The following is a 288358-nucleotide window of genomic DNA, read 5'->3' as shown; positions in this document are numbered from 1 at the left end:
ATAAGAGTATTTTAATACAATATTCAGTTCAGTTCAGTCACTCAGTCATGTCCGACTCTTTGCGACCCCATGAATCGCAGTACGCCAGGCCTCCCTGTCCATCACCAACTCCCGGAGTTCACTCAGACTCACGTCCGTCGAGTCAGTGATCATCCAGCCATCTCATCCAATATTAGAAAATATCAAAATTAATATAAAAATTCCATGATGAACAAAAATTTAAAATTTTATTTTTTTCTGTTTTGTAAATAAGTTTATTTATATCACTTTTACTTAGATTCCACATTTAAGTAATATCATGTGATATTTATCTTTCTTTGTCTGATTTACTTCAATCAGTATGACAATATCTTAAGTCCATCCATGTTACTGTAAATGGCACAGTTTTTTTCTTTTTTATGACTAATATTCCATTGTGTATATGTACCACACCTTCTTTATCCATGCCTCTTTCGATGGACATTTAGGTTGATTCCATGATCTGGCTCTTGTAAATAGTGCTGCAGTGAACATTGCAGTGTATATATCTTTCTGAATTATGGTTTTCTCTGGCTATATCTGCCGGGAGCCGGCATATTGCATGTTGAGTGCATATTGCATATTGAGTGCAGCACTTTTCAGGATCTGGAATAGCTCAACTGGAAATTCTATCACTGCCGGTAGCCAGCGTGAGGAACTCCGCCCATGACAAAGGTCATGAGGAAGGAGGCTCGGCATACGCAAAGGCGGGATCGAGCTTCAGGAGTCCCCCTGGAAATTCTCGAGCATCTACCCCCAAAACCAGAGTCTGCCTACTTTCTGCTTTGTGCTTTCACCTACACCTCTGACTTTACGGGGGGCTGTCCCCCACTACCTCTCTGAAAAAAGTTAGCTTACAGCTCCAGTTAATAATTCCTGGGTGTGACAGTGTTTAACCTACAAACTCCTTTGGAAATCCTCTAACCTGCCTGAATAGGTTTTTCCGGCCTCATTGATTGTTCGGAGCCTCCCAACTGTGAGAGGCAGGAGATGTTCTAAACTGTCTAAACACAGATTCTTTTGAGTAGTTAAAAGATTGATTAGAAATTGTATTGGTGAAGGGATTTTCACTTGTTGGGCCAATGTTTGCTGCTAAGTTTCCATATCCCTTACTTGCTGTGTCCCTGGCAGTGTATTGATTAATATAGTTGGTGTAAACAGTAGCTTTAATGTTTGTAACCTGGGACCCTTGAGTTAATTCTTTTTCTTGTTGTAGCCCACCACACCTTTGCTCTGTAGGAATGCAACTTTATCTAATGCTTTTGGAGGGTGGCTCCTGACCAATCACCTTTAGAGAAAAATAAGTTTTCTGAAGAAAAGGTCTTAAAATGTTCACAGGCCTCCGGGCCAGAAGATAATGCAAATCACCTAAGCTTTTGCATATGATAAGTTTGCAGGAAGAAAGCCTGGTTTGCTGCAAGACTCTACCCCTTCCCCCATTATCCTCTGTGCATAACTTAAGGTATAAAAACTACTTTGAAAAATAAAGTGCGGGCCTTGTTCACCGAAACTTGGTCTCACCATGTCGTTCTTTCTCTTACCTTCTGGCTGAATTATTCAGCCTCTTTTCTTCACTGAATTTTACTGAGCTATCCTCATTCTATTACTCTTTATATCCTTAATTAACATTTAATTAAGCAATTGTTTCCTGATCTTCGCCTACGCCGTCTCTCCTTCGAATACCCTGGATCAGCCGGGGCTGGTCCCCGGCAGGTGGCGCCCAACGTGGGGCTTTCGAAGGTAAGCTCCCCAAAGCAATCAGAGCCATCAGCCCTATTGCTCCCCGTTCTCGGAACAACTGGGTGACCAACCCTCTTGTTCCCCCACGGAGCAGTTTGGGTGACCAGCCCTACTGCTCCTCCCTTGGAACAGTCTGGGCCATCAGCCTACTGTTCCTCCCCCGGAACAATCTGGGTCACCAGCCCTATTGTTCTTCCAGTGTTCGGGACGGCTAGGACCCCACTCAAGGGTGCCGCGGACCCCCCTGTAGGATAGACAGGGCGAGAGGAGTGGGAAGTGTTGAAAGTGTTAAAGAGTTAGACTTAGAGAAAGAAAACGGTTTTCTGAAGTTAAAAGGCCAAAGAAGAGCCTGATCTTTTAAAAGCTAAAAGCTTTATCTTCTATTATACTTAATTTTCTGACATGGGTAACACGAAACTAAGAATGGCAACTCTTTATACAAGTAATCTTGAAACTGTTAAAGAGGCTACTGTTAATTTAGATACTTGGGTGAAGGTAAAAAACAACTAAAAGCTTATCCTATAAATATGATTAAAAATGTTCTGGACCCTCGTCATGAGGCTGTGGGATAGTCTATGGGAGAGGCTATAGCGGTGGATGGTAGTGGGTCTCCACCTTCTGCGCAGATCATATTTTCTGCCATTGACGAAGATAAGGAGGGAGACTGTGCTCTACCTCCGGAGGAAGGAGAGGGCTTACAGGACGCTGCGGCCGGGCGCCCTGGAGAGCCCCCTCCCCCTCTACACAAACCTTTAAAATTTATCCAACAATTTCTGATTTAAGGCGACTACTCCACCTCCGCTTGCACCTCCCAGGGCCTAAAAATTCCCCAGTTTACATCCAAAGTCTCCCAGAACATTGCCTAAAGCTGAAAAAGATAAAAAAGATTTCTCTTAAACAAAGGAGCTTTTAAAAAATACACAATATACAGAGCCTGCTCCTTGCAGAAAACCCCCTCAGGGGGGCCTCACCCAAGCAAAAAAAAAAGAAAAACAAACAAACAAACAAAAAAAAGTGAAAAAGAAAAAAGGAAAGAAAATAGAGAAAGATCTAAAGATAGAGAAAGAGCTAAAGAGTGAAAAGGAGAAGAACGGAGAAGGAAGGAATCAGGGAACGCAGCAAGATAGAGAAAGGAAGTTGAAATAGGAGATACAGAGAAAAAGATAAAAAAAAAAAAAAAATTAGGGAAGAGAAGAGGGTAAAGGGAAAGAAACGAAGGAAAGAGAAGGGTAGCGAAAAAGGAAGGGGGAGAGAAAAGTGAGAAAAGCAGGAAGAGAGGAAGAGAGAGAGAGACTGTAAGAGACGCTGTGACCAGGTGTCCTGGCGAGCTCCCCCTCCCCCCCACCCCCACTGCACAAACCTTAAAAAAAAAAAAAAAACAAACAAACAAAAAAAAAACTTATCCACCACTTTCTGATTTAAGGCCATTGCTGCCGCCTCCGTTTGCGCCTTCCAGGGCCCAAGAGTTCCCCACTTTGCCCCCAAAGCCTCTCAAAGTGTTGCCTAAGACTGAGGAAGATAAAAAGTTTTTTGAACAGTGGAGATTTTAAAACAGACTGCGTGCACAATATGCAGAGCGCGCTCTTTGGAGAAAACCCCCTCAGGGGGGATCTCACCCAGGCTAAGAAAAAAGTGGACCGGTAAGGGGATTTAGCAACAATTTTAACCCCTGACTTTCGGTTGCTCCGATTCCAATGGGAGTGGCTGGCCCCCTGCCTGAGGGCATTGTAGGACTTGTGCTAGGGTATAGCTCGCTTTCTTTTCAAGGAATTTGGGTGGTGTATGGTGTAGTAGATTCTGATTATATTGGAGAAATTAAAAGTTTTGATCTCGCTGCCTACCAAAACTGTGCAAATTAATAAAGGTCAAAGAATAACACAGTTTTTGCTTTTACCTTACTATTAGACAAGAAAAACCTTGACTTCTCAAGCTAAGAGCCACAGAGCATTTAGATTTAGTGATCTAGCTTTTTGGGTGCAGGGAATTACAGCTCCAAGGCCTTTAAAAGATCTTTTAATTCAAGAAAATAAACTGTCAGGGCTATTAGACACAGGAACAGACGTCTCTTAACATTGCTGGGAAAGATTGACCCAGCTCCTGGCCAACACATACTACTGAAAATGAGTTGAGATTAGAGAAAGTGATATGCAGGTTGGGAATGCTGTAGAGAAAAAGGTGAGGGAGAGTTTAAAACCTTGAAGAGTAGTGAGTTTCCTGTTGTTGGAAGTATTCAAGCAAAGATTAGATGGTTGCTTGTCATCTAAAAAGCTATAGACCAGATTTAGGTTACAAAACGATAACTGGAGAAGCTTATAAAGATGTTGTGCAACACCTGTTTACTTACTTCTCATATTTAGGTCGGCCAAAAGTTTTAAAAACTAATAACGCCCCTTTGAAGCTGCGGAGAGATTGTTTACTAACTTTAAATGATTTCCAAAAATTATTAGGGGACATTAATTGGATATGCCCACATTTAAAACTGACTACTGCAGATTTAAAGCCTTTGTTTAATTGCTTAAAAAGCGACCCTAATTCCAGTTCTAAGTTGACTAGTGAGACAGAGTTGGCTCTTGTTAAAGTAGATGAGACTTTAAATGATCAGTTAATTAGGATTAATATTACCAAAAGATGAGATTAAATTATTCTTGCCATAAAACATACACCTACAGGGTGCTTGTGACAAAAAGGCCCATTGGTTCCATCTACCAGTGACCCCAAGAAAAATAGTTTTATCTTATCCCAGCTTGGTGGCACAATTAATTATAAAAGGAGGAAAAAAGAAGTGTGGAACTTTTTAGAAAAGAAGTAGCAAATATAATAATTTCACTCAATAAGGATCAACTGCAAGTCTTTTACAAAATAGTGATGATTGTCAAGTTGCCCTGATAGATTTCAGGGGTCAAATTTTGTTTCGTTTGCCCTCAAGCCCCCACAGTCGTTAAAAGTTCAAAAATGTTAGATTGGCAGTTTGAGGATACCTGTGGAACTTTCCAACCGTATGTAGTTCCTACGCTCCCCTTTACCCTATGGGGGAGGGACGTGCTGTCTCAAATAGGAGATACTCAGAGAAGGGTTTTCTCAATTTCTTAGTTATCAACAGGTGGTACAATTAACAATACTTTATATATTGTTATAAATACGTAATATAAATATATTTGCCTAACTACAGTTTGCCTAATTAGGTATGGGTATAAATAAAACATAATAAAGGTATACCTAATTCTATTTATAGATCTATACTTACTTAATTTGTATATAAATCAATATATGTATTATATATATACTGTATAATTAAATGTATATTGCAGTAATATAATGTGTGTGGCTGATATTAATTGGTATGGATTGATGTGCTGTGATGATATATGTTCTGTATGCTGTATAATTATATATGTGTGACATGTATTATTACAGTACATTGGTTTGTGTTGGTTGGTATTAGCTGTCTACGTGTTGTATTGCTGTAATATATATTAATTAACATTAATTATAAAGATTAATTCAAGTATATTATGTCAATAAGTCTATACTTGTTGCCATATATAAATACATTTTGCATTTAGGTATATCTGTATATTAAAATGAGATAAGGAGGTTATACATTTATTATTTAAATTTATAGAGACCTAAACTAAACATTAGACCTAAATTAACATATCTCTAAATTTATGTTGTTAAAATGTAAATTTTAAAAAATTTTTAAAATTAAATTGACAACTGCTTGATAATTCCTTTGCAATAAAACCCCCATAGGTGTAATTGGGGTGGCCAGACAAAAAATTGGTTTTATAGCAAAACAGCCCCCTAGAGTGGGTACATCTTCCTGCTCAAACTAAAACTGTAGTGGCTTCTTATCCGGGATTGATAGCTACTTTGATATTAAAGGAAAAAAGCGGAACATTGAATTATTTGGTAAAGAGCCATCAGAAATTGTAATTCCATATAATAAGGAACAACTTGATGCTCTTCTAATGTTTGAAAATTGGCAGATTGCTATAGGAAACTATTTTGGTCAAAATTTTTGCATCATTTATCCTCGCATGTTTTGCTGAATTTTATATCCAGACATCCAGTTATTTTTTCTGTCAGATGTAAACAATCTCCTATTCCAAATGCTCAAATAGTTTTTACTGATGGGTCAGCAAACGGTAAAGCCTCCATAGTTACTAAAAATCACCAAAAGGTTTTAAAAACACAGGAAACTTCAGCTCAAAGAGCTGAAATAACAGCAGTCATAGAGGCTTTTGCTATGTTTGCAGATGAGGAATTTAACCTTTATTCTGATTCTCAGTATATTGTCAGGTTGTTTCCACACATTGAAACTGCGGTTTTGCCTGAAAATAAAACTACCATATTTCATTTGTTAACTAAATTACAGCAACAAATTTGGAAAAGAAATAAAATATTTTTCATTGGACACATTCGGGCTCATTCCGGATTGCCCGGCCCTTAAAATGCCTTTAATGATTTGGCTGACTTGTTAACCTGAAATACAGTGGCTACTGTGATTGAGGAGGCCAGAGCCTCTCACTCACTTCATCATCAATATGCTACTGCTTTAAGATATCAATTCCAAATTCCCAGAGAGACTGCTCAAGAAATTGTGCGTTCTTGCTTATATTGCCCCACTGTTTATAATAGTCTACCTATGGGAGTTAATACTCGCGGTCTCAAACCTAACGTACTCTGGCAAATGGATGTAACTCATGTCTCTTCATTTGGAAAACTGTCCTTTGTTCATGTAACTTTAGATACCTTTTCTCATTTTATTATTGCAACTGCTCGTACTGGAGAGGCAATTAAAGATGTAATACAACATTTCTTTATTTGTTTTTCATATTTGAGCCTGCTAAAAGCTCTGAAAACTGACAATGCTCCTGCGTCTAAGTCTTTTCAGGAATTTTGTATAAAGTTTCAAATTAAACATAATACTGTCATCCCTTATAATCCCCAGGCCATTGTTGAAAGAGCGCATCAAACATTAAAAATCCAAATTCAAAAACTAAAAGAAGGGGAGTTTACGTATAGTTCTCCCCATCAAATCTTGCAACATGCTCTTTTCGTATTCTAAATACTGATCTGGCTGGAACTACTGCAATGCTTCGTCATTGATGCCTGGAGCAATTAAATGCAAAACCATTAGTCAAATGGAAGGACCTCCTCTCAGGACAATGGAAGGGTCCTGACCCATTATTAACTAGCGGTCGAGGATGTGCTTGTATTTTTCCACAGGATGCAGATTCTCTAATTTAGATCCAGGACAGGTTGATTCGCCATGTTGCAGACCCCCAGACATCCAGTTCCCCCATAGCTTCGATCACAAGAGAGGAGCCCGCCGGAAGGGGAGGCAAGATAAACATCGAGATCCCGGCGGGACCGACGGGGCTGCTGCAGTGCGAACTCCAACCAGAAAATAATTCTACTTATTCTGTTTTGGCTTGTCTACCCTCTCCTTATGTTTTTCTCTTTACCAATGATTCTGGAAAATTTAATGTACATGTGACTTTCACTGGTGGACCCAATGTAGTGACTTGTGAACAATGCATGCTCTTATCTTGTTTAAACCCTCAATATAATGTTTGCTCCTTTGTAGTGTTACAACGTCCACCTTATCTTATGATGTAACCACTTATTGATATGTTAACTATAGTCTTGCTGTGTTACAACAACTACAAGATTTAATGTGATCATGACAATTTGTGGGTACTTATTTTAGGAATATCAGCTTTAATAGCAGCAATTACTTCTGTTACTGTGGCAGCAATATCATTGACTCAACAAGTGCATACTGCCCAATATGTTGATACCATGTCTAAAAGTGTCTCTTTAACTCTAGCAACACAGGAAGTTATAGATAGAAAATTGGAGATGAGAGTAGACGCCTTAGAAGAGGCAATAATGCATATTGGGACTGAGTTACAGGCTTTAAAAGTGAAAATGGCTCTGTCTTGCCACGCTGATTACTGGTGGATATGCGTGACACCTTTAAAGGTAAACGAGACAGATTATGAATGGGAAAAAATCAAAAATCATATCTCAGGTGTTTGGAACAGCTCTGACATTGGCCTGGACTTAGGGAAATTTCATAATCAAATACAGACCCTGGAACACTGTCGACTGGATTTTACCACCGCTGGAGCAGCTAATGACTTTTTTCTCACCTTCTCTAACTTTTATTTCTGGAAAAAACATTCTGTCTAATATCTTTAGTTCTAGTTATGCTTCTCATAATCATTCTTCCTTGTATTGTCAGGATTCTTCCGCAGAACATTCAAAAGCTCGCGACTGAGCTGCATCTGGCTGTTTTAAGAAATAAAAAAGGGGGAGATGCCGGGAGCCGGCATATTGCATGTTGAGTGCATATTGCATATTGAGTGCAGCACTTTTCAGGATCTGGAATAGCTCAACTGGAAATTCTATCACTGCCGGTAGCCAGCGTGAGGAACTCCGCCCATGACAAAGGTCATGAGGAAGGAGGCTCGGCATACGCAAAGGCGGGATCGAGCTTCAGGAGTCCCCCTGGAAATTCTCGAGCATCTACCCCCAAAACCAGAGTCTGCCTACTTTCTGCTTTGTGCTTTCACCTACACCTCTGACTTTACGGGGGGCTGTCCCCCACTACCTCTCTGAAAAAAGTTAGCTTACAGCTCCAGTTAATAATTCCTGGGTGTGACAGTGTTTAACCTACAAACTCCTTTGGAAATCCTCTAACCTGCCTGAATAGGTTTTTCCGGCCTCATTGATTGTTCGGAGCCTCCCAACTGTGAGAGGCAGGAGATGTTCTAAACTGTCTAAACACAGATTCTTTTGAGTAGTTAAAAGATTGATTAGAAATTGTATTGGTGAAGGGATTTTCACTTGTTGGGCCAATGTTTGCTGCTAAGTTTCCATATCCCTTACTTGCTGTGTCCCTGGCAGTGTATTGATTAATATAGTTGGTGTAAACAGTAGCTTTAATGTTTGTAACCTGGGACCCTTGAGTTAATTCTTTTTCTTGTTGTAGCCCACCACACCTTTGCTCTGTAGGAATGCAACTTTATCTAATGCTTTTGGAGGGTGGCTCCTGACCAATCACCTTTAGAGAAAAATAAGTTTTCTGAAGAAAAGGTCTTAAAATGTTCACAGGCCTCCGGGCCAGAAGATAATGCAAATCACCTAAGCTTTTGCATATGATAAGTTTGCAGGAAGAAAGCCTGGTTTGCTGCAAGACTCTACCCCTTCCCCCATTATCCTCTGTGCATAACTTAAGGTATAAAAACTACTTTGAAAAATAAAGTGCGGGCCTTGTTCACCGAAACTTGGTCTCACCATGTCGTTCTTTCTCTTACCTTCTGGCTGAATTATTCAGCCTCTTTTCTTCACTGAATTTTACTGAGCTATCCTCATTCTATTACTCTTTATATCCTTAATTAACATTTAATTAAGCAATTGTTTCCTGATCTTCGCCTACGCCGTCTCTCCTTCGAATACCCTGGATCTATATCCTTAGGAGTGGGATTGCTGGGTCATATAGTTACTTTAGTTGTAGTTTTTTAGAAGATGCTCTTCCTCCTTAATGGCTATACATTCCCACCAACAGTGTGGGAAGTTTCCCTTTTTTCTACACACTCTCCAGATTTTATTGTTTATACATTTTTTTGATGATGGCCATTCTGACCATGTGAGGTGATATATTACTATAGTTTATATTTCTCTAATAATTAGTGATGCTAAAATTTTAGAGCTGTAGAGGTATTGGAAGAATAATCACCCAGTCATGTGTGATTGACCCTCCAAATACTATAAATATCCAAATAGGATATGCACTTGAATTTGCAATAGAAATGATAACATTGATTAAAAGATCTAGAAACTTATAGAAATTAACATAGGTGAGAGATTTACTTTCAGTTCAGTTCAGTTCAGTTCAGTTGCTCAGTCGTCTCTGACTCTTTGAGACCCCGTGAATCACAGCACGCCAGGCCTCCCTGTCCATCACCAACTCCTGGAATTCACCCAAACTCATGTGCATCGAGTCGGTGATGCCATCCAGCCATTTCATCCTCTGTCGTCTCCTTCTCTTCCTACCTCAAACCCCTCCCAGCATCAGGGGCTTTTCCAATGAGTCAACTCTTCACATGAGAGATTTACTTTAAATAAGCTCAATTAGAAATTGTTCATATTATTTATATATGATTTGGCTGAATTCTCTTTTCTGAATTTCAAGGTTTTTTTTTTTTTTTTTAATGTTTCTTAAAGAATATGTATCCTATACTTTTTTTTTAATAAAAGTTGAAATAAAATTTATTGTAGCCAAAAGGCCCTCAGAAATGATTTCATCTGATTTTGCTTCCAGGTGACACTATACATAAAATTATTATAATTGGTTCAATATTTTCTTAGGCACCCTAGTACAAAGATTGAAAATTTTTATTCTCAGAAAAATAATGTTGTATACCCGTCTTCGTCTGTTCAGGCTGCTTAACCAAATATCATAGACTAAGAAGCTTATAAACAACAGACATTTATTTCTCACTATTTTGAAATATGGAGAGTCTAAGATCAGGGTTCTAGCAGATTCCATGTCTGATGAGAGCCTACTTTCTGGTTCATGGCCCCTTGTCACAGTGTGTGGTAGAAGGGAACTCTGTTAAATCTCTCTCATAAAAGCACTTATTTCACTCATTAGGGTTCCACACTCAGGATCTAAACACTTCCCAAGTGTCATATCTCTTCATACCAACAAACTGGCATTAGACTTCAACATATGAATTTGTGGGGGAGGGGGTGGGCAAATGCTCAATCTAGAGCAATACTATTTTTAAAATAGAGAAACTTGTGTGCAATAAAACAAACTTTGTACAACTACCATCATTTTGCTGGTTTCATATCAATAATTTACCATATATACATGTTTATATTTCTGTAATTATGATCATATATATTGTTATTGGGTTTTCCCAGTAGCTCAGACAATAAAGAATCTGCCTGAAGTGTAGGAGATCTGGGTTTGATCCATGGGTCTGGAAGTTTGATGCTAAAAGTCTGATGCTTTGACCATCTTCATCGAATTACCTCTTTCCCTATATTCTCACCTCTGATCTCTTTTTCTGTGGGTTTCTTTGTTTTTTAAATCATAATTGGCCTATAAAACTGAGTTTCTGGTGTGCAACATAGTGATTCGTTATTTGTATACATTACAAAATGGTCACCATGATAAGGCTAGTTACCATCTGTCACTGTACAATGATATTGCATCAATATTTTTTAAAATTTTAATTGGAGGCTAATTATTTTACAATATTGTGGTGGTTTTTGCCATACGTTCACATGAATCAGCCATGGGTGTACATGTGTTCCCCATCCTGACCCTCCTCCCCCACCTCTATCCCCATCCTATCCCTCAGTGTCATCCCAGCGCACCAGCCCTGAGCACCCTGCCTTATGCATCAAACCTGGACTGGTGATCTATTTCACATATGATAATATACATATTTCAATGCTATTATCTCAAATCATCCCACCTTCACCTTTTCCCACAGAGTCCAACAGTCTGTTCTTTACATCTGTGTCTCTTTTGCTGTCTCACATAAAGGATCATCATTACCATCTTTCTAAATTGCATATATATGTGTTAATATACTGTATTGGAGTTTTTCTTTCTGACTTACTATGCTCTGTATAATAGGCTCCAGGTTCATCCACCTCATTAGAACTGATTCAAATGCATTCTTTTTAAATAGCTGAGTAATATTCCATTGCAGATATGTACCACAGCTTTCTTATCCATTTGTCTGCTGGTGGACATTTAGGTTGCTTCCACATCCTGGCTATTGTAAACAGTGCTGCAATGAACACTGGGGTACACGTGTCTCTTTCAATTCTGGTTTGCTCAGTGTGTATGCCCAGCAGTGGGATTGCTGAGTCATATGGCAGTTCTATTTCCAGTTTTTTAAGGAATCACCACACTGTTCACCATAGTGGCTGTACTAGTTTGCATTCCCACCAACCATGTAAGAGCATTCCCTTTTCTCAACACCCTCTCCAGCATTTACTGTTTGTAGACTTTTGGATAGCAGCCATTCTGATCAGAGTGAGATGGTACCTCATTGTGTTTTTTTTAATATAAATTTATTTATTTTAATTGGAGGCTAATACTTTGAACTATTGTATTGGTTTTGCCATACATCAACATGAATCCTCCATGGGTGTACACATGTTCCCCATCCTGAACCCCCCTCCCACCTCCCTCCTCATACTATCCCTCTAGGTCATCCCAGTGCACTAGCCCCAAGCATCCTGTATCATGCATCAAACCTGGACTGGCGATTTGTTTCACACATGATATTATACATGTTTCAATGCCATTCTCCCAAATCATCCCACCCTCGCCCTCTCCCACAGAATCTAAAAGACTGTTCTATTTGCATTTCTCTGATAATGAGTGATGTTGAGCGTCTTTTCATGTGTTTGTTAGTCATTTGTATGTCTTCTTTGGAGAAATGTCTATTTAGTTCTTTGGCCCGTTTTTTGATTGGGTCGCTTATTTTTCTGGAATTGAGCTATAGGAGTAGCTTGTATATATTTGAGATTAATTCATTGTCAGTTGCTTCATTTGCTATTATTTTCTCCCATTCTGAAGGCTGTCTTTTCACCTTGCTTATAGTTTCCTTCGTTGTGCAAAAGCTTTGCAGTTTAATTAGTTCCCATTTGTTTATTTTTGCTTTTATTTCCATTACTCTGGGAGGTGTGTCATAGAGAATCCTGCTGTGATTTATGTCAGAGAGGGTTTTTCCTATGGTTTCCTCTAGGAGTTTTATATTTTGTGTTCTTACATTTAGATCTTTAATCCATTTTGAGTTTAATTTTGTGTATGATGTTAGAAAGTGTTCTAGTTTCACTCTTTTACAAGTGGTTGACCAGTTTTCCCAGCACCACTTGTTAAAAAGATTGTCTTTTCTCCATTGTGTATTCTTGCCTCCTTGTCGAAGATAAGGTGTCCCTAGGTGCGTGGATTAATCTATGGGCTTTCTATTTTATTCCAGTGATCTATGTTTCTGTCTTTATGCCAGTACCATACTGTCTTGATGACTATTGCTTTGTAGTAGAGTCTGAAGTCAGGCAGGTTGATTCCTCCAGTTCCATTCTTCTCTCTCAATATTGCTTTGGCTATTCCAGGTTTTTTGTAATTCCATGCAAATTGTGAAATTATTTGTTCCAATTCAATGAAAAATACCATTGGTAACTTGATAAGGATTGCCTTGAAACTATAGATTACTTTAGGTAGTGTACTCATTTTCACTATACTGATTCTTCCAATCCATGAACATGGTATATTTCTCCATCTATTTATGTTCTCTTTGATTTATTTCAGCAGTGTTTTATAGTTTTCTATATATATATAGGTTTTGTTTCTTTAGGTAGATTTATTCCTAAATACATCATTCTTTTCATTGCAATGGTGAATACAATTTTTTCCTCAATTTTTCTTTCTTTTATCTCATTGCCAGAGTATAGGAATGGAAAGGATTTCTATGTGTTAATTTTATATCCTGCAACTTTACTGTATTCATTGATTAGCTCTAGTAATTTTCTAGTGGAGTCTTTAGGATTTTCTATATAGAGGATCAGGTGATGTGCGTACAGTGAGAGTTTTACTTCTTCTTTTCCGACTGGGATTCCTTTTATTTATTTATTTATTTATTTTTGCTCTGAATGCTGTGGTCAAAACTGCCAAAACTATGTTGAATAGTTGTGGTGAGAGTGGGCACCCTTGTCTCATTCCTGACTTTAGGGGAAATGCTTTCAATTTTTCACCACTGAGGGTAAAGTTTGCTGTGAGTTTATCATATATGGCTTTTATTATATTGAGGCATGTTCCTTCTATGCCTGCTTTCTGGAGGGTTTTTATCATAAGTGGATGTTGAATTTTGTCAAAGGCTTTCTCTGCATCTATTGAGATAATCATATGGTTTTTACTTTTCAATTTGTTAATGTAGTGTATTACATTTACATTGATTGATATGCAGATATTGAAGAATCCTTGCATCCCTGGGATAAAGCCCACTTGGTCATGGTGTATGATCTTTTTAAATGTTGTTGGATTCTCATTGCTAGACTTTTGTTGAGGATTTTTGCATCTATGTTCATCAGTGATATTGGCCTGTAGTTTTCTTTTTTGTGGCATCTTTGTCTGGTTTTGGTATTAGGGTGCCAGTGGCCTCATAGAATGAGTTTGGAAGTTCACCTTTCTTTGAAATTTTCTGGAAGAGTTTCCGTAGGCTAGGTGTTAGCTCTTCTCTAAATTTTTGGTAGAATTCAGCTGTGAAGCCCTCTGGTCTTGGGCTTTCGTTTGTTGGAAGATTTCTGATTACAGTTTTGATTTCTGTGCCTGTGATGAGTCTGTTAAAATGTTCTATTTCTTCCTAGTTCAGTTTTGGAAGGTTATACTTTTCTAAGAATTCATCCATTTCTTCCACGTTGTCCATTTTATCGGCATATAGTTTCTGGTAGTAGTCTCTTATGATCCTTTGTATTTCTGTTATCTGTTGTGATTTCTCCATAATTTTGTTGATTTGATTCTTCTTCCTTTTTTTCTTGAGGAATCTGGCTAATGGTTTGTCTATTTTATCTATCTTCTCAAAGAACGAGCTTTCAGCTTTGCTGATTTTGGCTATGGTTTCCTTTGTTTCTTTTGTATAAATTTCTGCCCTAATTTTATGAATTCTTTTCTTCTACTAAACCTGGGGTGCTTCATTTCTTCTTTTTCTAGTTGCTTTAGGTGTGAAAATGAAGTCGCTCAGTCGTGTCTGACTCTTTGTGACCCCACAGACTGTAGCCTACCAGGCTCTGTCCGTCCATGGGGTTTTTCAGGCAAGAGTACTGGAGTGAGTTGCTGTTTCCTTCTCCAGAGGATCTTCCGGACCCAGGGACTCAATCCAGGTCTACCCGCGTTGTAGGCAGATATTTTACTGTCTGAGCCACCAGGGAAACAGAGTTAGGTTATTTATTTGATTTCCCTCCTGTTTCTTGTGTAGGCTTGTATTGCTATGAACCTCCCCCTTAGTACTGCTTTTACTGAATCCCATAGATTTGGGGTTGTTTCATTTTCATTCTTTTCTATGCATATTTTGAATTCTTTTTTTTTTAATTTCTTCTGTGATCTGTCGGTTATTCAGAAGTGTGTTGTTTAGCCTCCATATGTTTGTATTTTTAATAGCTTTTTCCCCCCCTGTAGTTGATATCGAAACTTACCGCATTGTGATCAGAAAAGATGCTTGAGATGATTTAAATTTTTTTGAACTTACCAAGGCTAGATTTCTGGCCCAGGATGTGACCTATCCTCAAGAAGGTTCCATGAGCACTTTAGAAAAAGGTGAAATTCATTGTTTTAGAGTGAAATGTCCTATAGATATCAATTAGTTCTAACAGGTCCACTGTATCATTTAAAGTTTGTGTTTCCTTGTTAATTTTCTGTTTAGTTGATCTATTCATAGGTGTGGGTGGGGTATTAAAGTCTCCCACTATTATTGTGTTACTGTTAATTTCCCATTTCGTACTTGTTAGCATTTGCCTTACATATTGTGGTGCTCCTATGTTGGGTGCATATATATTTATAATTGTTGAGAGTAGAAGATGGCGGAGGAGTAGGACGGGGAGAACACTTTCTCCCCCACAAATTCATCAAAAGAGCATTTAAACATCAAGTAAATTCCACAAAACAACTTCTGAATGCCAGCAGAGGACATCAGGCACCCAGAAAAGCAACCCAACTCCTCGAAAGGAGGTAGGAAAAAATATTAAAGGAAAAAAAAGAGACAAAAGAGGGAGGGATGGAGCTCCGTCCCGGGAAGGGAATCTTAAAAAGAGAGAAGTTTCCAAACACCAGGAAACCTTCTCACTGCCGAATCTGTGCTGAGCTTTGGAAGCACAGAGGGCAACATAACAGGGATAAAAAATAAATAAACAATTAAAACTCACAGATTGAGAGCCCTACGGTAACTCCCCCAGCGGAGAAGCAGCACAGATGCCTGCATCCGCCATTAGCAAGTGGGGGCTGGGTAGGGAGGCGCGGCGCGGGCTGCATCGCTGAGAGTAAGAATCTGGCCTGAATACCCTGAGCGCTATCTGAGCGAAATAATTTGGGCTAGCAAACAAGACTGTGGGATATCTACCACGCGAAAAGCCAGTCCTAACCTAAGACCGCCAGGCCCGCGCACGGAACAAAGGACTGAACAGAGATAGCCGGCTGCAGACCTTCCCCCTCCGGTGACAGGCAGCCAGAGCCGGAAGGGGGCAATCGCAGCCCCAGAGAGACATTATCTATAAAACTGTAAGCAGGCTTCTTTGCTAACTAAAACTTCTTGGGGGTCTGGACGGTCAACATCTGCCTGAGAAGGTGCGCCGGTTTTACACCCAGATAACCGAGTGGCGGGGAGGCGTTAAGTCGCAGCATTGGCGCTCGCCAAACACCTCATCATCTGAGCTGCTCGGACCTGGGAAGAGCACAAAACGCAGGCCCAACTGAGTCTGCACCTCTGAGGACTACCCGAGTGCCTGAACCTGAGCGGCTTGGACCTGGGAGGTGCAGGCAACCCAGGGCCAGCCTCGGATTGTTCCCAGCGGAACAACCTAGAGCCCGAGCAGTGTGGGCAGGGTGGCTACATGCGCCGTGAGCAGGGACAGACCCAGGGTGGCTGAGGCACTGCGAGCCCACGCCAGTGTTATTTGTTTGCAGCATTCCTCCCTCCCCACAGCGCGGCTGAACAAGTAAGCCTAAAAAAAAAAAAAAAAAAAGTCCTCCACCGTCCCCTTTGTGTCAGGGCAGAAACCAGATACTGAAGAGACTAGCAAACAGAAGAAGATATAACAGAGGGAAACGCCTTGGAAGCTACAGGCAATAGACCAAAACCCTGTGGTCACTACGGACTACATAGGAAGGGGCCTATAGATCTTGAGAAATATAAGTCTGACCAAGGAACTAGCCAAAAATGAACTGAACCCACAACAACACCAAGAAAGTCCTAGATATATTTTTATTATTTTTACGATCATTCTTTCTTTTTTTTTTAATTAAAAAAATTTTTTTAAGTCCTCTATTGTTCCTTTAATTTTCACTTTTATAACCTATTACTTTGCAAAAAAAAAAAAAAAAAAAAGACCCTATTTTTTTCTTCTTCAGCAAACTTCATATATATATATTTCATAATTTTTTGACCTTGTTTTTTTTTTTTTTCCTTCTTTTCTTTAACATTGTATTTTTGAAATTCCAAACTCTACTCTAGATTTTTAATTTTCGCTTTTTGGTATTTGTTATCAATTTTGTACCTATAGTTTTTTTTTTACATAATTTCTGTGACTTCTTTTTTTCTTCTTCTCTGTTTCTTTCTCTTCTTCTATATAATATTGTATATCTGAATAATATCAATTTTGTACCTGTATTTTCTTTATAATTTTTGTGACATTGTTTGTTTTTGTTTGTTTTCTCTCTTTATTTTTCTTCTTCTTCTTTTTTTTTTTTTAACATTGTATTTTTGAAATTCCAAACTCTACTCTAGATTTTTAATTTTTGCTTTTTGGTATTAGTTATCAATTTTGTACCTGTACTTTCTTTACAATTTTCGCGACCTTGTTTGTTTTTGTTTGTTCGTTTTTTCTCTCTTTCTTTTCCTTCTTCTTTTCTTTAACATCGTATTTTTGAAATTCCAAACTCTACTCTAGATTTTTAATTTTTGCTTTTATGTATTTGTTACCAATTTTGTACCTTTAAGAACCCAATCTTCAGGACCCATTTTTCACTAGGGAGCAAGAATACTGGCTTGACTGCTCTCTCTCCCTTTAGACTCTCCTTTTTCTCCACCAGGTCGCCTGTGTCTCCTCCCTAACCCCTCTACTCTACCCAACTCTGTGAATTTCTGTGTGTTCCAGATGGTGGAGAACACTTAGGGAACTGATTACTGGCTGGATCTGTCTCCCTCCTTTTCATTCCCCCCTTTTATCCTTCTGGCCACCTCTGTCATCTTCCTCCTCCTCCTCTTCTCTGTATAACTCCGTGAACATCTCTGAGTGGTCCAGTTGTGGAGTGCACATAAGGAAGTGACTACTGGCTAGCCCACTCTCTCCATTATTGATTCACCTCATCTCATTTGGGTCACCTCTAACTCCCTCCTCCCTCTTCTCTTCTCCATGTAACCCTGTGAACCTCTCTGAGTGACCCTCATCATAGAGAAACTTTTCATCTTTAATGTAGATGTTTTACCAATGGTGCTGTATAGAAGGAGAAGTTTTGAAACGACTGTAAAAGTAAGACCGATAACCGGAAGCAGGAGACTTAAGTCCAAACCCTGACTCCAGGGAACTCCTGACTCCAAGGAACGTTAATTGACAGGAGCTCATCAAATGCCTCCATACCGACACTGAAACCAAGCACCACACAAGGGCCAATAAGTTCCAGGGCAAGACATACCAAGCAAATTCTCCAGCAACAAAGGAACACAGCCCTGAGTTTCAAGATACAGGCTGCCCAAAGTCCCCCCCAAACTATAGACATCTCATAACTCACTACTGGACATTTCATTGCACTCCAGAGAAAAGAAATACAGCTCTACCCACCAGAACACCGACACAAGCTTCCCTAACCAGGAAACCTTGACAAACCACCTGTACAAACCCACACACAGTGAGGAAACGCCACAATAAAGAGAACTCCACAAACTACCAGAATACATAAAGGACACCCCAAACTCAGCAATTTAAACAAGATGAAGACACAGAGGAATACTCAGCAGATAAAGGAACAGGATAAATGCCCACCAAACCAAACAAAAGAGGAAGAGATAGGGAATCTACCTGATAAAGAATTCCGAATAATGATAGTGAAATTGATCCAAAATCTTGAAACTAAAATGGAATCACAGATAAATAGCCTGGAGACAAGGATTGAGAAGATGCAAGAAAGGTTTAACAAGGACCTAGAAGAAATAAAAAAGAGTCAATATATAATGAATAATGCAATAAATGAAATTAAAAACACTCTGGAGGCAACAAATAGTAGAATAACAGAGGCAGAAGACAGGATTAGTGAATTAGAAGATAGAATGGTAGAAATAAATGAATCAGAGAGGATAAAAGAAAAACGAATTAAAAGAAATGAGGACAATCTCAGAGACCTCCAGGACAATATTAAACCCTACAACATTCGAATAATAGGGGTTCCAGAAGAAGAAGACAAAAAGAAAGACCATGAGAAAATACTTGAGGAGATAATAGTGGAAAACTTCCCTAAAATGGGGAAGGAAATAATCACCCAAGTCCAAGAAACCCAGAGAGTCCCAAACAGGATAAACCCAAGGCGAAACACCCCAAGACACATATTAATCAAATTAACAAAGATCAAACACAAAGAACAAATATTAAAAGCAGCAAGGGAAAAACAACAAATAACACACAAGGGAATTTCCATAAGGATAACAGCTGATCTTTCAATAGAAACTCTTCAAGCCAGGAGGGAATGGCAAGACATACTTAAAATGATGAAAGAAAATAACCTACAGCCCAGATTATTGTACCCAGCAAGGATCTCATTCAAGTATGAGGGAGAAATCAAAAGCTTTTCAGACAAGCAAAAGCTGAGAGAATTCTGCACCACCAAACCAGCTCTCCAACAAATACTAAAGGATATTCTCTAGACAGGAAACACAAAAACAGTGTATAAACTCAAACCCAAAACAATAAAGTAAATGGCAACAGGATCATACTTATCAGTAATTACCTTAAACGTAAAAGGGGTTGAATGCCCCAACCAAAAGACAAAGACTGGTTGAATGGATACAAAAACAAGACCCCTACATATGTTGTCTACAAGAGACCCACCTCAAAACAGGGGACACATACAGACTGAAAGTGAAGGGCTGGAAAAAGATTTTCCATGCAAATAGGGACCAAAAGAAAGCAGGAGTAGCAATACTCATATCAGATAAATAGACTTTAAAACAAAGGCTGTGAAAAGAGACAAAGAAGGTCACTACATAATGATCAAAGGATCAATCCAAGAAGAAGATATAACAATTATAAATATATATGCACCCAACACGGGAGCACCGCAGTACGTAAGACAAATGCTAACAAGTATGAAAGGAGAAATTAACAATAACACAATAATAGTGGGAGACTTTAATACCCCACTTACACCTATGGATAGATCAACTAAACAGAAAATTAACAAGGAAACACAAACTTTAAATGATACAATAGACCAGTTAGACCTAACTGATATCTATAGGACATTTCATCCCAAAACAATGAATTTCACCTTTTTCTCAAGCGCACATGGAACCTTCTCCAGGACAGATCACATCCTGGGCCATAAAGCTAGCCTTGGTAAATTCAAAAAAATAGAAATCACCCCAAGCATTTTTTCTGACCACAATGCAGTAAGATTAGATCTCAATTACAGGAGAAAAACTATTAAAAATTCCAACATATGGAGGCTGAACAACACGCTGCTGAATAACCAACAAATCACAGAAGAAATCAAAAAAGAAATCAAAATTTGCATAGAAACGAATGAAAATGAAAACACAACAACCCAAAACCTGTGGGACATGGTAAAAGCAGTCCTAAGGGGAAAGTTCATAGCAATACAGGCACACCTCAAGAAACAAGAAAAAAGTCAAATAAATAACCTAACTCTACACCTAAAGCAACTAGAAAAGGAAGAAATGAAGAACCCCAGGGTTAATAGAAGGAAAGAAATCTTAAAAATTAGAGCAGAAATAAATGCAAAAGAAACAAAAGAGACCATAGCAAAAATCAACAAAACCAAAAGCTGGTTCTTTGAAAGGATAAATAAAATTGACAAACCATTAGCCAGACTCATCAAGAAACAAAGGGAGAAAAATAAAATCAACAAAATTAGAAACGAAAATGGAGAGATCACAACAGACAACACAGAAATACAAAGGATCATAAGAGACTACTATCAACAATTATATGCCAATAAAATGGACAACGTGGAGGAAATGGACAAATTCTTAGAAAAGTACAACTTTCCAAAACTCGACCAGGAAGAAATAGAAAATCTTAACAGACCCATCACAAGCATGGAAATTGAAACTGTAATCAAAACTCTTCCAGCAAACAAAAGCCCCGGTCCAGACGGCTTCACAGCTGAATTCTACCAAAAATTTAGAGAAGAGCTGACACCTATCCTGCTCAAACTCTTCCAGAAAATTGCAGAGGAAGGTAAATTTTCAAACTCATTCTATGAGGCCACCATCACCCTAATACCAAAACCTGACAAAGATGCCACCAAAAAAGAAAACTACAGGCCAATATCACTGATGAACATAGATGCAAAATTCCTTAACAAAATTCTAGCAATCAGAATCCAACAACAAATTAAAAAGATCATACACCATGATCAAGTGGGCTTTATCCCAGGGATGCAAGGATTCTTCAATATCCGCAAATCAATCAATGTAATACACCACATTAACAAATTGAAAAATAAAAACCATATGATTATCTCAATAGATGCAGAGAAAGCCTTTGACAAAATTCAACATCCATTTATGATAAGAACTCTCCAGAAAGCAGGAATAGAAGGAACATACCTCAACATAATAAAAGCTATATATGACAAACCCACAGCAAACATTATCCTCAATGGTGAAAAATTGAAAGCATTTCCTCTAAAGTCAGGAACAAGACAAGGGTGCCCACTTTCACCATTACTATTCAACAGAGTTTTGGAAGTTTTGGCCACAGCAATCAGAGCAGAAAAAGAAATAAAAGGAATCCAAATAGGAAAAGAAGTAAAACTCTCACTATTTGCAGATGACATGATCCTCTACATAGAAAACCCTAAAGATTCCACCAGAAAATTACTAGAAATAATCAATGACTATAGTAAAGTTGCAGGATATAAAATCAACACACAGAAATCCCTTGCGTTCCTATACACTAATAATGAGAAAACAGAGAGAGAAATTAAGGAAACAATTCCATTCACCATTGCAACGGAAAGAATAAAATACTTAGGAATATATCTACCTAAAGAAACTAAAGACCTATATATAGAAAACTATAAAACACTGGTGAAAGAAATCAAAGAGGACACTAATAGATGGAGAAATATACCATGTTCATGGATTGGAAGAATCAATATAGTGAAAATGAGTATACTACCCAAAGCAATTTATAGATTCAACGCAATCCCTATCAAGCTACGATCAGTATTCTTCACAGAGCTAGAACAAATAATTTCACAATTTGTATGGAAAAACAAAAAACCTCGAATAGCCAAAGCAATCTTGAGAAAGAAGAATGGAACTGGAGGAATCAACCTACCTGACTTCAGGCTCTACTACAAAGCCACAGTTATCAAGACAGTATGGTACTGGCACAAAGACAGAAATATAGATCAATGGAATAAAATAGAAAGCCCAGAGATAAATCCACGCACATATGAACACCTTATCTTTGACAAAGGAGGCAAGAATATACAATGGATTAAAGACAATGTCTTTAACAAGTGGTGCTGGGAAATCTGGTCAACCACTTGTAAAAGAATGAAACTAGACCACTTTCTAACACCATACACAAAAATAAATTCAAAATGTATTAAAGATCTAAACGTAAGACCAGAAACTATAAAACTCCTAGAGGAGAACATAGGCAAAACACTCTCTGACATACATCACAGCAGGATCCTCTATGACCCACCTCCCAGAATATCGGAAATAAAAGCAAAAATAAACAAATGGGACCTAATTAACCTTAAAAGCTTCTGCACATCAAAGGAAACTATTAGCAAGGTGAAAAGACAGCCTTCAGAATGGGAGAAAATAATAGCAAATGAAGCAACTGACAAACAACTAATCTCAAAAATATACAAGCAACTCCTACAGCTCAACTCCAGAAAAATAAATGACCCAATCAAAAAATGGGCCAAAGAACTAAATAGACATTTCTCCAAAGAAGACATACAGATGGCTAACAAACACATGAAAAGATGCTCAACATCACTCATTATCAGAGAAATGCAAATCAAGGCATGAGGTACCATTTCACACCAGTCAGATTGGCTGCTATCCAAAAGTCTACAAATAATAAATGCTGGAGAGGGTGTGGAGAAAAGGGAACCCTCTTACACTGTTGGTGGGAATGCAAACTAGTACAGCCACTATGGAGAACAGTGTGGAGATTCCTTAAAAAGCTGGAAATAGAACTGCCTTATGATCCAGCAATCCCACTGCTGGGCATACACACTGAGGAAACCAGAAGGGAAAGAGACACGTGTACCCCAATGTTCATCGCAGCACTGTTTATAATAGCCAGGGCATGGAAGCAACCTAGATGTCCATCAGCAGATGAATGGATAAGAAAGCTATGGTACATATACACAATGGAGTATTACTCAGCCATTAAAAAGAATACATTTGAATCAGTTCTAATGAGATGGATGAAACTGGAGCCTATTATACAGAGTGAAGTAAGCCAGAAGGAAAAACAGAAATACAGTATACTAACGCATATATATGGAATTTAGAAAGATGGTAACAATAACCCGGTGTACGAGACAGCAAAAGAGACACTGATGTATAGATCAGTCTTATGGACTCTGTGGGAGATGGAGAGGGTGGGAAGATTTGGGAGAGTGACATTGAAACATGTAGAATATCATGTAAGAAACGAGTTGCCAGTCCAGGTTTGATGTGCGATACTGGATGCTTGGGGCTGGTGCACTGGGACGACCCAGAGGGATGGTATGGGGAGGGAGGAGGGAGGAGGGTTCAGGATGGGGAACACATGAATGCCTGTGGCGGATTCATTTTGATATTTAGCAAAACTAATACAATTATGTAAAGTTTAAAAATAAAAAAAAATAAAATAAAATAATTGTTATATCTTCTTCTTGTATTAATCCTTTGATCATTATGTAGTGTCCTCCTTTGTCTCTTTTCACTACCTTTATTTCAAAGTCTATTTTATATGATATGAGTATTGCTACTTCTGCTTTCTTTTTTCTCCATTTGCCTGAAATATCTATTTCTAGCCATTCACTTTCAGTCTGTATGTATCCCTAGGTTTGAGGTGGGTCTCTTGTAGACAGCATATATATGGGTATTGTTTTTGTATCCATTCAGCCAGTCTTAGTCTTTTGGTTGGGACATCTGACCCATTTACATTTAAGATAATTATTGATAAGTATGATCCCATTGCCATTTACTTTGCTGTTGTGGGTTTGAGTTTATAAACCTTTTCTATATTTCCAGTCTAGAAAAGATCCTTTAGCATTTGTTGAAGAGCTGGTTTGGTGGTGCTGAATTCTCTCATCTTTTGCTTATCTGTAAAGCTTTTGATTTCTACTTCATATTTGAATGAGATCCTTGCTGGGTACAGTAATCTGGGTTGTAGTTTTTTCTCTTTCATCACTTTAAGTATGTCCTGCCATTCACTTCAGGCTTGAAGAGTTTCTGTTGAAAGATCAGCTGTTATCCTTATAAGGAATCCCCTTATGGGCTATTGTTTTCCCCTTGCTGCTTTTAATATTTGTTCTTTGTTATTTTGATTAATATGTGTTTTGGGGTGTTTCTCCTTGGGCTTATCCTGTTTGGGATTCTCTGGGTTTCTTGGACTTGGGTGGCTATTTCCTTCCCCATTTTAGGGAAGTTTTCAACTATTATCTCCTCAAGTATTTCCTCTTGCCTTTATTTTTGTCTTCTTCTTCTGGGACTCCTATGATTCGAATGATGGAGCATTTAACATTGTACCAGAGGTCTCTGAGCTTGTCCTCATTTCTTTTAATTCTTTTTTCTCTTTTCCTCTCTGCTTCATTTACTTCTACCATTCTATCTTCCACCTCACTTATCCTATCTTCTGCCTCAGTTATTGGTTGCCTACTGTTGGTTCCCTCCAGAGTACTTTTGATCTCAGTTATTGCATTATTCATTATTGATTGCCTCTTTTTTATTTTTTCTAGGTCCTTGTTAATCTTTTCTTGCATCTTCTAAATCCTTGTCTCCAGGCTATTTATCTGTAACTCCATTTTGTTTTCAAAATTTTGGATCATTATTTTCTATCATTATTGTGAGTTCTTTTTCAGGCACACTCCCTGTCTCCTCCTCTTTTGTTTGGATTGGTGGGTTTTATCATGTTCATTTACCTGCTGAATATTTCTCTGCCTTTTCATCTTGTTTAGGTTGCTGTGTTTGGGGTGGCCTTTCTGTATGCTGGAAGTTTGTGGTTCCACTTTATTGTGGAGGTTCCTCTCTCTGGGTGGGATTGGACAAGTGGCTTGTCAAGGTTTCCTGGTTAGGGAAGCTTGCATTGGTGTTATGGTGGGTGGAGCTGGATCTCTTCTTTCTGCAGTGCAATGAAGTGTCCAGTAGTGAGTTTTGAGTTGTCTATGGGTTTAGAATGTCTTTTGGCCGCCTGTATTTTTGTATTCAGGCTTATGTTCCTGCTTTGTTGGAGAATTAGCTTGGTATGTGTTGCCTGAATTTTGTTGGCTCTTGCATGGAGCTTGGTTTCAATGTAGGTAAGGAGGCTGTTGGATGAGCTCTTGTCAATTAATGTTCCCTGGAGTAAGGAGTTCTCTGGTGTTCTCAAGTTTTGGATTTAAACCTCCTGCCTCTGGCTTTCAGTCTTATTCTTACAGTAGTTTCAAGACTTCTCCATCCACAGCACTGATGATAACACATCTAGGTTAATGCTGAAAAGATTCTCCATGGTAGGGGATACCCAGAGAAGTTCACAGAGTTACATGGAGAACAGAAGAGAAGAGATAGGAGGGAGATAGAGGTGACCAGGAGGAGAACAGGGGAAAAAGGGAGAGAGTGGTCTAGCCAGTAATCAATTCTGTATCTGCTCTCCACAGTCTAGAACACTCAGAGACGTCCACGGAGTTCCATAGAGAAGAGACGAGGGAAGAAGGAGATAGCAGTGACCAGGAGGAGAAGAGGGAGAGTCAAAAGGAGAGAGACGAATGTAGACTGTTATCAGTTCCCTGAATTTTCTCCACAGCCCAGAACACCCAAATAGATTCACAGATTTAAGTAGATAAGAGAAGGCGGAAGGAGGAGATAGAGGTGACCCTGGGGAGAAAAAGGAGAGTTAAAAGGGTAGAGAGAAATGAAGCTAGCAATCAGACTCCTAAGTAAAAATGGGTACTGAAGATTAGATTCTTAAAGGTACAGAATTGATAAGAAATACCAAAAAGCAAGGATGAAAAGTCTAGAGTAGAGTTTAGACTCTTAAAATACAATATTAAAAAAAAAGAAAATTAGAAAAGTTATATATAAAAATAAATGTGAAATTTGATTTAAAAATAGGGTCATTTTTTTTTTCAAGGTAATCAGTTCAGTTCAGTCACTCAGTCGTGTCCGACTTTTTGCGACCCTATGAACTGCACCATGCCAGGCCTCCCTGTCCATCACCAACTCCTGGAGTTTACCCAAACTCATGTCTATTGAGTATCAAGGTAATAGTAGGTTTTAAAATGAAAATTAAACTGTAATAAAGAACTTAAAAATAAAAACCAAATTTTAAAGTTAAAAAATGATAATATTAAATATATCTAGGAATTTCTCTGGAGCTGTTGAGGGCAGTGTGTGGTCAGTTCAGTTTCAGATAGTTCCTTGTTCCACGTTATATTTCTACTCAAGGTCTATAAGTCCCTTCCAGTGTAGCCAGTGCTAACTACAGGGTTTTAATCGGTTGCACCTGTCACTTCCAAAGCCATTCCCTCTTCTTTGTTTGTTTTGGCTTCCTCTGTTTGCAAGTCTCTTCAGTATCTAATTTCCGCCCTGACACAAGTGTGCAAAGGTGGTCATTTATTTAGACTCATTTATTCAATTGTGCTGTGGGGAGGGAGGAAAACTACAAACAAATATCACTGGCATGTGTGGGGAATGCACACAGTGTCTGGGCCACACTAGGTTTCCCCCCTTTCACGGTGTGTATGCTTTCCCGGTCTACACTTCTCAGGCTCCAGGTTGCTCTGCTGGGGAAATGTAAAAGGCAGGCCCTGGGTTGTGTGCAATTCCCAGATCTATGCCACTCAGTTTCAGGTTCTTGGGTACTCCACAAAGGCACGGACTCAGTTGGGCCTGCGTTTTGTGCCCTTCCCTGGTCCTAGCAGCTCAGCCAACCAGATGCTTGGCGAGTGCCCCCTACCCAGCTGAGCGGTGTGTCTTATCACCTCCCCGATCCCAGCTGCTCTATTTCCTGGGTGTGCAGTTCGAGTGCCATCTCAGGTGTGTTGTGCATCCTTTCTGGGGTGCTGATCCATGGCTGCAACCCTCCTGATAGATGTCAACATTTCAGGATCCCAGGAAGACTTGGTTAGCAACTGGGAGCCTGCTCACAGTTTGGTAAAGAATGCCATCTCTGGGGCCAAGTCTGCCCTTTTCCTTCTGGCTCTGGCTATTGCCCGCCTGCCTCCCTGGCTCCAGTGGAGGATGGGCCAGTCTACAGCCTGCTAACTCTCCTCTGGTATTCGCTCAGTCCTTTGTTCTGTGAGCGGGCCTGGCATTGCCTTAGGTTAGAGCTTTTCACAGGAAAGTTCTCTCTCTCTCTCTCTCTCTCTCTCTCTCTTTCCTCTTTTTTTTTTTTTTTTTTCCCCTCTCTGGCTATCCCAGGATTTGGGTTCCTATCTCATGTTAGCTCCCTGAGATTACCCTCAGGGCATTCAGACAAGGGTCCTTAGCCTAAGCAATGCAGCCTGTGCCTCCCTGTTCATCCCCTGCTTGCTTGTGATGGATGTGAGCGTCTGGTCTACTTCTCTGCTGGGAGTTGCAGTTAGGCGCATAATCTGTGGGTTTTATTTATTTATTTTTTCCTCCTGGTTATGTTGCCCTCTGAGATTCCAAAATTCCCCACAGACCCGCTGGTGAGAGGGTTTCCTGGTGTTTGGAAACTTCTTCTCTTTTAAGACTCCCTCCCCAGGACGGGTCTCTTTTTACCTTTTATATCTTGTCCTACTTCCTTTTGAAGACAATGGGCTGCCTTTCTGCATGCCTGTTGTCCTCTGCCAGCGTTCAGAAGTTGTTCTGTGGTATTTACTCAGCGTTCAAATGATCTTTTGATGAATTTATAGGGGAGAAAGTGGTCTCCCTGTCCTATTCCACTGCCACCTTAGGACCGCCCCCTACATCATTATTGACCATATTCCTTACATGGTACGTTGCATCCCCATGACTTATTTATTTTGTAATTTAGCATTTATACCTCTTAACTTCCCTTACCTCCCATACCACCCTATTTCTCTTTCCCTTTACCAACCTTCCCTCTTACAACCACCTGTTTGTTTTCTGCATCTATGACTGTTTCTGCTTTGTGACTTTAGTGCTTTTAATAATTAAAAAAAAAAAAAAACTCTTATTTACCCACAACATTCAGAAAACTAAGATCATGGCATCTGGTCCCATCACTTCATGGCAAATAGATGGGGAAACAGTGGACATAGTGACTGACTTTATTTTTCTGGGCTCCAACATCACTGCAGATGGTGATTGCAGCCATGAAATTAAAAGACGCTTACTCCTTGGAAGGAAAGTTATGACCAACCTAGACAGCATATTAAAAAGCAGAAACATTACTTTGCCAACAAAGGTCCATCTAGTCAAGGCTATGGTTTTTCCGGTAATCATGTATGGGTGTGAGACTTGGGCTATAAAGAAAGCTGAGCACCAAAGAATTGATGCTTTTGAACTGTGGTGTTGGAGAAGACTCTTGAGAGTCCCTTGGACTGCAAGGAGATACAACCAGTCCATCCTAAAGGAGATCAGTCCTGGGTGTTCATTGGAGGGACTGATGTTGAAGCTGAAACTCCAATACTTTGGCCACCTGATGCAGAGAGCTGACTCATTTGAAAAGACCCTGATGCTGGGAAAGATTGAGGGCAGTAAGTGAAGGGGACAACAGAGGATGAGATGGTTGGATGGCATGACTGACACAATGGACATGGGTTTGGGTGGACTCCAGGAGTTGGTGATGGACAGGGAGGCCTGGCATGCTGTGGTTCATGAGGTCGCAAAGAGTTCGACACAACTGAGCAACTGAACTGACTGGCTAAACTGAATGTATATTTTTGTAAAAGCTACATACTTTTGAATTCTCCTACTTTCCAGGAGCTGTGTTCAGGGTCAGCTATATAATTTTCAGAGCCTGATGCAAAAAGTAAATATGGATTCACTTATTCAAAATGCAGGAAAAATGCTGTGTCTTTTGTCTATAGTCTGTCACTGGCACACTGTTTTTCCAGTGGCTGAAAGTGAAAGCTGCTAAGTCATGTCCCACTCTGAGACCCCATGGACTATACATTCCTTGGAATTATCCAGGCCAGAATACTGAATTGGGTAGCCTTTCCCTTCTCCAGGGAATCTTCCCAACCTAGGGACTTATCCAGGTCTCCCTCATTGTAGGCAGATTCTTTACCAGCTGAGCCACAAGGGAAGCTCTAGAATACTGGAGTGGATAGCCTTTCCCTTCTCCAGGGAATCTTCCCAACCCAGGAATCAAACCAGTGTCTCCTGCACTGCAGATGTATTCTTTACCATTTGAGCTATCAGGAAAGCCCCTTTGAAAGTCATTCAGTCGTGTCTGACTCTTTGTGACCCCATGGGCTATACACACTCCATGGATTTCCCCAAGCCAGAATACTGGAATGAGTAGTCTTTCCCTTCTCCAGGGGATCTTCCCAACCCAAGGATCAAACCCAGGTCTCCTGCACTTAAGTTGGATTCTGGATTCTCTACCACTGAGCCCACTGTTTTATATACCTACCAGCAAGACATGAGTTCTAGTTTCTTCCCATCCTTGCCAATACTGCTTCCATTTTAGTGGGTGTGAAGTAATATCTCATTATGGTCTTACTTGGCATTTCCCTGATGAATAATGGTGTTGAGTATCTTTTCATGTGTTTATTGATCATTTGTAAGTCTTCCTTGCATAACTATCCATTCAAATCTTTTGCTAATTTTTAAGTTGGTTCTTTATATGTTTTTGACATGACTCTTACTAGATACAGTATACAATTATTTTCTTCAATTCCATAGGTTCTCTTTCTAGTCTCTTAGTGGTCTCCTTTAAAACATAAAGATTTTTGACTTTTGAGGAAATATAGTTTATCTAGTTTATTTTTTATTATTTTGTTGATTGTGTTTTTTCCCCAAAGGACCAATCATTTTTATTGAAACTAGCAACAACATTCAATTATGATTTTAGTGTTGTAACTAAAAAAACTCTGTCTAACCCAACATCACTAAGACTTATACCTACATTTTCTTCTAAGAATTTTATAGCTTAGGTCTTACATTTAGGCTTATGATCCATTTTTAGCTAAGTTTTTTAATATGGTATAAGAAAGGAGTCCAACTTCATTCTTTTATATGTGATTATATAATTCTTCCTGTTTAATTACAGTGTTCTACTGTAATGTAAAAATGCTAGCATAACAGATCCTAAGGTGGCCTCAAGCTTGTTTCCTCCCTCCCTTCTTCTAGTCATAGAATGATAAATGTATTTCAAGCCATGGCCAAAATGAGGTTGATGGGATAAAGGAAAACAGTACAGAGAGCTGAGCACAGCCACATAAACTTGGAAGTATAGAGTTAAATATCATAAGTTCCACAGTCTATAATTCAACCTTCTTTAAAAATTGAAACCAAAGCAAGAGTTTAATAACAAAAGTCAGTGCAAGATCTAGAGGCATTGGGAATATAATAAAATGAACTAGCTCTTATATAAGAAAACATTATCAGCCACATATTTTAAAGATTTGAAGAATGAAAGCCTAAACTAGTTTGGGGTAAAAGTCCTCTCATTTTATATATCTATATATAGATATAAATATATATGTTCTTTATTTTATAAAACTGACTACTTTGCTTAACAAAGAATCTCTCTCAATTCTACTCTAACTTCATTTTTGCCAGACAAATGGATGTAGATGGATATTTCATTGTAACTTTATTTGTATACCATCTATATTAGTGAATTTAAATTTTATTAAAGGTTTGTTGTCCATATATATTTCCTCTTTGTGAATTTCTTATCAATATAAGAAGCTTCTTAAATATATGAGATTACAAAATGTCTACCAGAATCTGGTGTAGCTTTACAGTTCATTACTTCCTGAAGTCATTGCCAGAGATTTTCCTTTTCTAGTAGTTTCATAGGTATTGTTTTTAAATAAAAACTTTATTGATTTTCTAGAAATGATATATTCACATCATGTAAAATTCAAAGAACACAGAAAATACAAAGAAGTAACCCAAACTCACTCTAAATCTTACCACCTTGAAATATCCATTATTAACATTTGGATACCAGAAATCTTTTCATGAATATTTTAAAAGGCAACTCACTGCCTTTTTCAATGAAGGTATCAAAAAGTTGTCAATTTGATAGTACAGAACGGATGTACACTAGTGTACAGATTAATATGGTTTATTTACAGTTTAAAACAATATTTGTAATTTGTCTAATTAATAACAAACATTAGGTAAAAAGTAAGCAATCGTTAGACATTTACAGCAGTTTGGCCTCATATAAGCAAAAAATCTGAATGGGCATTTGCACAGTTGCATTGATATTTGACTGTGTAGAAACACCCAGATAAATTTATAGGAAGATAGCATTCTTGAATATTGACTGTGTTGTATCTTTATTCCTATATTATTAAGTGATAGTTCAATTTTAATGTATATTTAAAGAAGGACTTATTGCCTTCCAATAAGAAAATAATGTGTTACCAATCATATTTTGTCCTATAGTATAATTTTCACTGGTTTGTATAATTGTGTATATAATCTCCCATGGAGGCATTTCTCAGTCTTAAAATAGCTCCATGCATCAGATGAATTTTATGGAAACCACTTGGTTATATATTTCTCAGTCACAAGAAAAATGTAGGCAAAATAATTTTGCCTATATATCTATAAGCTGTGACTCAGAATATTGATGTTGATATCATGGATCATGCTTGTGAACAAGAAGAGAAGTCCTCATATCCCTCATGGGTATTTAGATACTTTACATGTAATGTCTTTTATCAATTTAAAACTCAAATTACTACCCAAGCAAAATAGAAGATTTGTTTAGTGAAGAATATGCCTCTTGAGAAACCTATATGCAAGTCAGGAAGCAACAGTTAGAACTGGACGTGGAACAACAGACTGGTTCCAAATAGTAAAAGGAGTACATCAAGGCTGTATATTGCCACCCTGCTTATTTAACTTCTTTGCACAGTACATCATGAGAAATGCTGGGCTGGAAGAAGCACAAGCTGGAATCAAGATTGCTGGGAGAAATATCAATAACCTCAGATATGCAGATGACACCACCCTTATGGCAGAAAGTGAAGAGGAACTCAAAAGCCACTTGATGAAAGTGAAAAAGGAGAGCAAAAAAGTTGGCTTAAAGCTCAACATTCAGAAAGCTAAAATCATGGCATCTAGTCCCATCACTTTATTGGAAATAGATGGGGAAACAGTGGAAACAGTGTCAGACTTTATTTTGGGGGGCTCCAAAATCACTGCAGATGGTGACTGCAACCATGAAATTAAAAGACGCTTACTCCTTGGAAGGAAAGTTATGACCAACCTAGATAGCATATTCAAAAGCAGAGACATTACTTTGCCAAAAAGGTTCGTCTAGTCAAGGCTATTGTTTTTCCAGTGGTCATGTATGGATGCGAGAGTTGGACTGTGAAGAAAACTGAGGGCTGAAGAATTGATGCTTTTGAAGTGTGGTGTCGGAGAAGACTCTTGAGAGTCCCTTTGACTGCAAGGAGATCCAACCGGTCCATTCTAAAGGAGATCAATCCTGGGTGTTCATTGGAAGGACTGATGTTAAAGCTGAAACTCTGGTACTTTGGCCACCTCATGTGAAGAGTTCACTCATTGGAAAAGACTCTGATGCTGGGAGGGATTGGGGGCAGGAGGAGAAGGGGATGACAGAGGAAGAGATGGCTGAATGGCATCACCGACTAGATGGACATGAGTTTGAGTGAACTCCGGGAGTTGGTGATGGACAGGGAGGCCTGGCATGCTGCTATTCATGGGGTCACAAAGAATCGGACACGACTGAGCGACTGAACTGAACTGAACTAAACTGAATGCTCACTTACAAATTTTATGCCTTTTTCAAGCGAAGAAGAAATAATAAGACTCCCTTGCATTCTCCCGACTGGCCTGGTTTCATTTGAAGGTGGCAAATCTGAAACTGGTAGAAATTTTATTAAGGCAAGCCCAAATTACAACTAGGGAATGCCTCCTGTCACTGAAAAACAAAACAAAACAAAACAAAAAAACAGTCTCAAACAATTTCTACTACTGTACAATGTTTTAATAATAGTATCTACTTCATAGGATTGGGAGCATTCAGTGAGATAATCCATATACAGCACTTAGAATAGGACTCAACATAGTAAGCACACCACAAATATTGGCTATTATTATCCAATGCTATACAAATAGATTGGCCATTACCTTTTGAAACTAGTGAGATACTTTTTGACCAAAGGTTTCTGGCAGATTTTATGATACCAGTGACCAAATTGTACACAAGACTCTACTGAAGAATAGTGAATAAAGGCCTTCAGTGTATAACTCAATGTCTTTTAATGAATTATCTTTTTCTCGAAAGGTAGACAGCCAAATTCACTGTCTTCCTTAAAACATTTCACTTATTTGTGTTTTCATGTTTCTTTTTTCTGATGCCATTTGCTTTCTCTTCTTCTCAGCCATCCAGATTCAACCCAAATTGCTTTTTTCCTTAATGAGTCAAATAATATAGAAGTGTATTTTTTTGTTGTTGTTCAGAACAAATATTTCTGATTTCCAGGAATTCCACCTTCAACTGGTATTTCATAAACTCAGGTTTCTGCCATTCTGTGGTTCTACTGTCTATTGTTCTCCAAGATTTTCATGTGCAATAAGCTACAAAAGAGCTATTAAGAGGCAAAATAGAGACTGAAACATGAATTCCTGCTAACCAAAGATAGATTGAAACTTCCAAAAAAAACTGTCATATATTTAAAGTGATATTCACAGCAAGTGAAAAAGTACAAAAACTTTGAGTCTAGAAATCTGGTTCTGAATCTGGACTCTGTAGTGTGCTGACTAATGAGTGGCAGCACAGCTAATTACCATATGACCCTGAAATCTCAATCCTAGGAAACCAGGATTGGTTTCTCAACCCTGAGAAAACCACAGTTGAAATGAAATGTACCCCTATGTTCATTACAGCACTAGTTACAAAGGCCAGGGCATGGAAGCAACCTAAATGTCTGTCGACAGATAAAGAAGATATGGTACATATATACAATGGAATATTACTCACCCATAAAAAGGAATAAAATTGGGTCATTTGTATTGATGTGGATGAACCTAGGGAAGGTCATACAGAGTGAAGTAAGTCAGAAAAAGAAAAAGAATCTTGTATATTAACATATATATATATATATATATATGTGAAACAAAAAAAAATGGTACAGATAAACCTATTTGCAGAGCAGGACAGAGATGCAGATGTAGAGAATAGACTTGTGGCAATGACACAGTAGGAGGAGTAGGTGAGATGAATTGAGAAAGTAGCATTGACATATATACACTACCATTTATAAAACAGATAGCTAAACCCCAAAGATAGTATCAGAAAATTACTAGAGCTAATCAGTGAATTTAGCAAAGTTGTAGGATATGAAATCAATACATATAAATCACTTTCATTTCTATGTACTAACAATTAAAAATCAGAAAGAGAAATTAAAGAATCAGTCCCATTCACCATTGCAATAAAAAGAATTAAATATCTAGGAATAACCTTACCTAAGGAGACAAAAGAACTGTACAGAGAATATTATAAGACACTAATGAAAGACATCAAAGATGACATAAGCATATGGACAGATATTCTATGTTTCTGGATAGGAAGAATTAATATTGTGAAAATGACTATACTACCAAATGAAATCTACAGATTCAATGTGATCCCTATTAAATTACCAATGACACTTCCCAGAACTAGAACAACAACAACAAAAAAAAATTCACAATTCTTATGGAAACACAAAAGACCCTGAATAGCCAAAGCATTCTTGAGAAAGAAGAATGGAGCTGGAGGAATCAACCTCCCTGATTTCAGATTATACTACAAAGCTACAGTCATCAAGACAGTATGGTACTGGCACAAAAACAGAAATCTAGACTAATGGAACAAGATAGAAAGCCCAGAAATAAACCCATGCACCTATGGGTCCTTATTTTTCACAAAGGAGGCAAGAATATACAATGGAGCAAAGAGAGCCTCTTCAAATAAATGATGCTGGGAAAACTGGACAGTAAAGGGATGAAATTAGAACACTTCCTAACACCATACATAAAGATAAACACAAAATGGATTAAAGACCTAAATGTAAGACCAGAAACCATAAAACTCTTAGAGGAAAACATAGGCAGAACACACCGTGACATAAATCAGAGCAAAATCCTCTATGTCCCACCTTCCAGAGTAATGGAAATAAAAACATTTGAGACCTGATTAAACTTAAAAACTTTTGCACAGCAAAGGAAACTACAAGAAAGGTGAAAAAACAGCCCTCAGAATAGGAGAAAATAACAAATCAAACAACTGACAATTAATTTCCAAAATATACAAGCAGCACATGCAACTCAATACCAGAAAAATAAACAATCCAATCAAAAATTGGGAAAAAGACCTAAACAGACATTTCTCCAAAGAAGACATACAGTTGGCTAACAAACACATGAAAAGATGCTCAACATCACTCATTATTAGATAAATGCAAATCAAAACTACAATGAGATATTACCTCACACTGATCAGAATGGCCATCCTCAAAGTCTACAAACAATAAATGCAGGAGATGGTGTGAAGTAAAGGGAACCCTCTTGCACTGTTTTTGGGAATGTAAATTGATACAGCCACTATGGAAGATGGTATGGAGATTCCTTAAAAGACTTGGAATAAAACCACAATATGACCCAGCAATCACAAGGTATATAACCTAAAGAAACCAAATTTGCAAAAGATACATGTATCCCATTGTTCATTGCAGCACTATTTACAGTGGCTAGAACATGGAAGTAACCTAGATGTCCATCAATAGATAAATGGATAAAGACGTTTTTGTACATATACACAATGGAATATTACTCAGACTTAAAAAGGAACATATTTGAGTCAGTTCTAATGAGGTGGATGAACCTAGAACCTATTATACAGAGTGAAGTAAGTCAGAAAGAGAAAGATTAATACCATATTCTAATGCATATATCGAAGAAGGCAATGGCACCCCACTCCAGTACTCTTGCTTGGAAAATCCCATTGATGGAGGAGCCCGGTGGGCTACAGTCCATGGGGTCGCTAAGAGTTGGTCACAACTAAGCGACTTCACTTTCACTTTTCACTGTCATGCATTGGAGAAGGAAATGGCAACCCACTCCAGTATTCTTGCCTGGAGAATCCCAGGGACAAGGGAGCCTCTTCGGCTGCCGTCTATGGGGTCACACAGAGTCGAACATGACTGAAGCGACTTAGCAGCAACGCATATATATGGAATCTAGAAAAATGGTACTGAAAAGTTTGTTTACAGAGCAGCAATGGAGAAAGAGACATAGAGAATAGACTTATGGACGTGGGAAGAGGGAAGGAGAGGATGAGATGTATGGAAAGAGTAATATGGAAACTTACATTGCCATATGTTAAATACATAGCTAATGGGAATTTGCTGTGTGGTTCAGGAAACACAAACAAGGGCTCTGTATCAACCTAGAGGGGTGGAATGGGGAGGGAGATGGAAGGGCAGTTCAAAAGGGAGGGGATATATGTATATCTATGGCTGATTCTTTCCCATCACTTCATGGGAAATAGATGGGGAAACAGGGGAAACTGTCAGACTTTATTTTTCTGGGCTCCAAAATCACTACAGATGATGACTGCAGCCATGAAATTAGAAGATGCTTACTCCTTGAAAGGAAAGTTATGACGAACATAGATAGCAGATTCAAAAGCAGAGACATTACTTTACCAACAAAGGTTCGTCTAGTCAAGGCTATGGTTTTTCCTGTGGTCATGTATGGATGTGAGAGTTGGACTGTGAAGAAGGCTGAGCGCCAAAGAATTGATGCTTTTGAAGTGTGGTGTTGGAGAAGACTCTTGAGAGTCCCTTGGACTGCAAGGAGATCCAATCAGTCCATTCTGAAGGAGATCAGCCCTGGGATTTCTTTGGAAGGAATGATGCTAAAGCTGAAACTGCAGTATTTTGGCCACCTCATGTGAAGAGTTGACTCATTGGAAAAGACTCTGATGCTGGGAGGGATTTGGGGCAGGAGGAGAAGGGGACGACAGAGGATGAGATGGCTGGATGGCATCACTGACTCGATGGACGTGAGTCTGAGTGAACTCCGGGAGTTGGTGATGGACATGGAGGCCTGGCGTGCTGCGATGCATGGGGTCGCAAAGAGTCAGACACGACTGAGTGACTGATCTGATCTGATCTGATCTGATGGCTGATTCAATTTAAGTCTGGATTTGGCAATAAGGAGTTCATGATCTGAGCCACAGTCAGCTCCTGGTCTTTTTTTTTTTTTTTTTTTTTTTTGACTGTATAGAACTTCTCCATCTTTGGCTGCAAAGAATATAATCAATCTGATTTTGGTGTTGACCATCTAGTGATGTCCATGTGTAGAGTCTTCTCTTGTGTTGTTGGAAGAGGTTGTTCGCCATGACCAGTGCATTTTCTTGGCAAAACTCTATTAGCCTTTGCCCTGCTTTATTCCATATTCCAAGGCCAAATTTGCCTGTTACTCCAGGTTTTTCTTGACTTCCTACTTTTGCACTCCAGTCCCCTATAATGAAAAGGACATCTTTTTGGGGTATTAGTTCTAAAAGGTCTTATAGGTCTTCATAGAACTGTTCAACTTCAACTTCTTCAGCATTACTGGTTGGGGCATAGACTTAGATTACAGTGATATTGAATGATTTGCCTTGGAAACGAACAGAGATCATTCTGTCGTTTTGAGATTGCATCCAAGTACTGCATTTCTGACTTTTCTGTTGACCATGATGGCTACTCCATTTCTTCTAAGGGATTCCTGCCCACAGTAGTAGATATAATGGTTATCTGAGTTAAATTCACCCATTCCAGTCCATTTTAGTTCGCTGATTCCTAGAATGTCGACGTTCACTCTTGCCATCTCCTGTTTGACCACTTCCAATTTGCCTTGATTCATGGACCTGACATTCCAGGTTCCTATGCAATATTGCTCTTTACAGCTTGGGACTTTGCTTCTATCACCAGTCGCATCCACAGCTGGGTATTGTTTTTGCTTTGGCTCCATCCCTTCATTCTTTCTGGAGTTATTTCTCCACTGATCTCCAGTAGTATATTGGCCCCCTGTTGACCTGGGGAGTTCCTCTTTCAGTATCCTATCATTTTGCCTTTTCATACTGTTCATGGTGTTCTCAAGGCAAGAATACTGAAGTGGTTTTCCATTCCCTTCTCCAGTGTGGACATGAGTCTGGGACAGGGAGGCCTGGTGTGCTGTGATTCACGGGGTCACAAAGAGTCGGACATGACTGAGCGACGGAACTGAACTGAACTGATGGCTGATTCATGTTGAGGTTCAACAGAAAACAACAAACTTCTGTAAAGCAGTTATCTTTCAATAAAATAAATATATTTAAAAAAAAAAAACTAATAGGAATTTGATGTATACAGCACAGAGAGCTCAGCTTGGTGCTCTGTGATGACCTACAGGGATGGGATGGGGGTTGGGAGGGAGGGATGATTCACATTGTTGTATAGCAGAAATTAACACAACATTGTAAAGCAATTATATTCCAATTTAAAAATAAAAGATATATATATATATATATATATATTTAAGTAGCTTCCTTTTTTCCATTTAACAATAACAATACTTTTAGGTATAATGAGAACTTTAATTTTTACAAAATATGAAGAGAAGGAAAAAAGGTATCTAGATATGGCATTTTGTGCTGAAAATTATTTCCTACACATATTAAAAAAAATAAAGCTACATAGGCTTTTCTCATGGTTCAAATGTTAAAGAATCTGCCTGCAATGTGGGAGACCTGGGTTTGATCCCTGGGTTGGGAAGATCTCCTTGAGGAGAGCCTGGCAACCCACTGCAGTGTTCTTGCCTGGAGAATCCCTATAGACAGATGAACCTGGCAGCTACTGTCCATTGGGTCACGAAGAGTCAAACATGACTGAGCAAATTAAGCACAGTACAGCATTATGAAGAATCTAAAAATGTTTTAGGTCAAAAATAGGCTTAGAAATTATCTGTAGACTAATATATGATATAGACAGATATGAAAAACTAAAGAAGTTATTTAGAGTATCCTATCTGATTGACATACAATAAATACAGTTAACAAGAGATGGGTCATTCTTTGTGACTTACAACTGTGACAATTTTTGTTTCTTTTTCCTCCTGGTAACATAAGTAGGCTTCATTTTCCAGGCTCCTTTGCAGTTCCATGTGGCCCAGGGACCAAATTTTGGCCAAAGAATGTGAGCAGAGACAATTTATGTCACTTTCAGGACCTCCAATAAAAAACCCTTCTCTGCACTCCGTCCATCTTTAAAAGTGTATCTTACCACTCTTCTCCTCCTTGGAGCTTTCTTTGAGTAAAATGCTCCTTCAGTTCTCCTCCTTTAAGTTTTTGATCACATGCTGCCTTTTATCATTCATTTTGTTTTAATTATTTTAGACCTGCCTCACTAATCAAATTATAAGTTCCTTAAAGACAAGGATCATATCTTCTAATTGCTTTGTACCTTCCACAGGGCCTAGCCCATAGTAGATTTTCAATATTTATTGATTAAACTGTGTGACCTTGGACAGTCTTTTACCTTAATGATAATGTTCTCTTTATAGTGTTGCATAGAGTTCTCACAAGGTAGAAAAAATTACCTATATGCCTGTTTAAAGATAACACCACTATGAAAAAGCTAATTTGGAAATGGAAAATTATATATTGCCACATTTGTTTTAATGATGTTCTTCTGCTTGTGTTTTGCCTGGAAGGTAGTTTTCCTGAATGATGAGGGTACCATGAATTACTTTGACCTCCGATACAATCTGAAAATTAGGCTCAACAATATAAGGCCTTGTAAACACTTCTTAGAAGCTCAGTCTTGTATTTTCTTGAATGATAGTTTACCACATTAAAACTGCTGCTAAAGAAACTATATCATGAAATTTTAATAGCTTGTTTAATAGTTTGGTAGCTTTGGGCTATTGACATTCTAGGAACTACACTCACGTCCATTAAGGAAGTGATGAAATTTGAAACTGCTTTTTCCTTTTCACAACATGTAGCAATTTAAATCTGGAATACCAGACTTGTAATAAACAACACTCATTTAATCATGTTTTCTCTTTATAACTAAACTTAGTAGCAGTTTTTTTTTTTTCTGGCATCTCTGTTTCTTATAAAAAATTACCATCCATTTGTTCTAAGAATTGTACAAAGATCTCCACTCTATTTAATAATAAAACTTTCACAGTACAGAGATACATGTACTTTCAGTATTGTTCCAGGTCTTTGCCTCAGCTATTATTTAATACCTTATTCAAAAATCAAAGCACTGCATAGGTTACTTTATATGAACCACTAAGTTATACATTAAATATTTGTTAGAGGAATAATAAGGAACTACTAAAATTTTTTAGACTTATGACTTAATACAAATCCAGCTTAGTCCACAATCATAATAATTATTGAAATTCAATTGCCTTATTCATATCATAGAAAACATTCTATCAAGTATGTCTTTTATTTATTTTTTTAATTTTATTTTATTTATTTATTTTTTAATTAGAGGCTAATTACTTTACAATATTGTATTGCTTTGCCATACATTAACATGAATCTGCCAGGGATGGTATGGGGAGGGAGGTGGGAGGGGGGTTCAGAATTGGGAACACTTGTACACCCGTGGCAGATTCATGTTGATGTATGTCAAGTATGTCTTTTAAAGGGAAGAATTTTTTCTCTCTTTTGTAAATTAAAATCTTAGAATTAATAGGTTCAAACCTTTGAGAATTTTTGGTTGAGCAGCTTCATTTTTGATATTGGAAACTGAGACTTCAAATGATAAATAACTTGTCCAAGATTGCACAGATGAATAAATACAAAGCTGAAACTATAATCTAAGTGTTTTAATTCCTTTTCTCAGGCTCCTTCTACTACATTATATAGGCAAATCAAATTGAAGTGATTTAAGCCTTTATCACTATAACTTTCCCTATAGTCCTATTTTGCTCTTTGGAGCAAGATAGAGTTAATTGTTTCATCTGCCAAATACAATTCCTCACACAGCTAAAAACTGATGGTGTGATTCAACAACCCCCACCCCGCACCCCCGCCCATGTTTAATCTATGTACTTCATGCATGTGACCTGCTCAGTCGCAACGGACTCTTTGCAACTCCATGAAATGTAGCCCGCCAGGCTCCTTTTTCCATGGAATTTTCCAGGCAAGTGTGTTGCCTTTGGAGTGTGTTGCCATTTCCTATTCCAGAGAACTATCCTGACTTGGGGGTCAAACCCGCATCTTTTGCATCTCCTGCATTGGCAGGGGAATTCTTTGCCAGTGCACCACCTGGACAACAAAATAACTTATATCCTTGGTTATTCTCTTCTGGACAGTCTCTAATTTGGCAAAATCTCTCCTGAACGAAACACACATAAACTTAGATGTGGTATCAACCTAACCTTAATTTCTTCCCGTACTTAGATTTTTCTTCATTCTACAATAACATTTTATTTTTTAATATAAATTTATTTATTTTAATTGGAGATTAATTACTTTACAATATTGTATTGTTTTTGCCATACATCAACATGAATCCACCACGGGTATACACGTGTTCCCCATCCTGAACCCCCCTGCCTCCTCCCTCCCCATACCATCCCTCTGTGTCGTCCCAGTGCACCAGCCCCAAGCATCCAGTATCGTGCATCGAACCTGGACTGATGATTCGTTTCATATATGATATTATACATGCTTCAATGCCATTCTCCCAAATCATCCCACGCTCTCCCTCTCCCACAGAGTACAAAAGACTGTTCTATACATCTGTGTCTCTTTTGCTGTCTCACATACTGGGTTATCATTACCATCTTTCTAAATTCCATATATATGCATTAGTATACTGTATTGGTGTTTTTCTTTCTGGCTTACTTCACTCTGTATAATAAAGCTGTGGTACATATACACAATGGAGTATTACTCAGCCAACAGTGTGGAGATTCCTTAAAAAACTGGAAATAGAACTGCCTTATGATCCAGCAATCCCACTGCTGGGCATACACACTGAGGAAACCAGAAGGGAAAGAGACACGTGTACCCCAATGATCATAGCAGCACTGTTTATAATAGCCAGGACATGGAAGCAACCTAGATGTCCATCAGCAGATGAATGGATAAGAAAGCTATGGTACATATACACAATGGAGTATTACTCAGCCATTAAAAAGAATACATTTGAATCAGTTCTAATGAGATGGATGAAACTGGAGCCTATTATACAGAGTGAAGTCAGCCAGAAGGAAAAACACCAATACAGTATACTAACGCATATATATGGAATTTAGAAAGATGGTAACAATAACCCGGTGTACGAGACAGCAAAAGAGACACTGATGTATAGAACAGTCTTATGGACTCTGTGGGAGAGGGAAAGGGTGGGAAGATTCGGGAGAATGACATTGAAACATGTAAAATATCATGTAAGAAACGAGCTGCCAGTCCAGGTTTGATGCACGGTACTGGATGCTTGGGGCTCGTGCACTGGGACGACCTAGAGGAATGGTATGGGGAGGGAGGAGGGGGGAGGGTTCAGGATGGGGAACACATGTATACCTGTGGTGGATTAATTTGATATTTGGCAAAAACTAATACAATTATGTAAAGTTTAAAAATAAAATAAAATTAAACAAAATAATACATTTGAATCAGTTCTAATGAGGTGGATGAAACTGGAGCCTATTATACAATAACATTTTAAATTAAGTATTATTATTATCTCCATTTTACACATGAAAAGATAGAGGTTCTGAGATGTTAAGGAACTTGTCCGTAGTCATCTTGCATATAACCTTGTGTGGTCATTGTATATTGTTCTAGTATATTCCTAAAGATCCCTAACAACCAACTGACAAACATTTATTTATTAAGCACCTGCTCTGTAATAAATACAACTATATCTATAAACTGCCTCCCCTCACTGCTTTCAAGGAAATTGCATTCTAGTTGAAGTTATATAAAGATCTGTTAGAATGTGATATAATATAAATGGCAAAAATTATGATGATGTTTAGAGGAAGGAAGAAAACAGGAAGAAAAAAAAATCCTTTAGCATTTAAACATTTATTGTATATTCATCGTGTGCCAGGTGTTGTGTTGTCTATTTTTCATATAAAATATAAATCCTTTAAAAAGTACAATGATGCAAACACTACCTGCCCCATTTTAAAGTAAGAAAATTGATTCTGAGACTCAAGGGGAGACTGGAAGAAGAAAGGCAAGAGATATACAAGGTGCAAGATGTATTTGTTAGGTACAGAATTAAACAATGTAATTGGAGGGAGTTCATATTGGGGAATAGCAAGAGATAAAACTGCAATCCATAGTAAGTAAATGAGTTGAATTTCAAAGGTGTTATTCCAGAAGCATTGGAAATAGTTTCAATGTCATATGCCCTAATACTTTAGTACTTCTGAGTCTAATAAAGAGAAGAGCCTTGCACCCCTGCTCTCCACAATTTTCAGTTTGGTGGTGTATGGAATGGGGGAAAGGAAGAATGTTGAAATGTTGAGACTTGCTTTACGTGATCAACTGGAATATGGGGACTCTTTCTCCCTTAAGGTCACCTGCTTTCAAGATTATTAACATCCCCAAACTGGATCTCAAAGTACGTGTACTTTATATAATGGCAAGAAGTACAGTTTTGGCTTGAGAAATAGGTGGTAATACAAATATATTGATCTAATACACTAGGGAGGTAAAAGCTCTGACTTCTCAGCAAACTGAGGCTCTTAAAAAGTCAACCTATGCTATCAAGGTCAATCTTACGTGCTAGCATAAGTGACTATTGCCTGCATGCTGCATGCTAAGTCGCTTCAGTTGTGTCTGACTCTTTGTGACCCTATGGACTGTAGCCCACCAGACTCCTCCATTCATAATGGAGTTTTCAGATTCCCTGTTGGGTCAGCAGTAGAGAATCTGCCTGCAGTGCAGGAGACACAGAAAACATGGGTTTGACCCCTGGATTGGGAAGATCCCCCAGAGAAGGAAATGGCAACCCACTCCTGTATTCTTGCCTGGGAAATCCCATGGACAGAGAAGCCTGGAGAGCTACAGTCCATGGGGTTGCAAGAGTCAGACACAACTTAATGACTAAACTACTACCACACCAATGGAATTTTCTGGCCATCATGTAAAACCTGTATCCCTAAATTTCCTGCTGTGTCAATTTGTAAAAGTATTCTCAATTCATCATTATAGTATCAATCCTTTGTTTTAAAGCACTGTACTAATAATGTTACCCTAAAACTGTACCTTCAAATGCAGTTGCAAGGGTAGATCATAGATCAAACATTTACTTGTTAGCATGAAATCTGTTTTTAGATAATCTAACAAAGTCTAAAGATATGTTCTCCAACATGAGAACTTCTAGCCACATATGATTTCCTTAAATTCAAATTTAAAATATTTAAAATTAAGGAATATAAAAGTTTAACCCCTCAGTCATACTAGCCCCCTTTAAGTGCTCAGTTGGCAAATGTGGTCGGTCACACCATACTGGACAGGGCAGATATAGAATATTCACATAATTGGAAAAAAGCTCTAGGGAACAAAGATGGTCTAATGGTAATGTTTTGGGAGTAGCAGGAAGTTGGAAAGGATCAGCACCTAGGAATACATCTTGAGAACAGCAGACTCAGGGTAGGGACCTATTGTAAAAGTAAGATTAAAAGTAAGATTAAAGTAATATATTTAATTAAAGTAATGTGCCTGGATTAAAATAAGGTATTTAATGTACTAGTCGTAATTATACTCTCCTTTGGTCTTGATCATATCTTTCATCAAGGATGTCATGTAAAACCTATATTCCTAAGAGGCCAGTAACCCAGAAATATCACTCCACTGCTTAATATGAATAAGCAATTCATATTAACTGCTTAGTATGAACTTAATATATGAAACTTACAGTAAATCCATAGCATCACCTTCATGTTTAAAATATATTGATTAATATTATGGATGTGTCAATTTCAAGGGCTTTCAGAGACCAACCTTTAAAAACTAATAGTTTTACTCTATTGCCGACTATATGGTGTGTTGTATAACTATTATGATGCAAGAAATTCTCAATGATTTTTATTAATGAGATGTTAGTTGTTGAATTTACAGCAAGTATACTGGAGTCACATTTTATCCAGAGTTGACTTAAAACTAGGTGATATCTGAGAGCACCACATACATATTTGTATTTAACATTTATTGTCATGTTGTTTACTAGATCATTAAATTTTATCTCTTGAAAGTATATGAATAGTTAACATTGCTATCTATATATGAGATGATAAGCCTTTATTTACAATATAAATATAATAGATAATATAATTACTCCTCTGTCTGTAGTTGAAAACCATTCTTCCTTGAGGCCTGTAGTGTCCAGCTGTATTACCTACCATCTTTTGCCCTTCCTAGCCTTATTCATAGATGTGCTTATCTTTTAGTCACTTTTGAAGATTCTGGTACCTAGAGCACAGTCTCTCCATCCCAAATACTGATATCAGCATTGATAAAGTCCATGTAGATAATTCACCTACCATTCTAACATTACAGTATCTTTACCTCAACTTGAAGAGCTTTCATATCTCAGTCATCCATCCATGTCCAGGACTGCTTCAGATTTTAAATCCTAAACTGCAATATGTAGGTCTCCCACACTACAGGCAGATTCTTTACCAGCTGAGCCACTAGGGAAGCTCAAAACTACTGGAGTGGATAGCTTATCCCTTCTCTGGGTCAGGAGATCTTCCTGACCCAGAAATCAAACCAGGGTCACATTACCAGCTGAACTATCAGGTAATCCCTAGTATTCTAATACAAATCTGCAATTCTTCCAACTCACTTCATTTCTTATTCCATCAAGAATTTTAGCTGTTTAACCTTTCCATTTTTCTCAACTTATCAGCTGTTTTTGGTCTTCAGTTCCTTTGCTATATATTCAGTATCACATTTCCCATTATTATTCCTCTTGCCATATTCTAATTGTCCTTCTATTGCCCTCAACAATCATGCCCTAGATTTCTCAGTCAGTTCTCTTATCTACTTTCCCCCCATTTATGTCCAGGTTTATGAGAACTACTGGAGAAGAACACAGAAGTGCATGTAGGCATCACTGTAAATCCATTTCTGCTAATCTTAGCTGTGCTCAAGAACTTTTATAATGCCAGAGATGGAACCTATGTGTCCTGTTTCTCCTGCATTAGCAGATGGGTTCCTTACCACTGTGCCACCTGGGGAGCCCTATTTTATGTGGATGTATTAATATCACAAATTAATGTGTTCATTTACCAGGTGATATATGTCTAGGTTGTTTGTTATTCCATGGAGTTTTATCCTTGTACCTATACTCTTTTCAGTGTTCTACATTCACTCTTGGTTATTTTATTAGTAATAATGGTGTTAAATATTTTAACCTGTATAATGCTGATTCCACAAATTCCATAACCAATCCAGACTGATTTCCCTAGCTACAAATATCATAAAAGCAAAATTGAATTCATCATCTATTTTTTACAGTCATCCACGTATGCTACTCTCACCCTTATCTCAACCTACTACCTACCCAGTTACTCAAGCAGAAACTTGAGAATTAGCATAGGTTCCTCATGTCAACTAGTGTTGAAATTCTTAGTTGTATTTCTCTTTTAGATTCGATACAGTTTAGAGATTGAGCAGCTCCAATTTTTTAACTTATATTCAAGTGGTTGGGGGAATACTTCTGAAGAAGTGATCATAAGGAATGTGAGTAAATGATTCGATTGTGTTACATCCTGTTCAATTTAATGGGGTAAAAGACAGTGTTATTACTTCACTCATTAATAGTAAATGTGAGAATATAAAATCCCTAGGAATCAACAGAAAGACTTCAACAGTCCTTCAACAGGACATTTATCTAATAATATCTACCCAAGTTTAGGATATGTTTGAATTCACATTGTTTGCCATATATATCTGCGTCTCCATCTTGCACACATGATAGGATTGCACTTCGTGGACTTCTTGCATTTGGGTAGAGCCATGGGATTAGTTTTGGGCAATGATTTTGTGTCAGAGACACCCCATGACATGCCACAGTATTGAATAGTTGATATGAGATTCTCCAGTGGTTTATTTTTCCCTTTTGATATAGTGAGAATGAAAAAGCTGGTTTAAAACTCAACATTCAAAAAACTAAGATCATGGCATCCAGTCCCATAACTTCATGGTAAATAGATGGAGAAAAAGTGAAAAAAGCGACAGATTTTATTTTCTTAGGCTCCAGAATGACTGTGGATAGTGACAGCAGCTACAAAATTAAAAGTTGCTTGCTCCTTGGAATAAAAGCTATGACAAACGTAGACAATGTATTAAACAGCAGAGACATCACTTTACCAAAAAAACGTCCACATAGTCAGAGCTATGGTATTTCCACTAGTCGTGTGTGCATGTGACACTTGGACCATAAAGAAGGCTGAGCACTGAAAAATTGATGCTTTTTTATTGTGGTGCTGGAGAAGACTCTTGAGAGTTCCTTGGACTGGAGGGAGATCAAACCAGTCAATTTTAAAGGAAATCAACCCTGACTATTCATTGGAAGGATGGATGCTGAAGCTCCAATACTTTGGCCACCTGTTACAAAGAGCCAACTCATTAGAAAATACCCTGATGTTGGGAAACATTGAAGGCAAAAGTAGAAGAGGGCAGTAGAGAGTGGGATGGGTGGATGTCATCACTGATTCAATGCACATGAGTTTGAGCAAACTCTGGGAGATAGTAAAGGACAGGGAAGCCTGGTCTGCTGCAGTCTATGGTGTCACAGAGCCAGACACAACTTAGCAACTGAACAACAATGGTGACTAACAATGTTCTGATGGTTGTGCCATCAGCCTGGGATCTTTAGTGACTATGATGATCACAGATGCCCTGATGATTTGTACTGAACCTGTAGAATGAGTGAGAAATAAACTTTCATCATTTTAAATTAGGTTTGTGTATTTATTATTGTTGCATGATAATATAACCTATTTTGATTGATACCATTTCTCTGTTCCATACTTATTTGTATTCTCTGTGGTTGAGTCATATTAGTTTTAGTGAGAACCCAAAATGTTATTATTTTAAAAACATTGATGACAGAGTGGTTGGAATAATGGAAAGTAGTTAATAAAATTTTAAAGTGTGTTGGAAAGATCTCATACAAGGCATATGACAATCATAATAATGATAATAATGACAGATAATACTGAATGAAAGTTACCATGTGTGCACTGGGATGACCCAGGAGGATGGTATGGGGAGGGAGGAGGGGGGCAGTTCAGGATGGGGAATACGTGTACACCCGTGGTGGATTCATGTTGATGTATGGAAAAACCAATACAATATTATAAAGTAATTCAGTTCAGTTCAGTCACTCAGTCGTGTCCGACTCTTTGCGACCCCATGAGTTGCAGCACGCCAGGCCTCCCTGTCCATCACCAACTCCTGGAGTTCACACAAACTCACGTTCATCAAGTCGGAGATGCCATCCAGCCATCTCATCCTCTGTCATCCCCTTCTCCTCCTGCCTGCAATCCCTCCCAGCACCAGAGTCTTTTCCAATGAGTCAACTTTTCGCATGAGGTGGCCAAAGTCCTGGAGTTTCAGCTTTAACATCAGTCCTTCCAATGAACACCCAGGACTGATTTCCTTTAGAATGAACTGGTTGGATCTCCTTGCAGTCCAAGGGACTCTCAAGAGTCTTCTCCAACACCACACTTCAAAAGCATCAATTCTTCTGAGCTCAGCTTTCTTTATAGTCCAACTCTCACATCCATACATGACTACTGGAAAAACCATAGCCTTGAGTAGATGGACCTATTAGCCTCTAATTAAAATAAATAAATTTATATTGAAAAAGAGAAACTTACCATGTTATAGGAGCTGTGCTAAATAGTTCACATACATCATGTTATTGCTCACAATAACCTTATAAGAAATTATCACCACCATCATCATCATCACTTTATAGATGAAAACACTGAGGCACATACAATCTTGTTGACTTGCCCAAAGGCACACATGAAGTCATTTTATAAGTTTAAGACTGAAAATCAGGCCCCATGGTTCTAAAACAGGAAGAAAAACACAAAGTTTGTAGGTAATTACAGAAATTCCTCTGATTGTTACTCTAAACAAGTTTGTATTCAAAGATAGGCTATTCTGCAGAAAAGATGGACAAATTAATTCAAAAAGCCTATTCAAGACCATTCAGATTAATTGCATAATTACCACTAAATTGTATGGTACCTCATTTAAAAAAGGAGTTTTGCTACTAACAGTTAAGAGAAAGCACAAGTATATGTTCAAATTCAGCATTTTAATGATATTCTTTATTTATTTTTTTGTTTTGCAGAACAATTACATCAATTGGACAAGTTCTTATGTCTGTGTTATAACTTGTCTTTAAGTTTGCAAAATATCACATCCAACCTGCTGCTTCCATAAACATTTTAATACAGCCAGTATCATTTTTATTCATGCATTTCATCAGATCAGATCAGATCAGTTGCTCGGTCGTGTCTGACTCTTTGTGACCCCATGAATCGCAGCACGCCAGGCCTCCCTGTCCATCACCAGCTCCCGGAGTTCACTCAGACTCACGTCCATCGAGTCAGTGATGCCATCCAGCCATCTCATCCTCTGTCGTCCCCTTCTCCTCCTGCCCCAAATCCCTCCCAGCATCAGAGTCTTTTCCAATGAATCAACTCTTCGCATGAGGTGGCCAAAGTACTGGAGTTTCAGCTTTAGCATCATTCCTTCCAAAGAAATCCCAGGGCTGATCTCCTTCAGAATGGACTGGTTGGATCTCCTTGCAGTCCATGGGACTCTCAAGTGTCTTCTCCAACACCACACTTCAAAAGCATCAATTCTTTGGCGCTCAGCCTTCTTCACAGTCCAACTCTCACATCCATACATGACCACAGGAAAAACCATAACCTTGACTAGATGAACCTTTGTTGGCAAAGTAATGTCTCTGCTTTTGAATATGCTATCTAGGTTGGTCATAACTTTCCTTCCAAGGAGTAAGTGTCTGCTAATTTCATGGCTGCAGTCACCATCTGCAGTGATTTTGGAGCCCAGAAAAATAAAGTCTGACACTGTTTCCACTGTTTCCCCATCTATTTCCCATGAGGTCATGGGGCTGGATGCCATGATCTTCATTTTCTGAATGTTGAGCTTTAAGCCAACTTTTTCACTCTCCACTTTCACCTTCGTCAAGAGGCTTTTGAGTTCCTCTTCACTTTCTGCCATAAGAGTGGTGTCATCTGCATATCTGACGTTATTGATATTTCTCCTGGTAATCTTGATTCCAGCTTGTCTTTCTTCCAGTCCAGCGTTTCTCATGATGTACTCTGCATATAAGTTAAATGAACAGGGTGACAATATACAGGCTTGACGAACTCCTTTTCCTATTTGGAACCAGTCTGTTGTTCCATGTCCAGTTCTAACTGTTGCTTCCTGACCTGCATACAAATTTCTCAAGAGGCAGATCAGGTGGTCTGGTATTCCCATCTCTTTCAGCATTTTCCCCAGTTTATTGTGATCCACACAGTCAAAGGCTTTGGCATAGTCCATAAAGCAGAAATAGATGTTTTTCTGGAACTTTCTTGCTTTTTCCATGATCCAGAGGATGTTGGCAATTTGATCTCTGGTTCCTCTGCCTTTTCTAAAACCAGCTTGAACATCAGGAAGTTCACAGTTCACATATTGCTGAAGCCTGACTTGGAGAATTTTGAGCATTACTTTACTAGCGTGTGAGATGAGTGCAATTGTGCGGTAGTTTGAGCATTCTTTGGCATTGCCTTTCTTTGGGATTGGAATGAAAACTGACCTTTTCCAGACCTGTGGCCACTGCTGAGTGTTTCAAATTTGCTGACATATTGAGTGCAGCACTTTCACAGCATCATCTTTCAGGATTTGGAATAGCTCAACTGGAATTTCATCACCTCCACTAGCTTTGTTCATAGTGATGCTTTCTAAGGCCCACTTGACTTCACATTCCAGGATGTCTGGCTCTAGGTCAGTGATCACACCATCGTGATTATCTGGGTCATGAAGATATTTTTTGTACAGTACTTCTGTGTATTCTTGCCATCTCTTCTTAATATCTTCTGCTCTGTTAGGTCCATACTATTGCTGTCCTTTATCGAGCCCATCTTTGCTTAACTTGCTGGTATAACAGGGCAGATTCTTTCAAAGTATAAATAAATTCATAAAGTGTAGTTATTTCAAAACTGCCATTAACTTATTTCAGACCACTATCATTACAATTTGAATTTTATACTGTTAGTAATAAGGAACAATTGAAGAATGGAGGCCAAACTAAGACAAAGATACTTTGGACAGAAAGGAGTAGGCTTATTTGATATATATTTGGAGGGAGAATTGGGATGGCATCACCAACTCAATAGACATGAGTTTGAGCAAGCTACCGAAGTTGGTGATGGGCAGGGAAGCCTGACATGCTGCAGTCCATGGGGTCACAAAGAGTTGGACACTACTGAGGGACTGAAGTGAACTGAGGACACAGAACAGAGAAGACAGATGAAAGAGAAGGGAAAGATTGGCACATAATATGTTCCTGTCCACATAGGATAAGCCTGTACAGAGGAAGCACCATTATGGAGATCTTGAGGCAATCAAAAAATAGCCTAAGCACATCTGGTACATACAGACACAGGATGCCATATACCTGAAGGGTTTGGGGCTGATGATATAAAGTACTAGTAGAGTGCTAAGCAGGAAGTCCGAAGCTGTTTCCACAAGTTTTCATAGAGTCAGTTTTATTGTTAGTTCTTATCTAGAGAAATTTGCTTGTCAGCAGGTAGGGTTTACTACACAGAGATAGCACAATTAATCTTTAAACATAAGGTTATTCTTAATTTTTCTCCTGCATGTGTGTGTGCTGTTGTTTCAGTCATTTCCGACTTTGTGACTGTGTGGACTTTAGCCTGTGAGGCTCCTCTGTCCATGGGATTGTCCAGGCAAGAATACTGGAGGGGATTGCCATGCCCTCCTCCAGGCGATCTTCTCAACCCAGGGACTGAACCTGTGTCTCCTGCATTGCAGGTGGATTATTTACTTATTTATTGCTGAGTCACTGGGGAAGCTCCGCCACCAGGGAAGCCCAATTTTTCTCGTATCAGTTGTTAAATGTATCATTCACACTTATTGTCCTTCCTTGTCTGCCATCCTCTAGCTCCTCTACCAATTTCAGTCTCCTGGCTTCCTGGTTGGATGTCTTCATGTTTACCATCTATTCGATCCCCTAGTTTCCCTCACATACCTCTACTCTCTACTCCTTTCCCTTCTTTATTGCTATTATGAAACAAGCTAGTTGGATTAATTCATACTAGTCATGATACAACTATTTTCTGCACTGTTGAAATCTGAAAATAATTTTTAATTTATTCTATAATGTGTATTTCAACACAGCAGATTACATTTTTACATTTTCTTCCTCAAACACATCATGCTTTTCAAAGCCTTCCTTCTAATACTACTTTTCTTCCCTCTGCTGTGAGATTCTTTCTCTTCATGTTCCTAAAAAACTCTTATTCATCTATCACAAGACAATTTCATCAGAACTCTTCCTTGAAACCTGTTATGGTTTTTCCCTAGGCAGAATGAGTTGTTCTTAATCTGTTTTTATAACATCCTGTGTCAGTTCAGTTCAGTTCAGTCACTCAGTGCTGTCCGACCCCTTCTGACCCCACAGACTGCAGCACACCAGGCCTCCCTGTCCATCACCAACTCCCAGAGCCTACTCAACTCATGTCCATCTTGACAGTGATGCCATCCAACCATCTCATCCTCCTGTCTTCAATCTTTCCCAGCATCAGGATCTTTTCCAATGAGTCAGTTCTTTGCATTAGGTGACCAAAGTATTGGAGTTTCAGCTTCAGCATCAATCCTTTCTATGATTATTCAGGACTGATTTCCTAGGATTGACTGGTTGGATCTCCTTGCAGTCCAAGGGACTCTCAACAGCCTTCTCCAACACCATAGTTCAAAAGCATTAATTCTTCAGCACTCAGCTGTCTTTATAGTCCAACTCTCACATTCATATATGGCTACTGGAAAAACCATAACTTTGACTAGACGGACCTTTGTTATTAAAGTAATGTCTCTGCTTTTTAATAGACTCTCTATGTTGGTCATAGCTTTTCTTCCAAGGAGCAAGCATCTTAATTTCATGGCTGTAGTCACCATCTGCAGTGATTTTGGAGCCCAAGAAAATAAAGTCTGACACTGTTTTCATTGTTTCCCCATCTATTTGCCATGAAGTGATGGGACCAGATGCCATGATGTTAGTTTTCTGAATGTTGAGCTTTAAGCCAACTTTTTCACTCTCCTCTTTCACTTTCATCAAGAGGCTCTTTAGTTCTTTTTCACTTTCTGCCACTAGGTTGGTATCATCTGCATATCTGAGGTTATTGATATTTCTCCTGGCAATCTTGATTCCAGCCCAGAGTTTCTCATGAGATACTCTGCATATAAATTAAATAAGCAGAGTAACAATATACAGCCTTGACATACTCCTTTTCCTATTTATAACCAGTCCATTGTTTCATGTCCAGTTCTAACTGTTGCTTCCTGACCTGCATACACATTTCTCAAGAGGCAGGTCAGGTGGTCTGGTATTCCCATCTCTTTCAGAAGTTTCCACAGTTTGTTGTGATCCACACAGTCAAAGGCTTTGGCATATTCAGTAAAGGAGAAATAGATGTTTTTCTTGAACTCTCTTGCTTTTTTGATGATCCAGTGGATGTTGGCAATTTGATCTCTGGTTCCTCTGGCTCTTGTAAAACCAGAGAACATCTGGAAATTTACAGTTCATGTATTGTTGAAGTCTGGCTTGAAGAATTTTGAGTGGCCTTGGAGTGAGCGGTGGCTCCATGGTGCTGGAGTTAGCGGCTGTGAGGAGACATCTCACGTCCAAGGTCAGGAGTGGCGGCTGCACTTCGCTCAGGAGCCATGAGGAGAAACCCACATCCAAGGTTAGAGAAACCCCAGTAAGACGGTGGGCACTGGAGTGGCTGTAAGGAGATACCCCACGCCCAGGGGCAAGGAAGCCTCAGCAAGATGGTAAGAGGGACAATTTCACATTTAGAATCAAACCCCTGTAGAGCCTCAGGTCAGGTAAAATGATGTGTTCCTAGGGAGGGATTGGGGGCAGGAGGAGAAGGGGACGACAGAGGATGAGATGGTTGGATGGCATCACTGACTCGATGGACGTGAGTCTCAGTGAACTCCATGAGTTGGTGATGGACAGGGAGGCCTGGCGTGCTGCGATTCATGGGGTCGCAAAGAGTCAGACACGACTGAGCGACTGATCTGATCTGATCTGATAGAGACCAATAGTTTTTTGAAGGTAACAAAGAACTTCCAGATGTTCAAGACTAGACATTACATTTCTATTAAAGAAAACACTAAAAGTTGAAGTAGAGTGGTAGACAGAGGCTTTCCTTCTGCAATACTAAGTGGTGCCCTTTTCAAGTGTCTAAATATTTTTGTCAGCAGTGTTTTGATCCAAATATGGTTGTATGCTTTCATGGTGCTATAATTTTAGTCACACAAACACGTCCTAATACTGCCTTTTTAAAGAAAATTCAGATACATAAACTACTACTGTAAATTTAAGGATTCAGTGGTTTTAGTTTTAGTGTATTTAAAATGTTGTACAGCTATCACCACCATCTACTTACAGAACATTTTCCTCATTGAAAAAAAGAAGCACCTTGCCTATTAGCAGTGACATCCCACCCTAGGGAAGTCCTCAGCACATGGAAACCAATAATATGCTTTCTATCTGTATGGATTTGTCTTTTGCAAATGTTTCATATAAAAAGATTCATACAGAATGTGGCCTTCTGAATCCAATTTCTTTCACTTGAAATAGTGTTTTCAAGGTTCATTCATTGTTTAGCATATGGAAATACTTTTTTTTTCTTTTATGGCAGAATAATATACCATTTATAAAGATATACCACATTTTGTTATCTAGTCACTGTTGGATGGACATTTAGGTTGTTTCTAAGTTTTGGTTGTTTTGAATAATGCCTCTATGAACATTCATGTAAAATATATGTGTGAAAACATATTTCTAATTCTCTTGGGTACACACACACACACACACACACACACACACACACATACCTGGAAGCTGGGTCACATGATATATTTGTGTTTAACTTTTAGAGGGACTATTGAACTTTATTCCATAGTGGCTGCAACACTTCACAATGACACCAAAAATGTATGAGGATTTCAAATTCTTCATATCCTTGACAAAACTTGTGATTTTCAGTTTTTAAAATTGTAGCCATCTTAGCGGGTATGGAGTAGTGTCTCATTCTAGTTTTGATTTACATATCCCTGATGACTAATGGTGAGAATCTTGCCTTGTGTTTATTGTCCATTTCTATAAATTCTTTGTATAAATATCTATTAAATCCTTTGTCCCACTTTATAAATTGAACTATTTGTCATTTCTATTGTTGAGTTGTAAGAGCTTTTATACATTCAAGATAGTAGATCCTAATGAGACATATAATTTTCACATAGTTTATCCCATTATATGTGTCATCTTTTCAATATTTTTGTAGTGTTTTTGGATGCATAAATTGATTGTAATTTTGATGTCTAATTATCAGGGTGTGTGTGGTTTTTTTTTTTTTTTTTTTTTTTTTTTTGCTGCTTGTGCTCTAGGTGTCATGTCTTATAAAGCATTGCCTAATACAAGGTAAAGAAGACTTACAGCTTTATTTCCCCACAACTTTTATAGTTTTATCTCACATTTAGTTCTGTCATCCATTTTGAGTTAATTTTTATATACAGTGTGAAGAGAACAAAGCAATACCTTTCCATGTGAACTTATTCAGAGTTCATTTATTTCTGAATGCTCAATTATATTTCACTAATGCATATGCCTATCCTTATGCCAGGGCCACATTGTCTTTATTGCTATAACTTTGTAGTAACTTTTAAAATTGGGAAAAATGAGCCCTCCACTTTTGCTGTCCTTTTTCAAGATTTTTATTTTTTTGTTATTATCGTGGATTTCTTGCACTTCCACATGAACTTGAGGATCAATTTGTTAATTTTTGAAAAATAGCAATTGGACTGATAGAGATTGCATTGACTTTGTAGATTGATTTGGGGAGCATTGCCAGCTTAATATTAAGTCTTCTAACCAGGAACACAGCCTATCTTTATATTGATTTAGATTTTCTCTAATTTATTTAAATAGTTTTGGTTTTCTTAATAAGGTATCATAAATCTTTTAAGCTTTTTTCATTATTTTGTTTTCTTTTTGTTCCTATGATTGAATGATTTCCAATGGCCTGTCTTTGAGTTCCCTGATCTTTTGTTTTGTTTGATCTGGTTTACAGTTGAGCCCCTCTAGGAATTTTTCAGTTCAGTTATTGTATTCTTTAGCTCTGAGATTTCTGTTTATTGCTTTTGAAATATTTTCTATCACTTTGTTGAAATCCTCACTTTGTTCTTTCATGATCTCCTGACTTTGTTGAGCATCTTTACGATGGTTATTTTAAATTATCTGTGAGGTAAATTATATATCACTATTAGAATTGGGTCCTAGAGATTTATCTTGTCTCTTTGTTTGAAACATATTATGTTAGCTAGAGTGAGAGGCTACTTTAAGTGTTTCATACTAGTTCAATCTGCTCTCTTTGTTTTTCATGGTGCTTAGGTATCTAGAGTATGCTTGGATTCATCAGCACTCTGAGACAAGTGAGACAGAGCCAGTGTTTTTGGCATCTCCCAGAAATTGAGAACATTAGACAGGTAGTCCAACTCTTTCTCTCCCCAGGGAGAAGTTGGGAGGGAGCTAGGTGTTTCCTTTTAATCATATGGTGCCGTGCCAAGAATAGGTATTATGATGAGATAATTTTCCTACTGCCTTTAATGTGACTAGTTTCATGTTTTCCTAGGGTATAGAAACTCTTAATTAGATTCCAGATTTCTCAAAAAAAGAATTTGTTCACATACTGTTACTGATTCAGTGTGCCTGTGAGGGGATATGGGGTCTAGGGTTTCTACCATTTTGACATCACTCCTGCTTTATTCTTTTTTAATGTAGATATTTAGAGCTGTAAATTCCCTGGAAACATAATTCTCTTTGATTCCCATTTGTTTTAGTACATTGTACTTCTCCAAGTTGTTTTCGTTCCTCCCGAATTTTGCATGTAATTTCTTCTCTTACCCATTTTTTATTTAGGAATGTATTATTCAATTTCTATATATTTATGAATTTTCCAAATTTATTTTTGTTATTGATTTCTAATTGAATTCTCTTCTGGTTGGAAAACATACTTTGTGTGATTCCAATCTTTTAAAATTTATTGTGACATTTTTTATGACCTAACATATGGTCTATCCATATGTTACATGGCAAAATGCTCCACGAACAATTAAGAATATTGTGCATTCTGCTGTTTGTGGATGGAGAGATCTATAGAAGTCTGTTAGGATTAGACTGGTTGATTTATAGTGTAAAATTTTGTATTTCCTTATTGATCTTCTGTTTACATTTTTCTATCCATTATCAGGACTACATTATTGATATGTCCACCAATTATTGTTACATGTCAAGTATGTTAGTTTTTTGCCTCATTAAATTTGGTGCTCTATACATAGGGCACACATACTTATAATTGTTATATTTTCTTGGGCTCTCTTTGATTATGAAATGTCTCTTTTGTTTCTAATAATGTTTCATTTTAAATTATAATTTTAATTGATTTTTATTGGAGCATAGTTGATTTACAATACTGCGTCAGTTTCTGCTTACAGCAAAGTGAATCAGTAATAAATATACCACTCTAGTTTTTCACTTTGAAAGTGTTACAACTGAGCGATTTTAGATTCTTTCCCAATACAGGTCATTACAGATATTGAGTAGAGTTCTCTGTGCTATACAGTAGGTCCATATCCAGTTCAGTTCAGTTCAGTCACTCAGTCATGTCTGACTCTTTGTGACCCCATGAACCACATGCACATCAGGCCTCCCTATCCATCAGCAACTGCCAGAGTCTACCCAAACCCAGGACAACTGAGTCAGTGATGCCATCCAACCATCTCATCCTCTGTGGCCCCCTTCTCCTCCTGCCCTCAATCTTTCTCAGCATAAGCGTCTTTAAAAATGAGTCAGCTCTTCGCATCAGTGGGCCAAAGTATTGGAGCTTCAGCTTCAACATCAGTCCTTCCAATGAGCACCCAGGACTGATGTCCTTTAGGATGGACTGGTTGGATCTTCTTGCAGTCTACAGGACTCTAAGGAGTCTTCTCCAACACCACAGCTCAAAAGCATCAATTCTTCAGTGCTCAGCTTTCTTTGTAGTCCAACTCTCACATCCAAACATGACTATTGGAAAAACCAGAGCATGCCTAGATGAACCTTTGTTGGCAAAGTAATGTCTCTGCTTTTGAATATGCTATCTAGGTTGGTCATAACTTTCCTTCCAAGGAGTAAGCATCTTTTAATTTCATGGCTGCAGTCACCATCTGCAGTGATTTTGGAGCCCAGAAAAATAAAGTCTGACACTGTTTCCACTGTTTCCCCATCTATTTCTCATGAAGTGATGGGACCAGATGCCATGATCTTAGTTTTCTGAATGTTGATCTTTAAGCAAACTTTTTAACTTTCATCAAGAGGCTCTTTAGTTCCTCTTCACTTTCTGCCATAAGGGTGGTGTCATCTGCATATCTGAGGTTATTAATATTTCTCCTGGAAATCTTGATCCCAGCTTGTGTTTCTTCCAGCCCAGTGTTTCTCATGATGTACTCTGCGTATAAGTTAAATAAGCAAGGTGAGAATATACAGCCCTGATGTACTCCTTTTTCTATTTGAAACCAGTCTGTTGTTCCATGTCCAGTTCTAACTGTTGTTTCTTGACCTGCATACAGGTTTCTCAAGAGGCAGGTCAGGTGTTCTGGTATTCCCATCTCTTGAAGGATTTCCCACAGTTTATTGTGATTCACACAGTCCAAGACTTTGGCATAGTCAATAAAGCAGAAATAGATATTTTTCTGGAACTCTCTTGCTTTTTCAATGATCCAGAAGATGTTGGCAATTTGACCCCTGGTTCCTCTGCCTTCAGGCGTGCCATAGCGCAGGTGGCTTCGACAGGCATGCCATAGCGCAAGTGGCTGCGATGGGCGCGCCATAGCACAGCCGAGAGGAGCCACCCCACGTCCGAGGTCAGGGGCAGCTGCCAAGAGTACCAGACTGTGGCGGTGCAGGAACGGCCGAGAGAAGCAACCCGCGTCCAAGGCCAGGGGGGCGGCCGAGAGGAGATACCCCACGCCCCTAAGCCCAAGGCCAGGGGCAGCGGCCGGAAGGAACAACACATGCCCGAGGCCAGGGGCGGCAATGAGAGGAATTACCCAGAGCTGTGGCTGCGCGGGCACAGGAGGGCCTAGAGGAGCTATCCCATGTTGAAGGTCAGGAAGGACAGCAGTGAGGAGATACCCCTAGTCCAAGGCAAGGAACAATGGCTGCGCTTTGCTGGAGCAGCTGTGAAGAAATACCCCACGCCCAAGGTAAGAGAAACCCAAGTAAGATGGTAGGTGTTGCAAGAGGGCATCAGAGGGCAAACACACTGAAACCATACTCACAGAAAACTAGTCAATCTAATCACACTAGGACCACAGCCTTGTCTAACTCAGTGAAACTAATCCATGCCTGTGGGGCAACCCAAGATGGGCGGATCATGGTGGAGAGATTTGACAGAATGTGGTCCACTGGAGAAGGGAATGGCAAACCACTTTAGTATTTTTGCCTTGAGAACCCCATGAACAGTATGAAAAGGCAAAATGATAGGATACTGAAAGAGAAACTCCCCAGGTCAGTAGGTGCCCAATATGCTACTGGAGATCAGTGGAGAAATAACTCCAGAAAGAATGAAGGGATGGAGCCAAGCAAAAACAATACCCAGCTGTGGATGTGACTGGTGAGAGAAGCAAGGTCCGATGCTGTAAAGAGCAATATTGCATAGGAACCTGGAATGTCAGGTCCATGAATCAAGGCAAACTGGAAGTGGTCAAACAAGAGATGGCAAGAGTGAATGTCAACATTCTAGCAATCAGTGAACTGAAATGGACTAGAATGGGTGTATTTAACTCAGATGACCATTATATCTACTACTGCGGGCAGGAATCCCTCAGAAGAAATGGAGTGGCCATCATGGTCAACAAGAGAGTCTGAAATGCAGTACTTGGATGCAATCTCAAAAACGACAGAATGATCTCTGTTCGTTTCCTAGACAAACCATTCAATATCAAAGTAATGCAAGTCTATGCCCCAACCAGTAATGCTGAAGAAGCTGAAGTTGAATGGTTCTATGAAGACCTACAAGACCTTTTAGAACTAACACCCAAAAAAGATGTCCTTTTCATTATAGGGGACTGGAATGCAAAAGTAGGAAGTCAAGAAACACCTGGAGTAACAGGCAAATTTGGCCTTGGAATACGGAATGAAGCAGGGCAAAGACTAATAGAGTTTTGCAAGAAAATGCACTGGTCATAACAAACACCCTCTTATAACAACACAAGAGAAGACTCTATACATGGACATCACCAGAAGGTCAACACTGAAATCAGATTGATTATATTCTTTGCAGCAAAAGATGGAGAAGCTCTACACAGTCAGCAAAAACAAGACCAGGAGCTGACTGTGGCTCAGACCATGAACTCCTTATTGCCAAATTCAGATGTAAATTGAAGAAAGTAGGGAAAACCACTAGACCATTCAGGTATGACCTAAATCAAATCCCTTATGATTATACAGTGGATGTGAGAAGTAGATTTAAGGGCCTAAATCTGATAGATAGAGTGCCTGATAAACTATGGAATGAGGTTCATGACATTGTACAGGATACAGGGATCAAGACCATTCCCATAGAAAAGAAATGCAAAAAAGCAAAATGGCTGTCTGGGGAGGCCTTACAAATAGCTGTGAAAGAAGATAAGCGAAAAGCAAAGGAGCAAAGGAAATACATAAACATCTGAATGCAGAGTTCCAAAGAATAGCAAGAAGAGATAAGAAAGCCTTCTTCAGCGATCAATGCAAAGAAATAGAGGAAAACAACAGAATGGGAAAGACTAGAGATCTCTTCAAGAAAATCAGAGATACCAAAGGAACATTTCATGCAAAGATGGAATCGATAAAGCCATAAATGGTATGGACTTAACAGAAGCAGAAGACACTAAGAAGAGGTGGCAAGAATACACAGAAGAACTGTACAAAAAAGATCTTCATGACCCAGATAATCACGATGGTGTGATCACTCACCTAGAGTCAGACATCCTGGAATGTGAAGTCAAGTGGGCCTTAGAAAGCATCACTACGAACAAAGCTAGTGGAGGTGATGCAATTCCAGTTGAGCTATTCCAAATCCTGAAAGATGATGCTGTGAAAGTGCTGCACTCAATATGCCAGCAAATTTTGAAAACTCTGCAGTGGCCACAGGTCTGGAAAAGGTCAGTTTTCATTCCAATCCCAAAGAAAGGCAATGACAAAGAATGCTCAAAATACTGCGCAATTGCATTCATCTCACACGCTAGTAAAGTAATGCTTAAAATTCTCCAAGCCGGGCTTCAGCAATATGTGAACCGTGAAATTCCTGATGTTCAAGCTGCCTTTAGAAAAGGCAGCGGAACCAGAGATCAAATTCCCAACATCCACTGGATCATGGAAAAAGCAAGAGAGTTCCTGAAAAACATCTATTTCTGCTTTATTGACTATGCCAAAGCCTTTGACTGTGTGGATCACAATAAACTGTGGAAAATTCTAAAAGAGATGGGAATACCAGACCACCTGATCTGCCTCTTGAGAAATTTGTATGCAGGTCAGGAAGCAACAGTTAGAACTGGACATGGAACAACAGACTGGTTCCAAATAGGAAAGGGGATATATTGTCACCCTGCTTAATTAAATTATATGCAGAGTACATCATGAGAAACGCTGGACTGGAAGAAAGACAAGCTGGAATCAAGATTACCAGGAGAAATATCAATAACGTCAGATATGCAGATGACACCACCCTTATGGCAGAACGTGAAGAGGAACTAAAAAGCCTCTTGACGAAGGTGAAAGTGGAGAGTGAAAAAGTTGGCTTAAAGCTCAACATTCAGAAAATGAAGATCATGGCATCCGGCCCCATGACCTCATGGGAAATAGATGGGGAAACAGTGGAAACAGTGTCAGACTTTATTTTTCTGGGCTCCAAAATCACTACAGATGGTGACTGCAGCCATGAAATTAAAAGACGCTTACTCCTTGGAAGGAAAGTTATGACCAACCTAGATAGCATATTCAAAAGCAGAGGCATTACTTTACCAACAAAGGTTCGTCTAGTCAAGGCTATGGTTTTTCCTGTGGTCATGTATGGATGTGAGAGTTGGACTGTGAAGAAGGCTGAGCGCCAAAGAATTGATGCTTTTGAACTGTGGTGTTGGAGAAGACTCTTGAGAGTCCCATGGACTGCAAGGAGATCCAACCAGTCCATTCTGAAGGAGATCAGCCCTGGGATTTCTTTGGAAGGAATGATGCTAAAGCTGAAACTCCAGTACTTTGGCCACCTCATGTGAAGAGTTGACTCATTGGAAAAGACTCTGATGCTGGGAGGGATTTGGGGCAGGAGGAGAAGGGGACGACAGAGGATGAGATGGCTGGATGGCATCACTGACTCGATGGACGTGAGTCTGAGTGAACTCCGGGAGCTGGTGATGGACAGGGAGGCCTGGCGTGCTGCGATTCATGGGGTCGCAAAGAGTCGGACACGAGTGAGCGACTGATCTGATCTGATCTGATATGATCCCCTGCCTTTTCTAAAACCAGGTTGAGCATCTGGAATTTCAAGGTTCACGTATTGCTGAGGCCTGGCTTGGAGAATTTTAAGCATTACTTCACTAGCGTTTGAGATGAGTGCAATTGTGCTGTTGCTTGAGCATTCTTTGGCATTGCCTTTCTTTAGGATTGGAATGAAAACTGACCTTTTCGACTCCTGTGGCCACTCCTGAGTTTTCCAAATTTGCTAGCATATTGAATGCAGCACTTTCACAGCATCATCTTCCAGGATTTGAAATATCTCATCTGATATTCCATCACCTCCACTAGCTTTGTTCATAGTGATGCTTCCTAAGGCCTATTTGACTTCACATTCCAGGATGTCTGGCTCTAGGTGAGTGATCACAGCATCGTGATTATCTGGGTCGTGAAGATCTTTTTTGTATAGTTCTTCTGTGTATTCTTGCTACCTCTTCTTAATATCTTCTGCTTCTCTTAGGTCCGTATTCGTTACCTATTTTATATGCAGTAATGTGTGTATGTCAATCCCAATCTGCCAATTTTCCCCCCTATCACCCTGGTAATGCTAACTTTGTTTTCTACATTTGCGATTCTATTTCTGTTTTGTAAATAACTTCTTTTGGTTTTTTTTTTTCTTTTAAGCTTGCACATATAAACCATATCACATGATATCTGTCTTTGTCTGATTTCACTCAGTATGACAATCACTGGATCCATCCATGTTGCTGCAAATGACATTATGTTGTTCTTTTTTTATGACTACATAATATTCCATTTTATATATGTACTGCATCTTGATATTTGTATAACCACTCAATCTCTATATTGGATACTGATATCAAAGCATGAGTTTTCTTATCCATTTAGTTTCCACTCTTGTGTTTTTTAATATAAAGTGCTTCACTTTTAGAGAGCATATAGTTGGGTTTTTAGATCCATTCAGCAAATATCTGTCTTTTAATTGGAAGATATAATCTGTTTAACATGCTGTAACAAGGTAGATTATGTCTGCAGGTTTGGTATTAGTTTTCTATGTTTATGCCTTTTTTAATCTTAATTTTTTCATTGTTATGTTATTTAGTGTTATATATGTATCTTCTTTTGTACCATTTTAGATTCTTGGTCATTTTTTGTTCTATATATTTTGAGTTAATTTTTCCCTGTTAGCCTCATAGATTAAAATTAACTTAGCTTGGATAAATACCAAGTTAATCAATAATATACAGATATTTTGTTTCTATGTATAATATCTCTTTCCTCCATCTATTTTTCTATTATTATCTCAAGTTGAATTGCTATACATTTTATGCATATCAGCACAAGTTAATAATTTCTTTATGTAGTTGTCTTTTAAATCAGATAGATGAAGGAAGTTATAACAGAAAATACATTTATACTATCTTTTTTGTTTGCCTATGTGGTTACCTTTACTGATTTTCTTTATATATTCTTAAGAATTTGAGTTACTGTCAATTGATCTTTCATCTCAACTTGAAGGGCTCATTTTTTTCTATTCCTTTAATTTCGATTAATTTTTTTTTTTTAATATTGGAGTATAGCTGATTAACAATGTTGTGTTAGTTTCAAGTGTATGGCAAAGTGATTCATTTATATGCATACCTATTCTTTTTCAAATTCTTTTTCCATTTAAGTTATTATAGAATATCGAGAAGATTTCACTGTTCTATACACTAGGTGATTGTTGGTTATATATTTAAAATATAGCAGTGTATACATGTCAATCCCAAACTCCAAATATATCCCTTCTACCCTTTCTCCCTCGTAACCATAAGTCTGTTCACCAAGTCTGTGAGTCTATTTCTGTTTTGTAAATAAGTTCATTAGTATCATTTTTTTTTTTTTTTTAGATTCTGCATATAAGCAATATAATATACTTGTCTTTCTCTGTCTGGCTTATTCATTTATTATGATAATCTTTAGGTCCATGTTGCTGCAAATGGCTTTATTTCATTCTTTTTAGTGCCTGAATAACATTCCTTTGTATATATGTACCACATCTTCTTTATCCATTCATCTGACAATGGATATTTAGTTTGCTTCCATGGCTTGGCTATTGTAATAGTGCTGCAATGAATATTGGGTGTATGTATCTTTTGCAATTATGGTTTTCTGTGGATATATGCCCAGGAGTAGAGATTGCTGGATCATAGAGTAATTCTATTTTTAGTTTTTTAAGGAACCTCCATACTGTTCTCCATAGTGGCTGTGCCAATTTACATTCCCACCATTAGTGTAAGAGAGTTCAAAGGGTTCCTTTTTTGCATTTCTTTTTGAGCAGGTCTCCTGGCATCAAACTTTGTGTTTTTATTTTTCTGAGAATGTCTAACTTTCTGCTTTAATTTTCAAGGATAGTGTTTCTTTTCTGCATGTAGAATACATGATTGATTTTTTTCCCCCTTCAGTGGCATAAATGTTGCAGCCCACTCTCTTCTGGCCCCCATGGTTTCTGGTAAAAAAACAGCTGTTAATGTTATTGAGGATCCCTTATTAACTCATGAAGCACTTTTCTCTTGCTCCTTTAAAAATTCTCTCTTGCTCTTTGGCTTTCAACATTTTGACTGTAATCTGTATAGATGTGAATTGCTTTGATTTTATCCTGCTTGAATTTTGTTGAGCTTCTTGGATTTGTAGATTAATTTTTTAATCAAATTTGGAAAATTTTCAGCCATTATTTCTTCAAATATTCTTTCTTCCTCTTTTTCATTATCTCCTCTGCTTTGGTGTTACCCATTATCCATATATCATATGCTTTATGTATGTCACATGCTTGTCCCAAAAGTCTCTGAGGCTCTTCTCATTTTACTTCATTCTTTTTTTTTTTTCTTTTTCAGTTTCTTAGACCTTCACATTAAGCTGAAACTTTGCTGAATTTGTTTATTAGCTCTGGATTTTGCTGCTGTTGATTTGAGTTTTTCTATATTTTGTACACATCCTTCACAAATAGGTTAGTTTCTTTTTTTAAATTTTTATTTTATTTTTAAACTTTACAATATTGTATTAGTTTTGCCAAATATCGAAATGAATCCGCCATAGGTATACCCGCGTTCCCCATCCTGAACCCTCCTCCCTCCTCCCTCCCCTACCTTCCTACTGGGTCGTCCCAGTGCACCAGCCCCAAGCATCCAGTACCGTGCATCGAACCTGGACTGGCGGCTCGTTTCATACATGATATTATACATGTTTCAATGCTATTCTCCCAAATCTCCCCACCCTCTCCCTCTCCCTCTCCCACAGAGTCCATAAGACTGATCTATACATCGGTGTCTCTTTTGCTGTCTCGTACACAGGGTTACTGTTACCATCTTTCTAAATTCAATATATATGCGTTAGTATACTGTATTGGTGTTTTTCTTTCTGGCTTGCTTCACTCTGTGTAATAGGTTCCAGTTTCATCCATCTCATTAGAACTGATTCAAATGTATTCTTTTTAATGGCTGAGTAATACTCCATTGTGTATATGTACCACAGCTTTCTTATCCATTCATCTGCTGATGGGCATCTAGGTTGCTTCCATGTCCTGGCTATTATAAACAGTGCTGCGATGAACATTGGGGTACACGTGTCTCTTTCCCTTCTGGTTTCCTCAGGGTGTATGCCCAGCAGTGGGATTGCTGGATCATAAGGCAGTTCTATTTCCAGTTTTTTAAGGAATCTCCACACTGTTCTCTACAGTGGCTGTACTAGTTTGCATTCCCACCAACAGTGTAAGAGAGTTCCCTTTTCTCCACACCCTCTCCAGCATTTATTGCTTGTAGACTTTTGGATCGCAGCCATTCTGACTGGCGTGAAATGGTACCTCATAGTGGTTTTGATTTGCATTTCTCTGATAATGAGTGATGTTGAGCATCTTTTCATGTGTTTGTTAGCCATCTGTATGTCTTCTTTGGAGGTTAGTTTCTTTTCTAATCTGGGTGTCTTGTGTTTCTTTCCTTGCCTAATTGCTCTGACTAGAACCTCCGATACTATGCTGAATAGCAGTTGGAAAGCAGATATCCTTGTTTTGTCTTTTAACTCAGGAGAAATACTTTCAATCTTTCATCACTGAATATGAAGTTAACTGTGGATATGCATAAATGAAATTTATATTGACGGAGAAGTTTCCTTCTAGTTTTCTGAGTGCTTTTATTATGAAAGTATATGTGATTTGTGCAATACATTTTGTAAATTAATTGAGGTGTTCATTTTTTTTCACTATATTAATGCTGTATGCCCCCACCAGTAACACTGGAGAAGCTGAAGTTGAACAGTTCTGTGAAGACCTACAAGACCTTCTAGAACTAACACACAAAAAAGATGTCCTTTTCATTATAGGGGACTGGAATGCAAAAGGAGGAAGTCAAGAAACACCTGGAGTAACAGGCAAATTTGGCCTTGGAGTACAGAATGAAGCAGGGCAAAGGGCAAAGTTCCACCAAGAGAACACACTGGTCATAGCAAACACCCTCTTCCAAAAACACAAGAGAAGACTCTACACATGGACATCACCAGACGGTCGACACTGAAATCATTCTTTGCAGCCAAGGATGGAGAAGCTCTATACAGTCAGCAAAAACAAGACTGTGAGCTGACTGTGGCTCGGATCATGAACTCCTTATTGCCAAATTCAGACTGAAATTGAAGAAAGTGGAGAAAGCCATTAGACCGTTAAGGTATGACCTAAATCAAATCCTTTATGGCTATACAGTGGAAGTGAGAAATAGATTTAAGGGACTAGATCTTATAGACAGAGTGCCTGATTAACTATGGATGGAGGTTCATGACATTGCACAGGAGACGGGAATCAAGACGATCCCCAAGAAAAAGAAATGCAAAAAAGCAAAATGGCTGTCTGAGGAGGGCTTACAAAAAGCTGTGAAAAGAAGGGAAGTGAAAAGCAAAGGAGACAAGGAAAGATATACCTATCTGAATACAGAATTCCAAAGAATAGCAAGGAGAGATAAGAAAGTCCTCTTTAGGGATCAATACAAAGAAAGAGAGGAAAACAATAGAATGGGAAAGACTAGAGATATCTTCAAGAAAATTAGATACCAAGGGAATATTTCATGCAAAGATGGGCACAATAAAAGACAGAAATTGTAGGGACCAAACAGAATCAGAAGATATTAATAAGAGGAGGCAAGAATAGACAGAAGAACTGTACAAAAAAGATCTTCATGACACAGATAATCACTATGGTGTGATCACTCACCTATAGCCAGACGTCCTGGAATGTGATGGCAAGTGGGCCTTAGGAAGCATCACTACAAACAAAGCTAGTGGAGGTGATGGAATTCCAGTTGAGACATTTCAAATCCTGGAAGATGATGCTGTGAAAATGCTGCACTCATTATCATTTCCAAATTATGCCAGCAAATTTTGAAAACTCAGCAGTGGCCACAAGACTGGAAAAGGTCAGTTTTCATTCCAATCCCAAAGAAAGGAAAGGACAAAGAATGCTCAAACTACCACACAATTGCACTCATCTCACATGCTAGTGAAGTAATGCTTAAAATTTTCCAAGCCAGGCTTCAGCAATACGTCTATTGTTTACAAAAGTTTGACAAGTGTTGCTGTTAAGTCTTCTTTAAATATTTGATAAATTTTACACATTAATTCATCTGGTCCTGAAATTTTCTTTGTTTTGAGTTTTATACAACTATTAAATATTTGTCCTCATTATAGGTCTATTCAGATTCTCTGTTTCTTTTGAGTTAGAATTACTCTTTTTAATATGTGTGTCTTAGGAATTTGTCCCTTTCATCTAAACTACCGGATTTGTTCTCATATTGTTTGTTCCTTTTTATTTCTTTAAAGGAGGTAACAATTACTTCATTCTCTTTGTCTTTTAGTTGTGTCTTCTTTTTGATTAGTCAGCTTATCTAAAGATTTCTCAATTTTGTTGGTCTTTTCAAAGGAAAAATTTTTAATTTCATTGGTTCTCTTATTTTTGTATTATCTAAAATATCTGTTTCTCCTCTATTCTATATTGCTTTGTTCATTCTGCCAACTTGGGTTTAATTTTCTCTTCTTTTTTTTTTAATGCCTTATGTTATATAGTTAGGTCATTGATTTTAGATACTTCTTATTTTGACTGAAGATGTTTACTGCTGTAAATTTCCCTCTGAGCACTGCTTTGACTACATCCTATTAATTTCAATATATTGGTTTTATTTTTCAAAAGTCTCAAAGTACTTTCTAATTCCCTGGTGACTTCTTATTTGGCACATTCTTTGTTTAAGAGTATGTTGTTTAATTTCCACATTATCTATGAAATTTCTAATTTTCCTTCTGTTATTAATTGTCATTGTATTTGGAGATCCTCATGATTTCCATCTTTTTAAAAGTATTGAAAATTCATTTGCAGCCTAAAATATTGTATTTTTTGGAGAATGCACTGTGTCCTTTTGGAAAAAATATATACTCTGCACTTTTTGTGTGGATTGTTCTGTATATACATGTTTCTTATGCCCAACTGATTTGTAGTATTTTTAAAGATCTCCATTTTATTATTTATCTTATTTCTAGACTTTCTATCAGTTATTGAAAGTTAGGTATTGAGCTCTCCAAATATTATTATAGACATATTTATTTCTCCCCAATTATGACAGTTTTTCTTTCATGTATTTTTGAGTCCTCCTATTAGAGATATATGTGTTTGTAATTGTTACATCTTCTTTGTTGTTTTACCCTTTAAGCAATGTATTGCCAACATCTGCTGGATCATCAAAAAAGCAAGAGAGTTCAAGAAAAACATCTATTTCTGCTTTAGTGACTATGCCATAAGCCTTTGTGTGGATCACAATAAACTGTGGAAAATTCTGAAAGAGATTGGTATACCAGACCACCTGACCTGCCTCTTGAGAAATTTGTATGCAAGTCAGGAAGCAACAGTTAGAACTGGACATGGAACAACAGACTGGTTCCAAATAGGAAAAGGAGTACGTCAAAGCTGTATATTGTCACCCTGCTTATTTAACTTATATGCAGAGTACATCATGAGAAACGCTGGGCTGGAAGAAGCACAAGCTGGAATCAAGATTGCAGGGAGAAATATCAATAATCTCAGATATGCAGATGACACCACCCTTATGGCAGAAAGTGAAGAGGAACTAAAAAGCCTCTTGACGAAGGTGAAAGAGGAGATTGGAAAAGTTGGCTTAAAACTCAACATTCAGAATACAAAGATCATGGCATCTGGTCCCATCACTTCATGAGAAATAGATGGGGAAACAGTGTCAGACTTTATTTTTTTTTTGGCTCCAAAATCACTGCAGATGGTGACTTCAGCCATGAAATTAAAAGACGCTTATTCCTTGGAAGAAAAGTTATGACCAACCTAGGTAGCATATTGAAAAGCAGAGACATTACTTTGCCAAAATGGTCTGTCTAGTCAAGGCTATGGTTTTTCCAGTGGTCATGTATGGATATGAGAGTTGGATTGTGAAGAAAGCTGTGTGCCAAAGAATTGATGCTTTTGAAGTGTGGTGTTGGAGAAGACTCTTGAGAGTCCCTTTGACTGCAAGGAGATCCAACCAGTCCATTCTGACGGAGATCAGTCCTGGGTGTTCTTTGGAAGGAATGATGCTAAAGCTGAATCTCCAGTACTTTGGCCACCTGATGTGAAGAGTTGACTCATTGGAAAAGACTCTGATGCTGGGACGGATTGGGGGCAGGAGGAGAAGGGGACGACAGAGAATCAGATGGCTGGATGGTATCAGTGACTTAATGGACGTGAGTCTGAGTGAACTCCGGGAGTAGGTGATGGACAGGGAGGCCTGGCGTGCTGTGATTCATGGGGTCACAAAGAGTCGGACATGACAGAGCGACTGAACTGAACTGAACTGAATGTGTGATATCTTTCTTTGTCTCTTATAACAGTTTTTAAATTAAAGTCTCTATTAGTCTAATTCTGGAGTTTTATTATAAAGGATCAGCTAACATGATTATGGAGTTGGGTAAAGCTCAAGATCTGTATGCAAGTTGACTAGCTAGAGACACAGGAAAGATGATAGTTTTATTTTAAATTAAATCCAAACGTGTGACAACCAAAACAGCTGATGTTTTAATTCCTGTCTGAAGGCAGGCAGGAAAAATTCCAATATCTCAGCTCAAAGATAGGAATAATTTTTTTTTTCTTTCTTTTTTCTTTTTTTCTTTTACTGAGGGGAAAGGTTAACCTTTTTATTCAGACCCTCAACTGATTGGATTAGAGCCACCCACATTAGTGAAGGCAACCTGCTTTATCCAGTCTATCAGCATAAATATTAATCTCATACAAATATGCTCTCATAAAAGCACCCAAATTAATGTTTGACCAAATATTTGTGTAGCCTGCAGCCAAGTAAAATTGACACATAAAATTAACCACCATAAAGTATATTGTCTGATATTTGTATAGTCAAGCCCAGCTGTCTTTAGGTATTATTTCTATAAAATATCTTTTCCCATTCTTTCACTTTTAGCTAATTTGTGTCTTTGGATCTAAAGTGAGTCTCTTGTAGACAACAGCCAGTTTGGTACTGTTTTCTATCCCTTATGTCAACTTCTGCTTTTTAATTGGTGTTTAATTAATTTACAGTTGGAGTGATTATTAATGAGAACTTTTTCTTGCCATTTCCTATTTGTTTTCTATATGCCATAAATACATTTTTTTTCTGTGTTTTTTAGTAGTTTGATCATAATGTGTCTTGCTGTGGATCTCTTTAAGCTCATTCTGATTGGAGTTCTTTGAATATCACCTTTCATTTGGTTTGAGACTCTTTGGCCATTGTTTCTTAAAATATTCTTTTAAATCTTTCTCTTTCTCCTCTCCTATACTCTTATAATGCATACAGTGATAATCTTGAGAGTGTTTTTCAGATCCCTTAGGTTCTAGTGATTATTCTTTTTTTTTTTTATTTTGGTCTAGTGATTATTAATTTTTTTTTTCTTTCTGACCTTCAGATTGCATAATTTCAGTTGACATGTTTAGTTCATTTACAAAGTTAAATGCTTTCTCCATCCTATGCAAATCTGCATTTCAACCCTTTAGATAATTTTTCATTTTAGCTATTGTAATTTTCAACATTAGAATTTCAATTTGGTTTCTTTTTATAATCTCTTTACTTAAACTATCAATTTATTAAATCATTATTCTCCTAATTATTTTTTAATTCCTTGTCCATGTTTTTTCAACTCTTTGTCCATGTTTATTTATTTTTTTTGAAATAGCAAGGAAATTCAACTATTTAAATAAATTTTACATCATTATCTGAAATCTTGGCTTAATTCCTCAACCATTAGCAAATGTGTTACCCCAGACATCTTTTTCTTCTTTGCTAGTTTCTTTTTTTTTTTAGTTCCATCAGCTTTATTTTATTTATTTTTTAAAAATTTTATTTTATTTTTAAACTTTACAATATTGTATTAGTTTTGCCAAATATCGAAATGAATCCACCACAGGTATACCTGCGCTCCCCATCCTGAACCCTCCTCCCTCCTCCCTCCCCTACGCTCCCTCTGGGTCATCCCAGTGCACCAGCCCCAAGCATCCAGTACCGTGCATCGAACCTGGACTGGCGACTCGTTTCATACATGATATTATACATGTTTCAATGCTAGTCTCCCAAATCTCCCCACCCTCTCCCTCTCCCACAGGGTCCACAGTCTTGTCCATGTTTATTTAACCTTGAAAATATTTAAAGTCGTTGTCTAGTGAGTCAAATGTCTGGGTTAGTCAGAAATGTCTGGTTAGTCAGAAAATTTCTATCAACCTATTTTTTTTTTCCTGTAGATGTATCATACATTCCTATTTCTTTGCATGTCTCATAATTTTCTGTTGAAAGTGTATATTTAACTATTATGGTTACGTTCAGCTTCCCAGGTGACCCAGAGTGGTAAAGAACCCACTTGCTAATACAGGAGACATAATGAGACTCAAGATCAATGCCTGAGTTGAGAAGATCCCCTGGAGGAGAGTACAGCAACCCATTGCAGTATTCTTGCCTGGAGAACCCCATGGACAGAGGTACCTGTCAGTCCATGGAGTCACAAAAGAGTCAGACACGACTGAAACCACTTATCAAGCATGGTAACTGAAAATCAGATTTACCCTCCTCCTCAGGGCTTACTGCTCTTGTGTTTATTTATTTGTTTGTTTTTTTTTTTTGGCTTGGGCTGCAGTTGTACCTTTCCTCAGCGACTATTACAATTTATTTTTTTCTAAGATTGTGGGTTTTTTTTTGTTGTTGTTGTCATGAATGGTCATAGAAGTCTCTGTTCTATTTTGTCAGTGGATATACAATTATCACGAAGTGCTTTACTTAATGTGTGTTCCCTATAAGCATAGAAAATAAAATAAGCAAACAAAAACCAAACTTCCCCATACTTTGCAGATTAGCTCTGAGACAGTATACTTCTTTCATACCTAGGCACTCCATCCTAGGTTTTTGACCCTCTTTTTTGTCTTCTTTCAGAAAACAAACTGGTTCTTACTATTATCATTCAATAATGTATAACACTTTTATAGCAAACATTTGTTTGCAATGATTTTGATATATCATGACTTATATTATGTTCTTTCTTTATATGTGACAGCACAACACAATATGTAACTCACAGTCTATAAGTCAGAAATTGGTACAACATCCACCTATATGAAGTTCCCTTGTAAAAGTTGATAAAAGCAAGTATTGATTTTCTATTGCTGCTGAAATAAATTTCCAGTGATTTAAATATTAAAAAAAAATACCTTTTGTATTATAGTTCAGTGGATCACAAGTTCAACATGATTTGGTTGTTCTAAAATCAAGGTTTTGACAAAACTATTTTCCTTTCTTGAGACTCTAGGGAAAAATCTATTTCCTTGTTTTGCTTTTCCAGCTTCTTAAGGTCTTGATGTTGCTTGGTTCTTGGGTCCCTTATCTTCAGAGCAGGCAACATTGAATTTCTCTGTAAACCCTCTCCTATCATTATATATTTATTTTTTGTCTACAACCGGGAATTCATTTATATCACTACACTGTCTCTATCTGGCCAAGTCAGTATAATTTTCCCATCTAAACGTATGGAATTTTTATTACATCCATAAAGTCACTTTTGCCACGTGAGGGAACATATTCAAAAGTTCTAGGAATTAAGAATATGGGCATTTGAGGGAAGGCACTATTCTGCCTGTTACAGTGCTTTCTTCCTGTGATTTTTGCTCCCAAGCCCCCACTATTATCCTCTGCAATGAGCAGCTTTACTTAGATGAGATTTTGTTTTTCAGATCTGGGTGTAGGGTTTCTCATGTAATCTCTTAGTCCTTTGAACAGATACAATTATAACAGGCTACCACTCTCTTTCCATCTTGATTTAATTCACCAATACTGTGTATTAAGTCTTCCAGCTATTCATTTTCACTTTCTTTTTTAAATATTTTCAATTAGAAAGTTAAACAAACAGATTGTTTCCTTACTAGTGAACTTTTGCATTTTCTTCATTCATTATATGCTGGTATTTGAAATTGAAGTTTGAAGTATTTTCTCAGACTTAATTTTAGAATTCCAGTTTGCAGTTGTTTATAATGCAGGAGTCATGCATTAAAAATAGTGATTGTGTAACTAACTTTTACACTTATTACTTTACTCTCTAGATCAATAGTTCCTTCCAGGGTTCAAATAAAATGAAATATAAAAAGATTAGAAATTAACATCTAGATCTATAACTTCTGGGGATGAATGTTACTATTCTATTATCATTCTCATATTCTGAAGATGATTAGCCTTGATGACATTTTTAGGACCAAAATAACATGATCCAAAAGTTTTGTATGGATTATATTTTATAATTAACCTTTCAGGTTGCTTGACAGAAGAAAAAACTATTAGGTAACTATATTTCTATTTCTCTCAAAATAAATGCTTTTATTTTCCTATTTGTTTATATTATTCAACTTTCCCCTTTTCATAATATTATAGATTTAGAAGGAAAAAACTGTACATTTTTAAATTTCAGTTTATAATTTTATTAATTAATATTTTACTCAATGAGTTTAGTTAGAAAATTGTATATGCAATTTAAACAGAAACATTAGTACAATTGTAAATTATATTTTTTGAGAGGTTGGGATCTTACTTTTGATTTACAAAAGATTAGAGCTGATAATATGGAATGGATTTGCCACAAATGAAATTTGTTAATGGTGTAGTAAGAATGAAGTAATCTGGTTGTGCAGTCATGAGTCCCTATGTAGACAAAGATACATTTAAAAGGTAGACGGTTTTATTTGTGTTCACTTCAGTCACTCAGTCATGTCTGACTCTTTGCGACCCCATGAATCACAGCACGCCAGGCTTCCCTGTCCATCACCTACTCCCAGAGTTCACTCAGACTCACGTCCATTGAGTATGTGATGCCATCCACCCATCTCATCCTCTGTCATCCCCTCTTCCTCCTGCCCCCAATCTCTCCCAGCATCAGAGTCTTTTCCAATGAGTCAACTCTTCGCATGAGGTGGCCAAAGTACTGGAGTTTCAGCTTCAGCATCATTCCTTCCAAAGAAATCCCAGGGCTGATCTCCTTCAGAATGGACTGGTTGGATCTCCTTGCAGTCCAAGGGACTCTCAAGAGTCTTCTCCAACACCACACTTCAAAAGCATCAATTCTTTGGCACTCAGCTTTCTTCACAGTCCAACTCTCACATCCATACATGACCACTGGAAAAACCATAGCCTTGACTAGACGAACCTTTTTGGCAAAGTAATGTCTCTGCTTTTGAATATGCTACCTAGGTTGGTCATAACTTTTCTTCCAAGGAGTAAGCGTATTTAATTTCATGGCTACGGTCACCATCTGCAATGGTTTTGGAGCCCCCAAAAATAAAGTCTGACACTGTTTCCACTGTTTCCCCATCTATTTCACATGAAGTGATGGGACCGGATGCCATGATATTCGTTTTCTGAATGTTGAGCTTTAAGCCAACTTTTTCACTCTCCACTTTCACCTTCGTCAAGAGGCTTTTTAGTTTCTCTTCACTTTCCGCCATAAGGGTGGTGTCATCTGCATATCTGAGATTATTGATATTTCTCCCAACAGTCTTGATTCCAGCTTGTGCTTCTTCCAGTCCAGCGTTTCTCATGATGTACTCTGCATATAAGTTAAATAAGCAGGGTGAAAATATACAGCCTTGACGTACTCCTTTTCCTATTCGGAACCAATCTGTTGTTCCATGTCCACTTCTAATTGTTACTTCCTGACCTGCATACAAATTTCTCAAGAGGCAGGTCAGGTGGTCTTGTATTCCCATCTCTTGAAGAATTTTCTACAGTTTACTGTGACCCACACAGTCAAAGTCTTTGGCATAGTCACTAAAGCAGAAATAGATGTTTTTCTTGAACTCTCTTGCTTTTTTGATGATCCAGCAGATGTTGGCAATTTGATCTCTGGTTCCTCTGACTTTTTTAAAGCCAGCCTGAACATCTGGAAGTTCACGGTTCATGTATTGCTGAAGCCTGGCTTGGAGAATTTTGAGCATTACTTTACTAGCGTGTGAGATGAGTGCAATTGTACAGTAGTTTGAGCATTCTTTGGCATTGCCTTTCTTTGGGATTGGAATGAAAACTGACCTTTTCCAGTCCTGTGGCCACTGCTGAGTTTTCCAAAGTTGCTGACATGTTGAGTGCAGCACTTTCACAGCATCATCTTTCAGGATTTGAAATAACTCAACTGGGATTCCATCACCTCCACTAGCTTTGTTCATAGTGATGCTTTCTAAGGCCCACTTGAATTCACATTGCAGGATTTCTGGCTCTAGGTGAGTGATCATACCATCGTGATTATCTGGGTCGTGAAGATCTTTTTTGTACCATGTATAGACAAATTTATATTCTTTTTTTTTTTTGCAAATTTATATTCTTAATAGGATATAAATTTTATCCTTTTTAATTTTTAAGAAATCCTAACGTAAGGACAGAATACATGGACAAAAATAGTATTTCCCAATTACTGGTTGTGTATTATCTTCCTCACATTTTCTATTTCCTTCCCTATGTATCCATTAAAAAAAAATGACTCAATTTTAAAGCTATGTATTTTGGCTAATTATATTCTTTATAATATCAGGGACTTCTTTAATGGCTCAGATGGTAAATAATCTGCCTGCAGTGTGGGAGACCCAGGTTTGATTCCTGGGTCAGGAAGATCCCTTGGAGAAAGAAATGGCTACCCAATCCTGTATTCTTGCCTGGAGAATTTCACAGACAGAGGAAACTGGTGCGATACAGCCATAGGACTACAAAGAGTTGGACATGACTGAGAGACTAAGGCTTTCACTTTCATTCATTCTAATATATATTAAAGTTAATATATATATATATTATATATATATTTTTTGTAGTAAATATATATATATATATATTTACTACAAAAATGTTTGCCTACAGGTTGGGGAGTGTTTAACGGGAGGATTCCTACATGCTGTTTCTCACAAGTCCTTTGTTTCTTTTCAAGCAGAGAAGCATGCTGCTCCCAGGAACTGAGGTCATTGTGTGAGACAGGCTTGAATCTCCTTTAGTAAACATTCTCTTTATGACAAAACTGCTTAGTCTCGATCCCCTTTCTTGATATATGGATTGTCTCCTGACCTTTGACCATTATTAATCCCTTGTTCCCTTGGTAATGGTTGCTGTACATTTGGTTTTCTGATCTTTATCATTGTCGAAAGAAATTTCTTGTACCACAGCCTATATATACTCACAGAAAAATCATTAAAGGGCCTTTGCTCCATCAAAGTTTGGGTCCCCATGTCTTTCTTTCTTTCTCTCTCACTCTCTCTCCCCCTCCCTCCGGCTCTCTCTTTCACTTTCTTATCTTTGACTCCAGACCACCAGGTCCCAGTCCATTAAAGGACCCCAACAAGTGGCACCCCAAAACAGGGACCCTGGTATTAATGGCACTTCGGATGGAGGGACTCAGGACCTATTGAGGTCGGTAAGTACTAAGACATGGATGATACGGCTGGAAAGCCCCATCATTTCTCTCTTAACTTCACCATTTTTTTAAAGCTCAGGGACTTTTGGTTTAGCACCAATGAATAGAGCCTTGCTTTCAAACAATGGTTAAATGTAATCCTTGGTTCCCTGATAAGTGCAGTTTTGATTTAGAAACTTGGCACCAGGTCAAAGAAAATGTTGAATGAGCCACCAAACAAGGAAAAAATATTCCAGTTGATTTCTAGCCCTCACGATACTCAACAACAGACAGAACACTTACTGCATGAATATGAATTAGATGATAAAACTTTACAAAAGGCCCAATTAGAATAACATAAAATATTTCAAAATTTTCTTACTGGCCCTACCCTGGCTGCTCCAAATGCTCCTCCTCTGCCAACAGGTGCAACTCCAAAAGTCTCTCCTTTTTTGAACTCTAATGAAAGTTATGCTAATTTTTTTTTTTTTTTTTTGCTAGATTAGAAACTGTTATTTCCCATACTGTAATCGGAGAAGAAACCAAGAAACATCTAGAGAAATTACTTGCTTATGAGAATGCAAATCAGGAATGTCAAAGAACTATCACTGCAATTCATGAGACTGGAACTATTATTGATTATTTGAAGGCTTGTCACAATCTAGGATCAGAAACTCAAAAGATGCAAATGCTAGCTAAAACAATGGCTACTGCCTTTAAAAAGGGAAATGAAGGATGCTTTTCATGTGGAGATAAAAACCATTTAAAAGGGGACTGCCCTAAGAAGGCTAATAAAAAACCACCTACAGTAGAGGAATGCATTGGGCCAACGATTGTAAATTTAAATTTGATATTGATGGAAAACCTATTCCAGGGAGCTCCAAACAGGGAACCCCCCCCCCACCCCCCAGGTCCCCTACAACAAAAACCAGGGGCAAAGTCTATCTTTTCCCTCAAGCCCTCAACATTTGGCAATGCTACCATTAACATACCAGCCCTAGATGATTTTTTCCTTTACCCTTAAGCAGTCCCTTCTAGGGTACCTACCAGATCCCTGCCCCACAAACCTTCAGTCTTTTATTTGGCCGATCTAGTTTGGCTTCTAAAGGAATTACTGTTCACCCTGGAATAATTGATTCAAACTATAAAGGAGAGATTCAAATTATGATGTGATTTCAGATTCTATGGCAATTCAAAAAGGGGGACAAAATTGCTCAATTACTACTTTTGCCTTAGCATTTCTGTTAGCTCCTCTAATAATGTACGGGCAGGTGGATTCAGCAGTACAGATTAAAAAAAAAATCCTTATGGACAACATGGGTATCTGAATATGCCAGACCAAATATAAATATCAAAATTAATAATAAAAGATTTTCTAGTCTCCTCGACGCTGAATCTAATATTAGTCTTATTTCCAAACACTTACAGACCAAATCCTGGCCTATACAAAAAGTCTCTTGCCAAATTGCAGGAATTTCTCAAATCAAAGTACAAAAAATTTATCAAAATGTTTAGATCAACCCATATGAAAGACCAAAAGGCCAGCCTGCAACATTAAGACCTTATATGATAGATGCACACCTTAATCTAATAGGAAGGGACTTATGCTATGGCAAACTCACATATACACTCCACATTTTTCCTAAGGGCCACTGTTCATTTAACAAACAAAGCAATTATTAAAATAACTTGGAAGAATGATGAGCCTATTTGGACAGAGCAATGGCCCCTTACAAAAGATAAATTAGAGACTACTAAAGAACTTATAGACACACAATTAGAATTAAAACATATCCAGGAATCTTACTCTCCTTAGAACTCTCCTATTTTTTTATAAAAAAAAAATAATTCTAACAAATGGTATCTCTTAACAGATCTTAGAAAAGTTAATGCATCTATGAAACCTATGGATACATTATAACAAGAGATCCCATCACCTATTACTATTCCTCAAAATTGGCACATTATTATTACTGATTTACAAGATTGCTTTTTTAATATACCTTTACATCCTTTAGACTGGGAGAGATTCACGTGTTCTCTCCCTTATCCTAATCATATCAGGCCTCATAAAAGATTTCAGTTAACTATGTTACCTCAAAGTATGCTTAACAGTCCTACTATTTATCAAAAATTTTGTAGACAAGGCTTTACATCCAATGTGACAGCAATTCCTTCATGCATATATCATTAAAAATATACTGTACCTACAAAAAGGAGAAATTATATTTTTGACACTGAATGGCCATGATATTCTTTAGACTCCAGAGAAAACTGATTAAAATAAAATCTTTTTTGAAATTGCAAAACCAGTTCTTCTTATACATGCAGTTAGGAAAAGGTTAACTTGTTAAAATACTTTTTTGGAACTCTAATTCTGCATGCGAAGCAAAAACAGGCCTAAGAAAAAACCTAAAGTTAACTTTTATCATGTCCTTGGGATACACAGCCCACTCTATCTAGCACTCCAACCATAAAAAAAAAATTGGTGAAAAAAAAAAAAAAGATAATTTAAAACGGAAAATATATTTCAAGCGGAAAACTATGCCTATCTATGTATGTCTCAATGTATGTCTTTGTTTTTGGACAATATGAAGTTAATGAGCTCTATTTAAATTTAGGTTCAAGTGAACTGAAAAATATTCAATATTAAATATAATGTTTATCTAAATATAAATATAATTTAATATATGATTTAAGTATAATTGTTTGCTAATATAATTAAGACATGTCTTAAATCATCAACATTATGTAATATGTTTATTATGCCTAGGTTTAAGGTAAACTATTGGACTTCCCTGGTGGCACAGATGGTAAATTGTCTGTCTACAATGCGAGAGACCTGGGTTCTATCCCTGGGTTGGGAAGATTCCCTGGAGAAGGAAATGGCAACCCACTCCAGAACTCTTGCCTTGAAAATCCCATGGACGGAGGACCTTGGTGCAGGCTACTGTCCATGGGGTCGCAAAGAGTCGGACATGACTGAACGAATTCACTAAGGTAAACTAAATTTGTCAACAAAAAGGTAACACTTTATCAGTTCAGTTCAGTCACTCAGTCGTGTCTGACTCTTTGTGACCCCATGAATCACAGCACACCAGGCCTCCCTGTCCATCACCAACTCCCGGAGTTCACTCAAACTCATGTCCATTGAGTCGGTGATGCCATCCAGCCATCTCATCCTTTGTTGTCCCCTTCTCCTCCTGCCCTCAGTCCCTCCCAGCATCAGGGTCTTTTCCAATGAGTCAACTCTTAACATGAGGTGGCCAAAGTACTGGAGTTTCAGTGTCAGCATCAGTCCTTCCAATGAACACCCAGGACTGATCTCCTTTAGGATGGACTGGTTGGATCTCCTTGCAGTCCAAGGGACTCTAAAGAGTCTTCCCCAATACCACAGTTCAAAAGCATCAATGTTTTGGTGCTCAGCTTTTTTCACAGTCCAACTCATATCCATACATGACCACTAGAAAAACCATAGCCTTGACTACATGGACCTTTGTTGGCAAAGTGATATCTCTGCTTTTCAGTATATTATCTAGGTTGGTCATAACTTTCCTTCCAAGGAGTAAGCATCTTTTAATTTCATGGCTGCAGTCCCATCTGCAGTGATTTTGAAGCCCCAAAAAATAAAGTCAGCCACTGTTTCCCCATTGATTTGAAGTGATGGGACCAGATGCCATGATCTTAGTTTTCTGAATGTTCAGCTTTAAGCCAACTTTTTCATCCTCCTCTTTCACTTTCATCAAGAGGCTTTTTAGTTCCTCTTCACTTTTTGGCATAAGGGTGGTGTCATCTGCATATCTGAGGTTATTGATGTTTAAGCCATGCCGTGTGGGGCCACCCAAGACAGGAGGGTCATGGTGGAGAGGTCTGACAGAATGTGTTCCACTGGAGAAGGGAATGACAAACCACTTCAGTTTTCTTGCCTTGAGAACCCCATGAACAGTATGAAAAAGCAAAATGATAGGATAGTGAAAGCGGAACTCCCTGGGTCAGTAGGTGCCCAATATGCTACTGGAGATCAATGGAGAAATAACTCCAGAAAGAATGAAGGGATGGAGCCAAAGCAAACACAATACCCAGTTGTGGATGTGACTGGTGATAGAAGCAAGGTCCGATTCTGTAAAGAGCAATATTGCATAGGAACCTGGAATGTCAAGTCCATGAATCAAGGCAAATTGGAAGTGGTCAAACAGGAGATGGCAAGAGTGAAGGTCAACATTCTAGGAATCAGCGTACTAAAATGGACTGGAATGGGTGAATTTAACTCAGTTGATCATTATATCTACTACTGTGGGCAGGAATCCCTTAGAAGAAATGGAGTAGCCATCATAGTCAACAAGAGAGTCCGAAATGCAGTACTTGGATGCAATCTCAAAAACGACAGAATGATCTCTATTCATTTCCAAGGCAAACTCTCTCTCTCTCCCTCCCTCTCTCTCTCTCTCTCTCTCTCTCTCTATATATATATATATATATGTATAAATGAGATGAAATCTTTTAGATAAATTCTATTAAAATAATTATATTTTTAATGGAATAATCTATCATTATAATCTAAAATAATCTCTTAAAATTGGAGTAACTTAAATTTCTAGAGTTGTACTAAACTAAATAATAAAAGTTTGTTAAATAACTGGTCATTTCCAAATGAAATAAGATTTTAAAACATTAATTACTGAACATTAACTTCCTCTTACAAAAAGTTTTTCTTACAGAAAAACTAAAGAGATTTTACACTATTAATAAATATATATATAAATATATATTTATATAAAAATAAATATATATCATAATATAATAAATATATTCACCAATCTATAAAATAATAATATACAAGACACTTCATAATTGCTAAAGAAAAATAAGATGTATACTTTTAATACAAAGATATAAGAAATGGCAAGTAAAATAATGAATACAAAAATATAAAAAAGGTCTATGACAAATGAAAAAAAAATTATGACAAATGGATTTAACTCATTACTCTGAACTTTCTTCCTCTTCTTTCTTACATGTTTTGATCAATACAAATTCTTCTTTTATATGGGCCATGCCTCTCCAACGTGAAACTACACGACATGTTATAACCTACCTATCAACTTACTTTGTAATAATGAGAACACCTAATTCTATAAAAACAGACACTGGCCCTACTTATATTTCTAAACAAATTCAAACAATTTTTACTTTCATTCTCTATTAAACAGATTACAGACATTCCTTATAATCCACAAACACAAGATATAATTAAACAAACACATTACACACTGTAACTGCCAATAAAAAATTAGATAAGAGGATATACACAGGAATATTTTATCTTCCTTGTCCAGAACATACTTTACTAGATTCTAATGCAATATAATCTTTAAGTTTATAAATATTATTAATATAGCTTTATTTCTGTTTCCAATCGGTAGGATTCTTAAAACAAAATAACGTCAACTTCAATGCCTGTTTCACAATACAAAACAAAAACAACATAAAAAGGACACTATTTGTCGAATAAGTTATTTGTTCCTCAGCATATCAAAAGTGTAAAATATTCACCTTCTTTTCAGGTCTGTCTTGAAAGTATAATCATCTTCCTTGACACACTGAACAGAGAAATTCAACAGCTGCCAGGCTGCATTTCTTTTCCAAGGACAAGGTCAAATATATTTGGATATGAGCAACATTTCATTTATCAAGTTGTTCTGCATCAGCTTTTCAATAATTTCACTTAGGAAAAAATATTTGAATGTTTGCTCCTAAGCCTTTGCCCCAAATCACACAAACCACTTAAAACACAGTCAGATCCCATTTCTTTTTATATCAGGAAAAATGTGTATACTGAATGAAGATAAAACCCATTAATTCAAAACCACAGCCAAATACCAGTCCCAAACAGATTTCAATAAATTTTTTTTTTCTTTTGGACTGAAATATTTCCTAAGAATGTTTTCATCATTATCGCTTTTCTTTCTTTCTATAACTATTGTTAATATAGCTTTATTTGTTTTAAATTTTTTAAACTTACTGCAAGGAGATATTTTGATTACAGCAGAAAAACATTTTGAAACATTAAAGGACACCTCCCTTACTTTGACTATTTGATATCAAGATGGATTAACTAATCAATGGAAATCTAAGAAACTAATCTTACAGGGAAAGGGCTATACTTCTAATTCTCCAGATGGATCCAATGAACTCATATGACTTCCTCTTCAGAAAATTCAAACTAAGGGGGACCCCAACATTCAAACTATAGATGAAACAGCAAAAACCCCAGGAAGAAGAAATTCCAATACAAGCCATGGCAGCCTTAAAATATGTATGGCAAAACCAATACAATGTTGTAAAGTTAAAAAATAAATAAATAAAAATAAAAGGGGAAAAAAAAGTTCCAAGAAATACCAAGCATGACGTCATCGACCTTATGATCTCCCTAGTTGGGGACAGATAAAAAACCTTACTAATCAAGCTGAAAATCTGATTTATCAACAGGAAATGCCTCAGAATCCTGAAAATATTTTTCTTCGCTATGCTTGTTTTGCTTCCCCCACTCAGGTTGACTTGATTGATCACACTTAATAGGCTTATGTACTTAACCCCCCTTTTTTTATTGTAGGTTATAGAATGGACAGATATAGGACCAATCGTATCCACTAATGACTCAACACATATGTCCCCTCCTTGGAGCTTGGAGGGGCCCTCTGATCCTGAGAAAGAAGGAAGACTAAGTAACATTTCTCTGGGCTATGAAACCCTTCCCTTATGCATGGGTCCAACAAAATTATATATTAATGTTAATCAACAAACATGGGCTTTCATCCTGCCTCCAAAAAGGAACTTCCACACACTGCTTGGATTACTTACTGCCCTTTCTTTGTCCATGAACCATATTTATTCTACTGAAACTTTAGGGAAAGAATTAAGCAAAGAACAAAGAGCACTATGCAAAGGGTTTACTAATAAGAACTTTAAATATATTCCTGTTCATTGGGACAAGTGTCAGGCCAAATCAGAAAAATTAATGTTTATGGCTAATCATACAATTGTTGATTGGGGACCCCATAGTATTATGGTTATCTAACTGCTCAAATGATTCTGAAAGAGATGGGAATACCAGACCACCTGATCTGCCTCTTGAGAAATTTGTATGCAGGTCAGGAAGCAACAGTTAGAACTGGACATGGAACAACAGACTGGTTCCAAATAGGAAAGGGGATATATTGTCACCCTGTTTAATTAAATTATATGCAGAGTACATCATGAGAAACCCTGGACTGGAAGAAACACAAGCTGGAATCAAGATTGCAGGGAGAAATATCAATAACGTCAGATATGCAGATGACACCACCCTTATGGCAGAACGTGAAGAGGAACTAAAAAGCCTCTTGACGAAGGTGAAAGTGGAGAGTGAAAAAGTTGGCTTAAAGCTCAACATTCAGAAAACGAAGATCATGGCACCGGTCCCATCACTTCATGGGAAATAGATGGGGAAACAGTGGAAACAGTGTCAGACTTTATTTTTCTGGGCTCCAAAATCACTACAGATGGTGACTGCAGCCATGAAATTAAAAGACACTTACTCCTTGGCAGGAAGGTTATGACCAACCTAGATATCATATTCAAAAGCAGAGACATTACTTTGCCAACAAAGGTTCGTCTAGTCAAGGCTATGGTTTTTCCTGTGGTCATGTATGGATGTGAGAGTTGGACTATGAAGAAGGCTGAGCACCAAAGAATTGATGCTTTTGAAGTGTGGTGTTGGAGAAGACTCTTGAGAGTCCCTTGGACTGCAAGGAGATCCAACCAGTCCATTCTGAAGGAGATCAGCCCTGGGATTTCTTTGGAAGGAATGATGCTAAGCTGAAACTCCAGTACTTTGGCCACCTCATGCGAAGAGTTGACTCATTGGAAAAGACTCTGATGCTGGGAGGGATTGGGGGCAGGAGGAGAAGGGGACGACAGAGGATGAGATGGCTGGATGGCATCACTGACTCGATGGATGTGAGTCTGAGTGAACTCTGGGGGTTGGTGATGGATAGGGAGGCCTGGCATGCTGCAATTCATGGGGTCATAGAGTCAGACACGACTGAACGACTGATCTGGTCTGATCTGATGTGATGTGATTATGTTACTCAAATAACATAGAAGGTTACTAATACTACAATGGAACATTACCATGACAGAAGAGTTCTTGGGTGACTCGATGGTGGAATGGCCCCCCCTCATCCTCGAATCATCCTTGATAAACAGATTGGGCCTAAACAATGAGACATCTGGAAACTTGCTGCAAGCATTGAGGAACTTAGGACTTGGACTGGACATTTCACAGGGACCAATGGTAGTCATAGAAACTATTTCTTTCATTATAATCAATCATATTTTATACAAGCCTATGTTCCACTTCCTTTTGTTGTAGCTATAGGAAATTTACAATTCAATAGGACTTTACTTTCTATAACTTGCATAAATTGTAAATTATATACTTGTCTTCTCTATTTCTTTGAGAAATGACTCCCTTTTGATTCTTTGATCTCAACATAATCTGTGGTTAAAAATAAACCTCCAGCAGTCCTGGGAAGAAGGTCCCATGGCTGGAATTGCTTCCTGGTTACTTACTAAATTGCTCTGACGATCTAAACGATTCTTTGGATGGCTGATTTTTGGCATTTTGGGATTAATAGCTATTTGCACCACTGCTGCTATCACTGGTGTTGTTTTACAAACCTCAATTCAAACACAAAATTTTATTCAAAATTGGACTAAAGATGCCCATACTCTGCAGGCCACTAAGGCTCAGATAGGTGAGGATATTCAAGATGAAATACAGGAATTAAAAACAGCCATCAAATGGGTTGGAGATCGATTAATAGATATATAAAACTAAGTGATGCTAAAATGTGATTGGAATTCTACTCAATTTTGTGTTACTCCTGTTCGTTTCAATAGTGCCTACAACTGGGAACAAATCAAATTACATTTACAAAACATACATGATAATGCCTCTCTAAATGTACAATTATCACAAAAAACTTTTTTGAAACCTTTTCTGAAAAATTTGTCCTCTTCCACTAATTTGAAAACTTTAGGAGAACAATTATCTGGGCTAGACCCACGCAGATGGTCTCAAAGCGTTACTCACAACATTGGGTCTGGAACTGTAATTTTGGTCTTTACAATTATATTTATCATCTACCGTTGCCTTCATGCAAATATTGTGAAAACTAAATAGATTCTAATGGTCAGAACTCTTTTTACAAATATTATAAATAAATAAGGGGGAATTGCTGGGAAGTGTTTAACAGGAGGATTCCTACATGCTGTTTCTCACAAGTCCTTTGTTTCTTTTAAAGTGGAGAAGCACGCTGCTCCCAGGAACTGAGGTCATTGTATGAAACAGGCTTGAATCTCCTTTAGTAAATATTCTCTTTATGACAAAATTGCTTAGTCTCGATCCCCTTTCTTGAAATATAGATTGTCTCCTGACCTTGTGACCATTATTAATCCCTTGTTCCCTCGGTAACGGTTGCTGTATGTTTGGTTTTCTGATCTTTATCATTGTCAAAAGAAATTTCTTATACCACAGCCTATATATACTCACAGAAAAATCATTAAAGCACCTTTGCTCCATCAGAGTTTGGGTCCCCGTGCCTGTCTGTCTTTCTTTCTCTCTCTCTCTCTTTCCCTCCCTCCGGCTCTCTCTTTCATTTTATTATCATCGACTCCCGACCGCCAGGTCCTGGTCCATTAAAGGACCCCAGCACCTACATACATTTTAAAATACTAGTAAATATTACATGTGTTAAAGAACCACTTAGTCCTTTAAATGGACATACTATTCATAGTCAACCACTCCCCCTGCTTCTTGGTTACGTTCACAAATAGTGTATTATCTGTTGAGAGAACATCAAGTAAAATACTTTGCAGGGGGAATATGGATGTAATCATTATACAACCTTAGAGCTTGAAAAGTTTTTTGAGATCAATGAGACAAGTGATTTTTAAAGCTTCTTTGTTAAAGGTGTAAAGCTTATTCATAAAATCAAATCTTCCACAAACTTCAGCATATAAAAGCAATAATACCTGAGCCATTTGAGGTGAAACTGGTTATTTATTGAGTAGCTACGGTATGTCAGGTACTATGGTCAACATTTTATTTACAGATGCCACCCCATTTAATTGTACAATGTGCCAAAGAGACAGGCATTATCATTTGAGGAAACTGAAGTTTTGAGTGAATACTCTGCCTCAGTTCATTGCCAATCATTTCCTTATTTGCATGAATGTATGTGTTTTATTGGGCTTCCTAGGTGGCTCAATGGTAAAGAATCTGCCTGCCAATGCAGGAGACATGGGTTTGATCCCTGGGTTGGGAAGATAACCCTGGAGGAGAAAATGGCAACCCATTCCAGTATTCTTGCCTGGAAAATTCCATGGACAGAGGAGCCTGGTGGGGTATAAGCCATAGGGTTGCAAAGAGTTGGACATGACTGAGCATGCACACATGTTGTGTTCTATTACACACTGAACTTATACCTAAGAAAAAACATAAAATACTTTACTATCTGAATCAGAACTAAAGGAAAGCTAATCATACTTCCATGATTTGCAGGAAAATGAGTCCTTTGGAGCTGAATATTTTGAACTTAGAAGAGCCTAGAATTGATAAGGGGAATCAGTCTAAGCAACACCTTGGGAACATCTGGCGATACTACTGCTCATGAAACCAAAGCCAGATTTACTGGTTTCTGTGTATGAATTCACCCAGCTCATCATTCCTGCAGGCTATAACTTCTTTGAGTCATGAATACCTTAAGGAGACCAAAAGTATAGGATCTGAAATACCCATGTAACAGACCAGGTAGAGAATTGCACTGATTATTTGTCAATGTTGATTTTCTGCCCTGCCAGCTTTTGTCTCTTGAGATTTCAAAATAATGTCACCATTTGAATAGTTTGAGGAAAAACCTTTCACAACTTGAACTTCATTCCCCTTCAGTATGGCACAAAGTGGTGTCAAGAGAAAAAAAGCTACAGAATACGTTCATTCAAAAGGACACTCCTTGTTGCAGCAAGGATTATAGTCAAGATGATTCATACATGAAGATGATATGACGAGCAGTTTCTCAGTCCTAAATGAATGTCCCTATCCAAACACTGTTGTGACTTAAATTCCACCATTAGAAATTTATTCTTTTGAAAATTATCTTTTTATACTTCTTTGAATTTGTAAGTGAATCTGATACTAATTGGTGATACTATTTATTAGCTTTTCTCCTTATATTTCTACAGGTTAAAAGAGGCAAACTCTATACAAAAAGGGAAGGTTAGTTATAACAAAAATACACCACCTTTATTAAAAATTTAGGTTTAGCTGATTTTGTATCTTAAGCTGATTCATTTCTCTCATATTCATAAGTTATTTCTACTCTATCCATCTTCTTTTTTGTACAAGTAAAGTTGAGATGAATAGATCTTCCCTTTCACATCTTAAAAGAGTTTAGAAAATCAATATGAACACAAAAGTAGAACTATAATAATTTTCTAAATTCAACTCTTTTCTTGACAAAATATTTTACTATCTTTCAAAAAGCATCAAGTGAACCAGTATTTATGTAAAACAAAACAACTAAAAAATTAAACTGTGGCCAAATCAAAGTGTTATTGAATAGAATCAATTCATACACTAACAGATTACCCTAAATTCAGAACACTTATGAAATTTAATGTCCTGAGCATAAACATTTCAGTGACTAAAAATACTTTTCAGTTGTCTTTTCCCTCTTCATCCAGTTTAGTGATTAAGAGTTTGATTATGTTAAAACCCACAAGCTAATGAAAAATTATCTATAAAAGAGCCAAAGTTTAAGATCTTTAACTAGTGTAGTTTTAAAAGATTATTTCCTGATTTTTCTAAAGTGTATACTTAAAAAAAGATGATTTAAAAATTTAACTTTTTATGATTAGGAAACTAAATTCTGTCATGCATGGAGATTTTGTACATGATTCAGCTCATTCAAAACTTATTTATTTATTTACTTGGTATGCAGTGATAAAGTAAGCAAAAATTAGGACAAAAATCATAGTCATAGATTCAAGGTTTAGTGGAATGTCTGAATTTATCAGTGTTCTCAGTGATCAGCAATCATTGTCAGTTTTTAATTTCATTAAGTTATTATTAATAAATAATATTTATCTTAGTGTGGAAAATGAAAATTCTATGTAGACAGACTTTCTATGTTCTATCACTTGACCTGGTTTGTTTTAGATATATTAATGCATTACCCATCCCATCTCCTTTATTAGCATATCTTTGTAACAACTATGAAAAATTATTTAAAAATGATCAAAGTTGAAGAGTAGTTTTGCCTGCAGCTTGAAAGATTTGTTTAACAAATGGGAATTATGTAGATTTCAAGTGATTATCAAACTATGAGTCAGTTTTATTTTACCTTCAAGAAGAAAAACAAAAAATAATCGAGGAGTAAGAGAATCAGATAATTGATCAATATAGCAACTGTTATGATAAAATTAGAGATAGAAAAGTGGGTCAAAGTTTTCAGATATTATTTCAGATTAACACATTTCTAAAAGCAGCAAGAAGTAGTACTTTAAACCAACACAAACTCAAATATAAAAACAGTGTTGCAAATAATCTCTTACAAATAAGGCATATAGCTAAAATAATATTACTCAAAACTATAATTTTCCTATATAAACCACACTTAAGATATTATGACATTTAATAACTTATATTCAGGAAAAGGTAATATGGGTAATATAATTACCTATGGTGCCCCTACAAAAAATCTTACTTGACAGTTTATTTGTCTTCAAGTTATATGGCAAATTGTATATTGAAATAGCAATACTGACTTTAAACTATTGGCTAAAAAATTCTCAGTAACCTTTGCTAGGCCTCCCAGAAATTCAAGAGATCATTGCCCCAGGGACCCTCTAACTACCCATGCTTGCAGAATGCAGGAACCTGACTTTGTGGCTGCCATAGATGGGACGAGTAATGTCTGCGAACTGCCCTATCCAGAGTTAGATTTGGCTGGCCAAAATTGTTTGCCCAAAGAGGCCTCCAAGGCCTCCTGGCCAAAGTCACTGCCAAAGCCGTCAAAAGTGCCAGAGGCAAGGTTAGATGTGCCTGAAGTTTAGGCTTCCAGACCGAAGAATGCAAACTGACTGGCCACTGCCAAAGCCAGGGCAAGTAACTAAGGCAGGGGACAAAACACCAACACTGACTTCCTAGCATCCGTTGGATCACAGAAAAAGCAAGAGAATTCCAGAAACACACACACACACACACACACATACACCTAGTTCTGCTTTATTGACTATGTCAAAGCGTTTGACTATGTGGATTACAACAAACTGTGGAAAATTCTTAAAAAGATGGGAATACCAGACCACTTTACCTGCCTCCTGAGAAATCCATATGCAGGTCAAGAAGCAACAGTTAGAAATGGACATGGAACAACAAACTGGTTCCAAATTGGGAAAGAAGTACATCAGGGCTGTATATCATCACCCTGCTTATTAAACTTACATGCAGAGTACATTATGAGAAATGCTGGGCTGGATGAAGCACAGGCTGGAATCAAGATTCCCAGGAGAAATATCAATAACCTCAGATATGCAAATGAAACCATCCATATGGCAGAAAGCAAAGAGGAACTGAGGAGCCTTTTGATGAAAGTGAAAGAGGAGAGTGAAAAAGCTGGCTTAAAACTCAACATTCAAAAAATGAAGATTATGGTATCCAGTCCCATCATGTCATGGAAAATAATGGAAACAGTGTCAGACTTTATTTTCTTGGGCTCCAAAATATCTGCAGTTGCTGACTTCAGCCATGAAATTAAAAAACATTTGCTCCTTGGAAGAAAAGCTATGACAAACCTAGACAGCATATTAAACAGCAGAGACATTACTTTGCCAACAAAGGTCCATCTATTCAATGCTGTGGTTTTCCCAATAATCATGTATGGATGTGAGAGTTGGACCATAAAGAAAGGTGAATGCCGAAGAATTGATGCCTTTGAACTGTGATGTTGGAGAAGACTCTTGAGAGTCCCTTGGACTGCAAGGAGATCATACTCATCGATCCTAAAGGAAGTCAGTCCTGAATATTCATTGGAAGGACTGATGCTGAAGCTGAAGGTACAATACTTTGGTTACCTGATACGAAGAACTGACTCATTGGAAAAGACCATGATGCTGGGAAAAATTGAAGACAGGAAGAGAAGGAAATGACGAAGGATGAGATGGTTTGATGGCATCACCAACTCAATGGACATGAGTTTGAGCAGGCTCCGGGTGTTGGTGATGGACAGGGAAGCCTGGCTTGCTGCAGTCCATGGGGTCACAACAAGTCGGACATGATTGAGCAACTGAACTGAACAGAAGTGAGGTCCCAACCCCAGAGGTATCAGCTGCCATCAAGCCATGAGCAGATACAGGTTACTAACAACCTGTACCCTGGGAACATATGCATCTTGGCTCTGCCAAGGGACACAAGACCTGGAGCAAATCCCCTGAGAGAGTGTATGATCCCCACCTCAGACTGCAACAGTTTTCTGCAGGCCTTGGCCACAGGAGGCACTCCCCACACACCCCATTTGTGGATTCCAAAACCCTCCCTCCTTGACCCTATTGAGCAAGTGTACCCTAATAAGCCACCACTTTTGCCGCTTGATGTCTAGGCAGTGAGCAGACACTGGAGGATGTCCTACATCAGATGTGGGCCCCAAAACAAAGTGGAACACCAGGAACTGTGTCAGCAAAGAAGAGGAAGGGAATATACTCCTGCAGCCACAGGTGCAGTAGATTAAATCTCCACAATTAACCTGAGACTGTGACCTCTAAGGGAAATTATGGACTAGGGGAGAAGTCTAAGCTAGGGCAAGGTCAGACGTGAGTCTGAGCTGACCCCCCTGCACCCACAACAGGTTCAGAAATCTTCCAAGAAATGGTGCCGGACTTCCTGATTTGGCAGATTGGCTGGTGCTCACTTTGTGGAGAGGAAAATGGAGGAATCAAGAGGACGTTCTTCTTAATATTACTCTCTCTATATATATATTTTTTTTTCATTTTTGTTTTCCTATTTATTGTATTCTTCTAATGTTGTTCTTTCTTTATGATTCCTATGTTTTAAATTTATTTTAAATTATTTTCCTTTCTTAAATTATTTTACTTTTAAATCAATTCTTTTTTATTTTTTATTAATTTTACAGTACTTTTTAGTTATATTGCATTTTCCCCACCTTCTTGATATTGTAGTTTTACTCATTTTTAGTATTCATTTTCACTTATGGGTTTGTTTATTGGCTTGATAGCTCTTTTCTTTTTTAGATTTCTGTTTTTTTTTTCCCTTTCTTTCTCTTTTTCTCTCTCCTTTTATTTTTTTAAATATGTGAGTTTCTGTTGAGTGTTGCTATCAACATTTGTCTTGGGCTTTTGTAGTCTGTGCTGCATGGCCTGTGAAGTTTTGGTGTTGTAGTCAGAGATCGGGCCTGAACCTCCGAGGTGGGAGAACTTCATCCAGGACTTTGGACCACAGAGAGCTCCCGACCTCATGGAACATTAATCAGTGAGGGTTGTCCCAAAAGCTTCCATCTCAACACTAAGGCCAGATAGCACCCAAAGTCAAGCAAGATTCACTGCTGGATGCCTCATGCCAAACCTTCAGCAAAATAGGAACACAACCCTGCCCATTAGTAGACAGGCTGCCCCAACCAATACCAAGTCCATAGACACCCCAAATCACACTACTGGACTTGGCAGTACCCTCCAGATTAACAAGATCCAGCTCCATCAACCAAGACACAAGCACAAGTCCCCCCAAACAGGAAACCTTAAAAAGGCACTGGTCCAACCCCAACTATAGGGGACAGATTCAACAAATAAGAGGAACTATAACCTTCCAGCATGTCAAAAGGAGACCCAAAAAACAGTAAATTAAACAAAATGAAAAGACATAGAAACATGATGTAGATGAAGGAACATGATTTAAAAAAAAAAAAAAAAACTACAAGAGCAAAGAAATGAAGAAGAAATAGGCAGTCTACCAGAAAAACAATTCAGAGTAATGATAATAAAGAAAGATAAAGATGATTCAAAATCTTGGAAATAAAATAAAATTGAAATAAAATGGATGAATAAGCTGGAGGCACAGATTGAGAAGATACAACAAATGTTTAACAAGGACCCTGAAGAAATAAAGAATACACAATTTGCAATTAACAACACAACTGAGATTTAAAATACACTAGAGGGAACTGATAGCAGAATGACTGAGGCAGAAGAATGGGTAAGTGAACTGGAAGATAGAAATGGTGGAAATAACTGAAGCACAGCAGAATAAAGAAAAAATGAATGAAAATAAATGAGGACAGTCTCAGAGACCTCTGGGACATTAAGTGCACCAACATTCAAATCGTAGGGGTCCCAGAATAAGAAGAGAAAAAGAAAGGGTAATGGAAAATACTTGAGATTTAGTCAAAAACTTCCCTAACATGGGAAAGGAAATAGCCATCCAAGTCTAGGAAGCCCAGAGAGTCCCATACAGGATAAATGAAATCACAAACAGAATCACACCAAGACACATATTAATAAAATTAAAGAAAATTAAATACAAATAAAAAATATTAAAAGCAGCAAGTGAAAAGCAACAAGTAACATAAAGGGGTATCTTCATGAGGTTCAAAGCTGATATTTCAACAGAAAGTCTGCAGGCCAGAAGGGAGTGGCAGGATATATTAATACTTAAAACCTACAACCAAGTAGGGATAAACCTACAACCAAGATTATCTTATTCAGCAAGGATCTCATTCAGATTCCAGGGAGAAATCAAAAGCTTTATACACAAGCAAAAGTTAAGAGAATTCAACACCATCAAATCAGCTTTAAAACAAGGGCTGAGGGAACTTCTCTAGACCGGAAACACAAGAGAAATAAAAGACCTATAAAAACAAACTCGAAACAATAAATTAAATGGCAATATGATAATACTTATCAACAATTACCTTAAATGTAAATAGATTAAACGTTCCAATCAAAAAACACAGATTGGCTGAGGCTGAATGAATACCAAAAAAAAAAAAGGCCCATATATATGCTATATACAAGAGATGCACTTCAGATTTAGGGATACGCACATACGGAAAATCAGATGCTGGAAATGATATCCCATGTGAAAGGAAATCAAAAGAAAGCAGAAGTAGCAATAATCATATCAGATAAAATATACTTTAAAGACCATTACAAGAGACAAGGAAGGATATTACATAATGATCAAGGGATCAATACAAGAAGATAAAAACAATTATAAATGTATATGCACCCCAAATAGGAGCATCTCAGTACGTAAGGCAAATGCTGAAAACTATTAAATGGGAAATTGACATTAACACAATAATAGTGGGAGACTTTAACACTCCACTCACAAGAATGGAAGCTGGAATCAAGATTGCTGGGAAAAATATCCATAACCTCAGATATACAGATAATACCACCCTAATGGGAGAAAGTTAAGAGGAACTAAAGAGCTTGTTGATGAAGGTGAAAGAGGAGAGTGAAGACACTCCTAAAACTCAACATTAAATAAACAAAGATCATGGCATCTGGTGCCATGACTTCATCGAAAATAGATGGGGGAACAATGGAAACAGTGATAGACTTTATTTTCTTGGGCTTCAAATCCGCCATGGACAGTGACTGCAGCCATCAAATTAAAAGATGCTTGTTCCTTGGAAGGAAAGCTATGACAAACCTAGACAGCATATTAAAAATCAGAGATGTCACTTTGAGACAAAGGTCCATCTAGTCAACTCTATTGTTTTTTCCAGTAGTCATGTATGAATTTGAGATTTTGACCATAGAGAAGGCTGAGAACTGAAGAATCGATGCTTTTGGACTGTGGTGCTGGAGAAGACTCTTGAGAGTCCCTTGGACAGCAAGGAGATCGAATCAGTCAATCCTAAAGGAAATCAACCCTGAATATTTCATGGAAAGATTGATGCTGAAGCTCCAATACTTTGGCCACCTGATAGGAAGAGCCAACATTGGAAAAGAACCTGATGCTGGGAAAGATTGAGGGCATGAGAAGAGGGAAACAAAGGATGAGATAGTTGGGTGTCATCATCAACTCAATGGACGTAAGTATGAGTGAACTCATGAGATAGAGAGAGAGTGAATGACAAGGAAGCCTCGCATGTTGCAGTCCATGGCATCACAAAGAGTTGGACATGACTGAGCAACTGAATAATAACAACAATGCACCAAAGGAAAGATCATCCAGCCAGAAAATTAATAGGAAAACACAAGCTTTAAGTGATACCTTTGACCAGTTGGACCTAATTGATATCTACAGGGCATTTCACTGAAAAACAGTGGATTTCAGTTGATTTTCAAATGCATACAGAACATTCTCCAGGATAAATCATATCCTGTGTCACAATTCAAGCCTTGGTAAATTAAAAAAAAAATTAAAATCATTTTAAGCATCTTTTCTGACCATAACACTATAAGATTAAATATCAACTACAGGAAAAAAAAATAACTGTAAAAACACAAACACTGGAGGCTAAACGACATGCCTCTGAATAACCAAGAGGTCACTGAAGACATAAAAAAATACCCAGAAACAAATGATAATGAAAACATGACAACTCAAAACCTATGGGATGCAATAAAAGCAGGGGTAAGAAGATAGCTTATAGCAACACAAGCCTATCTCAAGAAACAATAGAAACATCATATAAACAACCTAATCTCACACCTAAAGGAACTAGAAAAAAAAGAACAGAAAAACTCCAAAGTTCGTATAAGGATAAACATTATAAATATCAGAACAGAAATCAATGAAAAATACATAAAGGAGACAAAGTCAATGGGATCTTCCCAACCCAGGGATCAAATCCAAGTCTCCTGCATTGCAGGCAGATTTTTTACTAGCTGAGGCACAAGGGAAGCCTGAGAATGCTGGAGTGGGTAGTCTATCCCTTCTCCAGCAGATCTTCCCAATGCATGAATCAAACCAGGGTCTTCTGCATTGCAGGTGGATTCTTTACCAACTGAAGCCCAATAAAACTAAAAACTGGTTATTTGAGAATAGAAAAAAAAATTGACAAACCATTAGCCACACACATCAAGAACGAAAAAAGGAGAAGACCCAAATTTCTGTGATTAGAAATCGAAAAGGAGAAGTTTCAATAAGCAATGTAGAAATGGATAGGATCATAAAAGACTACTATGAAGAACTATATTATAAAGTGGACGACCTGGAAGAAATGGACAAAGTTTTGGAAAGGTATAACTTTCCAAGACTGAACAAGTAAGAACTAGAAAATATGAACAGACCAATCACAAGCACGAAATTTGAAATGGTAATTGAAAATCTTCCAACGAACAAAAGCCCTGAGCCAGGTGGCTTCACAGAGGAATTCTACCAAGAGGTTAAAAAAGAGCTACCACTTATCCTGCTCAAAGTCTTCCAGAAAATTGCAAAGGAAGGAAAACTCCCAAATTCAAACTACTATGCCACCATCAGCCTGACACCAAAACCAGACAAAGATATCACTAAAAGAAATTATACGCCAAAATCACTTATGAACATTGATGCAAAAATCCTCAACAGAATTCTAGCACACAGAATTTAACAACACATAAAAAGGATCCTACATCAAGATCAAGTGGGCTTCATGCCAAGGATGCAATGATTCAATATTCACAAATAAATCACTGTGATAGACCATATTAACAAAGTGAAAGATAAAAACCATATGATCACCTCAATAAATGCAGAGAAAGATCTTTATAAAATTCAATACCCATTTATGATAGTCTCTAGAAAGTATGCATAGAAAAATATACCTCAACGTAATAAAAGCTGTATATGACACGCCTACAGCGAACATCATTCTCAACAGAGAAAAATTAAAGTCATTTCCTCTAAGACCAGGAACAAGAAAATGGTGCCCACTCTCACCACTATTATTCAGCATAATTTTGGAAGTGCTATCCACAGCAATCAGAGAAGATAAAGAAATAAAAAGGAATCCAGATTGGAAAAGAAGAAATATACTTCTCACTGTTTGTAGATGACATGATTCTTTACATAGAAAACTCTAAAGATGCCACCAGAAAATTAATAGAGCTAATCAACAAATATAGTAATGTTACAGGATATAAAATGAATACACAGAAATCCTTTGCATTCCTATACTAACAAGCAGAAAGAGAAATTAAGGATACAATCCCATTCACCATTGCAACAAAAAGAAAAAAGTACCTAGGAATAAACTTACCTAGAAAGATCTAAAGATCTGTATGCAGAGACCTATAAGACACTGATGAAAGAAATATAAAATGATACAAACAGATGGAGAGATACACCATCTTCTTGGATTAGAAGAATCAATATTGTGTAAATGACTATACTACCCAAAGCAATCTACAGATTCAATGCAATCCTTATCAAACTACCATTGGTATTTTTCACAGAGTTAGAGTCAAAAAATTTCACAATTTGTGTGGAAACACAAAAGACCCCAAATAGCCAAAGAAATCTTGAGAAAGAAGAATGGGGATGGAGGAATCAATCTTCCTGACTTCAGAGTATACTACAAATCTACGGTCATCAAGACAGTATGGTACTGGCACAAAAACAGAAATATAGACTAATGGAACAAGAAAGAAAGCCCAGAGATAAACCCACACACCTATGGGCATCTTATCTGTCAAAGGAAGTAAGAATATACAATGGAGAAAAGATAACTTCTTCAATAAATGGTGCTGTGAAAACTGGACAACTGCATGCAAAAGAATGAAACTAGGACAATCCCTAACACCAGACAGTTCAGTTCAGTTCAGTCACTCAGTCGTGTCCAACTCTGAACAACCCCATGGACCATAGCACTCCAGGCTTCCCTGTCCATCACCAACTCCCAGAGTCTACTCAAACTCATCTCCATTAAGTTAATAATGACATCCAACTATTTCATCCTCTGTCATCACCTTCTCCTCCTGCCTTCAATCTTTCCCAGCATCAGGGTCTTTTCAAATGAGTCAGCTCTTCACATCAGGTGGCCAAAGTATTGGAGTTTCAGCTTCAACGTCAGTCCTTCCAATGAACACTCAGGACTAATCTTTAGGATGGACTGGTTGGATCTCCTTGCAGTCCAAGGGACTCTCAAGAGTCTTCTCCAACACCACAATTCAAAGCATCAAATCTTCTGCACTCAGTTTTCTTTATAGTCCAACTCTCACATCCATACATGACTACTGGAAAAACCATAGCCTTGATGATATGGACATTTGTTGGTAACATAATGTCTCCATACATAAAAATAAACTCAAAATGGGCTAAAAACTTAAATATAAGGACAGAAACTATACAACTCTTAGAGGAAAAGATAGGCAATACATTCTTTGACATAAATCACAGCAATATCCTCTTTGACCTGCCTCCTAGAGTAATGGATTTAAAAAGAAAAATGAACAAATGGGACCTAATTAAACTTAAAATCTTTTGCATAGCAAAGGAAACAATAAACAATATTAAAAGATAACTCTCAAAATGGGAGAAAATAATTGCAAACTAGACGACTGACAAAGGAGTAATCTCCAAAATATATATAAAAGTTTCTCAACAGTTCATACAGTTTGATATCAGAAAAACAAATAGTCCAAAAAAAAATGGACAGAAGTCCTAAACAGATATTTCCCCAAAGAAGATATACAGATGGCCAGTAAACAGATGAAAAGATGCACAGTGTCACTAATTATTAGTGTAATGCAAATCAGGACTACAATGAGGTATCACCCCACACCAGTCAAAATGGACATTCTTAAAAATTCTATATGCAATAAGTGCTAGAGAAGATGTGGAGAAAACGGAATGCTCGTGCACTGTTGGTGGGAATGTAAATTGATATTACCACTATGGAGAGTATTATGGAGATTCCTTAGGAAACTAGTAATAAAATGCCCATATGACCCAACAAGCCCACTACTGGGCATTTACCTTGAGAAAACCATAATTGAAAAAGACGTATGTACCCCAATGTTCATAGCAGCACTGTTTATAATGGCTAGGACATGGAAGCAACTTAGATTTCCATTGACAGATGATTGGATAAATATAATGTTGTCCATATTTACAATGTAATATTACTCATCCATAAAAAAGAAAGAATTTGAGTGTGTTCTAGTGAGTTGGATGAACCTAGAGTCTGTTATACAGAGTGAACTACATCAGAAAGATAAAAACAATTATCATATATTAAAGCATTTATATGGAATCTAGAAAAATGGTATTTATGAGCTTATTTGCAGGGAAAGAATGGAGACTCAGAGAGAATGAACTTGTGGACACAGTGGTGTAAGGAGAGAGTGGGACAAATGGAGAAAATGGAATTAATGTATATACACTGCTGTTGCTGCTGCTAAGTCACTTCAGTCATGTCTGACTCTGTGCAACCCCATAGATGGCAGCCTACCAGGCTCCCCCGTCCCTGGGATTCTCCAGGCAAGAACACTGGAGTGGGTTGCCATTTCCTTCTCCAATGCATGGAAATGAAAAGTGAAAGTGAAGTCGCTCGGTCGTGTCCAACTCCTAGCGATCCCATGGACTGCAGCCTACCAGGCTCCTCTGTCCATGGGATTTGCCAGGCAAGAGTACTGGAGTGGGTTGCCACTGCCTTCTCCAATATATATACACTGCTGCTGCTGCTGCTAAGTCTCTTCAGTCGTGTCCGACTCTGTGCGACCCCATAGACGGCAGCCCACCAGGCTCCCCCCGTCCCTGGGATTCTCCAGGCAAGAACGCTGGAGTGGGTTGCCATTTCCTTCTCCAATGCATGAAAGTGAAAAGTGAAAGTGAAGTCACTCAGTCATGTCCAACTCTTAGCGACCCCATGGACTGCAGCCCACCAGGCTCCTCTGTCCATGGGATTTTCCAGGCAAGAGTACTGGAGTGGGGTGCCATTGCCTTCTCCGATATATACGCTACTGTTGAGTTAAATAGCTGATGAGAAGTTGCCATATAACACACAGAACCCAGCCTGGCAGTCTGAGATGACCTAGAGGGGTCAGATGGGTGGAGGGAACCTGCTCAAGGTGGAGGGATGTATATATATATATATATATATACACACACACACACACACACATATACACACGCACACATATATACACATATGTATATAATATAATTATGTCTGATTTGTGTTTTTATATGGCAGTAATCAACACAACATTGTAAAAAGCATTTCCCTTAATTAAAAAAAATAAAATTCTCAGTAACCTTGGATAAGAGGGAGAGATTTCACTGATCCTCAAAGGAAAAAAAAGCAAGAGAATCATTTTTAAATGTAAATGTGTTAATTTAGCTGTTTATAAATGGCAAAGTCTATATTTCTAATAATTACCATGGAAAACATATGTACCATATATAATTTATTAGAGTATAACATACTGCTAAAAATTAATGTGATTTATTATTTTTGAAAATATGGAAACTTAAGTAGAATAAAAGTTGGTTAAACCTAATGTTATTTACCAGTACATACCAAATGTCACTTCTGAACCCTGAAGTGGTTTGGTAATTTGTAGATGAGTTGTCAAAAAAATGTACTGGCCTCTTAATAACTGACATTTTGGTGATTGATTTTAGTTTTTGATCTTGTATGATTGCAATAGTGAGAAATATCTGATAACTCAATGTTATTAAATGCTGAATCAGGGTGCCACATTGATAAGCCAATAGATTACAGAGGATACAGGCCTCATGCAGAACAAAAAATAGTTGTTTCCTATATTTTATAACTTTGCAATTGGGTTTGAAATCAAAGTGGTACAGAAGTTTCACCTTTTAATATTTACTTTAAGTAAGGATCTCAGCTACCTTGGGAAATTTGTCTTTTAGACAATAAGAGAATATTGTCTAATGTGCTAGAAATTTTTACCATGTCTAGTTCTTATTGTTATCTCTACAAGATTTATAGAATTCTAAAAAAATGCTTAGAGTGAAATATGAGTTTTAAAACAAGACTTGCTTTATGGTGGTCAGTTTTAATTAATGTTCAAATGCATATTTTCTGTTTGTTGCAATGTTTTATGTAAGTGCAATAAATCAAGCTTATTTTGTTTTTCAAATCTATTTTTTTCCAGTTCTTAAAGAGAGCTGCATCAACTCTCTCACTTCATTTAACATGAGGTATTGCTATTGAGTGTGATGGGTAGCAGGATGTGCCACCCTAAGATATGCCACTTAGGCTTGTGGACCTGAAGGCAGTAAACTCAAGAAGATATATATATATATATATATATATATATATATATATATATATATATATATATGTATTATACATATGCTTAATAGCCAGGAACCTATCAGGGTATAGGGAAAATTATTTTTCCTCTCCTGTAGGGGCATATAAGTTTACAAGTGTAACTTCTTGATGCTTTTTACGCTTCCTTCCCCCCTTTTTATTTTTGCTGTAGTAATCTGTCCTATCTTTGCAAATACCTTGTCTTCCTTCATTGATTGATACTATTAAATTACCTCAGCTTATTGTGGTTAGTATTGACCAAAGCATAGCTTCTTTTATCCTTCTACTTTCCCATTTATTATGCCCTTACATTTTAAATACAACTGAGAGGTTTTTTTTTTTTTTTTAAGATGTATTTATTTATTGGCTGTGGTGAGTCTTTGTTGCTGCATGTGGTCTTTCTCTATATGTGGCGAGTGGGGCCTATTCTTTGCTGGCATCTCCAGGCTTCTCATTGTGGTGTTTTCTCTCTTGTTACAGAGAACAGGCTCTAGGCACATGGGCTTCAGTAAAAGCAGCACAGTATGTGGTGGGCTCAGTAGTTTGCCTCATGGGCTCTAGAGCACAGGTTTCAGTAGTTGTGGTGCACAGGCTTAGTGGCCCTGTGGTATGTGGATATTTATTGGATGACAGATTGAACCAGTGTCCCCTGCATTGCAAGGTGGGTTGTTAACCACTAGTGAAGTTCACAACTGAGAATTTTCAAGAACTTCTAGTCATCTCTTTTAGTGAGTTTAGGTCTATGATTGCCTTTATATGGGACTTCTACTATCATCTCACTTTTGCTTTGCATTTGTCCTGCTTTTTCTATGTTCTTTTTGTCCCCCTTTTCCTGTATTTTAAGCACTGGGGTTTATTTGCTAATTTCAGTTTTCACCATGCTAGTTGACAAATTGTACACACTTGAGTTTCCCTGAAAATTTTACTCTGCTGCTTAACAAATTTTCCACCAAGAGTCTTATTTCCCTTTGAACAAAACACGAGCTTTAGAATGCTTTTAAAAATACTTATTCTTGTCTTAATTTACGTATTTTATTTTGGTGTTTTAGCTTTCTGTTGCCTCAGTAACATTGGAGATGTCCCTTAATTCCATTTTACTCAGAATATGGAAATTTTGTTGCAAAGTAATTTACACTGGTGATACTATACAAAAAAAAAAAAAAGTATTGAGGAAACTTCAGTCAGTTCAGTCACTCAGTCGTGTCAGACTCTTTGTGACCCCATGAACTGCAGCATGCCAGGCCTCCCTGTCCATCACCAACTCCCGGAGTTCACCCAAATTCATGTCCATCGAGTCAGTGATGCCATCCAGCCATCTCATTCTCTGTCGTTCCCTTCTCCTCCTGCCCTCAATCACTCCCAGCATCAGAATCTTTTCCAATGAGCCAACTGTTTGCATGAGGTGGCCAAAGTATTGGAGTTTCAGCTTTAGCGTCATTCCTTACAAAGAACACCAGGGCTGCTCTCCTTTAGAATGGACTGGTTGGAATTGAGGAAACTTAGGATTTAGTAATTCAAGTCATCTTTGTTGGGGGCCAGAGTGAGGTACTCCGCCCATGGCAAAGGTCATGAGGAAGGAGGCTCGACATACGCAAAGGCGGGATCGAGCCTCAGGAGTCCCCCTGGAAATCCCCGAGCATCTACCCCCATAACCAGAGCCTGCCTACTTTACTACTTTGTGCTTTTACCTACACCTCTGACTTTACGGGGGGCTGTCCCCCACCACCTCTTTCGGAGAAGGAGTTAACCTAGAGCTCCAGTCAATAAAAACTCTTGGGTGTGACAAGAGTGTTTTAACCTACAAACTCCTCTGAAGGTTCTCTAGCCTGCCTGACAGGCTCGTCAGGCCACATGTGATTGCTCACAGCCTCCCAACCGTGAGAGGCACGAGATGCTTTAAACCTTCTAAAAACAGGTTCCTTAGAAAAGTTAGAAAACTATTAGTATAAGTATAATGGGCTGATTAGAAATTGTATTGGTGAAGGGTTTTTCATTTGTTGAGCCAATGTTTGTTGCTAAGTCTCCACATCCCCTGCCCTTACACACATTAATGAATATATAGAAGAAATAAGTATTAACCTTTGATATTAATCACATTAGACCTTAGGCTAAGTAAATTCTTTCCTTAACTAAAACCCACTACACCCTCACCCTGTAGGAATGTAACTTTACTTGGGTGGCGTCTGTTTTGAGAATAATCAGCCCTGGAGAAATAAGTGTCCTGATTGACTGACCGCTGTCACAAGGAGAGGGTCATAAATTGTCAGCAGGCCCCCCTGGCCAGAAGATGATGTAACACCCCTAAGACCTCTGTATACATTTGTGTGAAGCACCTGACTTTAATAAAAGTCAGGACTGCTGTCCCCACGTGACTTTTGTATAACATCTTAGTGTATAAAAACAGACTCTGGAAAATAAAGAATTGGGATCAGTTTCTCGAAATACTGGTCTCCCCATGTCGCTCTCTCTCACTCTGGTTGAGTCTCCATCTGGAGCGTGGAACCCACCATGCTTACTAATTATGCCTGGGCTTCTAAGATCTGACCGGGGAGGCCTCAGTGTCTCCTCTCCTTCGGGAGAATGGAAGGACGCCTGCGGCCTACGTAAGTGGTGCAAACTTCTTGTCTTGAAGTTTTATTGGTCTCCCGCGTAAACCAAGCTACTCAGCCTCTTTTCTCCACTGAATTTTCCTACTGAGCTATCCTCATCCTATTACTCTTTATATCTTTGATAAAATATTTAAATAAATAGGTCGCCGACGCCGTCCCCGCTTCGAATACCCTGGATCAGCCGGGGCAGGTCCCCGGCACATCTTATTGACAAATACATTTTTAAATAAATAAACTCAAAATTGTTCTTAAAATAAATGACCTTTGTATTCAAAGTAAATGTAAATCAGAAATCATAGAAAAATAATTCATATGACCTTACTGATTTCTCTTTATTTATTTTTCTTTAAAACAAGTGTATTAAGTCTGGTAAGTTATGGACTGATATCCACAGTAATTGCTAAAAAATAATAATAGAGCCTTACTTGTCATTTGGGTGTGAGGAGAGATTATTTTTCTAAATTTGGCTATTCCATATTTGGTATTTGACATATGATTCATCTCTAATGTATGAAAAGCTTAAATCTATCATTAAGGATGAAAAAATTATGTGACATTAAGTAGGTATCACCTTCTAATTTCTATACCTATTCCTAAATTCTTTCAATGGACAATTCTTTGCTCCAGTAAACTGATACAGAAGGAAAAAGATTAGGAGGTTTTTATTTTACTTAAGTTTTAAAGAATGGTTATTTCAGTTTTCTTCAATATTGTGTCACTCTCATAACTTAAGGATGAGTGTACTAATATTGCAATTAACTGCATTTTAACACAATTAATATTCATATTCTTTATGTCTAATTTCTTACCTTTAAAATAAATTGGTTTGCTGAGTAATGACCGGAGAAGGCAATGGCACCGCACTCCAGTACTCTTGCCTGGAAAATCCCATGGACGGAGGAGCCTGGAAGGCTGCAGTCCATGGGGTCGCTAAGAGTCGGACACGACTGAGCAACTTCACTTTCTCTTTTCACTTTCATGCATTGGAGAAGGAAATGGCAACCCACTCCAGTGTTCTTGCCTGGAGAATCCCAGGGACGGGGGAGCCTGGTGGGCTGCCGTCTATGGGGTCACACAGAGTCGGGCATGACTGAAGTGACTTAGCATAGCATAGCATAGCATAGAGTAATGACTGATCTCAATATATTGATTTTTGCCATATCCCCAGTTTTGCTTTTTAAAAATCAAATCCTTTTTTTTTTTTTGGTGAGATTTAATAGCTTTAGTTGAAAAACATTATTAGTGGAAAATGTATTATTAGTAGAAAAACAATATAGTTGATATGCTGTAAAGAATAATGCTTCCTTGAATATTCATTCACCCTTGTTTATGTTCAGAGGGGAATTGCATTCCATTGAAGTAGGTAATCATGAGTATGATAAAACAAGAAGATATTCACTGACCTGTCTTCTCTTTAAATTCAGGAATAAGAAAATCCAAGGTCTTTGGGAAATATCTAAGATTAGGTTTATATCCTAAAAGAAATAAGGAGCTATTTATGCCTTTTAAGCATAGGGCTGATATGGTAATATTTATGTTTTATAATATTATTGTCTTAGACTTCTGGTTTCTAGTCCAGCATGTACAGAGTTTGAATGTCAGTTCTCTCATTCACACAACAAGAAAAAAGCTTAACACACTGAAAATCAGCAACTCATCTTAGGTCCATCAGAAAACTGAGGTCACAGGGCAAACATATCCCTAAAAATTGAAGAAGCAGGTGGAAAAAAGAGAATCACAATTTATCAGAGTAGAAGCCCAGAAACAGAAAACTCCATGGGAACATGTGCCAGCATACTAAAACATAATCTGTAACTGACAAATTGCTGGAGGCTCAATATGGACTACTTTGAAAGTTAAAAACTGCAGGAGAGTTCAGTCTTAAGTGAGCCCCCACACTTTTCATGATTCTTTGAACATCATAAAAAATTAGTTCCTTTGTGCCTCCGGCTGAGAGAGGGAAATACAGCCTTTTTAAGATATGCCCTGGATGTACAGTTCTTGTTAATAATGCTCACCCTCAATAGAAACTTAGGTCACAGAAACCTAATAGAAACCTAACCTACTTGAGTTTTACCAGGGCCTTAACAATGGTGGGGAGGAAAATACCCAACTCCAGAATCTTCTAGTCTTCCTGTCACTTCTCAGGGGGCAAAGGCAAACAAAAGTGAGATGCACTTGTGAAAGTCACAGGCCAGGGACAAAGATTCATTAAAAGACTGAGACCTAATCATTGGACTATAGAATACTTCACCTCCTCCACACTTCACCAGCACACCAGTAGAGATCCTATATAATAACAGAGGAATACAACTGAAAAAAACCTGTGCATCTCGGACAATATTAGAAATCTCTAGAGAAACCCCCAGGTAACAAGGGGAGACAAAAACAAAAGACACCAGTGGAAATTTTAGACTCTAATACCTGTTGAAATCCTTGGTGTTTATACAAAGATCCTGAAGAGATATCTGTACAACTATGTTGATGTTCACTGAAAGATAACTAGATAAACAGAAAGTGATATATACATATGACACACTATTATTCACCCTTAAAACTAAAAATTCTGACACGTTTTATATTATGGACAAATCTTTAAGGACATTATGCTAAGTGAACTAAGCCAACCACAAAAAGACAAATACTATATGATTCCACTTATATGAATTACCTAGAGTAGTCAAATTCATAGAAATAGAAAGTATAAAGGTTGTTGCCAGGGTTTGGAGGCAGGGGAATTAGGAATTGCAGTTTAACGATTATAGAGTTTCAGTTTTGCAAGATGAAAAGTTCTGGAGAGTGATTGTACAACAATATGAATATAGTTAACACTACTGAATTATATACTTAAAAGTTATTAAATTTATTAATTTATGTTACATATATTTTATTATAATTAAAAAACTCATTGTTCAAAGATGACATTGATGTCTATGTAGAAAATCACAAAGAAATGACTCAATTTCATTGAACTAGTAAATGACTCTAGCAAATATGAATGATACAAGATTAATATATAAAAGTAAATTGCTTCCTTATATGCCAACAGTGAGCAATTTGAATTAGAAATTAAAAAAAAATAATAATACTATTTATGTTTGACCTCCCCAAATGAAATCCTTAGTTATAAATCTAACATAATATGTACATAGTCTATTTAAGGAAAATTACAAAACTTTGATGAAAGAAATCAAAGATGATTCTAAATAAATGATATTTCATCTTCATGGATAGAAGACTCCATGTTATCAAGATATCTGATCTTCCCACCTTGATTTATAGATATAATGCAAAATCCCAGCCAGATTTTGTGTGTGTACATGTGTGTGTACGTGTGTGTGTGTATTTTAACAAAATGATCCCAAAGTTTATACGGAAAGCAAACAACCTAGAATAACCAACACAATATTGAAAAAGAAAAAGGTAGAATACTAATAATATTGAAGAAGATAAAAGTAGAATACTAATACTAAGAGGTTGATAGTAATCAACTTCAAGTCTTATCATAATGGTACAGTAATGAAAATGCTTGAAGTGGCTGAAAGAATAGACAAATGGATCAATGGAATAATATAGAGAGCCTAGAAATATAGTCAGCTGATCTTTGACAAAGGAACAAGGGCAATTTAATGGAAAAAGTGTAGTCTTTTCAGTAAACTGTGATGGAACCACTGAACATCCACAGTGAAAGGAAGAAATGAAGACAAAAAGTAGGTTAATTAACTAATTGAGACACAGATTTTAAACCATGCACAAAAAATAACTAAAAATGAATAAAAAACTAAACATGAAATGCAAAAGTATAAACTTCCTAGAGGATAACATAGGAGAAATTGTAGGTGACCTAGGGTGTAGAAACAACTTATTAGATACAGTTTCAAAAACATGATCCTTAAAAAGTGATAACTTTTTAATTGAGTATACTTGATTACAATATTATATTAGTTTCAGGTGTAAAACATAGTTATTAACATTTCAATAGATTATATTTTAAAGTTATTATGACATGTAATATCTCATAATATTGATGTACAATGTATCCTTGTAGCTTATTTATTTTTTACAAAGTAGTTTGTACATCTTACCTTGTCCTCCTTCTCTTTCCTCATGATAACCACTTGTTTTCTATATTTTTTTAAATATTCATTCATTTGTTTTATTTTTCAGATTCCACATATAACTGATAACATACAGTATGTGTCTTTTTCTGACTTATTTCACTAAGATAATACCAGCTAGGTGTGTCCATGTAGTTGCAAATGCCAAAATTTTATTCTTTTTATGGCTGAGTAATATACATTTTGTGTGTGTTATATATATATATATACACACACACATATATAAATAGATAGATAGATAGAGATAGAGATATCTCATGCTCTCTATCCATCATTTGATGGGCACTTAGATTGCATCCATGTATTGTAAATAGTGCCGCTATGAATACAGGGGTGCATATTCCACATTCAAGGTCAGAAGGGGCGGCGGTGAGGAGTTACCCCTCGTCCAAGGTAAGGAGCAGTGGCTGCGCTTTGCTGGAGCAGCTGTGAAGAGATATCCCACGCCCAAGGTAAGAGAAACCCAAGTAAGATTGTAGGTGTTGCAAGAGGGCATCAGAGGGCAGACACACTGAAACCATACTCACAGAAAACTAGTCAGTCTAATCACACTAGGACCACAGCCTTGTCTAACTCAATGAAACTAAGCCATGCCAGAGGGGCCACCCAAGATGGGCAGGTCATGGTGGAGAGGTCTGACAGAATGTGGTCCACTGGAGAGGGAATGGCAAATGACTTCAGTATTCTTGCCTTGAGAATCCCATGAACAGTATGAAAAGGCAAAATGATAGGATACTGAAAGAGGAACTCCCCAGATCAATAGGTGCCCAATATGCTACTGGAGATCAGTGGAGAAATAACTCCAGAAAGAATGAAGGGATGGAATCAAAGCAAAAAGAGTATCCAGCTGTGGATGTGATTGGTGATAGAAGCAAGGTCCAATGCTGTAAAAAGCAATATTGCATAGGAACCTGGAATGTCAAGTCCATGAATCAAGGCAAATTGGAAGTGGTCAAACAAGAGATGGCAAGAGTGAATGTTGGCATTCTAGGAATCAGTGAACTAAAATGGACTTGAATGGGTGAATTTAACTCAGATGACCATTATATCTACTACTACGGGCCGGAATCCCTCAGAAGAAATGGAGTAGCCATGTATGAATGTAAGCGTTGGACTGTGAAGAAAGCTGAGCACTGAAGAATTGATGCTTTTGAACTCTGGTGTTGGAGAAGACTCTTGAGAGCCCCTTGGACTGCAAAGAGATACAATCAGTCCATTCTAAAGGAGATCTGTCCTGGGTGTTCTTTGGAAGGAATGATGCTAAAGCTGAAACTCCAGTACTTTGGCCACCTCATGAGAAGAGTTGACTCATTGGAAAAGACTCTGATGCTGGGAGGGATTGGGGGCAGGAGGAGACAGGGACGACAGAGGATGAGATGGCTGGATGGTGTCACTGACTCGATGGACGTGAGTCTGGGTGAACTCCGGGAGTTGGTGATGGACAAGGAGGCCTGGCGTGCTGCGATTCATGGGGTCGCAAAGAGTCGGACACGACTGAGCCACTGAACTGAACTGAACTGATAAATCTTTTTGAATTACTGTTTTTGTTTTCTTTGGATATATATGTAGGATTGGAACTGATGGATCTATTTTTAGGTTTTTAAAAAACCTCCATACTATCCCCATAGTGGCTGTATCAATTTGCATTCCTACCCACAGTGTACAAGAATTCCCTTTTTTCTACATCCCTGCCAATATGTGTTGTATTCTTTTTGATAATGGCTATTCTGACAAATGTGAGGTAATATCTCATTGTGGTTTTGGTTTTCATTTCTTTGATGATTAGCTATATTGAGCATCTTTTCACATGCTTGTTAGTCATCTATATGTCTTCTCTGGAAAAATGTCTATTCAGATTTTCTGCCTTTTTTATTTTTTGCTTTTTCTTGTTTGTTTGTTTTTCTGATTTTATTCATTTTTTTTAAATTGAAGGATAATTGCTTTACAGAATTTTGTTGTTTCCTGCTAAATATCAACATGAATCAGCCAAAGGTATATATACATGTCTCCTCACTCTTGAACCTTCATCCCATCTCCCTCCCCATCCCATCCCTCTAGGTTGCTAGACAGCCCCTGTTTGAGTTCCCTGAGTCATACAGAAAATTTCCATTGACTATTTATTTTACACATGGTAATGAAAGTTTCCATATTACTCTCTCCGTTTGTTTTAGATATAGAGTTGCATGAGCTTTTTATATATATTGGACATAGCAGACATATCATTTGAAAATGTCTATTGCTGCTGCTGCTAAGTTGCTTCAGTCATGTCCAACTGTGCGACCCCATAGACGGCAGCCCACCAGACTCCCCTGTCCCTGGGATTCTCCAGGCAAGAACACTGGAGTGGGTTGCTATTTCCTTCCCCAGTGCATGAAAAGTGAAAAGTGAAAGGGAAATTGCTCAGTCGTGTCCGACTCTTACCGACTCCATGGACTGCAGCCTACCAGGCTCCTCCGTCCATGGGATTTTCCAGGCAACAGGACTGGAGTGGGTTTCCATTGCCTTCTCTAGAAAATGTCTATTACCATTCAGTAGATTGTCTTTTTGTTTTCTTAATGATTTTCTTCCCTGTTCAAAAGCTCTTAAGTTTGATATAGGGCTTCCCAGGTAGTGCTAAGGGTAAAGAATCTGCTTGCCAATGCAGGAGATGTAAGAAACACAGGTTCAATCCCTGGATTGGTAAGATCCCCTAGAAGAGGACACAGCAACCCACTGCAGTATTCTTACCTGGAGAATCCCATGTATAGAGGAGCCTGGCACGCTACAGTCCATAGGGTTGCACAGAGTAGGACTAGACTGAAGAGACTAAGTTTGCAAGCTCATAGCGCTATTTGTTTGTTTTTGTTTTCCTTGGCTGAGGTGACAAATTCAAAAAATATTGTTAACACATATGTTAAAGAGTGTACCATCTATGTTTTTTCCTAGATTTTTTATGATTTCAGATCGTACATTTAAGTGTTTAATGCATTTAAAATTTATTTTTATATATCATGTGAGAAAATGTTCTGGTTTCATTCTTTTATCTGTAGCTGCCTAGTTTTTTCAGCACCACTTATTGAAGAGACTGTCTTTTCCCCATTATATAATCTTGTCTCCTTTGTAATAGACTAGATATACCATAAGTGTGTAGGCTTACTTCTGAACTCTCTTTCCTATTCCATTGAGCTATATGTCCGTTTTGGGGCCTGTACCATACTAATTTGATTATTATAGCTTTATAGTAGTCTGAAGTTAGTGAGTGTGATATCTCCAGCTCTGTTCTTCTTTCTCAATATAGGTCTGGCTATTTGGGGTCCTTTTTGTTTCCATACAATTTTAAAAATTACTTGTTCTAATTCTGTGGAAAATACCATCAGTATTTTGATAAGGATTGCTTTGAATCTGTAGATTGCTTTGTATAGTACAGTCATTTTAACAATGTTAATTCTTCCACTCCAAAACCTGATATACCTTTCCATTTTTTTATGTCATGTTTGATTTTATTCATCAGTGTCTTATAGATTTTCAAGTACAGGTCTCTTACCTCCTTAGATTTCTTCCTAGGTATTTTGTTCCTTTTTGTGATGGTAAATGGGACTGTTTCCTTAATTTTACTTTCTGATAATTCATTGTTAGTATATAGAATTTCAGGAGATTTATTTTCATTAAGTTTGTATTCTGCAAGTTTATTGAATTCATTTATGAGTTCTAGTAGTTTCTTTAGGATTTTCTGTGTGTAGGAGCATGTCATTTGCAAGCAATTTTACTTGTTAATTTTCAGTTTGTATTCATTTTCTTTCTTTCTTTTATCTCACTGCTATGGCTAGGAATTCTAACAGTATATTGAATAAAAGTGGTGTGAGTGGGCATCCTTTTCTTTTTCCTAATCTTAGAGGAAATACTTTGAGCTTTTCACTATTGAGTGTAATGTTAATTGTGGGATTATTTTATATGGTCTGTATAATGTTGTGGTGTGTTCCTTGTACCCAAATGGTTAAGAATGTTTATCATAAATGGATGTTGAATTTTTTCAAGAAGTTTTTCTATATCTAGAGGGATGAGCATAGAGACTTTTGTTTTTCAATTTGTTAGTGTTGTGTGTCACATAGATTGATCTGCAGAGTTAAAACCATACTTGCATGTAATTTTTTTCTTAATTATACCTTTGTTTTGACTACCAGAGTGTTTCTGTGCTTTAAGAATAAGTTTGGACATGTTCCTTCTTCAATTTTTTTGAATAATTTGAGAAGAAGAGGTATTAACTTTGGTAGAATTTATCTGCAAAGCCAACAGGTCCTTGACTTCTGTTGGGGATTTTTAATTACTGATTCAATTTCATTACTGGTAACTTACCTGTTCATATTTTCTGTTTCTTCCTGGTTCAGCCTTGGGTAATTCTACATTTTTAGAAATGTGTCTGTTCCTTCTGGCTTTTTCATTGTATTTGTGTATAGTTGTTTTTGTTTTTAATAGTGATCTCTCATGATCCTTCATATTTCTGTATTGTGAACTATAACTCCTTTTTTTTCATTCCTGGTGTTGATTTAGGACCTCTTTTTTTGTTTTTACCTGGTGGCTCAGACAGTAAAGCATTTGCCTACAATGCGGGAGACCTGGGTTCGATTCCTGGGTTCAATCCCTGGGTCGGGAAGATCTCCTGGAGTAGGAAATGGCAACCCACGCCAGTACTCTTGCCTGGAAAATCTCATGAACAGAGGAGCCTGGTAGGCTACAGTCCATGGGGTCGCAAAGAGTCGGACATTACTGAGTGACTTCACTTTCACTTTTTTTTTTTTGGTGAGTTTGGCTAAAATGTTATCAATTTTGTCTTTTCAAAGAAGTATGCCAGAAAGAAAAACACCAATAAAGTATACTAACGCATATATATGGAATTTAGAATGATGGTAACGATAACCCTGTATACGAGACAGCAAAAGAGACACAGATGTATAGAACAGTCTTTTGGACTCTGTGGGAGAGGGAGGGGGGATGACTTGGGAGAATGGCATTGAAACATGTATAATATCATACTTGGGTCCAGCCCCGGTTGGATCCAAGGATTCCCTTGGGAGGATGGCATTGGTGATTAAAGGATAGATAAAAGGAAAAAGACAGAGGTGAACTAACTGGTTTATGCAGAAAGCCAATAAAACCTGTGACATCAGGTTTGCTCTGACCACGGATGACACAGGCGCCCTCTCGAGTAGTGGAAGGTGCCCCACCTTAGGCACCTTCTTGAGTGGATCTTAGAAGCCCAGGCAAGTAGGTGGTCTCAGAGAGCCCCTATGCTCTGATCAATCACCCTGAAGAAAGAACAGAGAAGAAAAGGAGAGAAAAGGAAGCAAGAAAGAACAACACGGGGAGACCAAGCTTTGAGCAAGGCGCATAGCTTTATTTTCAAAGGGAGCTTATATACCTTAAGTTGTGCATAGAGGATAATAGGGGGTGTAAAATCATGCAAAGTCAGCAGTCTTTGATCCTTATCGAGACCAGGCTTTCTTTTCTGCAAACTTATCGTATACAAATGGTTTAGGTGATTTACATCATCTTCTGGCTAGAAGGCCTGTTAACATTTTATGACTCTGACAAAGGTTTGTCAACCATAAGACTTATTTTCTTTAAGAGTAATTATTTTAAAGTTTGGTGCCATCCTCTGAAGGTGTTAGATAAAGTTGCATTCCTATAGGGCAGAGGTGCAGTGGGTTTACAACAAGGCTAAGAATTTATTACCTTAAGGGTCTAAAGTTGTTAGCACCAAGGCACTACTAATTTTTTTCTATATATCAACTATATTAATTAATATACTCCCAAGGACACAATGCAGGGGATGTGGAAACTTGGCAGCAAGCATTGGCTCAACAATGAAATCTTCTACTAGTTCTATTCTAACAATTTCTAACTCTCCAAGAGGCTCTATACTATTTGAATATCTTAAGCTTCCCGTGCCTCTCAAGGTTGGGAGGCTGTAAACAATCGTATGCGTAACTGTAGGAGTCCGGTAAACCTGTCAGGCAAGTTAGAAAGCCATCTGAGGGGTTTGGGTTGAAACACTCCTATTATGCCCAGGAGGCTAATTAACTAGAGCTCTACGTTGATTTTCTTCAGAGAAAGGTGGTTGGGGATAGCCCCCCGTTAATGTCAGAAGAGTTGGTGAAAGTCATTAAATAGTAAAACAGACAGATTCTGGTTTGGGGGTAGACGCCCAGGCAGATTCAGGGGGGTCCTCGAGCCCTGACTCGCCTTGCCTGTCAGGGCTCTCCTGCATGACCTTATCATGGGTGGGAACTCCCGTGCTGGCTCCTGGCAATATCATATAAGAAAAGAATCGCCAGTCCAGGTTTGATGCAGGATAGAGGAAGCTTGGGGCTGGTTCACTGGGATGACCCAGAGGGATGGTATGGGGAGGGAGATGGGAGGGGGTTCAGGATTGGGTACATGTGTACACCCGTGGCAGATTCATGTTGATGTATGGCAAAACCAATACAATATTGTAAAGTAATTAACCTCTAATTAAAATAAATAAATTTAAAAAAGAACCAATTCTTATTTTTATTTGTCTTTTCTAATGCTTTTACTTATTTCTATTTCATTTACTTCTGCTCTGATCTTTATGATTCTTTTCCTTATCCTAACCTTGGATTTTGTTTGTTCTTCTTTAAATTCATTTAGGTGTAAGGTTAGTTAGTTTTTTTTTTTTTTTTTGAAATTTTTCTTGTTCCTTGAGGTAAGCTTGTATCACTATAAACTTCCTTCTTAGAACTGGTTTTGTTGAGTCTCATTGATTTTGATTCATTGGGTTTTTGTTTTCTTTTGTCTCCAGATATTTTCTGATTTCCTCTTTGATTTCTTCAATGATCCATTCACTGGTTAGTAGCACATAGTTTACCCGTTCCTTTTTGTGATTTTTGCATTTTTTTCTTGCAGTTGACATCTACTCTCATAATATTGTGTTTGGAAAAGATGCTTGATATATTTTCAATTTTCTTAAATATACTGAGACTTTTGTTCCCTATTACTATAACACATGATCTATACTAGAGAATGTTCTTGTGTGTACTTGAAAAGAATGTATATTTTGCTGCCTTCAGAAGGAATGTTCTATGTATATATATAAAGTCTGTCTGATCTAATGTGTTATTTAAGAACAATGTTTCCTTGTTGAATTTCTGTCTAATTGATCTATTCATTGATGTAAGTGGAGTGTTAATGTCCCCTACTATTACTGTGTTCTTATCAATTTCTTCCTTTATGTCTGTATGTATTTGCTTTATATATTTAGGTGGTGCTCCTATGTTGGGTGCATACATATTTATAACTGTTATATCTTCTTCTCGGATTGATTCCTTGATCATTATGTAATGTGTTTCTTTGTCTCTTTTTATGGTTTTGTTTTAAAGTATATTTTGTCTGATATAAGTATCGCTACCCTGACTTTCAATTGATTTCCATTTGCTGGAATATCATTTTCCATCCCTTCACTTTCAGTCTGCAAGTGTCTTAGATCTGAAGTGAGTCTCTTGTAGAAAGAAAATGTAAGGGTCTTCTTTTGTATCCATTCAGTCAGTTTATATGTTTTGACTGGAAATTTTATTCTATTTAAATTTAAAGTAACTATTCATAGCATGTACCTATTGCCATTTTGTTCATTATCTTGGGATTTTTTTTTTTTTTTTTGGTACGTTTTTATTCATTCTTTTGCTCTCTTTCCTTGCAATTTGATGACTATATTCAGTCACATGTTTAGTGTTATCTTTAGTGATGTACTTGGATTCCTTTCTTTTTGTGTGTGTGTGTGTGTATCTATTATAGATTTTGGTGTGATTATCATGAAGTTTACACACACACACACATTCAGTTCAGTTGCTAAGTTGTGTCCAACTGTTTGTGACCCCATGAACTGCAGCATTCCAGGCTTCCCTGTCCTTCATTGTCTCCTGTAGTTTTCTCAGACTCATGTCCATTGAGATGGTGAAGCAATCCAACCATCTCCTCCTCTGTTATCCCCTTCTCCTCCTGTCTTCCATCTTTCCCAGCATCAGGGTCTTTTCAAGTGAGTCAGTTCTTCGCATCAGGTGGCCAAAGTATTGGAGCTTCAGCTTCAGCATCAGTCTTCCTAATGAATATTCTGAGTTGATCTCCTGTAGATTTGACTGGTTTAACTCCTTGCTGTCCAAGCGATTCTCAAGAGTCTTCTCCAGCACCACATTTTGAAACCATCAATTCTTTATTGCTTAGCCTTCTTTATGGTCTAGCTCTCACATTAAAATATGACTACTGGAAAAACCATAGCTTTGACTATACAGGCCGTTGTCAGAAAAGTAATGTCTCTGCTTTTTAATACTCTGTTTAGATTTGTCATAACTTTTCTTTCAATGAGCAAGCATCATTTAATTTTGTGGCTGCAGTCACCGTACACAGTGATTTCAGAGCCCAGGAAAATAAAGTCTGTTACTGTTTTAATTTTTTTCCCCATATATTTGCCAAGAAGTGATCAGAGTGGATGTCATGTTCTTAGTTTTTTGAATGTTGAATTTTAAGCCAGCTTTTTCACTCTTCTCTTTCACCCTCATCAAAAGGCTCTTTAGTTCTTCTTTGCTTTCTGCCATTAGGGTGGTATCATCTGCATGTCTAAGGTTGCTAGTATTCTCCTGGCAATCTTATATATAATTATTTTAACTTGCTGAGCTCTTAATTCAGAATGCATTTCAACAACCCTATATTTTTACTCCTCTCTTCCACTGTTTACTGTTTTTTCCATCATATTTTACACCATTTTGTTTTGTGTATCCCTTAGGTATTTATTACAGGTATAGGTGATTTTACTACTTTTGTCATTTAACCTTTCTCCTGGCTTGGTATGTGGTTGATTTACTGCCTTTATTGTGTATCTGCCTTTACCAATGAACTTTTTCCTTTCCTAATTTCATGTTTCTAGTTGTGGCCTTTTCTTTTTAGCTTAGAGAAGTCCCTTTAACGTTTCTTGTGAAGCTGGCTTAATGGTGCTGAACTGTTTTAGCTTTACTTGTCTGTAAAGCTTTTGATTATCAAATTTGCATGAAATCCTTGCTGGTTAGAGTGTTCTTGGTTGTAGGTTTTTCTCTTTCATCACCTTCTCTTTCAGTACTTTTCGTTACTTTCATTACTTTTTAAATATATCTTGCCACTCCCTTCTGGCCTGCAGAGTTTCTACTGTAAAGTCAGCCACTAGTCTAGAATGTGACTTGTTACTTTTCCATTGCCAATTTTAATATTTTACTTTTATTTTTATTATTAAGATTTGCCACTTTAATGATAATATGTCTTGGTGTGGTTCTTTTTGGGTTGACCCTGTTTGAGACTCTCTGTCCTCCCTGGACTTGGGTGTCTGTTTCCTTTTACCTTTCACTTCCTTTCCCAGGCAAGGGACTTTTCAACTGTTATGTCTTCAAATATGTTTTCTTTCTCTCTTCGCCTTCTGAGGGCCCTACAGTGTGAATATTATTGTGCTTGATGTTGTCCCAGAGGTCTCTTGAACTGTCTTAATTTCTTTTTATCCTTTTTCCCCCTTTTTTTCTGTTCAGCTTCAGTGATTCCACTACCCTGTCTTCCAGCTCACTGATCTATTCCTTTGTATCATTTAATCTACTCTTGATGCTTCCCATTGTATATTTCATTTCAGTTGTTCTCTTCCTTAGTTCTCTTTTGTCCTTCTTTGTATCTCCCAACTCTTTAAAAAACTTATCTCTGTGTTCATCCATTCTCCTGAGTTTGTGATCATGTTCACAATCATTCATTTGAACAACTTTAAATAGATTGACCTTTTCTATTTAGTTCTCCTTCTTGGGTTTTATCTTGTTTCTTAATTTGATACACATTCCTTTATTTACTCATTTTATCTAATTTACTATTTTTATTTCTATGTATTTGATAAGCTGGTTATGTTTCCTGACCTTGGAGAAATATCTTTTTGTAGGAAATGCCCTATGCATCCTAGCAGTATAATCTCCTCTAGTCACCAGAGAGATATATTTTATATGTGCATTTTGTATGGGCTGCATGGGTCCTTCTGGTGTGGTGGACTGGTTCTTCTGTTGTGTGCAGTATGGTAGGTGTGTCTGGCTCCTGGACCAGTTTGTTGCCAGACTCTGCCTTGTGCACAAATAGCTGGCTGCTCATTGGCAGGCTGAGTCACAAAGTGGTTAGCTATGGAACCCTGGGCATCCTAGGGCTAGTGATGGCTCACTGGTGGGCTTAGCTGCATTCTGGTATAGGTTGATCTGGTGAGAGGGTAACATAAAGGAAGGCTGCTGCTGCTGCTGCTAAGTTGCTCCAGTCGTGTTTGACTCTGTGCGATCCCACGGACGGCAGCCCACCAGGCTCCACTGTCCCTGGGATTCTCCAGGCAAGAACACTGGAGTGGGTTGCCATTTCCTTCTCCATTGCATGAAAGTGAAAAGTGAAAGTGAAGTCGCTCAGTCATGTCTGACTCTTTGCGACCCCATGGACTGCAGCCCATTAGGCTCCTCCGTCCATGGGGTTTTCCAGGCAAGAGTACTGGAGTGGGGTGCCATCACCTTCTCTGAAAGGAAGGCTAAGGGTCTCCAAATGAAGGAAATAGGCTGTGAGTATCAGATGTTTTTTATCTCTCTTTTAAGCGGCAGGAGGAAACAAACTACAAGTGTCAGTTTTTGTTTTTTTGTTTTGTTTTTTTTTCCTCTTCTCTATACAAAATTAAAAGGAGGTTTCTTTTAAAATTCTATGTTGCCATGAGGACACCGGGTTCTACCTAAACTTAATTTTTCTCAAACCATGAGCTAACCAATGGGTTTTCTTATGGAAATGTTCTTCTAAAGCGATGTTAATGAACAATGTATTTACCCTAGACTCTTGTGTTTCTTCAAGTCAGTTCACCTAAGACTCAGAACCAACTTGACAAACTAGTACGTTTTACTCATGCAAATGTTCTCTTAAACTATGTTAATGACTTATTAACATAGTTATGTTAAAATCTTATGTTAAATATTATGTCTGCTTGGAAACATGCCTTTCTTCAAGATTCATGTCACTAATTTTATGGCCTGGGACAACATACCTTGTGCCTATGTTATCTCAAAATGCATGTTGGTGGTGAGGGGCCTGGTGTCAGTCTCTGAGTTTGGGGACATTTCCTTTCTCTAATCAACAGCCTGCTGGTACCTATATAACATACTGGTAAAGACTAGCAGGGGGGGCACTCTTTCTGCCCCCTTCTGATGTTTATGTCAGGAGCTTTCTCTGTCTCTTTTATACTTTAATAAAACTTTATCACACAAAAGCTCTGAGCAATCAAACCTTGTCACTGGCCCTGGATTAAATTCCTCTCCTCTGGAGGCCAAGGATCCCATCATCCTTCATGGCTCAGCAACAACCTTTCACTAGCTTCAACTTACCCTTGGGTAAAGCCAGTTCCTGACATGGCTGGCTGCAGCTCAAGAGTGTCCCTAAGGCTGGTGCTATTCTGCTGTTGAACGGGGGTTGAGGCCCATGGGCCCCAGGCTAATGCTGGTTAAGTCATGCTTCCAATTGTGTTTCAGGGTTCCTAGCTACAGGGCTCTTTGTCCTGAATCTGTTGTCAGTCCACTTGGGGAGGTGGGTGGCTAGATCTTGGAGATAATGACTCTGAGTGTCCTAGTGCTGGTGTTTGCCTGTTGGTAGGCAGGGCCAGGGCCTGGAAGATTATAAGGTTGGCACTGGCCTCCTAGTTTGTTGTCTGGTCCTAACAAGATAATCTGTTGGATTTTAGTGGTCCTGGGCCTGGTGTCTGCCTGCTGGTGGGTGGGGTTTGGACTCAAGGGATCCTAGGACTTATTCCTGCTTACCAGTGGGTGAAGCTAGGTCTTTGGGTAGTATCAGCCCACTTTAAGGTAGAGCTTGGACTTGGAGTCTCTGGCTCCAGGGCCCAGGGATCCCAGAGCTTGTATTAGACAATTTTAGGTTGGTACTAAAGCCCCAGGGTTTCTGAGGCCAGTGTTTCTTAACTGTTGTGTGGATTCTGGTCCTGGGATCTCTGGCTGCAGAGCCTTCAGTTTCCTGAATTTGGTGTTGCCTCTGGTGGGTGGGGCTGGTTCTTGACCTGGCACACTGTGGAGTCCAGTGTGTCATGTAGCTTGTGTCAGCTGGCTGGTCAGTGGGAGCAGTTTCTGAGTAATTCAAGAATCCAAGGATCCAGTCTTAGCTGGTTAGTGTCTGCTTGTGGGCAGAGTTGGTTCCTGACAAGATAAGCTGTGGTGCTGCAATGGTCCTGTGGCTGGTGGGTATGGCCAGAGCACAGGGGTCCTGGGGCTGGTACCTGACCACTGGTATGTGATGCTGGTCCCAGGACTAGTGCCACCCCTCTGGTGAGTGGAGCTGAGGCCCAGGGGTTTCAGGGCCTAGTGCCAGCTCACTGGTAGGCAGAGCTGGGTTGTAGTCTCTGGGTACAGGGTCTTTAGCTTTCCAGAGGTAGTGTGTCAATCCACTGGTGGGACAGGGCTGATGTCTGTCCACTGGTTGGTGAGCTGAGTCCTGCAGTTAGTACCTGCACACTGGTGTATGGTGCTGAGTCCTGGGTCCTGTGGTACATAGAGCCATGTCTCAAGGTGGCTGTGGGTTCAGGGAGTCTTAAGGCAGCCTCCTTGGTGGTGGATGGGGCCATGTCCCTGCCCAGATTGTTGCTTGGCCTAAGGTGTACTAGTATTAGTGCCAGCAGGCCAGTAAGCAGGATTGGGTCCCAGTGCTAAGATGGAAGATTCCAAAATGGTTCTTTCCAATACCATTGTCCATGAGGTAGAATGAGTCCCACAGATGGCTGTCACTAGTGTCAATATCTCAAGATAAGTTCCAGTTGCCTCCTGCCTTTCCAGAAGCCTCTCTAAGATGAGGAGGGGAGTCTGACCCAAGTTCATTTAAAGTTACTGCCTCTGCTCTGAGTCCTGGGGTATGGAATTTTGTGTGTGCCCTTAAAGAGTGGAGTCTCTTTTTCCTACCAGCCCTTGAGTTTCCTCAAAATAAGCCTAACTGCCTTCAAAGTCAAATATTCTAGGGGCTCATCATTCTGGCCCAGGATTCCTGTGCTGTGGATACCAATGTGGGGCTCAGACCTGTTGCTTCTTGGGGAGAAACTCTGCAATCTAAATTATTCTCCATTTGTGGGTACTCCACCCAGGAATATTTGCGTATACCACCACTCCACGCATGCTACCTTTCTTGTTTGTAGTTTCTTCTTTACATCTTTAATTGTAGATCTTTTCTGCTAGGTTGTGGTCTTTCTCATCAGTAGTTGTTCAGTAAATAGTTGTAATTTGTGGCCAAAATTTTGATAACTTGAACTTCATTAAAATTTAAAACTTATGCTTGAAAAACACATTGCTAAGAAAATGTAAAGACAAGTCACAGAGTGGGAGAAAATCTTTGCAAAACAGATATCACATATAAAACTGGTATCTAAAAATCACAAAGAAATTTTAGTGTTAATGGTTCCAAATTTTTCATGAAGAAATCTGATAATTTTGGTCATAGGTGACATATATGTACACATAAATTTTTATCTAATAAATAGCACTTTAGAGTAGTGATTTTTTTTTTTCTGTATTTATATTAATCACCTGTAAGTTCCTATCAGAGAGTCATATTAGCTTTAGGTAAATAATGCTGTTGAGGGATGTTACTATGCTTCTAAAGCAAAGAAACTTGAAATTCAGTTAGACTGCCAGTGGTGCACATCTCTTCCCAACTTCCTTTAGTAATGCTGCATTGGGGGCTTGAAATCGACCATCATAGGAGAATTTGTATCACAAAAAGGACAGAAATAAATCAAAGATTTTTCTGAGAACCACTTTACTAGGATATTATTGGCCTGTGCTGTCATAATATGTGAAAGTCTATGATTTTTATTATGATTTTTGAAATAATGAAAATAGCAATAGCTTATTAGCTCCTGTTATTACATATAAAAATCTATAGAAGTTAAAGATTTACAAGTTTATCTATATAAAATCAAAGGAGTTATTTAGCTTCAACACTATGTAAGGGTTTAAGATATAGTTTTTAAAGACAGCAGCCTCAAATTTAGATATACCTTGGTCAAAGTTTTGACTCCAACACTTACAATCTATCAGTTCCATTCAGTCCAGGCACTCAGTCCTGTCCTACTCCTTGCCAGCTCATGAACTGCAACACGCCAGGCCTCCCTGTCCATCACCAACTCCTGGAGTCCACCGAAACCCATCTCCATTGAGTCAGTGATGCCATCCAACCATCTCACCCTCTGTAATCCCCTTCTCCTCATGCCCTCAATCTTTCCCAGCGTCAGGGTCTTTTCCAATGAGTCAGCTCTTCACATCAGGTGTCCAAAGTATTGGAGTTTCAGCTTCAGCATCAGTCTTTCCAATGAACACCCAGGACTGATCTCCTTTAGGATGGACTGGTTGGATCTTCCTGCAGCCCAAGGGAATCTCAAGAGTCTTCTCCAACACTACAGTTCAAAAGCATAGGTTCTTTGATGTTCATCCTTCTTTATGGTTCAACTCTCACATCCATACATGACCGCTGGAAAAACCATAGCCTTGACTAGACGGACCTTTGTTGGCAAAGCAATATCTCTGTTTTTCAATATGCTGTCTAGGTTGGTCAAAACTTTCCTTCCAAGGAGCAAGCGTCTTTTAACTTCATGGCTACAATCACCATCTACAGTGATTTTGGAGCCCAGAAAAATAAAGTCTGACACTGTGTCCACTGTTTCCCCATCTATTTGCCATGAAGTGATGGGACCAGATTCCATGATCTTCATTTTCTGAATGTTGAACTTTTAGCCAAATTTTTAACTCTCTTCTTTCACTTCCATCAAGACGCTCTTTAGTTCTTCTTCACTTTCTGACATAAGAGTGATGTCATCTGCATATCTGAGGTTATCCAGTAATCTTGATTCCAGCTTGTGCTTCCTCCAGCCCAGCGTTTCTCATTATGTACCCTCCATAAAAGTTAAATAAGCAGGGTGACAATATACAGCCTTGATGTACCCTTTTTCCAACTTGGTACCAGTCTATTCTTTTTTTTTTTCTACTTTATTTTATTTTTAAACTTTACATAATTGTATTAGTTTTGCCAAATATCAAAATGAATCCGCCACAGGTATACATGTGTTCCCCATCCCGAACCCTCCTCCCTCCTCCCTCCCCATACCATCCCTCTGGGCCGTCCCAGTGCACCAGCCCCAAGCATCCAGCATCGTGCATCGAACCTGGACTGGCAACTCGTTTCCTACATGATATTTTACATGTTTCATTGCCATTCTCCCAAATCTTCCCACCCTCTCCCTCTCCCACAGAGTCCATAAGACTGTTCTATACATCAGTGTCTCTTTTGCTGTCTCGTACACCGGGTTATTGTTACCATCTTTCTAAATTCCATATATATGCGTTAGTATACTGTATTTATGTTTTTCCTTCTGGCTTACTTCACTCTGTATAATAGGCGCCAGTTTCATCCACCTCATTAGAACTGATTCAAATGTATTCTTTTTAATGGCTGAGTAATACTCCATTGTGTATATGTACCACAGCTTTCTTATCCATTCATCTGCTGATGGACATCTAGGTTGCTTCCATGTCTTGGCTATTATAAACAGTGCTGTGATGAACACTGGGGTACACGTGTCTCTTTCCCTTCTGGTTTCCTCAGTGTGTATGCCCAGCAGTGGGGTTGCTGGATCATAAGGCAGTTCTATTTCCAGTTTTTGAAGGAATCTCCACACTCTTCTCCATAGTGGCTGTACTAGTTTGCATTCCCACCAACAGTGTAAGAGGGTTCCCTTTTCTCCACACCCTCTCCAGCATTTATTATTTGTAGACTTTTGGATCGCAGCCATTCTGACTGGCGTGAAATGGTACCTCATAGTGGTTTTGATTTGTATTTCTCTGATAATGAGTGATGTTGAGCATCTTTTCATGTGTTTGTTAGCCATCTGTATGTCTTCTTTGGAGAAATGTCTATTTAGTTCTTTGGCCCATTTTTTGATTGGGTCGTTTATTTTTCTGGAGTTGAGCTGTAGGAGTTGCTTGTATATTTTTGAGATTAGTTGTTTGTCGGTTGCTTCATTTGCTATTATTTTCTCCCATTCTGAAGGCTGTCTTTTCACCTTGCTAATAGTTTTCTTTGATGTGCAGAAGCTTTTAAGGTTAATTAGGTCCCATTTGTTTATTTTTGCTTTTATTTCCAATATTCTGGGAGGTGGGTCATAGAGGATCCTGCTGTGATGTATGTCGGAGAGTGTTTTGCCTATGTTCTCTTCTAGGAGTTTTATCGTTTCTGGTCTTACGTTTAGATCTTTAATCCATTTTGAGTTTATTTTTGTGTATGGTGTTAGAAAGTGGTCCAGTTTCATTCTTTTACAGGTGGTTGACCAGATTTCCCAGCACCACTTGTTAAAGAGATTGTCTTTAATCCATTGTATATTCTTGCCTCCTTTGTCAAAGATAAGGTGTCCATATGTGCGTGGATTTATCTCTGGGCTTTCTATTTTATTCCATTGATCAATATTTCTGTCTTGGTGCCAGTACCATACTGTCTTGATAACTGTGGCTTTGTAGTACAGCCTGAAGTCAGGTAGGTTGATTCCTCCAGTTCCATTCTTCTTTCTCAAGATCGCTTTGGCTATTCGAGGTTTTTTGTATTTCCATACAAATTGTGAAATTATTTGTTCTAGCTCTGTGAAGAATACTGTTGGTAGCTTGATAGGGATTGCGTTGAATCTATAAATTGCTTTGGGTAGTATACTCATTTTCACTATATTGATTCTTCCAATCCATGAACATGGTATATTTCTCCATCTATTAGTGTCCTCTTTGATTTCTTTCACCAGTGTTTTATAGTTTTCTATATATAGGTCTTTAGTTTCTTTAGGTAGATATATTCCTAAGTATTTTATTCTTTCCGTTGCAATGGTGAATGGAATTGTTTCCTTAATTTCTCTTTCTGTTTTCTCATTATTAGTGTATAGGAATGCAAGGGATTTCTGTGTGTTGATTTTATATCCTGCAACTTTACTATAGTCATTGATTATTTCTAGTAATTTTCTGGTGGAATCTTTAGGGTTTTCTATGTAGAGGATCATGTCATCTGCAAATAGTGAGAGTTTTGCTTCTTCTTTTCCCATTTGGATTCCTTTTATTTCTTTTTCTGCTCTGATTGCTGTGGCCAAAACTTCCAAAACTCTGTTGAATAGTAATGGTGAAAGTGGGCACCCTTGTCTTGTTCCTGACTTTAGAGGAAATGCTTTCAATTTTTCACCATTGAGGATAATGTTTGCTGTGGGTTTGTCATATATAGCTTTTATTATGTTGAGGTATGTTCCTTCTATTCCTGCTTTCTGGAGAGTTTTTATCATAAATGGATGTTGAATTTTGTCAAAGGCTTTTTCTGCATCTATTGAGATAATCATATGGTTTTTATTTTTCAATTTGTTAATGTGGTGTATTACATTGATTGATTTGCGGATATTGAAGAATCCTTGCATCCCTGGGATAAAGCCCACTTGGTCATGGTGTACGATCTTTTTAATGTGTTGTTGGATTCTGATTGCTAGAATTCTTTCATGTCCAGTTCTAACTGTTGCTTCCTGACCTGCATACAAGTTTCTCAAGAGGCAGGTCAGGTGGTCTGGTATTCCCATCTCTTTCAGAATTTTCCAGTTTATTGTCACACAAAGGCTTTGGCATAGTCAATAAAGCAGAAATAGACGTTTTTCTGGAACTCTGTTGCTTTTTTAATAATCCAGCAGATGTTGGCAATTTAATCTCTGGTTCCTCTGCCTTTTCTAAAACTAGCTTAAACATCTGGAAGTTCACAGTTCACATACTGCTGAAGCCTGGCTTGTATAATTTTGAGCATTACTTTACTAGCGTGTGCTGCTACTGCTAAGTCACTTCAGTTGTGTCCAACTCTGTGTGACCCCATAGATGGCAGCCCACCAGGCTCCCCCGTCCCTGGGATTCTCCAGGCAAGAACACTGGAGTGAGTTGCCATTTCCTTCTCCAATGCATGAAAGTGAAAAGTGAAAGTGAAGTCACTCAGTCATGGCTGACTCTTAGTGACCCCATGGACTGCAGCCTACCAGGCTCCTCCGCCCATGGGATTTTCTAGGCAAGAGTACTGGAGTGGGGTGCCATTGCCTTCTCTGTTACTAGCATGTGAGATGGGTCCAGTCCTGTGGACACTGCTGAGTTTTCCAAATTTGCTGGCATATTGAGTGCAGCACTTTCACAGCATCATCTTTCAGGATTTGAAATAGCTCAACTGGAATTCCATCACCTCCACTAGCTTTGTTTGTAGTGATGCTTTCTAAGGCCCACTTGACTTCACATTCCAGGATGTCTGGCTCTAGGTGACTGATCACACCCTCGTGATTTTCTGGGTCATGAAGATCTTTTGTACAGTTCTTCTATGTATTCTTGCCACCTCTTCTTAATATCTTCAGCTTCTGTTAGGTCCATACCATTTCTATCCTTTATTGAGCCCATCATTTCATGAAATATTCCCTTGGTATCTCTAATTTTCTTGAAGAGATCTGTAGTCTTTCCCATTCTATTGTTTTCCTCTATTTCTTTGCACTGATTGCTAAGGAAGGCTTTCTTATCTCTCCTTGTTATTTTTGAAACTCTCCATTCAAATGGGTATATCCTTCCTTTTCTCCTTTGCTTTTGGCTTCTCTTCTTTTCACAGCTATTTGTAAGGCCTCTTCATACAGCCGTTTTGTTTTTATGCATTTATTTTCTTGGGGATGATCTAGGACCTACAATCTATAGGACCTTTAGAAATTTAGTTTGTAATATGAATATTTACTTGTGTATAAAATTGAGTTAATAATTATATTTAATTCATAGGATAGTGGTGAAGTCTCAATTATTATAAATAATAAAATTGATAGTTCCTTTCACACAGAAAATGGTTTAAAATGCTGTTTATTGGGAAATTCTCCTTCTAGAATGATAGTACAAGGAGTTCCATAACCTGATCCTTAGGGAAGCAAGCAAAACTAGTTAAAAATACTCAAAAAATTTAACATATCTGGGAATTGTTCAAATGCCATACAATAAATGAAAAATTAAAAAAAGTTCAAGAAAATTTACTAAAACTCAGTAAGAATACTGAGAATTTATCACATTAGGGTCATGGCCAGTTCCCTATCCCTAGGTCAACTGAGAGAAATTCCCTCTGGGTGTGTTTGGGTAAGAAGACAGTTCTCACTATACCCTAACCTCCTCATTAAGGGCTATTGGTTGGATTGTGTCCCTTAATAATGATATATTCAAGTCCTTAGTCCCTGCTACCTCTAAAAGTTACCTTGTTTGGACTTAGTCTTTGCAGGTGTAATTAAATTAATGTAAGGTCCACCTGGAATAGGGTGCGTGCTAATTCATCACTTGTGTCCTTATGAGAGGAGGATTTGTTATACAGATATAAAGAGGACAAGGAAGAAGGCCCTGTGGTGTAAAAAGCACCAATTTGGGTAGCACAGTTACAAGCCAATGAAGGCCAAAAATTTCTGGCAACCATCAGCAACAAGGAAAAGGCAAGATAGGAATCTTCCTTAGGGACTTTGGAGGGAGAATGGCCCTACCATTATTTTGGTTGTATTACTTTTGGCCACCATAACTGTGAGAGAATAACTTTCTGTGATTTTAAGCTACTCAGTTTGTGGTATATTGTTATGGCAGCCCTAGGAAATTAACATGTCTTATCAGGAGGGGTAGGCTTCCAGGCATTCTAAGTCCCTCCAAGGTGAATAGATAAAATTTCTGGTGAATGTAGCCAAGAGGGTAAAGCCCAATTCCTCCACCCAGACCATAACCTAAGTATAGAGACTCTATTCCAGTCACAAAAGGTTGAGGATACTGGAGCCCTGATCACCCTCACTCCAACTCAAGTTAAACTCTATAATAAAAAGACTAAAGTGGTCAAATGGTATGAATTAATAGCTCTCCAAAGAAGATAGACAACCAAAGATTAAGCACATGAAAATTTACTCAGCATGATTAGCCATGAAAGAAATGCAAACCTAAACCACAAGAAGATACCAAATCATACCAAGTAGTATGGTTTTAATTTTAAAAACACAGATGATAGCAAATGTTAGTAAGAATGTGGAGAAATTAGAACCCACATACATTGACATTTCGGATTAAAAATGTTGAAGTCACTTTGAAAACAGTCTGGCAGTTCCTCAAAATGTTACACATCAAGTTACCTTATGACCTAGCAATTCCACTCCTAAAGATTTGAAGAGTTGTTCAAATAAATATTTGTACATAAGTGTTCATACTGGCAGTATTCACAATAGCAAAAATGTGTAAATAGTTTAAATATCCATAAAGTGATGAAAAAAGAATTGTGGTATATCCATACAATGGAATTTTACATGACCATAAAAATGAACTAAGTGATATATATGTTGGGGCTTCCCAAGTGGTGCTAGGGTAAAGAACTTGCCTGCCAATGAAGGATATGTAAGAGATACGGGTTCCATCCCAGGGTTGGGAAGATCCCCTGGAGAAGGATATGGCAACCCACTCCAGTATTCTTTCCTGGAAAATTCCATGGACCGAGGAGCCTATTGGGCTACAGTCCACAGGTCTGCAAAGAGTTCGACGTGACTGAATACACATATACTAAATGAAAGAAATTTTAAACAGTAGGTCATGTATTGTATGATACTATATATATGAAATGTCCAGAATAAGCAAATCTACTGAGAGAGAAAGACTAGTGGTTGCCTTGAGCTAGGAGGAATGAATGTATTGTTAGGTGATGGCTATGTGGTGTGGGGCTTTTTTGGGGCAATTGAAAATATTTTAGATGTTCTAAATCTGAGGTGAAGTACATCAAATTATATTTTAATAAAGCTATTAAAATGTTATGTGTTATAATGACAGGTTTAAGAAGGAAAATGAAAATAAATTTATCTATTATAATATTTGGGTGATCATTCTTGGTTGATTGTGTGTGTATATATATATATAAATAAATCTTGATCACATAAATATTAGAATATATATTTACTCTGGGTTAAGATGGTCATTTTATTATATTGTATTTATTTTCATTTTTTATTCCAAATATTTATTTAGCACTTGAAAGATAATGTTGATCTTTTTTCTTTATACACTTTCCTCTAGCATTCAAATTTTTTCCCTGAGGATATATTACTTTTACAGTAAATGAAATAAAGTTTCTTAGAAGGATAGGATTCTCTTTAAAAAAATTTTGCCAACAATAAAGTGCTGGATAGAAGAAATAAAAGTATGTTTCTTAATTAATTTGTTGTGCTATGTTAAAGACCAAAGAAAATTGATATTGGAATAGACAGAAGAAATAGATTTTTTCCATTTTTTTGACATGCAAAAATTTTTATATAAATAATGTATCAATTTAGTGAGTTTGAAGATAAGTATATACTCATGAAACCCTCACTACAGGCTATGCCATAAACTTGTGGCATAGCCTCGAAAAGTTACCTCAAAAAGTTTCCCCCTGACCTCTTATTTATTATTATTATTATTATTATTATTGCTTTTTGTTATAAAACTTAACACAAGATCTACCCTCTTAGAAAAATTTCAAGCATATAACACAATATTAAATGTAGGTACTGTGTTGTGTCGGGCTTCCTATATGGCACTAGTGGTAAAGCACCCACCTGAAAATGCAAGAGGCATAAGAGACATGGGTTCGATCCCTGGGTCAGGAAGATCCTCTGGAGGAAGGAATGGCAACCCACTCCAGTATTCTTGCCTGAAAAATTCCATGGACAGAAGAGCCCAGTGGACTATAGTCCATGGGGTCACAAAGATTCCGACATGACTGAAGTGACTTAGCACACACACACTGTGCTGTGTAATAGATCTCTAGTACTTATGTAACAGAAACTTTATACTCTGACTAATAAGTCCCCATTTCCCCCTCTTATTTTATTTTAAATATATATATATATATATATAATTTATTTTTAATGTTAAATATCTGGCTACAATAAAATTAATACATCTCAGTTGTTCAAGTCTGAATTTTTATGAATATGTATACTCATGTATCCAACAACAAAAACAAGATATGTAACATTTCTATCACCCTAAATATTCTTTCATTTTCCATCCAGTCCATCTTCACCATCTCCACAAGACAACTACCTTCTGATTTTTATTGGTTTAGTTTTTGCTTTTCCTTGACTTTCAGATAAATGGAATTACATACTATGATTTGTAGTTTGCTGCTTTAGCTTAACATAATATTTTTGGAATTAATTTATGTTGCTGTATTTTTGTCAGTATTTGTTTTTGATTTGAAAATTTGTCTATACATTCTGTTGATAAATACTGTTTCTTTCCCAGGTATGAGCTATTGTGAACCAGTCTGATACACAAATCTTTTGTGAATTGATATTTTCATTGCTCTTAGATTAAAAAAGTAAACAAGGAATTACATTATTGTGTTTTAGTGCAGACTGCCAAACAGCCTTCCAAGATTGTAGCAGTTTATATACCTACAAGCAACCAGTCTGTTAGAATTCCTATTTTGTCATATCCTCACCAATTTAGTATTTTTTTAAATTTTAGTTATTCTGGTGCATATTGATGGCATCTTTTTATAATATTGATTTCTGCTTTTCACAGTAAATAATGATATTAAGCAATTGCTCATGTTTATTGGGTATTTATATATTCTGTGAACTGTTTGTTCAAGTCTTTTGCCTATTTTGCATTGCACTGTATGTCTTTTTATAATTATTTGTAGGCATTTTTATATATTCTGGATAAAATTGATATTTGAATATGAGACATCAGATATAATCCTGTATTGAAATCTTGTGATGTAGTAAAGTATTCAAGATAAATACATGAAGATTTAACACTATTTTAAAACAATAAACTGGTGAGCTAATGTCTTACAAGCACACCAGCTGAAGTTTGCATTCTTTCAAATGTAGATCCAAGTATAGTTTACTTCCCCCCTCTGAATTAAGCTTATAGGAATGATATTTCTATGCAGGAGAACGGTAATGCAATTTTCTCTAAAGCTGGTTAGTTGCTTTGTTCCCCTAAGTCCACCAATATCTTTCTATTGTTTCAGTTCAGTTCAATTGCACAGTCATGTCTGACTCTTTGTGAACCCATGGACTGCAGTATGACAGTCTTCCCTGTCCATCACCAACTCCTGGAGGTTACTCAAACTCATGTCCATTGTCCCCTTCTCCTGCCTTCAGTCATTCCCAGCATCAGGGTCTTTTCAAATGAGTCAGTTCTTAGCATCAGGTGATCAAAGTATTGGAGTTTCACCTTCAGTATCAGTCCTTACAATGAACACCCAGGACTGATCTCCTTTAGGATGGACTGGTTGGATCTTCCTGCAGTCCAAGGGACTCTCAAGAGTCTTCTCCAACATCACAGTTCAAGAGCATCAATTCTTTGGCACTCAGCTTTCCTTATTGTCCAACTCTCACATCCATACATGACTACTGGAAAAACCATACCTTTGTGTAGATGGACCTTTGTGGAAAAGTAATCTGTCTGCTTTTTAATAGGCTGTCTAGGTTGCTCATAACTTTTCTTCCAAGGAGCAAGCATCTTTTAATTTCATAGCTGCAGTCACAAACTGCAGTGATTTTAGAGCCACAAAAATAGTCTCTCACTGTTTCCATTGTTCCCCATCTATTTGCCATGAAGTGATGGGACCGAATGCCATGATCTTAGTTTTCTGAATGTTGTGTTTTAAGCTAACTTTTTCACTCTCCTCTTTCAGTTTCATCAAGAGGCTCTTTAGTTCTTCACTTTCTACCATAAGGATGGTGTCATCTGCGTATCTGAGGTTACTGATATTTCTCCCATCTTACCTGTTAACCAAGAGGTAATCCCATCCTGAATTTAGGAGGAGATCGTATCATTATTGATGATTTCATAAGTTATTTCCTCCTAAGATGTTTCATAAGAGACTTTATAATGACTATATGCAATCAGAAATAACATGGCCATTTTATGAATTCAGCATAAAATTGCTAGAAAATCATTTTTAAGAGGAAAATTGTTATAGCTAGAGATAACCCTGGCAAACAAACTGCTAGGGAGATTAAATTCCACTGGATACAGACAATTTGTGTTGACAGTATACCTATCAGGAGACCCCATCATCCCAGGGTAGAACATGAACCTACAATTGCCTGGTGTACTTTCTTAATGTCTTTCAAATACATTTGAAAGCCAGGTTATCTATTCCAGGTAATACCAATTTAAATTGCTACATCCTTCTTCTTCATCTTTTTTAAGTACAGTACCATTTAATAGGTGAAAAAGTATATTCTTTTTGAAGGAAAAAAATATTGTCACTGGCAAAGAGATTAAACTAGTGTAGAAGAGGAGCAAAAAAAAAAAAAAGAAAAGAAATAGGAAAAGACATTATTACAAAACTGATTATAAACCTCCAGAATAATCTGTGTTGATAGAATAAAAATATTTATAAATATAAAGGACAGCTAATGAAATACAAAAAGTCCTGAATACTTGCATTTCTCACACTCTATGATACATAGCAATTGGACGGGCAAATAAGTAAATAACTATTTCCTTTTCTGCTTTTTTTTTTTTTTTTTTGTATAGAGGGTAAGGTGGAGTTTCTTTCTTTTCCAGGCCTTCATTGCATTTCACACTCTTCCCAATTCCCCTCATGGCTACTTGATAACAATCTTCTATCTACCTGGAATGGATATGAAAATAAGTGAGAAGCAACCAGGTAGTTTATAGTGTCTGAATCACTGGTTTCACTAAGAACATGTAAACTGCTGAGTGTTGAATTAAGACCCCCAAGAAGATGATTTATATAGGCCTTGGAGACTACACAAATGATGACTAGAAGTCCAGTGCTTTCTATCAGTTCTTAGGGTAGATAGACCCATGAGTTACTGAATATAGTCTTGGTGTAATATCTAGTTCAGGACTGAAAAAGAGAAATTGTTCCTTCTTGTGTTCTATAGCAAACAGTAAACGTAAGCCCTACCCACATGTGTTGAAACAAAACTTTTCATGGATCATCATTGCTAAGATCTTGAAAATAAGCACCTATTTTCTGACTCTATAAAATATCATTATAATATAATAACCATTTATTCAGTATTGGATCTTCATGTCATATCAGTACAAAATAATCTGTAATGTGGTTTCTCAGGAAAGAGTAAAATTTTTCATTCATGGACATTTTATTTTGAAAACATTATGACTTTGGAAATATGTTTTTTCATGCAATGAAGTTGGTGTCCAAGATGGTAAAAAAAAGAAGCAAATACATTAGTCACTCACACCCCTACTCTCCCACCCATATGTATTTAAAGCTTCTAAAAATAATCATCAGAACCATATATATCCAAATATAAGAATACTGCTATGTTTTCAGTGCTCCCTCAAGCTTTTTCAATTTCAACTTATATTCAGTTCAGTTCAGTTCAGTCACTCAGTCATGTCCGACTCTTTGCGACCTCGTGAATCGCAGCATGCCAGGCCTCCCTGTCCATCACAAACTCCCAGAGTTCACTCAGACTCAAGTCCATCGAGTCAGTGATGCCATCAACTTATACTAATAATATATAATTTTCAATGTCTTTCATCTATATCATAAAATATTTATTTAAAAGCTCTTGATAATTGTGTTCCTATGTTAGTTGCAGATATTGATTTGCAGTTAAACACTTCACAGCTGAATGAGTAGAGGCTAGGCATGATCTAGATATATAAAATCTAGAGAAATCATGGATCATTTACCTACCATGGAAAGGCAATTGGACTCCACCTAGTGGATAAAAGTTGTGTGTGTGTGTGTGTGTGTGTGTGTGTGTGTGTGTGTGTTTTAACCTTGTTGAAGGAGTCAGAGGCATGTGCAAATATATTATTTACATCACCTAACAATTCAGAAAACTAGGGATCAAAATGGTCAGTGACTAAAGTTACATAGAGACACAATTATGGCCAGATGTATTAGAGAAATAAAACCCATTTCTCTAGCATTTAGGAGTTTACTTACCTCCAGTAGTGATCTTAACTACTGGAACTTATAATTTATGAAAGGAAATGGAAATCATAAGTCATGTACACTGTCATTTTTATTTGAGAACATTGTAGAAAATGTAGGAAATTTGAAAAGGATTAATAACAAATGTTTAAGTATTTGAGAGTGTCCATAGAATAGAAATATAATTCAAAGGCCAAACAAATACTAGAATAGTTCAAAATTCAACAAGTACTAGTTATATGACTTCTTGCATGTAGTGTGACTTACAAATATCTAATTAAAAGAAGATATCTGGAAAACATTTCACAAAAGTAGACAAATCAAATATTACCAATTGACCAAGAGAAATAAGTCAAATAATGTGTTCTAAAGGGAAACGTAAACCCTTGGGGCCAGTTATATTAACTCTTATTTTACAGCCTTCAGCTGTTTGTATATCATTTGTGTGGCATTAGATAGATTTCATAAATTTGTTATTTTACTGTTTCTGGATGTAACCTTCCCTTTCTTTACCATCTTCATGGATGCTCATGTGTATCTCTTTACCTTAAATACTTATCATATTATCTTATCTGTCAAAATTATACCCATTCTCTAAAAAGCAATTTCAAATGCTATCCCTTTCTTAGAATTCTTATAATCCCCAGTAGCTGGTAAACAGGACCACAAATGTGTTGGCACTCCTCCCATTGAGAGATGTGTTCTATGGGCCCTTCTCTTAAATTTGTGTGAGCTCTGTGACTACTTTGACTAAATATACTATGATAGAAGTAACACTGCAGAGAAGGCAATGGCACCCCACTCCAGTACTCTTGCCTGGAAAATCCTATGGATGGAGGAGCCTGGTGGGCTGCAGTCCATGGGGTCGCTAAGAGTCAGACACGACTGAGCGACTTCACTTTCACTCTTCACTTCCATGCATTGGAGAAGGAAATGACAACCCACTCCAGTATTCTTGCCTGGAGAATCCCAGGGACGGGAGAGCCTGGTGGGCTGCCGTCTATGGGGTGGCACAGAGTTGGACACGACTGAAGCGACTTAGCAGCAGCAGCAACAGCAGAATTAACACTGTGTCAATTTCTACATACAAGCCTAAAGTGATCAGTAATTTTCACTCTGAGATTTTAATTGGTACCTTTGAAGTAATTCTGCTGCCATGCCAACAAGGGTCCATCTAGTCAAGGCTATGGTTTTTCCAGTACCCATGTATGGATGTAAGAGTTGGACTATAAAGAATGCTGAGCACTGAAGAATTGATGCTTTTGAACTGTGGTGTTGGAGAAGACTTTTGAAAGTCTCTTGGACTGCAAGGAGATCCAACCAGTCCATCCTAAAGGAGATCAGTCCTGAGTGTTCATTGAAAGGACTGATATTGAAGCTGAAGCTCTAATACTTTGGCCACCTGATTCGAAGAACTGACTCATTTGAAAAGACCCTGATGCTGGGAGAGATTGAGAGCAGGATAAGGGGATGACAGAGGATGAGATGGTTAGATGGCATCACCAACTTAATGGACATGAGTTTGGGTAAACTCCGGGAGTTGGTGATGGACAGGGAGGCCTGGTCTGCTGCAGTCCATGGGGTCACAAACAGTCAGACATGACTGAACGACTGAACTGAACTGAACTGCCATGAAAGCTATCCTAAAACTGTCCTAAAACTATCATGCTATAGGAAGCCAAATTACCCATGTGGGTGGGTTGAGTGGAGAGAGTGAGAGAGATGTTTGGCTAGTCTTTCCTATTCTAGCCATATCATTTCAGGTACCTGAAATGTGAATGAAGAAGCCTTATAGGGCAGTATAGTCTCAGCTGACAAGACAGAAAGAACAGAAAAACCCAGCTAATAGCCAGAGTCAGGATCCAGACACATCTAGCCATCTGCTGCTGCTGCTGCTAAGTCGCTTCAGTCGTGATCGACTCTGAGTGACCCCATAGATGGCAGCCCACCAGGCTCCCCTGTCCCTGGGATTCTCCAGGCAAGAACACTGGAGTGAGTTGCCATTTCCTTCTCCAATGCATGAAAGTGAAAAGTGAAAGTGAAGTCACTCAGTCGTGTCCGACCCTCAGCGACCCCAATGACTGCAGCCTTCCAGGCTCCTCCATCCATGGGATTTTCCAGGCAAGAGTACTGGAGTGACGTGCCATTGCCTTCTCCTTAGCCATCTGAGGAACCTCCAATTATTAAGCCACTCTAGCTGACATCTGAATCATTATGCAACACAGAGAAGCCATCCCTACTCTACCCTGACTGAATACTGATTCACCAGTAATCATAAACATAATTGAATATTTATTGTTTTATGCCACTACTATTTGGGGTAGATTTTTATGCAACACTTCTTAATTGGAACATCCCATATGTGATCTGTTTTGTATTTGTGAATTAATAGTAAGCACTACATGTTTAATTCATGGAATTTGTCATATTCTGAAGTACATTTATAAATTTGTCTTAAGTTCTCTAATTTGGTTTTAAAGTCTTTAATGTAAGCAGGTGTATTTGTTCAAACACCTAATTTAATATCCCTTACACAAAGGAAATATTCAAAATATATCTATTGAGATAAATTTCCTAATTCTTAGTTCTCAATAGATTCTATGGTTTCAGCAATTATAGAAAAATACACTATCATGGAGCCTATATTTTCAACCAAGTAATTCACAGTGTTAGATAAAAGCTGCAGATAAAATAGAGGTTAATCACACTAACAGTCTTTACAAGCTATATTGTAGAGAAAGGGAATGATTTAATTCTTTGCAGAGAGATTCAACTGTAACTTGAAGCATTCTTTTTAGTAAATACCACTGAATAGGCAAAACTAAAATGAGAAGCTCTTACCTGAGGTACAGGCATATGAGGAAAAAAAAAAAAATTAAAAGTCAAGGAGTCCAGATCTCAACCTAAGCTATCCAAAGGCTGGTTCTTCAGGTTGATGTATGATGTGTTAACACACAGTGAATGAAAGTTCTGAAATGACAAGGAAAATTGCTTGCTTTAGAGAACACTGACAATGTTCTGTTGAAACAGATGACATTCAAAGTAGGAAATTCAAAAGCAATTTCAGTATTCCTCTAAGTAATTATAAAAATGCATTTTATGTTAATGTAGCCTAAGCAAAAGTCCATTTGTTGGACGATCAAAACCCCAATAGCTAATTTGCCCACCCTGCAAACATAACATCATCTCAATTAAAAAAAAAAAAAACAAACACTTGAATACATGAAGTAATGGCTACTAGTCTCAAAAAAGAATTTTTATGTAATAAATTTATTTGTTTTGTAGCTTTTTAAGATATGTATTCAAGTACCATAAGAAAGTTCCAAAACATGTCTTTCTTGTCAAAAGAAGAAAACAAACAAACTTTGTCAAGAAAGGTTTCTAACCTTTCTTTTTCCCTCGTAAGATGTTGTAAGAAAACAGCAATTTATCACAAAATATGCCAAGTTTTAACCTAAGTTAAAACATGCATTAAAAACATGCGCTCTAAGTCTCTCCTTGGTTACGGTTCTAAATTTCATTGCCTATAAGTTGGCTTAAAGCTCAACATTCAGAAAATGAAGATCATGGCATCTGGTCCCACCACTTCATGGGAAATAGATGGGGAAACAGTGGAAACAGTGTCAGACTTTATTTTTCTGGGCTCCAAAATCACTACAGGTGGTGACTGCAGCCATGAAATTAAAAGACGCTTACTCCTTGGAAGGAAAGTTATGACCAACCTAGATAGCATATTTGCCAACAAAGGTTCGTCTAGTCAAGGCTATGGTTTTTCCTGTGGTCATGTATGGATGTGAGAGTTGGACTGTGAAGAAGGCTGAGCGCCAAAGAATTGATGATTTTGAAGTGTGGTGTTGGAGAAGACTCTTGAGAGTCCCTTGGACTGCAAGGAGATCCAACCAGTCCATTCTGAAGATCAGCCCTGGGATTTCTTTGGAAGGAATGATGCTAAAGCTGAAACTCCAGTACTTTGGCCACCTCATGCAAAGAGTTGACTCATTGAAAAAGACTCTGATGCTGGGAGGGATTTGGGGCAGGAGGAGAAGGGGACGACAGAGGATGAGCTGGCTGGATGGCATTGCTGACTCAATGGACGTGAGTCTCAGTGAACTCCGGGAGTTGGTGATGGACAGGGAGGCCTGGCGTGCTGTGATTCATGGGGTCACAAAGAGTTGGACACGACTGAGTGACTGATCTGATCTGATAACATAATTATTTATATTTTCATGACTCCTCTAGTAAGGTTTTACATTTAACATTCATTCTTTCAAAAATCATTGATTCCTATGTGTCAGGCCCATAAACTAGAATCTGGGGACAGAAAGATTAATAGTACTACTGGAGAAACACATACCCCCATCCTGACATTTCCATAAGAAGGGATTTCAAATCCTTTTTGGGCCTCTTTCCTCACCCTTAATCACTGTAGCTGGCAATCAGGGATGACTTGTTTTACAGCTAAATTTGGAAATAGTAACTAGGAATGCATAAACTGTACCTTTCTTTTGCTGTGTACAGTTGATTTGTTCTCCAGAGCCAGTTCTTCTCGGCTCTTCCTTAATTCTTACCTGACTAATGCTTTCATGAATTGTAGGCATGCCTGGCCCTGGAGTGACTATGACAGGATGAGTGAATCTGCCTAATTTTAGGGTCCATGTAGCATGTTTGTTTGTCTCTTGCAGTACGTGACATCTTCCAACTTAGCCACTGTCAGTAATAAAAGAAATAGTTTGGCCAAGAATTTTATTATTTGTTTTATCCTCAATGTTTTCAGAGCCAGAGTGGAGAATATGAGTGCTCTTTATGAGAGGCTGTCTCCAGTATCTCAACAAATAAGAAATGGTTCTTGCCTTTATAATTCAATTGGGTAGAAAAAAACAAAAAAATAATAAAATAGATGATAAGTACACAGTGTACTTAACATCTGTTTTATTATTTTTACAAATATAAAAATTATAATATAATTATAAATTATATAATGTTAAACATATAATTATATATCATATGATATATGTTTTATTATTTATATATATACATAAAATTGGGCTTCCCTTGTGGCTCAAAAGCTAAAGAATCTGCTTGCAATGCAGAAGACTTGGGTTGGATCCCTGGGTCAGGAAGATCCCCTGGAGAATGAAATGGCAACCCATTCCAGTATTCTTGCCTGGAGAATTCCATGGACAGAGGAGCCTTATGGGCTACACAATTATAGTGTGATTACATTACACACACACACACACACATATATATATATGTGTATATATATATATATATAATTAAAGTGTGTTATGTGTGTGGAGGCCTGGGTTTATGTGGGGACTATAATTACAAGTTTGATACTGCTGGAAATTAACAGTGTGAGGTAGGAAATGGTGTAATAAGATAAGACTGGAGTTCTAGGCAGGGTCTTGTATGCTATCTCAAGAAGCTTACACACTATTTTGACAGGGATGATAAAATACTGAATGATTTAAGAATGGAAGTGACCTGATAAGATTTGTTCATGGCACCTGGAGGTATATATTAATATAATGGATTACATATGGAGAAGAGTACAGATAGGGAGACCATTTAAGAAACTGTTGGCAGTAGTACAGGCAAAAACTAAAAAGAATTCAGATTAAGAAATAATAGAATTGAAAAGACAAAAAGGAAATGATTTAGAAAATGTTTATGAAATAAAATCAACAGGATTTGATCATTGAAAAACTGTGTTGATGATGGGGAATGAGAAATCCAGGGTGATACTCTATTCTCTAAGTTTTGTAAATGCATTTACTATAGTGTCATCAACTAAAAAAATTAAAAAGGAGGAAATACCTGGACAATGATAATGATTTTAACTTGCAAAATGTGAGAATTTGATATGTCAATGGGAAATCTAGGCTTGAAATATCTCCAAATTCCTAGATAAATGATTCCAAAAGTCTGAGAGGAAGTTATAGTTAGAAACTTATAAGTATAAGTTATAAGGACTAGAAAGATAAGGACTAGATAAAATCAAATGTAAAGTGTATAGTGTAAGTATTAGATCAAGGATGAGACTCTCACTGATATCACAATTTAACAGCACATGTTTGAAGATAAGCCCATTAGGGAGACAGACGAAAAGTAATCAAGAAAACACAGTGCCATGGAAGCCAAGGGAGTATATGCTACTGCTGCTAAGTCACTTCAGTCGTGTCTGACTCTGTGCGACCCCATAGACAGCAGCCCACCAGGCTCCCCCGTCCCTGAGATTCTACAGGCAAGAACACTGGAGTGGGTTGCCATTTCCTTCTCCAATGCAGGAAAGGGAAAAGTGAAAGTGAAGTCGTTCAGTCGTGTCCGATGGGATTTTCCAGGCGAGAGTACTGGAGTGGGGTGCCATTGCCTTCTCCGCAAGGGAGTAGAGAGATTAAATATATATATATGAGCAATAAGTGATGATGAATGTAGTAGAGAAATGTAGTAAGGTAAAGACTGAAAAGATATCTCCTGGATTAGTAAGAGTAGTTTTGACTGGAATGTTTTAGACAAAAGCAAGATTAAAGAAAAATGAGATAATGAGAAGTGAAGAACTAAGGAAGAGTGGCTGTAAATAACAATTTTGAGAAGTTTTCAGTAGAATTTAAGAGTGATTGCAAAGTGTATTAAAAGTATTTTTTTTTTCTTACAAGATACCTTAGCACTTTTATATAAGGATGGACAGAAAACACAGAAACCAGAGAGCTTGATGATACAGTGAAGAGAGAATGATTGACTGCATGGATTTAAGTCCTAGAGGAGATGAGTTAGCAGTTAGGATCAAAGGCACAAAACAGAGTAAACCTGAACAGAAGAAAGGATATCTTTGAGACTGTGGGGGGATGTTAAAATGGATCATGTCAGATGGTTGCAAATTTTTCCATACTCTTGAAAGCTAGGTCATCTGATGAAACAGAAGGTTGAGGATACATTTGAGGGTTTCAGAAAAGAGTTGAAATTTTGCAAAAGTATTTACAAGAAATTAAGTAATTTGCTGACTGTAGTATGTGTATGTCTACTGTTTTTGCTTCCAATAATTTCCCTCTGGTTATCAATTGCTCCCCCACCTCAATTCTGACTTTGCACTTTTGCCAAATTTGTAATGTGTGTCTAATACAGTAACTTCATTGATTAATTTAGAAATTGCCATAGATCCCAGTGTAAGTCAATCAGAACAGAACTTCATGGTTTCCAGAGAGGGAGAGGTATGTTTGTCCTCAGAGACACATCAAATAGTTGCATAAACTGTGCATTGCCCATTTTCAGGGGCTCTGTTTATATTGACTAAAACATGAATGGTGCCACCTGGAGTTTTGCAGCATGGCCCATCCATCTTTTTTGGATTCAGTTTTGTAAGTCTGTATCTTACCAGCAGCCATTTTGTTGTCACCAGGAGACAGCTTGTCAGAGAATGAAGCAACATAGCGAATGCCCAGTTCAGAGAATGATCTGAACTGGGCTTTTACTCTGAGGCTCCAGTCAAGCTATCCCATAATTTTTAACCCATTGAACATTAACATAAAAATGCTCTTCTTTATTTTTGTACACCACTGGGATTCAAGTTTCCAGCACTTGCACAAACACACATTTTATTTAAAAAAAACACTGTTGTCTGTTGTCAGTTGTCTGTGAATTAATAAGAAAATATTCATTTGTTAATTTGCTTCAAATGGCCCTAGTAGAGTTCCATTCTCACAGAGATGGGGTAATAAATGCCTTGCAATATGAGTATTACTGCTTTATATCTATTTTCATCCACAGAGACAGAAGAAATAGTACAAATAGTATTAAATGATAATAAGAAATTGAGTGATTTCCTTCTGTTTGAATTTTCTTTCCTTCTTTTCTTGACACTTAAAGTCAATTAAATGAGAAAACTAATATGCTATTCCTTCTGTGCAACGATGATTATACCAGTTCATTGACAGGGTAAGTTCTTGTATCTGTTTACATCATTATTCCCTCAGGGATACCAGTGTAAGGAGGAGAGTTATGAAACAGAGTTTGGCCTTACTCCTGTCCCTCAAACATGCCACTTATTCTTGCATTGGAGCCATGACACATCTTATTTCCTATGTTTATTTTTTGTGCTGAGCTTTCAGATTTTCAAATGGAGGTCTCTTTCTCCTAGATCACAGCTCAAATGCTGCCTCTTCAGAGAGCGTTCCCTGACCATTCTAGCCAAAGTAATATCTTTATTTTCAGCAGCAATCTGTCCTCTTATAGTCTTTATTTTCTCTAATAGCTTCTAATATATATATTCTAATATAATATTAATGTGTTATATATATATATATATATATATATAGATAGATAGATAGATAGATATAGATATATGTATATATGTTGTGTGTTTAGTCACTCAATCATGTCTGGGTGTTTGTGATCCTTTGGACTGTAGTCCGCCATGCTCCTCTGTCCATGGAATTTGTCAGGCAAGAATACTGGAATGGGTTGCCATTTCCTCCTCCAGAGAATCTTCCTGACCCAGTGATCCAACTTGTATCTTCCATATCTCTTGCATTGAAAGCAATTTCTTTACCTGTTGAGCCATCTGGGAAGCCTATATATATTTATGGACTTCCTTGGTGACTCAGACTGTAAAGACTCTGCCTGCAATGCAAGAGACCTGGGTACAATCCTTGGGTTAGGAAGATTCCCTGGAGAAGGGAATGGCTTACCCACTCCAGTATTTTTGCCCAGAGAATTCCATGGGCAGAGAAGCCTGATGGGCTGCAAATCACAAGGTTGCAAAGAGTCAAACATGATTGAGTGACTAACACTATATATTTATATGATACACATATGTGTGTGTGTGTGTGTAAACTAGGTATGTATATATACACTTTTTTCTGTGCTAGAAGATAAGGCCCAATGAGGAGAAGGACTATGTTTTGATTTCTGCTGGGCTTACCAGCATCTCTAAAAGTGCGTTGACACATATAAATCAATAAATACTGGTTAAATGTGTAACTTAACAATATACATGGCAATATACAAAAATACACATTAAAATTATTGTCTCCTCTGGGGGGAAAAATTACAAAAATGCACACTAATATTTAAAAGATGATATATGTTTTAAAGAATTATGGAAATTAAGTCCTTCAAATTTTGGTCATTACTTTTATGTTAGATTAGTAGCACAATACTTGTCACAATGTGTACATAGTAAAGATAAATGTTAGCTATTTTATCTCTTAGAGGTTTCCTATTTTGCATGTCTTTATTATAGTACTTATCACATAATATTGTAAATATTAGTTGCAGCATTTAAGAATACAGATATAGTCTTAAATATTCATGACTGTTCAGTTCAGTTCAGCCACTCAGTCATGTCTGATTCTTTGTGACCTTATGGATGGCAGCATGCCAGGCTTCCCTGTCCATCATCAACTCCTGGAGCTTGATCAAACTCATGTCCATTGAGTTGGTGATGTCATCCAATCATCTCATCCTCTGTCATCCTCTTCTCCTCCTGCCTTCAATCTTTCCCAGCACCAGGGTCTTTTTCAATGAGTCAATTCTTCGCATTAGGTGGCCAAAGTATTGGAACATCAGCTTCAGCATCAGTACTTCCAACGAATATTCAGGACTGATTTCCTTTAGGATTGACTAGTTTGATTTCCTTGCAGTCCAAGGGATATAGAACAGTCTTTTGGACTCTGTGGGAGAGGGAGAAGGTGGGATGATTTGGGGGAATGGCATTGAAACATATATAGTATCATATAAGAAACCAGTCGTCAGTCCAAGCTCGATGCATGATACAGGATGCTCAGGGCTGGTGCACTGGGATGACCCGGAGGGATGGTAGGGGGAGGGAGGTAGGAGTGGGGTTCAGGATGGGGAACATGTGTATGCCCGTGGCGGATTCATGTTGATGTGTGGCAGAACCAATACAATATTGTAAAATAATTAGCCTCCAAATAAAAGAAATAAATTAAAATTTTTAGAGTCTTGTCCAACACCATAGTTCAAAAGCATCAATTTTTGGTGGTCAGCTTTCTGTATACTTCAACTCTCACATCCATACATGACTACTGGAAAAACCATAGCTTTGACTAGATTGAATTTTGTTGGCAAAGTCATGTCTCTTCTTTTTAATACACTGTCTAAGTTGGTCATAGCTTTTGTTCCAAGGAGCAAATGTCTTTTAATTTCATGGCTGTAGTCAACATCTGCAGTGACTTTGGAGCCCAAGAAAATAAAGTCTTTCACTGTGTCCATTGTTTACCCATCTCTTTGCCATGAAATGATGGGACTGGATGCCATGATCTTAGTTTTCTGAATGTTGAGCTTTAAGCCAACTTGTTCACTCTCCAATTTCACTTTCATCAAGAGTCTCTTTAGTTCTTCTTTGCTTTCTGCCATATGGGTTGTGTCATCTTCATTTCTGTGGTTATTGATATATCTCCCAGGAATCTTGATTCCAGCTTATGCTTCATCCAGTCTGGCATTTCATATGATGTACTCTGCATATAAATTAAATAAGCAGGGTGACAATATACAGCTTTGATGTAGTCCTTTCCATATTTGGAACCAGTCTGTTGTTCCATGTTCAGTTCTAACTGTTGCTTCTTGATCTGCATACAGATTTCTCAGGAGGCTGGTCAGGTGGTCTCATATTCCCAAATTTTGAAGACTTTTCCAGTTTGTTGTGATCCAACACACGACTATTGGATTTAACAGTTTTGCATTATTTTATGTAAGTACTTCTTTGGGGTTTCAAAGATCCAATAATCCTGAAAGAGTCATTTTAAAAAATGCCAAACTTCCCCCATCACTCTCAATATACATTTGAGACCAACTTAGAGTTGTGACATTTGCCTAAGGTAAGAAAGCTGCTCAACTGCCCAGACAAACTACTGTTGACTTAATAAGAAGCTATACATTTATGAGAATCATTTTTTTTTAAATGGACAGACTCTTGAGTATCTTCCAGTATTCATAAATTGGAGCAAGAGTATAGGCACCAATGTGTTCAAGCTCAAAAACTCTTCTAGTTTGAATCTTGGGTTATTGTGTATTTCCTAGCTTAAACTTTAATGATAATAGTAATATTTCCAGCCCCTATAAAAATTAATATGCATTCATATCACTAAGATTTCTCCATGTTTCTTTGTTTGTTTTGTTTTCAAATGGAATCTGATTAGTAAGTCCCAAAACTACCACTCCAAAACTGCTAATTGAATATATACAGACTCAGATAAATGTGAAAAGTCAACAACACCCAGAGCTAATACTGACAGTCATCATAATGTCATATTTGGGGAAGGTTTTCTAGTACTGTCTTTTTATTTAACTTCCCTGGTAGCTCAGACTGTAAAGCGTCTACCTACAATGTGGGAGACTCGGGTTCAATCCCTGGGTCGGGAAGATCCTCTGGAGAAGGAAATGGCAACCCACTCCAGTACTCTTGCCTGGAAAATCCCATGGACGTAGGAGACTGGTAGGCTGCAGTCCATGGGGTCACACAGAGTTGGACACGACTGAAGCAACTTAGGAGCAGCAACAGAAATTGTGTAAATCTTGAAGAACATAACAGAAATAATTTTTCCTTCCTTGTAACTTTAACCTTCCATCAAAAATGTAGAATTTGTCCCATGCAGAAAATCATATTATCCATTCTTTAAGTTAAAATCAGCAGTTTTTAAGTTGGCCATAAAATGGTCTTATCTCCTTCCAACTCCAGAAAAACAAAACAAAATAAAACTTCTCTATATGGTAAAAAGTGAGAGGAACTAAGTTAGCACATTGTTTTCTGAGTGGTTTATACCTAGAAAGTTAAGTACCAAAACTAAATTAAAGACTGATAAAATCTGGTAGTAGTATATTTTTGAGATGAATGCTCTTCATACATTATGTTGAGTCAAAATTGGCTTCAAATTTGGGAAAGCCACCTGATGCAAAAAGCTGACTCATTGGAAAAGACCCTAATGCTGGCAAAGATTGAAGGCAAGAGAATAAGTGGATGACAGAGGATGAGATGGTTGTTTGGCATCATCAACTAAATGAACATGAGTTTGAGCAAGCTCCAGGAGATGGTGAAATACAGGGAAGCCTGGCATGCTGCAGTCCATGGAGTTGCAGAGAGTCGAACACAAAGTGATGGAACAACAATGTTGAGTCAGTGCCACTGAAATGGACAGTAGATAGAGAGGTTTGTTGAGGTGTAATTCAGCAGAAATGTACTAGAATGCTGGGAAACACCAAGAAGTGGCTTAGGACTTTGTAGATCACTCAATAGAATGTATTTACAACATGGAAATGCAATAAAATGATTAAATGGAAAATAAATGTATACATAATATTTTGCTATATGTCATCACTCACCATTTAGAAAAGCTTAATTTACTCGTTCAACATTTATTGAAGGTTATCTATAGGGCACCATAAAGATTTTAAAGAAAAATATTTTGTGAAAAACAGAAAATATATAAACAGCCTAAATGAAGTGAATAAGGAGTGTAAAGACCTGTAATAAGAAAACAGAAAAACAAAACAAAACAAAACTCTGTTAAATGAAAAATTAGACTTAAGTAAAAGGCAAGGTATTTTGTTTCCTTTAATAGGAAGAATAATTTTGTAGAGGTCTGGTAGCAAAATCATGCCTCCTGCATCACCAGTTATGTCCATATCCTAATTCCTGGAACCTATGAATATATTACCTTACATAGTAAAGGAGAATAAAGGTTGTGGATGGAATTAGGACCATTAATCATCAGATGTTTTTTTAAATGGAGATTATCTCGTATTATTTGAGTAGCCTTAATGTAACCACATGAGCTGTGAAAATTGAGAGAAAATTTGAAATGTGTATCAAATAGATGCTACCCAAGGAAGACACTGTTGAATCTTTGAAGGTGGAGGTAGGGAACCATAGGTCAAATAATATAATAGCATCTAGAAGCTGGAAATGTCCCTCAACATGCAGCCAGCAATAAAATGGGGATCTTAGTCCAAAAATCACAAGGAACTTCATTCTATTATCAGCTCAAATGAACAAGGAAATGAATCCTCCCAAATAATATCCAGAAAGAAATGTAACCCTGACAAAACCTTGATTTTAGCCCAGTAACATACACTTAAGATTTCTGACCTATGGAACTGTAAGATAATAAATTCCTGTTATTTTATGATGCCAAATTTGTGATACTTAGCAGAAACCATATAAAACTGGTACAAAAGATACAAATTCTTCCCAAATTAATATATACCATCTAAGCTACTATTCTAACTAAAATCCTAAGGGGACTTTGTTTCAATTTTTAATCTAAATAGTCTAAAAGGATATATTAGATAAAGTATAGTAAAAAAAATTGAAAAATAAAAGTAATAAAAAATAATGTGTATTGAAACCTCTTAAAATGTATTAAAATTCTACAGTAATTAAGACATTCTGGTAGTAGTACTGGGACTAAGTAGATTAACACAAAATAATTGAGTGCACATGATTTTGTCTTTATATACTAACATCATAAAATGTTAAAACTCTACAAATCAAAAAATGAAAGATGAATGTATCAATAGAACATTGATAATTGACACAAGAATGGCAAGGAGAGATAAGAAAGCCTTCCTCAGTGATCAATGTAAAGAAATACAGGAAAGCAATTGACTGGCAAAGACTAGAGATCTCTTCAACAAAATTAGAGATACCAAGGGAATATTTCGTGCAAAGATAGGCATAATAAAGGACAGAAATGGTATGAACCTAACAGAAGCCAAAGATATAAGGAAGAGGTGACAGGAAGACACATAACTGTACAAAAAAGATCTTCATGACCCAGATAGCCACGATGGTGTGACAACCAACCTAGAACCAGACATCCTGGAATGAGAAGTCAAATGGGCCTTAGGAAGCATCACAACGAACAAAACTAGTGGAGTTTATGGAATTCCAGTAGAGCTATTTCAAATCCTAAAAGATGATGCTGTTAAAATGCTGCACTCAACATGCCAGCAAATTTGGAAAACTCACCAGTGACCACAGGACTGTAAAAGGTCAATTTTCATTCCAATCTCAAAGAAGGACAATGCCAAAGAATGATCAAACTACTGCATAATTGCATTCATTTCACATGCTAGCAAAGTAATACTCAAAATTCTCCAAGCCAGGCTTCAACAGTATGTGAACCGTGAACTTCCAGATGTTCAACCTGGATTAAAAAAAAGGAACCAGAGATCAAATTGCCAACATCCATTTAATCATATAAAAAGCAAGAGAATTCCAGAAAAACATCTACTTCTGCTTCATTGACTATGACAAAGCCTTTGACTGTGTGGATCACAAAAAACTGTCGAAAATTCTGAAAGAGATGGGAATACCAGACCAATTTAACTGCCTTGTGAGAAGTCTGTATTCAGGTCAGGGAGCAACAGTTAGAACCAGACATTAAACAAGAGACTGGCTCCAAATTGGGAAAGGAGTACGTCAAGGCTGTATATTGTCACCCTGCTTATTTAACTTATATGCAGAATACATCATGAGAAATGCTGGACTGGATGAAGCACAAGCTGGAATCAAGATTGCTGGGAGAAATATCAGTAACCTCAGATAGCCAGATGATACCACCCTTATGGTAGAAAACGAAGAAGAGCTAAAAAGCCTCTTGATGAAAGTGAAAGAAGAGAATGAAAAAGGTGGCTTGATACTCAACTTTCCAAAAATGAAGATCATGGCATGTGGTCCCATCACTTCATGGCAAATAGATAGGGAAACAATGGAAACAGTGAGAGACTTTGTTTTTTTGGGCTCCAAAGTACCGCAGATGGTGTTTGCAGCCATGAGATTAAAAGACACTTAATCCTTGGAACTAAAGCTATGACCAACTTAGACAGCATGTTTAAAAGCAGAGATATTACTTTGCTGACAAAGGTCCATCTAATCAAAGCTATGGTTTTTCCAGTAGTCATGTATGGATGTGAGAGTTGGACCATAAAGAAAGCTGAGCGCCGAAGAATTAATGCTTTTGAACTATGGTATTGGAGAAGACTCTTGAGAGTCCCTTGGACTGCCAGGAGGTCAAACCAGTCAATCCTAAAGAAAATCAGTCCTGATATTCATCAGAAGGACTAATGCTGAAGCTGAAACTCCAATACTTTGGCCACCTGATGCAAAGAACTGACTCATTGGAAAAGATTGTTATGTTAGGAAAGATTGAAGGCAGGAGAATGGGATAATAGAAGATGCGATGGCTGGATGACATGACCCACTCGATAGACATGAGTTTGATCAAACACCAGGAGTTGGTGACAGACAGGGAAGCCTGGAGTGCTGCAAAGTCAAAGTCGCAAAGAGTCAGACACGACTGAGTGACTGAACTGCACTGAATTGATACAAACATGAACATACAAAAATCTTATTTTAAAATAGGATGCTAATTTAAATTATACATCCTAATTATCAAATTATCAAGATTTTAAATGCTTATATATATACTTTGATTTGGGTAAACATACATATCATAAAGTTACCATTTTAAGCTTGTTTAGGATTATAATTCAGTGGCCTTAGTATATTCCAAATATTGTGCAATCATTACCACTATCCATTTTTCAGAATATTTTTATCATCTGGAACTGAATATCTGTACCCCTTAAACAACACTCATTCCCCTTCTTCACAGGTCCTGATCACCTCTATTCTACTCTCTGTCTCTATGAATTTGCCTATTCTAAGCACTTCAAAAAAGGCGCCTCATTCTAGGCACCTTATTTAACTTATATGCAGAGTAAATCATTTGAAATTCTGGGCTGGATAAAGCAGTAGTTGGAATCAAGATTCCTGGGAGAAATATCAATAACCTCAGATATACAGATGACAAAACCATATGGCAGAAAGTGAAAAGGAACTAAAGAGCCTCTTGATGAAAGTGAAAGAGGAGAGAGAAACAAGGTGGCTTAAAATTCAACATTGAAAAAATGAAGATCATGGCATCTGGTCCCATCACTTCATGGCAAATAGATGAGGGAAACAATGGAAGGAGTGAGAAACTGTATTTTCTTGGGCTCTAAAATTACTGCAGATGGTGATGGCAGCCATAAAATTAAAACATATTTTCTCCTTGGAAGAAAAGCTATGACAAACCTAGAGAGCATATTAAAAAGCAGAGACATTACTTTGACAAAAAAGGTCTGTCTAGTCAAAGCTATGTTTTTTACAGTAGTCATGTATGGATGTGAGATTTGGACCATAAAGAAAGCTGAGAACCAAAGAATTGATGCTTTTGAACTGTGGTGCTAGAGAAGGCTCTTGAAAGTCCCTCGGACTGCAAGGAGACAAACCAGTAAATCCTAAAGGAAATCAGTCCTGAATATTCATTGGAAGGACTGATGCTGAAGCTGAAACTCCAATATTTTGGTCACCTGATGGGAAGCACTGACACATTGGAAAAGACCATGATGCTAGGAAAGATTGAAGGCCAGAGGAGAAGCAGACAACAGAAGCTGAGATGGTTGGATGGCATCACACTTGATGGACATGAGTTTGAGCAGGCTTTGGGTGTTGGTGATGGACTGGGAAGCCTAGCTGCAATCCATGATGTTGCAAAGAGTTGGACACAACAGAGGCACTGAAGTGAATTGAACTGTTGCACCTCATATATCTAGAGTCATATAATATTTGTCCTTTTGTGCCTGGATTACTTTACTTAGCATATTGTCTTCAATGTATCAGAATTTTATTCCTTTTTAAAGCTGAATAATAAATTGATGCTTTGTCTGTTATCTAAACTTTATTATCTCCATCCATCTACTAGTTTTTGATTTAGTGTGCTCTTTTTACTATAGTTCCTTAAGATGTAAAGGAATTTTAAAAAAAAGATGTAAAGGACTGATGCTGAAGCTGGAACTCCAATTATTGGGCAACTTGATTTGTTTATTAGATTCATTTGATCTGTATTGTTGTTCAAGTCTTCTATCTCCTTACTGATCTTCTGTATGGTTGTTCTGTCCATAATTGAAAGTGGAGTATTATAGTGTCCAATTATTTGTGTGTTGCTATCTATTTCTCCTCTAAGTTCTCTCAGTTTGTTTCATGCTTTAGTGCTCTGGTTTTTGGTCCATACACTTATAATTGTTACATCATGTTGCTGAATTAAATCTCTATCAATATATGAAGTCCTTCTTTGCACCATGACAGTTTTTGACTTAAACTCTATTTTTCATAATATTATTATAGCGAACAACCCCTGCTCTCCCTTGATTATTATTCACATGAAATATCTTTTTCTCTTCCAACATACTTACATCTTTAGCTCTACAGTGAGTTTCTTTTAGATAGTATATAGTTGTATCATTTTTTAATCCAATCTGTCAACTTGACCTTTATATTATACCCAATTTTTCTATTTTTTCTTTATGTCTTATAGCTTTTTGGTCTCCAATTATGTCATTTATAGCCTTTTATTCTATAAAATAATATTTTAAGTATCTTCTCATTTCCTTTTGTGTATTCTATAATTTTTTTTTGTTCTTACAATGAGGATTATCTGTAACATACTAATGTTATACTCTCCAGTTTGATCTCATAGCAATTTAACTTAAATAGCATGAAACAACTATACTTCTATAAAGCTCCACACTCTTTATAAAACTGATACCACAAATTTCAACTTCATCACATTGTGTGACCAATAACATAGGTTTATAATTATTTTTAAGTATTTTATGTTTAATCTGTAGAAAGTAAAAATTGATATAAACTAAGATTACAATATTAGATTTTATATTTGTCTGTATATTTACTGGATATGTTTATATCTTCCCATGGCTTCAAATTTCTATTGGTTGTAACTTTATTTCGACATAAAGGACTCCCTAATTTGACACTTCTTGTAGGGACGATCTAGTGACAATGAACACTCTCAGCTTTCATTTTCCTGAAAATTTCTTACTCATATTTGAAGAACAGTTTTCCTGGATTTAGCATTCTCATTTAATAGTTTTTCAGCATTTAAATATATCATCCTACTGCTTTCTGTCCTACAATGTTTTTTCTAAGAAATCCAGTGATAATCGTATTGAGGATCTGTGTTATATAATGAGTTGTTTCACTTGTTGCTTTCGAAATTCTCTATCTTTGTCTTGATTTTTTGTCTTGAACTTTGTCTAAACTTTTGTCTAAACTTTGTCTTGAAAGTTTGATTATAATGTGTCTTTCTATAGATCTCTGAATTTATCTAATTTAGATTTCTTTGAATTTTTTGGATTTGGCAATTCATTTCTTTCCTCAAATTGAGGAAGCTTTCTGCCATAAATTCTTCAAATAATCTTTTTTTTTTTTTTTTTTTACTATTTCTTCTACTCGTCTCTCTCTGGAGCTTTCCTACTGCTGTTGCTGCTTGATAATATCACACAGTCCCACAAGACCTTTAGGCTTTCTTTCTTTCTTTCTTTTTTCTTCCTTTTTTTTTTTTTAGTTTTTGCTGCTCAGACTTGATGATTTCAATTGGCCTGTCATTAAATTTGATGACATTTATTTTTTTTAATTTATTTTAATAGGAGGCTAATTACTTCAATTTGGCCTTGGAATACAGAATGAAGCAGGACAAAGGTTAATAGAATTTTGCCAAGAGAATGCACTGGTCATAACAGTGCACCCTCTTCCAACAACACAAGAGAAGACTCTACACATGAGCATCACAGATGGTCAACATAGAAATCAGATTGATTATATTCTTTGCAGCCAAAGATGGAGAAGCTCTATACAGTCAGCAAAAACAAGACAGGAAGCTGACTGTGGCTCAGATCATGAGCTCCTTATTGTCAAATTCAGACTTAAATTGGAGAAAGCAGGGAAAACCAATAGACCATTCAGATATGATGTAAATCAATTCTCTTATGATTATACAGTGGAAGTGAGAAATAGATTTAAGGGACTAGATCTGATAGAGTGCCTGATGAACTATGGACGGAGGTTCGTGACATTGTACAAGAGACAGGGATCCAGACGATCCCTATGGAAAATAAATGCAAAAAGGTAAAATGGCTGTCTGGGGAGACCTTACAAATAGCTGTGAAAAGAAGAGAAGCAAAAAGCAAAGGAGAAAAGGAAAGATATAAGCATCTGAATGCAGAGTTCCAAAGAATAGCTAGAAGAGATAAGAAAGCCTTCCTCAGCAATCAATGCAAAGAAATAGAGGAAAACAACAGAATGGGAAAGACTAGAGATCTCTTCAAGAAAATTAGACATACCAAGGGAACATTTCATGCAAAGATGGGCTCGATAAAGAACAGAAATTGTATGGACCTAACAGAAGCAGAAGATATTAAGAAGAGGTGACAAGAATACACAGAAGAACTATACAAAAAAGATCTTCATGACCAAAATAATCATGATGGTGTGATCACTCACCTAGAGCCAGACATCCTGGAATGTGAAGTCAAGTGGGCCTTAGAAAGCATCACTACACACAAAGCTAGTGGAGGTGATGGAATTCCAGTTGAGCTATTTCAAATCTTGAAAAATGATGCTATGAAAGTGCTGCACTCAATATGCCATCAACTTTGGAAAACTCAGCAGTGGCCACAGGACTGGAAAAGGTCAGTTTTCATTCCAATCCCAAAGAAAGGCAATGCCAAAGAATGCTCAAACTACCACACAATTGCACTCATCTCACATGCTAGTAAAGTAATGCTCAAAATTATCCAAGCCAGACTTCAGCAGTATGTGAACCGTGAAATTCCAGATGTTCAAGCCAATTTTAGAAAAGGCAGAGGAAGCAGAGATCAAATTGCCAACATCTGCTGGATCATGGAAAAAGCACAAGAGTTCCAGAAAAAAACATCTATTTCTGCTTTATTGACTATGCCAAAGCCTTTGACTGTGTGGATAACAATAAACTGAGCAAAATTCTGAAAGAGATGGGAATACCAGACCACCTGACCTGCCTCTTGAGAAACCTGTATGCAGTTCAGGAAGCAACAGTTAGAACTGGACATGGAACAACAGACTGGTTCCAAATAGGAAAAGGAGTACGTCAAGGCTGTATATTGTCACCCTGTTGGTTTAACTTATATGCAGAGTACATCATGAGAAATGCTGGACTGGAAGAAACACAAGCTGGAATCAAGATTGCCAGCAGAAATATCAATAACCTCAAATATGCAGATGACACCATCCTTATGGCAGAAATTGAAGAGGAACTAAAAAGCCTCTTGATGAAAGTGAAAGAGGAGAGTGAAAAAGTTGGCTTAAAGCTCAACATTCAGAAAATGAAGATCATGACATCTGGTCCCATCACTTCATGGGAAATAGATGGGGAAACAGTGGAAAAAGTTTCAGACTTTATTTTTGGGATCTCCAAAATCACTGCAGATGGTGATTGCAGCCATGAAATTAAAAGATGTTTACTCCTTGGAAGGAAAGTTATGACCAGCCTAGATAGCCTATTCAAAAGCAGAGACATTACTTTGCCAACAATGGTCTGTCTAGTCAAGGTTATGGTTTTTCCAGTAGTCTTGTATGGATGTGAGAGTTGGACTGTGAAGAAAGCTGAGTGCCGAAGAATTGATGCTTTTGAACTCTGGTGTTGGAGAAGACTCTTGAGAGCCCCTTGGACTGCACGGAGATCCAACCAGTCCATTCTAAAGGAGATCAGTCCTGGGATTTCTTTGGAAGGAATGATGCTAAAGCTGAAACTCCAGTACTTTGGCCACCTCATGCGAAGAGTTGACTCATTGGAAAAGACTCTGATGCTGGGAGGGATTGGGGGCAGGAGGAGAAGGGGAAAACAGAGGATAAAATGTCTGGATGGCATCACTGACTCAATGGACATGAGTATGAGTGAACTCCGGGAGTTGGTGGTAGACAGGGAGGCCTGGCGTGCTGCAATTCATGGGGTCACAAAGAGTTGGACACGACTGAGTCACTGAACTGACTGACTTATGGTGTTAGAAAGTGTTCTAGTTTCATTCTTTTACGAGTGGTTAACCAGTTTTGCCAGCACCAATTGCTAAAGAAATTCTTTTCTCCATTGTGTATTTTTCTTCCTTTGTCAAAGATGAAGTATATATAGAAGTGTGGGTTTATCTCTGGGCTTTCTATTCTGTACCATTGATCTATGTTTCTGTCTTTGTGCAGTACCATACTGTCTTGATGACTGTTACTTTTTTATAGCCTGCCCTCAGTCAGGTTGATACTTCCAGTTCCATTCTACTTTCTCAAGATTGCTTTGGCTATTCAAACTTTTTTTTGTATTTCCATACAAATTGTGAAATTATTTGTTTTAGTTCTGTGGAAAATGCCATTGCTAGCTTGATAGGGACTGCATTGAATCTATAGATTGCTTTGAGTAGTATATTAATTTTCACTATATTGATTCTTCTGATCCATGAACATGGTATATTTCTCCATCTATTTGTGTAATCATTGATTTCTTTCATCGGTGTTTTATAGTTTTCTATATATAGGTCTTTTGTTTCTTTAAGCATATTTATTCCTATTTTTTCCTTTTTGTGGCAATGGTGAATGGGATTGTGTCCTGAATTTCTCTTTCTTTTTCCTCATTGTTAGTTTATAGGAATGCAATGCATTTATTTGTGTCACTTTCATATTCTACAGCTTTACTATATTCATTGATTAGCTTTAGTAACTTTCTGGTGGAGTCTTTAGGGTTTTCTATGTAGAGGATCATATCATCTGCAAACAGTGAGAGTTTTACTTCTTTTCCAATCTGGATTCCATTTATTTCTTTTTCTGCTCTGATTTCTGTGGCCAAAACTGCCAAAACTATGTCGAATAGTAATGGTGAGAGTAGGCATCCGTGTCTTGTTCCTGACTTTATGGGAAATTCTTTGAATTTTTCACCATTGAGGATAATGTTTACTGTGGGTCTGTTTTATATATCTTTTATTATATTGAGGTATGTTCAATGGCAACATACTCCAGTACTCTTGCCTGAAGAATCCCATGGACAGAGGAACCTGGGGGGCTGCCATCTATGGGGTCGCACAGAGTTGGACACGACTGAAGCAACTTAGCAGCAGTAGCAGCAGCATGTCTTTCTATGCCTGCTTTCTGAAGGGTTTTTATCATAATGTATGTTTAATTTTTGTAATTATTGAGATAATCATTTTTTTTTTATTTTTCAATTTGTTAATGTGGTGTATTAGATTGATTGATTTGTGAATATTAAAGAATTCTTGCATCCCAGGGATAAAGCCCACTTGGTCATGATGTATGATCTTTTGAAATGTTGGATTCTTATTGCTAGAATTTTGTTGAGGATTTTTGCATCTATGTTCATCAGAGATATTGGCCTGTAGTTTTCTTTTTATGTGGCATCTTTGTCTGGTTTTGGCATTAGGGTGATGGTGGCCTCATCGAATGAGTTTGGAAGTTTACCTCCCTGTGCAAATTTCTGGAAGAGTTTGAGTAGGATAGGTGTTAGCTCATCTCTAAAGTTTTGATACAATTCAGCTTTGAAGCCCTCTGATCCTGGGCTTTTACTTTTTGGAAGATTTCTGATTACAGTTTCAATTTCTGTGCTTGTGATGAGTCTGTTAAGATTTTCTATTTCTTCCTGGTTCAGTTTTCAAAGGTTACACATTTCTAAGAATTCGTCCGTTTCTTCCAGGTTGTCCATTTTATTGGCATACAGTTGCTGATAGTAGTCTCTTATGATCCTTTATATTTCTGTGTTGTCTGTTGTGATTTCTCCATTTTCATTTCAAATTTTGTTGATTTGATTATTCTCCCTTTTTTTCTTGATGAATCTGGCTAATGGTTTGTCAATTTTATTTGTCTTCTCAAAGAACCAACTTTTAGGTTTGTTGATTTTGGCTATGGTTTCCTTTGTTTCTTTTGCATTTTTTTCCACCATAATTTTTATGATTTCTTTCCTTGTACTAATCCTGGGGTGCTTCTTTTTTTTCTACTTGTTTTAAGTGTAGAGTTAGGTTATTTATTTAATTTCTCTCTTATTTCTTGAGGTAGGCTTGTATTGCTATGAACCTTCCCCTTAGCACTGCTTTTAAAGTGTCCCAAATGTTTTGGGTTGTTGTGTTTTCTTTTTCATTTGTTTCTATGCATATTTTTATTTCTTTTTTTTTTTATTTCTTCTGTGGTTTGTTGGTTATTTAGAAGTGCATTGTTTAGCCTCCATATGTCTGTGGTTTTAATATTTTTTTTTCCTGTATTTGACATCTAATCTTACTACATTGTGATCAGAAAATACGCCTGAGATGATTTCAATTTTTTTTTGAATTTACCAAGGATAGATTTATGGCCCAGGATGTGATCTATCCTGGAGAAGGTTCCATGAACACTTGAGAAAAAGGTGAATTTCATTGTTTTAGGGTAAAATGTCCTATAGATATCAATTAGTTCTAACTGGTCCATTGTATCATTTAAAGTTTGTGTTTACTTGCTAATTTTATGTTTAGTTGATCTACCCATAGTTGAGAGTGGGATATTAAAGTCTCACACTATTATTGCATCACTGTTAATTTCCCCTTTCATACTTGTTTGCATTTGCCTTACATATTGCTGTGCTCATATGTTGGATGCATATATATTTATAATTGTTATATCTTCTTCTTTGATCCTTTGAGCTTATGTAGTGTCCTTCTTTGTCTCTTTTCATGGCTTTTATTTCAAAGTCTATTTTATCTGATATGAGTATCACTATTTCTGCTTTCTTTTGGTCTCCATTTGTGTGAAATATTTTTTTCCAGCCCTTCACTTTCAGTCTGTATGTGTCCCTTGTTTTGAGGTGGGTCTCTTGTAGACAGCATATATAGGGGTCTTGTTTTTGTATCCATTCAGCCAGTCTTTGTCTTTTGGTTGGGACATTAAACCCATTTACATTTAAGGTAAATATTGATAAGTATGGTCCAATTGCCATTTACTATTTTTTAATTCAAATTTATAAACCTTTTCTGTGTTTCCTGTGTAGAGACCATTCTTTTAGCACATGTTGGAGAGCTGGTTTGGTGGTGCTGAATTCTCTCAGCTTTTGCTTTTCTGTAGAGTTTTTCATTTCTCCTTCATATTTGAATGAGATCCTTGCGGGGTGCAGTAACCTGGGTTGTAGGTTTTTCTCTTCCATCACGTTAAGTGTGTCTTGCCATTCTGCTCTGGCTTGAAGAGTTTCTATTGAAAGATCAGTTGTTATCCTTATGAGCATCCCCTTGTGAGTTATTTATTATTTTTCCCTTGCTGCTTTTAATATTTGTTATTTGCTTTTTATCTTTGTTAATTTGTTTGATATGTGTCTTGTGGAGTTTCCCTTTGGGTTTATCTTGTTTGGCAGTCTCTGGGTTTCTTGTACTTGAGTGGCTATTTCCTTCCCCATTTTAGGGAAGATTTCAACCATTACCTCCACAAGTATTTTCTCATGACCTTTCTTTTTGTTGTCTTCTTTTGAGATTCCTATGATTCTAATTTTGGGCTGTTTAACACTGTCCCAGAGGTCTCTGAAGTTGTCCACATTTCTTTAATTCTTTTTTTCTTTTTTCCTCTCTGCTTCATTTATTTCTACCATTCTATCTTCCACCTCACTTATCCTATTTTCTACCTCAATTATTCCTCTGTTGGTTCCCTCCAGAGTGCTTTTGATCTCAGTATTGCATTACTCATTGACTCTTTTTTATTTCTTCTAGGTCCTTGTTAAACTTTTCTTTCATCTTCTCAATCCTTGTCTCCAAACTATTTATTTGTAACTCCATTTTGTTTTCAAGATTTTGGATCATTTTTACTATCATTATTCTGAATTCTTTTTCAGGTAGACTCCCTATCTCCTCCTCTTTTGTTTGGTTTGATGGGCTTTTGTCATGTTCCTTTACATGTTGAATATTTCTATACCTTTTCATCTTGTTTAGGTTGCTGTGTTTGGGGTGGCCTTTCTGTACCCTTGAAGTCTGTGGTTCCTCTTTATTGTGGAGGTTCCTCCCTGTAGGTGGGGTTGGATGAGTGGCTTGTCAAGATTCCCTGGTTAGGGAAGCTCGTGTTGCTGTTCTGGTGGGTGGATGTGGATCTCTTCTCTCTGGAGTGCAGTGAAATGTCCAGTTTTGAGGTGTCTATGGGTTTGGTGTGACTTTTGGCTGCCTGTATTTTTGTGTTCAGTGTTATGTACCTGTGTTGTTGGAAATAGCTTGGTATGTCTTGCTCTGAAATTTGTTGGCTGTTGTGTGGAGCTTGATTTCAGTGTAGGTATGTAGGCTTTTGGATGAGCTCTTTTTGATTAATGTTCCCTGGAGTCAGGAGTTTTCTGGTGATTTCATGTTTTGGATTTAAGCCTCTTGCCTCTGGCTTTCAGTCTTACTCTTACAGTAGCCTCAATCCATACAGCACCTATTTATTGTAAAACATCTAGGTTAATGCGAAAAGAGTCTCCATAGTAGGGGACACCTATACAGGCTCATAGAGTTACATGGAGAAGAGAATAAGGAGGAGGGAGATAGAGGTGACCAGGAGGAGAAGAGGGGGAATCAAAAGGGGAGAGAACAATCTAACCAGTAATCAATTCCCTATTTGCTCTCCACAGTCTGGAACTCTCAGAGAAATTAACAGAGTTCCATAGAGAAGAGAAGAGGGAGGAAGGAGATAGAGGTGACTAGGATGAGAGGAGAGGGAGTCAAAAGGAGAGAGACCAATCTAGCCTGTTATCAGTTCCCTGAGTTTTCTCCACAGCCCAGAATACCCTAAGAGATTCACAGAGTTAAGTAGAGAAGAGAAGGGGGAGGGAGGAGATAGAGGTGACCTTGGGGAGAAAAAAGATAGTCAAAAGGGTGAGAGAGCCATCAAGCCAGTAATCACACTCCTAAGTAAAAATGCGTACTTTAGATTGAATTCTTAAAGGTACAGAATTGATAACAAATATCAAAAAGCAAAGATTAAAAATCTAGCATAGATGTTAGACTCTCAAAGGTACAACATTTAAAAAAAAAGAAAATCTTGAAATTTATAAAAAAATATATGAAATTTGATTTAAATATAGGGTCTTTTTTTTTTTTGCAATGTAATAGTAGGTTTTAAAAAGAAAAATTAAAGGAGTAATAAAGAAATTTTAAAAATTAAAAAAAAACTTAAAAAAATGATAACAGTAAAATATATCTAGGTATTTCTCTGGAGGTGTTGAGGGCAGTGTGGGATCAGTTCAGTTTCAGATAGTTCCTTGTTCCACCTTATACTTCTTCTCAAGGTCTATAGGACCCTTCCAATGTAGCCAATGCTAACTACATAGTTTTAATCTGTTGCACTTGTCATTTCCAAATCGGTTCCCTCTTCTTTGTTTATTTTAGCTTCCTCTGTTTGCAAATCTCTTCAGTATCTAACTTCTGACCTGACACAAGTGGGTGAAGGTGGTCATTTATTTACTTGTTCAGATGTGCTGCAGGGAGGGAGGGACACTGCAAATATCAATGGTGTGTGTGGGGAATGCTCACAGTGTCTGGGCCACACTGAGTTTGCCCCTGCTCAAAGTGTGTGCTTTCCCGGTTGCTCTGCCGGGGAACTGTCTAAAGCAGGTCCTGGGTTGCGTGCACTTCCCAGGACTAAGCCACTCAGGTTCAGGTTCTCGGGTAGTCGACAAAGGCACAGACTCGGTTGGGTCTGCGTTTTGTGTCCTTCCCAGTTTTGAGCAGCTCAGGAGACCACGTGCTTGGTGAACGCACACTTTCCAGGTGGAGCAGTGTGTCTTATCACCTCCCTGTTCCCAGCCACTCAGTTTTCTGGGTGCACAGTGGGAACGACGTCTCAGGTGTGCCTTGTGTTTCCTCTGGGAATCTGATCTCTGGCTGCGACCCTCCTGGCAGATGTCAACTATCCAGGATCCCAGGAAGACTTGCTTAGCAACTGGTCACAGTTTGGTAGAGGATGCCATCTCTGGGGCTAAGTTGACTTCTAGCTCTGGCTGTTGCCCACCTGCCTCCCTGCCTCCAGTGTGGGATGGTCTGGTCCTCTGCCAGCTAACTCTCCTCTGGTATTCTCTCAGTTATTCGTTCTGTGAACAGGCCTGGCAGTGCCTTAGGTTAGAGCTTTTCACAGAGAAGTTCTCTCTCTCTCCCTCTCCTTCCTCTTTTTTTTTTTTTTTTCTTCTCTCTGTCTGGCTATCCCATGGTTTGTGTTGCTATCTCATGTTGGCTCCCTCAGATTGCCCTCAGGGCATTCAGGCCTGGTCCTTACCTTAAGCAATGCAGACTGCACCTCCCTGTTCAGCCCCCAGTTGCTGGTGGCTGACATGAGGGTATGGGCTACTTCTCTGCTGATAGTTGAAGTTAGCTGCATAATCTGTGGGGTTTATTTATTTATTTTTTCCTCCTTATTATGTTGCCTTCTGAGATTCCAAAACTTCCCAGAGACACGCTGGTGAGAGGGTTTCCTGGTGTTTCAAAACTTCTCCTCTTTTACAACTCTCTCCCCAGGACAGTTCCCCATCCCTAACTCTTGCCTCTCTTTTTATCTTTTATATTTTGTCCTACCTCCTTTCAAAGACAATGGGCTGCCTTTCTGAGTGCCTGGTGTCCTTCAGAAGTTGTTTTGTGGTATTTGCTCAGTGTTCAACTGATCCATCAATGAATTTATTGGGGAGAAAGTGGTCTCGCCATCCTATTCCTCCACCATCTTAGGACCCCTACCCAAAGGTTTGCTGATTTTCTTATCTCTGATCAAATTTGGTATTTAAACTGCCTAGTGAATGTTTATGTCAGTTATTATATTTTTTTGGCTTAAGAGTTTGTATTTTATTAATTTTTATGTCTTTCTCTTTGTTGTTACTCTCATTGTTCACGTATCAATTTTCTGATTTCCTTTAGTTGTTTTTTATTTAGCTTTTTGAGTATGTTAATGCAGTTGTTTTAAATTCTTGTCCTAGTAAATTCTATGCCAAAGCTGCTTCATGGATAATTTCTGCCAATTTAATTTATTCTTTTGACTGACCACATTTCCTTTTCTTTGTGTCCCTTATTGATTTCTTGTTGAAAATTGGGTATTTAATTATAATGCAATAACTCAGGAAATTAAATAGTTTTCTTACCCAAGGGCTTGTTATGCTTGTTTTGTTGATGGCTGTAGTAGTCTGTTTTGAAATCATTCTAAAATGATTTTTTTTCCAAAGGCTATCCCTTGTCATATGTATGAAGACTCTTTTTCTTAGCTCATATTCAGGTAATGCTTTGAAAGATAATTCCTTGAATTCAAGGAGCTGAAAGGGACAATAATCCCAATCACTCTGCCCCACCTAAATAAAAAGAAAGTGAGCAATCTCTTTCTCAGTCTTTCTGATTGTTTTTCAGGTGCATCATTTCTTTACCAATTAGCTATACTTGCTCTGAGCATAGGATCCAAATGAAAAATGAAGATCTTCTCAAGAGTTTTCTGAATATGCATTCTGTCTGGACATGCATGTGGCCTTCAAATTTTCCCATATATGTTGCTGCTTCTGAATGTCCTAATTTCCCAAGAAGTCATATCCCATATTATCTGGGCATTAGATTGTGTGTGTGTCTTCACTCAGAATCTCTTGCCCCAGGTATATTTGGGTATGTAGCCTCATTGTAGTTTTTATGAGTGGTAAGGCCCTTCAGATATTCCCAGACAGCTTAGATATATGATTTATAAATAAGATATTCTATGCTCCTGCTATTCCAGATATGGGACTACAAACTGACTTCCTATCGTTCAAGATGAAGACCATTTCAGCCGCACTATGCAGAGTGAAATTAAAGCTTTCCTACCATTTTGAAGATGTTTTTTTCTTGATTGAATGTTTGCTTGGTTGCCATAAAACTTTGATTGTTTTTCAGAGCTTCCACAAAGTTTTTCAGATAGCTAATGGTTATATTCAGAGAAGGCAATGACACCCCACTCCAGTACTCTTGCCTGGAAAATCTCATGGGTGGAGGAGCCTGGTAGGCTGCAGACCATGGGGTTGTGAAGAGTCGGAAACGACTGAGCGACTTCACTTTTCACTTTCATGCACTGTAGAAGGAAATGGCAACCCACTCCAGTATTCTTGCCTGGAGAGTCTGAGGGACGGGGAAGCCTGGCTAGCTCCCGTCTATAGGGTTGCACAAAGTTGGACACGACTGAAATGACTTAACAGCAACAGCAGCAATAGTTAAATTATATATATATTTCTAAGGGTGAACAAGAGCTTGGAGATTTCTACTCTGCAATTTTGCTAATTAATACCACCATACCACGTTTTTTACAAGTGTTAATACCTAGTAGTAGCTAAAGTTTGGTGACAATCTGGCATTCTGATAAACTGCATGTAGAAATGGAAATTAATATACTTTCTATAAGGGAAGTTGGAAATATATATTAATTACTTTAAATATTTATACTCCTTGACTCAGTAAATATGCTTCTCGGAAACTGAAAGTTTCTGATATAATTTTAAGTGGAAAAATGTGTGTACAATACTATCTACAGTATATAGTATACTTCCAATTCATACATATCTATCTATCTATCTATATATGCTTCTTGATCTATCTGACATGTCTGTCTCTTGCTCTTTCCTTTATTTTTAGAGCCAGGCAAAAGAGGTCTATGGAGAATGTTAGGCTTGAAAATGGGATAGACTGATGACTCAGATCAGCTTAAGTGGCATTTCCTTTACTTTAATTACTGAAACTGTTAATAATAAGTGTAAAGGATGCAGTAATTAAAGGAGACAAATGGAAGAATGATTCAGATGTCTGATGCCTCCCAAGCAGTTCATGAAATCATATACAGGATTTAGCAAGGGAAAAAAGGAAAAACATAAATACAGTATACTAACACATATATATGGAATTTAGAAAGATGGTAACAATAACCCGGTGTACGAGACAGCAAAAGAGACACTGATGTATAGAACAGTCTTATGGACTCTGTGGGAGAGGGAGAGGGTGGGAAGATTTGGGAGAATGGCATTGAAACATGTAAAATATCATGTAGGAAACGAGTTGCCAGTCCAGGTTCGATGCACGATGCTGGATGCTTGGGGCTGGTGCACTGGGACGGCCCAGAGGGATGGTATGGGGAGGGAGGAGGGAGGAGGGAGGAGGGTTCGGGATGGGGAACACATGTATACCTGTGGCGGATTCATTTTGATATTTGGCAAAACTAATACAATTATGTAAAGTTTAAAAATAAAATAAAATTAGAAAAAAAATAAAAATAAAATAAAATTAGAAAAAAAAAAAAAAAGAAAGAAAGAGCTTTAACTAATAAAAGTAAGCAGAAAGGACAAATCTAAATGTTTAATAGTTTAACTATTTCCAAATAAGGTAAATCATTACTTAACACATGGTTATGTATAGCTAATTTCTCCTTCTTATTGCATCCTCCTTGTCTGTAACAGGCCTGGCCAGTGGTCTATCACAATTATTTTCAGTTCAGTTCAGTCACTCAGTAGTGTCTGACTCTTTGTGACCCCATGGATTGCAGCACACCAGGCTTCTTTGTCTATCATCAACTCCAAGAGCTTGCTCAGACTCATGTCCACTGAGTCAGTAATGCCATCCAACTATCTCATCCTCTGTCATCCCCTGCTCCTCCTGCCTTCAATATTTCCAAGCACCAGGGTCTTTTCCAATGAGTCAGTTCTTCACATCAGGTGGCCAAAGTATTAGAGCTTAAGCTTCAGCATCAGTCCTTCCAATGAATATTCAGGACAGATTTCCTTTCTTGACTGGTTTGACCTCCTTGCAGTCCAAGGGACTCTCAGGAGTCTTCACTGACACTACAGTTCAAAAGCAGCAATTCTTCGGCACTCAGCCTTCTTTAGGGTCCTATTCATACACCCGTACATGACTACTGGAACGGCCATAGCTTAGACTAGATGGACATTTGTCTCCAAAATAATGTCTGCTTTTTAATATGCTGTCTAAGTTGGTCATAGCTTTCCTTCCAAGAAGCAAGTGTCTTAATTTCATGGCTGCAGTCACCATCTGCAGTGATTTTGGAGCCCAAGAAAATAAAACCTGTCACTGTTTCCATTGTTTCCCCATCTACTTGCCATGAAGGGATGGGACTGGAAACCATGATCTTTGTTTTCTGAATGCTGAGTTTTAAGTCAACTTTTTTACTCTCCTCTTTAACTTTCATCAAGAGGCTCTTTAGTTTCTCTTCATTTTCTACTATAAGCGTAGTGTCATCTGTGTATTTGAGGTTATTGATATTATCTTATAATATTATTTATACATATAAAATTGTTGTTGGAAAAAATGGTTTCAATGCTAAATGTAGTTATTTCACATCATAGTAAGAGGCTTGCCTCTGTCGCATATTTTAACCAAAGAGTATAAACAGTTGGCACTCAGTTTTCTACCTAAGTATAGAAAATATATTGATATTCTACCCGAGATAATAGTATAACCTCAGGATATGGAGTGAAAAAGGGACTTTTTAAGTTGAATTACATCTTTTTCTACCTCAAAGGAAAATCAAAGTGTCAGTGATTTTAATTGTTTTGTTCTTCCCTTTAGAAGCAATGGTTTTTTCATCACCTCACCAGTAGCACCATGAATAATGGATCTTGCAATACAGTCATTCCATTTTCTTTTCTCAAAGTATACTGAATGGAAAAATAAATAAAAGAAGATAGAGTAGTTTCTTGTTCACTTTGCTAAGAATAATTCAGACTTTTTACTCCTGGAAATAAAGGAGAAATTCTGTAAATTTCTGTCAAATTTCTAGTTCTTTCCAATGATAGGAAGAGATGATGGCTTCCCTGGTGGCACTAGTGGTAAAAAACCACCTGCCAGTACAGGAAAAGATGAAAATAGTTTTGTGGAGGATTTTTTTTTTTTTTTTTTTTTACTTAGAGGTGAAGATCATACAATTATGCTGCTGATAGAATTCTACTAGAGTACAGTATATTAAACATTTGAACCATTTGGGGTAAATTAATTAAGCTTTGTTCAAATGAGCATGCTTCAATATCTTGAATTTACATATTTTGTTATATTTAAGTTGAACACTGAAGATTTATATATGAATGAAATTGGAGTAAAATCATTTTTATTTAAATTTTCCGTTTTGAATCTCACTGGGAACATCAAAAAGAGAAGAAAACAGAAAACTCAATCTTCAGTGACACAAACATGGAGGAGTCCCAAATTGCCTAAATCATAAGTTTAAGAAAATGTACTGTAAAATTTGAGTGAAGGGAAGGATGGTCATGAAGTGCTCTTTAGGAACTCAAGAAAACAGGAAGAGGAAACTAAAATATGCTCCTTCAGAGCTTAGGTAGTAAATAGATTTCCCTAAAAATGTGTCAGTATTCTTAGGAATTCGGCCAATGATCCTTGATTGAAGTACCCATATCAAAGACTACACTAATTTTTTTTAATCCTACAAATTGAGAGAAACAATGTCCTCTAATTAGAATATTTCAAGAAGTGCTGAAATGTAGAGAAAATGATCACAGACCTGCATTGACTGTTGACTGATTTCAGGCTAGCCAGACTATTTTTCAGAAAATTTGTTGCAGTTGTATCTGATTCTTTGAAACCCCATGGACTGTAGCATACCAGGCTTCTCTGTCGATCACCATGTCTCAGAGCTTGCTCAAACTAATGTCCACTGAGTCAGTGATGACATTCAACCATATTATCCTCTGTCGTCCCATTCTCCTCCTGCCTTCAATCTTTCCCAGCATCATGGTCTTTTCTAATGAGCCAGCTATTTGCATCAGGTGGCCAAAGCATTGGAGCTTAAGCTTCAGCATCAGTCCTTCCAATAAATATTCAGTATTGATGTCCTTTAGGATTGACTGGGTTGATCTCCATGCAGTTCAAGGGACTCTCAAGAATCCTCTCCAAGACCACAGTTCAATAGCATCAATTCTTTGATGCTCATCCTTTTTTATTGTCCAACTCTCATATCCATACATGACTACTGGGAAAACCATAGCTTTGACTGGATGCACCTTCATTGGCAAAGTGATATCTCTGCATTTTAATATCCTGTCTAGGTTTGTCACAGTTTTTCTTCCAAGGAGCAAGCATCTTTTAATTTCATGGCTGCAGTCACCATCTGCAGTTACTTTGGAGCCCAGGAAAACAAAGTCTGTCACTGTTTCCCTTGTTTCCCCATCTATCTGCCATGAAGTGATGGGACTGGATGCCATGATCTTATTTTTTTTTTAATATTGAGTTTTAAGCCAGCTTTTTGTAACTCTCCTCTTTCACCTTCATCAAGAGTCTATTTAGTTCCTCTTTGCTTTCTGCAATAAGGGTGGTGTCATCTGCATATCTGAGGTTATTGATATTTCTCCCTGAAATCTTGATTCCAGCTTGTGCTTCTTCCAACATGGCATTTCACATAATATATTCTGCATGTAAATTAAATAAGCAGGATGACAATATAGAGCCGTGACATAGTCCTTTTCCAATTTGGAACCAGTTGATTGTTTGATCTCCTGTTTTAACTGTTGCTTCTTGACCTGCATACAGATTTCTCAGAAGGCAGTTATGGTGGTCAGGTATTTCCATCTCTTGAAGAATTTTCCAAAGTTTGTTGTGATCCACACAGTGAAAGGCTTTAGCATAGTCAATGAAGCAGAAGTAGATGTTTTCTGGAATTCTCTTGCTTTTTCTATGATCCAGTGGATGTTGGAAATTTGATCTCTGGTTCCTCTGCCTTTTATAAATCCAGCTTGAACATCTTGGAGTTCTTGGGTCATGTACTGTTGAAGCCTAGCTTGAAGAATTTTGAGCAATACTTTGCTAGCTTGTGAAGCGAGTGCAATAGTTTAGACATTCTTTGGCATTGCCCTTCTTTGGGATTGCAATGAAAACTGACCTTTTCTAATCATGTGGCCACTGCTGTGTTTTCCAAATTTGCTGACATATTGAGTGCCAAACCTTAACAGCATGATCTTTTAGAATTTTACATAGCACAACTGGAATTCTGTCACCTCCTCTAGCTTTTTTGATAGTAACGCTTCCTAAAACCCATTTCACTTTATACTCCAGGATATCTGGCTCTACATGAGTGATCACACTATCATGGTTATCTGCATCATTGAAATCTTTTTTGTATAGTTCCTCTCTGTATTCTTGGCACCCCTTATTAATATCTACTGCTTCTGAAAACTTTCTCCTTCCAATGATAGTAGCTAAGGAGTAACTTCCATATCATTATCTGCATATTTCAGTTATAAGTAAGAAAAATTGGGTATGCAAAATATATGTACTGAATATAAATTTAAAAAGGCATTACCCCAGAAAATGGGAAACTTTACAGGAAAAAAATATCCATAGACCCAAGGAAGATTTGGAAACGTAATCCTTTAGGAAAAAAATAAATAAATAAAGGAATTCAAAGATGACACAAAAGTTGAAGAAAGATACTGGAAAGAGGAGGAGACAGAAAGTAAAGAAGCATAGCTTAAGATAAGAAAAATATAAAAAAGTAATAAAATCATTAGGGCAAAGGAAATAAAAATAGAAGCCATATACACAATTATGTTATATGACATTTGTTAATTATTGTAATGACATTTGGATATATGAAAACAAAAGTTAGTTTGGGGGAAAAACTTTGTGATTAGAAAGAAAAGACACATTGCTGTGAAAGACAAACAATGTAGACCAGCATATTCACAAATGCTTTTCCTAAAGAAGGTGCCAAATAAATGGAATAGACAAGTTAATCTATTTGGGCTTCCCTTGTGGCTCAGCTGGTAAAGAAACCACCTGCAGTGTGGGAGACCTGGGTTCGATCCCTGGGCTGGGAGGATCCCCTGGAGAAGGGAACATCTACCCACTTCAGTATTCTAGCCTGGAGAATTCCATGGATTGTATAGTCCATGGGGTCACAAAGAGCCAGACACAACTAAGCAACTTTCATTTTCCCTTTCTTTCACAAGCTATTTTAAAATATTCTAGAATGAAATTATCCTAATTAGAGATTTAAATCTACAGATTTAAGGCTCCATCAGTTATTTATTGGTGTATATATTTTTAACTTATTTATTTTAATTGGAGATTAATTACAATATTATGATATTTTTTGTCATATGTCAGAGACGGGTGTACATGTTTCCTCCATCCTGAACCTCCCTCCCCATCCCATCCCTCTGGCTTGTCCCAGTGTACCGGCTTTGAGTGCCCTGTTTCATGCCTCAAAATTGGACTGGTGATATATTTCACATATGGTAATATATATATATATGGTTTTTAAAAAATACAAAATCCCAGTGGCATACATTTTGCTCCTGTATATGGAGTTGTAAACTAGGCAGCTCTGCTGATACTAGTTAGTTTCACTCCAGTGATGGGTTTTGCCTACTGATTGACATAGATTTTCTTGAATGTGGTAAGTGAGTGACTTGGCTCTGCTCTATGTCTCTCATCCTATATAAGGTTAGAAAAATCATGTGCTTTTGGCTGTGACAGAGGTATAACTGAGCAATTGCCAAAGTGCACATTTGAAGCCTCTGATTGCACCATGTCAGCTAGCATCCCATTGGCCAAGTCAAGTCACATTTCAGACCAAGATCAGGAATGGGATATATGGACCTTCCTACATATAACTTCAAAGTTACATGGTGAAGGATTTGGATACAAGGAAGGGTGAACACTTGATATTATCCCTGCATTCTAACACATACCATTTATGCAGAAAATAGATATATTTCAATATCAAGACATATTTAAGTTACAAAATATCAGCATTAAAGAAATAACTCTTAAGACACCCATATATGATAATCAAGCCACTTACAAGGGATTCAGCATATCAAGGAACATGAAGTTTTGAGGTAGTACTTTTCAATACAAATATAATGCAAGTCATGTAAGTAATTTTACTTTTTTTAATAGCCATATTAAAAGTAAAAAGTAACAGGTGAGATTTATTTTAATAATATACTTTTATGTAAGCCATTATACCTAAAATATAATTTCAATATGAAATCAATATAAAGATTATTAATGAAATATTTTACATACTATCCTCTGAAATCTCCTGCACATTTTTCACTTATGTGGAGTGAAGTATTAGGTGCTCAGCTGTGTTTGACTCTGTGACCCCATGGACTGTAGCCTGTCAGGCTCCTCTGTCCATGGAATTCCCCAGACAAGAATACTGGAGTGGGTAACCATTCCCTTCTCCAGGGAATCTTTCTGATGCAAGGATAGAACCCAGGTCTCTTTCATTGTAGGCAGGTTCTTTACAGTCTGAGCCACCAAGGAAGTCCATTTTTCACTTATAGCCCATCTCACTTGATGTAACTACATTTCAAATGCTCTGGGACAACATATGGTTAACTGTCACAAAGTATTTAATAGGAGGCTTCCTGTGTGCTGTTTTGGATCTGTCATGAGTCTTCTGTTCCTTACTAATTCCTGAATATTCAGGAACTAAGAGGAGTGGCAAACCACTCCTGGAGCTGAGGAATGTATGCATTTCCTTGGTTAGTTTTTCCATACGGTGACAAGAAACTATTTACGACCCTCTTCCTTTTTATGAACCATACGGTAAAAGTGATTATTTACAACCCTCTCTCTTTGATATGGATTGCCTTATGTTTTCTTGATAATTTCTAAGTGTGGACTTTTGATTTTTATCTTTGCTGAACAAAGCTACCTTGTAAGACAGTATATACATCCGCACTATGTTGAATAAAACACCCTTGTTCCATCAGAGCTTGGATCCCTCTGTCTTTCTTTTCCTCTCTCTTTCTTTCTCTCTCTCTCAGGCTAACTCTTTGAAGCTCAGAAGCCCGCTGAGCTCACTTTCTTACCTGGGCTTGCAAGACCCTCGCGAGAGGGTGCCCTGCACCTATGTGAAGCAGTGCAAGCCCTGTGTCAAGGGCTTTATTGGTTTTTTGTGTAAACCAAGGAATATCAGCATCTTTCTCTCTCTCTTTTACTTTCTTATCATCAACTCTGGACAACCAGGTTCTGGTCCATTAAAGGACCTGAACAAGTGGCGCCCAGAACAAGGGCCTGGTACACGTGGCGGATTCGGATGGAGTGACTCAAGGATATATTGAGGTCAGTAAGTACTAAGACATGGGTCAAATGGCTGGAAAGCCCCATCACTTTTCTACTTTACTTCATCACTTATTTAACATTCAGGGACTTTCAGTTTTGTGGCAGTGAATAGAGGCTTGCCTTCAGACTGTGGTTGAATGTAACCCTTGGTTCCCTGATGAGGGTAGTTTTGATTTAGAATATTGGCACCAGGTCAAAGAGAATGTTGAACAAGCTGCCAGACAGGGAAAAAATATTCCGATAGATTTCTGGCCCCTATGGGCTCTCATTAAAGCAGTGATTCTGCAATTTCAAGGTAATTCTAACCCTCCTGATATTCGGCAACAGGCAGAACACTTATTACATGAATATGAATTAGATGACGAAACCTTACAAAAGGCCCAATTAGAACAACATAAAATATTTCAGAATTTTTCTACAAGCCCCTGCCCCAGTTGCTCCAAGCCCTCCTCCCCTACCAGCGGGCACAAATCCCAAAGTCTCTCCCTTGCTAGAACCTAATAATTCCAGCAATGACTCCCCTAAGACACTTTTTGATATTGAAACCGACAATACCTTTCTGAATAACAACAATATGTTTTTACCACATACTCTTAATTGTAAGAATTTGCTACCTACTCACTCTCCTTCACGACAGAGACTCTCTGAATTGCTGGCTTTGCAACCAGAAGTCTCCGAAGCTGATGGTTTCTCTGCCTTACCAGTTTTTAGAAATCCTGACGCTCAAGGGCACATAATACCTCAATATGAGGGTAGTAACTTTTATCACATGCAACAAATTAAAAAATCTACAACTATGTATGGCCTACATTCACCTTTAAGTAAAGTAATTCTAAATTCTATAACATCTTCCATTGGAAATTTTATTCCCCATGATTGGCGAACTTTAATAAAAGCTCTCCTTAAACCATAAGAATATCTTCAATGGATAATGTGGTTTCACGATATAGCCAGATATCATGCTAACAGAAAAGCTCGAGCTGGTGATCCCCAAAATCAAATTACTTTTGAGATGCTAACTGATACAGGACAATTTGATGCTATAGAAGTTCAAATACAGTGCCTTCCTTTGTTACATGAACAATTAAAAACAGTGTCCCTTGAAGCTTGGGCTCAAATTACTCCTCAAGGGGAGCCTAAAGATAGCTATACAAAAACATTGCAAGAGGCTAATGAAACATATACTGATTTTTTTTAGTTAGATTAGAAACTGCTACTTCCAGTACTGTAATTGGAGAAGAAGCCAAAAGGCAACTAGAGAAATTACTTGCTTATGAAAATGCAAATCAGGAATGTCAAAAGGCTATAGCTCCAATTCATAAGACAGGGACTATTATTGATTATTTGAAGGCTTGTTGCAATCTAGGATCAGAAACTCAAAAGATGCAAATGCTAGCTGAAACAATGGTTGCTGCCTTAAGAAAGGGAAATGAAGGATGCTTTACATGTGGAGATAAGAACCATTTAAAAAGGGACTGCACTAAGAAAGCTAAAAAAAAAAAAAAAAAAAAATCTGCCCTAGCTGGGGTAGAGGAATGCATTGGGCCAAAATTGTAAATCTAAATTTGACATTGAAGGGAAACCTATTTTGGGAAACTTCAAGCAGGGGACCTCCCAGGTCCACTTCAACAAAAACCAGGGGCAAATTCCATCTTCTCCCTCAAACTCTCAATATCCGGCAGTGCTGCCATCGATATACCAGCCCTAAATGACTTTCTCCTTTACCCTCAAGCAGTCCCCTCTATAATACCTCCTGGATATTTTGGATCCCTGTCCCTACAAAACTTCGGTCTTTTACTTGGCAGTTTTAGTTTGAATTCTAAAGGAATTACTGTTCACCCTGGACTAACTGATTCAGATTATAAAAGAGAAATTGAAATTATAATGTCATCTCAGATTTGTCAATTCAAAAAGGGGGAAAATTTGCTCAATTACTTCTTTTACCTTCAGTTCCATTCAGTAGCTCAGTCGTGTCCGACTCTTTGCGACCCCATGAATTGCAGCACGCCAGGCCTCCCTGTCCATCACCAACTCTTGGAGTTCACTCAAACTCACATCCATTGAGGTGGTGATGACATCCAGCCATCTCATCCTCTGTTGTCCCCTTCTCCTCCTGCTCCCAAGCCCTCCCAGCATCAGAGTCTTTTTCAATGAGTCAGCTCTTCACATGAGGTGGCCAAAGTATTGGAGTTTCAGCTTTAGCATCATTCCTTGCAAAGAACACCCAGGACCAATCTCCTTTAGAATGGACTGGTTGGATCTCCTTGCAGTTCAAGGGACTCTCAAGAGTCTTCTCCAATACCACAGTTCAAAAGCATCAATTCGTTGGTGCTCAGCTTTCTTCAAAGTCCAACTCTCACATCCATACATGACCACTGGAAAAACCATAGCCTTGACTAGACAGACCTTTATTAACACCTCTAATGATGTACAGACAGGGGGATTCAGCAGTACAGATCAATAGTGGGAGACTTTAATACCCCACTCACACCTATGGATAGATCAACTAAACAGAAAATTAACAAGGAAACACAATATTTAAATGACACAATAGACCAGTTAGACCTAATTGATATCTATAGGACATTTCATCCCAAAACAATGAATTTCACCTTTTTCTCAAGCACACACGGAACCTTCTCCAGGATAGATCACATCCTGGGCCATAAATCTAGCCTTGGTAAATTCAAAAAAATTGTAATCATTCCAAGCATCTTTTCTGACCACAATGTAGTAAGAATAGATCTCAACTACAGGAGAAAAACTGTTAAAAATTCCAACATATGGAGGCTGAATAACACGCTGCTGAATAACCAACAAATCACAGAAGAAATCAAAAAAGAAATCAAAATTTGCATAGAAATGAATGAAAATGAAAACACAACAACCCAAAACCTGTGGGACACGGTAAAAGCAGTCCTAAGGGGAAAGTTCATAGCAATACAGCAATACCTCAAGAAACAAGAAAAAAGTCAAATAAATAACCTAACTCTACACCTAAAGCAACTAGAAAAGGAAGAAATGAAGAACCCCAGGGTTCGTAGAAGGAAAAAAAATCTTAAAAATTAGGGCAGAAATAAATGCTAAAGAAACAAAAGAGACCATAGCAAAAATCAACAAAGCCTAAAGCTGGTTTTTTGAAAGCATAAATAAAATTGACAAACCATTAGCCAGACTCATCAAGAAACAAAGGGAGAAAAATCAAATTAATAAAACTAGAAATGAAAATGGAGAGATCACAACAGTCAAAACAGAAATACAAAGTATCATAAGGGACTACTATCAGCAATTATATGCCAATAAAATGGACAATATGGAAAAATGGACAAATTCGTAGCAAAGTACAACTTTCCAAAACTGGACCAGGAAGAAATAGAAAAACTTAACAGACCCATCACAAGCACAGAAATTGAAACTGTAGTCAGAAATCTTCCAGCAAACAAAAGCCCAGGTCCAGACGGCTTCACAGCTGAATTCTACCAAAAATTTAGAGAAGAACTAACACCTATCCTACTCAAACTCTTCCAGAAAATTGCAGAGGAAGGTAAACTTCCAAACTCATTCTATGAGGCCACCATCACCCTAATACTAAAACCTGACAAAGATGCCACAAGGAATGAAAACTACAGGCCAATATCAGTGATGAACATAGATGCAAAAATCTTTAACAAAATTTTAGCTATCAGAATCCAACAACACATTAAAAAGATCATACACCATGACCAAGTGGGCTTTATCCCAGGGATGCAAAGATTCTTCAATATCTGTACATAAATCAATGTAATACACCTCATTAACAAATTGAAAAATAAAAACCATATGATTATCTCAATAGATGCAGAGAAAGCATTTGACAAAATTCAACATCCATTTATGATAAAAACTCTCCAGAAAGCAGGAATGGAAGGAACATACCTCAACATAATAAAAGCTATATATGACAAATACACAGAAAACATTATCCTCAATGGTGAAAAATTGAAAACATTTCCCCTAAAGTCAGGAACAAGACAAGGGTGCACACTTTTACCATTACTATTCAACATAGTTTTGGAAGTTTTGGCCAAGGCAATCAGAGCAGAAAAATAAATAAAAGGAATCCAAATGGGAAAAGAAGAAGTAAAACTCTCACTGTTTGCAGATGACATGATCCTCTACATAGAAAACCCTAAAGACTCCACCAGAAAATTACTACAACTAATCAATGAATATACTAAAGTTGCAGGGTATAAAAGCAAAGCACAGAAATCCCTTGCATTCCTATATGCTAATAATGAGAAAATAGGAGAAATTAAGAAGAAAATTCCGTTCACCACTGCAACGAAAAGAATAAAATACTTAGGAATATATCTACCTAAAGAAACTAAAGACCTATATATAGAAAACTATAAAACACTAGTTAAAGAAATCAAAGAGGACACTAATAGATGGAGAAATATACCATGTTCATGGATTGGAAGAATCAACATAGTGAAAATGAGTATACTACCCAAAGCAATTTATAGATTCAATGCAATCCCTATCAAGCTACCAATTGTATTCTTCACAGAGCGAGAACAAATAATTTCACAATTTGTATGGAAAAACAAAAAACCTCGAATAGCCAAAGCAATCTTGAGAAAGAAGAATGGAACTGGAGGAATCAACCTGCTTGACTTCAGGCTCTACTACAAAGCCACAGTCATCAAAACAATATGGTACTGGCACAAAGAGAGAAATATAGATCAATGGAACAAAATAGAAAGCCCAGAGATAAATCCATGCACCTACGGACACCTTATCTTTGACAAAGGAGGTAAGAATATACAATGGAGAAAAGACAATCTCTTTAACAAGTTGTGCTGGGAAAACTGGTCAACCACTTGTAAAAGAATGAAACTAGAACACTTTCTAACAATATACACAAAAATAAACTCAAAATGGATTAAAGATCTAAATGTAAGACCAGAAACTGTAAAACTCCTAGAGGAGAACATAGACAAAACACTCTCCGACATACATCACAGCAGGATCCTCTATGACCCACCTCCCAGAATATTGGAAATGAAAGCAAAAATAAACAAATTGGTTCTAATTAAACTTAAAAGCTTCTGCACAACAAAGGAAACTATAAGCAAGGTGAAAGGACAGCATTCAGAATGGGAGAAAATAATAGCAAATGAAGCAACTGACAAACAACTAATCTCAAAAATATACAAGCAACTCCTACAGCTCAACTCCAGAAAAATAAACGACCCAATCAAAAAATGGGCCAAAGAACTAAATAGACATTTCTCCAAAGAAGACATACAGATGGCTAACAAACACATGAAAAGATGCTCAACATCACTCATTATCAGAAAAATGCAAATCAAAACCACTAAGAAGTACCATTTCACGCCAGTCAGAATGGCTGTGATCCAAAAGTCTACAAGCAATAAATGCTGGAGAGGGTGTGCAGAAAGGGAACCCTCTTACACTGTTGGTGGGAATGCAAGCTTGTACAGCCATTATGGAGAACATTGTGGAGATTCCTTAAAAAACTGGAAATAGAACTGCCTTATGACCCAGAAATCCCACTGCTGGGCATACACACTGAGCAAAACAGAATTGCAAGAGACACGTGTAACCCAATGTTCATCACAGCACTGTTTACAATAGCCAGGACATGGAAGCAACCTAGATATCCATCAGCAGATGAATGGATAAGAAAGCTGTGGTACCTATACACAATGGAGTATTACTCAGCCATTAAAGAATACATTTGAATCAGTTCTAATGAGGTGGATGAAACTGGAGCCTATTATACAGAGTGAAGTAAGCCAGAAAGAAAAACACCAATACAGTATACTAATGCATATATATGAAATTTAGAAAGATGGCAACAATAACTATGTATACGAGACAGGAAAAGAGACACTGATGTATAGAACAGTCTTTTGGACTCTGTGGGAGAGGGAGAGGGTGGGATGATTTGGGAGAATGGCATTGAAACATGTATAATATCATATATGAAATGAGTCACCAGTCCAGGTTAAATGCACGATACTGGATGCTTGGGGCTGGTGCACTAGGACAACCCAGGGGGATGGTAAGGGGAGGGAGGAAGGAGGAGGGTTCAGGATGGGGAACACTTGTATACCTGTGGCAGATTCATGTTGATGTATGGCAAAACCAATACAATATTGTAAAGTTAAAAAAGAAAAAAAGACAAAAAAAAAAAAAAAAAAACAGTCCTTTTTGACATCATTAGTATCCAAATTTGCCCGACCAGCTATACATATTAAAATTAATGGTAAAAGATTTTTCTGGTTTCCTTAACACTGGATCTGATATTACTATTATTTCCAAACACTTATGGCCCAAATCCTGGCCTGTACAAAAAAATTCTTGCCAAATTGCCGGGATTTCTCAAACCAAACTACAAGAAGAGGTTTATCAGAGTACTCAGATTTATCCATGTGAGAGACCAGAAGGCCAACCTGAAACATTCAGACCTTATGTGATAGATGCACCCCTTAATCTAATAGGAAGGGACTTACTTATGCAATGGCAAACTCAGATATACATTCCACATTTTTCCTAGAGGCCACTGCTCATTTAACAAACAATACAATTATTAAAACAACTTGGAAGAATGACGAGCCCATTTGGACAGAGGAGTGGCCCTTCATGAAAGAGAAATTACAGGCGGCTAAGGAATTAAAAGTACACAACTAGAATTAAAACATATTGAAGAATCTTGTTCTCCTTGGAACTCTCTTATTTTTGTTATAAAAAATAAATCTAACAAATGGCATCTCCTAACAGACCTTAAAAAAGTTAATGCATCTATGAAACCTATGGGTGCATTACAACCAGGAATCCCATCACCTACCACTATGCCTCAAATTGGCACATTATTTTTATTGATTTACAAGATTGATTTTTTTAATATACCTTTACACCCTTTGTACCAAGAGAGATTTGCTTTCTCTCTCCCTTATCCTAATCATATTGGACCTCATAAACGGTACCAATGGACTGTAGTGCCACAAGGGATGATGAATTCTCCCACCATGTGTCAGTAATATGTAGCTAAAGCCCTTGAGCCTGTGAGAAAACAATTTCCTAACTTTCTTGTTATTCACTATATAGATAATATATTGTTTTCGGCTCCATCAATCTTAGAAACTCAACACATGCTTGATATAGCTCAATTATGCTTAAAAAATTCTGGATTAATCATTGCCCCTGGAAAAATTCAAACCTCTACACCTTACATTACTTGGGGTTTGTTGTTAATAGACAACATATTACTCCCCAACTAACTCAGATCCATATTGATAAATTATCAACCTTAAATGATTTTCAAAAGCTCTTAGGTGATATAAATTGTATTAGACCTTCTTTAAGCATTGCTATTTATCAACTGAATAACCTATTTAATACTTTAAAAGGAGATCCTGATTTAAATAGCCTTCATTCACTTTCTCAAGAGGCATGAGAGGAACTCTATTTAGTGCAAAATAAATTATGAAAACAATTTCTTACTCTCATCAAACTAGATTTACTTCTAGAATTATTTATACTCCCCTCTCTTCGTTCTCCCACAGGACTGCTTGACCAACAAGAACACTCAGTAGAATGGATCTATATCCGTTTTAAGGGAATAAAGTCACTTACACCCTACCTTGATTTTATTGCTCTAATCATTATCCATGGAAAAAATAGGACTAAAACTCTAATTGGCTCTGATTCTCATAAAACTGTAGTACCTATCAATAAATCTCAATTTGAGAGCACATTACAAACTTCTACCTATTTCTAAATAGCTTTTCTGGAATATTTTGGAGAAATTTCATTTCATTATCCTTCTGGTAAGTTGTGGAATTTCTTCAAAAGTACCGAATTTATTATTTCTCGCATTATCAGCTCACAGCCTATACTACAAGCTGAAGATTTTTATATAGATAGAACTAAAAACGCCAAAGCTTCATTCTGGTCTCTTAAGAAATATAAAGTCACAGGTATACATGTGTTCCCCATCCTGAACCCTCCTCGCTCCTCCCTCCCCATACCTGTGGCGGATTCATTTTGATATTTGGCAAAACTAATACAGTTATGTAAAATTTAAAAATAAAATAAAATTTTTAAAAAAATGAAAAAAAAAGAAATATAAAGTCTTTTATACTAAATTTCATTCTGCTCTACAAAAGGAATTATATGCTCTTATTCAAGTCATTTGCCTATATCTTTACCCCATTAATATATATATGCTCTATATATTCAGTTTTGGTATTAGAAAATATATAAACCTCCACCATAAACTCCAATCAACCTATTATTCAACAACGTTTTTTTGAACTACAATCTGTTGTTAGAAACCGCAATTATGTTACACATATTCGAGCACATTCTTGCCTTCCAGGCCCCATGACTCATGGTAATGAGCAGGCTGATAAACTGGTTTCCTTTGCTACTCCAGAGGAACAGCATGCTCTGTGGCATAACAATGTTGGCTCCCTACACCAGTTATGGAAAATCCCATACTGCTAGGCTAAAGAAATTATTAATAATTGCTCTACTCGTAGACCCCTACATCTTTGACCCATCACACAAGGTATTAATCTTCGTGGTTTGCAACCTAATGAACTATGGCAAATGGATGCAACTCATTGCTCTGAACTTTCTCCGTTTCCTTTCTTGCATGTCTGTATCGACACTAATTCTTCTTTTGTTTGGGCCACACCTCTTCATGGTGAAGCTACACAACATGTTATAACTCATTTATTAGCTTGTTTTGCTGTAATAGGAACTCCTAGTTCTATAAAAACGGACAATGGCCCTGCCTATATTTTTAGACACTTTAAACAATTTTTACAATCTTTTTCTATTAAATATATTATAGGTATTCCTTATAATCCACAGGCACAAGGCATAGTCGAACGAGCACATCACACATTAGAGTTGTAAATAAAAATAAATTTAAAAAGAGGGAATACACAAGAACACTACTGTCTTCCTTATCTAAAGTAGACTTTACTAGATTCCAACATAAGATATTTTCTAAATCTATAACTATTGTTAATGCAGCTTTATTTGTTTTAAATTTTTTAAACTTACTACAGGGAGATATCTTAACAAGAACAGAAATGCATTTTGAGGAATTGAAGGACACTTTTCCTCTGCCCATTTGGTATTAAGATGGGCTAACGAAACAATGGAAATCTTGAAAACTAATCTTACAGGGTAAGGGGTATGCTTGTATTTCCCCAGATGGATTCAACAAACTCACATGGCTTCCTATTCAGAAGATTCAACCCAAGAGGGCCCCCGGCCTTCAAAATAGATAGAAAACAACAAAAGCCTCAGGAGGAAGAAATTCCAATACCGGCCATGGCGGCTCTAAAGATTTCCAGGAAGCACCACCCTTGGTGGCATCAACCTTATGATCTCCCCACTTGGGGACAAATAAAACCCCTCACTAATCGAGTTGAAAACTTCATCTTTCAACAAGGAATGCCTCGGAGTCCTGAATACATTTTCCTGGCAATGCTCTGTCTGCTTGCCTGTGCCTCCCTCGTTCAAGCTCTAATTAATCATACTTACTGGGCTTACATACCCAACCCCCCTCTACTACAGGTGGTTGAATGGATGGAGAGACGACCAATCATTTCAACTAATGACTCTATACATATGCCTTCTCCCTGGAGCATTAAAGGGCCCTCACACCCTGAAGAAGAAGGAAAACTAATTAATATTTCTCTAGGTTATGAAGTCCTTCCTTTGTGCATGGGCCCAGCAGAATTATGCATAAAAATTAGCTGACAAACTTGGGCTTTCACCCTGCCTCCCCAAAAGGATTTTTGGACATTGCTTGGATTATTTACTGCCCTTTCTTTGTCTGTGAACCATGTTTATACTACTGAGACCTTAAGGAAAGAGTTAGGGAAAGGACAGAGATCATTATGCAAAGGGTTTACTTATAAGCACTTTACATATACTCCTGTTCATTGGGACAAATGTCAAGCCAAATCAGGAAAATTAGTGTTTGTGGCTAATCATAGGATTGTCAATTGGGGACCCCATAGTATGTGGTTATCTAACTGCTTAGATGATGTTAACAGCACTGTGTGTGACTATGCTACTCAAGTGGCATGGAAGGTTAATGACACTATGATGGAGCATTATCATGGCAAAGGACTTCTTTGGTGTCTTGATGGTGAATTAGCCCCATCTCATCCTAGGATGGTCCTCAATAAACAGAGTGGGCCTGAACAATGGGACATTTGGAATCTTGTTATGAGCACTGAAGAACTTGAAACTTGGACTGGGCATTTCACAGGGACCAGTCATAGTCATAGTAACTATTTATTTCACTATAATCAATCATATTTTATACAGGCCTGTGTCCCACTTCCTTTTGTTATAGCCATAGGAAATTTACAATTTAATAAGACTTTACATTCTGTAACTTGTATTAATTGCAAACTATATACTTGTCTTAACTCCTCTATTTCTTTAAGAAATTATTCCCTGTTCATTCTTTGATCTCGATGTAATTTGTGGTTGCCAATAAATCTCCAATGACCCTGGGAAGAAGGTCCCATGGCTGGACTTGCTTCCAGATTACTTACTAAACTGCTGCAACAATCTAAACGATTCATTGGATGGCTGATTCTTGGCATTTTGCGGTTAACAGCTATTTGCACCACTGCTGCTGTCGCTGGCACTGCTTTACATACCACAATTCAAGCACATAATTTTATCCAAAATTGGACTGAAGATGTTCATAATATGTGGGCTACTCAGGCTCAGGTAGATGAAGATACTCAAGAGGAAATACAGAAACTAAAAACAGCCATCAAATGGGTCAGAGATCAATTAATAGATTTGCAAAAACAACTGATACTAAAATGTGATTGGAATTCAACTTAATTTTGTGTTACTCCTGTCCATTTCAATCATAGTGCCTACAACTGGGAACAACTCAAATTTCATTTGCAAAATATAGATGATAATGCCTCTCTGAATGTACAATTACTGCAAAAGGATATCTTTGAAACCTTTTCTAAATGTCTGCCCTCTTCCAGTAATTTGGAAACTTTAGCTGAACAACTAGCTGGTCAATTATCTGGGCTAAACCCACGAGGATGGTTTCAAACTATTACCCACAGCATCAGGTCTGGAACTGTAACTTTGGTGATTGTCTTGGTAATTATATTTGTTCTTTATTGTTGCCTTTCTATAAGGTTGGTTAATACTAAACAAACTCAATTGGTCAGGACCTTTTTTACAAATATAATAAAATAGGGGGAATTGTCAGGAAGCATTTAACAGGAGGCTTCCTGTGTGCTGTTTTGGATCTATCACGAATTTTCTGTTCCTTATAAATTCCTGAATATTCAGGAATTAAGAGGAGTGGCAAACAGATCCTAGGGCTGAGGAATGCATGCATTTCCTTCATTAATTTTTCCATATGGTGATAAGTAACTATTTACGACCCTCTTTCTTTTTATGAAGGATAAAAGTGATTATTTACAACCCTCTCTCTTTGATATGGATTGTCTTATGGTTCCTTGACAATTTCTAAGTCTGGACTTTTGATCTATATCTTTGCTAAACAAATTTACCTTGTAAGACAGTATATATACCCACACTATGTTGAGTAAAACACCCTTGATCCATCAGAGCTTGGGCCACATGTCTTTCTTTCTTTTTCTCTCCCTTTCTTTCTCTCTGTTTCAGGCTAATTTTTTGGAGCTCAGAAGCCCGATGAGCTCACTTTCTTGCTGGACTTGCAAGACCCTCACAAAAGGATGCCCTGTGCCTACGTGAAGCAGTGAAAGCCCCGTGTCAAGGGCTTTTTTGGTTTTCTGTGTAAACCAAGGAATGTCATCCTCTTTCTCTCTTTTACTTTCTTATCGTCGACTCCAGACCACCAGGTTCTGGTCCATTAAAGAACCTCAACAGTTAACCATGTATGGTTAACTATAGTGGAAGGCAGAAGACAGTCTCAAACATGCAAGAGATTAGGAAATTCGATGCCCATGAGTTTAAAAACAACAACAACCAGACAATAAAAATACTCTATTTTATGATTACAGTCAATGAAAAATTAATGTAGATTAAGAGTCAAGCAATAGAAAAGCCTCAATAAAAGTACTAGTTGCATGCATTGATTCCTTTCCATTAAAATATATATATATATATTTTTTTCTTTTATTTATTTGGCTGCTCAAGTTCTTAGTTGCAGCACACAGAGTCTTAAATCTTTTTTGCAGCATGAATATTTAGTTGCAGCATGTGGGATCTAGTTCCCCAATCAGGGATTGGCCCTGGGCCAGATATATTGGGAGCATGGATCATAGCCACTGGACCACCAGGGAAGACCCCTTTACATTTTTAGATAGAACTAAAACAAAACAACTGTGGGGATAATTGTTACTTGAAGTGATTATAAAAATTATTCAATCATTTTTATATTTTCAAACTTTGTTACTAATAAAACTGAAGAATAGGTGTAGATACTTTTGGAGAAATGTGGGATAGTTTTCTATTTTCTAGCAGCAAGTTAATAGAAATTATACCTAATAAAAGGCATATGTACCAGGCACTGCTCAAAGTACTCGACAGGAATAATTTTGTGCAATCCTCACAGTAATGTTAGGAGACAGGCATTACAATTTTTCTTATTTTAATGGAAAGGGAACTAAGACAGACATAAGTTGAGTAACTTGCCACCTTGGTAAGGGGTAGAGGTATTTCAGATCTAGAAAATTTGAGTGTTTGTGCTTTTCAAGAATTTGCTATGTTGCCTAAGGTAGAAAACTGAGTTACAAAATATATATATATATTATATATATATTATATATATATTATATATATTTATATGCTGCTAAGTCACTTCAGTTGTGTCTAACTCTGTGCAACCCCATAGACAGCAGCCCACCAGGCTCCCCCATCCCTGGGATTCTCCAGGCAAGAGTACTGGAGTGGGGTACCATTGCCTTCTCATATATTGCCTACTATATATATATATATATATATATATATATATATATATATATATATTAATAATTATTGCAATATTTTTTAACTTTAAGGAACTCTTTTAACAATTATTGTCTATTGTTACAATGAAACATTTATTTGAAATGCAATAATTCTTTAATCTTTTTCCTTGCACTTTTTCCTGCAAAAAGTCAATGAGATTAATATTAAGCCATCTATAAGTATAGGAAATATTGACCTATCTTTCAAGTTTGAGGGTTTTTATGTTCTTGAAGGTGATTATGGTGCACAGAAAAAAATTTCACAAGTTTCACTAGCTATAACATTAATATTTAGTTTATAAAAGTTACAAACTCAATAAGCCAGCTATTCCTTGAGGTTTTCATATTAGTTTGCAAGTATATGTATATAGCTAATTATAAAAGTCAACTGGAAAGGTGTTTTAAAACTTAAACTTGACTAAATATTCTAAATTGGATTTATAAATGTCATTATTTTATTTCCTTTAAGTACTCAACTAACTTGAAAAAAAAAAGTCTTGGTAAGCTCGAATGTCTGATGAATCTTGAATTTTCTTAGAATTATCCTACAAATATTTGTAAAGACCTTATTATTGAGTAAATCTTTGTTCTTGGAACCTATATGATAGCAGTAGATTAAGGGGAAGAAAATCCCTGCCTTTGGGGAATTTTCATTCTAAATGTTCCCATTTTATACATAAGCTTAGAAAGATTTCAGTTTAAATTCATAAATCTAAGCAATTATCTAATTACATATTTTAATTTAGAATTACAAATGGACACTTTAAACAAATTGTTAACATTTAAAATGCCCAAATATGGATATGATTTGTCAAAATTTTTGATAATATGGCTTTGATTCTCTTTAAAAAATTTCAAAACTGAATTCTCAAATTCAGGCTCTAAAATATGCTCAAATTTTGATAAAATTAATTCCAGGTGAGCTACTTCAAATCTTAAAAGAAATGCTGTGAAAGTGGTGCATTCAATATGCCAACAGATTTGGAAAACTCAGCAGTGACCACAGGACTGGAAAAGGTCAGTTTTCATTCCAATCACAAAGAAAGACAATGCCAAAAAATGTTCAAACTACTACACAATTGCTCTCGTCTCATATGCTAGCAAAGTAGTGCTTAATATTCTCCAAGCTAGACTTCAACAGCAAGTGAAACAAGAACTTCCATATGTTCAAGCTTGATTTAGAAAGAGCAGAGGAACCAGAGATCAAATTGCTAACATCCGTTGGATCATAGAAAAAGCAAGAGAATTCCAGAAAAACATCTACTTCTGCTTCATTGACTACACTAAAGCCTTTGACTGTGTGGATTACAACAAACTGTGAAAAATTATTCAAGAGATGGGAATACCAGACCACCATAACTGCCTCCTGAGAAATCTGTATGCAGGTCAAGAAGCAACAGTCAGAACTGGACGTGGAACAACAGATTGGGAATAGGGAAAGGAGTACGTCAAGGCTATATATTGTCATCCTGCTTATTTAAATTTTATGCAGAATACATCATGTGAAATACCGGGCTGGATGAAGCACAAGCTGGAATCAAGATTGCAAGGAGAAATATCAATAACCTCAGATATGCAGATGACACCACCTTTATTGGAGAAAGCAAAGAGGAAGTGGAGAGCATTTTTATGAAACTGAAAGAGAAGAATGAAAAAGATGGCTTAAAACTCAACATTCAGAAAACTAAGAGCATGGCATCTAGTCCCATCACTTCATGGTAAAAACATGAGCAAACAATGGAAACAGTGAGAGGCTTTATTTTCTTGGGCTCCAAAATCACTGGAAATGGTGAATGTAGCCATGAAATTAAAAGACGCTTGCTCCTTGGAAGAAAAACTATGACCAACCTAGACTGTGTATTTAAAAGTAGAGACATTACTTTACCAACAGAGCTCCATCTAATCAAAGTTATGATGTTTCCATTAGTCATGTGTGAATGTGAGAGTTGGACAATAGAGAAAGCTGAGCACCAAAGAGTTGATGCTGTGAACTGTGGTGTTGGAGAAGACTCTTTGAGTCCCTTGGACAGCGAGGAGATCAAACCAGTCAATCCTAAAGGGAATCAGTCCTGAATATTCATTGGAAGGACTGAAGTTGAAGCTCCATTACTTTAACCATATGATTTGAAGAACTGACTCATTGGAAAAGACCCATATGCTGGTTAAGACTGACGACAGGAGGAGAAGGGAATGACAGAGGATGAGATGGCTGGATGACATTAATGACTTGATGGATATGAGTTTGAACAAGATCTAGTCATTGGTGATGGATAGAGAAGCCTTACGTGCTGCAGTCCATAGGGTCACAAGGAGTCGGACATGAATGAGTGACTAAATTGAGCTGAACTAATAAAATTAAATTTGTTATCTTAAAAGATTTTGAGAGATAACATCACAGATTGTGGTGGTTAGTTTCACATGTCAACTTGGCTAGGCTATGTGGCAGTTTGGTCAAGCACCAATGTATGTACTGTTGTACACACACACACACACACACACACACACACATATATATATATGAATGATTAACATTAAATCAGTAGTATTTGAGTAACTAATGTTACCCTCCTTAATATGAGTGGGTCTAATCCAATCAGTTGAAAACCTTGATAGCAAAGATTGAAATGTCTTAAAAATTAATCAATTCAATCCTGCCTATATTACCAGCTTGCTATCCTGCCCTGTAGATTTTGGATTCAAGATTGTAGCATTAACTCTTAACTGAATTTCTTGCTAGCCAGCCTATCTTGCAGGTTTAGGATTTGCCATTCTCCACAATCACATGGCTTAATTTCTTAAAATAAGTCATATATATACACATATATGTATATAACATATATATATGTGTGTGTATGTGTGCATATACTATATATGTATACAATATATGTAAAATGACATATAAATGGGGTGTTCATGCAACATGTTTATCATTTCACATGTATACATCATATGTATTAATTTTTGTTTGATATTCAATGAAATTTGATACTAAAAAATTAGATTAATAAAAATAGCTAGTCACTATCTTAGGAACTTTACATGCTACTTAATTTGATCATCAGTCAAATTACTCTTCCTATAAATTTTAATAAGCTTCAGATTTTTTAATCAGCAGCATACTGTCCTTTACTTAGCCCAGGACATGATAGATCAATGCAATTATTAGCCACAGACATATGTCAAGATGCCACAAGTATTTTTATAGGAACTTAATTGAATGGAACAGAAATCAATAACAATGGCAAGAAAACTAGACTCAGTACCTGAAATACAGTACATATCAGTGGAAAGTGACAGGTAAGGAGTGACAGAAAAAGAACAACGTATTATGAACAAAATGCACTCAACCACTAGAAAGGTTGTTCACTGCTCCATTAACCAGTATATTCAGTGTTGTTGTTGTTCACTTGCTAAGTCATGTCTCTTTGAGATGAAATAAACTGCAGCAGGCCAGGTTTCCCTGTCCTTCACTATCTCCTAGAGTTTTCTCAAACTCATGGCAATTAATTCAGTGATATTATCCAACCATCTCATTCTCTGTTTCCCCCTTCTCCTGCTCTCAATCTTTCCCAGTATTAGGGTCTTTTCCAATGAGACAACTCTTCACATCAGGTAGTCAAAGTATGGGACCTTTAGCATCATTCTTTCCAATGAATATTCAAAATTGATTTAATTTAGGATTGACTGATTTGATCTCCTTGCAGTCCAAGGGACTCTCAAAAGTTTTTTCCAGCACTACAATTCAAAGGTATCAATTATCTGCTGCTCAGCCTTCCTTATGGTCCAAGTCTCACATCCATACATGATTACTGGAAAAATCACAGTTTTGACTACACGGACTTTTGTCAGCTATGTTATATCTCTGCCTCTTAATGCACTATCTATGCTTTTCACAATTTTCCTTCCAAGGAGGAAGTGTCTTTTAATTTCATGGCTGTACTCACTGTCTTCAGTGATTTTGAAGCCCAAGAAATAAAGTCTGTCACTGCTTCCATTGTTTCTCCATCTATTTGCCATGAATTGATCAGACCAGATGCCATGATCTTCGTTTTGTGAATGTTGAGTTTTAAACCAGCTTTTTCACTCTCCTTTTTCACCCTCATCAAGAGGCTCTTTAGTTCCTCTTCACTTCCTGCCATTAGAATGGTAATCATCTGCATATCTGAGGTTATTGGTATTTCTCCTGGCAATCTTGATTCCAGCTTGTATTCATCCAGCCTGACATTTTGTATGATGCATGCTGCATATAATATTAATAAGCAGGGTGACAACATACAATATACTACTGTGGGCAAGAATCCCTTGGAAGAAATGGAGTAGCCCTCATAGTCAACAAAAGAGTTTGAAATGCAGTGCTTGAATGCCCACTGCTGGGCATATACACTAAGGAAACCGGAATTGAAAGAGACACGTGTACCCCAATGTTCATCGCAGCACTGTTTATAATAGCCAGGACATGGAAGCAACCTAGATGTCCATCAGCAGATGAATGGATAAGAAAGCTGTGGTACATATACACAATGGAGTATTACTCAGCCATTAAAAAGAATACATTTGAGTCGGTTCTAATGAGGTGGATGAAACTGGAGCCTATTATACAGAGAGAAGTAAGCCAGAAAGAAAAACACCAATACAGTATACTAACACATATATATGGAATTTAGAAAGATAGTAATGACAACCCTGTATGCGAGACAGCAAAAGAGACAACGATGTATAGAATAGTCTTTTGGACTCTGTGGGAGAGGGAGGGGGAGGATGACTTGGGAGAATGGCATTAAAAGATGTACAATATCATATAAGAAACAAATCGCCAGTCCAGGTTCGATGCAGGATACAGGAAGCTTGGGGCTGGTGCACTGGGATGACCCAGAGGGATGACATGGGGAGGGAGGTGGGAGGGGGGTTCAGGATTGGGAACACATGTACACCTGTGGCAGATGCATATTGATATATGGCAAAACCAATACAATATTGTAAAGTAAAAAATAATAATAATAATTAAAAATTTAAAAAAAATGAAATGCAGTGTTTGAATTCAATCTCAGAAACGACATAATTATTTCAGTTCATTTCCAAAGCAAACTATTCACCCAAGTATATTCAACAGAGACCATAATGTACTTGTACATTCCCTGTTCCCCACTGTTGCTTATCTTTATATTCACCTTAGAGTATGTGAACAATATGTTCAACATAGATCACTGTATGTAAGAAAACATATCAAATCTCAAGTTATAGAGTAGAAAATATTTTAAAATATTTATTTATATATTTTATTTGGAGGATAATTATAATATTGTGTTGATTTTTGCCATTCATTAACATGAATCGGCCATAGATATACATGTGTCCACTCCATCCTGAACCCCCCTCCCACTTTTGCTTTAATTTTCTACCATCCTGCCTTAAAATCCACCTAATTAAATCATTTCTTTATCTCATTAAAAATACCTTAGTAATTCGTTGTTGGAAACATAAGTATTAAATTTATCTATGTGCTGTGAGTGTTAACCTAGTTGCCCAACCAAGCTTGCTGACTGAAAGACTAACAGATTCTCTGGTGGTATATCTCAATCAGTGTAAAATTTACAATGATTTTGTTCATTATATTCCTTTTTCTTAGAAGCCACCTGTATTTGATCTTCTGATTGTGACTGTGCTTTTTATGTAAGACACTTGCACATTACTTATTGAGGCTTTGCAAACATATTATACTCTCCTACTGTTAAGAGTACCACCTAACTGGACTTGGCCATATAAAGGCATCAGGTATATCCATTTCTTTTAATTCAATCTCTGTCATCAAAATAAAGTTTGATTTAAAGGGTAGGGTAGTCTCTATATTTGAACTCCTATAATGAGAGGGGGTAACCACAGTGATTATCTTTTGGTTAGGGACTGTAGTTTCATATAGTTGGAAAATGTATCTGGATACTTTACTAAGGGTCTTAAAGTTGAGAAGAACAATTCTGGAATCTAAATTTTTTCTTAAATACTATGGTAGGATATATTTGATATACTAAGCAATGTTTTGTAACTGCTAGCTTTGGTAGTACCTCTTAAAAATCACAGGATGCTTTCTCTTGGGAAGGTAACCAGCATCCTAACAGAGAACAGAATTTACTATAGATGGTAGAAATGAAGGGACTTTTACCTAAGGGACCATTAGTGAATTGTAAGTAGGGCTCAAGGGATAAACTAGGAACATTAAAATACTTATAGATAACCAGTTATGGAAAACTACCACCACTCCTAGGAACAACAGGAGGAAATAATCTTGTCAAAACTCAGCAGAAAGGGTCATAATGCAGGAAAGTTTCCCAGTGGGAAACTGTGTTCATGGGTGAATGCAGCTGTTACCAGAGACATTGTGTCAAAATGGGAGATGTATTTGTTATCTTAGGTGCCCATATCAAAACAACATACACTGCTGAGTGGCTTAAATAATATGAATTTTTTTCTCACATTTCTGGAGGCTGAGAAGTCCAAGATTAAAGCACCAGTCCAAGATTAAGGTGTCCTCGCAAAGCTCTCTCCCTGGCTTGTAGATGGCCACCTTCTTAATGTGAATTCACATAGCCTTTCCTCAGTGTGCGTGCTTAGGGAAAGAGAGAAAAGAGAGAGAAAGAAGAGAGGAAAGGAGAAAAAAGGAGAGGGAATAAGATATTTCTTCCTCTTTTTTTAAGACCACCAGTCCTACTGGATTAGGACTCCTTTTTTATGACCTCATTTAAGCTTCAGTTCAGTTCAGTTCAGTCGCTCAGGCGTGTCTGACTCTTTGCGACCCCATGAATCACAGCACGCCAGGCCTCCCTGTCCATCACCATCTCCCAGAGTTCACTCAGACACATCCATCAAGTCAGTGATGCCATCCAGCCAGTGATGCCATCCAGCCATCTCATCCTCTGTCGTCCCCTTCTCCTCCTGCCCCCAATCCCTCCCAGCATCAGAGTCTTTTCAAATGAGTCAGTTCTTCACATGAGGTGGCCAAAGTACTGGAGTTTCAGCTTTAGCATCATTCCTTCCAAAGAACTCCCAGGGCTGATCTCCTTCAGAATGGACTGGTTGGATCTCCTTGCAGTCCAAGGGACTCTCAAGAGTCTTCTCCAACACCACAGTTCAAAACCATCAATTATTCAGCTTAATTGTCTCCTAAAAGCCCTATACCCAAATATAGTCACTTTGAGGATTAGGGCTTCAATGTATGGATCAGGGGTGGGGGAAGGGGGGTGTAGATCACAATTCAATCTGTAGAAGCAAAGAAGCAGTGAAGAAAACCCAGAACCTCTTCCTCCCTCTGTCCTCCCATCTTTTATCAGCTCTGACTATTATTCAAAACCAACCACAGGCCAACTAGCAAGAGATTCTAGATGAGCAGTACACAATAGTCAATATCTGAGGACACAGGACAAGTTATGGATTACAAATGTGAAGCAGCAAGTTGAGAATTTACAACTCAGCTAATCCATGTGGCATTTTTTTGCATCCTGAACGGAAAGTTACAACATAAGATTAGATTCTGATATTATTCAGAGTAAAACATGGTACATGACAGGCAGAGAGGTTTCTGAAGTCTTGCACAATGGTACTGGATGTGGTAAACAAATACGAAGTTGAGTAAATAAATTTTACTCTGACTACTCAGATAGCATTTTCTAGGAATTAATTGGAAACTGAGCCAATTACCATAAACCTGAATTGAAAACCAGACAAGGATAGAACAAGAACAGAATTTTTCTTTAAAAAAAGCATAAAACAAGATTAAGCTCGCTTGTGAACAGGGATGTGAAAATCCTAAATAAAATATTAACAAATTGAATCCAGAAGTAAATATTAAAACAACGCATTGTTACAAAGTGAGATTTAACTTATTAATGTAAGGTTGGTTAATATTATCATTAAAATCATAAATATTAACAGATTAAAGTAGACCAATTGAACTGTTCATTGTAATAGATAAAAAAAAGCATTCACTAATGTTCAGTGAACATTCATGACTTAAGAAAAATATCCTTTTGAGAATAATGTCAACAATGTGGCTGAATAACACATCTCTTATCATGTCCATCCCCTTAATAACAATTTGCATTCATCCATGAACAAAAATATTCTCTTCTAGAATTTGTGAGATCCAGCCCCATACACTAAGGACCCAAGGAGGAGTCTTGCCCACCCATGTATCAGGTAATAGGCATACAGAGTTCAGTCCCAGCTGTAGATACTGCAATGATCTGTAAACTGTCTATATCTTCTCTTGGTCATGGTCTGGGAGCCCATGAAGAGAACTGTCTTATACAATCACCCTCAGAGGAGACAATCTGTGTGGAAACCCAGGCTTCCACCAGAGAAGTACCAGCACACTTTTGGAGGAAAAAAAAAAAGTTTGGATGCATTGGGGAGAATAAGAGAAACAATTTGACTTTATACATGTTACTTATCCTCTAAGGAAACAAATCAGAGCCTTCATAATCCATGGTTTCTCTTTGCAGGGAAAGTGAGAACAAGTGAGTGAGTGCCTGGCTTCCTCACCTATGTGGGACATTGCAAAAGAGGCCCATTTTCCTCTCACTCCATCCAGTAAACTGAATCATGAGCTGCATGACTTGGTGTCAGGAAGAAGCTGTGAGAGAGGTAGATAGATAGGTAGGAGGACATTAAAGGCACACAGGTCCTACTAACTGTTTTGGACTTCATCATGAAACCTATTGATGAGCTACTGGGGATGTTTAATCCATGGATCCTCCAAATGGCCCATGAGAATACCAAGCACTCTGTGCACCTCACTCACACCTCCTGCCTTATAACTGGCACTCTGTATGTGCTCCTCACTGTGATAATAGCAAGATTTTGCAGATGGCTATTCAGCACCTGCAGAATGTCAGCCAAAATCCATGGCAAAGGAACTATCCCACACTTGAGCTGTACCTCCACCATTGGACAAGGAAAAAGGAGGCTCTCAGTACCAGACCTGGTACATTGCAGCATCAGGAAATGGCGTACAAGCTTAAGAATTCCACCATAATTAGAAGCAAAAAGCATGGAGCAGACATATCCACAGAATGTCTGAAGAAGTATAAGAATCCCTAGCAGGGCTGGTGGAAAGTATTTTTCTTTTGAAGTTTGTAAAGACTGGAGGAGGGGACTTCTACTGTGAATGTGAAGAAAATAACACAAAATTTCAAAGAAAATGAGAAATCAAGGAAACATGATGTCAGCAAAGGATCACAATAATCTTCCAGTAACTGAGAAAAAGCAAGAGAGTTCTAAAAAAAGATCTATTTCTGCTTTATTGACTATGCCAAAGTCTTTGATTGTGTGGATCACAATAAACTGTAGAAAATTCTGAAAGACATGGGAATACCAGACCACCTGACCTGCCTCTTGAGAAACCTATATGCAGGTCAGGAAGCAACAGTTAGAACTGGACGTGGAACAGACTGTTTCCAAATAGAAAAAGGAGTGCATCAAGGCTGTATATTGTCACCCTGCTTATTTAACTTATATGCAGAATATATCATGAGAAACGCTGGACTGGAAGAAGCACAAGCTGCAATCAAGATGGCTGGGAGAAATATCAATAACCTCAGATATGCAGATTACACCACCCTTATGGCAGAAAGTGAAGCCTCTTGATGAAGGTGAAAGAGCAAAGTGAAAAAGTTGGCTTAAAGCTCAACATTCAGAAAACTAAGATCATGGCATCTGGTCCCATCACTTCATGGCAAATAGATGGGGAAACAGTGAAAACAGTGTCAGACTTTATTTTTTCTGGGCTCCAAAATCACTTCAGATGGTGATTGCAGCCATGAAATTAAAAGAAACTTACTCCTTGGAAGGAAAGTTATGATCAGCCTAGATAGCCTATTCAAAAGCAGAGACATTACTTTGCCAACAAAGGTCCATCTAGTCAAGCCTATAGTTTTTCCTGTGGTCATGTATGGATGTGAGATTTGGACTGTGAAGAAAGCTGTGCACTGAAGAATTGATGTTTTTGAACTGTGGTTTTGGAGAAGACTCTTGAGAGTCCCTTGAACTGCAAGGAGATCCAATCAATCCATTCTAAAGGAGAACAGCCCTGGATGTTCTTTGGAAGAAATGATGCTAAAGCTGAAACTCCAGTACTTTGGCCACCTCATGCGAAGAGTTGACTCATTGGAAAAGACTCTGATGCTGGGAGGGATTGGGGGCAGGAGGAGAAGGGGACGATAAAGGATGAGATGGCTGGATGGCATCACCGACTTGATGGACGTGAGTTTGAGTGAATTCTGGGAGTTGGTGATGGGCAGGGAGGCCTGTCATGCTGCAATTCATGGGGTCACAAAGAGTCGGACATGACTGAGCGACTAAACTGAACTGAGAACAAAGACATGAAGATTTGTGATTTATCTGATTAAGAAGCTCAATGGCCTCTGAGAAAATGCAGAATGGCTATCCAATGAACTCAAGAAAACTACATGAACAAAAGGAGAAGTTTAAGAGAGGTAAAAATCATAAAAAAGAAATAAATTTTGGGGATGAAATGTATAATGAATAAAATGAAAATAAAATAGAGGACATCAGCATAAGAAAGGATCAAGAGGAAGAAAAAAATCTATGAATTAAAAGACAGGAACATAGAAATTATCCAGTCAGAGGAAAAAAAGAATCAAAAAAGAGTGAATAAAGCCAATGTGATATATGGGATATAATTGAAAGAAGGACCTGGGAATTACTGGACTCTCAGAGGAGAAAAATGAAGAAGGTGGTTAAAAGATTATTTAAAGAAATAATGGCTGAGAACTTCTAAAATCTGAGGAGAGATTTGGATATGCAAGTTCATGAAGCTCATGGATCACCAAACAAACTCAAAGATATATTTTTCAAGACATATTATACTAAAGAGGTTAAAGTAAATAAAGAATGGGGATATAATGTACAAATAAGGGATAAACCAATAAAAAATTTATATAGTAATAGATTATAACTGCATTTATTGACATTATTTCAAAATATATAAAATATTTAATCACAATTTTGTACAACTGAAACCAATGTAATTTTGTATGCCACATATAACTCAATAAAAATTTAATTTACTGGAAAAATAAAAAGGAGAGAGACTCTTACAAGCAGAATGATCTATATTTTTGTTTTTGTGCCACAGCCATATTGTTTTGATTGTTGTAGCTTTGTAGTACAGTCTGAAGTCAGGGAGCCTAACTCCTTCAGCTCCATTTTTCTTTCTTAAGATTATTTTGGCTATTCATGGTCTTTTGTGTTTCCATGCAAATTATAAAAATTTTTATTCTAATTTCTGTGAAAATGGCATCAGTAGTTTGATAGAAATTACATGCAAATTAAAGGTACAGTGAGGCATCACCTCACACCAGTCAAAATGGCCATCATCAAAACACGTACAAATAAATGCTGGAGAGGCTGTAGAGGAAAGGGAACACTCCTACACTGTTGCTTGAAATGTACATTGATACAGCAACTATGGAGAACAGTATGGAAGTTCCTTAAAAACTAAAGTATTTATTTAGGGAATTCCCTAAAGAATTCCCATATGTCTTTAAGTTAATTTCTCAGTACAATCTCTTGTCTAAGATGGTGAGATGATATATTCAAAGAATCAAAAGAAAAAGAAGTTCCTGCCAATCAAGAATACTCTATCCTGAAAAGTTGTCCTTCAGAAATGAGGGAGAGATAAAGATTTCCCAGAGAAACAAAGCTGAGAGTGGTTATCACCACTAGACCTGCTTTACAAGACATGCTGAAAGAAGCTCCTCAAGCTGAAATGAATGGACAGTAATTAGTAACATAAAAACATGTGAAAAAAGGCAACATACTGGTAAAGGTAAGTATATAATCAAAATCAGAATAGTCTAATACTCTAATATAGTGGTGTGTTAACCACTTAAGTCTAGTATAAAGATTAAAGAATGAAAGTGTTAAAACTAATTATAGCAACAATAATGTTTTAATTAATACACAATATAAAGAGAGGCAAATTGTGACATCAAAAACATAAAATGAAGGCAATAAAAGGGTAGAGTTTTGTAGGTGATCAAAGATACTAGCATAAAACAGACATATTTTTAAGATACCACACATATGTGGAGACTGTACAACATGCTACTGAATAACTATTGGGTCAATAAAAAAATCAAAGGAGAAATAAAAATTTAACTGAACACAAGTAAAATGAAAATATGACATACTATAATTTATGAGAAATGGCCAAAGTAGTACTAAGAGGGAAATCTATAGGAATACAGACCTACCTGGATAAACAAGAAAACTCAAATTAAAAAAAAAATCTAACTTTACACTTAAATGAACTAGAAAAAGAAGAAAAAAATGAAGCCCAGAATTAGTAGGAGGAAGGCCATAATAAAGTTCAGAGAAGAAATAAATGACATAGAGACTAAAAAGACAGTAGAAAACATCAATGAAACTAAGAGCTGGTTCTTTAAAAGATAAAAAAAAAAGACAAATTGTTAGCCAGACTTACTAAGAACAAAAGAGAGAAAGCCCTCATAAATAAAATCAGAGATAAAAGAAGAAATAACAGATAACAAATAGTATAAATGATTATAAGGGACTATTCTGAACAGTTATACATAAGAAAATTGGACAACCTATAAGTGTACAAATTCTAGAATCAAGAAACCTTCCAAGACTTAATCAGTAAGAAATATAAAATCTGAATAGACAGGTCACTAGTACAGAGATTGAAACAATTGTTTGTAAGATCCTCAAAGAAATGGTTCAGGATCAGATGGCTTCACAAATTCTATCAAACATTCAAAGATTGAATATCTATCCTTCTCAAACTCTTCCAAAAAATTGAGAATTAAATACTTTCTAGCTCATTTTATATCACCAGCATCAATCGACCTGATACCAAAGCCAGACAAAGACAACATAAACATGAAAATTGTAGGCCGATATTTCTGATGAGTACAGATGCAAAAATCCTCAACAAAATATTAGCAAACCAAATTCAACAATACATCAAAAAGATCATGTACCATGATCAAGTGGGATTTATTATAGTGATACAAGGATGTCTGTTGCTTTTCCTAGGTTAGGGAAGTTTTAGCTATCACGTCTTCACATATGTTTTCAGGTCTTTCTCTTTTCTTCCTCTGGGTCCCCTAAAAGGCAAATATTAGTGCAGTTGATGTTGCCTCAAAGGTCTCTTAAACTTTCTTCATTTCTTTTTTTTTTTTTTTTTCTGTTCAACGTCAGTGATTTCCACTACTCTGTCTTCTAGCTCACTGATCTATTACTCTGTATTATTTAATCTACTATTGATTCATTCTAGCATATCTTTCATTACAGTTATTATATTCTTTATCTATGGTTATTTTTATTTTATAATTTCCAAATCTTTGTTGAAAATTTTTAGCTTCTTGTTTGCTTTTTTCTCCATTTTTCCATTTTCATCCATTTTTCTCCTAAGTTGTTTGATCATTTTTACAGTTACCACTCTGGACTATTTCTTGAGTGTATTGCCTGTCTCAACTTCACTTAGTTCTTCTGGGATTTTGTCTCATTCCTTCATCTGGAACATGTTCCTCTGTCACCTCAATTTTGCCTAAGTTGCTGTTTGTATGTATGTGGTAGTTTAGTTACTTTTCTTGACCTTGGAGAAGTGACCCTCTGAAGGAGAGGTCGTGTGTGTCCCAGAAGTGTACTCTCCTTATCACCTAAGCTATATGTTCTATGATTTCCCTCTATGAGGGTTGTGTATGTCCTTCCCTTGTGGTGTGCTGACTGTGTGAACATTGTGATAGGCTTGGTTTGCCCCTGGTCTGGTTTACCAGGCCCTGCTGTTGGTGGGGCTGGATCATAAGGATACCCATAAGGATACTCAGGGGATCCTGGGGCTAGTGCTGGCTCATTGGTAGGCAGAGTCAGGGTCCAGAAGGCTCTAGGGTTATTGCCTACCCACTTGTGGGTGAAGCCAGGTCCTGGCATTAGTGCTGGACCACTGACAGCAAAGCCATATGCTGAAGTCTGGTGGCAAGGCCCAGGAGTCCAGAGATGGTGTCAGATTGCTGGTGGGGGACGTGACCAGTTCCTGACTCATTTGATTATGGGGTCTGGGGTGTCCCAAAGCTTGTATTGGCCTGCTAATAGACAAAGCCTGGGCCCAACTGGTCACAGGGCAAGGTCTGGCCTTCTGATGGGCAGGTTTAATCTGTAGGATGTGGGATTATTATTTTCTTGCCCTGTTGTCTGCCCTTTTGTGGGTAAGGCTGGTCCAGAAGCAAAACCAGGCTTCCTGGAGGGCAGGGCCAGGGACCAGGAGTTTCTGGAACTGAAGCCTTCTTTCTGGTGGTTAGAAGTGTTTCCTGGGTCCTCTGGTGGACAGGGCCATGTTCAGAGGTGGCTGTGGGCTCAGAGGTTGTTAAAGCAATCTGTCTATTGATGGGTGGGGCTGTGTCCTTGCCTAGTTAGTTGCTTGTCCTGAGGTATCCCAGTGTTCCTATCAAATTAGTGCTTTTGGTTTGGGGCATGTGAGATTCTGTGTACACCTTTTAAAAGTGAAATCTCTATTCCCCCCAGTTCTCTTTGAAGTGAAATGCTCTAGAGGCTTTTCCTGTTGTTGGATCCCCAGGCTAAGGAGCCTAATATGGAGCTCAGACCTCTCATTCTTGTGCAAGAATGTCTGCAATGTAATTACTCTCTAGTTTGGAAATCACCCATCCAGGGGCATGGGACTTGATTATATTATGAGTTTCCCCTCTTCTTTGTCTTCTTATGTCTTTAATAATGTCTTATGTAGATCTTTTCTGGTAGGTTCCCGTAAAAAATACCTTTTCTGGTAACTTTCATCGTTTTAATCTAAGATTGTTCTGTAAATAGTTGTGATTTTGGTGTGCTTGTGAGAGGAGATGCGGTCAGGTTCTTTCTACTCTGCTGTCTTCTCAAATTAAAATTTAAGATTAAAAGTGCTGACATGACAAAATGCATGAATTACAAAGAAGACATAACAGTCATGCACTATCAACACAGCATTTGTTAAATGGTAATATTTTAAGTGGTTGGAAAATCATAAAATTACTATTATAGTGGAAGATTTTAAAGATACTCCAAGTAAGAAATGTCCATTAGGAAGAAAAGAGGAAATGAATGATATAACTAATGACATAAATCTAATCAATATCTATAAAATTTTGTACAATTTGAATTATTCTTATATATTAATGTTTATTATATATATCCATAAGTTGACTGAAATAAGAATAAAAGTATGCCACTTTAAAAGATGTTAACCCCAGAACATCCAATAATTGAGTTTCATTTAACCTTTAAAAGACAGGTTAAATGAGGGAGGCCCAACCAAAGATGGTGGAGGAATAGGATGGGGAGACCATTTTCTCCCCCACAAATTCATTGAAAGAACATTTGAATGCTGAGCAAATTCCACAAAACAACTTCTGAATGCTGGCAGAGGACATGGGACACACAGAAAGGCAGCCCATTGTTTTTGAAAGGAGGCAGGACAAAATATAAAAGATAAAAAGAGAGACAAAGAGGTAGGCATGGAGATCTGTACCAGGAAGGGAGTCTTAAAAGAGAAGTTTCCAAACACCAGGAAACACTCTCACCGGCGGGTCTGTGGGTAATCTTGGAATCTCAGAGGGCAACATAACCGGGAGGATAAACAAATAATTAAAACCCACAGATAACGTGCCTAACGGCAACTCCCAGCACTCACAGCTGCCACCAGCAAGCAGGGGCTGAATAGGGAGACGTGGGCTGCATTGCTTAGGGTAAGGACTGGGCCAGAATGCCCTGAGGGCAATCTGAAGGAACTAACGTGAGATAGCAACCCAAACTGTAGGATAGTCTGAAAGTGAGAAAAAGAGAGAGAGAGTGAGAGAGAGAGAGAGAACTATCCGGAGAAAAGCCCTAACCTCAGGCACTGACAGGCCTGCTCACAGAATAAAGGACTGAGCAAACACAAGAGGAGAGCTAGCAGGCTGAGGAGTGGCCCATTCCCCACCAGAGACAAGCACACAAAGGTAAGCCAGAGCCAGAAAGTGGCAATCATGGCCCCAGAGAGGCATACTCTACCAAAATGCAAACAGGCTCCATTGCTAACCAAGAGTTCTTGGGCTTCTGGATGGTTGACATCAGCTGGGAGGATCTCAGTCAGAGATCAGCTCCCCAGAAGAGACATATGGCACACCTGAGAAGGCATGCACATTGTACACCCAGAAAACCAAGCAGCTGGGACAGGGGAGGTGATAAGATGCACCGCCCACCTGGGGGTGACTACGCTCACCAAACACCTGGTCACCTGAGCTGCTAGGACCTGGGAAGGGCACAGAACTCAGGCACAACAGAGTCCACGCCTTTGGGGAGTACTCCAGAACCTGAACCTGAGTGGCTTACGCCTTTGGGGAGTACTCCAGAACCTGAACCTGAGTGGCTTAGACCTGGAAAGTGCACACAATCCAGGATCTGCCTCAGACAGTTCCCAGCAGAGCAACCTAGAGCCTGAGAAATGTAGACCATGAAAGCACACACGCCATGAGTGGGTGCAAACCCAGTGCAGCTGAAATACTGTGAGCACTCCCCACACACTCCAGTGATATTTGTTTTCAGTGTTCCTCCCTCCCCACAGCACAACTGAACAAGTGACCACCTTTGCCCCCTTGTGTCAGGGCGAAAATTAAACACTGAAGAGACCAGCAAACAGAGAAGCTAAAATAAACAGAGGGAACTGCTTTGGAAGTGAGAGGCACAACAGATTAAAACCCTGTAATTAGCACTGACTACATTGGAAGGGGCCCATAGATCTTGAGAAATATAAGCCAGATCAAGAAACTATCTGAAACTGAACCTATCCTATACTGTCTGCAACAGCTCCAGAGAAATTCCTAGATATATTTTTACTATTATCATTTTTTAATTTATTTTTTTAAATTAAGTCCTAAAAAAAAAAAATCAAGTTCTCTATTACTCTAATTTTCATGTTTATAATCTACTATTACCTTGCAAAAAATGACCCTATTTTTAAAGCAAACTCTATATATTATAATGTTTGTGACTTTTTTTTATATTGTATTTTTGAGAGTCTAAACTCTAGATTTTTAATCTATGCTTTTTAGTATTTGTTATCAATTTTATACCTTTAGAACCCAATCTTCAGTACCCGTTTTTACTTGGGAGTGTGATTATTGGCTTGACCACTCTCTCCCCCTTGACTCTCCTTTTTCTCCACCAGGTAGCATCTATCTCCTCCCTCCACCTTCTCTTCTCTGTCCAACTCTGTGAATCTCTATGTGTGTTCAGGGCTGTGGAGAATACTTAGGTAACTGATTACTGGCTCGATCTGTCTCTATCTTTTTGATTCCCCCTTTTCTCTTCCTGGTCACCTCTGTCTCCTTCCTCCCTCTTCTCTTCTCTGTATTACTCCATGAACATCTCTGAGGAGCCCAGACTGTGGAGAGCAAATAGGGAATTGATTACTGGCTAGATTACTCTCTCCCCTTTTGATTCCCCCTCTTCTCCTCCTGGTCACCTCTATCTCCCTCCTCCCTATTCTCTTCTCCATGTAACTCTGTGAGCCTCTAAAGGTGTCCTCTACTGTGGAGAATTTTTTCACCATTAACCTAGATGTTTTATCATCGATGCTGTATGGATGGAGAAGTCTTGAGGCTACTGTAAGAATAAGACTGAAAGACAGAGGCAAGAGGCTTAAATCCAAAACATGAAATCACCATAAAACTCCTGACTCCAGGGAACATTAATCAACAAGAGCTCATCCAAAAGCCTACATACCTACACTGAAACCAAGCTCCACCCAAGAGCCAACAAGTTCCATACCAAGACATAAAATGCAAATTCTCCAGCAGCACATGTACATAGCCCTGAACTCCAATATAAAGGCTACCCAAAGTCACACTAAACCCACTGACATCTCAAAACTCACTACTGGACACTTCATTGCACTTCAGTGAGAAGAAATCCAGCTCCATCCACCAGAACATGAACACAAGGTTCCCTAACCAGGAAATCTTGACAACCCACCTGTCCAACCCACCCACAGCAAGGAACCTCTACAATAAAAAGGAAGCACAAACTGCCAGAATACAGAAAGGCCACCCTAAACACAGCAATTTAAACAAGATGAAAAGACAGAGAAATACCCAGCAGGTAAAGGAACAGTATAAATGCCCACCAAACCAAACAAAAGAGGAAGAGATAAGAAATCTACCTGAAAAAACAATTCAGAATAATGATAGTAAATATAATGCAAAATCTTGAAAACGAAATAGAGTTACAGACAAATAGCCTGGAGACAAAGATTGAGAAGATGCAAGAAATGTTTAGCAAGGACCTAGAAGAAATAAAAAAAAGAGTCAATATATAATGAATAATGCAATAAATGAGATCAAATACACTCTGTAGGGAACCAACAGTAGAATAACTGAGGCAGAAGATAGGATTAGTGAGGTAGAAGATAGAATGGTAGAAATAAATGAAACAGGGAGGAAAAAAGGAAACAAAATTAAAAGAAATGTGGACAACCTTAGAGACCTCTGGGACAATGTTATATGGCTAAACATTCAAATCATAGGAATCCTAAAAGAAGAAGATAAAAAGAAAGCCCATGATAAAATACTTGAGGAAATAATAGATGAAAACTTCCCTAAAATAGGCTAGGAAATATTCACCCAAATACAAGAAACCCAAAGAGTCCCAAACAGGATAAACCCAAGGCAAAACACCCCAAGACACATATTAATCAAATTAACAAAGATCAAACACAAAGAACAAATATTAAAAGCAGCAAGGCAAAAAGAACAAATAACACACAAGGGGATTCCCATAAGCATAACAGCTGATCTTTCAATAGAAACTCTTCAGGCCAGAAGGGAATGGCAGAACATACTTAAAGTGATGAAAGAGAAAAACCTAGAACCCAGATTACTGTACACAGCAAGGATCTCATTCAAATACAAAGGAGAAATCAAAAGCTTTACAGGCAAGCAAAAGCTGAGAGAATTCAGCATCACCAAACCAGCTCTAGAACAAGTGCTAAAGGATCTTCTCAAGATAGGAAACACAGAAAGGGTGTACAACTCGAACCCAAAGCAACAAAGTAAATGGCACCGGTATCATACTTATCAATAATTACCTTAAAATTTAAATGGGTTGAATGTCCCAACCAAAAGACAAAGACTGGCTGAATGGATACAAAAACAAGATCCCTATATATGTTGTCTACAAGAGACCCACCTCAAAACAAGGGACATATACAGACTGAAAGTGAAGGGCTGGAAAACGATATTCGACACAAATAGAGACCAAAAGAAACAGGAGTAGCAATACTCATATCAGATAAAATAGACTTTAAAACAAAGGCTGTGAAAAGAGACAAATAAGGACACTACATAATGATCAAAGGATCACTGCAAGAAGAAGATATACAATCATAAGTATATATGCAACCAACATAGGAGCACCACAATATGGAAGACAAATGCTAACAAGTATGAAAGGGGAAATTAACAATAACACAATAATACTGGCAGACTTCAATAACCCACTCACAACTATGGATAGATCAACTAAGCAGAAAATTAAAAAGGAAACACAAACTTTAAATGATACAATAGACCAGTTAGCCCTAACTAATATCTATAAGACATTTTATCCCAAAACAATGAATTTCACCTTTTTCTCAAGTGCACATGGAACCTTCTCCAGGATAAATCACATCCTAGGCCATAAATCTAGCCTTGGTAAATTCAAAAAAATTGAAATCATTCCAAGCATCTTTTCTGACCACAATGTAGTAAGATTAGATGTCAATAACAGGAGAAAAACTATTAAAAATTCCAACATATGGAGGATGAACAACACGCTGCTGAATAACCAACAAATCACAGAAGAAATCAAAAAACAAATCAAAATGAAAATGAAAACACAACAATCCAAAACCTATGGGACATGGTAAAAGCAGTGCTAAGGGGAAGGTTCATAGCAATACAGGCTTACTCGAGAAACAAGAAAAAGTTGACTAAATAGCCTAACTCTACACTTAAAGCAACTAGAAAAGGAAGAAATGAAGAACCCCAGGGTTAGTAGAAGGAAAGAAATAATAAAATTAGGGCAGAGATAAATGCAAAAGAAGCAAATGAGACCAAAGCAAAAATCAACAAAGCTAAAAGCTGGTTCTTTGAGAAGATAAATAAAATTGACAAGCTGTTAGCCAGACTCATCAAGAAACAAAGGGAGAAGAATCAAGCCAACAAAATTAGAAATGAAAATGGAGAAATCGCAACAGACAACACAGAAATACAAAGGATCATAAGAGACTACTATCAGCAACTGTATGCCAATAAAATGGACAACCTGGAAGAAATGGATGAAGTTTTAGAAAAGTATAACCTTCGAAAACTGAACCAGGGAGAAATAGAAAATCATAATAGACCCATCACAAGCATGAAAATTGAAACTGTAATTAGAAATCTTCCAGCAAACAAAAGCCCAGGACCAGATGGCTTCACAGCTGAATTCTACCAAAAATTTAGAGAAGATCTAACACCTATCTGCTCAAACTCTTCTAGAAAATTGCAGAGGAAGACAAACTTGCAAACTCATTCTATGAGGCCACCTTCACCCTAATGCCAAAACAACACAAAGATGCCACCAAAAAAGAAAACTACAGGCCTATATCACTGATGAACATAGATGAAAACATATTTAACAAAATTCTAGCAAACAGAGTCCAACAACATATTAAAAAGATCAAACGTCATGACGAAGTGAGCTTTATCTTGGGGATGCAAGGATTTGTCAATATTTGCAAATCAATTAATGTAATATACCACATTACCAAATTGAAAGGTAAAACCATGCAATTATCTCAATAGATTCAGAAAAAGCCTTTGATAAAATTCAACATCCATTTATGATTAAAAAAAAAATCTCCAGAAAGCAGGCAGAGAAGGAACATACCTCAACATAATAAAATCTATATATAACAGACCCACAGCAAATATTATCCTCAATCATGAAAAATTGAAAACATTTCCCCTAAAGTCAGGAACAAAACAAGGGTGCCCAGTCTTACCACTACTATTCAGCATAGTTTTGGAAGTTTTGGCCAGAGCAATCAGAGCAGAAAAAGAAAAAAAAAAAAAATCCAGATTGGAAAAGAAGTAAAACTCTCACTATTTGCAGACGGCCTGATCCTCTAAATTAAAATTCTAATGCCTCCACCAGAAAGTTACTAGAGCTAATCAATGAATATATTAAAGTTACAGGATATAAAATTAACACAAAGAAATCTCTTGAATTCCTATACACTAACAATGAGAAAACAGAAAGAGAAATTAAGGAAACAATTCCATCCACCATTGCAATGAAAAGAATATAATACTTAGAAATATATCTACCTAAAGAAACAAAAGACCTATATACAGAAAACTATAAAACACTGATGAAAAAAATAAAAGAGGACACAAATAGATGGAGAAATATACCATGTTCATGGATTGGAAGAATCAATATGGTGAAAATAAGTGTACTACCCAAAGCAATCTATAGATTCAATGCAATCCCTATCAAGCTATAGAACTAGAACAAATAGTTTCACAATTTGTATGGAACTACAAAAAGCCTCGAATAGCCAAAGCAATCTTGAGAAAGAAGAATGGAACTGGAGGAATCAACCTGCCTGACTTCAGGCTCTACTACAAAGCTACAGTCATCAAGACAGTATGGTACTGGCACACAGACAGAAATATAGATCAATGGAACAAAATAGAAAGCCCAGAGATAAATCCTATGGACACCTTATCTTTGACAAAGGAGGTAAGAATATACAATGGAGAAAAGACAATCTCTTTAACAAGTGGTGCTGGGAAAACTGGTCAACTACTTGTAAAGAATGAAACTAGAACACCTTCAAACACCATACACAAAAATAAACTCACAGTAGATTAAACATCTAAACGTAAGATCAGAGACTCTGTGGGAGAGGGAGAGGGTGGGAAGATTTGGGAGAATGGCATTGAAACATGTAAAATATCATGTATGAAACGAGATGCCAGTCCAGGTTCAATGCACGATACTGGATGCTTGGGGCTAGTGCACTGGGACCACCCAGAGGGATGGTATGGGGAGGGAGGAGGGAGGAGGGTTCAGGATGGGGAACACATGTATACCTGTGATGGATTCATTTTGATATTTGGCAAAACTAATACAATTATGTCAAGTTTAAAAATAAAATAAAATTTAAAAAAAAAAAAAAAAAGAAACTATAAAACCCCTAGAGGAAAACATAGGCAAAACACTCTGTGACATAAATCACAGCAGGATCCTCTATGACCCACTTCCCAGAGTAACATAAATAAAAGCAAAATAAACTAATAGGACCTAATTAAACTTAAAACCTTTGGCACAACGAAGGAAACTGTAAGCAAAGTGAAAAGACAGCCTTCAGAATGGGAGAAAATAATAGCAAATGAAGCAACTGACAAAGAATCTCAAAAGTATACGAGCAACTACTTTAGCTCAATTCCAGAAAAATAAACGACCCAATCAAAAAATGGGTAAAGAACTAAACAGACATTTTTTCAAAGAAGACATACAAATGGCTCACAGGCACATGAAAGGATGCTCAACATCACTCATTATCAAATCAAAATCACAATGAGGTACCATTTCAAGCCAGTCAGAATGGCTGCGATCCAAAAGTCTACAAGCAATAAATGCTGGAGAGGGTGTGGAGAAAAGGGAACCCTCTTACACTGTTGGTGGGAATGCAAACTAGTACAGCCAATATGGAGAACAGTGTGGAGATTCCTTAAAAAACTGGAAATAGAGCTGCCATATGAACCAGCAATCCCACTGCTGGGCATAAACACCAAGGAAACCAGAATTGGGACACGTGTACCCCAATGTTCATGGCAGTACTGTTTACAATAGATAGGACATGGAAGCAGCTTAGATTTCCATCAGCAGACGAATGGATAAGAAAGCTGTGGTACATATATATAATGGAATATTACTCAGCCATTAAAGATAATACATTTGAATCAGTTCTAATGAGGTGGATGAAACTGGAGCCTATTATACAGAGTGAAGTAAGCCAGAAAGACAAACATCAATACAGTATACTAATGCATATATATGGAATTTAGACAGATAGTAATGAAGACTCTATACACGAGACAGCAAGAGAGACACAGATGTACAGAACAGTCTTTTGGATTCTGTGAGAGAGGGCGAGGGTGGGATGATTTGGGAGAATGGCATTGAAACATATATTATCATATATGAAATGGATCGCCAGTACAGGTCTAATGTATGGAACAGGGTGCTCGAGGCTGATGCACTGGAATCACCCAGAGGGATGGCATGGGAAGGGAGGTGGGAGGGGTTTTAGGATGGGGAACACATGTACACCCATGGCTGATTCATGGCAAGGTATGGCAAAACCACTACAGTATTGTAAAGTAATTAGTATCCTATTAAAATGAATAAATTTATTAAAAAATCATAAAATATATCAAGGTATTATCCACCTTTTCCTAGTATGCCAATATGCTGAGTAAAAAAAAAAAAAAAAAGCTCAAAAAAGAGAAAATAAAAGATAGACTAAATGAAACAATTTTATCTAAGCCATTCAGTGCTGTTATGAAAAAGCTTCAAAACATAAATCCAATAGACCCTAATGTTCTAACTTGGAAAAAAATAGTATCAAAAGAAAACTATGAACAAAACTTATTTAATAATATGAATGCTAAAGTTAGTCTTTTGGACTCTGTGGGAGAGGGAGAGGGTGGGATGTTTTGGGAGAATGACATTGAAACATGTATAATATTATATATGAAATGAGTCACCAGTCCAGGTTTGATGCAAGATACTGGATGCTTGGGGCTGGTGCACTGGGACGACCCAGAGGGATGGTATGGGGAGGGAGGAGGGAGGAGCATTCAGGATGGAGAACACATGTATACCTGTGGCAGATTCATTTTGATATATGGCAAAACCAATACAATATTGTAAAGTTAAAAAATAAAATAAAAGTAAAAATATAAATAAAGTTATAAATTAAATATAATATTCAATATTCAGTATAAAAAATATAATACATGTAAACAAAATTTATTCTAGAACTATAAGGATTTATCAACATCAGGCTATCTAATATTATATTTAATTAACAGATTCCTGGGAAAATGTGATCATGCTAATAGATTCATTTGATAAAATTCAGCAACCCCACTCCAGTACTCCTGCCTGGAAAATCCCATGGACGGAGGAGCCTGGTAGGTTGAAGTTCATGGAGTCACTAAGAGTCGGACACGACTGTGTGACTTCACTTTCACTTTTCACTTTCATGCATTGGAGAAGGAAATGGCAACACACTCCAGTGTTCTTGCCTGGAGAATCACAGGAACGGGTGGGCTGCCATCTCTGGGGTCGCACAGAGTTGGACACGACTGAAGCGACTTAGCAGCAGCATTCCTTACAAAAATTGACATATGATAGAAAAGGAAAGGAAATAATGAAATCTGAGGAAAATTTTTCATAAAATACCAATAGCAGAAGTAATTTTATGTGGCAAAATGCTGAAGCCATTTATATTAAAATAACAGAATACTATTATCATTATTATTTTAAAATAAATTATAATACAAAAAAGAAAATTAAATACTGATACAAGTAATGGAAAATATTATTTTCTATCATCATGCTACTTTAGAAAATAAATGTTTAGTATTTATAAGGTCGTTTTGTAAATTAACTGTGTGTTAGTCACTCAGTCATGTCTGACTCTGCAATCGCATGGACTGTAGCTTGCCAGGCCTCTCTGTCCATGGGATTCTCCAGGAAAGAATACTGGAGTGGGTTGCTATTGACTTCTCCAGTGTATCTTCCCAAGGCAGGGATCAAATCTGGGTCTCCTGCATTGGAGCAGATTATTTACCATGTCAGCCACCAGCGAAGCTGCATATTTAGATAAATACCCAGAGTTCAAGGGTGTTTCTCTCTACTAGAGAAAAACAGAGCTACATATAGAAGTCAAAGAAATTCCAATAAAATTCCAGGTTTAAAAATTTGCTTAAAGTAATAACAAAGTCTATATGGACATATAAATGCATGAGTACAGGAAAGAAATAATGAAAAAAAGAAAATAATAATAGGTGTTATAGCTTTAAGATTGGGTATAGGCAAGTTGGAATAAAATAAGGGGCCCACAAATAAATCTATACATACCTGAGAATAGAATCTATGAAAATAAATGGTTTAATTTCAGTTAAGGAGAATGATTTATTTAAATATATTGCCTTGGTACAAGCAAAAATTAGTACTGATAAATAAACATGTAAGTTTAAACAATGCACTAGAAATTATGCTGAAAATTTAGGAGATTGTAGTGTAAAGTATGGGTTGGGCAAATATTTCTAACTGAAGAAAGTGAATCCAGAAGCTTTGAAAGGAAAGATCGAGATATTTGACAATATAAAACAAAAAATGTTTTATGGCAAAATATACATAAACAAAATTGATAAATACATAGTATTTATCCTCTTGCCCAAATTTCTATAGGCCTGTTTGTACCTTCAGTGTATTTAAAGAAGATGGCGTGACTGAAGCGACTTAGCAGCATACATGTTGGGGTGCCATTGCCTTCTCCTATACCGTTGTATAGGTATGTGAATAATTTTATGAGGACTGAGAAAAATATTGAGGCATGCATACCAGGCTATAAACACTGATAATCTAGGGTTGGGGTAGAGTAATAAAGTGAGTTGCAGGAAAGTAGAGGGAGAAGGAGGAGGAGAAAGGAAAAAATAATAGCAATATTTACAGGCAGAACTTTGAGTACAAGGATCAGTATAAAGTGCAGTACTCAACACTAAAATTGGAGAAGGCAATGGCACCCCACTCCAGTACTCTTGCCTGGAAAATCCCATGGACAGAGGAGACTGGATGGCTGCAGTCCATGGGGTCGCTGAGGGTCGGACACGACTGAGTGACTTCACTTTCACTTTTCACTTTCATGCATTGGAGAAGGAAATGGCAACCCACTCCAGTATTCTTGCGTGTGTTCATCCCCCAGGGATGGGGGAGCCTGGTGGGCTGCCGTCTATGGGGTCGCACAGAGTCAGACACGACTGAAGTGACTTAGCAGCCGCAGCAGCAGCAACAACAATAAAATGCTAAGGAAACAAGCCATCGACTATGTGGAATGAATATAGTGTGAGACACACATAGCAAGGTTTAGAACATTTAGAACTGTTGCCTTAAGTCCAGAATAGCTTGGGGACTCATTGTGTTTGTGCTCTGCTTAGTCACTCAATTGTGTCTGACTCTTTGTGACCCCATGGGCTGTAGTCCACCAGGCTCCTCTGTCCTTGGGGATTCTCCAGCAAGAATACTGGAGTGGGTTGCCATGCCCTCCTCCAGGGGATCTGCCCAACTCAGGGATTGAACCCAGGTCTCCCACACTGTGGGCAGATTCTTTACTGTCTGAACCACCAGGGAAGCCAGTATATGTGATAACAAAAGAGGTGATGGAGGGTCGGCCAGCAAAGAAAAAGTGATTTTTGCCCTCGAGCTATTAGGGTCAATCCTTCCAATTCATCCTCACAGATTCCACAAAAGGAATATCTAGGGAGTTAAGACAGAAGCCACTGGAGAGTTTTCTCTGGTTTACTAAGAGCTAGCACTACCAAAGGAAGAAACCCATTGCACTTCCAATCTAGCCATATTTTGGGATTCCCAACCCATATTCTCAGAAACCTCATGCTCACAAACTTTGTTTGTGCTTACTTTTGTATATTATAAATGTATAACTTCTCTAGAAAAAAGAAAGGTATTAGAAGAAAAAAAATGACTTAGATTCATCTAACTTTGACTAGTTATATTTTAGATATGCTGATACTGTGAAAATTATTGAAGTTATTTTTCATTTTGATGATATTGAGTAGTACTAATGATTTTTCCCTTTTTTCTGATTGAATAAATAAATTTTTGAATTAAAATATTTATTGGAGTATTAGTTCATCTACAAATTTGTGTTAGTTTCAGATGTACAACAAAGTGATTCAGTTATACATATGCATATATTTATTCTTTTTCAGATTTTTTCATATTAGTTATCACAGAATATTGAGGAGAGTTCCCTGTGCTATACAGTAGGTCCTCGTTCATTATCTATTGTATATATAGTAGTGTGTATGTTAATCCCAAACTCTTGTTTTATCCTTCCACCCCCACACACACACATTTCCTCTTTGGTAACCATAAGTTTGTTTTCAATATATGTAAATCTGATTCTGTTTTGTAAATAAGTTCACTTGTATCAATTTAAAAAAATATTAGATTCCACATATGACTGATATAATATGGTATTTGTCTTTCTCTGACTTCATTTCATGTGATAATCTCTAGGTCCACCCATGATGCTACAAATGGCATTATTTGATTCTTTTTTATGGCTGCCTAATATCTCATTGGAAGAAAAGTTATGACCAACCTAGATAGCATATTGAAAAGCAGAAACATTACTTTGCCAACAAAGGTCTGTCTAGTCAAGGCTATGGTTTTTCCAGTGGTCATGTATGGATGTGAGAGTTGGACTGTGAAGAAAGCTGAGCACTGAAGAATTGATGCTTTTGAACTGTGGTGTTGGAGAAGACTCTTGAGAGTCCCTTGGACTGCAAGGAGATCCAACCAGTCCATTCTGAAGGAGGTCAGCCCTGGGTGTTCTTTGGAAGGAATGATGCTAAAGCTGAAACTCCAGTACTTTGGCCACCTCATGTGAAGAGTTGACTCATTGGAAAAGACTCTGATGCTGGGAGGGATTGGGGGCAGGAGGAGAAGGGGGCGACAGAGGATGAGATGGCTGGATGGCATCACTGACTCGATGGACATGAGTCTGAGTGAACTCTGGGGGTAGGTGATGGACAGGGAGGCCTGGAGTGCTGTGATTCATGGGGTTGCAAAGAGTCAGACATGACTGAGCAATGGAACTGAACTGAACTGAATATCTCATTATATATACCTTCTTTATCCAGTCCTCTGTCAGTGGACATTTAAGTTGCTTCCATGTCCTCATTATTGTAAATAGTGTTGCAATGGACATTGCACTGTATGCCTCTTTTCAAGTTACAATTTTCTCTGGGTATATGCCCAGAAGTAAGTTTGCTAAATCTTATAGTAGTTCATTTTTAGTTTTTTCAAGAATGTACATACTGTTCTCCATAGTGGTTTTACCAATTTATATTCCCACCAACAGTGTGGGAGGGTTCCCTTTTCTCCACATTTTCAGCATTTATTCATTGTAGAATTTTTGATGATGGCCATTCTGACTGGTGTGAGAGGGTACATTGTTGTAGTATTGATTTGCATTTCTCTAGTAATTAGTGACTTTGAGTATCTTCTTCTGCCTGTTGGTCATCTGTATGTCTTATTTGGATACATTTTTTTTAGGTCTTCTACCCATTTTTTGATTGAACTATTTGAGCTATTGAGTTGTATGAGCTATTTATATACTTTGGAAATTTATCCTATGTTTTTTACACTGTTTGTTTGTTTTCTCCCAATCCATAGATTGTCTTTTGGTTTTGTTTATGGTTTCCTTTGCTGTGCAAAACCTTGTAAGTTTGATTAGGTCCCATTTGTTTACTTTTGCTTTTATTTTTATAACCTTCAGAGAATGACCGAAGAAAACTTGGGTACAATTTATGTCAGAGAATGTTTTGCCTATGTTCTGTTCTACAAATTTTATGGTGTCATGTCTTATGTTTAACCAGATGATTCCTTTTTATATTTTCTACTTCCTTATTAAGATTCTCACTGTGTTTATCTATTCCTTTCCCTAGTTTTGTTAGCATTTTATTACTAATGCTTTGAACCCCATCTGGTAAATTATCTCTTTTATTGTTTTTTTTTTTCATTGTTTTTTTCAGTGTGTTTTTAGTCCTTTGTTTGACATAAATTCCTCTGTCATCTTTTACTGTCACTATGAAATTATGTGAAACAGCTAGTTATGATGGTCTCTATTTTTTTAATATAAATTTATTTTAATAGGAGGTTAAAATATTTCCTATGCACTCCTTCAAAAAATATTGGTGTATAGTTGATTTAAGATGTTAGGTTAGTTTCTTCTGTACAGTAAAATGAATCTGTTATGTTAATACATATATGTATCTACACTTTAAAAAATTATTTTCCTGTATAGGTCATTACAGAGTATTGAGAAGAGTTTCTTGTGCTGTACAGTAGGTTCTTATTAGTTATCTATTTTAGTAGTGTGTATGTGTCAATCCCAATGTCCCAATTTAATCCTCCTCTACACTCACCCCCTAACAACTGTAAGTTGTTTTCTACATCTGTGACTCTATATATGTTTTGTAAATAAGTTAATTTGTTCCACTTTGTTTTTAGATTCCACATATAAACAATATCATATGATGTTTGTTTTTCACTGTCTGAGTTAATACACTCAGTATGACAATCTCTAGGTCCATCCATGTTGTTGCAAATGACATTATTTTGTTCTTGTTTATGGCTAATATTCCATTGCATATATGTACCACATATTCTTTATCCATTACTTGTTGATAGACATTTAGGTTCTTTCTGTGTTCATAGTGCTACAGTGAACATTGTGGCGTATAAATCTTTTCAGATTATGGTTTTATCTGGATATAGGCCCAGGAGTGGGATTGCTGGATCATACAGTAGCTCTATTTTTAGTTTCTTAAGGAGCCCCCATAGTTCTTCATAATTGTTTTAGCTATTTAAATACATTCCTTCCAACAGTGCAAAAGGGTTCACTTTTCTCACACTCTCTCCAGTATTTATTGTTTCTAGATTTTTTGATGATGGCCATTCTGATTAGTGTGAGATGATACCTCACTGTAGTTTTGATTTGCATTTCTCTAATATTTAGTGATGTTGAATAGTTTTTTATGTGCATTTTGGCCAACGGTATGTATTCTTGGAAAAAAAAATGTCTATTTAGATCTTCTGTTCATTTTTATTGAGTTGTTTGCTTCTTTGATATTGAGTTACATAAGCTGTTTGTATATTTTAGAGATTAAATCATTGTTGGTTGCTTCATTTGCAAATATTCTTTAATTCTCTGTTTGTTTTTTTGTTTGTTTGTTTGTTTTGTTTTGTTTATTGTTTCTTTTGCTGTGCAGAAGTTTTTAAATTTAGTTGTGCTGTGCTTAGTTGCTCAATTGTGTCCTACTCTTCACTGTCTGAGCCACCAGAGAAGCCCTAAGTTTACCTTTACTGTCTGAGCCACCAGGGAAGCCCTAAGTCTAGTTAGGTCCCATTTTTACATTTTTGTTTTTATTTTCATTACTCTAGGAGGAAGATCAAAAAAGATCACACTGTGATGTTTGTCAGAGAGTGTTCTGCCTATGTTTTACTCTAAAAGTTTTAGAGTGTCCAGCCTTATATTTAGGTTTTGAATCCATTTTGAATTTATTTTTGTGTATGGTATTAGGGAGTCTTGTTTCATCCTTTTACATAGAGCTGTCATGTTTTATAGCACACGTTATTGGAGATACTGTCTTTTCTTCACCATGTATTCTTGCCTCCTTTGTCACAGATTAGGTAACTATAGGTGTGTGGGTTTATCTCTGTGTTTTATATCATATTCTATTGATCTGTATTTCCATTTTGTGCCAGGACTATACTGTATTGATTACTGTAGATTTGTACTAACTATAGTCTGAAGTCAGGGAGCCTGATTTCTCCAGTTCTGTTTTTCTTTCTCAAGATTGTTTTGGCTATTCATGGTCTTTTGTGTTTCCATACAAATTGTAAATTTGTAAATTCTAATTCTCTATAAAATGCCATTGGTAATTTTATTTGGATTGCATTGAACCTGTAGATTGCTCTGGATTGTATAGTCATTTTGACAATACTGATTCTTCAAATAAAAAATATGGAATGCTTATAAATTTGCAAGTCATTCTTGCACAGGGGCCATGCTAATCTATATTGTCCCAATTTTAGTATATGTGCTGCCACAGTGAGCACCATATGATGATCTTGATGTGGTATCCTTGTGTGGGAGTGTCCCTATACAGTCTGTTCACAGTTTCTTCAGTGAGAAATCTGGATTTGAAGTGAACATGGGTCATATATTTCCCCTAGGTGTGCTGCCATTTGGGGATAGGTGAGGCTGGAGATGGAATTTCTAGAATCATGGTCAAGTTTGACCTGGGGCACCTCTTCTGTTCAGTGGTGAACACCATCCTATTGGTAGAGGGGTTGGATTCCATGTTCCTGGAGCATAAGCCCTGAGCTTTTGGCCCATGTTGGTTCTGTTCCCTCTAAATGTGTGCCCTCCATCTCCCAGTATCATCACCCTCACTCTAAAGGGGAGCAGTGCTGGAGTAAAAGGGTCTGATACAGGTACTTGGCATGGATTGAGTATGGGTTGCAGTGGTCCTGGCACCAGATATCCAGTCTACTCCCAAAATAAGCACCAGAAATTGTTGGTTCCCCCTGCCCTGTTTAGATGACTTTCTGAGTCTGAGCCACTTGTTTCCTCACAATTGTACACTCCTCTCAGCCACTATATTCCTTCACCATGGAGCAGGAGGAGGCAGAGCTGGCATGTAGCTCAGGCTGGGCACATACCAGGGCAGTGGGGAAGAGTCAGCCATGATCCTGGGCAGTTTCAATCTTCTTACTCCTCCTTATTTTGGGATTATACAAATGTGTATATACCCTTTATAAGTGATGTCTAGGTTTCTTACAGTCTTGCTCTCAGTCCCACTTGTTTTCAAATTAAGGAGATTTGTACTATCAGTGTTCAACTCCAGGACTGGGTTGCTTAATATGAGGCTCAAACTTCTTATTCCCCAGAGAGAATCTTCAAGCCTGTATAATCATTTTCCTCTTCTGTGTTCTGTCAAAGAGGTGCAGGCCCCAAATTTATTGCTTGTCTTCCCTTCCTTCTAAACTCAGTGTAAATCTTACTTAGAGACTATTACAGAAAATAGTCTTTCTCTCAGTCTCCAGTTTTATTCAGTGAAAATTCCTTCACATGTGGATGTATTTTTGATGTTTTCATTGAAGGGAGGTGAATTCCATGCCCTCCTATCCCACCATCTTGTTCTCTCAAGACTGTAGATTTTAAGGGTGAAGGTGAGTATTCGGAGAAATTCAAGTAGAGGACTAACATTATCGGAACTGCTTGTTTAAACAATCATCTGCTTAATGTTTAGAGAACTAATTGAATTGGGAAAACTAAAGTCAAGACGACCAGTCAAGCAGTGTCTTGCAGAAGTCCAGGAAAAAAATCATGGTAACTTCTATATGGTGATAGTGATGGGAAAAGTTAGGAGGGATAAGATCCTGGATATATTTTGAAGGTAGAACCATCTGGATTTGAGGATGGACTACATATTGATTGTGAGAAAAAGAGAAGTCCAAAGTTCTTGCCTTCAGCAACTAATGAATGACAGTGTTGCATACCAACATAAGGAAGAATGAGAGGAGCATTTTGGAAAGTATGTATGAATTAGTGCAATTCTGGACAATGAACTGGACAAACAAAGCATGCTCCTTTTCAGATTTCCTCAGTTGCCTCATTTCTGTCTTATGATTGGTAACTGTACTGTATCAAGTTGCTACTTACTCTTCCATGTCTAAATTTAAATGAAATTCCACACCAGGTAGTGTGGGATCTGTCTTCCTGAGTATAGTGACAAATTTATTATGCATTGCCCAGGTTTGAGCAAGCAGGACTATCAGTGCTAAAACTCTGTCAGTCCCCAGTGAACTAGAATGCTATTTTGCCCTTAAGTAACTACCAAGGGGTCAGATGATATATCATATGTTTGGGGAATTAACTGTTTATCAAATGGACTTTGACTAATGAGAAATGAGAGACAGATGATGTTGTAGGCTGACTTTTCTGGATACAAATACTTACATTGATGTTGTTCAGTTTCTAAGTCATGGCCAACTCTTTGAGACCCCATGTACTGCAGCACATCAAGATTTGTTGTCTTTCATTATCTCTTGGTGTTTGCTCAAACTCATTTCCATTGAGTTTATGATGCCATCTAAATATCTCATTCTCTGTTCCCCATTTCTCCTCCTGCCCTCAATTTTCCCCAACATTAGGGTCTTTTCCAATGAGTTAGCTCTTCACATTAGGTGGCAAGAGTACTGGAGTTTAAGCTTCAGCATTGGTCCTTCCAATGAATAGTCAAGGTTTATTTCCTATAGGATTGACTGGTTTTATCTCCTTGCTGTACAAAGGACTCTCAAGAGTCTTCTCTAGCATCACAATTTGAAAGCATCAATTCTTCAGCGCTCAGCCTTCTTTATGGCCCAACTCTCACATCTGTACATGACTACTGGAAAAATGATAGCTTTGACTATATGGACAGAAAATAAAATCTTCCATTACTTCTACTTTTCTCCCTTCTATTTGAAGTGATGGGAATGGATGCCATGATCTTAGTTCTTTTAATGTTGACTTTCAAGCCCGCTTTTTAAGTCTCCCCTTTCAACCTCATCAAAAGTTCTTTAGTTCCTCTTTACTTTCTGCCATTAGAATGGTATCATCTACATATCTGAGGTTGTTAATATTTCTCCCAGCAATCTTGATTCCAGCTTGCTATTCATCCAGCCCAGTATTTTGCATGATGTTCTCTGCACAGAAGTTAAATAAGCATGATGACAATATACAGCTTTGACATACTCCTTTCTCAATTTTGAACCAGTCCATTGTTCCATGTTGGGTTCTAACTGTTGCTTCTTGACCTTCATGCAGGACACAGGTAAGGTGGTCTGGTATTTTTGTCTTTTTAAAAATTTTCTGCAGTTTATTGTGATCCACACAATCAAAGGCTTTATGGTAGTCAATGAAGCAGAAGTAGTTCTGACAAAACGTGGTCCACTGGAGAAGGGAATGGCAAACCACCCCAGTATTCTTGCCTTGAGAACCCAATGAACAGCTCCAGAAAAAATGAAAAGGCTGGGCCAAAGCTGAAATGACACTCAGTTGTGGATATGTCTAGTGGTGAAAGTAAAGTTCAATACTGTAAAGACCAATATTTCATAGGAACTTGGGATATTAGGTCCATGAAGCAAGGTAAATTGAAAGTGGTTAAATAGAAAAATGGCAAGAGTGAATGTCACCATTTTGGAATCACTGAACTAAAGTGGACGGACTTAATTCAGATGATAATTATATCTACTACTGTGGGCAATAATCCTTTAGAAGAAATAGAGCAGCCTTGATAGCCAGAAAAGAGCCTGAAATGTAGTACTTGGTGCAATCTCAAAATTGACAGAATTATCTGAGTTCATTTCCAAGGAAAACCATTCAACATCACAGTAATCCAATTCTATGCCCCAACCACTAGTGCTGAAGAAGCTGAAGTTGATCAGTTCTATGAAGACCTCCAAGACCTTCTAGAACAAATACCAAAAAAGGTGTCCTTTGCATTATAGAGAATTGGAATACAAAGTAGGAAGTCAAGATATACCTGAAGTAACAGGCAAGTTTGGCCTTAGAGTACAAAATGAAGCAGGGCAAAGGCTAACAGAGTTTTGCCTAGATAACACACTGGTCATAGCAAACACCCTCTTTCAACAACACAAGAGACAACTCTACATGTGAACATCACCAGATGGTTAATATTGAAATCAGATTGGTTATGTACTTTGCAGCTGAAGATGGACAAGCTTTATATAGTCAACAAAAACAAAGCCTGGGTTTGGCTGAAGCTCAGATTATCAGCTCCTTTTTGAAAACTCCAGGCTCAAATTGGAGAAAATAGGAAACATCACTAGGTCATTCAGGTATGACCTAAATCAAATCCCTTATGATCATACAGCAGCAGAGGTAAAGAATAGATTAAAGGGATTGTATCTGGTAGATAGAGTGCCTGAAGAACTATGGACAGAGGTTCATAACATTGTACAGGAGGCAGTGACCTAAACCTTCTCAAAGAAAAAGAAATGCAAGAATAGCAAAATGGTTGTCTGAGGAGGCCTTACAAATAACTGAGGAAAGAGGAGAAGCAAAAGGCAAAGGAGAAAGAGAAAGACACATCTTGCTGAATGCAGATTTCCTGAGAATCACAAGGAGAGATAAGAAAGCCTTCCTAAGTGAACAATAAAAATAAATAGAGGAAAACAACATAATTCTAAGGACTAAAGACTTCTTCAAGAAAACTGGGGATACCAAAGGAATATTTCATGCAAAGATGGGCACAATAAAGGACAGAAACGGTAAGGACCTAACAGAAGCAGAAAAGATTAAGAAAAGGTGGCAAGAATACATGGAAGAACTTTTAAAAAAAGATCTTACTGACCCGGGTAACTAGGATGGTGTGATCATTCCCCTAGAGCCAGACATACTGGAGTGTTAATTTAAATGGGCTTTAGGAAGCATTACTACAAAAAAAAAAAAAAAAAAAAAAACTATTGGAGGTGATGGAGTCCCATCTGAGCTATTTGACATCCTAAGTTATTATGCTGTTAAAGTGTGACACTCAACAGGTCAGCAAATTTAGAAAACAGCAGTGGCCACAGGACTGGAAAAGATTAGTTTTCATTCCAATCCCAAAGAATACCAATGCCAAATAATGTTCAAACTACCATATAAGCATGCCCATTTCATATGCTAGCAAGGTTATCCTCAAAATCCTTCAAGCTAGGCTTCAGCTAGCTTGAAGGATTGAGAACTTCCTGGATTTACAACCTGGATTTAGAAAAGGCAGAGGAACCAGAGATCAAATTGTCAATCTTTGTTGGAACATAGAAATACTTACATTAGCATGTTGTATATTTATTGTTGGTTATCACTTGTATGGAAGGATACAGAAGTAAGATGAGATAGAGGGAGAATTTTAACTGTGAGAAACACTCAACAAAACTGGCTAACCCTATGGTAGGCATGTAAAGCCCATTAGAAATGTCCTGAAGTAGACCAATATGGCCTAAATTTTCTACCTATGTAATCCACTTTTGGTTGTGAGCTGCCACAGGAAATGTGTGCTATTGGATTAGATGGCTCTCTGAAGGAGGTGATAGCTGGAGTGTGACTCATTATAGCATTCCCAGCAGCGGGTCAACAAATCCTTTCTTGAATGCAGTTATGCATAAGCACATGTTCATGCCCCCTACAGAAAGGACTTGGAAGGTAAATCTCTGTCTTTATTCCCACTGTGGGCTGCTCTGAGGTATGATCTTGCAAACCTTGAGATGTCTGTGTATTAAGTGAACATTGTTGATGAATCTAAACTGCATTTCGTTATCCTTTTACTCCTTGCATTTACTAAACTGGATTTGTCCTCTCAAATTATGCCATCATATTTATTTTTACTTCAGACTTTGATACCTAGAAGTCTTAACCAGTAGTGTTAAATATGAGATGCCTTTTAGACATCTAACAGTAGATATTAAATAGACATCCATAATATCAGGGCTGCAGTTATGCATTTTTGAGTCATAAATGTCATTTAAAACCATGAGACTGAATGAAATGAATTGGAAAGTGTGCATGGATAGAGAAGAGAAGAACATTGAGTTCAGAGTTAAATTGTAAATAAATTGAAGCTATACATAATCCAAATATCATTTCCTTAAACATGAGCATTTAAAAACAAAGGAAATACTCTCAGTTACCACTAAGCATTGCAGTTTAAATCACATTACTTTTGTCATTCATATAGTAAAGCAAGATTTAGCATTATCTTGGAGAAGGGGATAGGCAGAAATATGAAATGAGAGAAAGGAAGGGAACATTGTCTCCAAGGGATCAGTCTGTTACAATGTTCTTGAGTCTGAGATCAAGGAATATAAAACTAAATTAAGAAAAATACTCCATCAATAATATAATTGCAGTATTATTCTTCCTATACCAGGAGGCATTTTTTGCTAACTGTATACCGCCTGCTTTGCTGGAGAATAGTGTCTGAGATCACAGAAGACCTCAGAGATCGTAGAGTCAAATTTGTAGCCTTGAGTTCCAAAAACAGACTCTTATAGTACAAGGGGGATAAAAAGGTCTTGAAAGTTAAGATTTTTCTTTTATAAGAGCTCTTTTTGGAATGCAAAGATTAAACTCTGAAGGAAGCTATTTATAATCCCTATACCATACAAAAAATATTAAGAAATAGATAATGAGACATGTAATGCAATCCAGTGAGAGGATTGGAACTGATAGATTTTAAAACTTCCATGAAAAGAATAATGATAACTAGTAATTTTATTTCAGAGTAATTAAATTAAAATTTTATAAATAAAAAAATTGAGGGCTTATAAAATTAGTCACAAGAAAACAAAGCTACTTTTTTTTCAAAATCAGCATACAAAATTTAATGTTGCTTTATACATTCATCATTTATTTTTCTGTTTGTAAAAGTATTACAAGATCATTTTACATGTAACAGTATTTTTGGCTTGGTAATATATGATGATATGTGTAGCCTCTATTCCAAATTTCCTTGTGAATTTTGCTTTTGGCAACCGTGGGATGGGGATGATTGCTTCCTACACATATCTGTCTGTAACTGATATTGACAAGGGGTCCTCTAAGAGAAAATGAATTTGGATCCCAGTTATGTTTTCTTTGAAACTGAGAGTCATTAAAACACATATAGGGGAGTGGTATGAGAACAGAGGGCATGAAATACGATGGGAACTGTCCGAGCTGCAGACAGTTACCATCGTGTCTCATGCCATCTGTTCTCACACCACTCCCCTATATGTGCTTTAATGACTTTTCAGAGAAAGCCTTTGACAAAATTCAACATCCATTTATCATAAAAACTCTCCAGAAAGCAGGAATAGAAGGAACATACCTCATCATAATAAAAGCTATATATATGACAAACCCACAGCAAACATTATCCTCAATGGTGAAAAATTGAAAGCATTTCCTCTAAAGTCAGGAACAAGACAAGGGTGCCCACTTTCACCATAACTATTCAACATAGTTTTGGAAGTTTTGGCCACAGCAATCAGGGCAGAAAAAGAAATAAAAGGAATCCAAATTGGAAAAGAAGAAGTAAAACTCTCACTGTTTGCAGATGACATGATCCTATACATAGAAAACCCTAAAGACTCCACCGGAAAACTACTAGAACTAATTAATCAATATAGTAAAGTTGCAGGATATAAAATCAGCACACAGAAATCCCTTGCATTCCTATACACTAATAATGAGAAAATAGAAAGAGAAATTAAGGAAACAATTCCATTCACCATTGAAACGGAAAGAATAAAATACTTAGGAATATATCTACCTAAAGAAACTAAAGACCTATATATAGAAAACTATAAAACACTGGTGAAAGAAATCAAAGAGGACACTAATAGATGGAGAAATATACCATGTTCATGGATTGGAAGAATCAATATAGTGAAAATGAGTATACTACCCCAAGCAATTTATAGATTCAATGCAATCTCTATCAAGCTACCAACGGTATTCTTCACAGAGCTAGAACAAATAATTTCACAATTCATATGGAAATACAAAAAACCTCGAATAGCCAAAGCTATCTTAAGAAAGAAGAATGGAACTGGAGGAATCAACCTGCCTGACTTCAGGCTCTACTACAAAGCCACAGTCATCAAGACAGTATGGTACTGGCACAAAGACAGAAATATAGATCAATGGAACAAAATAGAAAGCCCAGAGATAAATCCACGCACCTATGGACACCTTATCTTTGACGAAGAAGGCAAGAATATACAATGGAGAAAAGACAATCTCTTTAACCAGTGGTACTGGGAAAACTGGTCAACCACTTGTAAAAGAATGAAACTAGAACACTTTCTAACACCATACACAAAAATAAATGCAAAAAGGATTAAAGATCTAAAAGTAAGACCAGAAACGATAAAACTCCTAGAGGAAATCATAGGCAAAATCCTCTCTGACAAAAATCACAGCAAGATTCTCTATGACCTACTTCCCAGAATATTGGAAATAAAAGGAAAAATAGACAAACGGGACCTAATTAAACTTAAAAGCTTCTGCACAACAAAGGAAACTGTAAGCAAGGTGGAAAAGACAGCCTTCAGAATGGGAGAAAATAATAGCAAATGAAGCAACTGACAAACAACTAATCTCAAAAATATACAAGCAACTCCTACAGCTCAATTCCAGAAAAATAAATGACCCAATCAAAAAATGGGCCAAAGAACTAAATAGACATTTCTCCAAAGAAGACATACAGATGGCTAACAAACACATGAAAAGATGCTCAACATCACTCATTATCAGAGAAATGCAAATCAAAACCACAATGAGGTACCATTTCACGCCCGTCAGATTGGCTGCTATCCAAAAGTCTACAAGCAATAAATGCTGGAGAGGATGTGGAGAAAAGGGAACCCTCTTACACTGTTTGGGGGAATGCAAACTAGTACAGCCACTATGGAGAACAGTGTGGAGATTCCTTAAAAAACTGGAAATAGAACTGCCTTATGATCCAGCAATCCCACTGCTGGGCATACACACTGAGGAAACCAGAACTGAAAGAGACACGTGTACCCCAATGTTCATCACAGCACTGTTTATAATAGCCAGGACATGAAAACAACCTAGATGCCCATCAGCAGATGAATGGATAAGAAAGCTGTGGTACATATACACAATGGAGTATTACTCAGCCATTAAAAAGAATACATTTGAATCAGTTCTAATGAGGTGGATGAAACTGGAGCCTATTATACAGAGTGAAGTAAGCCAGAAGGACAAACACCAATACAGTATACTAACGCATATATATGGAATTTAGAAAGATGGTAACGATAACCCTGTATACGAGACAGCAAAAGAGACACTGATGTATAGAACAGGCTTATGGACTCTGTGGGAGAGGAAGAGGGTGGGAAGATTTGGGAGAATGGCATTGAAACATGTATAATATCATATATGAAACGAGTCACCAGTCCAGGTTAAATGCATGATACTGGATGCTTGGGGCTGGTGCACTGGGACGACCCAGAGGGATGGTATGGGGAGGGAGGAGGGAGGAGGGTTCAGGATGGGGAACACATGTATAATTTTTTTTAAATTAAAATTGAATAAAAAAAAAAAAAAGAATACAGTCATTTCTAATGAGGTGGATGAAACTGGAGCCTATTATACAGAGTGAAGTAAGCCAGAAAGAAAAACACCAATACAGTATACTAACACATGTATATGAAATTTAGAAAGATGGCAAAGATAACCCTGTATACGAGACAGCAAAAGAGACACAGATGTATAGAACAGTCTTTTGGACTCTGTGAGAGAGGGAGAGGGTGGGATGATTTGGGAGAATGGCATTGAAACATGTATAATATCATATATGAAACGAGTCACCAGTCCAGGTTAAATGCATGATACTGGATGCTTGGGGCTGGTGCACTGGGATGACCCAGAGGGATGCTATGGGGAGGGAGGAGGGAGGAGCGTTCAGGATGGGGAGCATGTGTATTCCTGTGGTGGATTCATGTTGATATATGGCAAAATCAATACAATATTGTAAAGTTAAAAAATAAAATAAAATTAAAAAAAAAAGAAATATGATGGGAGCCCCTGAGAGACAATTAAAAATAAATGAGAAGGAAATCTGACTCCTGATCTAAGCTCAATACAAGGAGCTTGAAGGCAGCAGGCAGGAATAACTGATTCTGCATGTTCTGTGAAAATCATATAACTTTGTAACTCAGCCATTATCGTTGTGATTATACTTTGAGTTAATGATGGATTTAAATTGATAATATCTTATTTAGGTTTTTATATTATACATATTCGTAGTGAAGTTTTATCCTTGGTTTTCTTTTCTTACTTCCTTTTTATTTGGATTTTATTTGAAAAGTTTGAATATCAGGATTGTGCTACTAAATTTTACATTGTTTCATATGCTTCATAATACTTTGAGTCGTATAATTTTTCATTGGAGATATAATACATCTTACACTTTAAACAATCTAAGTTAGGAAATATTTGGGAAATTGGAGATGGTTATCATTCTTTTTTTCTCGATAGTTATTAAACATTCAGGTTTCCACATATTTAGGGCCTTTGGTTTATTTCATTAAAACTTGCTAATATGTTAACATTATCTTTCATGTATCATTCCTATATTTTTGTAATTTTATCCTTTTTCTCAAGTTATATGATCGTGTTTAATCTTTGCTTTTCTTGATTTCATGTTTTCACTATGTTTTTTAAAGACAAAACTATTACTCTTTCTCTGTTTCCTACTTTATTTTTTCTTTTACTTTGTTAACCTCTTCCTTTTTACATTCCTCAGGTCTACTTGTTGTTCCATATATTGTGTTATGTTTAGTTCACAAATAATATTACATTCCTTAAGTGTTCTATAGAATGATATTGTTTTATTTTTATTTTTTTTAATTATATAACCAATTTCAAAGTTATCATGGAGCAAGACTGAATTTTCATACAGAAGTGCTTATTTGGTGTAGTCACATCTGGGAAATATTGACAATGTTCTTCAGTTCCACTCCCTAGTAACTGCAGTTTATACTTTTTGACTGATGAAAAATATTTCATCTTATAAATAATCCATCTCATAAGAATATTCATCTTATGAATAATAACACAAGAGAACAATACACATGGACATCACCAGATGGTCAATACTGAAATCAGATTGATTATATTCTTTGTAGCCAAAGATGGAGAAGCTCTATACAGTTAGCAAAAACAAGACTGGGAGCTGAATTGTGGGTCAGATTATGAACTCCTTATTGACAAATACAGACTTAAATTGAAGAAAGTAGGGAAAACCACTAGACCATTCAGGCATGACCTAAATCGAATCCCTTATGATTATACAGTGGAAGTGACAAATAGATTCAAGGGATTAGATCTGATACACAGAGTACCTGAAGAACTATGGGAGGAGGATCGTGACATTGTACAAGAGATAGGTCAAAACCATCCCCAAGAAAAATAAATGCAAAAAGGCAAAATGGTTGTCTGAGGAGGCCTTACAAATATAGCTGAGAAAAAAGAGAAGCTAAAAGCAATGGAGAAAAGGAAATATATACCCACTTGAGTACAGAGTTCCAAGAATAGCAAAGAGAGATAAGAAAACCTTCCTCAGTGATCAATGCAAAGAAATAGAGGAAAACAAAGGAATGGGAAAGACTAGAGATATCTTGAAGAAAATAAGAGATACCAAGGGAACATTTCATACAAAGATGGACACAATAAAGAAAAGAAATGCTATGGACCTAACAAAAGTTGAAGATATTAGGAAGAGATGGCAAGAAGACAGAAGAACTATACAAAAAATATCTTCATGACCCAGAAAACCACAATGATGTGATCACTCACCAAGAGCCAGACATCCTGGTATGTGAAGCCAAGTGGGCCTTAGGAAGCATCACCATAAACAAAGCTAGTGGAGGTGATGGAATTCCAGTTGAGCTATTTAAAATCCTAAAAGATGATGCTGTTAAAGTGCTGCACTCAATATGTCTGCCAATGTGGAAAACTCAACTGTGACCACAGGACTGGAAAAGATCAGTTTTCATTCCAATTCCAAATAAAGGAAATGCCAAAAAATGTTCAAACAACCACACAATTGCACTCATCTCACAGGCTAGCAAAGCAATGCTCAAAATTCTCCAGGCCAGGCTTCAACAATATGTCAACTATGAACTTCCAGATGTCCAAGCTGGTTTTAGAAAAGGCAGAGGAACCAGAGATCAAACTCCCAACATCCACTGGATCACTGAAAAATCAAGAGAGTTCCAGAAAAAAACATCTATTTCTGCTTTATTTATAACACCAAAGCCTTTGACTGTGCAGATCACAACAAACTGGAAAATTCTTAAAGAGATGGGAATACCAGACCACCTGACCTGTCTCCTGAGAAATTTGTATGGTGGTCAAGAAGCAACAGTTAGAACCAAACATGGAACAATAGACTGGTTCCAAATTGGGAAAAGAGTACATCAAGGTTGTATATTGTCATCCTGTTTATTTAACTTTTATAGAGACTACCTCATGTGAAATGCTGGGCTGGTTGAAGCACAAGCTGTAATCAAGATTGACAGGAGAAATAACAATAAACTCAGATACTCAGATGACACCACCCTTATGGCAGAAAGCAAAGAACTAAAGAGCTTCTTGATGAAAGTGAAAGAGGAGAGTGAAAAACTTGGCTTAAAACTCGACATTAAAAAAACTAAGATCATGGCATCCAGTCCCATAACTTCATAGAAAATAGGTGGTGAAATAATGGAAACGGTGACAGGCTTTATTTGGGGGGGCAGTGGCTACAAAATTACTGCAGATAATGACTGCAGCCATGAAATTAAAAGATGCTTGTTCCTTGGAAGAAAAACTATGACCAACCTAGACAGCATATTAAAAAACAGAGACACTACTTTGCCAACAAAGGTCTGTCTAGTCAAAACTATGGTTTTTCCAGTAGTCATGTATGGATGTGAGAATTGGACTATAAAGAAAGATGAGCACCAAATAATTGATTCCTTTGAACTGTGGTGTTTGAGAAGACTCTTGAGTAGTCCCTTGGACTGCAAGGAGATCAAGCCAATGAATCCTAAAGGAAATCAGTCCAGGGTGTTCATTAGGGCTGATGCTGAAGCTGAAACTCCAATACTTTGGCCACCTGATGTGAAGAACTCACTCCTTGGAAAAGATCCGGATGCCGGAAAATATTTAAAGCAGGAGGAGAAGGGGATGATAGCCGATGAGATGGTTGGATGGCATCACCAAGTCGGTGGACATGAGTTTGAGCAAGTTTTCTGTGTTGGTGATGGACAGGGAAGCCTGGCATGGTGCACTCCATGGGTTTGCAAAGAGTCAGACATGACTGAGCTACTGAACTGAATGAATAATCCCTGTTTATTTTCTCCCCATATGCTGTCATTCAAGTTGCTCCAGCTTTGTTTACTGTTGTTAATATTTCTGTTTTTACATGTCTTATGGTATACATTTGCAAGCATATATTTTGTACATGTAACTAATATAATGAAAATTATTTTCCAAAAAGGTTGTATTAAGAAAATGTTCTCCCACCAGAAATATATAGCCTATTGATTCACTCTGTCTCTAAATCTTGGCCTTGTCCTGATTTATTTTTATTGAATACTTTTTGTTTTATTTTATTACATTTTTTCGTGCTGCTACTTTATATTTTTTAAAATATAAATTTGTTTAATTGGAGGTTAATTACTTTACAATATTGTATTGGTTTTGCCATACATCAACATGAATCTGCCACAGCTATGCATGTGTTCCCCATCCTGAAACCCCCTCCCTCCACCCTCCCCATACCATCCCTGTGGGTCGTTTCAGTGCACCAGCCCCAAGCATCCAGTATCATGCATCAAACCTGGACTGGCAATTCGCTTCATATATGATAATATACATGTTTCAATGCCATTCTCCCAAATCATCCCACCCTCTCCCTCTCCCACAGAGTCCAAAAGACTGTTCTATACATGTGTCTCCTTTACTATCTCGCGTACAGGGTTGTCATTACCATCTTTCTAAATCCCATATATATGCTTTAGTATACTGTATTGGTGTTTTTCTTTCTGGCTTACTTCACTCGGTATAATAGGCTCCAGTTTCATCCACCTCATTAGAACTGATTCGAATGTTACATTTTTGCCAATTGAAAGAGTATAGGGTTTTCTCATTGTAGTTTTATGTGTATTTTCTTAATTGTCAATGGAATAGAGGATCTCTTTCTATTGGTTGTAAATGTTTCCTTCACTTGAAATATCTCTTTTTTCGCTGATTTTTCTATGAGTATATTTAGTGTCTTCTTATTGATTTACATGATATTCATATTTTTCAGTTACTATTCTTTCTTGTTTATATGTGCTCTAATACATTTTTTTTTCCTCCCAGTCTATGGCTTGTGATTTTTTTGCTTTTCTTTCGTGTGTGTGTGTGTGTGTGTGTGTGTGTGTGTGTGTGTATGTTGTGTTTTTACTCTCCTAAAAGCTTTGCTAAGTGGACAGAAGTTTTGCTTTTAATATAGTCAAATTTATCATGTCATAAAAAATTTTTTTTTTCTTTAGAAGTTCGTCTCTACCCCTAAGTCAGGAATATATTCACCTATATTTCCCATTAAACATTATACCATTTTATTGTTATATGTAAGGTTTTTAATTTCTTACATAAATTTAATTTTTAATGGTGTAATGGTCCAAATTCAGTTTTTCCCTATGAATAAACGTTTTCTCCACCTGCTTTTATTGAATAGTCTTTCCCTATTTATCTACTATGCTATATTTGACATATCAAATTTTTATATATGTGTGGATGTGAGGAAATAAAGTTTTCTAGAGTTCTCACTTCTCCTGTTAAAAAGCCTTAACCTCCTGAGACATAAAAACATAAAGATAGAAAATATTTGTCTTAATTTCTCCTAGGACCATTTTGCTTTTCACATACACAAGAATAAGATTGGAGCTATTTGTCCCTGTTAATTGCTTTGACCCAAAGGAACAATAAAATGTCTCCATCTCTTCCAGAGAGGGTCTAATAGTTACAGTCCTCATTAGACTCCTAGGATAAGTCCCAAAGTTCCAGGAAGACTAGAACTCTGTCTCCCTTGGTATTTACATGCCAAAGGGTTGAAGCCCAGAACTTGCAATGTTTCTGTTTTAAAATAGACAATTGAGGCTTATTTAGCACTTGGAAAGATGCATTTATATTCCAGAAGGTGAGGGTAAGAACCAAGGATACTTTCCATTTAATCTTAAGCAAGCAAAGGGGTTTTTCACTGTTTTTGGGGGGAAGGAGGGAGAACAGAGGGTGATTGCCTAACTTTTGTATAAAAAATAAAGGAAATTCATTGTTAGGCACCCCTTGTTTGTGGCAGATAACCTGACAACCCAGTAGAAAGAGTCCATAAGCTTTCATATCATCAGTGGGTATAAGTGTAGGAACTGGTGGTTGCAGTGTTTTTCTGGTTGTTGATCTGGTTATGTCAATTAGGAACTCTTTTTATGTGACCTAAATGCCTTTTGTTTTTATATCTATATATATCTATATCTATCTATCTATGACTTATATATAGCATATACAGTATAAATATATCTATAGCATATATATGGTATATAATTATATATTATGGTATAATTATAAAATATTTTAATAATTGCATTATATTAATATATATTATGTATATGTGCATGTATATATAAAATATATAATTATATACATAACATATTTATATTATGGGGTTCCCTAGTAGCTAAGATGGTAAAGCATCCGCCTGCAATGCAGGAGACCTGGGTTTGATCCCTGGGTTGGGAAGATCCCCTGAAGAAGGACATGGAAACCCATTACAGTATTCTTGCCTGGAGAATCCCATGGCCAGAAGAGCCTGGTGGGCTACAGTTCATTGGGTCGCAAAGAGTTGGGCATGACTAAGTGAATAACTCACATGTATATTATGTATATATGTATGTGCATGTGTGTGTATATATGAATACAATTATTTAAAATTTTATAATTATACATATTACATAATTATAGTATATATTATATAGTATATAATTATATACCATATATATGCTATAGATACATTTATGATATTTATGCCATATATGTATGTGTACACATATATATATTAAAAAACAGGGAATCTAGGTCATATGAAAAAAGTTCCTTATTGATACAAGATCAACAACCAGAAAAACACTGTAGCCATCAGTCTCTACATTTAGATCCACAAATGACGTGAAAATTTATGGATTCTTTCTACTGGATTCTTTCTCATCAGATTATTTGCCACAGACATATATCATTATGGTGAAAGTGGGATAATGTGTCAAACCCTTCACTTTGAAAAACATTGGATCCCTTTCCCTACTCTATTCATAATAATTCCAAGCAGTGGTAGAGCAAATCTGCTGTTTTTCTCAGAAGTATCTTAGCTAATTTTAGAATAATTTTCCACAAAATCCTATGACTAGCTTATCAACCTGCATGAAAAACTGTTGAAATTTTGATGGAATTGCACTAAATCTGTAGATTAAGGAAAAGTGCTACCATTATTATATCACCTTCTATCCTGAACAGGTATATCTCTCTTTCTATGTAAGTCTTCCTTAATATATCAATGTAATTTTATTATTTTCCCTATAGAGATGATCAATGTCTTTAGATACATATTTAGGGAATGATCATTTTTGATGCTGTTATAATTTTTAATGATCCTAGTTATTTGTGGTTTATAAAATGTCATTTGACTTTTGAATATTGATTTCTAGCGGCCCAATGCTGCCCTTCTATTCATTTTAATATTTTTTCTGTAGTGTACTTTGGGATTTCTATGTAGACAACTATTTCATCTGCAAATAATGGCAATTTACCTCCTTTTTAATCCTTATGACTTAATTGTTCTTTTTCAGTTTTGCTGGTTATATCTCCATTATAATGTAATAGAATAAAATCAGTGATAGTGGCAGTCTTTGTATTGTGTCTGATTTAAAGTTTCTCAATTCCATCACTTTGATATATAATGCTTCATTATCATTCAGTTTTAAGTGTTTTCTTTTGTCCTGTGAATTAGACTTAAATGTTTTATATTTATAATAGATATTTAAATTTGTCTTATTGTTACTAACTTCTACCTTGTTTCTGTTAGGAATCAAAATATAGTCTTCATATTATCTGTTCTTACAAGTTTTTGTTTCAATTGTATCTTACAGACACATCTTTGGTAACTGCAGTGAGTCATGCTCTCGTATGATCAATTCCATTTAAATGTGGATGGTACCTGTAACTTCAAACCAACAGTCTATGGCCAAGGTGATGGGTTATTGCTACCTGATTCATTTATTTTATAAGGTGAAAGTGAAAGTACAAGTGAAGTTGCTCAGTCGTGTCCGACTCTTTGCGACCCTGTGGACTGTAGACTATCAGGCTCCTCTGTCCATGGGACTTTCCAGGCAAGAGTACTGGACTGGATTGCCATTTCCTTCTCCAGGGTTTTTCCCAACCCGGGGATTCAACCTGGGTCTCCCGCATTGTAGGCAGATGCTTTTACTGTCTGAGCCACCAGGGAAGAGCCATATAAGCCTTATAAGGCAAGGATGATGACATTTTGAGAATGTAATTAAAATCCCTAATTACTTGACTGTTAGTTAATCAAAGGAAGATTATCCTGGGTGGACCTGACCTAATAAGTTGAGTCCTTACAAGAAGATTTAGAGGTTAGTGACTTGAACCTATAGAAAATCTCTTTTCTTTTTGGCTTTGAAGAAAGTTGTCATGATTTGTACAGCCATAAGGAAATGAACATGCCAATTTTCAAAAGGGGTTTGAAAGTGACTTCTTTCCTACTTAAGTCACCAGATGAAAATATAGCTAAACCAACACTGATTTGTTATCAAGTACTGAAAATTAATTAATTGAAAATTAATATATTCTGTTACCTAGTACATGTTCCATTTTTGAAAATGCCCAATATGTGCTTGAGAAGAATATATATTCTTTAATTGTTGATTGAAAATTCCTGTATGTATCCTTGAGGTTAAATTTATTGTTCTTCACAATCTTCAGCACTGTCTCTCCAGTTCAAAATAGCTTTTTGTGTCTCCAGAATTTTTTTTCACTTTTCCTTATACTTCCTATATTCTAGGATATTCATCTGTGAAATTCCTTCAGGATCAAACTTGGTGGATAATGGAATTTGAGAGATAGATACCTAGCATTTTGTGCTAAACTACCATCTTGGAAAGAACAAAATATTTTACATTCAACTGCCAGAATAATCATTTAAAAATGTAAATTTTAGCATGTAAACTCTTTTTTAACATGTCAATAGATTCACATGGCTCTAAAAATCAAAATCAAAAGTTTCAATAAATGCTATGAGGCCTGGCTTGATCTGGACCCTGATGATTATTACAACTGCCTCATCCTATTTCTCCGCTCACTCCTACATTTCTGCAAGTTGGTGGAATTGGTCTTTCAAGTCTTCTATGGTGCCATATTCCTTCCCATAACAAAGCTCTTGCACATGTTATTTCCTCCTTTTGAAATGTTCTTCCCTTTATTCTTCACCTAGTTATTCTGTTCATCTTTCATATTTCAGCTTGAGACTCCTCATGGAATCATTCAGTTACCTCTTGGACTAGGTCAAATGCTCCTGTTCTTGGAGCATGCTGTACTACTCTTTTATATCACTAGTCAAAGTTGAAGTTTTACATTTGGGTATTTGGTAAATGTCTCTCTACTCTGCATTTTAAGGTCCATGAGGTCAATGATGTTGTTTATCTTGTACAGCATTATAGCTCTATTTCCTGGCACTGCATACTTCATATAATACTTGCTCAATCAATATTGAAATGAGGCAGAATCACATAGTGGCAGATACCAAGATCTTAGATTTCTGTTTCAAATCTAGTCCAACCACTAACTGAGGGACCAAATTACTCAACTTCTCTTTGCCTAAGTTGCTGCATCTGTAAGATGAGGATATTAACAGTATCTAACTCAGAGAGTTATGTAGAGAATTAGATGAGTTATTTTATGTAAAACACATTAAATGGTACCTGGTTCATAATAAATATTATATTATGGTTCACTATTATTAAGTGAAATGAAATATTCTTTCAGATTTACATGGTTATAACCTCATAATCTAAAATATAAATAAGTAAATATGTACATATATATATATTTATTTTTTTGATTTATAATATAGAGGTGATTGACCAAAATATAGAAAACTCTGTTGTTCCAGAATGATTCTAGATCATTATTAATTTGATCATCCTTTCACCCCTGGCAGATTTATCAGAATGATGGTGACTATGAGGAAGTTACCAAAATATCTCACTTTGTAAACCTCCTTACATGTTTATAAGTATGTTTGTCATCTGATTCTCATAAAAACTTGATCAAGGGGGTCTTTTGTCATCTCCATTTTTTTATATGGAGAAAATAAGGTTCATAGAGTTTCCCCCCCCCACCCCTTGGAGTAATAAAAAATGAAATTAGTATTTTCAATATTCATCTTCATGTGTTATAAGGGAAAGATTCTTCCCTGTGTTATGTTGAACACTATGATAAAGAGAGGGGCTTCCCTGGTGGCTCAGACAGTAAAGAATCTGCCTGAAATGAAGGAGACCTGGGTTCAACCCCAGGGTTGGGAAGATCCCCTGTAGAAAGGAATAGCTACCCACTCCAGTATTCTTGCCTGGAGAATTCCATGGACAGAGGCGTGTGGTAGGCTACAGGCCATGGGGTCGCAAAGAATCACACATGGCTGAGTGACTCTCACTTCCATAAGTAAAAGTGTAGAAAATATGCATGCAAACAAAAGACATTTTACTGGGAAGATAAGACATATATTAATGTATTACATCCTTAGATTTATCTATTCTATTTATTTTGTCTCATCATTTACAGAGGCTAAAAGCTTGACAAACTTGTAAAATTGAATGCAGCCTTTAAAATTGATGTACCTCTGCCTGAAAAATATTTTGTCCATAATTTGTTATAATTATAGTCATGTAACATTTTAAATTCAAAATTATTTATATGTTTAGTTAAAATAAGACAAAGTATGCTTGTATCTTGTTTTAAAAAGTAAATTGCTTACTTGATTAACATTATTTGAATCTACCTTCCCATTTATTTTAAAATCTATTTCCATCTATTCTTTCTAATATTGTGTTCTCACTTAAGGTTAGTCGACGGTAAAATATCAATAGTTTTAATTTACATGTTTCCTTATCATTGTTTAATTTATATACCCAAAATGTGCTTTTCTTGCTAAATATGAAGCAGTCTGCTCCAGCTGGATTTCTTCAGTTGCATTTCTTCCTTTCTAAACTGGTAGCAATTTTTCACTATCATCTGCAATTTCTCCCTAGGGTATGCCAAGAATGAAAGAAGGTTAAAACACCGTTATCCTCATTAACTTGCTTAGGTCAGGCTCATAGGTGGGGAGCTGTTTATTTTTTCAAAATATAATCCAAGTGGTTCATAATTATAATTTCCCAGGAATTCAAGTGAAATATAAATGGGATGATGGCAGAAACCTATTAATCACTCTCAGTTCAGTTCAGTCGCTCAGTCGTCTCCAACTCTTTGTGACCCCATGAACCGCAGCATGCCAGGCCTTCCTGTCCATTACCAACTCCCATAGTTTACCCAAACTCATGTCCACTGAGTCGGTGATACCATCTAACCATCTCATCCTCTGTCGTCCACTTCTCCTCCTGCCTTCAATCTTTCCAAACATCAGGGTCTTTTCAAATGAATCAGGTCTTCACATCAGGTGGCCAAAATATTGGTTTCAGATTCAATATCAGTCCTTCCAATGCACACCCAGGACTGATATCCTTTAGGATGGACTGGCTGGATCTCCTTGCAGTCTAAGGGACTCTCAAGAGTCTTCTCCAGCACCACAGTTAAAAGCATCAGTTCTTCGGCACTCAGCTTTCTTTATAGTCCAACTCTCACATCCATACATGACTACTGGAAAAACCGTACCTTTGACTAGACGGACCTTTGTTGACAAAGTAATGTCTCCGCTTCTGAATACGCTCTCTAAATGGGTCATAACTTTCCTTCCAAGGAGTAAGTGCCTTTTAATTTCATGGCTGCAATCACCATCTGCACTGATTTTGAAGCCCACAAAGATAAAGTCAGCCACTGTTTCCCCATCGATTTGCCATGAAGTGATGGGATCAGATGCCATGATTTCAGTTTTCTGAACGTTGAGCTTTAAGCCAACTTTTCACTCTGCTCTTTTTAATTTTCATCAACGGGCTCTTTAGTTCCTCTTCACTTTCTACCATAAGGGTGGTATCATCTGCATATTTGAGGTTATTGATATTTCTCCCAGCAATCTTGGTTCCAGTTTATGCTTCTTCCAGCCCAGTGTTTCTCATGATGTACTCTGCATATAAGTTAAATAAGCAAGGTGACAATATACAGCCTTGACATATTCCTTTTCCTATTTAGAACCAGTCTGTTGTTCCATGTCCACTTCTAACTGTTGCTTCCTGACCTGCATACAGGTTTCTCAAGAGGCAGGTCAGGTGGTCTGGTATTGCCATCTCTTTCATCACTCTAAATTATAGTAATTTTCTAATCCAATGGCCTCTCCTGCACACTGGTCACCACCCAAAGCATTTGTCACTGGTTTACAAATAACTGGCTTGTTATTTTATTACTGTTATGAATAGTTTATTGTTAGAAGATAAATGTCCATTTACTTTCACAATAGTATATTATAAATAGTCATATTGAATATTACAAGAAGCCAGAGAATGACTCTCTTTTTTATTACATTCTAACATTCTCTCTTTTGAAAAGATTATTATATTGTTCAGTTTCCATCCACTTGATTGTGTAGAAGTTATTTTTCTTCCCTCATGATATTACATGATGGTTTATTGAAGTTATAGGAAGGACTTTTAAAAATATTTTTCTTCAAGGTTTTCCCCAATTGCTTCCTCTCCTACCCTCACTGACTTTCTGTCTGTCACCTCTTTTCCCACTATCAAGTAATGAATTGCAAGGAAATCATTGTGGACGTTGTTACACAATCAGTGGAACACTGGAGTAGACCTTAACATTACAAAACACTTTTAGAGTCTGAAAGTGAGATGCAGTGGAGAAATGAGCAAAAATGGACAATTTATTTTAACAGTGACTGCAACATATGAGTAGGAGTCAATGATAACTAGAAGGTATAGAAAGAATGGCAATAAAAGAGATTAATAGTTTCATAGGCATTAAGAACAGGGGAAAAAGAAATAGAAATTCACATAAATGTTTCTCTACAAAAGTATCATTCTCCAGTGGACCACATTTTGACAGAACCCTCCACTCTGACCTGTCCATCTTGGGTGGCCTACATGTCATGGCTCATAGTTTCATTGAGTTAGATAAGACTATGATACATGTCATCAGTTTGGTTATTTTTCTGGAATTGTGTTTTTCATTCTGTCTGCCCTCTGAAGAATGAGGTTGAGTCTTGTGGAAGATTCCTGCTGGGAGGGACTGGCTGCTGGAAAACTTCATCTTGATCTGGTGGGTGAAGCCATGCTCAGTAAGTCTTTAATCCAATTATCTGCTGAAATGCAGGGCTGTGTTCCCTCCCTGTAGTTTGGCCTGATGGTTCCAGTAGTGGCAGTAACAGTGACCTTCATCAAAAGAACTTATACCAGCATGCCACATATTCGTGCCACTTCAGTATTCTTGCCTTGAGAACATCATGAGCAATATGAAAAGGCAAAAAATTGTGGCAATGAAAGATGAACTCCAAAGGTCGCTAGGTGCCCAATAAGCTATTGGACAAGATCAGAAAAATTGTTCATGAAGGGATGAAGAGGCTGAGCCAAAGCGTAAACAACACCCAGTTCTGGAACTATCTGGTGGTGGAAGCAAAGTCTGATGCTGTAAGAACAATACTGCATAGGAACCTGGAATGTTAGGTTCATAAATCAAGGTACATTGGAAATGGTCAACAAAGAGATGGCAAGAGTGAATATTGACATTTTAGGAATCAGTGAACTAAAATGGAACAGAAAGGGTGAATTTAATATCTACTACTGTGGGCAAGCCACTCCAGTATTCTTGCCTGAAGAATCCCATGGATGGAGGAGCCTGGTGGGCTACAAAGAGGTCCATGGAGCCCCATGGGGTCCATGGGGTTGCAAAGAGTTGGACACGACTGAGCAACTTCACTTTCACTATGGGCAAGAATACTTTAGAAGAAATGGAGAAGACCTCATCAGTCAACAAAGAGTCTGAAATGCAGTGCTTGAGTGCAGTCTCAAAAATGACAGAACGATCTCTGTTCATTTCCAAGAAAATAATTCAATATCACAGCAATCCAAGTCTATGCCCCAAACAGTAATGCTGAAGAAGCTGAAGTTGAACAGTTCTATGAAGACATACAAGACATTCTAGAACTAACACCAAAAAAGATGTCCTTTTCATCGTAGGGGACTGGAATGCAATTTAGGAAGTCAAGAGTTACCTGGAGTAACAGGCAAATTTGGCCTTGGAGTACAAAATGAAGTAGGGCAAAGGCTAACAGAATTTTGCCAAGAGAAAAAACTGGTCATAGTAAACACCCTCTTCCAACAACACAAAAGACGACTGCACAGATGGACATCACCAGATGGTCAATGCTGATCAGATTGGTTATGTTCTTTGCAGCTGAAGATGCAGAAGCTCTATACAGGCAGTAAAACAAGACCAGAGGCTGACTGTGGCTCAGATGATAAACTCCTTATTGCCAAATTCAGACCTTTAGTTGAAGAAAGAAGGGAAAACCACTATGCCATTCTGGTATGACCTAAATCAAATCCCTTAAAATTATACAATGTAAATGACAAAAAGACTCAAGGGATTAGATCTGATACAGTGGATGAAGAACTATGGATAGAGGTTTGTAACATTGTACAGGAGGTTGTGATCAAAATCATCCCCAAGAAGAATAAATGCAAGAAGTCAAAATGATTGTCTGAGGAGGCCTTACAAATAGCTGAGGAAAGAAGAGAAGCAAAAGACAAAGGAGAAAGGAAAGATATACCCATCTGAATGCAAAGTTCCAAAGAATAGCAAGGAGAGATAAGAAAGCCTTCCTCAGGGATTAAAGCAAAGACATAGAGGAAAACAATAGAATGGGAAAGAGTAGAGATATTTTCAACAAAATTAGAGAGACCAAGGGAATATTTTATGCAAAAATGCGCAAAATAAAGGACAGAAATGGTATGGATCTATGAGAAGCAGAAGATATTAAGAAGAGGTGGCAAGAATGCCCAGAAGGACTAAACAAACAAAAAAAAATCTAATGACCCAGAAAACAACAATGGTGTGATCACTTACTGAGAGTTAGACAAGTTGGAGTGTGAAGTCAAGTGGGCCTTAGGAAGCATGACAACGGACAAAGCTATTGGAGGTGATGGAATTCCAGCTGAGCTATTTCAAATCCTAAAAGATGATGTTGTGAAAGTGCTGCACTCGATATGCCAACAAATTTGGAAAACTCAGCAGTGGCCACAGGATGGGAAAAGGTCAGTTTTTATTTCAATCCCAAAGAAAGACAGTGCCAAATGATGTCCAAAGTAATGCACAATTGCACTAAATTCACACACTATCAAGGTAATGCTCAAAAATCTCCAAGGTAGGGTTCAATAATATGTGAACCAAGAACTTCCAGATTTAGAAGAGATAGAGGAACCAGAGATCAAATTGCCAATGTCTGCTGGATCATAGAAAAAGCAAGAGAGTTCCAGAAAAACATCTACTTCTGCTTCATTGACTGTGCTAAAGCCTTTGACAATGTGGATTACAACAAACTGTGGAAAATTCTTAGAGATGGAAATACCAGACCACCTGACCTGCCTCCAGAGACACCTGTATGCAGTTACAGAAACAATAGTTAGAACTGGCCATTGAACAACAGATTGGTTCCAAACTGGGAAAGGAGTATGTCAAGGCTGTATTTTGTCACCCTGCTTATTGAACTTATATGCAGAGTACATCATGCAAAATGCCAGGGTGGATGAAGCACAAGCTAGAATAAAGTATTGCTGGGAGAAATATAAAAACCTCAGATATGCAGATGACACCACCCTTATGGCAGAAAGCGAAGAGGAAGTAAAGAGCATCTTGATGAAGGTGAAAGAGGAGAGTGAAAAAGCTGGCTTAAAACTCAACATTGAAAAACCAAAAATTATGACATCCGGTCCCACCACTTCATGGCAAATAGATGGAGAGACTGTGACAGACTTCATTTTCCTGGACTCCAAATCACTTCAGATTGTAACTGCAGCCATTAAATTAAAAGATGCTTGCTCCTTGGAAGAAAATCTGTGACAATTCTAGATGGCATATTAAAAAGCAGAGAAGTTACTTTGCCAAAAAAGGTCTGTACTTTTTTTCCAGTAGTAATATATGGATGTGAGAGTTGGAACATAAAGAAGGATAAACATCTAGGAATTGATGCTTTTGAACTGTGGTGTTGTAGAAGACTCTTGGAGTCTCTTGGACACCAAGGAGAGCCAACCAGTCAATCCTAAAGCAAGTCAATCTTGAGTATACATTGGAAGGACTGATGCTGAAGCTGAACCTCCAATGCTTTGGCCAACTGATGAGAAAAGCTGACTCATTAGAAAAGACCCTTATACTGGGTAATATTGAAGGCAGGAGGAAAAGTGAACAATAGAAAATGAGATGGTTGGATGGCATCACTGACTCAATGGATGTGAGTTTGAGCAAGGTCCAGGAGATGGTGAAGAACAAGGAACCCTGGTGTGCTGCAGTCCATTGGGTTGCAAAGAGTTGGACACAACTGAGAGACTGAGCAGTGAACAACAGCAAAAGGTTCCAAGAGTTAGGAAGCCATTGAAATAAAATTTCAGACTACACATGAACTTAGATTAAAAAAAAAATCCTTCACTAGTTGCATGGGATGTAGGTGGAGGTAGTAAGTCATTTTAACTTAATAAACATTTACCAAATACCTCTTACATGCAAAGTGCTGATCTAAATCGCTGTGGAATAAAAAATGAGATTAAAAACTTCCTATGAAATTCTGGGTAAAGAAAGTTTCAAATATCAAACTTCTGAATATATTAAATGCTTATGCCTTCCCTATGGGAAATATCAGGAAGTTCAGCAATTCAGTCTATTGATTTACAAAGTTCCCAGTATTTCTCTCTTTTCAACCAGTACCCAGGGTTATCTAAGTTCTTCTTTTTTTAATTTATTTATTTTAATTAAGGCTAATTACTTTACAATATTGTATTGGTTTTGCCATACATCAACACGAATCTGCCACGGGTGTACACGTGTTCCCAATCCTGAAATGCGCTCCCACCCCCCTCCCCATACCATCCCTCTGGGTCATCCCAGTACACCAACCCCAAGCATCCTGTATCCTGCATCGAACCTGGACTGGCGATTTGTTTCTTATATGATATTATACATGTTTCAATGCCATTCTCTCAAATCATCCCCCCCTCCCTCTCCCACAGAGTCCAAAAGACTGTTCTATACATCAGTGTCTCTTTTGCTGTCTCACATATGGGGTTACCGTTACCATCTTTCTAAATTCCATATATATGCATTAGTATACTGTATTGGTGTTTTTCTTTCTGGCTTACTTCACTCGGTATAATTGGCTCCAGTTTCACCCACCTCATTAGAACGGATTCAAATGTATGCTTTTTAATGGCTAAGTAATACTCCATTGTGTATAGGTACCACAGCTTTCTTATCCATTCATCTGCTGATGGACATCTAGGTTGCTTCCATGTCCTGGCTATTATAAACAGTGCTGTGATGAACATTGGGGTACACATGTTTCTTTCAATTCTGGGTTCCTCGTTGTGTATCCCCAGCAGTGGGATTGCTGGGTTGTATGGCAGTTCTACTTCCAATTTTTTAAGAAATCTCCACACTGTTCTCCATAGTGGCTGTACGAGTTTGCATTCCCACCAACAGTGTAAGAGGGTTCCCTTTTCTTCACATCCTCTCCAGCATTTATTGCTTGTAGACTTTTGGATCTCAGCCATTCTGACTGGCATGAAATAGTATCAACAAATGGGATGTAATTAAAATTAAAAGCTTCTGCACAACAAAAGAAACTATAAGCAAGGTGAAAAGACAGCCTTCAGAATGGGAGAAAATAATAGCAAATGAAGCAACTGACAAACAACTAATCTCAAAAATATACAAGCAACTCCTGCCACTCAATTCCAGAAAAACAAACTACCTAATCAAAAAATGGGTCAAAGAACTAAATAGACATTTCTCCAAAGAAAACATACAGATGGCTAACAAACACATGAAAAGATGCTCAATTTCACTCATTATCAGAGAAATGCAAATCAAAACCACAATGAGGTACCATTTCAGGCCAGTCAGAATGGCTGAGATCTAAGTTCTTGTGAATAACTTTTTTTGTTAGAGTGAGGATGAGAAAATTTGTATTTTGTTGGCCCTCCTTTTTATATTGTGCAGATTACCATCTAAGGGCTTTTGCTGCTGATAAATCAAGTGAAACAGGAAAGCTGAGTGACATAACATGCTTTCTTGGAGATTGTTTAAAGGGAGATGGTTACTTTTCAGTGTTGTTAGTATCAGCAAGAGAGCTCCCCACCAAACTGGTGAGGAGTCTTTGACATAGTTATTTTCATTCATCCAGTTATATATGAAAGTCTGTTCTAAGATGATGAGATAGGATAAACTCTGATGTCAGCTGCCTCATAAACATCAGGTAGTAGCAACATAGGATGATCTACTTATTCTCAGAATGATCATATAGAGTCAAATATCAAGAGAGGTGTGGAACAATGCTAAAGGCATCAACATCTCAGGGCACTGTGAATAGCTGTGCAGTTATACACACACAACTCTAGAGGACATAGTTAATATTATAGTCTTGTAAATGGTGCCCCTGTGTAATCTCAGGGCTTCCCTGATAGCTCAATTGATAAAGAATCCACCCGCAATGACCTGGGTTTGATCCCAGAGTTGGGATGATCCCCTGGAGAAGGGAAAGGCCACCCACTCCAGTATTCTGGCCTGGAGAGTTCGATGGACTGTATAGTCCATGGAGTCGCAAAGAGTAAATGTTGACCCTGACAAAACTATTTGTGAAAGTTTGAACTGAATTACGAAGTATATTAGAGCCTCGGTCTTTTTCACATGATGCTGCCATGGATCCATTTACATAGACTGTTTTTGATAGTTCTTTGTAGGATGATTATTCCACAGTTATTCACAGCTGAAGGGCTTCATGTCTTAATAAGCTAAGTTTTGCATCTCTTGGTAATCATCTCTTTCAGTGTAGTTGCCTCATGAATCCAGAACTGCTGACTTCCTTTTATTTCTGGAGACCAACCTCCTACAAGTTGGAAGATAACCTTTTCCTAGACAATTCAAAATCTTTGAAAGTTCCCTTATATGCTTCTTTTTGGACAATGGGGTCTACTTATCCCACACTTACATAAGTAAGACAATACAAATGACTCTTCACAAAACAAACATGATCTTCTTCAAGGTGGTTTATTGTCCTTGAAGTAGCTATCAAGGTTTTCTCACTGAAAAAAAATTTTAAAAGACACATTGTGTACCATTTGGCTGTCCTGGTAGATCCCATGTTGTATAAATAGATGCAAAGGATAGGCCCTGAAAACATGGCATGGATGCATAAATGTGTTACAGAAATAGTAGTAGAATATAATGTAAGTTGTATGGGAAATGCCAAGTGCTGTGATGGTGCATAAGAGGGAGAGATGCTCTTCGTGTCAAGGAAACCAAAATATCACTCAGGAAATGGCTTTAGAACTAGGCTTTGAAGGATGGATACAATTTGAGTTGGAAATGATCCTGTGTATGAAATTTGCAGAATGAACAGTATGGGTAAGGACATATAATGAGAGATGCAAGGGCTTTATTTGGGAGTAATGAAGAATACAGTATTCCTAGACCACACGACAAATGACAGAAAATAAATTATCGGTACGTTTGGAGAAGTACATTGAGGAAAACCTTGACAAGGTTTCTCATTTCAATGATTTAACAAAGATGTATTATGTTACTACTGTATACCAAATACCGTTCCTGCACTGGGAACATAGTGAAGACCAAGACAAAATCCCTCATGGATAAAAACTTCCTTATAGGGAAACAGATTTTTTTTTTTTTATCAGTAAATAAGGTGATTTCAGATAGTGAAGTTAAATAAGGATTTGGAGGTGAGGAAATCAGGATTTACTTTAGCAAGAAGGATAAGAAATATTCTCTTTGAGGAAATGACATTTGAACTGACAAGTTTAACTGTTCAATTTGAACTGCTGAATGATGAAAGGAGGCCATCTTGCATAGAGCCAAGACAAGAATCCTTGAAGCAGAGAGAGTTCGTTCAAAGCCCTTGAAATAGAAATGAACTTGATGTGTGCCAAGAACAATTAAAGAGCCAATATAGCTAGAGAAAATTGAGGAGGTAGGGGTACATCCTGAGGTAGGCAGAGCCAATATCATGCTGGGCACACCAAGCCAAGTTAAGGGGATTTTGCTTTATTAAATGAGTGTGCAAAAAAGATCTTCATGACACAGATAATCACGATGGTGTAATCACTCATCTAGAGCCAGACATCCTGGAATGTGTAGTCAAGTGGGCCTTAGAAAGCATCACTATGATCCAGCAATCCCACTGCTGGGCATACACACCGAGGAAACCAGAAGGGAAAGAGACACGTGTACCCCAATGTTCATCGCAGCACTGTTTATAATAGCCAGGACATGGAAGCAACCTAGATGTCCATCAGCAGATGAATGGATAAGAAAGCTATGGTACATATACACAATGGAGTATTACTCAGCCATTAAAAAGAATACATTTGAATCAGTTCTAATGAGGTGGATGAAACTGGAGCCTATTATACAGAGTGAAGTAAGCCAGAAGGAAAAACATAAATACAGTATACTAACACATATATATGGAATTTAGAAAGATGGTAACAATAACCCGGTGCACGAGACAGCAAAAGAGACACTGATGTATAGAACAGTCTAATGGACTCTGTGGGAGAGGGAGAGGGTGGGAAGATTTGGGAGAATGACATTGAAACATGTAAAATATCATGTAAGAAACGAGTTGCCAGTCCAGATTCGATACACGATACTGGATGCTTGGGGCTAGTGCACTGGGACAACCCAGAGGGATGGTATGGGGAGGGGGGAGGGAGGAGGGAGGAGGGTTCAGGATGGGGAACACATGTATACCTGTGGTGGATTCATTTTGATATTTGGCAAAACTAATACAATTATGTAAAGTTTAAAAATAAAATAAAATTAAAAAAAAAAAAGAAAGCATCACTATGAACAAAGCTAGTGGAGGTGATGGAATTTCAGTTGAGCTATTTCAAATCCTGAAAAATGATGATGTGAAAGTGCTGCACTCAATATACCAGCAAATTTGGAAAACTCAGCAGTGGCCACAGGGCTGGAAAAGGTCAGTTTTCATTCGAATCCCAAATAAAGGCAATGCCAAAGAATGCTCAAACTACTGCGCAATTGCACTCATCTCACATGTTAGTAAAGTAATGCTCAAAATTCTCCAAGCCAGGCTTCAGCAATACGTGAACTGTAAACTTCCTGATGTTCAAGCTGGTTTTAGAAAAGACAGAGGAACTAGAGATCAAATTGCCAACATCTGCTGGATCATGGAAAAAGCAAGAGAGTTCCAGAAAAAACATCTATTTCTGCTTTATTGACTATGGCAAAGCTTTTGACTGTGTGGATCACAATAAACTGTGGAAAATTCTGAAAGAGATGGGAATACCAGACCACCTGACCTGCCTCTTGAGAAATTTGTATGCAGGTCAGGAAGCAACAGTTAGAACTGGACATGCAACAAGAGACTGGTTCCAAATAGGAAAAGGAGTACGTCAAGGCTGTATATTGTCACCCTGTTTATTTAACTTATATGCAGAGTACATCATGAGAAACGCTGGACTGGAAGAAACACAAGCTGGTATCAAGATTGCTTGGAGAAATATCAATAATCTCAGATATGCAGATGACACCACCCTTATGGCAGAAAGTGAAGAGGAACTAAAAAGCCTCATGATGAAAGTGAAAGTGGAGAGTGAAAAAGTTGACTTAAAACTCAACATTCAGAAAACGAAGATCATGACATCTGGTCCCATCACTTCATGGGAAATAGATGGGGAAACAATGGAAACAGTGTCAGACTTTATTTTTGGGGGGCTCCAAAATCACTGCAGATGGTGACTGCAGCCATGAAATTAAACGACTCATACTCCTTGGAAGGAAAGTTATGACTAACCTACATGGCATATTCAAAAGCAGAGAGATTACTTTGCCAACAACTGTCCATCTAGTCAAGGCTCTGGTTTTTCCTGTGGTCATGTATGGATGTGAGAGTTGGACTGTGAAGAAGGCTGAGTGCCGAAAAATTGATGCTTTTGAACTGTGGTTTTGGAGAAGACTCTTGCAAGTCCCTTGGACTGCAAGGAGAGCCAACCAATCCATTCTAAAGGAGATCAGTCCTGGGTGTTCTTTGGAAGGAATGATGCTAAAGCTGAAACTCCAGTACTTTGGCCACCTCATGCGAAGAGTTGACTCATTGAAAAAGACTCTGATGCTGGGAGGGATTGGGGGCAGGAGGAGAATGGGACGACAGAGGATGAGATGGCTGGATGACATCACTGACTCGATGGACGTGAGTCTGAGTGAACTCTGGGTGTTGGTGATGGACAGGGAGGCCTGGCGTGCTGTGATTCATGGGGTCACAAAGAGTTGGACACGACTCAATGACTGAACTGAACTGAACTGAGAGAATACCAAGTAAAGACCATAGAACAGGGCCTGGCACAGGGAAATTGCACAGTGTTAGTTATGAGGATGGTGTATGTGCTGGGAAGCTGCTTGAGAATCTAGATCAGGGCACTGACTGATTTATAGTTTAAAGATATCACTCTGGCTGCTACGTGTGTACAGAAATGGATTTCAGAACAGGGGTTAATATGGGTGGTGAAAATAGAAGCTGCCAACCCCATTAGTGGCTGTTTTAGTGTTTTAATTGAGAAATGCGTTGTTTAAGAGTTTGGATGCTATTCTGGCTTCAGTAAGGAGCCACCAAAACTTTCTGACCAGGGAAGTGATATGACCAATTGAACAGTATCTTCACAATTATTAAGTGAAATGTCCTTTTAATCATAGTCTAAATAATAGTTAACTAAAGAAAATTCTTAAGTTGTGGCAGACTTTGCTATTTTGGTTGTCTTTATGAATTTCATATATAGTTTTCTTTGGCTGATCTTAAAGTGCAGCTCATTTATGAAATGAATTTATTTACTCTCTTACTCCTATCCCATATGCTTACAAGCTTATAGAGATACCATCTAAATTGTACATCACTGTTTTGTTTCATCAGGTATAAACACAAGCTTTTCAAGACAATGGACAACATAGAAGTAGATAATCATGACAGTCCTGGTGAAACTCTGTCCTTGTGGAGATCTTGGGTATGGATACCACAAAATATCACTAGTCTGTTTATTCTTTGATACAAGCTTACCACATTTTGAGAAATTTTAATCCATTTTATTATCTTGCTAAAATTTAATTTTATAAGCTCTCATTAAAAATATCCAAGTTAAAAAGCTGTTGCTCTGCAAATAAATTCATCAGTACCATCTTTCTACATTCCAAATGGATGAGTTAGTATACGATATTTATATTTCTCTTTCTGACTTATTTGACTCTGTACAATAGGCTCTAGGTTTGTCCACCTCATTAGAACTGACTCAGATACGTTCCTTTGTATGGCTAATATTCAATTCTGAAAAGAGGGGAAATGGAAAAACAGCAAAGGAGAAAAGGAAAGATATAGCCATTTGAATGCAAAGTTCCAAAGAATAGCAAGGAGATATAAGAAAGCCTTCCTCAGCGATCAATGCAAAGAAATAGAGGAAAACACTAGAATGGGAAAGATTAGATACCTCTTCAGGAAAATTAGATATACCAAGGGAATATTTCATGCAAAGATGGGCTCAATAAAGGACACAAATGGTAGGGAATTAACAGAAGCAGAAGATATTAAGACAAGGTGGCAAGAATACACAGAAGAACTGTATAAAAAAGATTTTCATGACCCAGATAATCATGATGGTGTGATCACTCATCTAAAGCCAGACGTCCTGGAATGTGAAGTCAGGTGGGCCTTAGGAAGCATCAATGCGAACAAAGTTAGTGGAGGTGATGGAATTCCAGTTGAGCTATTTCAAATCCTAAAAGATGATGCTGTGAAAGTGCTGCATTCAATATGTCAGCAAATTTGGAAAAGTCAGCAAATTTGGAAAAGTCAGCAGTGGCCACAGGACTGGAAAAGGTCAGTTTTCATTCCAATCCCAAAGAAAGGCAATGCCAAAGAATAATCAAACTACCATACAATTGCACTCATCTCACATGCTAGTAAAGTAATGCTCAAAATTCTCCAATCCAGGCTTCAGCAATATGTGAACAATGAAATTCCAGATGTTCAAGCTGGTATTAGAAAAGGCAGAGGAACCAGAGATCAAATTGCCAACATGTGGTGAATCATTGAAAAAGCAAGAAAGTTCCAGAAAAACATCTATTTCTGCTTTAATGACTATGCCAAAGACTTTGACTGTGTGGATCACAATAAACTGTGGAAAATTCTGAAAGAGATGGGAATACTAGACCACCTGACCTGCCTCTTGAGAAACCTGTATGCAGTTCAGGAAGCAACAGTTAGAACTGGACAAGGAACAACAGATTGGTTCCAAATAGGAAAAGGACTACATCAAGGATATATATTGTCACCCTGTTTATTTAACTTCTATGCAGAGTACATCATGAGAAATGCTGGGCTGGAAGAATCACAAGCTGGAACCAAGATTGCTGGGAGAAATATCAATAACCTCAGATATACAGATGACACCACCCTTATGGCAGAAAGTGAAGAACTAAAGAGCCTCTTGATGGAAGTGAAAGAGGAGAGTGCAAAAGTTAGCTTAAAGCTCAACATTCAGAAAACTAAGATCATGGCATCCAGTCCCATCACTTCATAGCAAATAGATGGGGAGACAGTGGAAACAGTGGCTGACTTTATTTTTCTGGGCTTCAAAATCACTGAGGATGGATATCAGACTTCCTCCATAACCTCTCAAGAAGGTGTCCCTTGGCTTGTGGTGAGATAACTCCAATCTTTGCCTTTGTCTGTACATGATAGCTTCCAGATAGCTTCTGCCTGCAGTGCAGAATACCCCGGTTCTATTCCTGGGTCAGGAAGATCCTCTGGAGGAGATAGACTACCTGTTCCAGTGTTTTTGAGCTTCCTTTTTTGCTCAGCTGGTAAAGAATCAGCCTGCAATGCGGGAGACCTGGGTTTGATCCCTGGGTTGGGCAAATCCCCTGGAGAATGGAAAGGCTACCCACTTCAGTATTCTGGCCTAGAGAACTCCATGGACTCTATAGTAGAGTCCAGGGGGTCGCAAAACGTCAGACACAATTGAGTGACACTGATTTTCTTTCTCTTTCTCCCCTGTGTGTGTACCTGTGTCTCTTTCCCTATCCTTATTATTCACATTGGAATAGAATCCACCCTAATGATCTCATCTTAACCTGAATGCATCTGAAAAGACTCTATTTACCAAAAGATTCTGTTTCTAAACAAATTCACACTCACGGGTACCGGAGATTCAGTTCACTTGCTCAGTCGTGTCTGACTCTTTGAGACCCCGTGAATCGCAGCACGCCAGGTCTCCCTGCCATCACCATCTCTGGGAGTTCACTCTAACTCACGTCCATCGAGTCGGTGATGCCATCCAGCCATCTCATCCTCTGCCGTCACCTTCTCCTCCTGCCCCCAATCCCTCCCAGCATCAAAGTCTTTTCCAATGAGTCAACTCTTCGCATCAGGTGGCCAAAGTACTGCAGTTTCAGCTTTAGCATCATTCCTTCCAAAGAACACGCAGGGCGGATCTCCTTCAGATGGACTGGTTGGATCTCCTTGTAGTTCAAGGGACTCTTAAGAGTCTTCTCCAACACCACAGTTCAAAAGCATCAATTCTTCTGCGCTCGGCCTTCTTCACAGTCCAAGTCTCGCATCCATACATGACCACTGGAAAAACTATAGCCTTGACTAGACAGACCTTTGTTGGCAAAGTAATGTCTCTGCTTTTCAATATGCTATCTAGGTTAGTCATAACTCTTCTTCCAAGGAGTAAGTGTGTTTTAATTTCATGGCTGCAGTCACCATCTTCAGTGATTTTGGAGCCTCACAAAATAAAGTCTAACACTATTTCCATTGTTTCCCCATCTATTTCCCATGAAGTGATGGGACCAGATGCCATGATCTTTGTTTTCTGAATGTTGAGCTTCAAGCCAAATTTTTTACTCTCCTCTTTCACTTTCATTAAGAGGCTCTTTAGTTCCTCTTCACTTTCTGCCGTAAGGGTGGTGTCATCTGCATATCTGAGGTTATTGGTATCTCTCCTGGCAATCTTGATTCCAGCTTGTGCTTCTTCCAGCCCAGTGTTTCTCATGATGTACTCTGCATATAAGTTAAATAAACAGGGTGACAGTATACAGCCTTGACGTACTCCTTTACAATCAATGATTCAATTTGTATCAGAGCTTAGTGTAAACATTCAAAAAGAATAAATGCTTTGATTAAAAGGGAATACCTCTTTTCACCAAATGGTCCTGGGAAAACTGGATATCTACATGCAAAAGAATGATGTTCAATCTTTACACTACCACATGATATATATAAATCAACTTAAAATAGATCAAAGACCTCAGGAGAAAACTTAGGGGAAAACCTTCATGATTCTGGATCTAGTGCTGATTTCTTGAGTGTGTAACCCAAGACACAGACAACAAAACAAAAATTGATAAGTTAGACTTCACCCAGATTTAAAGCTTTTGTGCATCAAAAAAAAAAAAAAAATACTATGAACAGCATGAAGAGGCAACCTACAGAATGGGAAAATATATTTGAAAATTATATATCCAATAAGGGATTAATATCCAGAACATATAAAGAGCTACTATAACTTAACAAAAACAAGCAACATGTTTAGAAAATGGTCAAATGATTCAAATAGACATCTCTCTGAAGAAAATACACAAATGACCATTAAGCATATGAGATTGTTGTTGTTCAGTTGCTCAGTCATGCCCAACTCTTTGCGACCCAATGGAGTGCAGCATGCCAGACTTACCTGTCCTTCAGAATCTCTCAGAGCTTGCTCAAACTCATGTCCATTGAGCTGGTGGTGCCATCCTACTGTCTCATGCTATGTGACATGTGACAGAAGGGATGATCCCCTTCTCCTCTTGCCTTCAGTCTTTCCAACAGTGGGGTCTTTTCTAATGAGTCAACTCTTTGCAACAGATGGCCAAAATATTGGAGCTGCAGCTTCAGCATCAGTCCTTCCAATCACTATTCAAGATTGATTTCCCTTAGGATTGACTGGTTTGATCTCCCTGCAGTCCAAGGGATTCTCAAGTGCAGAAGATAGTCAGAATCAATAATCATTAGGGAAAATACAAGTAAAAACCACAATTATATACCACTACATACTCATTAGAATAGACATTATAACAAAGAAACAGAGAAACAATAACAAGTTAAAAGAATGGGGAGAAATTGGAAGTGTTGTACATTGCTGGTGGAATTGTTAAATGGTGCAGTCACTGCAGAAAAGAAAAACAGTGGCTCCTCAAAAAACTAAATGTAGAATTACCATATAATCCAACAATTCTACATTGAGGTATTAAAATATATCCCAAAGAACTGAAACTATGGACTTAAATAGGTATTTGTGAACCATTGTTCCTAGCAGCATTGTTCATAGTCAAAAGGTAGAAAGAACCCAAATGTCCTGCTACAGAAGAATGGATAAACAAAATGTGTTATATACATACAATATTATTTATATATGAATATATTTTTATTGAGGTATAATTATCATATAACGTTAAGTTTCAGGTATGCAATATAGTGATTTGATGCATGTATATGTTGCAAAATGATCAGGACAATAAATCTAGTTAATAGCCATCACCATACATAGTTAATTTTTTTTTTCCTCTAACAAAAAGTTTTAAGATTCTTTATGGTCTAGCCACTAAGGAAGCCCAGTAATATTAACTATATTTGCCATGCTGTACATTATATCTCCATGACTGAAAATTTGTACCTTTTACACCCTTCACCCATTTTATCCACCTCTGGATAACCCAACTCTGGCAACCCCACAACAATCTGCTCTGTTTCTATGAGCTGGGTGATTATTATTATTATTTTTTAATATAACTTATATGTGTGAGATGAGTGCAATTGTGTGGTAGTTTGAGCATTCTTTGGCATTGCATTTCTTTGGGATTGGAATGAAAACTGACCTTTTCCAGTTCTGTGGCCACTGCTGAGTTTTCCAAATTTGCTGGCATATTGAGTGCAGCACAATTTTCCAGGGTTTGAAATCTCTCAACTGGTATTCCATCACTTCCACTAGCTTTGTTCTTAGTGATGCTTTCTAAGGCCCACTTGACTTCACATTCCAGGATGTCTGGCTCTAGGTGAGTGATCACACCATCGTGATTATCTGGGTTGTGAAGATCTTTTTTTGTAAAGTTGTTCTGTGTATTCTTGCCACCTCTTCTTGATATCTTCTGCTTCTGTTAGGTCCATACCATTTCTGTCCTTTATTGAGCTCATCTTTGCATGAAATATTCCCTTGGTATCTCTAATTTTCTTGAAGAGATCTCTAGTCATTTCAATTCTGTTGTTTTCCTCTATTTCTTTGCACTGATCACTGAGGAAGGCTTTTTTATCTCTTCTTGCTATTCTTTGGAACTCTGCATTCAGATGCTTATCTACTGCACAACTGCACTCATCTCACATGCTAGTAAAGTAATGCTCAAAATTCTCCAAGCCAGGCTTCAGCAATACATGAACTGTGAATTTCCAAATGTTCAAGCTGGTTTTAGAAAAGGCAGAAGATCAAATTGCCAACATCCGCTGGATCATCAAAAAAGCAAGAGAGTTCCAGAAAAGCATCTATTTCTGCTTTATTGGCTATGCCAAAGCCTTTGACTGTATGGATCACAATAAACTGTAGAAAATTCTGAAAGAGATGGGAATATAAGACCACCTGACCTGCCTCTTGAGAAATTTGTATGCAGGTCAGGAAGCAACAATTAGAACTGGACATGGAACAACAGACTGGTTCCAAATAGGAAAAGGAGTACATCAAGGCTGTATATTGTCACCCTACTTATTTAACTTATAAACAAAATACATCATGAGAAATGCGGGGCTGGGAGAAGCAGAAGCTGCACTCAAGATTGCTGGGAGAAATATCAATAACTTCAGATATGCAGATGACACCACCCTTATGGCAGAAAGTGAAGAGGAACTAAAAAGCCTCATGATGAAAGTGAAAGTGGAGAGTGAAAAAGTTGGTTTAAAGCTCAGCATTCACAAAACAAATATTATGGCATCTGGTCCCATCACTTCATGGGAAATAGATGGGGAAACTGTAAACAGTGTCAGGCTTTATTTTGGGGGGCTCCAAAATCACTGAAGATGGTGACTGCAGCCATGAAATTAAAAGACACTTACTCCTTGGAAGGAAAGTTATGGCTAACTTACATAGCATATTCAAAAGCAGAGAGATTACTTTGCCAACAAGGGTCCATCTAGTCAAGGCTATGGTTTTTCCTGTAGTCATGAATGGATGTGAGAGTTGGACTGTGAAGAAAGCTGAGTGCTGAAGAATTGATGCTTTTGAACTGTGGTGTTGGATAAGACTCTTGAGAGTCCCTTGGACTTCAAGGAGATCCAACCAGTCCATTCTAAAGATCAGTCCTGGGTGTTCATTGGAAGGAATGTTGCTAAAGTTGAAACTCCAATACTTTGGTCACCTCATGTGAAGAGTTGGCTCACTGGAAAAGACCCTGATCCTGGGAGGGATTGGGGGCAGGAGGAGAAGGGGACGATAGAGGATGAGATGGCTGGATGGAATCACTGACTCGATGGACATGAGAGTGAGTGAAATGCAGGAGTTGGTGATGGACAGGAAGGCCTGGCGTACTGGGACTCATGGGGTCACAAAAAGTCGGATATGACTGAGCAACTGAACTGAACTGAACTGAACTGAATGATTAATGATGTTGCACATATTTTAAGCACTTTTTGGCCATCTGTATGTGTCTTTGGAAAAATGTCTATGGGCTTCTCTGCTGATTTTTAAATTTATTTATTTATTTTTTTGCCACTTTTTAAAAATTTATTATTATTATTTTAATTGGAGGATAATTGCTTTACAATGTTGTGTTGGTTTCTGCTGCATGAAAACATGAATCAGCTATAAGTTCACATATATTCATTCCCTTTTGAGCCCCCCTCACCCTTTCATCCCACCCTTATAGGTCTGTGCTCATTTTTTAATTGGGTCTTTTTTAAATATTAAGTTGTATCAGTTATTTTTATGTTTTGGATATTAACCCCTTATTAGATATGTTACTTGAAAAAAACTTCTTCCATTCAGTAAATGGCCTTTTCATATTGTTGATGGCTTCATTTGCTGTGCGAATCTTTTAATTTGATAGAGTCCCATTTGTTTGATGGAGAAGGTGATGGCACCCCACTCCAGTACCCTTGCCTGGAAAATCCCATGGACGGAGGAGCCTGGTAGACTGCGGTCCATGGGGTTGCTAAGAGTCGGACACGACTGAGCGACTTCACCTTCACTTTCATGCATTGGAGAAGGAAATGGCAACCCACTCCAGTGTTCTTGCCTGGAGAATCCCAGGGACGGGGGAGCCTGGTGGGCTGCCGTCTATGGGGTCGCACAGAGTCGGACACAACTGAAGTGACTTAGCAGCATTTCTTTGATTTTACTTTTGTTTCCCTTGCCTAAGAAGACATATATATATAAACAATCCTACAAAGATGTCAAAGATTCTACTGTCTGTGTTTTCTTCAAGGACATTTATGATTTCAGATTTACTTAATTCTTTAATCTGTTTTTGAAGTTTTTAAATATTATTATTATTATTTTGCATATAGTTGTCCAGCTTTCCAAACACCATTTGTTGCAGAGGCTGTGTTATCACCATTCTTTATTTTTGTGTTCTTTGTTATAGATTAATTGACCCTACATGTGTTGCTTCGTTTCTCGGATCTCTACTCTATTGATCTATATGACTCTTTTTGTGCTAATATCATACTGTTTTGAAAACTGTAGGTTTGTAAAATAGTTTCAAATCAGGGAGTATGATAACTCCAACTTTATTCTTTCTCAAGTTTATTATTATTATCTGTTCAATGTCTTTGTGTTTCCACACAAATTTTGGATTTTTTTTTTCTGGTTCTGTAAAAAAAAAAAAAAAAAATGCCTTTGGCATTTTGATAGTGACTTCACTGAAATCTGCATATTGTCTTGAGTCCTTTGGTCATGTTAATATTAATTCTTCCAGTCCATGAGTATAATATACCTTTACATTTGTTTTTGTCATCTTCCATTTATATCATCAACATCTTATATATTTTTTCTGAAAAGAGAATATATTTTAGTTAGATTTACTCCCAGTTATTTTTTCTTTCTTTTTGATGAGATTGAAATAGAACTATTTTCTTAATTTCTCTTTTTGATAGTTTGTTGTTAGTGTATAAAAAAAAAAACTGATTTCTGTACATTAGTCTTGTAACTTGAAAATTTGCTGAGTTCATTTATTAGTTCTAACTGTTTTTGGTGGCATCTTTTGGATTTTCCATATATAATATATCATCTGCAAACAGTGACAGTTTCACTTCTTTTCCAAATTGATTCATTGTATTTCTTTTACTTATCTGATTGCTGTGGCTACCACTTCCAATATTATATTAAACAAAAGTGGTAAGAGTGGGTATCCTAGTATTGTTCCAGATCTTAGATAAAATGCTTTCAGCTTTTCAAAGTTGAGAATGATGTTTGCTGTAGGTTTGTCATATATGGCCCTTATTATTATGTTGATATATTTTCCCTCTGTTTTGTGGAAAATTTTTACCATAAAAGGATGCTGAATTTTATCAAAATATTTTTCATAATCTTTTGAAGTGATCCTGATTTTTACTCTTCAATTTTTTAATCAAGTATATCACATTGACTGATTTTTCAAATTTGAGACATCCTTACATCCCTGGAATAAACCCCACTGGATCGTGGTGTATGCTTAATTTAATGTATTGTTGAATTCAGTTTGCTAATATTTTATAAAGCATGGTACTGGCCTGTAGTTTTCTCTGTCTCTCTCACTAACCTCCAATTAAAATAAATAAATTTATATTAAAAAAAAAGTTTGGTAGAATTCAGCTGTAATTGGGAAATTATTATTTTTTTTAAATTCCTGATTTAATTTCATTACTGGTAACTGTTCTTTCTTATTTTATATTTCTTTCTGATTCAGTCTTGAGAAACTTTATGTTTCTAGGATATTAATTGTTTGAAGTAGTTTCTTATTGTCTTTTGTTTCTTCTGACTTTATTTGAATCATCTCTTTCTTTATTCTTGGTGAGTCTAGCTAGACGTCTATCAATTTTGTTTATTCTAACACCCAGCTCTTAGTTTTATTGATTTTTTAAAACATTTTTTTAGTCTTTATTTCATTTATCTTCCTCTGATCTTTGTTATTTCTTCCCTTCTACTAACTTTGGGTTTTATTTGTCCTGTTTTTCTACTTCCTATAGGTATAAGACCAGGTTGTTTGAGATTTTTCTTGTTTTCTGAGATAGGCATATATCTCTATATACTTCCTTACTAGGACACCTTTTGCTGTATCTGATAGATTTGTTTTTATGTATTTATATGTGTGTGCCATTTCTGAGGTATCGCATAGATTTTTTTTATCATTATATTTCTGTTTTTATTTGTGTTTACATATATATTTTTTATTTCCTCATTGATTTCTTCAGTGACCCATTGGTTATTCAGTAGCATATTGTCTAACCTCCACGTTTCTGCTTTTTTTTTTTTTTTTTTAAGATTTTCTTATAGTTAATTTTTAGTCTCATAGAGTTATGAGAAAAGTTTTATCAGAAAAGATGCCTGATATGCTTTCAATCTTCTTAAATTTGCTGATACTTGTTTAGTTGGTCTAACATGTGATCTAGACTGGAAAATATTCCATGAACACTTCAAAAGAATGTGTGTTCTCCTGCTTTTCTGTGAACTGTTATATATATATATATATATATATATACACACACACATATGTATACATATTATATAATGTATATTTTATATAACATAGTTATAAAGTATTTTATGCTGCTGCTGCTGCTAAGTGGCTTCAGTCATGTCTGACTCTGTGCGACCCCATAGACAGCAGCCCACCAGGCTCCCCCATCCCTGGGATTCTCCAGGCAAGAACACTGGAGTGGGTTGCCATTTCCTTCTCCAATGCATGAAAGGGAAGTCGCTCAGTACTGTCTGACTCTTCGTGACGCCAGGGACTGCAGCCTAGCAGGCTCTTCCATCCATGGAATTTTCCAAGCAAGAGTACTGGAGTGGGGTGCCATCGCCTTCTCCAAAGTATTTTATATATATTGTTTATTATATATTTTAAATTTGTATGTATTATATATATATAAATTCTATATGATCTAATATATCAATATTGGCAGTGTTTCCTTATTGATTTTCTGTCTGGATAACCTGGTCATTGATGTAGGTGGGGTGTTAATGTCCTCTACTATTATTGTGTTGCTGTCAATTTTCTTTCTATGTTTGTTAATATTTGTTTTATACATTTAGGTTACTATATTGGCTGCATATATATTTATAATTTTTTTATGTTTTCTTGTTGGAATAACCCTTTTATCATTACATAATGTCTTTTTTCTTGTTCCAATCTTTGTTTTAAAGTCTATTTTTTTATTATATGGATTATTATTGCTACTCCAGGTTTCTTTTCATTTTCAGTTATTTGGAATATCTTTTCCTACTCCCTTTTAGTTTGTCTCTGCCTTTAGAACTGAAGTGTATATCTTATGAAAAACATATATATGGATCTTAATTTATGTATCCGTTCAACCATGCTTTGTCTTTTGACTGCAGCATTTAGACCATTTACATTTTAAAGTAATTCTTGATATGTATGTATTTATTTCCATTTTGTTTTTCTTTTGTAGTTGTTTCTGTAGGGTTTTTGTTGTTGTGGTTCCTTTCTTCTTCTTATGCTCTCTATGCTCTCTTCCCTTATGCTTTGATGGCTATTGTGTTTCTTTTTTTGTTTGTAGGGCTTCTCTGATGGCTCAGACAGTAAAGACTCCCCCTGCAGTGCAGGAGGCCTGGGTTCAATCCCTGGGTTGGGAAGATCCCCTGGAGGAGGGCATGGCCACCCACTCCAGTATTCTTGCTGGAGAATCCCCATGGACAGAGGAGCTTGGTGGGCTACAGCCCATGGGGTCACAAAGACTCAGACATGACTGAGTGACTAAGAATAGCACATGTCTATTACAGACTTTTAGTTTGTGGTTACCAGGGGTCGCAAAGAGTCGGACACGACTGAGCGACTGATCTGATCTGACCATGAGGTTGCATATGGTAACCAATACTTTATGTGAATATTTTAAGTTGATGTTGTCTTAAGTTCAAATGCATCCTAAATGCATTATTTACACCCTCTCCCACATATTTAATGTATTTAACAGTATATTGCACATCTTTCTGTTTGGTATATCTCTTAATTGCTTATTTATTCTTTTGGGCTCCAAAATCACTGCAGATGGTGACTGCAGCCATGAAATTAAAAGACGCTTACTCCTTGGAAGAAAAGTTATAACCAACCTAGATAGCATATTGAAAAGCAGAGACATTACTTTGCCAACAAAGGCCCGTCTAGTCAAGGCTATGGTTTTTCCAGTGGTCATGTATGGATGTGAGAGTTGGACTGTGAAGAAAGCTGTGCACTGAAGAATTGATGCTTTTGAACTGTGGTGTTGGAGAAGACGCTTGAGTCCCTTGGACTGCAAGGAGATCCAACCAGTCCATTCTGAAGGAGGTCAGCCCTTGGATTTCTTTGGAAGGACTGATGCTAAAGCTGAAACTCCAGTATTTTGGCCACCTCATGCGAAGAGTTGACTCATTGGAAAAGACTCTGATGCTGGGAGGGATTGGGGGCAGGAGGAGAAGGGAACGACAGAGGATGAGATGGATGGATGACATCACCGACTCGATGGATGTGAGTTTGAGTGAACTCCTGGAGTTGGTGATGGACAGAGAGGCCTGCCGTGGTGTGATTCATGGGGTTGCAAAGAGTCGGACAGGATTGAGCGACTGAACTGACTGGCTGACTAATTGCTTATTGTGGATATAGATGATTTTACCACTTTTGTATTTTCAACCCCCTACTATATTTATAAATAGTTGATCTACTACTTTATATATTTTTTTATATATTTGCCTCTACCAACAAGAATTTTTTTTTTATAATCTTCATATTTCTCTTTGTGGTCTTTTATTTTCTACTTTGAGAAGTCCATTTAACATTTCTTGTAAAGTATATTTAGTGGTACTGAACTCTTTAAACTTTTGTTTGATATTCTATCTCTTCCTCAAATCCGGATAATATCCTTGCTTAGTAGAGCATTCTTGGTTGCAAGTTTTTTGTTTTTTTTTTTCTCCCTTTAATCACTTTGAATATATTGTGTCACTTCATTCTGGCCTATGACATTTCTGTTAGTTGACAGTCTTATAGGAGTTCATTTGTAATATTTAACTAGCTGATTTTCCCTTTTTACTTTTATTTTATTTATTTATTTATTTATTTTTTGGTCATTTTAATTACACTGTGTCTTGTCATGGATCTCTTTGTGTTGTTATTTAGGATTCTCTGTTCTTCCTGGACCTATACTTTCATTTCCTTCTCCATATAATGGAAATTTTTTAGATCTTATAGCTTCAAATATGTTCTCTGCCCCTTTCTCACTTCTCTTTCTGTGACCTCTATAAAGTGAATGCTAGTATGCTTGACATTTTCCAGAGGTCTCTTAAACTGGCCTCATATTTTAAAATTATTTTTTCTTTTTTTCTGTTGAATTTGCATGATTTCTACTACTCCATCTTCCAGTTCACTGATCTGTTAAGCTGCATGATCTAATCTACTGTTAATTCCTACTATTTCAGTTATTATATTCTTCACCTCTTTTTGGTTATTATTTATATTTTCTAACTCTTGGTTAAGCTTCTTGTTTTGCTCATCCATTCTTCTGAGCTCATTGAATATCTTTAAAATTATTACTTTGAGTTGTTTATTGGGTAGATTGCTTATTTCTTCTTCACTTAGTTTTTTTTTTTTTTTTTTGGCCAGAGTTTTATATTAGTGTTTCATTTGCAACATATTCCTTTGTTGCCTCATTTTGCCTAATTCTCTGTTTATTTAAATGTATTAGGTAGGTCAGTTATATTTCCCAATCTTGGATAAGTGACCTTATTTAGGAGATACCCTATGGGGCCCAGCAGCTCCCCTCTGATCACCAAAGCTATATGACCTTGGGGTGCCCATTCTGTGGGGGGCTTTCTTTTGTGGTGGGGCTGAGTATTGTGGGCACGCTAGTTGACAGGACTGATCCCAGTCTTGTTGGCTATGAAGGTTTGCCTTGTGTATAGACTGCTGGCATCTTGCGGGTGGAGCTTTGTCTTGGCAAAGCTGTCTGCATGGCCTGGGGAGTCCTTGAGTGAGTGCCAGTCTGCTGGTGGTTAAGGCAGGTCCCAGGGCAGTTGGCTGTGGGTCCTGGAGATGCTGCTGCTCTGTTAATGGGTGAGGCCAGGTCCTCGTATGTCTGGCTGTGGGGCATGGGGTATCTAGAGTAGCTGGCCTTGATGCCTGGGGGCCCTAGGAATATCACCATCCCTCTGGTGGGAAGGGCTTGATCACAGTGCTGGGCTGCAGGTGCTAGGGGATCCTGTAGCTGGTACTGGACAAATAGTTGGCAGGGCCAGGGCCTTGAAATATGGGGGCTGTGCTGGCCAGCTGATGGATAAGGCTGGTGCCAGTTATGGCTATATAGCCCAGGGAGTACCTAGGCTGCCTGGCCTGCTGATGGGCAGTGCTGGGTTCCTGGGCAGTCTCCTAGAAGGCTTTAGGGAGCCTGGAGCTAGTTTCAGTTCACTGGAGTTTGGAGCTGGGTTCTCACACAGCTGCATAACCTATGGTATTCCAGGACTAGATGACGGGCAGAGTTGGGTCACAGTGCTAATAATCTAGAGGTAGGATGTCTAAATGGTACTTGCCAGCACAAATGTCTTTGTGTTTGAATACATTCCCCAAAATGGCTATCGCCAGCATCTATGTTCCCAGAGGGAGTCTCAGTAAGACCCTGGCTCCCTGGGAGGCTTCTCCAAATTCAGCAAGTGGGTCTGATACAGGCTTGTTTCAAATTACTGCCTCTGCACTGAGTCTTGGAGCATGCAAGATTTTTGCAAGTTCCCTTTAAGTGTAGGGCTTCCCTGGTGACTCACATGGTAAAGAATCTGTCTGCAGTGCAGGAGACCCAGGTTCAGTCCCTGAGTTGGGAAGATTACCTGCAGAAGGGAATGGCAACCCACTCCAGTATTCTTACCTAGAGAATCCCATGGACAGAGAAGCTTGGTGGGCTACAGTCCATGGGATTGCAAAGAGTCAGGCACGACTATGTGACTAACACTTAAAAGTGCAGGGTTGCCTCTTCTTACAGCCCTACAGTTCTCCCCTACGCAAGTCCTCCTGGCCTTCAAAGCCAGACTTTCTGGGGCCTCTTCTTCCTGGTGGAGGATCTCCACGCTAAAGTCCACAATATGGGGCTTAGTTTCCTCATCCTTTTGGGAGAACTTTTACAATTATGATGATTATCCCATTTGTGGGTTTCCTACCTAGGTATGTATCTCTATTGTGTTTCTGCCCCTCCTACCCATCTTATTGTGCTTTCTCCTTTATATCTTTAGTTGTGGAGAATATTTTCTGCTAGTCTTTCCTCATGGATAGTTACTTTGTAAATAGCTGTAATTTTGGTGTGCCTTGGAAGGAGGTGAGCCCACAATTTTCCTACTCAGTCATCATGGTCACTCTTCTGATTTCATACTTTATATGTCATACATTCATACATATGGTAAAATATGTACATACATATGGTAAAATAATACTCCACTGTATATAAAGGCCACATCTTCTTTCTCCATTCTTCTGTTGGTGGACACTTAGGTTGTTTCTATGCCTTTCCTATGGTAAATAATGCTTCAGTAAACATGGGTTGCATTCTTTTTTTGAATTAGTGTTTTCATTTTATTTGAATAAATACCCAGAAGTAGAATGGCTGGAAGTTCTATTTTTTATTTTTTTGAGGAGACTTCAGTGTTTTTTGTTGCAGACACATGATTTACATTTCCACCAACAGTACACATGTGTTACATTCTCTCCACATCATTGTCAACACTTGTTATGTGATTTTTTGTTGTTGTTGTTAATAGCCATTCTGACAGGTATGAGGTGACATGTCATTGTGGTTTTGATTTGGACTTCCCTGATGATTAGTGATATTGAGCATTTTTTAAAATAACTGTTGGCCATCTGTATGTAATATCTTAAAAATGTCTGTTCAGATTATCTGCCTATTTTTTAATTGCCTTGTTTGACTGTTTTTGTTTTGCTATTCAGTTGTACAAGTTCTTTATATATTTTGTATATTAATCCCTTATCAGATATATGATTTGCAATTTTTTCTACCATTTAGTAAGTTACCATTTCATTTTGTTGACAGTTTCCTTCTAAGTGCAAAGCATTTTGGTTTGATATATTCCCACTTGTTTATTTTTACTTTGGTTGCCTTTCTTTTGATGTCAAACTCCAAAAATCATTGCTGAGACTGATGTCTAAAAGATTAATACCTATGTTTTCTTTTAGGAGTTTTATAGTTTCAGGTGTTACATTCAATTATTTAATTCATTTTGGGGGGGGGTCATTTTTGTGTATGGAGTTAGATAGTGGTCCACATTCATTTTTTGCATGTGGCTGTTCTATTTTCCCAACATAATTTGTTGAAGAGCCTGGACTTTCCACATTGTGCATGTTTGGCTCATTTGTTATAAATTAATTGGCTATAATTAATTGACCAGATCGGTCAATTGGGCACTTACCGAGTGCCCAATATGCTAATAGAGAAGAGCATAGAAATAACTCCAGAAGGAATGAGGAGGCTAGCTAAAGCAGAAACAAAACCCAGTTTTGGATGTGTCTGGTGGTGAAATTAAAGTTTGATAATGTAAAGAACAATATTTCATAGGAACCTGAAATATTAAGTCCATGAATCAAGATAAATTGGAAGTGATCAAACAGGAGATGGCAAGAGTGAACATCAACACTTTAGGTATCAGTGAACTAAAATGGATGGAAAAGGGTAAATCTAATTCAGATGACAATTACATGTACCACTGTGGGCAAGAATCCCTTAGAAGAAATGGAGTAGCCCTAATTAATCAACATAAGAGCCTGAAATGCAGTACCCGGGTGCAATTTCAAAAATGACAGAAATTTCTCAGTTCGTTTCCAAGGCAAATCATTCAATAACACAGAAATCCAAGTCTATGCCCCAACCACTAATGCTGAATAAGCAGAAGTTGTACGGTTCTATAAAGACTTATAAGACCTTCAAAAACTAAAACCAAAATAAATAAATAAATAAATAAAGATGTCCTTTTCATCATAGGGGACTAGAATGAAAAAGTAGAAAGTCAAGAGATACCTGGAGTAACAGGCAAGGTTGGCTTTGGAGTACAAATGAAGCAGGGCAAAGGCTAACAGAGTTTTGCCAAGAGCATGCACTGGTCATAGCAAACACCCTCTTCCAACAATATAAGAGAATACTCTGCACATGGACATCACCATATGGTCAATACCAAAATCAGACTGATTATTTTCTTTGCTGATGAAGATGGAGAAGCTTTATACACTCAGCAAAAACAAAACCGGTAGCTGACTGTTTCTCAGATCATGAACTCCTTATTTCCAAATTCAGACTTAAATTGAAGAAAGTAGGGAACACCACTAAGGCCATTCAGTATGATACAAATCAAACCCCCTATGATTATAGGGTGGAAGTGACAAATAGATTCAAGGCATTACATCTGATAGAGCTCATAAATACAAATGGAGGTTCATAGCATCGTACAGGAGGTGGTTATCAAAATCAACCCCAAGAAAAAGAAATGCAAAAAGGCAAAGTGATTGTCTGAGGAGGCCTTAAAATTGCTGAGAAGAGAAGACAAGTGAAAGGCAAAGGAGAAAAGGAAAGATATACCCATGTGAATGCAGAGTTCCAAAGAATAGCAAGGAGAGATATGAAAGCCATCTTCAGCAACCAGTGCAAAGAAATAGAGGAAAAGAATAGAATGGGAAAGATTAGAGATTTTGTCAAGACAATTAGAGATACCAAGGGAACATTTGATGCAAAGATGGGCTCAGTAAAGGACATAAATGGTATGGACCTAACAGAAGCAGAATATATTAAGAAGATCTGGCAAGAATACACAGAAGTAGTATGCAAAAAAGATGTTAATGACCCAGAAATCCATGATGGTGTGATCACTCACGTAGAGCCAGACTTCGTGAACTGTGAAGTCAAGTGGGTCTTAGGAAGCATCAGTATAAACAAAGCTAGTGGAGGTGAAGGAATCCAGCTGAGCTACTTCAAAACCAAAAAGATGATGTGGTTAATGTGCTGCACTCAATATGCCAGCAAATTTGGAAAACTCAGCAGTGGCCACAGGACTGGAAAAGGTCAGTTTTCATTCCAATCCCAAAGAAAGACAATTCAAACAACGTGCAAACTACTGCACAATTGCACTCACCTCACATGCTAGCAAAGTAACACTCAAAATTCTCCAAGATAGGCTTCAACAGTAATTGAACCAAGAACTTCCAGATGCTCAAGCTGGTTTTAGAAAAGGCAGAGGAATCAGAGATCAAATTGCCAACATCCGTTGGATCATTGAATAAGCAAGAGAGTTCCAGAAAAACATCTACTTCTACTTCATTGACTATGCTAAAGCCTTTGACTGTGTGGATCACAGCAGCCTGTGGAAAATTCTTAAAGTGATGGGAATACCAGATCACATTACCTGTCTCTTGAGAAACCTGTATACAGGTCAAGAAGCAATCGTTAGAGCCAACCATGAAACAATGGACTGGTTCCAGATTGGAAAAGGAGTAAGGCAAGGCTGTATATTGTCACTTTGCTTATTTAAATTCTGTGCAGAGTACATCAAGTGAAATGCTGGGCTGGAAGAAGTGTAAACCAGAATCATGAATCCTGGGAGAAATATCAATAATAACCTCAGATATGCAGATGACACAGCCCTTATGGCAGAAAGCTAAGAGGAAATAAAGAGCCTCTTGATGAAGGTGAAAGAGGACAGTGAAAAATCTGGCTTAACACTCAACATTCAAGAAACTAAGGTATTGGCATCTGGTCTGATAACTTCATGGCATACAGATGGAAAAACAATGGAAACAGTGACAGACTTCGTTTTCTTGGACTACAAAAAATCTCCAGATGGTGATTCAGTTCAGTTCAGTTCAGTCCAGTTCAGTCACTCAGTCGTGTCTGACTCTCTGCGACCCAATGGACTGCAGCACGCCAGGTCTCCCTGTCCATCACCAACTCTGGAATTTACTCAAATTCATGTCCATTGAGTCAGTGATGCCATCTAACCATATCATCCTCTGTTGTGCGCTTCTCGTCCTGTCTTAAATCTTTCCCAGCATCAGGGTCTTTTCAAATGGGTCAGTTCTTTATTTTTTTTTATTTAAATTTATTTATTTTAATTAGGGGCTAATTACTTTACTATATTGTATTGGTTTTTCCATACATCAACAAGAATCCGCCACGGGTGTACACGTATTCCCCATCCTGAACCCCCCTCCCACCTCCCTCCCCATACCATCTCTCTGGGTCATCAAAGTGCACCAGCCCCAAGCTTCCTGAATCTTGCATTGAACCTGGACTGGTGATTCATTTCTTATATGATATTATACATGTTTCAATGCCATTCTCCCAAATCATCCCCCCCCCTCTCCGACAGAGTCCAAAACACTGTTCTATGCATCTGTGTCTCTTTTGCTGTCTCACATACAGGGTTATCGTTACCATCTTTCTAAATTCCATATATATGTGTTAGTATACTGTATTGATGTTTTTCTTTCTGACTTACTTCACTCTGTATAATAGGATCCAGTTTCATCCACCTCATTAGATCTGATTCAAATGTATTCTTTTCAATGGCTGAGTAATACTCCATTGTGTATAGGTACCACAGCTTTCTTATCCATTCAGCTGCTGATGGACATCTAGGTCGCTTCCATGTCCTGGCTATTATAAACAGTGCTGCGATGAACATTGGGGTACACGTGTCTCTTTCAATTCTGGTTTCCTCAGTGTGTATGCCCAGCAGTGGGATTGCTGGGTCATATGGCAGTTCTATTTCCAGTTTTTAAAGGAATCTCCACAATGTTCTCCATAGTGGCTGTACTAGTTTACATTCCCACAAACAGTGTAAGAGGGTTCCCTTTTCTCCACACCCTCTCCAGCATTTATTGCTTGTAGACTTTTGGATAGCAGTCACTCTGACTGGTGTGAAATGGAACCTCATGGTGGTTTTGATTTGCATTTCTCTGATAATGAGTGATGTTGACCATCTTTTCATGTGTTTATTAGCCATCTGTATGTCTTCTTTAGAGAAATGTCTAGTTCTTTGGCCCATTTTTTGATTGGGTCGTTTATTTTTCTGGTATGGAGCTGCAGGAGTTGATTGTATATTTCTGAGATGAGTTGTTTGTCAGTTGCTTCATTTGATATTATTTTCTCCCATTCTGAAGGCTGTCTTTTCACCTTGCTCAAAATAGAAAGCCCAGAGATAAACCCACGCACTTATGGACACCTTATCTTTGACAAAGGGGGCAACAATGCACAATGGAGAACAGACAATCTCTTTAACAAGTGGTGCTGGGAAAACTGGTCAACCACTTGTAAAAGAATGAAACTAGAACACTTTCTAACACTGTACACAAAAATAAACTCAAAATGGATTAAAGATCTAAACATAAGACTAGAAACCATAAAACTCTTAGAGGAGAACACAGGCAAAACACTCTCCGACATAAATCACAACAGGATGCTCTATGACCCACCTTCCAGAATACTGCAAATGGGTCAGTTCTTCGCATCAGGTGGCCAAACTATTGGAGTTTTATGCCTAAGCATCAGTCCTTCCAATGAAAATTCAGGACGTATTTCCTTTAGGATTAACTAGCTTGATCTCCTTCCAGTCCAAGGGACTCTCAAGAGTCTTCTCCAGAATCCTTGCATCCCTGGGATAAAGCCCACTTGGTCATGGTGTATGATCTTTTTAATGTGTTGTGGGATTCTGATTGCTAGAATTTTGACAAAATTCAACATCCATTTATGATAAGAACTCTCCAGAAAGCAGGAATAGAAGGAACATACCTCAACATAATAAAAGCTATATATGACAAACCCACAGCAAACATTATCCTCAATGGTGAAAAATTGAAAGCATTTCCTCTAAAGTCAGGAACAAGACGAGGGTGCCCACTTTCACCATTACTATTCAACATAGTTTTGGAAGTTTTGGCCACAGCAATCAGAGCAGAAAAAGAAATAAAAGGAATTCAAATGGGAAAAGAAGAAGTAAAACTCTCACTGTTTGCAGATGACATGATCCTCTACATAGAAAACCCTAAAGACTCCACCGGAAAATTACTAGAACTAATCAATGATTATAGTAAAGTTTCAGGATATAAAATCAACACCCAGAAATCCCTTGCATTCCTATACACTAATAATGAGAAAACGAAAGAGAAATTAAGGAAACAATTCCATTCATCATTGCAACGGAAAGAATAAAATACTTAGGAATATATCTACCTAAAGAAACTAAAGACCTATATATAGAAAACTATAAAACACTGGTGAAAGAAATCAAAGAGGACACTAATAGATGGAGAAATATACCATGTTCATGGATTGGAAGAATCAATATAGTGAAAATGAGTATACTACTCCAAGCAATTTATAGATTCAATGTAATCCCTATGAAGCTACCCACGGTATTTTTCACTGAGCTAGAGCAAAGAATTTCACAATTTGTATGGGAATGCAAAAAACCTCGAATTGCCAAAGCTATCTTGAGAAAGAAGAATGGAACTGGAGGAATCAACCTACCTGACTTCAGGCTCTATTACAAAGCCACAGTCATCAAGACAGTATTGTACTGGCACAAATACAGAAATATTGATCAATGGAATAAAATAGAAAGCCCAGAGATAAATCCATGCACATATGGACACCTGATCTTTGACAAAGGAGGCAAGAATATACAATGGATTAAAGACAATCTCTTTAACAACTGGTGCTGGGAAAACTGGTCAACCACTTGTAAAAGAATGAAACTAGAGCACTTTCTAACATCGTACACAAAAATAAACTCAAAATGGATTAAAGATCTCAATGTAAGACCAGAAACTATAAAACTCCTAGAGGAGAACATAGGCAAAACACTCTCCGACATACATCACAGCAGGATCCTCTATGACCCACCTCCCAGAATATTGGAAATAAAAGCAAAAATAAACAAATGGGACGTAATTAAACTTAAAAGCTTATGCACATCAAAGGAAACTATTAGAAAGGTGAAAAGGAAGCCTTCAGAATGGGAGAAAATAATAACAAATGAAGGAAGAGACAAACAATTAATCTCAAAAATATACAAGCAACTCCTACAGCTCAACTCCAGAAAAATAAATGACCCAAACAAAAAATAGGCCAAAGAACTAAATAGACACTCTGCAAAGAAGACATGCAGATGGCTAACAAACACATGAAAAGATGCTCAACATCACTCATTATCAGATAAATGCAAATCAAATCCACTATGAGGTACCATTTCACGCCAGTCAGAATGGCGGCAATCCATAAGTCTACAAGCAATAAGTGCTGGAGAGGGTGTGGAGAAAAGGGAACTCTCTTACACTGTTGGTGGGAATGCAAACTACTACAGCCACTATGGAGAACAGTGTGGAGATTCCTTAAAAAACTGGAAATAGAGCTGCCTTATGATCCAGCAATCCCACTGCTGGGCATACACACTGAGGAAACCAGAAGTGAAAGGGACACGTGTACCCCAATGTTCATCGCAGCACTCTTTATAATAGCCAGGACATGGAAGCAACCTGGATGCCCATCAGCAGATGAATGGATAAGAAAGCTGTGGTACCTATACACAATGGAGTATTACTCGGCCATTAAAAAGAATACATTTGAATTAGTTCTAATGAAATGGATGAAACTGGAACCTATTATACAGAGTGAAGTCAGCCAGAAAGAAAAACACCAATACAGTATACTAACGCATATATATGGAATTTAGAAAGATGGTAACAATAACCTTGTGTACAAGACAGTAAAAGACACTGATGTATAGATCAGTCTTATGGACTCTGTGGGAGAAGGAGAGGGTGGGGAGATTTGGGAGAATAGCATTGAAATATGTATAATATCACGTATGAAACGAGTGGCCAGTCCAGGTTCGATGCACGATACTGGATGCCTGGGGCTGGTGCACTGGGACGACCCAGAGGGAGGATATGGGGAGGGTGGAGGGAGGAGAGTTCAGGATGGGGTACAGGGGTATACCTGTGGTGGATTCATTTTGATATTTGGCAAAACTAATACAATATTGTAAAGTTTAAAAATAAAATAAAATTAAAAAATAAAAAAGAGTCTTCTCCAACACCGCAGTTCAAAAGCATCAATTCTTTGGCACTCAGCTTTCTTTACAGTCCAATTCTCATATTCATACATGACTACTGGAAAAACCATAGCTATGACTAGACAGATCTTATTTGGCAAAGTGATGTCTCTGCTTTTTAATATGCTGTCTAGGTTGGTCATAACTTTTCTTCCAAGGAGTAAGGGTCTTTTAATTTCATGGATACAGTCCCCATTTGCAGTGATTTCAGAGCCCCCAAATAAAAAGTCTTTCACTGTTTCTGCTGTTTCCCCATCTTTTTGCCACGAAGTGATGGGACGAGATGCCATGATCTTCGTTTTCTGAATGTTGAGTTTTAAGCCAACTTTTTCACTCTCCTTTTTCACTTTCATCAAGAAGCTCTTTAGTACTTCTTCATTTTCTGCCATAAGGGTGGTGTCATCTCCATAGCTGAGGGTATTGATATTTCTCCTGGCAATGTTGATTCCATCTTGTGCTTTATCCAAACCAGCATTTCTCATGATGTTCTCTTCATATAACTTAAATAATCAGGGTGACAATATTCAGGTTTGATGTACTCCTTTCTCTATTTGGAACCAGTCTGTTGTTCCATGTTCAGTTCTAACTGTTACTTCCTGATCTGCAATCAGATATCTCAAGAGGCAGATCAGGTGGTCTGGTATTCCTATCTCTTTGAGAATTTTCCACAGTTTGTTGTGACCCACACATGCAAAGGCTTTGACATAATCAATAAAGCAGAAGTAGATTTTTTCTGGAACTCTCTTGAATTTTTAATGATAAAAAGGATGTTGGCAATTCGATCTCTGGTTCCTCTGCCTTTTCTAATTCCAGCTTGAACTTCTGGAATTTCATGGTTCACATTTTGATTTGATTTAAGTCATAATTGAAAAGTCTAGTTGTTTTCCCTACTTTCTGCAATTTTAGTCTGAATTTGACTATAAGGATTTCATGATCTGAGCCACAGTTCAGCTCCCGGTCTTATTTTTGCTGATTGTATAGAGTTTCTCCATCTTTGGCTGCAAAGAATATAATCAGACTGTGACTGCAGCCATGAATTTAAAACATACTCCTTGCAAGAAAAGCTATCACCAACCTAGATAGCATATTAAAAAGCAAAGACATTATTTTACCAACAAAGGTCCATATAGTCAAAGCTATGGTTTTACCACTAGTCATATATTGATGTGAGAGCTGGACCATAAAGAAGGCTGAGCACTAAAGAATTGATGCTTTTGAACTGTGGTGTTGGAGAAGATTCTTGAGAGTCCCTTGGACTGCAAGGAGATCATACCAGTCCATCCTAAAGGAAATCAATCCTGAATATTCATTAGAAGGACTGTTGCTGAAGCTGAAGCTCCAATAGTTTGGCCACCTAATGTGAAAAGCTGACTCATTGAAAAGACCCTGATCCTGGAAATGATTGAAGGTAGGAGGTGAAGGGGACAACAGAGAACTAGATGGTTGAATGGCATCACCAACTCAATGAACATATGTTTGAATAAGCTCCTGGAGATGGATAAGGACAAGGAAGCTTGGCATGCTGCAGTCCTTGGGTTTGCAACGTGTTGGATACAACTGAGGGACTGAAGAACAGATGCTCTTCGTATTTCTATAGTTTTGCTATTTAGTTTGAAGTCAAAGCATGATGCCTCCAACTTTATTCTTTCTCAAGATTACTTTGTCTATTTTAGGTTTTTCATGGTTCCATACATATTTTAGGATTGTTTGTTCTATTTCTGTGGAAAAGGTTATTTGAATTTGATAGGAATTGCATCATAGTTGTAGACTGCTTTGTATAGTAAGAATATTTTAGCAATATTCATTCTTCTAATTTATGAATATGGAATATCTTTCCATTTGTATCTTCTTCAGTTAATTGGATTAATATCTTCAAGGGTTTAGTTTATAGGTCATTCACCTTTTTAGTTAAATGTATTCCTATGTATATTTTTCTTTAGATCAAATTCTAAAGTGGACTGTTTTTTGAATTTCTCTATCTGATATTGTATTATTATTGTATAGAAATAGATTAATATTGTGTTATTATTAATATATTATTGTAGAAATATACTATCATATATTGTATAGAAATCTGATAATATATTATTATTGTATAAAAACAGATTTATTTATATTGATTTTTTATCCTGAATTAGTAGAGTTGTTGATTAGTTTTAACAGATTTTGGTGGCATCTTTAATATTTTCTGTATGTAATTGCATGTCATCTGAAATGGTGATGGTGTTATTTCTTCCTTTGCAATTTAAATGGCTTCTTTTCTTTCCTAACTGCTGTGGCTAGGACTTCCAATACTGTGTTAAATAAAAGTGATGAGATTGGGCATCCTTGTTTTATTTCTAATCTTAGAATAAAGTTTTCAGTTTTTCATCATAATGGATTAGCATTTTAAAAAGCATTTATAAAAAAGAATAAAATTCACGAATAGGTACAAAATGGATGAATCTTGCAGACATTCAGATCAGTTCAGTCTCTCAGTCGTGTCTGACTCTTTGCGACCCCATAAACCGCAGCACACCTGGCCTCCCTGTCCATTACTAACCCCCGGAGTCCACCCAAACCCATGTCCACTGAGTCAGTGATGCCATCCAACCATCTGATCCTCTGTTGTCCACTTCTCCTCTTGCCCTCAATCTTTCCCAGCATCAGGATCTTTTCCAATGAGTCAGCCCTTCACATCAGGTGGCCAAAGTATTGGAGTTTCAGCTTCAGCATAAGTCCTTCCAATGAACACACAAGTCTGATTTCCTTTAGTATAGACTGGGTGGAACTACCTGCAGTCCAAGGGACTCTCAAGAGTCTTCTCCAACACCACAGTTCAAAAGCATCAATTCTTCAGTGCTCAGCTTTCTTCACAGTCCAACTCTCACATCCATACATGACCACTGGAAAAACCAGAGCCTTGACTAGATGGACCTTTGTTGATAAAGTAATTTTTCTGCTTTTTAATACACTGTCTAGATTGGTCATAATTTTCCTTCCAAGAAGTAAGTGTCTTTTAATTTCATGGTATAATCACCTCTGCAGTGATTTTGGAGCCCCCCAAAATAAAGTCTCTCATTGTTTCTCCATCTCTTTTCCATGAAGTGATGAGAACGGACTGTGGCTCAGACCATGAATTCATTATTGCCAAATTCAGACTTAAACTAAAAAGTATGGAAAACCACTAGACCATTCAGGTATGACCTAAATCAAATCCCTTATGATTATACAGTGGAAGTGATAAATAGATTTAAGGGACTAGATCTGATAGATAGAGTGCCTGATGAACTATGGATAGAGGTTTGTGACATTGTAGAGGAGACAGGGATCAAGATCATCCCCATGGAAAAGAAATGCAAAAAAGCAAAATGGCTGTCTGGGGAGGCCTTACAAGTAGCTGTGAAAAGAAAAGAAGCGAAAAGCAAAGAAGAAAAGGAAAGATATAAGCATCTGAAAGAAGAATTCCAAAGAAGAGCAAAGAGAAATAGGAAAGCCTTCCTCAGCAATCAATGAAAAGAAATAGAGGAAAACAACAAAATGGGAACAACTAGAGATGTCTTCAAGAAAATTAGAGATACCAAGGGAAAATAACATGCAAAGATGGGCTTGATAAAGGACAGAAAATGTATGGAGCTAACAGAAGCAGAAGATATTAAGAAGAGGTGGCAAGAATTCACAGAAGAACTGTACAAAAAAGATCTTCATGACCCAGATAATCACGAAGGTGTGATCACTCACCTAGAGCCAGACATCCTGGAATGTAAAGTCAAGTAGGCCTTAGAAAGCATCACTATGAACAAAGCTAGTGGAGGTGATGGAATTCCAGTTGAGCTATTTCAAATCCTGAAAGATGATGCTGTGAAAGTGCTGCACTCAATATGCCAGCAAATTTGGATAACACAGCAGTGGCCACAAGACTGGAAAAAGTTAGTTTGTATTCTAATCCCAAAGAAAGGCAATGTCAAAGAATGCTCAAACTACCGCACAATTGCAGTCATCTCAAACACTAGTAAAGTAATGCTTAAAATTCTCCAAGCCAGGCTTCAGCAATACATGAACCATGAACTTACAGATGTTCAAGCTGGTTTTAGAAAAGGCAGAGGACCCAGAGATCAAATTGTCAACATCTCCTGGATCATGGAAAAGCAAGATATTTCCAGAAAAACAACTATTTCTGCTTTATTGACTATGCCAAAGCCTTTGACTGTGTGGATCACAATAAACTGTGGAAAATTCTGAAAGAGATGGGAATACCAGACCACCTGACCTGCCTCTTAAGAAACCTTTATGCAAGTCATTAAGCAACAGTTAGAACTGGACATGGAACTGTTGGGGGCCAGCGTGAGGTGCTCTGCCCATGGCAGCATTAGGGCTGATGACCCCATGGAACAACAGACTGGTTCCAAATAGGAAAAGGAGTACATCAAGGCTGTATATTGTCACCCTGCTTATTTAACTTATATGCAGAGTACATCATGAGAAACACGGGGCTGGGGGAAGCACAAGCTGGAATCAAGATTGCCAGCAGAAATGTCAATAACCTCAGATATGCAGATGACACCACCCTTATGCAAGAAAGTGAAGAGGAAATAAAAAGCCTCTTGATGAAAGTGAAAGAGGAGAGTGAAAAAGTTGGCTTAAAGCTCAACATTCAGAAAACGAAGATCATGGCATCTGGTCCCATCACTTCATGGGAAATAGATGGGGAAACAGTAGAAACAATGTCAGACTTTATTTTGGGGGGCACTAAAATCACTGCAGATAGTGATTTCAGCCATGAAATTAAAAGATGCTTACTCCTTGGAAGGAAAGTTATGACCAACCTTGACAGCATATTAAGAAGCAGAGTCATTACTTTGCCAACAAAGGTCCGTCTAGTCAAGGTTATGGTTTTTCCATTGGTCATGTATGAATGTGAGAGTTGGACATGAAGAAATCTGAGCACCGAAAAATTGATGTTTTTGAACTGTGGTGTTGGACAAGAGTCTTGAAAGTCCCTTGTACTGCAAGGAGATACAACCAGTCCATCCTAAAGGAGATTATTCCTGGGTGTTCATTGGAAGGACTGATGGTGAAGCTGAAACTCCAGTACTTTAGCCACATCATGTGAAGAGTTGACTCATTGGGAATGACTCTGATGCTGGGAGGGATTGGGGGCAGGAGGAGAAGTGGACGACAGAGGATGAGATGGCTGGACGGCATCTCCGACTCGATGGACACGAGTTTAAGTGAACTTTGGGATTTGGTGATGGACAGGGAGGCCTGGGGTGCTGCAATTCATGGGGTCGCAAAGAGTCGGACATGATTGAGCGACTGAACTGAACTGGTGGGAGCAAATGCCAGGATCTTTGTTTTCTGAATGTTGAGTTTTAACTCTAATTTTTCAGTAGCCTCTTTCACTTGGAGTCATTTTTGTCAGTAAAATAAACTAGATATAAAAGGATAAATAGATTATCTGACTTGCAAGAGAAGTCAACTTCATAGGGACAGAAGGTATTATCTTGGTTACCAGTAACTGGGGGGAAGGGAAAATGAAAAGTTATTTAATGAATAAAGAATTTTAGTTTGAAATGATGAAAAAGTTCTCGAGATAGATAATGCTAATGTTTGCACAATGGTATAAGTGGATTTAGTATCATTGAACTATACTCTCAGAGATACTTATAAAATAAGTATATAAAAATAAAATAGGAATAAAAATAAAATAATAAAATAAAAATAAAAAGGAAGGCAATACTTTCCATTAATCTTTATAATTTTGGTTTCTAGTTCATAAACAAATTTTTGTACATTTGTTTAAAAACTTTCAAGATCCTATGGTTTGATGCTATTTGTTACTGCCAATTTCATTTACAAATTAAATTAAGACATTGAATTTGCTCAAAAATTGCATGAATCTTTTAATTGAGAAAACTTTTAACTAAATTAGCTAATTCATCCTTGTGTTATCATAATACTGACATAAATAAATATTAATAGCTCTATTTTATGGATTAATTTATTTAGTTATTAAATCCTAACTATGCTTAATATTTACAAAACACTGGGCTTGTTTTGAAGTCACAGACATAATTCCTAAGCTGCTAAAGATCTAATAGAATCATATCACTAAAGATATAGGAAGGGCCCCAGAGACCACCTGTTTTACTATTCTCATTTTATAGACTCAGAGAAGTTAAGTTACTTCCCTGTGGTCACATAGCTGGCAATCTGGAAAAAATAAGAAGAGTGCTCTTTTGATTTTATCAAGCTGCCAGTGAAATAGGATAGATATACAATGATGGTTTATAAAAGGTCATATGAAAGATTCAATTTATGAAATAACTGTTCTTTTATAAGAGGATGAAGAGACAAGTTTATCCTGGAAGAAATGATTTTTGAATTTAATCCGGTAGGATTTAAATATACCTGACTGAGAGAGAGAGAGAGAGAGAAAGGTTGAGACAAAATATGAAGCAGAAGGATTAATGTGAATAAAAACACATAATTTAGAAGACATTGGGAAGTATCCTAGGAATAGCAAGTTTCTTCCATTTAGCTTAGTTAAGTGTGTTAAGAGAAACAGTAAGAGATATGGCTGAACAGTTTGTTTGAAGTCAGATCGTGAATACTGTACTTGATTAGTTGAGCAAACTCAAGCTGATTGAAGTGCCTTTTATGGTGGAATGGGGAAATATTCTAAGGCAACTGTCAGTTTGCATAGTAATCTCCTAGTATTAATAGAACCAAGTCAAGGAATAAGGCTAATAAGTTGTTATAATCTAGTGTATTTCCTGATATGCTTTATTTTTAAGTTTTATATATTATCATGTATATTTTTATGTCCTGGCATAATTTTAATGTCTTTCTGAAGTATTTTCCCAGTCTTGAAAACTAGTATGATTTCCTAGTGTATTAGAAAAAAAAAGGCAAAAAAAAAAAAAAAAAAAAACCACTCCATTTTTGAACTCTCTGGTGGCAATTTTAAAGCTGATCAGAATTTACATGTTCTGTAGTACTCTTACTAAGATATTTTGCACTGAATTTCATTAATTGTCTTTGCAAATGAAATGTTTCCCTTGAGTGATATTTTATGTTAAAATTATGTTGTATTTTATTTCAAAAGCAACTTAATCAAGATAGACATCTTGTATGAGATTTAAGCCTCATGTCCCAACAGAACCATGAAACAGTTACAAAAATAATGAATTGCATCTTGTATACTCTGTTCAGAGAAGGCAATGGCACCCCACTCCAGTACTCTTGCTTGGAAAATCCCATGGATGGAGGAGCCTGGTAGGCTGTAGTCCATGAGGTCGCTAAGAGTCAGACACCACTGAGAGACTTCACTTTCACCTTTCACTTTCATGCATTGGAGAAGGAAATGGCAACCCACTCCGGTGTTCTTGCCTGGAGAATCTGGGATGGCTGAGCCTGGCGGGCTGCCATTTATGGGGTCCCACAGAGTTGGACACGACTGAAGCGACTTAGCAGCAGCAGCAGCATACTCTTTATTGCTACTTTAAAAATATTTTATAACTTTAAATGTAATATAATCTATAGAAATTTTGAATTACCAGTTGTACAACAGAGACTAATATTGTAAACCAACTATACTTCAAAACAATAAAATAGAGTAAGTGCTCATAAAAAATAAAAAATGAGTAATATATTCAGTTTGGGTTGAAACAAAATATCCCCAAAAAGCAATTTGTTTTCACAAATTAGATTGGTTCCTCACATACAAGATCATTAAACATAAAGGAGGAAGTTATTGGATAGAGAATTACTGAGCTCAATTCACTGACTGAAGAGGAAGATAGTTAATAATGGGGAAAAAAAGGACAGTGTGACTCTTTTTTAACAATTTCATGCTCTTTCTAACTGTTTTCCATATTTGTTGGTTATAAGTCAGATGAAACTTAAAATTTAATCTATATTCCTTCAGGGATTCTTGTAATTACTCTGGTTAGTGACATGGCTATATGATTATCTCTAACAGAAAATTATTTAGAGGCATGGTCACACCCGTGACTAATATTGTATGGATAAAACAGTTTTGTTTGTTTTGAACTGGAAAAGGCAAACATACCATCTTTATATCTTTTATTTTCTCTCATAAAGGAAATTTTTTAAAATACTAGGGTGCTTATCTACTAAAATTTTGGACTAACTAAAATTAATGGACTGTTATTTAGTTGTTAAGAAATTTAAAATCTTTTAACTGGTTTATTTAAACAAGGTAATTTTGGATGGATCTATTTTTTTTTCTTTTATCTTTATAATAGCTAAGACAACCACATAGAAATCACAGAATGTTCAAGCAGGAAGTAACACACAGACATGTTGTTCCTCACAATTTTTTTCTGTAGATCCAAGGGACTCTTTTCTAAGAAATTCCAAGCAAATGTCTTCTTCTATCTAACTAGTTGTGTTCTCATATGTTCTATTTTGGAGCAGTTCCAGTTTATTCATCATATTTTGGTATAATTATTACCAGCATCCCCTTTTCTCTCTTAAATGTGTCCTAATTGCTTAGATTATAATACATATAGTATGCTTACCTACTTATTGCACTAAATTGGGCATATTCTTACGTGTAAATAACTTATGCCTAAAAATAACTGCTGGCAATAAATTTGTTGTTTTTTAATTTCTAAGTCATGTCCTACTCTTTATGATCCCATGGACTGTAGCCTGCCAGGTTTCCCTGTTCATGGGATTTTCTAGGCAACAATAATGGAGTAGGTTGCCATTTCCTTCGCCAGAGGATCTTCCTAACCCAGGGATTAAACCCACATCTCCTGCATTGGTAGGTGGATACTTTACCACTGAACCACTTGGAAATAAATGGTGTTATGTAAATTATCTTAGGTTTAATTCACATGAGCTATCCTAGAGTTTAGAGATAGAGTTATCTTCCCCCAAAGCACAAGGTCTTCATCAGAGAGGTATGAATAACTGAATAAAAGTCAGTATATTTGCCAAGATCAATATTAAATGATTGATGGGGAAATGATCAAAAAATCAAAATATCAGTCCTTGCTCTCTTTCTAAATTTTTTTTATTTCATTTTATTTAACTTTAAAATATTGTGTTGGTTTTGCCATAAATTAAAATGAATCTGTCACAGGTATACATGTGTTCCCGATCCTGAACCCTCCTCCCTCCTCCCTCCCCATATCCTCCCTCTGGGTCGTCCCAGTGCACCAGCCCCAGGCATCCAGTATCATGCACTGAACCTGGACCGGCGACTCATTTCATATATGAAATTATATAAATTTCAAGGCCATTCTCCCAAATCATCCCACCCTCTCCCTCTCCCACAGAGTCCAAAAGACTGTTCTATACATCAGTGTCTCTTTTGCTGTCTCATATACAGGGTTATTGTTACCATCTTTGTAAATTCCATATATATGCATTAGTATACTGTATTGGTGTTTTTCTTTCTGGCTTACTTCACTCTGTATAATAGGTTCCAGTTTCATCCATCTCATTAGAACTGAATCAAATGTATAACTTTTAATGGCTGAGTAATACTCCATTGTGTATATGTACCACGGCTTTCTTATCCATTCATCTGCTGATGGGCATCTAGGTTGCTTCCATGTCCTGTCTATTATAAAGAGTGCTGCGATGAACATTGGGGTACACGTGTCTCTTTCAATTCTGGTTTCCTCAGTGTGTATGTCCAGTAGTGGGATTGCTAGATCATAAGGCAGTTCTATTTCAAGTTTTTTAAGGAATCTCCACACTGTTCTCCATAGTGGCTGTACTAGTTTGCATTCCCACCAACAGTGTAAGAGGGTTCCCTTTTCTCCACAACCCTCTCCAGCATTTATTGCTTGTAGACTTTTGGATCACAGCCATTCTGACCGGCATGAAATGGTACCTCATAGTGGATTTGATTTTCATTTCTCTGATAATGAGTGATGTTAAGCATCTTTTCATGTGTTTGTTAGCCATCTGCCTGTCTGCTTTGGAGAAATGTCTATTTAGTTCTTTGGCCCATTTTTTGATTGGGTCATTTATTTTTCTGGTATTAAGCTGTAGGAGACGCTTGTATATTTTTGAGATTAGTTGTTTGTCAGTTGCTTCATTTGCTATTATTTTCTCCCATTCTGAAGGCTGAATTTTCACCTTGTTTATAGTTTCCTTTGTTGTGCAGAAGTTTTTAAGTTTAATTAGGTCCCATTCGTTTATTTTTGCTTTTACTTCCAATATTCTGGGAGGTGGGTCATAGAGGATCCTGCTGTGATGTATGTCGGAGAGTGTTTTGCCTATGTTCTCCTCTAGGAGTTTTATAGTTTCTGGTCTTACGTTGAGATCTTTAATCCATTTTGAGTTTATTTTTGTGTATGCTGTTAGAAAGTGTTCTAGTTTCATTCTTTTACAAGTGGTTGACCAGTTTTCCCAGCACCACTTGTTAAAGAGGTTGCCCTTAATCCATTGTATATTCTTGCCTCCTTTGTCAAAGATAAGGTGTCCATAAGTGCATGGATTTACCTCTTCGCTTTCTATTTTGTTCCATTGATCTATATTACTGTCTGTGTGCCAGTACAATACTGTCTTGATTACTGTGGCTTTGTAGTAGAGCCTGAAGTCAGGCAAGTTGATTCCTCCATTTCCATTATTCTTTCTTAAGATAGCTTTGGCTATTCAAGATTTTGTGTATTTTCATACGAATTCTGAAATTATTTGTTCTAGCTCTGTGAAGTATACCGTTGGTAGCTTGATAGGGATTGCATTGAATCTATAAATTGCTTGGGGTAGTATACTCATTTTCACTATATTGATTCTTCCAATCCATGAACATGGTATATTTCTCCATCTATTAGTGTCCTCTTTGATTTCTTTCACCAGTGTTTTATAGTTTTCTATATATAGGTCTTTAGTTTCTTTAGGTAGATATATTCCTAAGTATTTTATTCTTTCCATTGCAATGGTGAATGGAATTGTTTCCTTAATTTCTCTTTCTATTTTATCATTATTAACGTACAGGAATGCAAGGGATTTCTGTGTGTTGATTTTATATCCTGAAACTTTACTATATTCATTGATTAGTTCTCGTAATTTTCCGGTGGAGTCTTTAGGGTTTTCTACGTAGAGGATCATGTCATCTGCAAACAGTGAGAGCTTTACTTCTTCTTTTCCCATTTGGATTCCTTTTATTTCTTTTTCTGCTCTGATTGCTGTGGCCAAAACTTCCAAAACTATGTTGAATAGTAATGGTGAAAGTGGGCACCCTTGTCTTGTTCCTGACTTCAGAGGAAATGCTTTCAATTTTTCACCATTGAGGATAATGTTTGCTGTGGTTTTGTCATATATAGTTTTTATTATGTTGAAGTATGTTCCTTCTATTCCTGCTTTCTGGAGAGTTTTTATCATAAATGGATGTTGAATTTTGTCAAAGGCTTTCTCTGCATCTATTGAGATAATCATATGCCTTTTATTTTTCAATTTGTTAATGTGGTGTATTACATTGATTGATTTGCGGATATTGAAGAATCCTTGCATCCCTGGGATAAAACCCACTTGGTCATGGTGTATGATCTTTTTAATGTGTCCTTGGATTCTGATTGCTAGAATTTTGGTAAAGATTTTTCATCTATGTTCATCAGTGATATCGGCCTGTAGTTTTCTTTTTTTGTGGCATCTTTGTCAGGTTTTGGTATTAGGGTGATGGTGGCCTCATAGAATGAGTTTGGAAGTTTACCTTCCTCTGCAATTTTCTGGAAGAGTTTGAGTAGGATAGGTGTTAGCTCTTCTCTAAATTTTTGGTAGAATTCAGCTGTGACTCCGTCTGGACCTGGGCTTTTGTTTGCTGGAAGATTTCTGATTACAGTTTCAATTTCCGTGCTTATGATGGGTCTGTTAAGATTTTCTATTTCTTCCTGGTCCAGTTTTTGAAAGTTGTACTTTTCTAAGAATTTGTCCATTTCTTCCATGTTGTCCATTTTATTGGCATATAATTGCTGATAGTAGTCTCTTATGATCCTTTGTATTTCTGTGTTGTCTTTTGTGATCACTCCATTTTAATTTCTAATTTTATTGAATTGATTTTTCTCCCCCTTTGTTTCTTGATGAGTCTGGCTAATGGTTTGTCAATTTTATGTATCCTTTCAAAGAACCAGCTTTTGGCTTTGTTGATTTTTGTTATGGTCTCTTTTATTTCTTTTGCATTTATTTCTGCCTTAGTTTTTAAGATTTCTTTCCTTCTACTAACCCTGGGGTTCTTCATTTCTTCCTTTTCTAGTTGCTTTAGGTGTAGACTTAGGTTATTTATTTGACTTTTTTCTTGTTTCTTGAGGTATGCCTGTATTGCTATGAACTTTCCCCTTAGGACTGCTTTTACAGTGTCTCACAGGTTTTGGGTTGTTCTGTTTTCATTTTCATTCATTTCTTTGCAAATTTTGATTTCTTTTTTCATTTCTTCTGTAATATGTTGGTTATTCAGCAGCGTGTTGTGCAGCCTCCATATGTTGGAATGTTTAATAATTTTTCTCCTGTAATTGAGATCTAATCTTACTGTATTGTGGTCAGAAAAGATGCTTGGAATGATTTCAGTTTTTCTGAATTTACCAAGGCTAGATTTATGGCCCAGGATGTGATCTATCCTGGAGAAGGTTCTGTGTGTGCTTGAGGAAAAGGTGAAATTCATTGTTTTTGGATGAAATGTCCTATAGATATCAATTAGGTCTAACTGGTCTGTTGTATCATTTAAAGTTTGTGTTTCCTTGTTAATTTTCTGTTTAGTTGATCTATCCATAGTTGTGGGTTGGGGTATTAAAGTCTCCCACTATTATTGTGTTATTGTTAATTTCTCCTTTAATAGTTGTTAGCATTTTTCCTACATATTGTGGTGCTCCTATGTTGGATGCATATATATTTATAATTGTTATATCTTCTTTTTGGATTGATCATTATGTAGTGACCGTCTTTTTCTCTTTTCACAGCCTTTGTTTTAAAGTCTATTTTGTCTGATGTGAGTATTGCTACTCGTGCTTTCTTTTCATCTCTATTTGCATGGAAAATTTTTTCCCAGCCCTTCACTTTCAGTCCGTATGTGTCCCCTGTTTTGAGGTGGGTCTCTTGTAGACAACATATATAGGGGTCTTGTTTTTGTTTCCATTCAGCCAGTAGTTGCCTTTTGGTTGGGGCATTCAACCCATTTACGTTTAAGGTAATTATTGATAAGTATGATCCCATTGCCATTTACTTTATTGTTTTGGGTTCGAATTTATACACCATTTTTGTGTTTCCTGTCTAGAGAATATCCTTTAGTATTTGTTGGAAAGCTGGTTTGGTGGTCCTGAATTCTCTCAGCGTTTGCTTGTCTGAAAAGCTTTTGATTTCTCCTTCATATTTTAATGAGATCCTTGCTGGGTACAAAAGTCTGGGCTGTAGGTTATTTTCTTTCATCACTCTAAGTATGTCTTGCCATTCCCTCCTGGCTTGGAGAGTTTCTATTGAAAGATCAGCTGTTATCCTTATGGGAATTCCCTTTGTGTTATTTGTTGTTTTTCCCTTGCTGCTTTTAATATTTGTTCTTTGTGTTTGATCTTTGTTAATTTGATTAATATGTGTCTTGGGGTGTTTCACCTTGGGTTGATCCTGTTTGGGAGTCTCTGGGTTTCTTGGACTTGGGTGATTATTTCCTTCCCCATTTTAGGGAAGCTTTCAACTATTATCTCCTCAAGTATTCTCTCATGGTCTTTCTTTTTGTCTTCTTCTTCTGGGACCCCTATGATTCAAATGTTGTAGCGTTTAATATTGTCCTGGAGGTCTCTGAGATTGTCCTCATTTCTTTTAATTCATTTTTCTTTTTTCCTCTCTGCTTCATTTATTTCTACCATTCTATCTTCTATTTCACTAATCCTATCTTCTGCCTCTCTTATTCTACTATTTGTTGCATCCACAGTGTTTTTGATCTCATTTATTGCATTATTCATTATATATTGACACTTTTTTATTTCTTCTAGGTCCTTGTTAAACCTTTCTTGCATCTTCTCAATCCTTGTCTCCAGGCTATTTATCTGTGATTACATTTTGATTTCAAGATTTTGTATCACATTCACTATCATTATTTGGAATTCTTTATCAGGTAGATTCCATATGTCTTCCTCTTTGTTTGGTTTGGTGGGCATTGATCCTGTTCCTTTACCTGCTGGGTATTCCTCTTTCTCTTCATTGTGTTTAAATTACTGAGTTTGGGGTGTCCTTTCTGTATTCTGGCAGTTTGTGGAGTTCTCTTTATTGTGGCGTTTCCTCACTGTGTGTGGGTTTGTACAGGTGGCTTGTCAAGGTTTCTTGGTTAGGGAAGCTTGTGTCGGTGTTCTGGTGGGTGGAGCTGGATTTCTTCTCTCTGGAGTGCAATGAAGTGTCCAGTAATGAGTTATGAGATGTCTATGGTTTTAGGGTTACTTTGGGAAGCCTGTATATTGGAGCTCAGGGCTGTGTTCCTGTGTTGCTGGAGAATTTGTGTGGTATGTCTTGCCCTGGAACTTGTTTGTGCTTGTGTGGTGCTTGGTTTCAGTGTAGGCATGGAGGCATTTGATGAGCTCCTATCAGTTAATGTTCCCTGGAGTCAGGGTTTGGACTTAAGCCTCCTGCTTCCAGTAATCGGTCTTATTTTTACAGTAGTCTCAAAACTTCTCCTTCTATACAGCACCATTGATAAAACATCTAGGTTAAAGATGAAAAGTTTCTCCACCATGAGGGTCACCCAGAGAGGTTCACAGCGTTACATGGAGAAGAGAAGAGGGAGGAGGGAGTTAGAGGTGACCCAAATGAGATGAGGTGGAATCAATAGAGGAGAGAGTGGGCTAACCAGTAATCACTTCCTTATGTGCACTCCACCACTGGACCACTCAGAGATGTTCGCAGAGTTATACAGAGAAGAGAAGAGGGAGGAAGGAGACAGAGGTGGCCAGAAGGATAAAAGGAGGGAATGAAAAGGAGAGAGACAGGTCCAGCCAGTAATCAGTTCCCTAAGTATTCTCCACCGTCTGGAACACACAGAAATTCACAGGGTCAAGTAGAGAAGGGTTAGGGAGGAGACACAGGCGACCTGGTGGAAAAAAAGGATAGTCCAAAGGGGGAGAAAGCAGTCAAGCCAGTAATCGCACTCCCTAGTAAAAAAATGGGTACTGAAGATTGGGTTCTTAAAGGTACAAAATTGGTAACAAATACCTAAAAGCAAAATTAAAAATTTAGAGTAGAGTTTGGAATTTCAAAAATACAATGTTAAAGAAAAGAAGAAGGAAAAGAAAGAGAAAAAGAAAAAGAAAACAAAGTCACAAAAATTATAAAGAAAATATACATCAGTGTCTCTTTTGCTGTCTCATATACAGGATTATTGTTACCATCTTTCTAAATTCCATATATATGTGCTAGTATACTGTATTGGTGTTTTTCTTTCTGGCTTACTTCACTCTGTATAATAGGCTCCAGTTTCATCCACCTCATTAGTACTGGTTCAAGTGTATTCTTTTTAATGGCTGAGTAATATTCCATTGTGTATATGTACCACGGCTTTCTCATCCATTCATCTGCTGATGGACATCTAGGTTGCTTCCATGTCCTGGCTATTATAAACAGTGCTGCGATGAACATTGGGGTACACGTGTCTCTTTCAATTCTGGTTTCCTCAGTGTGTATGCCCAGTAGTGGGATTGCTGGATCATAAGGCAGTTCTATTTCAAGTTTTTTAAGGAATCTCCAAACTGTTCTCCGTAATGGCTGTACTAGTTTGCATTCCCACCAACAGTGTAAGAGTTTTCCCTTTTCTCCACGACCCAGAGTGATGGCATGGGGAGGGAGGAGGGAGGAGAGTTCAGGATGGGGAACACATGTATACTTGTGGCAGATACATTTCAATATCTGGCAAAACCAATACAATATTGTAAAGTTTAAAAATAAAATTAAATTAAAAAACATATATATATATATGTACAAAATTGATAAGAAATAGCAAAAAGCAAAAGTTAAAAAATCTAGAGTAAAGTTTGAAATTTCAAAAATTCAATGTTAAAGAAAAGAAGAAGAAAAAGAAAGAGAGAAAAAAAAAGTCACAAAAATTATAAAGAAGATATAGGTACAAAATTGATAACAAATACCAAAAAGCATAAATTAAAAATCTAGAGTAGAGTTTGGAATTTCAGGAATACAATTTTAAAGAAAAGATGAAGAGAAAGAAAGAGAGAAAAAAAAAAGTCACAAAAGTTATATATATAAAAAAAATAGGTACACAATTGATAACAAATACCAAAAAGCTAAAATTAAAAATCTAGAGCAGAGTTTGGAATTTCAAAAATACAATGTTTAAGAAAATAAGAAAAAAAAAAAAAACAAGGTCACAAAAGTTATAAAAAAATATATATGAAGTTTTCTTTTTTTAAAAAAAGATTCTTTTTTGTTTTTTTTGCAAAGTAATAGTAGGTTATAAAAGTGAAGATTAAAGGAGTAATAGAGGACTTAAAATTTTTTTAAAAATTAAAAAAAAGAATGATCATAAAAATAGTAAAAAAATATATAGGACTTTCTCTGATGTTGTTGTGGGTATTGTGGATCTATAGGCCCCTTCCTATGTAGTCAGTACTAACCCACGGGGTTTTAATCTATCTCCTGTCGCTTCCAAGGTGGTTTCCTCTGTTATAGCTTCTGTTTGCTGGTCTCTTCAGTGTCTGATTTCCGCCCTGATACAAAGGGGGCGGTGGTAGACACCTTTTTTTTTTTTTTTTTTAAGGTTCACTTGTTCAGTCGTGCTGTGGGGAGGGAGCGACGCTGCAAATAAATAAGACTGGTGTGTGCTCGCAGTGCCTCAGCCACACTGGGCCTGCCCCCACTCATGGCGCGTGTAGCCTCCCTGCCCACACTGCTCAGGCTCTAGATTGCTCCACCGGGAAACATCTGCGGCCAGCCCTGGGCTACTTGCACCCCCCAGGTCTAAGCTGCTCAGGTTCAGGCACTTGGGTAGTCCTCAGAGGCACAGACTCGGTTGGGCCTGCGTTTTGTGCCCCTCCCAGGTCTGAGCAGCTCAGACAAGAAAGACAAGACATATACTTGTCTTTCAATGATGAGGTGTTTGGCGAGCGTGGTTGCTGCGACTTATCGCCTCCCTGCCGCTCAGTTATCTGGATGTACAATCGACGCACCTTCTCAGGTGGATGTTGACTATCCAGAACCCAAGAAGTTTTAGTTAGCAAAGAATCCTGCTTACAGTTTTGTAGATAATGTCTCTCTGGGGCTGAGATTGCCCCCTCTGGCTCTGGCTGCCTGTCACTGGAGGAGGACGGTCTGCAGCCGCTATCTCTGTACAGTCTGTACACCGCGTGGGCCTGGCAGTGTCTTAGGTTAGGGCTGGCTTTTCGCGTGGTAGATATCCCACAGTCTGGTTTGCTAGCCCAAATTATTTCGCTCAGGTAGCGCTAGGGGTGTTCAGGCCAGATCCTTACTCTAAGCGATGCAGCATGCGCCACGCCTCCCTGCCCAGCCCTGGCTTGCTAATGGCAGATGCAGGTGTCTGCGCTTCTTCTCCGCTGGGGGAGTTACCGTAGGGCTTGTAATCTGTGGGCTTTAAATGTTTATTTATTTTTCCTCTCTGTTATGTTGCCCTCTGTGTTTCCAAGGCTCGGCACAGACTCGGCAGTGAGAATGTTTCCTGGTGTTGGAAACTTCTTTCTTTTTAAGACTCTCTTCCTGGGATGGAGCTCCGTCCCTCCCTCTTTTGTCTCTTTTTTTGTCTTTTATATTTTTTTCCTACCTCCTTTCGAAGACAATGGGTTGCTTTTCTGGGTGCCTGATGTCCTCTGCTGGCATTCAGAAGTTGTTTTTACTTAGCGTTTAAATGTTCTTTTGATGAATTTGTGGGGGAGAAAGTGTTCTCCCTGTCCTATTCCTCTGCCACCTTAGCTCCTCCCCCTCTAAATTTCTTAATATCTGTTTCACCTTTCATTATTATAACTCCAAAATACAATATATCTTTATCTTTCAATGATGTTTGTCTCCCTGCTTAAAAGCAGCTATTGCATAAACAAACACTTTAATTGGTGATAGGTGTAAATATTTGGAAAGTTCAGTTAGA

The 288358-nt window shown here is 37.5% G+C and overlaps 1 pseudogene; it reads right to left on the bottom strand.

Moving 5' to 3' along the window:
- Nucleotides 1-215863: 215863 nt before the first annotated feature.
- LOC139181777 (U6 spliceosomal RNA) lies at nucleotides 215864-215964 on the bottom strand (annotated as a pseudogene).
- Nucleotides 215965-288358: the final 72394 nt, after the last annotated feature.

Source organism: Bos indicus, chromosome X (assembly GCF_029378745.1).
Source record: "Bos indicus isolate NIAB-ARS_2022 breed Sahiwal x Tharparkar chromosome X, NIAB-ARS_B.indTharparkar_mat_pri_1.0, whole genome shotgun sequence".
NCBI classification, from domain to species: Eukaryota; Metazoa; Chordata; class Mammalia; order Artiodactyla; family Bovidae; genus Bos; species Bos indicus.
Note: the sequence above shows the minus strand (reverse complement) of the source record. Positions and strands in the feature narration are given on the sequence as shown.